General features: G+C 43.2%; 4 protein-coding genes across 13 annotated transcripts; 2 read left to right on the top strand and 2 right to left on the bottom strand.

Annotated features, from left to right (window-relative positions):
• Positions 1 to 16035: 16035 nt before the first annotated feature.
• On the top strand, positions 16036 to 61498 carry csrp3 (cysteine and glycine-rich protein 3 (cardiac LIM protein)). 3 transcript variants are annotated; one of them, XM_087996263.1, is made up of 7 exons: positions 16036 to 16185; positions 33393 to 33531; positions 35216 to 35467; positions 47084 to 47210; positions 52237 to 52330; positions 61119 to 61209; positions 61335 to 61498. In XM_087996263.1, exons 2-6 carry the CDS (start codon positions 33491 to 33493, stop codon positions 61193 to 61195), a joined length of 591 nt encoding a protein of 196 aa, XP_087852389.1. In that variant the 5' UTR covers positions 16036 to 16185; positions 33393 to 33490; the 3' UTR covers positions 61196 to 61209; positions 61335 to 61498. The 3 variants fall into 3 exon arrangements, with proteins under 3 accessions (XP_087852389.1, XP_087852388.1, XP_043561302.1); XM_087996262.1 differs by having other exon boundaries at positions 16038 to 16185; positions 61119 to 61498; XM_043705367.2 differs by having other exon boundaries at positions 16046 to 16185; positions 35299 to 35467; positions 61119 to 61498.
• Positions 61499 to 67880: 6382 nt separating this feature from the next.
• zdhhc13 (zDHHC palmitoyltransferase 13) lies at positions 67881 to 132199 on the bottom strand. Of its 3 annotated transcripts, none has more exons than XM_043705365.2 (17): positions 132070 to 132199; positions 123147 to 123319; positions 119138 to 119260; positions 118947 to 119024; positions 115270 to 115414; positions 111959 to 112023; positions 111700 to 111862; positions 109657 to 109788; positions 106736 to 106869; positions 97337 to 97437; positions 90876 to 91000; positions 90206 to 90268; positions 82523 to 82616; positions 80823 to 80906; positions 73007 to 73164; positions 70484 to 70578; positions 67881 to 68302 (listed from the first exon to the last, which is right to left on the bottom strand). In XM_043705365.2, the coding sequence occupies exons 1-17, from the start codon at positions 132085 to 132087 to the stop codon at positions 68164 to 68166; spliced, it is 1890 nt and encodes a 629-aa protein (XP_043561300.2). In that variant the 5' UTR covers positions 132088 to 132199; the 3' UTR covers positions 67881 to 68163. The 3 variants fall into 3 exon arrangements, with proteins under 3 accessions (XP_043561300.2, XP_043561301.2, XP_087852387.1); XM_043705366.2 differs by lacking the exon at positions 132070 to 132199 and adding an exon at positions 131882 to 132004; XM_087996261.1 differs by lacking the exon at positions 119138 to 119260.
• An 11648-nt stretch (positions 132200 to 143847) lies between these two features.
• LOC122557617 (L-lactate dehydrogenase A chain-like) lies at positions 143848 to 177305 on the top strand. 6 transcript variants are annotated; one of them, XM_087996260.1, is made up of 8 exons: positions 143848 to 143864; positions 145055 to 145219; positions 146723 to 146837; positions 153444 to 153617; positions 155452 to 155625; positions 162138 to 162243; positions 165732 to 165855; positions 175166 to 177305. In XM_087996260.1, exons 2-8 carry the CDS (start codon positions 145094 to 145096, stop codon positions 175328 to 175330), a joined length of 984 nt encoding a protein of 327 aa, XP_087852386.1. In that variant the 5' UTR covers positions 143848 to 143864; positions 145055 to 145093; the 3' UTR covers positions 175331 to 177305. The 6 variants fall into 6 exon arrangements, with proteins under 6 accessions (XP_087852386.1, XP_087852384.1, XP_043561298.1 ...); XM_087996258.1 differs by lacking the exon at positions 143848 to 143864 and adding an exon at positions 143898 to 144017; XM_043705363.2 differs by lacking the exon at positions 143848 to 143864 and adding an exon at positions 143909 to 144035.
• Positions 177289 to 224286, bottom strand: LOC122558074 (uncharacterized). Its single transcript, XM_043706394.2, has 11 exons — positions 224165 to 224286; positions 221858 to 222129; positions 221188 to 221249; positions 218592 to 218863; positions 217456 to 217536; positions 215159 to 215755; positions 210642 to 210770; positions 200383 to 200964; positions 197222 to 197368; positions 193320 to 193970; positions 177289 to 177923 (listed from the first exon to the last, which is right to left on the bottom strand). Exons 1-11 carry the CDS (start codon positions 224280 to 224282, stop codon positions 177709 to 177711), a joined length of 3126 nt encoding a protein of 1041 aa, XP_043562329.2. The 5' UTR covers positions 224283 to 224286; the 3' UTR covers positions 177289 to 177708.
• Between the last annotated feature and the right edge of the window lie 8715 nt (positions 224287 to 233001).

The following is a 233001-nucleotide window of genomic DNA, read 5'->3' as shown; positions in this document are numbered from 1 at the left end:
TACAAGAACACCCAGATCCCTCTGTACTGCCCCTTTACATAAATTGATTCCATTGAGGTAGTAGTCTGCCTTCCTGTTCTTGCTACCAAAGTGAATAACCATACATTTATCCACATTAAACTGCATCTGCCATGCATCTGCCCACTCACCTAACTTGTCCAGGTTACCCTGTAATCTCCTAACATCCTCATCACTTTTCACCCTGCCACCCAGCTTTGTATCATCAGCAAATTTGCTAATGTTATTGCTGATACCATCTTCTATATCATTAACATATATTGTAAAAAGCTGTGGTCCCAGCACGGATCCCTGCGGTACCCCACTGGTCACTGCCTGCCATTCCGAAATGGAGCCGTTTATCATTACCCTTTGTTTCCTATTAGCCAACCAATTCTCAACCCAATCTAGTACTTTGCCCCAATACCATGCACCCTAATTTTACTCACTAACCTCCTGTGTGGGACTTTATCAAAAGCTTTCTGAAAGTCCAGGTACACTACATCTACTGGATTTCCCTCGTCCAACTTCATAGTTACATCCTCAAAAAATTCAAGAAGATTAGTCAAGCATGATTTCCCCTTCATAAATCCATGCTGACTCCGTCCTATCCTGTTACTACTATCCAGATGTGCAGTAATTTCATCCTTTATAATAGACTCCAGCATCTTTCCCACCACTGAGGTCAGACTTACTGGTCTATAATTACCTGCTTTCTCTCGCCCACCCTTCTTAAAAAGTGGTATAACATTTGCCACCCTCCAATCCTCAGGAACCGACCCCGAATCTATTGAACTCTGGAAAATAATCACCAACGCATCCACGATTTCCCGAGCCACCTCCTTCAGTACCCTGGGATGCAGACCATCAGGCCCCGGAGACTTATCAACCTTCAGACCTAACAGCTTCTCCAACACCAAATCCTGGCAAATATAAATTCCCTTAAGTTCAGGTCCTTCAGCCACTGTTACCTCAGGGAGATTGCTTGTGTCTTCCCAAGTGAACACAGATCTGAAGTACCCATTTAATTCCTCTGCCATTTCTTTGTTCCTAGTAATATATTCCCCTGTTTCTGTCTTCAAGGGCCCATTTTTTGTCCTAACCATTTTTTTGCCTTGCACATACCTAAAAAAGCTTTTACTATCCTCCTTAATATTCTTGGCCAGTTTACCTTCGTACCTCATTTTTCCTCTGCGTATTTCCTTCTTAGTAATCCTCTGTTGCTCTTTAAAAGCTTCCCAGTCCTCAGTTTTCCCAATTCCAGGAGTCCATGCATTGAGCCTATGATGCCAGCTGTCCCCACTCCAGTCACCACTGACATTGCTCCGGTCTTTCCATGACATCAGGAAGGTGAAGAAAAGAAAAAGAAAAAAAAGATGAGAGGGAAGAAAATGTGGCCAGCCTGGAGCAGATGGGCCTACCATGCCGATGCTATTATCTTGAATAGATGGGCCTGCTCACCCTGCCACACTACAGGACTCACTCTCTCCTCCATACCGTTGGGCCCTTGGTTTCTCTTCCATGCCACTTTACCCCTGCTCTCCCTCTCCTCTCCACATCACAGTGCCAGCTAACTCCTCTTTGCACTGGAGGGCCCGCACTCTCCTCCAAGCCACAGGACCAGATCTCTCTTCTGCCACACACTCAGGAGGTTGTGCCCACTGTCACTCCGCTGAATCTTTTTAAAATTTGGGGCGGCATGGTGGCTCAGTGGTTAGCACTGCTGCCTCACAGCGCCAGGGATCCAGGTTCAATTCCCACCTCTGGCGACTGTGTCTGTGTGGATTTCCTCTGGGTGCTCCGGTTTCCTCCCACAGTTCAAAGATGTGCAGGTCAGGTGAATTGGCCATGCTAAACTGCCCATTGTGTTTAGGTGCATTAGTCGGGGAATGGGTCTGGGTGGGTTACTCTTCGGAGAGTCGGTTTGGACTTGTTGGACTGAAAGGCCTGTTTCCATACTGTAAATAATTAATCTAAAATTCTGGAACAGAATGAGGGTGTCGCTGGCTGGGCAGCATTTATTACCCATCCCTAATTACCAAGAGGGCAGTCAAGAGTCAACCACATTGCTGTGGTTCTGGAGTCACATGTAGACCAGACCAGGTAAGGATGGCAGTTTCCTTTCCAAAAGGACATCAGTAAACCAGATGGGTTTTTTTTCAACAGTTGGCAATGGATTTATAGTAGTCATTAGATTCTTAATTCCAGGTATTCATTGAATTCAAATTCCATCATCTGCCGAGGTGGAATTCAAACCAGGGTCCATGGAACATTACCTGGGTTTCTGGATCGACAACCCAGTGATAATCCCACTAGGCCTCCCCTAAATATACTGAGAAAAGCGATAAAAGAAACAAAGCAGAAACAGAGAGAAAATGAGCAAAAGTAAAGAAACAAGACAAAAAAAGCAGACAGAGGCAGAAAAGCCCCAGACCAGGAGCTTGCACACAGCACTGCTACTCCACCCCTTCTTAGATAGTTCTCCTCAGAACATTATCCTCTGTTCTCAGCTAAACCACAATCACCCTCCCTTAGTTTATACTGACTCACCAATAGGATTAATCAGCCAGATGTGGTGGCACCAAGGTACACAGTTAAAAATGAACTGCCTTAGGAGTCAACATTAACTCCAGATCCCATGAAGTCTTATGGCATTCAAGTCAAGGAAATGACTGATTACCACCTACTGCAATCTCCTTCTTCCCCCTCCATAACCTTCATTTAATCTGTACTCTTTCATGTTGCACACTATTTGGAGGATGCAGTGAGGATTGCAAAGTCACAGAATGTACTCGGGGACTTCAATGTCCATCAAGAGTGACTTGGCAGTACCACTACTGATCAAGTTGACCCAGTCCATAAAGACATCACTGCTACACCGGGTCTGTAACAGTCAATGAGGGAACCGGCTAGAGGGAAAATTTACTTGAACTCATCTCAATAATCAATATATCATAATGTACAGATCCATTTATAATATTAGTAAGAGTGACCACTTCACAGTCCTTATAGAGATGAAGTCCTGTTTGAGAAAACCAAGAAAATCCTTTATGTTGTGTGGCGCACCCATGTAAAATGAGATAATTCAAGCAAATCTAACAACACAACTAATTATCAATGAGATGTTGTGGGCTATCAGGAATAGAATTATATTCAAATTAAAGATTTTAAAGAATACTGTATCTGATTATGTAACTGACTTGGTTATTACAATTGTAATACTGAGTGTGAGAGAGCTAATCCAAACATTTACTCATCCTGATTAGTTACAAGAATATTCCTGGTGCAAGTATGTTTCCACAAGTTTTACAGAGTTTAAGTTTATCATGACAAGTACAAAATAAATTATACATAATGAAGGCAGTGATTTTTGGTCGATTTAGTTAGGGACACAAGATCTTAAAACTGATTGACTGATGACAAGTTCTGCTTTTAGTCCTCTCTTGTGCACCAAACCAGTAAGAATCAGCATTTATTAACCCTCAGTAGCAAGTACCCTCCTCTCTGTGCATGATCAAATATCTCCTAAACTAAAATGCCAATGCATGGGCAACACCTGATCAATCTTCGGTTGGCCAAACAGTACATAGAACATAGAACATAGAACATATGTTCTAGGAGTAGATGCCCAACTCCTAACTGTTTCTTTAAAAGTGATGATCATCTTATGACATCATTCCTCTTGACTCCAAATCAACATCCTCTCACAGCTGCATGGTCACTGTTGTGTACAGATGTTGGAGATTTACTCAGCAGGAACAAAAGTTGGGGGAAATGTAGCTCCTGATTCATTCTTTGTCAGGACAATCACTTTGTAACATCATCTCTTTTAAGACAACTTGTCGTCTTAGCTATTAACTTCATAGATCTTGATAAAGATTAAGATTTTATTTTATCTTGGTAAAGATAAGCAGAACAATCTATGCATCTGCTTAGAGTGTGTACTGCCAGCCCTGGTTGTTTTAATATTGATATATCTAAGTATCTTCTCCAAAACCTATCTTTAACTGAAAGACTTATGTGAGACTTCAACACAACTGTTGATGCCAAAAACAAATTAAAGGTCAAAGTAGCAATACAAATTAATATACATAGACCTCTTACATATTATAATGGCTTAGCTTTGCAACTTGTACCATTTTAAAAACATAGCTGTGTCTTTGCATAAAAACCTTTTTTTACTTCGACACATTCTCACACTTGTTAGATTATCTGAAGCCGTAAAAACAATCATAGAGTCATATAGCATGGAAACAGACCCTTCAGTCCAACCAATCCACACTGACTATGTTCCCACACTAAACTAGTTCCATCTGCCTGTGCTCGGCCCAAACACTTCCCATTCACGAATTTATCCAACATTGTTACACCATCTATCCACCACTTTCTCTGGCAGTTCATTCCATATATGAACTACGCTCTGTGTGAAAAAGTTGCCCCCAATATCTTTTTAAAATCTTTCTTTTCTCACCTTAAACCTATGCTCCCTACTTTTGAAGTCTCCCCCATTAGGGAAAAGACCCTTGATATTCACCTTATCTATGCCCCTCATGATTTTATAAACCTCTATAACATCATCCCTCGATTTCCTACACTCCAATGAATAGATTCACAGCCTATCTAGCCTATTTTTATAACTCAAACCTCCATTCCCAGCAACATCCTGGTAAACCTTCTGAACCCTCTCCAGTATAATAATATCCTTACAAAAACAGGGCAACCAGAACTGCACACAGTATTCCAGAAGAGACTTTATCAACGTCCTTTGTTACTTTAACATGACATCTAACTCCTATACTCAAAGGTCTGAGCAATGAAGGCAAGCATGCTAAATGCCTTCTTGACCACCCTGTCTACCTGTGATGCAAATTTCAAAGAATTATGTACCTGAGTCCCTAGGTCTCTCCTTTCTACAACACCACCAAAGTTTGCAGGTAAATTATTTTTGATTTGATTTCTTTTAATTGAGCTTTGACATTAGAAACATAGTTCTATATTCTTCATGCCTTTGTACATGTACACTCAGACAATTTATCAAACAGTAAAAATTTAATCATATTGTGAAATTTAAACAAGAATTTTCCATAGACTATGTAATGGAGGCTCACGATGTTATTTGAGAATTTAGGTTCTAAGGTATAGGAAAATAGACTTTAGTTTTTATTTCTTTGAACATCTGCTTTAAACTTACAACCTGAGCCATATGACTATTCTTTTTAAAAAAAGTGTTTTACAACTAGCTACACTTAAACAAAATGTAATTTAATTCCTCGCTTGCCTAATCAAATCAAAATTATTACTTATTGAAAGATAATTCAATCTTAGACAACCATAATCTGTAATATCATGGCCTAAAATATCCCCTCCTGTCAAGCCAGGGACATATCGTGGATTGATGAAGGGTGCAGGCCATTAGTCACACTAGGCTGACATGTCAATCTGGTGAAACTAAAACAGGAATTGTTCACCAAAAGGCGAAACAGGATCAATGAACGGGGCTCAGTGACTCCAAAGATCAATGGATTAGGTCTATGCTCTGCAATCCAGACATGAATGGTGGTGGACAATTAAACAATAATTTGGATGTGGAGGTTTCACAAATATCCCTATTTTCAATAATGGGGAGCTCAGTACATCAATACAAAAGACAAGGCAGCATAATTTTAATGATTCATCTCAGCCTCTTGAGCTTGGCAGCACCGGGTGCCAGTCTTCACCTAATTCAATTCCATGTCATATCGAGAAATTACTGAAGGCACTGGATACTACAAAGCCCAAGTACCCTGACAACATTATAGCAATAATGCTGAAGACTTGTTCTCCAGAATTAATTGTGCCTATAATTAACATGTTCCAGTACAGCTAATGGGGTCATCAACAGTACTGTCAAATAGCATTTGCAAAGGAATTATTTGCTCACAGGTGCTCAGTTTATTTTCCACCAGGACTACTTGGCTGCTGACCTCATTCCAGGCTTGATCCAAACATGGACAAAAGACCTGGATTCCAGATGAGGTGAGAGTGATTGCCCTTGACATCAAACCAGCATTTGGCTCGGTGTGGCATCAAAGCCTTGGAGATGAGGTGAAAACTCTGTTTGAGTGGAGCCATACCCAGCGCAAAGGAAAATGCTTTTAGTTGTTGACGGTCAATCATCTCAGCTTCAGGACAACTCTGTAGGAGTTCCTAAGGGTAGTGTCTGAGGCCCAACTATTTTCGGCAATTTCATCAATGACCTTCCCTCCATTATAAGATCAGAAAAGGAGATTTTTGAGGATGGTCGCTCAAGGGCACTACGTGTGAAATATATTGAAATACTGGATGTAGGTTTGCTCACTGATCTGGAAGATTCGTTTTCAGGCATATAATACCTTGCAAGAACTGTAACAAACACTACATTGGACAAACAGGCAGAAAACTCGCCACCAGGATACATGAACATCAACTAGCCGCAAAGCAACATGACCCACCCTTACTAGTATCCTTACATACGGATAAGGCAGGACACCATTTTGACTGGCACAACACATCCATCCTAGGACAAGCCAAATAGAGACACGCACGAGAGTTCCTAGAAGCATGGCATGCAAACTGGAACTCTATCAACAAACACATTGAATTGGATCCCATTTAACACCCTCTGAGAAAAAGAACAGGAAATGACATCACCATAGAAAATGGCATCACCAACCCTAGGAAACTTAATGTTTTGAGAATTATATTACTCTTCTTCCTGGCCAGCGATATAAATACTGTAGCTACAACAGTAGGTCAAAGTCTGGGAATTCTCCAGTAAGTAAGTCATAGAGATGTACAGCATGGAAACAGATCCATCATTCCAACTTGTCCATGCTGACAGATATCTCAAACCAATCTACTCCCATTTGCCAGACCTTGGCCCATATTGCTCTAAACTCTTCCTATTCATATACCCATCCAGATGCCTTTTAAATGTTACAATTGTACTAGCCTCCACCATTTCCTCTGGCAGCTCATTCCATACATGTACCACCCTCGGAGTGAAAACGTTGCCCCTTATGTCTTTCCCCTCTCATCCTAAACCTATGCCCTCTAGTTCTGGACTCCCCCCACTGCAGGGAAAAGAAGTTGTCTATTTCTCCTATCCATGCCCCTCATGATTTTATAAACCTCTATAAGGTCACCCCTCAGCCTCCAACGCTCCAGGGAAAACGCCCCAGCCTATTCCACCTCTCCCTATAGCTCAAACCTTCTAACCCTGGCAACATCCTTGTAAATCTTTTCTGAACCCTTTCAAGTTTCACAACATCCTTCTGATAAGAAGGAGACCAGAGTTGCATGCAATATTCCAACAGTGGCCTAACCAATGTCCTGTACAGCTGCAACATGACCTCCCAACTCCAATACTCAATACACTGACCAATAAAGGAAAACATATCAAACGCCTTCTTCAGTACCTTATCTACCTGCAACTCTACTTTCAAGGAGCTATGAACCTGCACTCCAACGTCTCTTTGTTCAGCGACACTCCCTCGGACATTACCATTATGTGTATAAGACCTGCTAAGATTTGCTTTCCCAAAACGTAACACCTCACATTTATCTAAATTAAACTCCATCTGGAGCCCATTGGCCCATCTGATCAAAATCCTGTAATCTGAGGTAATCTTCACTATCCACTACATCTCCAATTCTGATATCATCCGCAAACTTTCTAACTATGCCTCTTATGCTCACACCTAAATCATTAATATAAATGACAAAAAGTAGTGGACCCAGCATCGATCCTTGTGGCACTCCACTGGTCATAGGCTTTCAGTCTGAAAAACAACCGTCCACCCCATTCTCTGTCTTCTACCTTTGAGACAGTTCTGTATCTAAATGGCAAGTTCTCCCTGTATTCCGTGAGATCTAACCATGCTCACTAGTGTCCCATGGGAAACCTTGACGAACGCCTTACTGAAGTCCATATAGATCACATCTACCGCTCTACCCTCATCAATCCTCTTTGTTACTTCTTCAAAAAACCTTAATCAAGTTTATCAGACATGATTTCCCACACATAAAGCCATGTTGACTATCCCTAATCAGTCCTTGTCTTTCCAAATATATGTACATCCTGTCCCTCAGGGTTCCCTTCAACAACTTTCCCACCACCAACGTCAGGCTCACTAGTCTATAGTTCCCTGGCATGTCCTTACCACCTTTCTTAAACAGTGGCACCACATTAGCCAACCTCCAGTATTCCAGCACCTCACCTGTGACTGTCGATGATACAAATATCTCAGAGGCCCAGCAATCACTTGCCTAGCTTTCCACAGAGTTCTCGGGTACACCTGATCAGGTCCTGGGGATTTATCCACTTGTATGCGTTTCAAGACATTTAGCACTTCCTCCTCTGTAATATGGACATTTTTCAAGATGTCACCACTATTTCCCTACTTTCTATATCTTCCATGTCCTTTTCCACAATAAATTCTGATGCAAAATACTCGTTTAGTATCTCCCCCATCTCCTGCGGCTCCACACAAAGGCCGCCTTGCTGATCTTTGAGGGGCTGTATTCTCTCCCTAGTTACTCTTTTGCCCTTAATGTATTTGCAAAAACCCTTTGGATTCTCCTTAACTCTATTTGCCAAAGCTATCTCATGTCCCCTTGTTGCCTTCCTGATTTCTCTCTTAAGTATACTCCTACTGCCTTTATATGCTTAAGAATTCACTTGATCTCTCCTGTCTATACCTGACATATGCTTCCTTCTTTTTCTTAACCAAACTCTCAATTTCTTTAGTTATCCAGAATTCCCTATACCTATCAGCCTTTCCTTTCACTTTAACATTAATATACTTTCTCTGGACTCTTGTTATCTCATTTCTGAAGGCTTCCCATTTTCCAGCCATCCCTTTACCTGCAAACATCTGCGCCCAATCAGCTTTGAAGGTTCTTGCCTAATACCGACAAAATTGGCCTTTCTCCAATTTAGAAATTCAACTTTTAGATCTGGTCTATCCTTTCCATCACTATTTTAAAACAAATAGAATTATGGTCGCTGGCCCCAAAGTGCTGACACCTCAGTCACCTGCCCTGCCTTATTTCCCAAGAGTAGGTCAAGTTTTGCACCTTGTCTAGTAGGTACATCCACATACTGAATGAGAACATTTTCTTGTACACACTTAACAAATTCCTCTCCATCTAAACCCTGAACACTATGGCAATCCCAGTCTATGTTTTGAAAGTTAAAATCCCCTACCATAAACCCTATTATTCTTACAGATAACTGAGATCTCCTTACAAATTTGTTTCTCAATTTCCCTCTGACTATTAGGGGTCTATAATACAATCTCAATAATGTGATCATCCCTTTCTTATTTCTCAGTTCCATTCAAATAACTTCCCTGGATGTATTTCTGGGAATATGCTCCCTCAGCACAGCTGTAATGCTCTCCTTTATCAAAAATGCCACTCCCCCTCCTCTCTTGCCTCCCTTTCTGTCCTTCCTGTAGCAATCATATCCTGGAAGATTAAGCTGCCAGTCCTGTCCATCCCTGAACCATGGTTCTGTAATTGCTATGAAATCCCAGTCCCACGTTCCTAACCATGCCCTGAGTTCATCTGCCTTCCCTTTTAGGCCTCTTGCATTGAAATAAATGCAGTTTAATTTATCAGTCCTACCTTGTTCTCTGCTTTGTCTCTGCCTGCCCTGACTATTTGACTCGCCTTTGTTCTCAACTGTACCAGTCTCAGATTGAAATGTTTTCTCGCTATCTCCATGCTGAGTTTCACCAGCAATTTCTGTTTTATTTCAGATCTCCAGCAAGCACAGTTCTTTGTTTTAAAGAATTAGCTGTGAATGTAAAGAAATGCTACTACTGTTAATTTTGTACAGCTTTTCTTCTCCTTAATTAATGCCCAACATTATACTGATAGAATTAGATTTTAATGTCACATGTACCGAAGTATATGAATACAGGGGTACAGTGAAAAATGGACAAATTCACCATTCTCCAATGCCATCTTGGTTACAAACCAGAACTTGATAAAAACAAGCAAAAATAACAAAGCCAAAAGGCTGGAGAAACATCCAGATCTTAAAGTCTAAGTCTAATCTACATAAAGGTGATTGGAACCACTGATGCAGAATCCAGGCTTCATCACGGCCTGGAGACTTGGTCAGCCTGTAAGTCTCGGATCAATCGCCAGGGGAATCTGTGTCCTTGCAACCGGTGATGTTGCCGCTTCCACCTCTGACCACCAGGAAGCTGCCGTCATTCCTCACACAGCCTACTCTCACTGCCAATGTCGTGCTGCCACTACCTCTGATCGCAAGAGGAGCCACATTCACCACTGCTCCTGAATCACCTCTGATCACCAGGAGGAACCACATCTGCCACCATTCCCCAAAGGCCCGCTTTTGCTGCAGACAGATGCAATTGCATGCAAGATCCTTAATGACCTGTAATCAGAACCCCAACCTGAGCTACAAATCTTCTCAAAACTCGCTGACCTATAACCTTTTTTATATGTTGTGTGATAAAGTAGAAGATGCCAGTTTGCCCTGATTAAAGCAATTAATCTTAGCATGTACAAGATGTAAGCATAATTTCCTAAATTTTGGGTCTTTGTCTACCTTATGAAAGTGCCTTTGTTTCTTTTGAGGAGTAAGTGCATGCTCCAACTGTAAACAATTAGATATAGTGTTGTTCTGTTTGAAGTCCATTAATCGTGTTAATTTCTGACTCAGAAATTCTGAGGGAACTAAGTAGAAGAGTTGCTCTGATCACATCAGACATGTTAAGCTAGACCACCCCCCCCCGCCCCCTTGAAAATATAGGTATAACGTTTGTCTGGCCCTACCCTGGGGAAACAGAACTTCGTCTGATCTCACTATCTCATGGGACTTCATGGAGCACTTCATCAATACTGATACTCCGAAATTGATATCCTTTAACTATCCTGTTAAACATTAGAGATCCTTTGACTCAAAGAAGAGCAGAGATTCCATCAATCAACAACACAAGAAACTAGGTTATTTCAGATGATGATGCCGACACCAGAAATAACTTGAGTTGCCAAACGAAATGGCAGTAAATAAAGACGATCAAATGACAAGTGAAATCAAGTCTATACACACAACATTCTGTTGTGTCAGATTAACCACTGACATACTTCCCCAATCAGATATCCTATTCATGTCAGACTTTTTTTAGGGAATGAAAGTTTTACATTACAGGATACAGCAGGTCTGTCTTGTGTTTTCTTTACTTCATTAGATGTGGATATCACCAGCAATTTGTTGGACACCTCTAATTGCCCTGTCTGGAACCATAAATAGACTAGACCACATATGAATGGCAGATTACCTCCCCAAAAGATATTAGGAACATCAGAAGAGGAGTAGGCCATTCAGCCCCTTGAGTCTGTTGCATCATTCAATGAGATTACGGCTAATCTGTGTCCTAATTCTGTAAACCTGTCTTTGGCCCATATCCCTTAATACTTTTGCTTAACAAAAAATGTTATCTGTCTCAGATTCAATCTTAATAACTGATCCAGCATCCACTGCCGTTTGTAGAAGAGAGTTTCAAATCTCTCCCACTCTGTGTGTGTAGAAGTGCTACTTAACATCTCTCCTGAACGGTCTGGCCCTAATTCTCAGACTATGTTCCTAGTTAGAATCATAGAATCCCTGCAATATGGAAAAAGGCGATTCAGCTCAACAGGTCCACACCAACTCTTTGAAAAGCATCCTACCCAGACCCATCCCCCTATCCTTACCCTGTAACCTCTGCATTTTCTGTGGCTAATCCACCTAGAGTACGCATTCCTGCACACTATGACCAATTTAGCATGGCCAATCCATCTAACCTGCACATCTCTGGACTGTGGGAGGAAACCGGAGGACCCAAAGGATACCCACACAGACATGGGGAGAATGTCTGTGTGGAGTTCGCACATTCATAAAGATATCCAACACAGAAACAGACCTTCAGTCCAACTCGTCCATGCTATCCCGACATCCTATATAAATCTAGATCCATTTGCCAGCATTTGGCCCATATCCCTCTAAACCCTCACCCGAGGGTGGAATCGAACCCAGGTCCCTGGCACTGTGACGCAGCAGTGCTAACCACTGAGCCACTGTGCAGAACATAAATTTCCTCTCGCTTGGCTTGCCATTCTATAGATCATTGATGTGCCCAGGCCTCAACTCCTCTCTTGTGCCAGCTCCTTGCCTCCCCGATACTTAAGAAAACTATCTCCCTCCTTTCTCTCCATAACACTCAGAGGTTCTCAAACCTCCACATGGCGAAAGTGAGTACTGCAGATGTTGGAGATCAGAGTTGAGAGTGTGGTGCTAAAAAAGCGCAGCAAGTCAGGCAGCAGCTGAGGAGCAGGAGAATCGACATTTCGGGCAAAAGCGCTTCATCAGGAAAGGGCTTATGCCTGAAATGTTGATTCTCTTGCTCCTTGGATGCTGCCTGACCTGCTGTGCTTTTCCAGCACCAGAAACCTACACAACACTTGCCCCGGAAGAAATTCCTTCACAAGTTAGTTTCAAACCAGTATCTCCTTATTCTCCAACTATGTTTCCCTCAGTGAATGTGAACATCTATCCTTTCGAGCCTCCTCAGGATCCCACAGACTGCAATAAGATCAGCAGGAGACCTGGGTCTCTGTGAACCCATGAGCACAGGCTCACCAATACCACAACCTGCCTTTCCTTCAAACACTGGAGAAACTCAGTCAGGTCCAGCAATTTTCCGTGTTTCAAATCTAATGTGAAATGCCCTCATGTTCCCATTGCCCAGGTGCCACCATCTTGTCCTCTAGAATCCCCAATCAGTGAAAATAGTTTATCTTTATCTTCCCTGTCTTTTCCTGTTGATATCTTAAATATTTGGATCAGATCACCCACTGACTTTCCAAATACTGGAGAAAACAGGCCTAATTAGCATAATTGCACATCATAACCCCTGAACTCCAGGTATCATTCTTGTAAACCTATGCTGTACTCCCTCCAAGGCCATTATATCCTTCCCAAGGTCTGGTGGCCAGATCTGCTCACAGTACTCCAAATTGGGTCTAATGAGAGTTTGTATAAATTCAGCATAGCTTCTGCATTCTTCCAGTAAGTCCTCTGGATATAAGTGGAATAGCTGTTACAGGTATCCATTATGTTACAACCTACTTGGAAAAATGCACTGATCGCATTATTCTGGGGTTGCCTCAAAAGCTAATGATTGAACAAGGTTCCCAGTTTGCCTTCAGAGGCCTGGGTTCAAATTCCAGCTTCTCCAGAGGGGTGTCATATCATCTGTGAACAAGATGTTGAAAAATATCTGCTGATTTAATGGAATCAAGTTAACAGAAGTCACGGACTAGATCCCTGCACAGTTACACTTCACTCGGGTAGTGCGATGGAAATCAAGCCAGACTATTCCTGAAGTCATCACGAAAATTCAAGATTTTAAATTCCCCAATTCACCTTAGACCCAGGTCGATGGAAAGGACAGACCAGGTTTCTGTACTGACAGGAATAATTATTTATTATAAATAGATTCTAACTACAGATAATCAATTATGAATCATCGACATAACGCTACCAGTTAAAATACTAACCCATTTATGATCTCGCTATGTACACACACGCACAGGCAGACAGAAAAAATAGGTGTTATGTGTGAAAGCAATTGAGTCATCCCTGTTCATAGAGCTTGGCTGACATCATCCTTTTGCTAATCCAAATGCTACTTCTCAATCTTCCTTCTCCAAATACTTCCACTTGTTTTCAGGAAGCACAAGGCAACTTTTATAAAGGTTTTGGACTTATTAATTAAAACTCACAACTTACAGCAACTGATGAAGGGAAATAAACTGGCTGCCTTCAAACTTGTGATGATTTTTACTGCAAAGATAAAACAGCTTCTTCCCTTCCAGAGATCAACTGGATTCTTTCCCAAACATTCCCAGTCACAAGTTTTTTGGCTACATGGGAATCAATCACAAAGTCTTTGGTTGGCAGAATGTCTTTATCATGGATAACTGGTCACTAATCAACAGACCAATAAGCAATGCGTTGCTAGCTGAATCTCCATTCGTACTCAGTCCCCTAGTTCTAGCTTGTTTGTAACAGCACTTGCAATAAGTGTCAAGTAACTTGTTTTAAATAAGTTCAGCAATTCTTCAACAATCCTTAGTTTTGAAACATTCCTTTTCACATTTCAGTCCTGAACTAAAAAGATATGTTCTTTACATTTCAAGAATTTACACAAAGCCATTACACAAAGGAACAAACAAGACACATTGGTGATATGGGTCAGGGGAAAAAGACACTGGGGATGCACAGTTCGAAAGTACCAGGCCAAAGGATTTCTGAGATGTTCCTTTGCTTTCCCAAAACCTTTTGTTTTCCAATTTCTTTCTCCAGATTATGTAACATCTTCACAGGAAACATGAAGTGATTGAGACACAAATTGTGAAGTCTCTGGTTGAAGGCAACAGTTTACAGCAACTGGTGGGAAAAAATAGCATTTTAGTTACTTTTACTGTGAAGATAGAAACACACAACTTCATCATTCAGCATTCTGGAAGCTTCTCTATTCATATTGTAAACAACCCAGTTTGTCACCTGTCCAGGAACAATCAGAGATTGAATTGAATAAGTGAGATAATGACATTGCAAAATGATCTCTTTATTATTAATTGAAGTCATGTTGTTCAAATGAAACAAACTCCAAGGAAAGAAAGAAACATTCATAGTCAAATAGCACCTTCAAAACCTCGAGCTACTCCAAAGCATTTCACATTCAATATGAACATTCAAAGTGTAGTCACTGTGGGAAACACTGCAGCCAATTTAAGAATAGCAAGCCCCTTCAAACACCAATGATATAAATGGACAGACCTATTTCAGTTGTTATAGTAACTGTATCCAGAAATACTTCAACAAGCAATTAACAACTGCAAGTTTTGCACCAAGTCACACACCATCCTGACTTGGAACGATAATAGAGTTATTTCACAGTGATTTTGTCAAAATCTTAGACCTTCCTCCCTAACAGGTTGTGAGTGAACTTACACTGGTAGTGGTTCAAGAAAGCAGTTCACCATCTTCTCCAGGGTAATGAGGGATGGGCAATAAATGCTGCTCCAGCCAGCAACACACATGTCCCATAATCAAATTCTTAAAACATTAATCATCAATTAATCAGGTACATGAAAATTGTTACATTATAGTAAATGGATCCAGAAATACCTTGAAAAACTCAAATACAATAAGCTTTTTAATATAATTTGGATGCATGATAACACAGCTCTTGGAATGTGATCTCCTCAAAACAAAAACAAAATCAGAAATTGTTGGAAAAACTCTGCATGTCTGGCAGCATCTGTGGAGCGGGAAACAGAGTTAATGTTTCGGGCCCAGTGACTCTTCTTCAGAACACAATCTTTTGTCCAGCTGTTTGAACACTACCCCAGCATCACAAGAGTCTGTTAAACTCAGCTGATATACTGATATAACTCAATTCTAAGTGAAACTAATTTAAACATCATAAACAAAATCAGAAATTGTTGGAAAAGCTCAGTAGGTGTGGCAGCATTTGTGGAGAGATATCAGAGTTAATGTTTAGGGTCCACGGACCCTTTCTCAGAACTGAACATCATAACTTAGTTAAACTTCATAATTTGACCTTTATGGCGGGATCCAAGATGTTTTACAATGGACACCTGAGCTGCAACATTAGAATGATGTGGGACTTAGACTGAACTGTAGGCCTAGAATAAGACTAACAGTCAACACAGACAAACACTCCCAGGTCAAATCAAATCAAAGACTCGGCAGGTTCCTCTGAAATTTCAAACGGATTTAAGAATGTCCCTTCACAAAGTGCTTAGGAGTCAGTGGGCTTTCCTATATCAGGTTCCCAAAATAAACAATGATCTCAGTTTTTTGCCTGTCTGGCTTGAAGTCACTTTTTGTAGGTCATTGGGATCACTGGCAGTTCAAACGCCTGTGCTCACTCCTAATTTCTGACTCAGTGATTCATGCCGGGGTTTGACATTCGCTATTTTAAGCAGAAAAATTTGTTGTCGCGTCACACATTGCATGACCCTGAGGACCCCAGGAAAAGGGATTAAAAGTGGCCTCTCCCAGTGGGAAGATTGTTAACGACAAGTGATCCAGTTATTGCAGGGTCTCCTCACTGACAGGTAAGGTATCGCCTTTCTGAGTCTTTTGTTTTCAGATGTAGTTGTCATTTGGTTTAAATCATTTTTAAATGCAATTCTTCAAATATAATTGTTTGCATATATTTTCATGGCAGAGAAATATGTTGTAGCATTTTTTACCCACTATCTAGAAGTAAACTCACATAAGCACAGAAATTACTCTTACCAAGGTCACTGTGATTAACACAGAGCACAGGAGTGCAAAGGAGGGTACCAGTGCTAACATCCCTTGCTCTCGTTTCTAAGCTAAACACATTTTAATAAAGGTAAGGAGAGAATGTAAAGAGGAAGGTAGTTGACTGGCTCAGTGCCTGTTTTAAGGAAAAGTTATAAGGTTATGGGAATGTCTTGTCCTTTTATCGAAGGAAAAATATACTGGTATTCAAGGCAGTCCATTAAAGGCTCATTAGGTTGATCTCCACGGTGGAGGAATTTTCCTCACAGGAAAGCTGAGGCTAAGGTGGGTTTTGACTCATTGGAGTTTAGAAAAATAAAAGATTACATTATTGAAACATGCAAGATTTTTAAGGGATTTGACATAGTAGATGTGAAAAGATTATATCCCCTCATGGGTGAATTCTAGGAACAGACAGCATAATCTCAGAATAAGGGATTGCACATTTAAGACAAAGATGAGGAGGGATTTCCTCTTCAGAGGGTCATGAAACTGTGGAAGTCTTCACTACAGAGCACTGTCAAGGCTGGGTCATTCAGTATATTCAAGGGTTGGGTTAGATAGATTTTTAATCAGTAATGGGGAATCAAGGGTTATTGGGAAAAGGCAGAAAAGTGAAGTTGCAGATTGAGGTTAAGGTCAGGCGTCATCTCATTGAATTGTATAGTAGATTTGATGGGCTGAATGGTCTACTTCTGTTGCTTCATCTCAGAGTCTTATTGTCTGGTAGATCAATCTGTGTGTACATGTCTTGTAGAAGAGACTCAAATACTGCTGTGCTGCTTTTTGTAGTTGAATGGCTTCAATCATATGCAGCCTAGGGAGTCCTTCAGGAGTGGGGAAAGGAGAGAAAATTATTTTTCAAACAATTACGTGCATAAGTTTTTTTAAGAACGCTAATAAGTGTCCGGACTACGAGTGTGATGGTGGGTGAATGTAGACAGGACAAACTACAAACTTTTCTTACTGCTTTTAGAATTGTGAATTAGTTGTCAACATGGGATTTCCTTAAACTCTAACTAAAATGGACAAATCCACATTGTGAGCTGTGAGTGAGTTCAACAGGAAGATGTAAACTTGAACCAGTAAAGATCTTTATAAATATAGTCAAAGTTCTAATAGAAGAGGCTGTTTTCAAACAATTGCATTTAATGCTTTGCTACCTGAAACATTAATACTATTAGCTTTTGTTTAGTCATTTTTAAAAAGACCATGCCCAAACAGGAAAAACAAACCATTGTCAGTAAAATTCTGTATAAACAGAGTCCTGTCACTAACCAAGTAGTGTGGGCTCATCTTCATTTACTAACGATAACTGATACTTCACCTCGTGATTCAGGATTAGCCCATCAGCCTATGTCCCGAAATCCACATTTTGGTTTGTTTCTTTTAAAAATCAATAATTAAGAAGCATAAAACATCTAAAATAAAGAGTAACTTCAATCAGAATATACATTTTTTGTAGTGTGCAATTCATTCATTTTTGTATGCTGTTCCTGACATTGGGTCCTTGCTCATCAGAGTAGAATAATAATTTATTGTCATGATGCATTGTCCCGAGCTGTTGCGGACTAATACTGGGTTCCTATTGCTTTCCAACATTAGGGGTAGAACGTGGGGACAGGTCCCAAGTCTACTACAGTCAGAATGGGAATTAAAATGCTTGCCATCTAGTTAACTGAGCTAACCAGCCACCACAAAGTGTGGAATACATTTATAGATTCGTTTTTTTTATGGGCAAAGAGAATTTTAAGAAGAGAAGCAATCAGTGAAATCACCCATCCTTCTGTTCAGTTTAAGTCACAGGCTGCCCTAGCACATGGGGAAATATTGTCCATGCAGAGATGTCTTCCTTTATATCAGAACTGAAAGGTTTTGACAATAGCAGACAGAGTTAAAAAAAATTCAAAGTTTCAAAGTTAAAAATCGCACAACATCAGGATACAGTCCAACAGGTTTATTTGGAAGCACTAGCTTTCGGAGTGTGTGTGTGTGTGTGTGTCTAATCTTACATACACGCGCACCCACGCAGACCTTCCCTCATGCACAAGTTCTCTCTCATATGCACACGCATAAACCCCCCACACTCACACCGACACACACACTCTCTCACACATACTCCATCACAGTCACGCACACACGAAACCAAGCTTACACACACTCTGTCATGTGCACTCACATCCACATCACATGCACACTCAATCTGTCACATCTACATGTGTACACATATAAGTTTTATGGAGTGAATTTGTTTTTGCAGAATTACATTTTATTTTGTTGCATGAATCAATGTAAAACTCTTGAGAATGTAATTTAAAAGAAGTTCTGGGATTTACATATCAAAGAACAAAAACCAGCATATCCCATTCTAAAAGATGAAACTTTTAATCTAAGATTGTTTACTGTATCACATTTCCATGACACTGGATTGCTTTGGCTATAAATTCTGTGAACATGATCTTAACCTCCGCAACCACCTGATGAAGGAGCGGCGCTCCAAAAACTAGTGCTTCCAAATAAAACTCTCCGGGTCACCCGCACCAACCAAACCCACCGTCCCATGGCTGAACACTTCAACTCTCCCTCCCACTCCACCAAGGACATGCAGGTCCCAGGACTCCTCCATTGCCACTCCCTAACCACCCAACGCCTGGAGGAAGAACTCATCATCTTCCAACTTGGGACCCTCCAACCCCATGGCATCAAAGTGGATTTCACCAGTTTCCTCAATTCCCCTCCTCCCACCTTATCCCAGATCCAACCTTCCAACTCGACACTGCCCTCATGATCTGTCCTACCTGTCCATCTTCCTTCCCACCTATCCGCTCCACCCTCCTCTCCGACCTATCATCACTACCCCAACCTCCATCCACCTACTGCACTCTCAGCTACCTTCCTCCCAGCCTCACCTCCTCCCATTTACCTTACCACCCCTTGGCTCACAACCTCATTCCTGATGAAGGCTTTCGCCCGAAATGTCGACTCTCCTGCTCCTCGGATGCTGCCTGGCCTGCTGTCCTTGACCAGCACCACACTCTTGAGTCTGATCTCCAGCATCTGCAGTCCTTACTTTCACCTTCCAGATAAACCTATTGGATTTTACTCTGGTGTTGGGTGATTTTTAACTTTGTCCACCTCAGTCCAACACCAGCAACTCCAAGACAAAGTTTCAAGATAATGATAAACCCAGGAGTGAGTGAGTGACTAAGTGAGTGAGTGAGTATGTGTCTGCGCCTGTGTGTGTTTGCGTGAGAGTGTGTGTGCGTATGTGTGTGTGCGTGAAAGAGTGTGCGCGCGCGTATGTGTGTGTGTATGTGTTTTCACATTTCTAATTCCATCATAGCAAGCTTTCTCATTGTAAATTTGCCTTTCTTTAATTGCAAAATATATCTTCCTTCACTGTTGCTACTTTCCAATGTGGTTAACAATATTTTCTGTGCTTTTTTTTGGAATGAAAGAGGGAAGTTATTTGGAGGAACAAACATACCAGTGTTTATCATATAGCAACACAGTCCCTTTTTTAATGTAGTGAATGGATCCACAGAGCAACAGTTTTAATTAAGAGAATATAGTGTGGCTTTCTTCCTGGGAGTACCGCGTACTTTGAGGTATTACCTACCATAATCAGTTTCTCCAAAGCCGGACAGTACTTGTGGAAGTGGATAGGATTGTGATGCTCACAGGGACTAAATAGCATTCCATCCTTACAGGCTTGGCATAGGGGCAGTCATACCTGGTGAGAGAGTCAAGGCTGTAGGAGAACAAAAAAAAACAGAGAGAGTCAACTCCTCCTAATGTCACCAGGATATTATCTAGAATGATCCTGTACAGGGTGCAGTACACTGCTTGTGGGAAATTGCTTGTGGTGAATTACGTTAAATATTTTTGACACAATCCATCTGAGATTCAGCAAAAAAATGCTTAAGATAAAAATGGACCTCCCATCACATACAGTAATATTGAAAGAAAAATATCTCTTTCTCTCTCTCTCCTATTTTGGATCCACAGAATAAATCACCTCAACTTTGGTCTTGTCTTATTGCTCTATAATCCTTTAATTAGATTTCAATCTTATAATTATTCGGTATAAGGTATAGAATATATTAGAACTGGTTAGAAAATAAAGTTGTGATTGGATTTTTAAAAAATTATTAATAAACATTGATCATTTTGATGTACAAACAGAAAGACTACATATTTTTGTACTGAGTATTCTTCCAACAAAATAGCCATTGCAGAAATAATGCATTTTACCTGTTAATTTTGTTACCAGAAGAGAAAGGGAACATTTGCATTTATATAAAATGGCATTTATGTTCCTGTTCCTGTTTTGTGTATTTGAATGGGTTACTGGGAGTAGTCAGGCATGTACAGTCATCTGATTAACTGGTGGAGCAGGCTAGAGCAGGGCCGAATGGCCTATGCCTACTCAAACATGCACTCAGCAAACTCCCACAGACAGCAAAATGACGATGACCAGCAAAATGACGATGACCGGTAACATTGTTTTATAGAAGTACTGGCCAGGGGGTCAGAGAGAAATTCCCTGTTCTTCTTCTGCATAATGCCATGGGATATTTTCACATTCACCTAATCAGGTACGTGCAGCCTCAGTTTAACATGTCGTCAGATAAAAAGCACCTCTGACAGTGCAGTAATACCACACCAAAGCATCTGCTTTGATTCTTTTACTGAACACCTGGTGTTGGACGCACACCAGATGTTTGTGATTTAAAAGTAAATGTGCTACCAGTTGAATTACAGCTGACACTGCTACATTGTATAAAACACAATCTTTGTTTTCAGGAAAATGTGCCTCTAATTTCTCTTCAATATCACAATGAAGCTGTTTATGTGGGCTAGTTTTATATTTTTGTCAATAGCCACAAATTCAATAAGTGGAACATCTGCGTAAAAATGCTATGTTGCCTTTAACATAATTTCCTACCAACAGCATACTGCCAAACAATTTGAAAACTTGTCCTGCATGGTCCATGTATCTATTTATATATTTAGCAATGTTTATTATTATTCAGAGAAAGTTCTAGAACTTTAAAGTGCCTGCCAACATTTTGAAATCTATACATTGCTCCTTGAATAGATTAGGAACTTGCAGACATATCGTGTTGATATTTTTGTTACACGGCCAAATTGAAACATAATTTTTGTCATGGAATATTTAGGACATTAAAGTGCCTCAGTTAAATCTGAGAAGGCCAGACTATAAATAGGGTATGGTGTATATTTCTGTAGGACAGAGGATTTATCATTGATGACTTGCATTGTCAATGTTCCTATTTATTATCCTCTGTGTTCAACACAAGTTTGTTCCAAAATGTTTTTCATTGCAATGCAGATCTTCTTCACCAAGTAGAAACGTGATTTTTTTTTTAACAGAATATCTTTTTTGTATTAATTTATGGCATTTGGGCATCTTTGGTTGTGTATTTATTGCACATCGGTTACTGCCTTGAGAAGGTGAGCGCCTTCTTGAACAGCTGCAGTCCATGTGTTGTAAATGACTCATAGTACCATTAATAAGAGAATTTATTGAGCTGTTTTGAGGCTTAAGGTCTAAAATTAATAGTTGATCAATGTTCCCACTGCTGCCATCCAAAGATTTCTTTCCCCACTTTTACTGGAGGGTCACTCATCATGAGAGCGTATGATTAATTCTGACCTATTCTCCCATGGCTAATAAGCCACGCTAAAAAGACTTGTTGTTGCAGTTTACTCAAACACCATGTCTATTGGGTGGTGCTCATCAGGGGTAACGGTGTCTATGCAGCCAGAGCTGAGATATGTTGTGCAGATTCCTGTCCTCTGCTCTTTACACCCTTGTACCAACTACTACCAGATATGTTGGAATGATCTGAAATGACATATGTCTCAACTACTATTTTTGAAGAGAAACACTGAGCCTGTCTCTTTCTCTTTCACCTTAAATGTATATCCTAACTTTGGAAAAATCGATATCAATCTGGCATCCCTGTTCTGCTTCCTCCCTCCAGCATGATGGTCTCACATTTCGTACAGATCTGTGTCCCCACTCTCTGACAGATCCATTAAAGTCCAAGTCGGAACATAGACATCTGTGCACAAGCTGAGGATCTAGAATCTAGGGTCTTATCTAAACTAACCTTCAAATGGCATCTAAGAGAGTGTTGGCAGAGAAAACTGTTATGAGCTGATTCATCTTGCATGTTTTGTTTTAAAAAACATTCTCTAATCAATTTGTTCAGTGATGTTATGATACACATCTGGAGCAGGTGGGACTTGAGGCCAGGTCTTCAGCCTCAGAGATTAGGACAGTAGCACTACACCATAACGCACCCACTGCATGTATTTTCAACACATTATTGATTCAATCTTGTCTAATTGCTGTTATAGTACCTGATTGTGAGACCCCATCAGAACGCATTGGCTGTTGGAAAACGGAACAGCAGGTTACAATGAAAATGCCTAAAGAAACAGTGATCCTGTGTAAATGTGACCAGCAGCTGGTATCGTTCATTCATTACCCAATGCAAAATCCAGGCTACGGTCACAAGTGTGTGACAATCAGGAAGTGTTGTGGACGGGGTTTGCTACTGTCTTACAATTGAGATAGTCACAATCTGCTCTCTTAGGTGGATTTTTCAAGGTCCCAGTCTTTAATGCCATCCCATTACTGTTTGGGATCTCACCATGCCCAACTTGGCTGCTGTATTTCTGACAACAGTGACAGCATTTAAAGGACATTGTTGGGTGTAGAACGTTTTAGTACATCCAGTGTCTGCAAAACCATTGATTAAGTTGGATGCGTGTTTGAGTCATTGACATAGGCCACTGGGTGACAGCCACTGTCAGCCGTAATGTCTTTGGACAGCCATTAATGGAAGAGATGAACAGAAATGAAAAGCTCAATCCTAGAGAAGAAAAGAGGTCAGCAAATCAGCCATGTTCAGACCCACTATCTTTGTCTTGATGCAAACGTAGCAGAGACTGCTGGCTCAGAGTAGCAATGCCTATCATGGTGTTGATCACAGCGAAGTCCTTTGTCCCACGTGACAGAAGCCTTTCACCAAATTAGACAAGCTGTGAAAGACTTGCAATGCAGAGCCTTTCTTCCTCATTCACAGAGATTTGCTATTCTGAAAATGAACCCAATTGATCTGTTAGATATAAACCAATGAAACATTTACACAAGCATTCATGTTGGCAGCAGACTAATGTATAAATAAGATACAACTCAAACATTCTGTGCTTTTGTCTTATCTAAAATTTACGACCTGATACTTGCAACATAAGCACAATTTTTCCTCAATTGAAAACAAATTATGCTTTTCCAGATATCTTGAACAGATCTTCTACACACACCTTTTAACTGATTCAAGTTTTTCATGAAAATGTCAGAAGGTCATAAGAGGTTGACAATGTTTCAGACAAAACCACAAGTTTAAAAATTAACTCGCTGTTGATCTAGTGTTAAAGGATGCACATAGCTGTGCCTCTTGGAATTATCAATAATTTGTATTTGTTGCTACTGGCCCTGTCTATGTGGTAGCTCTCTTGCCTCAAGTCAGGAGGCTCAAATACTCTGGGAAATCTCAGCCGAGATCCAGGCCATCCACCACCAGTCGCACTCTGAATACTCAGATCCGCTGAGAGTAATGCTCCTCTCTTTGTCCCACTACTGCCTTTTACCTAGCTGTATTCTGCTGTGCTTTCTGTATGTCTTATGTCTAGAGCCTGAGAGTTTGGGTCGATGCTCTCTCAAGTTAAGCAGGATGAGATGAGCTGAAAATGTGTTGCTGGAAAAGCGCAGCAGGTCAGGCAGCATCCAAGGGAACAGGAGAATCGACGTTTTGGGCATAAGTCCTTCTTCAGGAATGAGAAAAGTGTGTCCAGCAGGCTAAGATAAAAAGTAGGGAGGAGGGACTTGGGTGAGGGGCGTTGGAAATGCGATAGGTGGAAGGAGGTCAAGGTGAGGGTGATAGGCCAGAGTGGGGTGGGGGCGGAGAGGTCAGGAAGAAGATTGCAGGTTAGGAAGGCGGTGCTGAGTTCGAGGGATTTGACTGAGACAAGGTGAGGGGAGGGGAAATGAGGAAACTGGAGAAATCCGAGTTCATCCTTTGTGGTTGGAGGGTTCCTAGGCGGAAGATGAGGCGCTCTTCCTCCAACCATCGTGTTGCTATGGTCTGGCGATGGAGGAGTCCAAGGACCTGCATGTCCTTGGTGGAGTGGGAGGGGGAGTTGAAGTGTTGAGCCACAGGGTGGTTGGGTTGGTTGGTCCGGGTGTCCCAGAGGTGTTCTCTGAAACGTTCCACAAGTAGGCAGCCTGTCTCCCCAATATAGAGGAGGCCACATCGGGTGCAGCGGATGCAATAAATGATGTGTGTGAAGGTGCAGGTAAATTTGAGGCGGATATGGAAGTATCCCTTGGGGCCTTGGAGGGAAGTAAGGGGGAGGTGTGGGCGCAAGTTTTGCATTTCTTGCGGTTGCAGGGGAAGGTGCCGGGAGTGGAGGTTGGGTTGGTGGGGGGTGTGGACCTGACGAGGGAGTCACGGAGGAGTGGTCTTTTCAGAACGCTGATAGGGGAGGGGAGGGAAATATATCCCTGGTGGTGGGGTTCGTTTGGAGGTGGCAGAAATGACAAAGGATGATACGCTGTATATGGAGGTTGGTGGGGTGGTAGATGAGAACCAGTGGGGTTCTGTCCTGGTGGTGGTTGGAGGGGCGGGGCTCAAGGGCGGAGGAGCGGGAAGTGGAGGAGATGCGGTGGAGGGCATCGTCGACCACGTCTGGGGGGAAATTGCGGTCCTTGAAGAAGGAGGCCATCTGGGTTGTACGGTATTGGAACTGGTCCTCCTGGGAGCAGATGCGGCGGAGACGAAGGAATTGGGAATATGGGATGGCGATTTTACAGGGGGCAGGGTGGGAGGAGGTGTAGTCTAGGTAGCTGTGGGAGTCGGTCGGTTTATAGTAAATGTCCGTGTTGATTCGGTCGCCCGAGATAGAAATGGAAAGGTCTAGGAAGGGGAGGGAGGAGTCTGAGACGGTCCAGGTAAATTTGAGGTCGGGGTGGAAGATGTTGGTAATGTGGATGAACTGTTCAATCTCCTCGTGGGAGCACGAGGCAGCGCCGATACAGTCATCGATGTAGCGGAAGAAAAGGTGGGGGGTGGTGCCAGTGTAACTGCGGAAGATGGACTGTTCCACATATCCTACGAAGAGGCAGGCATAGCTGGGGCCCATGCGGGTGCCCATGGCTACTCCTTTGGTTTGAAGGAAGTGCGAGGATTGGAAAGAGAAGTTGTTGAAGGAGGGTGTCAGTTGAAGGGTACTGGTTGGTACGGCGGGAAAGGAAGAAGCAGAGGGCTTTGAGTCCTTCGTGATGGGGGATGGAGGTGTACAGGGACTGGATGTTCATGGTGAAGATAAGGCGTTGGGGACCGGGGAAGCGAAAATCATGAAGGAGGTGGAGGGCGTGGGTGGTGTCCCAAACATAGGTGGGGAGTTCTTGGACTAAGGGGGACAGGACCGTGTTGAGGTATGCAGAGATGAGTTCGGTGGGGCAGGAGCAGGCTGAGACAATGGGTCAGCCGGGGCAGTCAGGTTTGTGGATTTTGGGCAGGAGGTAGAAACGGGCGGTGCGGGGTTGTGGGACTATGAGATTGGAGGCGGTGGATGGGAGATCCCCTGAGGTGATGAGGTTATCGATGGTCTGGTGGTGGGAATGGGGTCATGGTCAAGGGGGCTGTAGGAGGAGGTGTCCGCGAGCTGGCGTTTAGCCTCAGTGGTATAAAGGTCGGTGCGCCAAACTACCACCGCGCTTCCCTTGTCTGCCAGTTTGATAGTGAAGTTGGGATTGGAACGGAGGGAGTGGAGGGCTGCACGCTCCAAGGGTGAGAGTTTGGAGTGGGTGAGAGGGGTGGAGAAGTTGAGGCGGTTAATGTTGTGGCGGCAGTTGGCTATGAAGAGATTGAGGGCAGGTAAGAGGCCAGCACGGGGTGTCCAGGGGTGTGTTGGAGGCGGGAGAAGGGGTCGTCAGAGGGTGGGCGAGAGTCTTGGTTGAAGAAGAAGGCGCGGAGGCGAAGGCGGCGGAAGAATTGTTCGACGTCATGCCACGTGTTGAACTCGTTGATCCGAGAGCGTAGGGGAATGAAGGTGAGGCCTCTGCTGAGGACTGATCTTTCATCCTCAGAGAGGGGTAGTTCTGGAGGGATGGTGAAAACACGGCAGGGCTGGGAGCTTGGACCTGGTGTGGGGCTGGAGCTGGGAGTGGGGGCGGGGTTGGGCGTGGGGGCAGGGACGGAGATCGGCGTGGGGGCGGAGTTAGGCATGGTGAAGGAGATCGGCATGGGGGCGGAGACACATGCGGCGTTGTGGTTGTGCAGGTTAGCGATGTCACTGGGGGCGGAAGTGGCTGCGGCGACAGCAACCCAGGGGGCGGAAGTGGCTGTAGCGACGACAAAATGAGATGAGATCTAATTCAGATATACAAAGTGCTAAAGGAGACTGACAAAGTAGAGAGAATGTTTCCCCTTGTGAGGAAATCCAGAAGGAGAGGTCATAGTTTTAGGATACGTGGTAGCAGATTTAAAACATAAATGAGGAGATATGACTTCTCTTGAAGGATGAATATTTGGAATTCACCTCCCCCTCCCACCCAACCCCCACCCCAGAGTGCAGTGGATGCCAGGACATTGAGTAAATTTAAGGGGGAGAAAGACTAATTATGAAGGGTTATGAGGACTGGGCAAGAAAGTGAAGTTGAGTCTGAAATGAGATCAGCCATGATTGTGTTAAATGGTGAAGCAGATACGAGGGGCTGAATGGCCTACTCCTGCTAGTTCTTATTTCTAATTCATTGGAATTTATATCACAAACCTCTCCATTTCCCTTTTCAAAACAAACTTTGAAAAACTCATTTCTAATCATGTTTGTAGTGTCCTCTTCCCTTAAGTTCAATGATTTGTTTTGTTGCTGCTATCCCAAAGTGCCTTGAGACATTATTTAAATAATAATGTCCTATATAAATGTAACCAATTATTGTCATACAGAGAGTTCACTGGGTGGAAATACAAAGGTTTTCTATAAGATTAATCTGGATATTTAGGTTAAAATGAACAGGTGAGTTATGCTCATCGTCTTTCTTGTAAAATAAGATTGACAACAGTCTGCAGAAAAAGTAGTCTCCAAAAGTATTTGTTTCCCAACTTTGTGACATGTTCAGCCTCATTCAGGGAATGTTACAGCACTAAAGGTGGTCATTCAGCCAATCAAGCCTGCATCAATTCTTTTGCAAGTGTTATCTAAATAGTGCACTTTTCAAATACGGCACTGCAACATTTTCTTTTGAGCACACAATAATAGACCCAAGTTACTTTTGAAAGTTATGATTAAATCTTGTTTCCACCGTCCTTTCATCCTTACAATGTAGAAGAATTTTTCATCCTTTCTTCTTGGTTCATTTCCCAATTATCTCAAACTAGTGTCCTCTTGTCAGTGGAAACAATTTCTCATCAACAAAGCCCTTTATAAGTTTAAAAGCCTCTATTGAATTTCCTCAGCATTTCTAATCTCTCCAAGTAACTGAAGCCTACATCCCTGTTACCACTCTAGTAAAACATTTCTGTGTCTTCTTAGATTTATGTGCCACATCATGAAAAGAGAGGCACAACGTGTAGCCGTATCAGGATCTTATTTCGATTAATGTGTATAAGCTCTGGTCACTTCCCATTTTAAACAACAACATTGCATTAAACATGGATCTGAATAATCTCAAACTCAAAACATTTGTCAATGACAGGCTATGACTACATTAAAAAGTGTTTCTTCTTTCTATTTCTTAGTGCTTAAAATATAAGACTGCATGCAAGATACACACCATGCCAAGTGGGAAATATATTGCTGTTCCTTCAGTGTTGCCTGGTCAAAATCCAGGAACTCTCTCTCTAATACCACGGTGGGTGTGCCCAAACCAAATGGACTGCAGTAGCTCAAGGGGGGCTCGAGAGTGTGAGGGATGGGCAATGAATACAGGCCACATCCTGTGAATGAAGTTTGAAAAAGGTCTGAAAGACATTTGCGAAGTTTCAAATCTGATCACTGTCATCACTGTGACTGGTGATGTGGAAACCTTCATGTGAAACTCTTCTGAAGATCAAAGTACTTCCACCAATTAACATGAACCAAGTAACTTTGGCTAGGAATTTCAGTCTGACCATAGCTGGTTGCTTCCCACTGCTGTCCTGAGCAGAGTTTTCTCAAAACTGAGAAACATCCTTACCACGAAACTTGGGAAAGGGGCAACTGGAAATTCAAAACAAGTATTTTTCTTGTTCTTGTTGTTTGACTTGAATTCTCTAATACAAATGCACAGAAGAGGCTCTGCAATATCAGGTGGAGCGTGTGTTTACTGGATGTTAATGTTTTATCAGATATCTGTCCAACATTTCCTTAGGGTGATAGACAACTCCATTGGTCAGTACATAATTGGTATCCTCTTGCTGACCCCGCATCAGCATTGGTGACTAAGTCATGGACAAATAAGTGGTATATTCATAAAGATTTAATTTAATTTATTTTCACAGGAGCTGACAAATTGAAATTGCACTAAATATTTGTGAGTCTACATTTCATCTGCAGAACAGCTGTAATGATGGCTGCCTGCTGAGGATGTCTGTTTCAATTGAATCTTAAATCAGCTTTTGCATTGTACACATGAAATTACTTGAAGTAATTTAAAATTAATCTGATTTTAAGACCGAAAACAGTTTAAACAAGGAGGAATAGTACTGTGACAAATTGGGCAGAACAGAGGCTCATGGTAAGCAGTGCTCCTAAAGAAAATCTGAAAATCCTGCATTTTGGAAGTAGTGACTTATTTTGCGTTGTGGTAACAAAATCAGTGCCAGCTATAGTGAGGCCTTTGAAGCAGAGTTTGGCTTCTAACCCATCTATTCCTGGAACCTTATCATGGTATTCCAGGCATCCCCTGTCTTCATTATGGAAAATGCACCAGACCCTGCTGTGATGACAGAGCTAATCTATCTAGCCTGGCAGTCAATAATGTCTTATCACTGTCTGTGAGGAATCGATTCTTGTCTCACTGAAACAGAGCAGCAGCTGGCATTGGGTCGTGAAAATAAACACTCTCTCCAGATTCCTAGGATTTTCCAAGTAATTCAATAAAATCAATTGTAAAAATGTCAAAGATTTATATCATTTAGCAAGATTCGAACTGTGATCAGCAACTGCAGTCAAAATATCCTTATGTGAATTGGAAGTAATCCTCTAAAGTGTTCAGTTCTGTAATAAATGTATTTGATTTAGAGAGAATGGAGAAATAAAGGTTGAGGGAACTATGGCTTTTCCTATTGGGGCGAAGAAGGATGAGAGGTAACTTGAGAGAGGTGTACAAGATGATGAGGTATAGATAGAGTGGATGGCCAGATACTTTTTTCCCAGGGTGGAAATGGCTATCACGAGGAGGAATAATTTTAAGGTGATTGGAGGGACGTTTAGGGGAGATGTCAGAGGTAGGTTCTTCACACAGAGAGTGGTGGATGCATGGAATGCACTGCAGCGGTGGTAGTAGAGTCAGATACATTAGGGACATTTAAGGGACACTTGGATAGGTAAATGGAAGATAGTACATCGAAAGACATGTAGGTTAGTTTGATCTTAGAGTAGGATAAAAGGCCAGCACAACATCAAGAGTTGAAAGGCCTGTCTTGTGCTATACTGTTCTATATTCTAAGTCTTTTCCCTGGGGTCAGGGAGTCCAGAACTAGAGGGGCATAGGTTTAGGGTGAGAGGGGAAAGATATAAAAGAGACCTACGGGGCAACGTTTTCACACAGAGGGTGGTACGTGTATGGAATGAGCTGGCAGAGGAAGTGGTGGAGGCTGGTACAATTGCAACATTTAAGAGGCATTTGGGTGGGTATATGAATAGGAAGGGTTTTGAGGGATATGGACCGGGTGCTGGCAGGTGGGACTAGATTGGGATGGGATGTCTGGTCGGCATGGACGAGTTGGACCGAAGGGTCTGTTTCCATGCTGTACATCTCTATGACTCTATGCTTAAATAGCTTTGTCTTCGAATTTGGACATGTATTTTAAAACTTTGTGGGAAAAAACACTTCACCATTTTTAGTCAAATTTGAAACAAACCTATGAATATCTCATTTATAAGGTCAACAGTGTTGTTGTCTGAGAGCGACTTTAAGAATTAATCTTTGTATTTCACTTGAATTGTTGACAGTTCTCTGAACAACAGAGTAGTGCTTAGAGTTTGCTGTACAGGGGTAGTGTGTATTTGATTTAAAAATCCATGCAGGTTTTAAAGAGATTCTTTGAATTTTTTTAATGAAAAGTTATGTCCTATGCTGCCTTGGGATATTTGAGTAATTGAGGTTATTAGATGTCGGTCATGATTGCACTGTTCAAAAACAAACACCACTGTTATAATCCCATTTTCCACTACTTGATGCATAGCCTTGTATGTCTTGAATATGTTAAAGATGTTTTATAAATGCAGGTTGTTCTTCATATGAAAGCCTGGTATGTATGTCAGGAAATCATATTTTCAATACAATAAAGAGTTTACTTTGTTAAATTAGATTGAATTCTTCTTAAGGGGATATATACCAACAAAGATATTCAAAACCTGAAGCACATTCACTGATTATACTTCAATGGAGAAGACGCCAATACAGATTGTAAAATATTATTGAGCCAGAGTTTTTACACCATAGAGAGAGGCCCTTTGGTTCATTGCAGTCACGAAACACGCATCTACTCTAATCCCATTTTCCAGTGCCTGCCCTGTAGCCTCATATGCAAAGATGATTCAAGTGTTCCTCTAAATGATTCTTAACTGTCGTGAGGGATTGTGCCTTTACCACCCTTTTAGGCTGTATCCATTTGTTTATTTCTGGAAGTGCAAACTAATCTATAACAAACGATGTAATTGGTCCTCCACTGTTTATAGTGGCATATTTCTACCAAGCAACAATATAAATTCCAATAAAGCTATCTACTGGGAAACAGACTCAAGCTGTCATGCATAGTCTGAGGATAATGGTACTCTGATCACAGATTATGGTACAATATCGGTTAGACACATTGACATTTTGTGACATTCAAATATCAGGAGACAGAAAAATAAAGAATAACAATATGGGATCGGATCTTCTTAACACTGGATTTTAAATCTGGCAGTATGTAAAATTTTAAAAACTTAATTTCTTGCCATTATGTAGTGAACTGTAATACATTACAATTGGCCACAGGAGGTCTGCGCTGCAATTTGATGTTAACATTGCAAAACACATTTGAAGAAACACCTCCTGCAAGCTAGTTGAAATAAACTCTGTTTTGTTAATGAGAGACCGAAATGTTTATTGTGAAGATGTTTGCATGCTATAAAATCTATTGCTAATGGGATTTAAATTCAGTAAATATATTATTTGGAAACCCAGGAATGGTCACATTTCAGTTTACAAAGTGCCATTTACAAGATGCACTGCACATTTTGTTAAACTCCTTAAACAGCATCCTCAAAACCCACGACCAAGTCCATCCAGAAGGATAAGGGCAGCAGAGACATGGGAACATCACAATCCGCAAGTTCCCCTCCAAGCCACTCACTATCCTGACTTGGAAATGTATTGCCATTCCTTCGATGTCGCTGGGTCAAAATTCTCAAATTCTCTACTGAGCAGTGATGTTCCACAGACTGCAGAGGTTCAGGAAGCAACTCACCTTTACAAGGGCAATTAGGGACGGGCAATAAATACTGGCCCAAATAATGGGCCAGTCTGTCTGTCTCTGTGGCCACATAACAACAACTGTTTCATATACAAATGTCCTTACATTGAGTTAGATAGCAAATGACTTTCAGTGATTTATAAAATTTTTATTGTAAATCTATTGCACAAAAACAACTCCCAGTTTTCTCTTCTGCTCCCTTTCCCTGTCCAGAAGGGAACACCTCACTAGCTTTTCTATTTGTTTGATATTTTCTAAACAACATGTGCAGTTATGTAAATGCATACCTCTGGAGCAGATTGGACTTGAACCCAGGCTGCTTGACCAGAGCTAGGGACACCATCATTACGTCACAAGAGCTCTTTTGCTGTGTTTTGCCTGGAATTATCTAATTCAAACTTCATTTCATCAAATTTTTTGTGACTGTTCAATAAATAAATCACAATGCAAGAACAGACAGGTACCACCCATGTGGTCGAGAGTAAACAGGATGCGACAGTGATGTGACATTGTTATACATGAGAAAGGCAGCAGTTATAGAACAACTCCTTGTCAAACCCAGTCTCCTGCAGGCAACTGCCCCTTTCCTTGGATATAGTCCATCTCCAGGGTCAATCACCTCAGACCAGAGAAAGCCACAGGATTTCAGAGTCTGGCTCCCAATAAAAGAAAGCCAGACTGAATGTTCTCCAGTGCAGTTTGTAAATGGTACTTACTGCAACCATTGTATGCCAGAAATGGAGTGAATGAATGTTGAAGGTGGTGGACGGGCTACTAATCCAGGAGGCTGCTCTATCCTGAAAAATGTAATGACTTTGTTGTTGACAAGCGGGAAGTATTCCATCACACTCCTGACTTGTGCCTTGTACTTGGTGGATAGTCTTTGGGGAGTCAGAAGTTGGGTTCTGCACTGCAGAGCTCCCAAACTCTGGCCTGACCTTTAATCATTCTCTCTTTCTTTTAAGTCTGTCTCTGTGGCTGTACTTAAATGTTTGAATGTGTGTGCAACAGATGTAAACTGATTTTGCTTAATAATTGGTCCTGTGAACTGCCTTGTTACTGTCTTAAAGGTACAGTAAAGAAAAGCATTGCTATTTTGACTGATGTTATAATGGGAGATGTAATCATCTTAACGTTTTGAAACTTTGTCCTCTTTTGAAGGTTATAGACTTTTTGGGTAGCTATTTATGGTCTTGAAGAATACATTGTGTCCATTTTTTTGGTTATTTATCAGTTCTGGATTTGTCTTCTAGATTTTTGGGTCATTATTTTCCTAGAAGATGCCACAGTGGGGTGGTGGAGCCAAGTGCGCTGCCTGTGACAAGACAGTCTACCATGCTGAGGAGATTCAATGCAACGGCAGAAGTTTCCACAAAATCTGCTTTATCTGCAGTAAGCAAGCTTCTTCAATCATATCCCCCCCCCACCGCCCTCCCTCACCCCCCAAAGAAGGTCTGAGAGACAATCTAAAACAATAAGTTGGGTTTGGCATTAGGGCCGCCCTTCCAAGCTTTAACCTATGAAATTCCTTTTGTCTGATTAGCTGATTGTTCTCCAGTGATTCTGACCCATATTACCCGATGCACAGTCTAAACCAGAAACTATCACCTGACTATCACCTGATGAAGGAGCGGCGCTCCGAAAGCTAGTGTGCTTCCAATTAAACCTGTTGGACTATAACCTGGTGTGGTGTGATTTTCAACTTTGTAAACCAGAAACTCATTACTGTTTAGCAGCACTTCCTGTTAGTTAGTGGATTTGCAGCCATTGTCGAGGACAGACACATGATGTACATGACAGCACAAGTAACTATGTGCACCAACAGTAAGTTGCTGCCTTTGGCTGCATTATTGCCCATTTGTGGTTATTAAAGTTCTCTCATGTCATGTTTGGGTTGGCTGGATAGTAATCTAAAATCAACATATTTTGCATGTCATGATTTGGAGATGCCGGTGTTGGACTGGGGTGTACAAAGTTAAAAATCACACAACACCAGGTTATAGTCCAACAGGTTTCATTGGAAGCACACTAGCTTTCGGAGCGCTGCTCCTTCATCAGGTGGTTGTGGAGTACATGACTGTCAGACACAGAATTTATAGCAAAAGTTTACAGTGTGATGTAACTGAAATTCTACATTGAAAAAGACCTCGAGTGTTTGTTGAGTCTTTCATCTGTTAGAATGACCATGATAGTTTCACTTCTTTCATAACACCTTCAACATATTATCAATCTGACACCAATTCTTACAGTTAACCTGAGAATCTACTTTTAAAAAATGTTTTGTGATTTACATATGAAAGAAGTGAAACTAACACGGTCATTCGAACAGATGAGAGACTCAACAAACACTCGAGGTATTTTTCAATGTAGAATTTCAGTTACATTACACTGTAAACTTTTGCTATAAATTCTGTGTCTTACAGTCGTGTACTCCACAACCACCTGACGAAGGAGCAGCGCTCTGAAAGCTAGTGCTTCCAATGAAACCTATTGGACTATAACCTGGTGTTGTGTGATTTTTAACTTTTTTTGCTAGTGTAAGCAATATCTCCACCTGCTGGTCACCCTCAGTGATTTGTGTGCATATCACCTTGGTCCATCTGCTTCGCATCCCCTTTTCAATGTACTGTTTATGTCACAAACATGGAGAATGCTGGAGAAACTCAGCAGGTCTGGCAGCATCTATGGAGAGAGAGAAACAGTTAATGCTTCAAGTCCAATATGACTCTTCATCAAACTTCAGACCAGTTCTGAGGAAGAATCATGCAGAACTCAAAATATTAACTTTGTTTCTCTCTCCGCAGATGCTGCCAGACCTGCCGAGTTTCTCCTGCATTCTGCGTTTGTTTAAAATTTCCATATTGTTTTTACCATTTGATGCTTATCAAAATTAATTGCTCCACACTTCTGCATTAAATTTTGTCCAGCTTTTGCCCCCATTCCACCACTGATGTAAATGAAATCATTATCCTCTCCACAGTTCTTCAGTTCTTGAAATTATATCCATATTATCCAAAGTTCTTCCCATTTACTATGCGTGCAACTCTGTCTTAATACACCAATTTTCTCATTACAGCCAGACTTCGGATGTTTCGTTTGATAAATTAATTCACCAGCAACCATGGTTTCCATCAGCCTCCTGCTTTTGTTGCTTTTCAGTGAACTGTAGAAAAGCCCTGGACAGCACGATAGTGGCTGCACACGAAGCTGAGATCTACTGCAAGACTTGCTACGGCAAGAAATACGGACCAAAAGGCTATGGCTATGGCCAAGGTGCTGGTACCCTTAGCTCTGAGACCCTGGAGAGTCCTGGCGCCCATCTTGAGCAGTAAGTATTTAAAATATAAAGCATATTTCTGAAGGATGGAGATTTCATTTTAGTAGAAAGGAAGGGGAGAGACAATATAAAATGACGGGTACAATTCTAAAGAGAGTGTAAGAGCAGAGGGGCTGGAGGTTATATGGACAAAAATCATTGAAGGGTCATTAAGAGAATGGTTAAAAGACTAAGGTGAATCTTAGCCTTTATAAATAGGGGTATAGAGTACAGAAATAAGAAAGCTGCAATAAACCTGCAATAACACACAATCAGTTACATTAATCCTATGTAAAACACTGCTTTAACCTTCAACTGAAATGTTGCCTTCAGTTCTGACATTACAAGTCTCCAGATCCAAATGGGTTTAAGCAAGATGGCTATTGATGTAGTAGATGCACAGGTTAATTTTGTGAAATTCACGAGATTCTTGAAAGGACCGGAAAGTAACAAATATAACCCCTCTACTTATGAGGGAAGAGAGACAGAAAAACAAGGAACCATTTAGTTTGGCTGCCATTGGCATTCAATCAGGTTACAGCTTGGTATTTAGGAAAATGCAAGATAATCGGAAAGATGATTTTGCAAAGGGATACAATTTAATTCATTTATTAGAGTTTTTTGAAGGAGTAATGTGCATTGTGTATTAAAGGAGAGCCTTTAATGGACTATACTTGGATTCCAGAAGAATTTGACAAGGCGTCACATAAAAGGTTGTTATGGAAAGTAGGGGCCCAAGGTGCAGTGGGTTAAATATTAGCAAGATTAGAAGATTTACGGGCTGATAGAAAATGGAGAGTGCATAAATGAGTCTTTACTGGATATCAGGATGTGGTGAGCAGGGACCCACAGGGGACCTCAATGTTTTACAATTTACATCAATGCTTTAATTAAGGAAATGAAGGCATGATGGCTAAAGTTACAGATGATGCAAAGATGTTGTGAAGGGGCCATGAGGACGTTTCAAATGGACATACAGTTGAGTGGATGAGGAAAAATCTGGCAGATGGAGTATAATGTAGGAAAAAGAGGAATTGTGCATTTCACCAGGAGAAATAAGAAGGCAGAATATTAATTAAACAGAGGACAACTGCAGAATTCCAGGGTGCAGAGAGATCTATGTGTTCTAGTACATTAGTCAGATAAAATTAGTCTGCAACTACAACAAATAAATCAAGAAATTAATGAGATACTACCCTTTATTACGATTGAGAAGAAATTTGTTGAGGTACACAAAATAATGGGGCAGCTTGGATGTGGAGCAACTGTACCCATTTGGGAAGGATTGAAACCCAGAGGAAACCGTTGTAAGGTGATCTGCAAAAAAAAAGCAAATAAGGCGGGGCATTTTTCTTAATGCAGTGAGTGGTTGAAATCTGGAATGCACTATCTTAGAGTTGCAGCAACTTTTGCAAAAGAATTGGATCATTATCAAAAGAGGAACCATTCGTAGTGTTGTGGAGAAAAGGCAGATAGTTGGCACTTGCTCCTGCAGACAGCTGACACAAACATGTCAGGCCAAATGGCCTCTTTCTATGCTGTACTTTTTCTACGAAAGAAGTGATAATGCCCTCATATACATTGCTGACCAGAAACTACTGGGACTGTTTTGGTACAGATTAATATTTGGGAAGATAAAGAGCTTTAGGTGTCGTCAGAGGCTTGAGAGAATTCAAATAATTCATTATGAATTTGCTAAAATTGAAATTGAAATTTGAATCATACTTATTTCAAACTGAGTGTTTGAGATATATGTAACATGTATGTGGAGATAATGCGTATGTGTTTGAGGTATGGGGAAAATGTGTATACATTATAAATCCAATCTAGTTTTCTGAGACTCCATCATAATTCATTATTAAAATGCAACCTCCAGATTCTGTGTTGGTCTATCTCCCAGTGTGGACATGGATACAGATCAGTACTTGAATAAATGCCTCCACATGTGCAGTACGGAACAAATCACATTTCAATTTAATTATCGTGTTTGTGTGAACCTCATGCTGTGTTTTTTTTACACTCCATTTGTCACAGTTGCAATGTGAAACAAAAGTGCAATGTATTTTTACAGAGAATGTTGGAAACAGTCATTAGGTCAGGTTTTAACTGTGCAGAGAGTTCATGGTTCTGGTTCAAGAGAAAGCTGGAAGGATTGAAGAACAATTGAGGCAGTCGTTCCACTCTGACTGTCCACTCTCACTACTTGCTGTATTTGCAGCTGAGAAACATCAGCATTTACTATTTCTCACTCTGAATCTGCAGCATCTGCAGTAATTTGCTTTGGGTTTCACTGCTTTTGTCAGTCTTACTCCCACTGAGGAAGGTTAACAGCAGGAGATCCAATCACCAGGCAGTTGCACTGTTAACAATGTCCCTGTGGACTTGGGCTGAGGCTGGAATACCTTCAGCTGGGAAGCCCAGTGACAGTTACTGTCCTGGGATGGGTCATCTTTTGAAAGCCACTCCAGGGGGTTACTGCAGGGCACTGAGAGAACACACACGTACAAGGAGTCCACCTCTTCCTGGGAAGAATGACAAACATTGGCAAAGAACCACAGAAGGTTGGTCGGCAGGTGTAACAAGTAATTAAAAAGGCAAAAAGAATTTTGTCCTTCGTTGCTAGATTGATTGAGTTTAAAAGCAGGGAGGTTATGTTACAGCTGTACAAGGTGCTGGTGAGGCTACACCTGGAGTACTGCGTGCAGTTTTGGTCTCCTTACTTGAGAAAGGATGAACTGGCCCTGGATGGGGTACAATGAGGTTCACCAGGTTGATTCTGGAGTTGAGGGGGTTGGCTTATGAGGTGAGTCTGAGTAAACTGGGGTTATATTCATTGGAATTTAGAAGAATGAGGGGGTATCTTATAGAAACATATAAAATTATGAAGGGAATAGATAAGACAGAAGTAGAGAGGATGTTCCCACTGGTGAGTGAAACTAGGACAAGAGGCCAGAGCCTCAAAATTAGGGGGAGCAGAGTGAGGACTGAATTGAGAAGGAACTCCTTCACCCAGAGGGTTGTGAATCTGTGGAATTCCCTGCCCAGTGAAGCAGTTGAGATTTCCTCAGTGAATGTTTTTAAAGCTACAATGGATAATTTTTTGAACAGTAAAGGAATTAAGGGATACATGAGAGGGCGGGTAAGTGGCGCTGAGTCCATGAATAGATCAGCCATGATCTTATTGAATGGTGGAGCATCATCGAAGGCCGGATGGCCTACTCCTGCTCCTAGTTCTTATGTCTGCACTTCACCTAATTAAGCATTTACATAGGAGCCAGATAGCGATGTCAATAATTCACGAATGCCTTTCAAGGAAGGACATCTGCTGTCCTTACCTGGTCGAGCTAATATGTGACTCCAGTCCCATAGCAAAGTGGTTGACTTGTAACTGCCTGCTGGACAATTGGAAACATAGAAACATCAAAAACAGGAACAGCAGCAGGCCATAGGGCTCTTCAAACTGCTCCACCATTCTTGAATTTAATGGAAATGTCACACGTACTCAAATGAATATAGTGAAAAGTTTACAGTTGCTGCAATACAGCACCAACTTACGTATGAAGGTACCTAGGTACAGATACTTAAGCTCAAATTCTTAGAAAACAAAAATAAATAGATAAGTAAATGAATAAATAGTCCAGCATTATAGGTCATAGGAATAAATTAGAAAAATAAAGAAGTAAAAAGTTCAGAATATCATTCAATATGATCAATATTGTTCATCCATCTCAGTCTCCTGTTCCCACTTTCTCCCCATACCCTTTGATCCCTTTAGCCCAAAGAACTATATCTGACTCCTTCTTGCCAAAATTCAATATTTTGGCCTCAATTACTTTCTGTGGCAGAGAATTCCATAGATTTCCCATTCTCAGGGTGAAAACATTTTCTCCTCACCCCCGTCCTAAATAGCTTACCCTGTATCCTTAGACTATAAGGTTGTACATTGACATGGACAGGGAGTGAGCAGGAAACATTGAGTGGGGATAAGAAGTTCTTTTTTCAGGTTGGGGTCCTGTGACCAGTGGGTTCCACGGGGATCAGTGCTGGGACCACAACTGTTTATAACATACATTATTGACTGGGAGGAAGGAAGCGAATGTACTGTAGCCAAATTTACAGATGATACAAAATTAGGTGGCAATGGAGGTTATGGAAAGGGAATCAAACAGTCTACAGAGAAATCTTGATAGGTTCAGTAAGTGGGCAAAAAGTTGGCAAATGGAGTATAATGTGGAAAAATGTGAAGCTGTTCAATTTGGAAGCAGAACAAAGCAAATAGAATCTAATTTCAATGAAGAAAAACTGTACAAAGGGGCAATATTAAGGTAAAATCACACATCACCAGGTTATAGTCCAACAGGTTTGTTTAGAAGTACAAGCGTCAGAGCACTGCTCCTTCATCAACTAGCTAGATACAGGATCATTCGGGAGGCAGAGGGGGTCATAGATCAGAGTTATAGGGAAGTAGTAACTCCAAAGATGGCAGATAGATGGGTTACAGTGAGGGGGACTGGGAGGAAGCAGCCAGTGCAGGGACCTCCTGCGGCCATTCCCCTCAAGAACAAGTATACCGTTTTGGATACTTGTGGGGGGGATGACTTACCAGGGGTAAGTAACGGGGCTCAGGTCTCTGGCACGGAGCCTGTCCCCGTTACTCAGAAGGGAAGGGTGAAGAAGAGCAGAGCAGTAGTAATTGGGGACTCGATAGTTCGTGGCACAGATAGGCGGTTTTGTGGGAACGAGAGAGACTCACGTTTGGTATGTTGCCTCCCAGGTGCAAGGGTACGTGATGTCTCTGATCGTGTTTTCCGGGTCCTGGAGGGGGAGGGGGAGCAACCCGAAGTCGTGGTCCACATTGGCACCAACGACATAGGTAGGAGGAGTGCTGAGGATGTTAGACAGGCTTTCAGGGAGCTAGGTTGGAAGCTTGGAGTTAGAACAAACAGAGTTGTTGTCTCTGGTTTGTTACCCGTGCCAAGTGATAGAGATTCGAGGAATAGGGAGAGAGAACAATTAAATGCGTGGCTTCAGGGATGGTGCAGGAGGGAGGGGTTCCAGTTTTTGGATAACTGGGGTTCTTTCTGGGGACGGTGGGACCTCTATAAACAGGATGGTCTACACCTGAACCTGAGGGGAACCAGTATCCTTGGGGGGAGGTTTGCTAGTGCTCTTGGGGGGGGTTTAAACTAACTCGGCAGGGGCATGGGAACCCAGATTGTAGCTTTAGGGTGCAGGGCCTGGAGTGTAGGGAGGTGAGGAACATGGCATCAATTTCCAAGGAGGGTGCCTGTAAACAGGAAAGTGGCTTGAAGTGTGTATACTTCAATGCAAGAAGTATACGAAATAAGGTAGGTGAACTTGCAGCGTTGGTTGGTACCTGGGACTTCGATGTTGTGGCTATTACGGAGACATGGCTAGAACAGGGACAGGATTGGCTGTTGCAGGTTCCGGGATTTAAATGTTTTAGTAGGGTCAGAGGTGGGGGTAAAAGAGGGGGAGGTGTGGCATTGCTTGTCAAAGATAGTATTACAGCGGTGGAAAGGACGATGGATGAGGACTTGCCATCTGAGGTAGTTTGGGCTGAGGTTAGGAATAGGAGAGGTGAGGTCACCCTGTTAGGAGTCTTTTACAGGCCTCCTAATAGTCCTAGAATCATTGAAGAAAGGATTGGGAAGGTGATTCAGGAGATGAGTGACAGTAATAGGATGGTTGTTATGGGGGACTTTAACTTTCCTGATATTGATTGGGAAAGCTATAGCTCAAGTTCGTTAGATGGGTCAGTGTTTGTTCAATGTGTGCAGGAGAGTTTCCTGACACAATATGTAGACAGGCCAACAAGAGGTGAGGCCATACTGGATTTGGTTCTGGGTAACGAACCAGGCCAGGTGTTAGAATTAGAGGTAGGTGAGCACTTTGGGGATAGTGACCATAATTCGGTGATTTTTACTCTCGTGATGGAGAGGGATAAGTGTGTACTACAGGGCAAGAATTATAGCTGGGGTAAGGGAAATTATGATGCGGTGAGGCATGACTTAGGATGTGTGGCTTGGAAAAGTAGACTCCAAGGCAAGAGTGTAAATGATATGTGGAACTTGTTCAAGGGGCAACTATTGAGTGTCCTTGATAATTATGTACCTGTCAGGCAGGAAGGAAAGGGTCATGCGAGGGAGCCGTGGTTTAATAAGGAATTGGAATCCCTTGTTAAATGGAAGAGGGCGGCCTATCTCAAGATGAGACGTGAAGGTTCAATTGGGGCGATTGAGAGTTATAGGGTAGCCAGGAAGGACCTGAAGAGAGAGCTAAAAGCAGCAAGGAGGGGACATGAAAGGTCCTTAGTAGATAGGATTAGGGAAAACCCTAAGGCTTTCTATAGGTATGTTAGGAATAAAAGAATGACTAGGGTAGGAATAGGTCCAGTCAAGGATAGTAGGGGGAAGTTGCGTGTGGAGGCGGAAGAGATTGGGGAGACACTGAATGAATACTTTTCTTCAGTATTCACTCAGGAACAGGGCATTGTTGTCGATGAGAATACTGAGGCACAAATAAGTAGAATGGATGGCTTTGAGGTATGTAGAGAAGAGGTGTTGGAAATCCTGGAAAAGGTGAAAATAGATAAGTCCCCTGGGCCTGATGGCATTTATCCTAGGATTCTCTGGGAAGCAAGGGAGGAGATTGCAGAGCCATTGGCCTTGATTTTTATGTCCTCTTTGTCTACAGGAGTAGTCCCAGAAGACTGGAGGATAGCAAATGTGGTTCCCTTGTTCAAAAAGGGGAGTAGGGATAGCCCTAGTAACTATAGGCCGGTGAGTCTCACTTCTGTTGTGGGCAAAGTCTTAGAGAGAATTGTAAGGGATAGGATTTATGCACATCTAGATAGGAATAATGTGATCAAGGATAGTCAGCATGGTTTTGTGAAGGGCAAGTCGTGCCTCACAAACCTTATTGAATTCTTTGAAAAGGTGACGAAGGAGGTTGATGAGGGGAAAGCGGTAGATGTGGTATATATGGATTTTAGTAAGGCGTTTGATAAGGTTCCCCATGGTAGGCTACTGCAGAAAATACGGAGATATGGCATTGAGGGTGAGTTGGAGGTTTGGATTAGGAATTGGCTGGATGGAAGAAGACAGAGGGTAGTAGTTGATGGCAAAGTTTCTTCATGGAGTGCCGTCACTAGCGGTGTTCCGCAAGGATCTGTTTTGGGACCATTGCTGTTTGTCATTTTTATAAATGACCTGGAAGAGGGGTTAGAAGGTTGGGTGAGCAAGTTTGCGGATGATACGAAAGTCGGAGGAGTTGTTGACAGTGAGGAAGCATGTGGCAGGTTACAGCAGGATATAGAGAAGCTGCAGAGCTGGGCAGAAAGGTGGCAGATGGAATTCAATGTAGCTAAGTGCGAGGTGATTCACTTTGGGAAGAATAACAAAAAGATGGGGTACTGGGCTAATGGTCGGATACTTGGTAGTGTGGATGAGCAGAGGGATCTTGGTGTCCATGTACACAGATCTCTGAAAGTTGCCACCCAGGTAAATAGTGCGGTGAGGAAGGCATATGGCGTACTGGCTTTTATTGGTAGAGGAATTGAGTTCCGGAGTCCTGAGGTCATGATGCAGTTGTATAAGACTCTGGTACGGCCGCATCTGGAATATTGTGTGCAGTTTTGGTCGCCATACTATAGGAAGGATGTGGAGGCATTGGAACGGGTGCAGAGGAGGTTTACCAGGATGTTGCCTGGTATGGTAGGAAAATCGTATGAGGAAAGACTGAGGCACTTGGGGCTGTTTTCACTAGAGAAAAGAAGGTTTAGGGGTGACTTGATTGAGGTGTACAAGATGATTAGGGGGTTAGATAGGGTCGACAGTATGAACCTTTTCCCGCGTATTGAGTCGGGTATTACAAGGGGGCATAGCTTTAAATTAAGGGGGGGTAGATATAGGACTGATGTTAGGGGTAGGTTCTTCACTCAGCGAGTCGTTAGTTCATGGAATGCCCTGCCAGTAACAGTGGTGGACTCTCCCTCTTTATGGGCATTTAAGAGGGCATTGGATAGGTATATGGAGGATAGTGGGTTAGTGTAGTTTAGGTGGGCTTGGATCGGCGCAACATCGAGGGCCCAAGGGCCTGTACTGCGCTGTATTCTTCTATGTTCTATGTTCTATGTTCTATGTAGATAGATGTTTGATCTGCAGGGGAATTGAGGGTTACAGGGCAAGGGCAGGATAGTGGACATGAGGAATGTCGGATCAGCCATGATCCTTTGGAATGGCTGAGCAGGATAGAGGGGCTGAATGGACTACTTCTGTTCTTTTCTTATGACCTGTTGGACTCCCCAGTCATTGGGAACATCCCTCCTACATTTAACGTGTTTAGGTCTGTTATAACTTTATAGGTGTCTATGAAAACTGCCCTCATTCTTCTAACCCCCATTGAATATGGTCCTAATGGATCCAATCTCTATTCATTTGTCAGCCCTTCACCCTCAGGTATCAGTCCGATAAACCTTCACCCCTTCATAGTCAGTGCACCCTTCCTCAGATAAGGGGTAGATGACAAATCTCTGCCAATCCAGCAATGCTCATGTCTTGTGAAAAAGCTATATTAAAAAATAGACTATTCAATAATTGTGGTGCATCACAACCAAACCCAGGGATATCATGGTTATCAACAAAACCTAATCCTGTCCCTGCACACCACGTTCCTGCAGAAACTGAGAAAGCTAACATTTCTTTTTCAACCTAAGTGGTGCGAGGCAGTTTTAATATTCTGTCTGCCACTGCAGATAGAATCAACATTGATTGGACATCCATAAAACTGATCATTTATAGACTCTTGGTTTTAAAAGACGTTTACTTTGTGGGAAATGCTTTCTTTAAGATCAGCTGGGACTGCATTTGCCAAAACTGTAGGAGGCGCACTGACCAGCCATGCAGGTGCTGAGCCTGTGGTGTTCCAGTCAGCAATCCCTAGGGAGGTGCTTCTGTCAAAGAACAGTAGCAATGAAATGACTTTTTTCCAACATTATAAGTAAATTCAAATCTTGAATTAGTCTGTCTCAATCTGAATGTACATCTGCAATACACCAAAACCCAACCCTGCCTCCCTCCCACTCAGGACCGTGTTACCTCACTATTTGCCACCTTCAGGAGTGAGGGGGCAACGTAGTGAGTGGGAGGCAGGCAGTGAGGGTTGAGGTGCCGCGTGGCCAGGGAGGTAGTGAGTAAGGTGGTGAGCAGAGCAGGGGAATGCTGAGTGAAGTGGCCAGTATGGGAACAGGGCATTGAGCTGAGAGGAGAGGAAAATGGCAGGAGTTCCTTTGATTTCTGTGACACCAAGCAAACACATTCAGGAGGAATCAGCATCCAACTCTGACACATAGTGGCACTGATTTCCTGTGCCAGTGCACTGGCCGGAGTCACTCTGTTATTTTAATGTTTTGTGATAAAGGAATCTCAAAATAATTTTGGCATTCATCACTTTTGTGGAGGGGTTAAAAATGGTTGGTCAGTGAGTCCTTCTCGAATATTAGCTGAACCAATAGCGGGGACCCCTGGGGCTGTGATGGAAGTCTGTTTATGTTCTGTTGGGTTTGTGACCGGGGGCGTAAACGTTGAGGATCAGTATCTTGCTTTTTCGTTTACGATAATCAAGGGTTGATTTTAATTCAGAAAACCCAGAGATTTATTTTTTAAAGCAGTTTGGAAGAATGGGGTAAGAATACGTTGGAAGTTGGTTTTTTGCAATGTTTCGACTCAGAGTTTTTAGACCATAAGACATAGGAGCACAAGTAGGCCATTCAGCCCATTGAGTCTGCTCTGCCATTCAATGAGATTAAGGCTGATCTAACAATCCTCAACTCCATTTTGCTGCCTTTTCCCCATAACCCTTAGAACATAGAAGGTAAACCAGAACAGCACACAAACAGGCCCTATGGTCCAGCATGTCTGTGCTGACCACGATGTTAGAGTCATAGAGATGTACAACACGGAAACAGACCCTTTGGTCCAACTTGTCCATACCAATCAGATATCCTAAACTAATCTAGCCCCATTCGCCAGCACTTGGCCCATATCCCTCTAAACCATTCCTATTCATATTGCCAACCAGATGCCTTTTAAATGCTGTAATTGTATCAGCCTCCACCACTTCCTCTGGCAGCTCATTCCATGTATGCACTACCTTTTGTGTGAAAAAGTTGCCCCTTAGGTCCCTTTTATGTCTTTCCCCTCTCACCCTAAACCTATGCCCTCTAGTTCTGGACTCCCCCCACTGCAGGGAAAAGACTTTGTCTATTTATCCTATCCATGCCCCTCATGATTTTATAAACCTCTATAAGGTCACCCCTCAGCCTCCAATGCTCCAGGGAAAACAGCCCCAGCCTAATCAACCTCTCCCTATAGTTCAAATCCTCCAACCCTGGCAACATCCTAGTAAATCTTTTCTGAACCCTTTCAAGTTTCACAACATCTTTCCGATAGGAAGGAGACCAGAATTGCATGCAATATTCCAAAAGTGGCCTAACCAATGTCCTGTACAGCTGCAACATGACCTCCCAACCCGTATACTCAATGCTCTGACCGATAAAGGAAAGCATATCAAACGCCTTCTTCAGTACCTTATCTACCTGCAACTCTACTTCCAAGGAACTATGAACCTGCATTCCAACGTCTCTTTGTTCAGCAACACACCCGAGGACCTCATCATTGAGTGTATAAGTTCTTCTCTGATTGTCTTTTCAAAATGCAACACCTCGCATTTATCTAAATTAAACTCCAGTTGCCACTTCTCAGCCCATTGGCCCAATCTGATCCCGTTGTAATCTGAGGTAACCTTCTTCGCTGTCCACTACACCTCCAATTTTGGTGTCACCTGCAAACTTACTAACTTATGTCCAATGTTCACATCCAAATCATTTATATAGTGCTTCCAAATAAACCTGTTGGACTATAACCTGGTGTTGTGTGAATTTTAACTTAATACACCGCAGTCCAACAGCAGCACCTCCAAATCAAGAAAGTATAAGCTTTCCATTTTGTGAGCATTCATGTAAGAAGCCTGCATAGTTCACAGGACACAACTGACGAGACTCAATTAAATTGAACCTAAAAGTTTGATAGGGAAGAACAATTTCTCAGGATGTTGATTGCTCTAAGGCGACAGTGTTATGGAATAGATAAACTTTGTTTGACGTTTAAGATCTTTCTCCATTTCGATAGCTTGATTTGCCTTTACTTTATGTAATAAATTTGGTTGTATTAAAGGAAATGTGCAACACTGTAGCTGATTTTCAATAAATGACCATTATGTTAAATTATTTCTTTAAAAATGATCTGTCAAGCTAAATTTTAATCTGGGATCAGATCTGTTCAGTAGTAACATCAGCTGGGGTTCACAACATTATGTAACACGTTTAGACAATTTACAAGACAAATGTGCAAATGTTAAATTGGATAGTAGAATACATCTTTCATATTACATTAATAGCTAAACCATACTTACTGCGTTACAGTTAGCTTTGAGGAACCTTGGTTATTTTATTATCTCTGGTGCAGCATACCTATTGCACTAATCATGTACTATGACAAACTGCTATGCTATTTATTTAACCTTTCTCTTGTTTGCTTTTCTCCCAAGGGCTAAGCCTCATCCTTCTGCGAACCCCAGCTCCTCCAAATTTGCGCACAAATTTGGTGGCGCTGAAAAGTGCCCACGATGCAGTCAATCTGTGTATGCAGCCGAGAAAGTGATTGGTGGAGGAAAGGTAAGAAAAGGTGATAGTTAGATACTGTTTGCTGCAGAAGGTGAGAGTCATGCAAAGGGGGAGTGTATGATAGCTCACACAATTGATCATTACTTTATTTGAGTATCCACAACGGGTGTCTCATAAAAAATATGCTTCTGGGTCAGTAATAATGCAAACAGAATTTAATGACTTCATCATGAAGATAGCGGTGAAAATCAGGCTACAGTGATCAAACTCATATACCGCTGACATAATTCTGAGAGTCTGGGTGTAAATAGTGTCTTGCCTTTGACTTGTGACTCTAGAGCCAGGGGATTCTTAAGGGGCTTGAATGGTCAAAGCTGAGACGATGTTTCCCCTCATGGGAGAGTCTAGGACTAGAGGGGATAAAGGGGGCACCCATTTAAGACTGAGATGAGGAGGAATTTCTTTTTTCAGAGGGTTGAGTCTTTGGAACTACTTGTCACAGAGAATTGTGGGGGCAGAGTCCGTGTGTATGTTTAAGGTTGAGATAGGTTCTTGACCAATCAGGAAATAAGGGTTATGGGGAAAATACAAAAAAATGGATGTTAGGAATGTCAGACCAGCCAAAATCCCACTGAAAGGCAGAACAGGCTTGAGGAGCCAAATGGCCTACTGCTGTTCCTATTTCTTCTAGTCTGATGAACATAATCTCAGAGTAAAGTGCAGTCTATTTAGGACTGACATGAGGAGAAGTTTCTTCATTCAGAGGGTGGAAAATCTTTGGAATTCTCTGGCCCAGCACATTGTGGAAGCTCAATCATTGAACAGGTTCAAGGTGAATTTCTAGAGGTTAATGACATCAAAGGATACAGAGATAGTGCAGGAAAATGTCTTTGGGGTGGATGATGAACCATGATCTAGATTAGATTCCCTACAGTATGAAAAAAGGCCCTTCAGCCTAACAAGTCCACACTGACTTTCCAAAGAGTAACCCACACAGACCCATTCCTCTACCCTATTTACCCCTGACTATGGACAATTTAGCATGGCCAATTCACCAGACCTGCACATCTTTGGATTGTGGGAGGAAATCGGAGCACCCGGAGGAAACCCACGCAGACACGGTGAGAATGTGCAAACTCCACATAGATTGTCGCCTGAGGCAGGAATCAAACCCAGGTCCCTGGCGCTGTGTGGCAGCAATGCTAACCATGAGCCACTGTGCCACTCCAAATCTAATTAAAATGGGGCAAGCTCGATGAGCTGAATGGCCTACTCCTGTTCCTATCTTTATTCGTAATTTCTAAATGAGTCCAAAAGGTAACATTTGTGAGATATTATTGAAATTATTCTAACAGCACAATGGACCAGGACAATTACAGACACGTGAAGATTAGGCCCACACTGATTAAAAGAATGGAACTGATTCTACAAAAAGGAAAATTAAGAATGAGCTTTTTTGAGAAACTCCAAAATGTAGCCTGAGATTTTCCATGTTGTAGCCTATGTGTAGGGGGGCAATTACCTTTTCACCACGTACAAGGTACCTTGCCGAGCTCCAATCAGATTGTAAGCGCTGACCAATGAGTCTCTTAGTGAATTGCAGACTTCAACATCTTGTCCGAAACTACAAATCAATAGAAGGTCAGCAGGTTCTGGGTCTTAGATGTCATAGTGAGAAATGCAGGTCCTTCCAGTGTCAAACAGAACATCTCCCGAGTCATTGAGATTAGGTGATATTTATTGGTCTTTGTGGTGGTGGTCTATGGCCCAATAGGGAGTTGGTTTCAGGACATGGAAAAGCTGCAGAAGGGAAAAGTAGAAACTAGTGTTTGTGCTGAACTGTAGCTTTATATTAAAACCCAGATAAATCTCTGACAGCCCTTCGCTTCCTAATTCAAACATAATTCAATCTATTAAAGACTGGAGGTTCTTGCTGGAAGCCTAGTCTTCATGGGACCAATCGGCAAGATGTATGTTGCTTTTAGGGTTCCCGGCCTGGGAATCTTGGGGAATGGGGACAGGGGTTCAGAGGCAGGAGGAGGGTGATGGATTTCAGCAGCCCCGATCCCTACCTGTGACTGGGGCAAATTGAACCCAATTTGAACTCGGGCAATCCCTATCCGAGACCAAACTGGGAGGCAGTCGATCCTGGAAGCAGCTTCCCCTCTCCCCTGATGTGAAGGCAGGGTATTGGGCCAGTGGTGAGTTGAGGCTTTGAAGTGTCCGTTGCTATGCTGTTGAGAAAGCCCCTGTGAAACCTTCTTGTCCAGCATTTCATCACTGAGGTGGCAAAGAGGGCAAATAATTGGGCAAGTTGACTCTGGAGAGATTCTTACTCCCTTCTTGCCACTTCCCTTGTCAACTTCAGGGAGGGGATAAATTGAATTGTACCCATAATGTCTGAAGATGAAGAACCCACTGAGGAGTCTTAACCAATACTTATCCTTTAACAAATGTTACTAAACGTGGCCGTTTGTCTCTTTGCTGTACTTATGGGTTGCTGACGTTTCCATTCATTGCAACAATTAGAATATTTCAAAATTGTGGGTTGGTCAAAATTACAGAGTGCTACCAAAACGGTGGGTTCAATTCCTGTACAGCTGAGGTTACCATGGAAAACTCTCCTTTTCAACCTCTTCCCTCACATGAGGCGTGGTGACCCTCAGGTTAAACCATTACCAGTCATTTTAATAAGTCACTTCACCTGAAGAAGTAGCACTGCTCCAAAAGCTTGTGATTTCAAATAAAGCTGTTGGACTATAAGCTGGTGTCATGTGACTTCTGACTTTGTCCACACAGTCCAACACCGACACATCCGCATGATGGTGATTAACAGGTTTATTTTTTTTAAACGCTGTTACACTTAAACATATTTTAAACATAAGGCTACTGGCCATTGATGTCTTTCATTAGGTATGTGCGGTTTGCCTTTTAAAAGCCGAATTAACATTTACTTCCTCAAATAAAGTGAAAGGTCAGTTATCCTAAGGGAGAAAACTCAAATACCATCATGGTTTCCATTTACATTTTTATGTACTTGTGGGCCCATCATTTATTGAATGTGATAAAAGATAAATTCTGTCTTTTTACTGGAAGCTTTGTTGAAACCCCAGTCTTGCATTTTAATTAGGATTTGTGATGGGTAAAATGCTTATCACGAATTTCATGTGGCAGGTAAAACGAATTGTATAGCAATCCCAACAAGATTATCTGCAACAAAATGAAAGATTATCTACAAATTGAATTGCCAAAAGCCTTGGGGAAGCTGTTGCTTTTGAGAATCACTGGCAGAGACAGCAGCTTGTCATACCGTTTTATTTGGGCCTTTCTCAATTACTGGAAATGTATCCAGGAAGATCGCTGTGAATCCTGAAAGTGCTGGAGAAACTCAGCAGATCTGGCAACATCTGAGGGCAGAGAGGCAGAGTTAATGTCTCAAGTTCAGTATGACAGGAAATTGCCATTTCGGCAAGATTCAAAATGTTGGAGAAAACTCATTACAAAAGATCAACTCTTTGCCAGACATCAATCGAGTGAAGGAATACATTCAGGAACCTTAACAAACAATGACCTCTCCAGTCCAGAAATCATTAAAACTTGCCATTATCCAAGAGGACTCTCATTAGACAGAGACGACTGGTGATGATTTAACCTGAGGGTCACCACGCCTCAGCCGAGGGGAGAGGTTGCAAAGGCATGGTAACGCCAGTCGGAGCAGGAACTGAACCCACACTGTTGACATCACTCTGCATTGCAAATCAGTCATCCACCAATGAACGGGTAATGTTTTGAGGAGACTCAAACAGCATCATTTACTCCTGTGGTTTGGGAAGGTATAGTCTTTGGATAAAAATAACTATTTTCCTGTCATTCTACAATGTTTCTCACTGTTTTATGCTTTAGGTAAATATTTATATCTGCTGTATTTTCTAGAGTTGCACAGTTGTGATTGGGCATTCTACCCTCACTCTAAACTCTGAAACATTCCAAAATTCAGAAATGACTGGGTCTGCAGCATTCTGGTTAGGAGCAGTTACCATGTGTTCTATATTAAAACAAATGTACTTTGGACCTTTAGATGAAATGCAGGAGAATATCAATAAAAAGTGAGCTGATATTCACCCAATTGCTTTGGCAGCAATCCAATGCATTAGCACCCAATCAAGCACAGATATTTTCTTGAGTTCTGAAAAAGGGTTGCTGAACTTGAAACATTAACTCTGCTTCTCTCCATAGGCGCAGCCAGACCTGCTGAGTTTCCCCAGCAATTTCTGTTCTTGTTTCAGATTTCCAGCATTTTATTTTATTGAATGTTTTCTTGATGGTTTATCAATGATGCATTATGTCCAAAAAAATGATAGAGGTGGAGGTAGTGGTGTTTGAGTTTGTTTAACCTTTCTCTATTCTCTAAGCTAATAAGTTAGGCATGTAGTTTGCATTCAGGATGTAGTGTGAGGATGAGTCCACAGTTACTTTCCTCATAAAATAACGGTCATGGAATTTTACAGTATAGAAGGCCATTTGACCCATTGCATCTGTACCAGCTCGTGAAAGAGCTAAGAACCCCTTCTCCAGTCCTATCTCTAGCACCCTTAGAGGTGATCGCAAATTAATTTATTGCTTTGGTTTGCATGACACACCCACAGACTATTTTGCAGATGCTTAATGAAGTTGAAAGTACACCATGAAAGCAAGTTACCAGCGTGACTTAACAGCGTCTCTTTGGCCAGAGTGCTTCAACAGGAAGTGGGTGCCATTGCCATCCCCTTTATGTGCCTACATTGCTGCCCCTCCCTTCCCACCCCTTTCTCCAGCCCCACGCTCCTCTCCCAACACCCTCCCCAGTCTTGGCACCTCACCCTACCCTGATCATGATAAGGTGGCAGCTCATGTACCTTGGCATTTTAGATCTTGTCCCTACCAATCCAACTGAAGATCAAGTCTCAAAGTGAAATTCTACAACGCAATGTTCTGATGCAGGCTCACACGTGGGTATCCTGCAGCAAGCACAGCCATGATTCAAATGACAAGTGTTTTCCCAATAACTCTTTATAACCCTCACTTTGTCCCATTACAGGCATGGCACAAAACCTGCTTCCGCTGTGCACTGTGTGGTAAGAGTTTGGAGTCCACCACAGTCACCGACAAAGATGGAGAAATTTACTGCAAAGGTAACACCTGATATACAATCAGCGACTTCTTATGAAGGAGAAAACCAGGTGAAAGTGAAAGCTGCTCCTGGTTTTCACTATAAAATGGTGCATTTGATACATCAAAGCTGGCAGCAGTGTCCTCCTTTCTCTCCATTTCAAGGGTTGACTATCATGGGAGGGAATTGCTCCTTTATATGCACCAATTAATTAGCTGTAGTAAAATGCACAAATCAGTTTATAAATGGGCTTGTCAGATTAACAATCGGATCTTTGTACCTTGCCCTGGATGACTCACTCTTAATACTACACATTGTAATTAGAATAAGAGAATCGCTTGAAATCAGTAATGAATATGCAAGATTACAATATATGAATCTTTCATGATCTAGGCTTTTACTCCAGAGCAGAGCCAGTAGACATTTGTTTTAATTCTTTCAGAGGATGCTAGCCTCGCTGGCTGGACCAGCATCTGTTACACATTACTAACTGCCCCTTGAGAAGGTGGTAGTGAGCTGTCTTTTGAACCACTGCAGTCCCGGGGATGTAGGGACATTCAAAATGCTGTTGGGGAGAGAGTTCCTGGATTTTGATCCAGCAACACTGAAAGGACTGAGATATATTTCCAAGTCAAGGGGTGTGGGGCATTGGCCTGGTAGTATTATCACTAGACTGTTAACCCAGAAATTCAGCTAATGTTCAAATCCTGCCATGGCAGACAGTCAAATTAGAGTTCAATAAAAAAGGAAATATAAGCATCTCCTAATGACCATGAAACCCTTGTCGATTGTTGGAAAAACCTATCTAGTTCACTAAGCCTCTTCAGGGAAGGAAATCTGCCAGCCTCACCTGGTCTGGCCTACATGTGACTCCAGACTCACACCAATGTGGTTGACTCTCAACTGCCCTCTGAAATGGTCCAGCAAGGCACACAGTTGTATCAATTACTACTCAACAAAGAAATGAAACTGGAAGGACCACCTGGCATCGACCTAGGCATCAGAAACAACAAAGGCAGAAACAGTCCTGTCAACCCTGCGAAATCCTCCTCACTAACATCTGGGGGCTAGTGCCAGAATGGGGAGAGATGTCTCACAGACTAGTCAAGCAACAGTCTGACACTGTCTGTCGGGGATGATTCAGTGAGTATGACTATGACCCAGACATCACCATCACCATCGTTGGATATGTCCTGTCTCACTGGCAGGACAGACCCAGCAGAGGTGCTGGCACAGTGGGATACAGTCAGGAGTGTGTTTCCCCATGAGCCTTCAATATTGACTCCAGACCCCATGAAGTCTCATGGCTCCAGGTTATAGATGGGCAGGGAAACCTCCTGCTGGTTACCATGTACCGTCCTCCCTTGACTCAGTACTCCATGTTGAATGACACTTACAGGAGGGTGGCAATGGCACAAAATATACACTGGATGGGGGAGTTCAATGTCCACCACCAAGAGTGGCTCGGCAGCAGTACTACCGATTGAGCTGATTGGGTCCCAAATGGCATAGCCACTAGACTGTCTTTAGCACAGTGGGAGGAGACTCCACAAATATCCCCATCCTTGGTGATAGAGGAGCAAAAGATAAGGCTGAAGCATTCATAGCAATCTTCAGCTGGAAGTGCCGATTGCAGAGCTCCCCAGCATCACAGATACCAGTCTTCAGCCAATTCGAGTTACTTCACGTGATATCAAGAAACAGTTGAGGCATTGGCTACTGCACAGGCTATGGACATGAAAACATTTCAGAAAAAGTACTGAAGACTCCTGCTCCAGAACTTGCCGCTCTCCTAGCCAAGCTGTTCCAGAACAGTTACAACACAGGTATCTATCTGGCAATGTGGAAAATTGCCCAGCTATGTCCTGTACACAAAAAGCAGGTCAAATCCAACCCAACCAATCACCACTCCATCAGTCTATTCTTTATCATCAGTAAAGTGATGGAAGGTGTCATCAATAGTGCTATCAAGCAGCACCTGCTCAGCAATAACCTGCTCAGTGATGCCCAGTTTGAGTTCCACCAGGATCACTCACCTCCTGACCTTATTACAGCCTTGGTTCAAACATGGACAAAAGATCTGAATTCAGGAGGGGACTTGAGACTGACAGCCCATCAAGACCACATTCAACTGTGTGAGACATCAAGGTGTTCTGGCAAAACTGGAATAAGTGGGTATCAGGAGGCAAACTCTTTGATGGTTAGAGTCAGACCTGGCACATAGAAAGATGGCGCTGGTTCTTGGAGGCCAATCTTCTCCTCTCCAGGACATCTCTGCAGGAGTTCCTCAGGGAGGGATATTTGGCCCAATCATCTTCGGCTGCTTCATTAATGATCTTCCCTCCATCAGGTGGTCAGAAGTGGGGATGTTCACGAATGATTGCACAATGTTCAGCACCATTTGCAACTCCTCAGATAGTGAAACAGTCCAAGTTCAAATGCAACACGATCTGGACAATATCCAAGCTTGGGCTTACAAGTGGCAAGTAATATTCGTGCCACACAAATGCCAGGATATGACCATCTCAAATAAGAACAAAGAAAATTTACATGTCCGGAACAGCCCTTCGGCCCTCCAAGCCTGTGCCGATCCAACTCCACTGTCTAAACCTATTGTCCAATTCCCAAGGATCCATATCCCTCTGCTCCCCACCTTCTCATGCATCTGTCCAGACGCACCTTAAATGAATCTACCATGCCTACCTCTACTGGCAACACGCTCCAGGCACCTACCACCCTCTGTGTAAAGTACTTTCCACATGTATCCCCCTTAAATGTTTCTCCTCTCACCTTAAACGCGTAACCTCTCGTTATTGAATCTCTCCCCTGGGAAAAAGCTTATCTCTATCCACCCTGTCTATACCCTTCATGATTTTGTAGACCTCAATCAGGCCCCCCTCAATCTCCTTTTTTCTAATGTAAACAATTCTAACCTACTCAACTTCCATCCCAGACAACATCCTCATAAATCTTCTCTGCACCCTCTCCAAAGCGTCCACATCCTTTTGGTAATATGATGACCAGAACTGTACACAGTATTCTAAATGTGGTCGAACCAAAGACTTTTTAACATGACCTGCCAGCTCTTATACTCAATACCCTGTCCAATGAAGGCAAGTATACCATATGCCTTCTTGACCACTCTATCCACCTGTACAGCCACCTTCAGGGTACAATGGACTTGAACTCCCAGATCTTGGGATTTTTCCCAAGGCTCTTTCATTTACAGTATAGTTCGCTCTAGAATTAGACCTTCTAAAATGCATCACCTCACACTTGCCCGGATTGAACTCCATCTGCCACTTCTCTGCCCAACTCTCCAGTTTATCTATATTTTCCTGTATACTTTGACAGTCCCCTTTGCTTTCTGCTACTCCGATCTTCGTGTCATCTGCAAACTTGCTGATCATACCAACAGTGCCCTCTTCCAGATCATTTATATATATCACAAACAACAGTGGCCCCAGCACTGACCCCTGTGGAACACCACTGGTCACCTTTCTCCATTTTGAGAAACTCCCTTCAACTACTACTGTGTCTCCTGTTGCTCAACCAGTTCTTTATCCACCTCGCTAGAACATCCTGCACACCATGTAACTTCATTTTCTCCAATTAGTTTACCATGAGGAACCTTATCAAATGCCTTACTAAAGTTCACGTATATGACATCTACAGCCCTTCCTAGAGACAATCTAATCACTGCCCCTTGGCAATCAATGGTATTACCATCACTGAATCCCTACTATCAACACCCTGGGGGTCACCATAGACCAGAAACTCAACTGGACTCACTCCATCAATACAGTGGCTACAAGAACAGGTCAGATTTTAGGAACACTGCAGCAAGTAACTAACCTCCTGACTCTCCAGAGCCTGTCCACCATCTGCAAGGTACATGTCAAGCAGCAGTGTGTCGTACCTTCAAAATGCACTGCAGAAATTCACCAAAGATTCTTGGAGACCACCTTCCAAACCTATAACCTCTTCCATCTAGAAGGACAAGGGGCAGCAGATACATGTGAACACCACCAGCTCCCCTCCAAGCCACTCACCATCCTGACTTGGAAAAATATTGCTGTTCCTTCACTGTTGCTGGGTCAAACTGGTAGAAACCCCTCCCTAAGAGCATTGTGGGTCAACCCACAGCACAGACTGAAGCGGTTCAAGAAGGCAGCTCCACACCATCTTCTGAAGGGCAACTATGAATGGGCCATAAATGCTGGCCCAGCAATATATACATCCCTTGAGTGAATTAAAAAAAGTCAAGATGGCGTGTGTCATGGAGGGAGCTTGGTGGTGGTGAATTGCACATTATTAGGGGCAAGGTCTGTTCAATCAGACCTTTAATCGAGACTCCTTCTGCTGTTTCAGGTGGATGTTACCATTTTTGTGGCTTTGTTTGCAATTTTAAAGCAGCCATGTTAAAAATTGATTATTTTAACTGCAATTTAAGACCATAAGACATAGGAGCGGAAGTAAGGCCATTCGGCCCATCGAGTCCACTCCACCATTCAATCATGGCTGATGGGTATTTCAACTCCACTTACCCGCATTCTCCCCGTAGCCCTTAATTCCTTGTGACATCAAGAATTTATCAATTTCTGCCTTGAAGACATTTAACGTCCCAGCCTCCACTGCACTCTGCGGCAATGAATTCCACAGGCCCACTACTCTCTGGCTGAAGAAATGTCTCCGCATTTCTGTTCTGAATTTACCCCCTCTAATTCTAAGGCTGTGTCCACGGGTCCTAGTCTCCTCACTTAACGGAAACAATTTCCTAGTGTCCACCCTTTCCAAGCCATGTATTATGTTGTAAGTTTCTATTAGATCTCCCCTTAATCTTCTAAACTCCAATGAATACAATCCCAAGATCCTCAGCCGTTCCTCGTATGTTACCATTCCAGGGATCATCCGTGTGAATCTCCGCTGGACACACTCCAGTGCCAGTATGTCCTTCCCGAGGTGTGGGGACCAAAACTGGACACAGTACTCCAAATGGGGCCTAACCAGAGCTTTATAAAAAGTCTCAGTAGCACAACAGTGCTTTTATATTCCAACCCTCTTGAGATAATTGACAACATTGCATTCGCTTTCTTAATCACGGACTCAACCTGCATGTTTACCTTTCGAGAATCCTCAACTAGCACTCCCAGATCCCTCTGTACTTTGGCTTTACGAATTTTCTCACCGTTTAGAAAGTAATCCATGCTTCTATTCTTTTTCCCAAAGTGCAAGGCTTCGCATTTGCTCACATTGAATTCCATCAACCATTTCCTGGACCACTCCTCCAAACTGTCTAGATCCTTCTGCATCCTCCCCACTTCTTCAGTACTACCTGCCTGTCCACCTAACTTTGTATCGTCGGCAAACTTCGCTAGAATGCCCCCAGTCCCTTCATCCAGATTATTAATATATAATGTGAACAGCTGCGGCCCCAACACTGAACGCTGCGGGACACCGCTTGTCACCGGCTGCCATTCCAGAAAAGAACCTTTTATCCCAACTCTCTGCCTTCTGTCAGACAGCCAATCCTCAATCCATACCAGTAGCTTACCTCGAACACCATGGGCCCTCACCTTGCTCAGCAGCCTCCCATGTGGCACCTTATCAAAGGCCTTTTGGAAGTCTAGGTAGACCACATCCACTGGGTTTCCCCGGTCTAACCTACTTGTCACCTCTTCAAATAACTCCAACAGGTTTGTCAGGCACGACCTCCCCTTACTAAATCCATGTTGACTTGTTCTAATCCGACCCTGCTCTTCCAAGAATTTAGAAACCTCATCCTTAATGATGGATTCTAGAATTTTACCAACAACTGAGGTTAGGCTAATTGGCCTATAATTTTCCATCTTTTGCCTTGATCCTTTCTTGAACAAGGGGGTTACAACAGCGATCTTCCAATCATCTGGGACTTTCCCTGACTCCAGTGACTTTTGAAAGATCTCAACCAACGCCTCCGCTATTTCCTCAGCCACCTCCCTCAGAACTCTAGGATGTAACCTATCAGGGCCAGGAGATTTATCAATTTTAAGACCTTTTAGCTTTACTAGCACTTTCTCTTTTGTAATGGCAACCATACTCAACTCAGCCCCCTGACTCCCTTTAATTGTTGGGATATTACTCAAGTCTTCCACTGTGAAGACTGACGCAAAGTACTTATTAAGTTCTCCTGCTATTTCCTTATCTCCCATCACTAGGCTTCCAGCATCAGTTTGAAGTGGCCCAATGTCTACTCTTGCCTGTCGTTTGTTTCTTATGTATTGAAAGAAACTTTTACTATCATTTCTAATATTACTGGCTAGCCTACCTTCATATTTGATCCTCTCCTTCCTTATTTCTCTCTTTGTTATCCTCTGTTTGTTTTTGTACCTTCCCAATCTTCTGATTTCCCAGTGCTCTTGTCCACTTTATAGGCTCTCTCTTTTTCTTTGATAGATTTCCTGACTTCCTTTGTCAGCCATGGCTGTCTAAGCCTTCCCCGGATAATCTTTCTCTTCTTGGGGATGAACCTCTGTACAATGTCCTCAATTTTACCCACAAACTCCCGCCATTTTTGCTCTACTGTCTTCCCTACTAGGCTCTGCTTCCAGTCTATTTTCGTCAGTTCCTCTCTCATGTCCTCATAGTTACCTTTATTTAACTGTAACACCATTACATCCTATTTTGCCTTCTCTCTTTCAAACTGCAGACTGAACTCTACTATATTATGATCGCTGCTTCCTAAGTGTTCCCTTACTTTAAGATTTTTTATAAACTCTGGTTCATTACATAGCACTAGGTCCAGAATAGCCTGCTCCCTTGTGGGCTCCATGACAAGCTGTTCCAAAAAGCCATCCTGTAAGCATTCCATGAATTCCCTTTCTTTGGATCCAGTGGCAACATTATTTACCCAGTCCACCTGCATATTGAAGTCTCCCATGATCACCGTGACCTTGCCTTTCTGACATGCCTTCTCTATTTCCCGGTACATGTTGCGCCCCTGGTCCTGACCACTGTTAGGAGGTCTGTACATAACTCCCACTATGGTTTTTTTGCCTTTGTGGTTCCTCAATTCCACCCACACAGACTCCACATCATCCGACGCTATGTCATTTAGTTACAATGGTGGTTGGGGTTGCTGTCTGCTGCACTTGCCTTTAGTGCAGGATGCATATACCAACATACAGACCCATGTTCTTTGCAGACAGAAAGAACATGTACACACACTGTGCATGTTTCTCCTTGAGACAGTTAACAACCAGTCTCTGGTCCATTCCTCAAGAAAATGCCTTGACCAGAGTCAACCTACTTGTTTCAATTAAAACAAATTTGGCAGCTAACTGCCAATCACTTGGTGATATATTCTTTATGATAACGTATCTATCAATCAGCAGTCTCCTCTCATACTGTGCAAAACTATTGCCTGCCTTTACATTGATATTTCTTGCTAATGTGAGCAAAACAAACATGTTTGACAATATGTGCCATTTTCCAGCAATAACTGAAAGTTCAACATGGCCTCAGATACTGAATGGCAATGCCAAAAGAAGATACCCTAAACATCTTACCTTGACATTCAACACTATTACCATTATCAAACCTCTCCCCGCCACCAACCTGTCACAACCTGGAAGATACTATTGAATTATGGGCGGCACGGTAGCACAGTGGTTAGCACTGCTGCCTCACAGCGCCAGAGACCCGGGTTCAATTCCCGCCTCAGGCGACTCTCTGTGTGGAGTTTGCACATTCTCCCCGTGTCTGCGTGGGTTTCCTCCGGGTGCTCCGGTTTCCTCCCACAATCCAAAAAAATGTGCAGGGGTTAGGTGAATTGGCCATGCTAAATTGCCCGTAGTGTTAGGTGAAGGGGTAAATGTAGGAGAGTGGGTCTGGGTGGGTTACGCTTCGGCGGGTCGGTGTGGACTTGTTGGGCCGAAGGGCCTGTTTCCACACTGTAAGTAATCTAATCTAATCTAATCTAAAGAAACCAACCATATACATAGTGTATCTGCCAGAACATATTACAGACTGGAATTCTGCAGCATTTAACTTCCCTGTTGACATCTCAAAGCCTTTTCAATTTCTACTATTCACAAGTCAGCAATGTGATAGAATACTCTTCATTTGCCAGATGACAGCATCTCCAACAAAACTCAAAGTTTGACCCCAACCAGCACAAAAAAACAGCAGACTTGGTTAACATTTCATCCACTGCTTCAAGCACTTACTCAACACACCACTGACCCTCTGTAGCAGCAGTGTGTACCATTTACACACTACATTACAGCAACTCACGGTGGTTCTTTCACTAATACCTTCCAAATTCATGAGCTCTATCATCTGGAAGGATATGTGCAGCAGATATATGGGAACACCACCTGCAATTCCCTCTCCAAGCCACTCACCATCCTCACTTGGAAATATATAGATTTACCATCACTGTTGCTGAATCAGAACCCTGGTGCTCCTGCCTAGCAGTAGTGTAAGCATATCTACATCCCAGCATCTGTTGCTGTCAGGAAGGCAACTCATCACTACCTTCTCAAGGGGTTAGCCAGCAATTAATCCCATTCATCCTTGATTGATCAACGATAGAGTGTTTGATCAGAAAGCAGGAGGAGTTCCATTTTGTTTATGTTATGTTTCTATCTGACATGCTTTGTTGGATAAATGACCCAATGGTTAAGAACAGAACAGTTGTTCTTACAGTTTTAGTTAAATAACAACAGAATAATCACATTAAACACAAGATGTGATTGACCAAGCACTTTTATGCAGTCATCTTTTCAATTATTCAATGAAAGGTTAACTCATTTTTCTTAATGTTGCAGCTTGTTATGCGAGGAACTTTGGTCCTAAAGGACTGGGACATGGACAGTTTGGTGGAGCGTTACCCAGCACAGATTGAATAAATACCTTCTGGTACCTGTCTTCAACTTCTCTCTTCCCTTCTTCAACCACCCCTCACCCCCATTTAAACCAATACTCCTCCCAGGAAAATTGGGAAAGCATTTGTACTAACATATAACCATCTTCAATCTTCACAGTGAAACATTTGAAATGCTGACAACCCACAGTAGAGGGAACGCTATAAGTGGTCAATAGAGGACAAGGTCCAACATATTTACAGATCCACTGCAAAACAATGATAAATTGCTTTATATCAACACTGAATGGATTTAAGAACAATAAAATATATTGTTGCATTGTTGTTGTTATAAACTTATGAAAGTATCTATTAATCAAGCTTTGTAACTATAAATAAAGTATCACTGGAACCTAAAGAATTGGACAGCAGTCCTGACACTACTTTTACAACAAAACTTATCCATTATCCAAAACTACCAAATGATTTGTTTTCACCCCATTTATCCTGTAACTTCCTAATGGTCACAGATGATCGTGGATTGTGCTGGGTTTTCTCATAGCCATCCTTTTAATCAGCCAAATGTCAGGAAAAATTGCTTCCTTCTCCTCCTTTAACTAAAGAAACCTTCATAACAAATGACCTGATGTTTTCCAATTGGTTTACTCGTCCTTGCTTTGCCCAGGAATGGGGTGAAGCCAAGTTTAAAGTGCAATGGGCATTATAATCTATCCTTGCTCTGGTCACCCAGGAAATGGGGAGTTGCTGGGACTGTGTATTTGGGGAAGTTTGTGATCATAGTTATCTAATGCAGGCATTTATAACGTAGCAATTTTCAGATGGTTTATTGAGGTTGTTAAGAAGCAGTTTAGATATGATACATTAGTTAATGAGATAAAGGAAGTTTACAACATGAAAAATTAGGTCTGATTCTGAAGCTGTTCGAGAATGGAGGAGCTGGAGCTGGATCTTCAAACGGTGGAGTTTTTGTCCCTGTACTCTTTACAGGTAACAGTCTTAGTTTTTCATTTGGCCTAATGGCAGGGAACTCCTAGTCTACTTCAAGAAGATTCTTCTGGATTCTCACTGTCTTTTTCTGTCTCTCTTTGTCGGTGTCTTTCTCTCACCCTTTTCTTTCTCTGCCAATGTACATTATTTTGGGGACTGGTCATTTCTGCTGTGTCAACTACCAGTCTAAAACCCTTCAGCCAAAGAGCAGGGCTGCCTACTCATGATACCAGGATGACTGCTGTCCCTTTACCCACTTCCATGTGAAGCTTCATTTTCATTCCTGCTCAGAACAAAACCCTCTTATTTTTCCAAATAGGCTTGAGTGGCACCTGACAAATCTATCATTTACATTTGCAGAAGGCTGATTACTGCTGTAACAGTTAAATGAGGTCTCATATTCCACAGGAATTGAATACAGAATATGAAAAGAATACAGTTTTAAAGGGGACCCTGATTTCCATAACAAAAAGAAGTTTGGGAAGGGTTTTCAAAAAGTGCTGTATATCGACAATCCAGAAATGCTGGCTCTGTAAACAAAAGGAGATCTCAATAGGGTGATTAAGCCAAAGTGTAGGCTTATCGTCAGTAACGGACTCATCTTCAGGCACTCCCTGAAAGTGCCCCATGTGTTTGGAGATGTACAATGTGTCACTGTCTTTGGATGAGAAATTAAATAATTGCATTTAGAACACTTAGACAGATTCAAATGAGTTTCCTTCCTTAAAAACCATTGGTGAACCAGATGGGGTTTCCCCCAACAGTTGGCAATGGTTTCATGGTCATCATGAGACTCTTAACCCTGTATTTTTATTGAATTCACATTTGTGGCAGGATTTGAACTAGGGTCCCCAGATCAGTACCTGAGTCTCTGGATTAACAATTCAGTGATAGTACCACACACCATTGCCTCCCCTTAAAATGTGAAACCAGGAAATCTTTCAATCCCAATAGCAGCTTCCTATGCAACCACCTTCATAACTGCTGCCTCCTTCTCCTCACTTATAAACAGGAGGCAAAGTCCTATTTGAATAAAGTGATAATTCACATTGCGCTTTGCTTGCTTTCCACACTCAATTGTTTCAAAGCTTTAAAATTAACTATAGGAAAAATTGTAATTGCAGTGATATTTTCTGATTTTATTCATGGGTTTTATCAGTGGATAAGCAGAGTGGACTCTGCTGTTTATTTAGTAGATTAGTTCTGAGCTCAGCATCATGTTTACCTGGATCTTCACCATGGTTAGGATTGTGTGAACATTCACATTGCTGAGAAAGCAGATAAAACAATGCTCTCCCCAACATTTCCAACAATATAAGTGATAAGCAATAAAACATGACCAACCTGCTGGAACTACCATTGGGCTCAAAGTGAAGAAGTCATTTTAGACCTGAAATGTTAACTCTGTTTCTGTCCAAAAATGCTGCTAGACCTGCTGAGTTCCTCCAGCATTTTCTGTTTCTATTTCCAATCTCCTATCAATAACCTGCCACTTATTTGGAGACATCAATTCTCAATATTGTCTATTTTGTTCTCTACATGTTGTTTTCACACTAATCACGATGAAACCTTTAGTATTCAAGTGTGACACTCCCCACCTCAAAATCTTCCTTCCAGCTGCCTCTGCTTTTCTCACTTTGCTCAAAATAACTATTCAAAACCAGCACTTTCTCTTTTGACTAGATATTCTGCAGCCTACTGGAACCAACATGGAATGCTAGAGAGCCTCAGTAGAGTTTGCAATGATCAGTGGAGAAAGAAACAGAGTTAACGTTTTGAATCCAGTGTGAATTCTTCAAAACTCAACATTGAGTTCAATGACTTCAGATCATAATCTCTGCCCCCATGTCTTTCTCTGATTTGTTTTTGGTTTCTTTCTTTATTCCTCTTGTTTTTCTCTTAGTTACTCCACTCTGTTTGGACATCTGTGATTCTGCCATTTGCACTCTCTCTGGACATATCTTTCACTTTCTGCCACTATGATTCCAACCGCCGACTGGAAAGGCAGTGTAACTGTCGTACTTGCATATACACAACTGACACATTTCCAGTCCAGCAGGAAGTTGGAATTTGCAGTACTGTCGTTAATTTCACTTTAGCAGATAAAGACGATTTAAGAAAAAGTGTAAATTGCATGCAACTAATGTAAAATCTCACTCTCCATAGCCGGATGACTTATCCCAGCTCCAAAAATGTGATGCGATCTTAATCTCAACCAGAGTTTATACAAGTGTTGCACTTTAAGAGGAGTCACTGCGACACACCTCACTTGCCTAGCGTACTGGAAATCAAGTCAAACCTTTGCAACTCATCACAAATGTGAAAAGATTGAACCATATGATCCAGAGCCCCCAGTTCATCTGATTGATGAGCCCCAGGTTAAACGGGTACAACACCCATTAGGTTTCTGTACTTAGCAGGAAAGCAGCTATTCATTACAAACATACCATTTTAACCAATGCAAGGAAAAAAAACAAGAATTATAATGTGTAATTCTTTATAACTTATACTCTACCTTTTTGTTTAAAAAAAACTCCCATACACACACAGACATGTAGAGAGTTGAGCCAAGGTGTGTGTGTGTGTGTGTGTGGCAATACCACTGAACTCTTTATCCAGAGACTCTCATAACATGTCTGAATCATGTCATGACAGACAGTGAAATTTAAGACAGATAAGCAGATAGATAGAGTCTAGAGAGACACATGAACAAGTGGATTATGCATGGCAACTCAGGACAGATGAGATGAGAGCGGACGGTACAAAAATTGGGTTGCCAGTGTTGAAAGTGAGTGATCCAGCCTGGGAGTGGATGTGGGTAAGATGAGATGGAAGGACAGAATCAGGCTTTAAAGGTATTGAGCTCTACGCTGAGCCCCAGAGGCTGCAGGGTTACCAAGCAGAGAATGAGTTGCAAATCCATAAAAAATTACCCAAGCTTCTAATTGCTTGTCACTTCAACACATCACTGTGTTCCCACACCAACCTCTGCCTTGGGCCTGCTGCAGTTCTCCAGCAAGACTCAGCACAAACTCAAAGAACAACATCTTATTTTCTACATGGGGACCCTGCAGCATCTGGGATTGAACACTGAGTTCAATAACCCCAGAGCCTGATCCCATCCTTCCATTTCCACCACCCCCACCCCCACCCCCACCCCAGCCCACACCTGGTCCTGTTATGTCATGGGCTACTTTTAGCACAGCCAACCCAATTTCATCGACTCTCCTGCCACATGATGTGGCTTGCTTTCAGCACAGACCGTCTATTCTCTGCTGACCTCAGCACCCAGTATCACTTGTTCAGCTTCTCTTCTGCCCTGACCTACTATCCATAATAACCTGATTTACCTACTCTTTTCATAGATCTCTCTCTCTCACTCTGGGCTCTGACTTCACTATCCACTCATCTCTCCCTTTCTCACCTCACACACCCCCCCCCCTCACCATCAGCATAAATACTAGTTTTTCCCTAGCTGCGATCAGTTCTGATGAAGAGTTGAAACATGAACTTGAAGGGCTTGAAATGTCAACTCTGTTTCTCTCCCTGCAGATGCTGAAAAACCTGCTGAGTTTTGTCCACAATTTCTGTTTGTGTTTCAGAACTGTAGATGCTGGAGGTGTTTGTTTTAGTTTAACTGGAGTAGGATATGGATGGATTATGTAAGTGGGCACAGATCTGACAATGTGTGGGAAGTGTGAAGTTGTGTGTTTGGCAGAAAGATTAACAAACAAAAACTTATTTCTCAAACAGTGAGAGGTTTCAGAGCTGACAGAGATATGGATGTCCTAGTAGATGAAGTGCAGAAGGTTAGCATGCAGCTATAGTTTAGTGTTTTACTAAACAGCTAAAAAGAATCAAGCTTTAAGCTTGCATTTATTTCTAAGTATGAATTATAAAACTTGCCCAAATCCATCTAGTTCTAAGTCTTTTTATTAATTACAAATAGTCAGAAAATCATTTTTATACCCTTAAGAAAAACGGTACTTTAAATGTAATTAAGTCAGTCTTGTAGCACTTCAAAAGTGCAATGCTGTTACAGCCTTATAGTTATGAAGTAAACATGGATATAAAATCATTGAATACGGATCTGCATCCTCAAAGTGCAGTCATTTGCAAAACAGTTGATCCAGACAGCAATCTCATTTTGATCATTACCAAATATAAATCATGCTCAATCACACTCTGTGGATTCAGCTTCTCTACAGCCAACAGATACTTAACTATAATATAAAGTGATGTGCACAGTTTCATATGGAGTCTATTCTGGACACTTACCTCAATCTGATGTCTTCAGTTGCAAAATCAATTTAAGACCCTGCACAATCTCCTACTCCAGCCAGTTCTGCAAGACTGTCATATTATCTTAATTCTGGGCTTGTGTACATTGTAGAATTTAAACACTCCATCATTTGTGCTCCCTCCTTCATTGACTGGACCTAAAGATATACTTTTGCTGCCCTAATCGTCCTGATTTCAGACGAACCTTAAAACCTGCTTCATTCACCAAGGTTTTGATCACCCCTCTGAGAATCTCATGTGGCTCAGTTGCAAATTTCACCTGATAACACTTAACGTGAAGTGCCTTGGGATGTTTGAGTGCATGTTCTTGCTATATACGTTTTTGTTGATCATAGATGCACCGTTATTTTATGACATTAGCTCTAGATCTATATTAGTTTCAAATAAAAAGTTGCTACAATGCATAATTTACTAGCAAAGAAAACCTCAAGTGGTCAGTAAAGTTGACAATGACCATAAATCTGGACTCCGTGCAGCATTTTGTACCTTTCCTGTTAAAGATTATAACCCTTGTATACTAAATTAAATCAGCTTTACTTATGCAACAGAGAATAACAGATCACACAAGTAAAGGCAATTAATTAGTGAAATATACATCTTCAATAAACAAATAACGGCAGGCAACAACAGCTACACGAACTGTCAAATATCTGCAAATTTTCACATGTTTACACTGTTTGGCCAACAGTCCAGAATTTCTCTGGAATCAGTTAATTTTCTTTGTTGAACACTGCTGTGGGCAAGTCAGGAGAAAAGTAAAAGGGATATTTCCCTTCTCATCACCCCCAAACTTTCTTCAAACATATTAGTTTAGTTAAAAGAAAAATCCAAATGGAGAAACGGAGGCTTAAATGGTCAGGATGAAATGAAGAAATCTGTCCAACCATGATTTGGAGGTGCCGGTGTTGGACTGGGGGGTACAAAGTTAAAAAATCACACACAACACCAGGTTATAGTCCAACAGGTTTATTTGGAAGCACTAGCTTTCGGAGCACTGCTCCTTCATCAGGTGGTTGTGGAGGGCACAATTGTAAGGCACACAATTTATAGCAAAAGTTTACAGTGTGATATAACTGAAATTATACATTGTGATTTACATACAAAAAAAGTGAAACTATGACGGTCATTCTAACAGATGAGAGACTTAACAAACAATCAAGGTATTTTCCAATGTAGAATTTCAGTTAGATCACACTGTAAACTTTTGCTATAAATTATGTGTCTTACAATTGTGTCCTTCACAACCACCTGATGAAGGAGCAGTCTCCGAAAGCTAGTGCTTCCAATTAAACCTGTCGTTGTGCGATTTTTAACTCTGTCCAACCACAGTTGGTACCCTGTAATCACTGAGGAAGCTGGTCAAACTTTGAAATTAAAGTAATCATTTGGTCCCTAATAAGAAACCACAAACACGAAATCAAAAAAGTATGTATTTTTATAATAATTTAAAGCATCAAATTTGATTTTAACAATGTTATTTGATAAATGTATGAATTTGACCAATGTTTAACCACCAAAGACATCCCATTCAGTTTAGCACTGAAGTCAAGTTCACATTTAAAATATCACAGTTCCAAGCACCGAAATCACACATCACCTGTTTCAGAATTCTACAGTAGGAAATACAATTTTTATTCTCCACCACAAAACAAAAGCTTTGCACACAATTCATTATTAAACAGTTGCAATGTTCATATTTCTCAAACAAACTGGAATTCGTTTGCTCGTGGTTGTTCAAACCCCATGCTGTACTGTCGGGTCCAGTCAGTTTGGTTCAGCTTAAACAGACCAAAACAGCGGCACTGGAAGAAATCCACCATATTCCGGAAACAGCCATGACTGCAATCAATGAGCCAACATTTTAGCATCCAGCACAGCTTTGTTTCTGCAACAGTCATGATACTATCGCAAATACATCATTCCCTCCCGAAATCCCGTGGCACTATGGCTCGAGCTGAGGGAGCAGGCCCCCTGGCTTGTTCATGGAATTCTTTTGTATTTCATGACAACACATTGTCGCATTTTGAATGGTCATAAACTGCAATGATAGTGACTATTGCCCCACATTCTTAAAATTCAACTCCCTCGTACACAATTCTGACATTTATTTTGTTCCTTGTTGGTATTAAAAGATAAAATAAACTTCTGACCACGTACATAAAAAAAGGGGACCAGTCAAACTATGTTCAGGGTCCTGGAATTCCATCAATTAAGGGCAATTTGGACAGATTAGAATGGGAGCACCATCAACTTTCTTAACTATGGGACTAAATTAAATCGAAACGCATTAAAACTTGAAGTAAATACACTGGCTTTTTAAAAATAAAGATTACAGTTTAACAGCAAAGCACTTCACAACTTAGAAAGTGATGAGATGGGAGCAGTTGAATACAAGCTGCAACACAAAGACTAATGGGAGACTGGTGTACACGGACAATTTACCTTGGGCCAATATGGCCACTGAGGGTCAAGTGACCTCCTATGATATAGGAATAAACGACCACAGTTAGGGTGCACTCAACTGAATGAGCAGAATTGAAAAATATGGTGTTGGAAAAACACAGCAGGCCAGGCAGCATCCGAGGAAGAGAATCGACGTTTCGGGCATAAGCCCTTCTTCAGGAAGGCTTATGCCGAAACATCAATTCTCCTGCTCCTCGGATGCTGCCTGGCCTGCTGTGTTTTTCCAGCACCACATTTTTCAACTCTGGTACTCCAGCATCTGCAGTCCTCACTTTCTTCTGAATAAGCAGAATTGAAACATATCTGGAATTCACATCTGTTGTTTGCCAAGATACAGAAATCTCAAACTTAATAAAATTCCAGACTTTTTATTGGCGCACTTGACATACAACACAAAAAAATGTCTGCAGAAACTAATCAAGCATGGTGTGAAGTAGGTCTCCACTACTGAGCAATGGCTTCTAACTTCAATCATCCTGGTTTCAAGTTAGAAGTATGGGTCATTGGGCTGAAGATGACCACAGATAGAGGAGGAATGGGGAGAACAGTCCAACAGCCCACAAATCAGGAGTTCAAAAAGAGATTAAAAAAACTGAAATAGCTGGAGAAACTCAGCATGTCTGGTATCGAGAGAAACAGAGTTAATGTTTTGAATCCAAGGACCCTTCGTCAACTAAGGGATCTTAGATTACTTACAGTGTGGAAACAGGCCCTTCGGCCCAACAAGTCCACACCTACCCTCCGAAGAGCAATCCACCCAGACCCAGTCCCCTACATTTATCCCTTCACCTAACACTCTCGGCAATTTAGCATGGCCGATTCACCTAATGTGCACCTAACCTGTGGGAGGAAACCGGAGCATCCGGAGGAAACCCACGCAGACACGGCGAGAATGTGGAAACTCCACATAGACAGTTGCCTGAGGCGGGAATTGAACCTGGGTCTCTGGCGCTGTGAGGCAGCAGTGCTAACCACTGTACCACCGTGCCACCCATGATCAGTGGATGTTAACACTGTCTCTCCACAGATGCTGTCAGACCTGCTGAACTTTTCTAGTAATTTTTGTTTTTGGTTTGCTTCAGTTCACCAGCATCCACAGTTCTTTGTTTTAGTTGAAAAGGAGATATTCTTCCAACTCGAAGAGCAGGACTCTGCGTAACAACCAGTCAACTCAGACAGTGCAAAAGGGACTCATTCATTTTCACCCTGAAGTATTAGTCTCTACAGAAATGTTGCAATGATTTCACCTGGAAACCCAGAAACTTTCATTCACTTCCAGAGAACTATGAGAGAACCCACCCTGGTCTACATCATGTACATCTTTCGGATTAAAATCTTCACAAAAGATTTAAGTGTTGAATTTCAGCACATACCCTTAATGCATGCTTTGTCTCGAGAATCACGTCTAGTTGATTGCATGTATCAGGGGTCAAGGATGCTTCATCACATTTACTTTTTGATGTGTGAATAATCCCCATTGTTTCTTCTAACTTAAAATTTACCCAAAAGCCTGCATCACACTTATCACTGGAAATCATGATACAGTGAAATACTTACTTGAAAGGGTTTTGCTTAAGTCCATGATGTTGACCATTGTGCGCACGCTTGATCAGAGTGACCCTTTCACTGGTTGTCAGACCCAAATAGAAAATCTAAAAGAGGGAAAAACACCTTTTAGTCTCTCAAATATCTTTGCATTCAGTCTTGTCTATTTAAAATGAATATTTATTCAGAATGATGATTGAGACTTTTAAATAAATCATGAGAAATCCATTGACATGCATAACAGCAGCTGTTAACCAGAACATCCCACTGAATCAGATACTGAGAGCGCAAGCGAGTCAGGTGGACAGACAGAGGCAGGAGTCAGGCAGACAGAGTACCAAAGGATTGGAGAGAATTCAAACTATAGGGAGAGGCTGAGTACGCTGGGACTGTTTTCTCCAGAGTGTCGGAGGCTGAGGGGTGACCTTAGAGGTTTATAAAATCATGAGGGGGCATGGATAGGGTGAATAGACTTTTCCCTGGGGTCGGGGAGGCCAGAACCAGGGGGCACAGATTTAAGGTGAGAGGGGAAAGATTTAAAAGGGACCTAAGGGGCAACTTTTTCATGCAGAGCGTGGTGTGAGTATCGAATGAGCTGCCAGAGGAAGTGGTGGATGCTGGTACAAGTACAACATTTAAAAGGCATCTGAATAGGTATATGAATGTTTTTGAGGGATATAGGTCACATACTGGCAAATGGGATTAGATTGGTTTGGAATATCTGGTTGGCATGGGCGGAGTTGGACCAAAGGGTCTATTTCCGTGCTGTACATCTCCATGACTCTATGCAGCACCTCTGGTCATCCAGTACTGGTTAAGTATAGAAGACTGACAAATGATCAACAATAATTTATCAATTGGAGAATATGGGTAGGCAGTGGCGAAGGTGGTAATTCCACTGGATTAGCAATTCAGAGACCCAGACTAATGTTTGAAACACGCGTTTGAAACTCACATTGACAGATGGTAAAAACTAAAAAAAAAAAAAATCGAAAAGCTGGTCTAACAGGGACAGAGTAACCTTTGTTTATTGTTTTAAACACCCACATCATTCACTAATGTTCTTTAGGAAAGGAAATCTGTCACTCCTACCTGGTCTGATCTACATGTGACTCCACACCCACAGCAATGTGATTGATTCTTAACTAATGAACAAAGAATAATACAGCTCAGGAACAGACCCTTAGCCCTCCAAGCCTGCGCTACCATATTTTGCCCTTCTATACTAAAACTGTCTTCACTTACAGGATCCATATCCCTCTTTTCTTTTCCTATTCACGTATTCCCTCCAGGTGTTATTTGAATGTTAGCTATTGTGTCTGCTTCCACCACCATCTTTGCCAAGATTATCCCTGCCACCCTTCTTAAATAATGGGACAAAGATTGGCTATTCTCCACTCCTCTGGGACCTCACTTGTGGCTAAAGAGGATACAAAGATGTCGGTCAATGATACAGCAATTTGTTCTCTTGCTTTCCTCAATATACTGGGATAAGAATAAAAACTCTTTTAAAAAGCCAAGCAAGTCACTGAGTTAAAGGATAGTTGAAATGAGCAATAAATGCCAATGGTGTATATATCTCAGGAATATAATAAGTCTCTCAATGCATATTACATGCAACTTATAAATTTATTTTTCTATTTTTAGCTTCAAGAAGAATATAACATTTTTATTGTTAGAAGAGAGAGGTGGCTGAGGTTCTATTATTGATTTTCTGAATGTTAAGATCAACAATAGAGTGAAAGAGTGCACTGAGGCCAATGGCATGTGATGATCGACCAATAAATCGATATCCTTGTTTTCAGCCGAATGAACATTGCACTTGGCTCATGAGTGGAGCGTACAGATGACGTTAACAGCTAACCTCGAAGAAGGTAAACTGTCCCAAAAAAAAAGGGCATTTATTAGTCATAAGCAATCTGTACCAGTAAGGTGGAGGGCACTGAAGAATTCCAATTAAATATTACTGAATGCACTTTCAATAAAAAAAACTGAAGGTATAGACAACTATTAATTCTTTCCCAGTAATAGCTGATATTTTGCCAAACACTCTGGGCCATTTACATTTGGCTGTCCTTAAAGATTTAGTGATGAGACATGTGTTTTTATAATGTTGAAATAGACTGTGCCACGGGCATCAATTGGTTACGAATCATTTGAACAAACAGTTTACCAAACTTGACTTCATGTCTTTATGAAGCTTAAAACATTAAATCATATTTAAAAATACTAATCACGGCATAATTACAACAGGGAAAAACAGCAATTAATTCATTTGATTGCACAGGTATAATTCTTAAAATGCAAAAAAAAATTGCATTGGAATGCTTTCATGCACGTACGTAATGTATATTAATACATGTCAATAACTTTCATCTAATATTTGGCATGGGGTTAATTCCTGAAACATTGCCCACTTTTCACAATAATTTAAATAACAGATCACCATAGTAGCATCACAAGAAAGGAGAGGTTATTGAACAGTCATATTATACAAATGTAATGTCATGTCTAATCCAGCGTTAATATCTTTACCTGATAGAGCTGGTTTAATAGGAGGAATGTCACCCATGAAGAATGGAACACTACAAGTAGAAAAATCCATATTATCCATGGAGAGCATGAAATTATTTGGGTCAGGAATAGCCATAGTCCATCCTTCTCATAGCTAGTTGAACAATGTATGGACCAGTCTACAAGAATAAAACCATTTATGATTATTTCTTGAAATGCTCACAAGACAAGTATTTGGTACACCCAAGCCTTGACACAATAATCAAATTTTAATTATTAGCTGGCTAGACTTAATCATCAGTATATCATGTCTATGTTGTGGTTCTGTTCGCCGAGCTGGAAGTTTTTGTTGCAAACGTTTCATCCCCTGGCTAGGCGACATCATCAGTGCTTGGGAGCCTCCTGCGAAGCGCTTCTTTGATGTTTCCTCCGGTATTTATAGTGGTCTGTCCCTGCCACTTCCGGTTGTCAGTTTCAGCTGTCCGCTGTAGTGGTTGGTATATTGGGTCCAGGTCGATGTGTTTGTTGATGGAGTTTGTGGATGAATGCCATGCCTCTAGGAATTCCCTGGCTGTTCTCTGTCTGGCTTGCCCTATGATAGTAGTGTTGTCGGAGAATGCACTACAAGGGTATACAGGAAAGCCACTCACACAGACCAAGTCCTAAACTATGAAAGTAACCACCTCAACACACACAAACGAAGCTGCATCAGGACACTATTCAGAAGGGCCACAACACACTGCAGTACACCAGAACTGCAAAAAGAAGAAGAGGAACACCTATACAAGGTATTTGCCAAAAACGGATACCCGCGCAACTTCATCCACAGATGCTTAAGAGAAAGACCACAGAACGAGGACATACCACAACCAAAAGGACTAGCCACACTACCATACATCAGGAGCATCTTGGAACTGACAGCCAGACTACTGCGACCACTAGGACTTATAACAGCACACAAACCAACAGCTACCCTCAGACAACAACTCACCAGAACGAAGGACCCGATACCCAGCATGAGCAAAACTAATGTAGTGTACAAAATCCCATGCAAGGACTGCACAAAACACTATATAGGACAAACAGGAAGACAGCTAACAATCCGTATACATGAACATCAACTAGCCACGAACCAGCTATCCTTAGTAGCCACACACACAGACAACAAGCAACATGAATTCGACTGGGACAACACTACTATCATAGGGCAAGCCAGACAGAGAACAGCCAGGGAATTCCTAGAGGCATGGCATTCATCCACAAACTCCATCAACAAACACATCGACCTGGACCCAATATACCAACCACTACAGCGGACAGCTGAAACTGACAACTGGAAGCGGCAGGGACAGAACACTATAAACACCGGAGGAAACATCAAAGAAGCGCTTCGCAGGACGCTCCCAAGCATTGATGATGTCGCCTAGCCAGGGGACGAAACGTTTGCAACAAAAACTTCCAGCTCGGCGAACAGAACCACAACAACGAGCACCCGAGCTACAAATCTTCACACAAACTTTGAATATCATGTCTATTTCCGAACTGAACTGCAAAGTCCCTGAGATATTTTGCTTTCAGGAGTACAAGCAATTAAGATTTCATATTAGGGTTAGATAATGCACAGTCAGCACCCTCATGAAAAACATCTTCTGGTAGAATCCAGTTAAATATACAGTATAAAATTTTAAACATATGCTTGGGCACACTAGCACTGCATGCGAGAAAATCCATATAAAATGCAACAGGTTCAAATGAAACATAATATAAAACAAACTGCTGCAAATGCTGGAGATCAAACAAAAGCAGAAATTGCTGGAGAAACTCGGCAGCTCTGGCTGCATCTGTGGAGAGAGAAACAGGATCAACTTTTCAAGTTGGAACAAATTACCGCAGATGCTGGAATCTATTCTGAAAACACACTGGAGATCATTGCAGGTCAGACAGCATCCATGGTGAGAGAACAAACTAATGTTTCAAGTTCAGATGACTCGTCTTAGCTTGCTTTCTCTCCATGGATGCTGTCTGACCCACTGTGATCTCCAGTGTTAGTTGTTTTCAGTCAACATTGTTAACAACGTTAACCATTTTCTCTTCACAGATGCTGCCAGACCTGCAGAGTTTCTCTGGATTAAGAACGGGTGCTTATTATTTATTGGCTTGAAGACAACACTGACCTGTAGGGCTCCAGTGGTGCAGGGGTTACCTACCTTTGAGCCAGGAGGTCTGGGTTCAAGTCCTACTTCCTCCAGAGATGTGTAATAACATCTGAGCAGCTGGATTAGAAAATATTTACAACATTGCCCTGATAATGTTACACATGAGCAAAGCGGAGTCAGGTGGGAATGCTACCACTAAACCAAAGGCTTGATGTCACCTGGTTGGAGAGGTGAAGGTGGTCATTGTCTCAAGGATTAGAAATTAATCAATTGGGACTCAAACAAAACAAAAATTTTCTTTTCAAAGGTTTGTGAATCTTTGCTATTTACTACCATATAGGATTTTTGATGCCTGTTTATCAAGTTTATTCATGATTGGGAAACTTACAGAATGAATGGATCAGATAAAGCTCTGCAGTCTTGCTCCAACTGTCGAGAATACTGGAGGACAATTAAACAAACTCGAGGAGCCAACTCCTAAAATTATCCCCATCCTCCGTAGTGGGGGAACAGCAAAGCCTTTGTTGCAACCACCTTCAACCAGAAGTCCCAAGTGGCCAATCCACCTCACAGCCCGGTCTTGAGGTCCCCAGCACTACTAATGACAATCTTTAGTCAACTTAATTGATTTTACATGAAATCAAGAAATGGCAGAAGATAATGGATACAGCAAAGATTATTAGTCCTATCAATATCCCAGATGTAGTACTGAAGAATAACGATCCTGAATTAGCTATGCTCCAAGTCAAGCAGCTTCAGTACAGCTACAATAGAAACATTTACCAAAAAATGTAGAATATTTCACCAAACATGCTCTGCCCAAGAGAAAAATCAGGCTAAAAGAAAATCCAGTCAATTACTACTTCAGACAACTCTCAGTTATCAGCAAAGTGATAGGAACTGTTGTTAACAGTGCTATCATGTTGCATTCACAGCAATAACCTGCACACCGATGCCCAGTTGGATTCCACCAGCTGCTCATCCTCAGGACTCTTTACATTCTTGGCTCAAACATGGACCAGTGGGGTGAACACAAGAGAAATCAAACTCACCCAACCACATCAATGCAAGAGAGGGACTACCTTTAACATTTGACTGAATTTGGCATCAAGAAACCTTAGCAAATACAGTCAACAGGAAGCAGGAGGAAACTCTCCACAGATCATACTCATACCTAGTGCAAAGGATGGCAATTATGGATGCTGAAGGTCATCCAGCTGAATGGAGGATATCACTGCTTAAGAAGCTTAGAATAGAGTCTGAGGCCCAAACATCTTATACGATATAGAACATCACAGCGCAGTACAGGGCCTTCGGACCTCGATTTTGCACCGTCCTGTAAAACCAATCCGAAACCCATCTCACCTACACTATTCCATCCTCATCCATATGTTTATGCAATGACCATTTAAATGCCCGTAAAGGTGGGGAGTCTACTACTTTTGCAGGCAGTGTGTTCCACACCCCTACTCTCTGAGTAAAAAAACTACCTTTGACACCTGTCCTATATCTATCACCCCTCAATTTAAAGCTATGTCCCCTCGTGCTCGCCATCACCATCTGAGGAAAAAGGCTCTCGCTGTTTGCCCTATCTAACCCTCTGATTATCTTGTAAATCTCAATTAAGTTACCTCTTAACCTTCCTCTCTCCAATGAAAACAGCCTCAAGTCCCTCAGCCTTTCCTCATAAGACCTTTCCTCCATACCAGGCTACATCCTAGTAAATCTCCTCTAAACCCTTTCCAAAGCTTCCACCTCTATAATGTGGTGACCAGAACTGCACGCAATACTCCAAGTGCGGCCGCACCAGAGTTTTGTACAGCTGAAGCATGACCTCATGGTTTCAAAACTCAATCCCTCTCCCAATAAAAGCTAACACACCGTATGCCTTCTTAACAGACCTATCAACTTGGGTGTCAACTTTGAGGGATCCACGTACATGGATATCAAGACCTCTCTGCTCATCTACACTACCAAGAATCTTACCATAAGCTGAGTACTCTGCATTCCTGTTACTCCTTCCAAAGTGAATCACCTCTCACTTTTCTGCATTAGACTCCATTTGCCACCTCTCAGCCCAGCTCTGCAGCTTATCTATGCCCCTCTGTAACCTACAACATCCTTCGGCACTGTCCACAACTGTACCGACCTTCGGGTTGTCCGCAAATTTACCACATCATCCTTTTATGCCCTCATCCAGGTAGTTTATAAAAATGACAGACAGCAGTGGACCCAAAACCAATCCTTGCTGTACACCACTAGTAACTGAACTCCAGGATGAACATTTTTCATCAAACACCACCCTCTGTCTTCTTCAGCTGCTTCATCATAAGGCCAGAAGTGGGGATATATACTAATGAATACACTATGTTCCATTCGTGACTCAATAGATAATAGGTGCAGGAGTAGGCCATTCGGCCCTTTCAGTCAGCACCACCATTATGATCATGGATGATCATCCACAATTAGTATCCTTTTCCTGCCTTATCCCCATAACCCTTGATTCCACTAACGTTAAGAGCTCTATCCATCTCTTTCTTGAAAGTATCCAGAGACTTGGCCTGTACTGCCTTCTGAGGCAGAGCATTCCATATATCCACTACTCTCTGGGTGAAGAAGTTTCTCCTCAACTCTGTTCTAAATGACTTACCCCTTATTTTTAAATTGTGTCCTCTGGTTCTAGAATCACCCATCAGCGGAAACATGCTTCCTGCCTCCAGACTGTCCAATCCTTTAATAATCTTATTAGACTCCTTTGACACTGAAGCAATCTATGCTGATATGCATCAAAACCTAAATGTTCAGACTTTAGTTGACAGTTGGGAAGGAACATCCACAACCACACAATTGTCAGGCAATGACCATTTCCACCAGGAAAGAATCTAACCATCTCACCTTGACATTCAATGGCATTACCATCACAATCTCTCACTAGCAACTTCCTGGTTACTACTATTGTGAGAAATCAAACTCAGCCAACCACATCAATGCTGTGACTATAAAACTGCTTGAAGCTGGGAAATCTGCAGTGAGTTTCTCTCCTTCTGACTCGCCAAACTGTGTCCTCTATCTTCAAGCTGCACCAACTACAAGAGGAGAAACTCAACAAGTTCAACATCAAAACAAAGTAGCCTGCAGCACCTTGTCCATTAACTTAAAGATTCACTCCCTCCACAACCAGCCCTCATGGCAATGGCGCTTACCAGCTACAAGATGCACTAGAACAACTCAAGAAGTTGCTTTCGATTGAACTTTCCCAACAGAAAACCTCTCCCAACTAGAAGGGCAAGAACATCAGAAAATATAGGAAAAACATCAACAGGTTCCTCTCCAGTCATACTGCATCCTGATTTGGGACTACATCACAGTTCCTTCACCATGTCTGGAATTCCCTCCCTAAAAGCAATGGTGGGTATACTCAAATTACTTGCAACAATTAAAAAAAAGCTCACAGTGCCTTCAAGGCAATTTGGGATTAGCAACAACTGCTGACATTAGAAACTAATGGAAGTGAACTGAAGGTTATGAGGAAATGCTGGGAAGTGAAGTTAATGGAGAAGCTCAGATATGATCTTATTAAACATAAAGCAGGTGTACAAACCTACACACACAAACCAATTCGGACGAATGGATTATTCAGCCACTCAAACCTGCTGCCCCATTCCATAATATCATAGCTTATCTGACTGTGGACTCAACACCACATTCACACTGATCCCAATAACTATGGACCCCTTTATTATTATTAATCTATCTACCTCTGCCCGAAAGATATCCACAGCACTTTGGCGACTTCCAAAGAGTTTGAGCCTTATGAGAAAAAAAACTATTCTGTCTTATATGAGAAACTCCTTATTTTTAAACTGTTCTAATCTCTCTTGCAAGAGAAAACATCCTTTCAGCATCCACCCTGTCAAGTGCCCTCAGGATCTTATATATGTTTCAATAAGATCACAGCTCAGTCTTCTGAACTTCAATGGATACAAGCCCAGCCTGCCCAACCTTTCCTCATAACACTCCCATCCCAGGAATCGGTTGTATAAGCTTGTTCTGAACAGTCTCTAACACGTTTATATCTTTGAATAAGGATACCAAACCTGTACACAGTACATTGGATGTGATCGCCAACACCTTGTTCAAATGTAGCAAAACATCCCTAATTTTATATTCCAGTCCCCTTACAATAAATACCAATGTTCCACTTGCCTTCTGGATTTTGCTCTATACCAACACATGATTCATGCACCATGACACCTAGACCACTTTCTACTGCAGAGTTCTGCAATCTCTCCCCATCTAAGCAATGTGTTTTAACCTTCCTGCCAATAGGACACGTACACATATTCTTTCATATGCTCATCTGCCAAACTTTTATCTAGTCACTTAACATTCTATATCCCTTTGCCAACTCCGTGTCCTTTTCGCAACTAATTGCATAGATATTTTTGTAACATCAAATTTAGCAACTACATGTTCAGTCCCTTCATAGTTATTATGATAAAATGTAAATAGTTGAGGCCCCAACACTGCTTCCAAGAGCAAGGTATAACCCGCTCCTGCTCATATTTATGTTATGCTTAAACTCTCAGCGACATATGAAACCCCTGGTTAGAGCACTGCATTTAAATTACCAAATATTGGATTTTATATGCATCAACTAATAAACAGATCTTGAAGTTAAGTCAAATTACCAACAGGTTAATTGCAAGAAATTGTTTAAAAAATGGTGTGAAATTGCACAATTATTTCACAATATTAAGCAGACATCTTTTTTCTCAAAAAAGTCAAAGAAAAGGTATAACCATAAACTTAAAGAGTAAGGATGCTCTAGCTTAAAAAAAAGTCTTGGCAATTTATATTGTCACTGATTTCATAATTTTTTCTAATCCGTGCACCAAGGAACAAACGGCACAAACTCTCTAATCGTAGGCAACAAGGGATTTAAAAAGTCATTGGCATTCAGATAGGAGGTGACTGATGGAGGAATGGAAATGCACTCTTAACTTGGTAGGACAACAACAAAAAAAAATTGCTAAAAAGAGAAACAATGTCAAAGAATTTTGTCTTGCACTCATCAGGACTGAGACAAGAATCCAGGCTTAGAGGGGGAACAGCAACTTAGAGTGTGAGAAGAGGGTGCTGATTGGTTGGATCATTCCATACACTGCACCTTTTTCATGGAGGAAAGGACCATGAAGACTGCCAATGCCTGATGCATTCCTCATGGCAACACCCTGACCAATTGGAGTCAACCTGCCTGGGCTGAATTATTTTCAGATGATTGATGGTTAACAATTCCTACTGTGTCATGATGCCAACCATGTTCGAACAGTCAGCACCACTACATTCTGCACAAATTAGTGTTCCCTTTCCAACCATGGTTTCTTGCGTGTTAGTCCTGATGAATGCAACATGAAATGCTTTGGCTTTGTTTGTCTTTTTATCAACATTTAAGTGAATGGACATCACCAAGACAGCATAGGATCACCTGAATATGATAATTCTGACACAGTGCCATTGAGAACAAAATTGACCTTACACACAATTTCAAGTTTTCTGTTTGCCTTTTGTACAAGTATATGACAATTAGCACTTATTTACACTGCATGAGATTCAAATTGAACATTTTAATAGAATTCTTCTTTCAAACAGAAAAAAGTACCTTGGAAAAAATCACTTACAGACAATAGTTCCATAACCCATCCAGCCAACTACTGTAAACAGGAAAAACAGGAAGCTAACAAAATACCGTTGATTCAATGCACCTATTTAAAAAGAATAAAATTTGTGGTGAAATAACTCATAACAAGCAACTCACGTATTAATTGCAAGTCGATTCCAATCCCGATGGGATACTGATTAATATTGCTTAACAATTATTAGAACACCCTGTACTTCTCCTTCTACAATATTCAACATTGTACATAGAAATTTATTCACAGAATATTAAACGATACAAAACAATGCTCTAAAATAGGAAGCCTTCAGCAATGAAAGATCAGTGCTGGAGTCAAAGGAACACCTTTCACATTTGCAAGTCGACTGAAATATTCTTGTTCTCGAGTGGCAAAGACTATTGGATTCAAAGGTTTAAACTAGCACACTGAATGATAGGGAGAATAGTATTTATTTATTACTTAATTAAAACATGATAAAAAGGTGGGAGGGCAAGTGATGTGTCACAGTTACAGAATGTGGGAGATCCTGGATGCCAGTGTCACAGACACTGAAAATCTACGTGTCCACAGCTCATGCAGCTTCAGTTCAAAGTTTGAGCTGGAAGCTAAACTACAGAGAATATGGCACATTAGGGTGGGGAAATGTCATCGGGACCCTGTACTGCACGAAGTGAGCAATTTAGGTCCCATATCTAAGGAAGAATGTGCTGGCCTTGGAAGGGGTCTGCGGGAGTTTTACAATAATGATCCTATGGACAAAGGGCTGGTCATATGAGGATTAGTTAAGGACTCCATCTGTACTTGATGGAGTTTAGAAGGATGAGGCAGGATCTCACTGAAACAGAATACTAAGACACCTGGATAGAGTAGATGTGGAGAAAATGTTTCCATTAGTAGGAGGGACAAAAACATGGGCACAGCCTCAGAATAAGGGGATACACTTTACAAATGAGATGAAGAAGAATTTCTTCAGCCAGAAGGTAATTAATCTGTGGAATTAATCATTGTCGCTGAAGGCTGTGGAGGACAAGTCATTGAGACAGAGATAGAAAGGTTCTTAATTAGTAAGGGAATCAGGGTTATGGGGAGAAGGCAGCAGAATGGGGTTGAGAAACATATCAGCCATAAACAAATGGCAGAGCAGACACGATGGGCTGAATGGCCTAAGTCTGCTCCTATATAGAATGAGAAGTAAAAGATGACGATTAATAACCTCAAATTCCATTTTGGATATTTCTATATAAACAAGACTATAAATACTTTCATACCCCCACTTTACTGCTGGCAAACTTTGGCAGGTCTGCCTTCATGTAGATGAAGAAAGATGACCATGGCTTACAGAAAGAACGTGTTTAATGAGCATTCTCGCTTACATACAAGCAAGAATGAACTATAAAATAGAAACCACAACTGTGAAAAACATGAAGAGTGACAACTGATTAGGGAGTACTGTTATGCAGCTCTCATGTAAAAAGAAAACCAAGAGTAAATTGATGGTGTTGGTGGCTTACAAGATCACAGGAAGGATTAGTGTGGTTAAGTACACTCAGTTACCAAGTGAAGATTACAGCGTCTCATCACTAGCCCTACCTGAAAGTTGGGGAGAGTTTTATTTAAATTATTTCCAAAATTAATTTGGATTTAGAAGCTTTTGTTTTTGTACGGTTGCCACCTTGAATATCCTCATGCAAAAAAAAACTCACCAATACAAGTTGCAATCCACAGGCAGTGGTGATCATACTTTGCCACACAACAATCACAAACAACACAGTGCTTGGATCGGAGAGGTTTGCGGATCTGAAAATCAACAAACATTTCTTAATAAACCAATCTATTTTCAGATCTTCTGATAATTACATTGCGAAAGATTTTCAGGGCAGAGATGATAAGTCACATTGACGACAAAACAACACAATCATGCAAGTTTAATAAAAGAGTTCACGGGTCATATCTAAAAAATGAGGTGCCAACTTGATACAAAACAGACTACTTGAGTAGTATCTAGCCAACGCTGTGTCCAAGATTAATTGATCTGACAACTAACAGAAGAGCTGCAAAATCTCTGCAGTCCTGCCACATCCAAATATGAATGGTGCTGGATATTTAATCACCTAGTAGGAAGAGCTAGCTACAAAAAATGCCAATCCTCAACCATGAGGGAGCTCAGCACATTAGTCCAAAAGACATGGCTGATACATTGGCATCTATCTTCAACAAACTGCCAAATGGATGATCCATCTTCGTCTCTTCCTGAAGTCCCCAGCATCACAAACGCCAACGAATTCAATTCACTTCACTGATATCAAGAACAGTTGAAAGTACTGATACTGCAAAAGCTATGGGCACTGACAAGATTCCAGCAATAGCACGGAGTACTTATGTTCCAGAACCAGGTGTGCCACTGGTCAAACTGTTTCAATAATGCCACAACACTTATTTACCCAGCAATATGAAAAATTGCCCAGTTAGGCCCAATACACAGCATGGCAGACAAATCCCAATGAGCCTGTCAGTTTTTTCTCAATCATCAGTAACAGATGAACAAGTTGTTGATAGTGCTTTCAAGCAGCATGGCAAAGGATGGTTTGGCTTCCACTCAGACCATTCAGCACCTGACACCATTAAACCTTTGGTCCAAATATGGCCCAAATAGGTGAACTTGAGGTGAAGTGAGAATGACTGCCCTTGAAATCAAGGCTGCATTTGATACAGTTTAGCATCAAAGAACTCGAGGAAAAACTGCTGTTAATGAGAATTAGAAGGAGGAAATTTACTGTCACGGGAGTCATACCTAGCACAAAAGTGTATGGTAGTGCTTACTGGAGGTCATTTGCCTGTGCCAGGCCATCTCTGCAGGAGTTCCTCAAAGGAGCATCCTGGACCCAAACATCTTCAGTTGCTTCATCAATGACCTTTGATAGAGTCATAGAGATGTACAGCATGGAAACAGACCCTTCAGTCCAACCTGTCCATGTCGACCAGATATCCCAACCTAATATAGTTCCACCTGCCAGCACCCAGCCTATATCCCTCCAAACCCTTCCTATTCACACACCCATCCAAATGCCTTTTAAATGTTGCAATTGTACCAGCCTCCACCACTTCCTCTGTCAGCCCTGTCAATCTGAAAAACAACTCTCCACCACCACCCTCTGTCTTATACCTTTGAGCCCGTTCTGTATCCAAATGGCTAGTTCTCCCTGTTTTCTATGAGATCTAACCTTGCTCACCAGGCTCCCATGGGGAACCTCGTTGAATGCCATACTGAAGTCCATATAGATCACATCTACCACTCTGCCCTCATTAATCCTCTTTGTTACTTCTTCAAAAATCTCAATCAAGTTTGTGAGACATGATTTCCCCATGCACAAAGCCATGTTGACTATCCCTAATCAGTCCTTGCCTTTCCAAATACATGTACATCCTGTCCCTCAGGATTCCCTCCAACAATTTGCCCACCACTGACGTCAGGCTCACCGGTCTATAGTTCCCAGGCTTGTCCTTACCACCTTCTTCAACAGTGGCACCACATTAGCTACCCTCCAGTGTTCCGGCCCCTCACCTGTGACTATCAATGATACAAATATCTCAGCAAGAGGCCCAGCAATCGCTTCTCTAGCTTCCCACAGAGTTCTAGGGTACACATGATCAGGTCCTGGGGATTTATCCACCTTTATGCGTTTCAAGACATCCAGCACTTCCTCCTCTGTAATATGGACATTTTGCAAGGTGTCACCATCTATTTCGCTACTTTCTATATCTTCCATATCCTTTTCCACAGTAAATACCGATGCAAAATACTCGTTTAGTATCTCCCCCATTTTCTGCAACTCCACACAAAGGACGCCTTGCTGATCTTTGAAGGGCCCTATTCTCTCCCGAGTTATCCTTTTGTCCTTAATGTATTTGTAAAAGCCCTTTGGATTCTCCTTAATTCTATTTGCCAAAGCCTCCCTTTCTATCCTTCCTGTAGCATTTGTATCCTGAAACATTAAGCTGCCAGTCCTGCCAATCCCTGAGCCATGTTTCTGTAATTGTTATGATATCCTAGTCCCATGTTCCTAACCATGCCCGGAGTTCATCTGCCTTCCCTGTTAGGCCCCTTACATTGACATAAATGCAGTTTAATTTATTAGTCCTACCTTGTCCCCTGCCTGCCCTGACTGTTTGACTCGCTTCTGTTCTCAACTGTACCAGTCTCAGATTGATCTCTTTCCTCACTATCTCCCTGGGTCCCACCCACCCCACCTTACTAGTCTAAATCCTCCTGAGCAGCTGTAGCAAATCTCCCTGCCAGTACAGTAGCGCCTCGTCATACGAACGACCCCACTCACGAACAAATCGGTTTACGAACAGGATTGTACGTAAAAGTTTGCTTCAACCTACGTACGAAATTCAAGGTACGACCGAAGGTACGAACACAAAAAGCCAGTAGTTTCATTATCATTGTTCTGCTTTGCTACGCACGCTTTGAATATCCGAACAATGGGAAAGTTGATTCAGTTTGCGAACTTTTCGGTTCGCGAACCGGGTCCCGGAATGGATTAAGTTCGTAAGTCGAGGCGCTACTGTATATTAGTCCCCTTCCAATTTAGGTGCAAACTATTCTTCTGGTACAGGTCACTTCTTAGAAATAGAGGTAGTCACTGATGATTGCACAATATTCAGCTGCATTTATGAGTATTCAGATAATAGAACAATTTGTGTCAATATGCAGCAAAACCTGGACAATGTTCAGGTTTGGGCTGACAAGTACGAAAGTAAAAGGTAAAGTTTCCATTGTTCTAGCAGACCAGAGAGCTGCGTTCTCATGAGAGAGATATGGATAGAGATGTCTGGTAGTGATTCAACCCAAGGATCACCATGCCTTAGGTGCACGGAGAGGTTGAGATGGAGAGTAATCTCAGTGAGTGCAGGAATTCAACCAGTGGTGTTGGCATTACTCTGGATCATAAACTGGCCATCCAGCCTACTGAGCTAACAGATCCCAAATATGCTAGAAATGTCTGTAATACACAAGTGTTCGGCAATGACCATAACATACAAGTGCTAGGCAATGACAATTGCAAAGAAGAGAGAGAAACTAACCAGCACTTCTTAGGGCAATCACTGATCAGAAACTGAGCTGGACCAGCCTTATAAATACTGTGCCTACAGGAGCAGATCAAGGGCGAGGAATTCTGCAGCACATAACTCATTTTCTGACTCCCCAGTGTCGGTCTACCATTTACAAGTCACAAGTCAGAAATGTGATGGAATACTCTCCACATGCCTGGATGGGTGCAGCTCCAACAACACTCAACAAGCTTGACATCATCCAAGACAGAGGAGTCTTCTTGACTGCGCCCCATCTATGACCTTGAACAATCACTCCCTCTCCCAGCAGTGCACTGCAACAGGAGTGTGCTTCAAGTTCCCTTAACAACACATTCCAAACCATGACATCTAACAGTGAGAAGGACAAGGACAACGGCAACATGCGAACATTGCAACCTGCAGATTATCCTTTGAGTTGCCTCTCCGTTCTGACTTGGAACCATAATCATCCTTCCTTCCCTGTTGCTGCATTAAAATCCTGGAACTCCCACCTTAACAGCACCCTTGGTGCACATACATCAAATGGATTGCAGTGGTTTAAGACAGCACTTCACAATCACCTTCTCAGGGTCAATAAAGAATAGGTCATTAAATGATGACCCAGTCAGCAATACTCAACCCACGGACAAAGAAAAGGTCACATATAGAACATAGAATATTACAGCGCAGTACAGGCTCTTCAGCCCTCAACGTTGTACCAACCGATTGAACCAATCTGAAGCCCATTGAACCTACACTATTCCACTTGCATCCATATCCCTATCCAATGACCATTTAAATACCCTTAAAGTTGGCAAGTCTACTACTGATGCAGGCAGTGCGTTCCAGGCCCCTACTACTGTGAATAAAGAAACTACCTCTGACATCTGCCCAACGTCTATCACCCCTCAATTTAAAGCTATGTCCCCTTGTGCAAGCCATCACCATTCAAGGAAAAAGGCTCTCACTGTCCAACCTATCGAATCCACTGATTATCTTATATGTCTCGATTAAGTCACCTCACAACCCTCTTCACTCTAACGAAAACAGCCTCAAGTGCCTCAAACTTTGCTCATAAAACCTTCCCCCCATACCAGGCAACATCCTAGTAAATCTCCTCTGAACCCTTTCCAAAGCTTCCATATCTTTCCTATAATGCGGTGACCAGAACTGCATGCAATACTCCAAGTGCGGCCGCATCAGAGTTTTTTTTTTACAGCTGCAGTATGCCCTCGTGGTTCCAAAACTCAATCCATCTATCAATAAAAGTTAACACACTGTATTTGCCTTCTTAACAACCCTATCAACCTGAGTGGCAACTTTCAGGGATCCATGTACATGGACACAGATCTCTCTGCTCACCTACACTACTAAGGATCTTAACCATTGGCCCATTACTGTTTGTTCCTGTTACTCCTTCCAAAGTGAATTACCTCACTTGTCTGCATTAAACTCCATTTGCCACCTCTCGACCCAGCTCTGCAGCTTATCTATGTCCCTTTGTGACCTGCAACATCCTTCAGCACTATCCACAACTCCATTGACCTTAGTGTCATCCGCAAATTTACTAACCCATCCTTCTACGCCGTCATCCAGGTCATTTATAAAAATGGCAAACAACGGTGACTCTAAAACAGATTCTTGTGGTAACTGAACTCCAGGATGAACATTTCCCATCAGCCACCACCCTCTGACTTCTTTGAGCTACCAATTTCTGATCCAAATTGCTAAATCACCCTCAATCCCATGCCTCCATATTTTGTGCAATAGCCTAATGTGGGGAACCTTATCAAATGCCTTACTGAAATCCATATGCAACATATCAACTGTTTTACCCTCATCCACCTGTTTGGTCACCTTCTCAAAGAACTCAGTAAGGTTTGTGAGGCACGACCTACCCTTCACAAAACTGTGTTGATTATCACTGATCAACTTATTTCTCTCTAGATGACGATAAATCCTACCTCTTGTAACCTTTTCCAACACTTTACCCACAACCGAAGTAAGGCTATAATAAAGTCTATAATTACCAGGATTGTCTCTATTCCCCTTCTTGAACAATGGAACATTTGCTATCCTCCAGTCTTCTGGCACTATTCCTGTAGACAATGACGACATAAAGATCAAAGGCAAAGGTCCTGCAATCTCCTCCCTGGCTTCCCAGAGAGTGCTATGATAAATCCCAACCAGCCCTGAGGACTGATCAATTTTCACACTTCCCAGAATTGCAAACACCTCCTCTTTGTGAGCCTCGATCCCACCTAGTCTAGTAGCCTGTATCTCAGTATTCTCCTTGACAACATTTTCTTCTTCCAGTGTGGATACTGAGGAAAAAATATTCATTTAGTGCTTTCCCTATCTCCTCGAACACCACACACAACTTCCCACTACTTTCCTTCATTGGCCCTTATCTTTCTCTACTCATTGTTTTATTCCTGATATCTATAGAAAGCATTTCCTTGATTCTATCTGTGAACGACTTCTCATGTCCCCTTCTAGCTCTGAGCTCTTTCTTTAGGGTCCTTCCTAGCTAACTTATATGTCTCAAGCGCTCTGAGCCTTCACGTCTCATCCTAACATAAGCCTTCTTCTTCCTCTTGACAAGAGATTCAACTTTTTTAGTAAACCACAGCTCCACTTCCTCCCTGCCTGACAGGTACATACTTATCAAGGACATGCAGTAGCTGTTCCTTGAGTAAGCTCCACATTTCAATTGTGCCCATCCCCTCCAGTTTCCTTCCCCATCCTATGCATTCTCAAGTTTGCCTAATCGCATCATAATCATCTTCCCCCCAGCAATAATTCTTGCCTTGCGGTATATACCTATCCCTTTCCATTGCTAAAGTAAACACACATCTCTAAGAAGCAGGAAGCACGTACAATTTGATCATGTTAGACTTACTGAGGACAAAATTATGGAACAATTCAAAAAACAAAAGAACTGCAGATGCTGGAAATCGAAAACAAAATCAGAAATGGTTGGAAACATTCAGCCAATCAAGCAGCACCTGAAGGAGGGTCACGGGACCCAAAATATTAACTCTGCTTACGCTGCACAGATGCTGCCACAATTGCAGTGATTTTCCTGCAACTTCTGATTTTATTTAACAATTCTATTATTATTTGAGACATAAATGATTATTTTAATGGTTTACCAGAGGTGAGACAGAATCTATTGTAGTTGTGGTAGACTTTATGTGGAAGGAAAATCATGTTGATAGATGACAAATGTACACATTAATATAGATGACTCTTGCAGTATTATCCTTGTTGTAACTGCAAAAACATTATCCATTATCTTGCCAGAAATATTTGCCAGTAAAGATGATTACCCTCAACCAAGCTGATGAAATACACTGCCACTTCAGGTGGCCACAGCAGATTTCTTGTGAGGGCTTTTACCTTTTCAAGTTCACTGATGAATAGCTACACCATAGCTGATAGTGAAGGACCAACAGCATAGCATTTCTCAGGTCATATCATTTCTTCACTGCACTACAGCCTATGTGGGCATGGGCCACATGGTGGATGACGGCCCACATACAGCTTTTGTTGCAAATACTAATATGGAATTATGGTGTAATGTTTCTTGGTGAGCACTTTCATATGCCCAAGGAGATGCAAGTTAGAAATCTAATCACCAATGAAATGCAATTACTTCATGTTGCCATTTAATATTTACTATTAATAAATCGGATTTATAGTCAATACTTTAAATTATTTACTATAAAAGAGGGTTTGATCTGTAGCTATCTGAAATCTGAGAGAACACAAGAGAGCCTATCCCAATTCCAGTAAGCAGTGATAAAAAAAATCTATATTTAACTCAAAGGCAACGTTATCGTAACTCGATATTGTATGCACAAAGCTACACTGCAATTTGTTGAGAGCTGGAAGACTCAAGAGTAATGGGCATGACAGAAGTATCAGATTACAGCATATAAACAATTCCTCAGGTTTATGCTGTTGCTGTATTATAAATGTGCTGACATGATTGAGGGTAAACTGAGACTAAAAAAAGGCCTCATAAGGGTACTGAAAAGCAAATCTTAAAAGCAAGAACTCAATGAATAAGGCTAATGAGAGATAGGGGAGGGGAAACTTAATAGAAAATGAGATGGATGGAGTAAAAATAACTCAACAGGGTACTAAATATGCTGCAGAAACTACTTCTAGAAGTTTGACTTGGATCTAGAACCATGCTGTAATTGTTCTTGAATGTCATTTTTCAGCAGAAATACAAAACTGTCATTGGCTATACAAGGGCAATTCTACAGAAAAATAGATTGCTTATTTTGCTTGTCACTTACAAGACATCTGGTACAAAAGACCCTTGGATCCAAACAGTCAGCTTCAGCAAGTGCCACAACAGTCTGGAAATACATTAGGAATGTTAATTAAATGTGTATAGTTAAGAAATTTGTCACACAACTTTTAGGAAATCAACACAAGTCATGAATTAGTTTATTTTGTACTTTCTAACAAAAAGGTGCCGAATGCTACATGGCAAGCTAGAAACAGTATAACTTAGCTTGTGTGGCAAAAACCTTAATATTTTTCCACAGCAATTTTTGTCTTATCTATTTCAGAGGCAGAATAACAGTATCGCCGTGGTCTAATTTCATGACTCCAGGAGTTTCATAGATTAACTGATTGTTTGCCTCATTTGGACTTTGCAGTTTTCTACTGCAAGTGCCTACATTTCTGAAGTAACTAGCTGGCTATGAAGCATTTGGAACACTGAGGATGCAAAAGGCATGAGGAGGATGCAAAAGGCATGAGAAAAATGCAAACTTTTTCCTTCATCTACCATTTTGGAAACCTCATTAGTTTCAATTGAATGTTCAGAAGGCAAGCAGTCATTTCCATAAAGTTTGCACTTTTAAAAAGTCACAATGACCTGGTTTTTGCATGCAGGAAAGCAAGAACTAATTAGAAGACAGCAAGGTCTCACAAATAATGATTCTCAAATATTTTTACCCTGTTTTTCTCTTGTTCTGAAACCTGGAGGTAACCAGGGCCTACTGTCCAAGTTTTATAAAAGTAATAGATGCAACCTGTAACGCTGAGGGCAAATGGAATCTGAAATCTTGACTCAGGCAGATGTACATTCTCAGTTAAGGACTTTTCAGTATAGTTGCATTCAAATATAAACTTATACATATTCCATACATAACCCACAAGACAGAAACTGAAAGAATAACTCGAGTGGAAGAAACAAGATTCTAGTAAACCAAATATGCTAGGCAGATATCATCAATGAACTTGCCAAATTCACAGTACAGAGGAACCTTGATTATCCAAAATTGATTATCCAAATTTTGGATTATTCGAAGAAGATCTCAAGGTCCCGATAGAAACATTACATCAAAGAAGTGTTCCAACACTGATGGCGTCTTTTGTTTATAATGATTAAAAATGAACCCAGCTTACTGAAATGCTGCCGAGAATAGTCCTGGACATTGATGGGAGCCCAGGCACTGTCTCCAAATAACCTCCCCACCCCCCCTCAAATCTCCCAAAGGCAGCATGCACTATTTTGAGAATCAACCCCCAAAGGCAGCAGCAGTCTTACTGCTGGTGTCCAGTCCGTCTGCCCCGGAGAGGGTGTGGGGTGCGGACAGGGGGCCCATGAGAGCAGACAGGGGGGCAATGTTGGACGGGGTTGGGGGGGGGGGGCGGAAGAGGCGGGCAGATGGGGGCTCGTGCGGAGTGTGCTGCTGCCTAGTCTCCTGAACAGGGAATAGACTGAGCAAGTGCTCGCTGTGTGAATCCAATTGAACTGATTTTGGGGACAGGAGGGAGCTTCAGCAGTGCTGCAGGTCCCTTACACACAAGGGAGTGTCTGCTCAGAAACAAACCCTGAGACAGACAGAGGGAGCAAGGCAGGCAGAGCGAGGAGAAAGGAAACTTCAGAAAACTCCGAGCCCCAGAGGAAAGGCATTGAATTGATTAACCGAATAATCAATTATCTGAATGAAAGAGTGCCTGCCCATCTCGTTCAGATAATCAAAGTTCCTCTGTAGATATTTCAAACTGTATACAAGAAAAAGTAACACATCCCATTCCAGAAACTGCATGAAGGAAACAACACAAAAACAGAAACAAGATAAATTATTGAAATCATATAGAAGTATTCACAAATGAAACAGACTTAAACTAAATTGGAAAAAAAAATGATCAAAGCTCAGCAGCCAACTACAAGTATTATTAGGTGTCTGGCCTGACCCTGAATGAATCACTTCAACTTTCAAGTCTCTTCAAAGATGCAAGTATCACCAGTATTGCTAACTGAAACCAAATAGACTCAATATATCTTTGCAGCTCCAGCTCACATCCACTTTTGTAATTTTGCTTAAAATGCCAAGCTATCGAAAATATTTTCCTGAAATCGAACTGGAACGAATCATCTCCTAGAGACTATAAGGGTTAATGAACAAACACTCTGTTGATTGACTTTATCACACCAACACATCCGCAATTTCGCAAAAGGGATTTTGAGTTGGATGGAATACATAAAATTAATAGATAAAATTAAAAATATTACATGAAATTTTCAGGGACGTTTTTATTCATTTGCTCATGGGCTATGGATGTTACTGGCTGGGTCAGGACTCATTTCCCATATCTGATTTGACCAGAGGGCAATGAAGTGTCAACTACATTGTTGTGTCTAAAGTCACATGTAACTAGACCAGGTAAAGACAGCAGATTTCCTTCTCGGAAGGATACTAAGGAACCAAATGGGTTTTTGCAACAATGAACAATGGTTACATGCCATCATGGTATTTTACTGAATTCAAATTTCACTATCTGCCATGCAAACCAATAACAGAACATTAGCCTGAGGTTCTGATTTACAATTCCAACAGCATTACTAATTCACACACACACACCCTTCAGAAAGCAGACATTTAAAAAAATATTGCGGGTCTTCAATTAAGAACAGAGACGGTCTCTTGTTTCTCATCACGAGGAAACTATGAATAACTCCTCTTCAGATCAAATATCAATTTCGGCTGGAAAATCTTTGCTGTGGATAGTGTTCTTGGCTAACAGCCGCACTATGGGAGAATCTTCCCAGGTACTAGATGATGTGGGTATTGACAAGGAAATTGGAAAAGTCGCACAAGGGTAATGAGCAGTTTCTTGACATTGAGAGCAGAAAGTCCCAGTTTCCAAATCAGGTGTTGAATAGCGAGGTTAGATCCTTGCTCGTGAGCGGCAATAGACCTATTTGCACGTATTAACCCCTATTATTAGTCACCTGCATCTCATTCTCCTACACACTGAATTGAAATTGGATGATGTCAATTCCTGACAGCAAAGTTAGAGCAGGTACTCAGTGCCTGAGGCTTGCCACTTGCGTCCAGGGACCTCCATCTTGGACACCAGCATTCAACATCACAAAGCATGCTTGAAGGGGAGGAACTGCATACACCCTGCAATCACAGACCTTCACGTCAGGTACGTACCAGCTTCATCACCTTCATATCACATCTCTGAACCAACTGCGAGAGAGTTCTACACATCAATGCTGGCAGCTATCACTGCAATGTCGCTGCAAGTATTTGTCCATGCAGGAACAGGCACCTTTCTCATGGATTGTACCAGGCTGCATCTATCACAAGGATCCTCACTTGTTCTCTTCGCATTCACTTATATTGCACCTATAAGACCAAACAATGTGGGAACAGGAGCAGACCATTCAGCTGAGTACCTCTGCCATTCAATGAGATCATGGCAGATTGTGGGCGGCACGGTGGCACAGTGGTTAGCACTGCTGCCTCACAGCGCCAGAGACCCGGGTTCAATTCCCGCCTCAGGCGACTGACTGTGTGGAGTTTGCACATTCTCCCCATGCCTGCGTGGGTTTCCTCCGGGTGCTCCGGTTTCCTCCCACAATCCAAAAATGTGCAGGTTAGGTGAATTGGCCATGCTAAATTGCCCGTAGTGGTAGGTGAAGGGGTAAATATAGGCGAATGGGTCTGGGTGGGTTACGCTTCACCGGGTTGGTGTGGACTTGTTGGGCCGAAGGGCCTGTTTCCACACTGTAATTAATCTAATCTAATCTAATCACCTTCAAATCCACATTCCTGCCTTTTGCCCATAACCCTTCATTCTCCTACTGATTAAAACTCTGGCTATCTCAGCCCCAATATACTTAGTGGCCCAGCCTCAGCAGCCCTCTGCAATAATAAATTCCATTGATTCAGTACCTTGAGAGAAAAAAAATGCCCAATTCTTCTAAATTCCAAGGAGTACAGGCCAAACCTACACAATTTCTCCTCAAAAGACAATTCGACCCATCCTCCCCCTCCACATCTGGTATCGGATTCATGAATCTTACATGGATTAATATCATTGTATCTTTCTTTGGTTAAGGGTCTGAAACTGTTTACAGCATTCTAGATGTGATCTGACTAGTGCTTTGTACAATTTTAACAAAACATATATACTTTTATGCTCATTTGAAATAAAGGCCACATATCCATTTCCCTTCCATATTACCTAGTTAGTCACTTTGTGATTCATGCACAAGAGCTCCTAAATCCCTCTGTGCATAGCTTGCTGCAGTCTGTCGTTACTTAAATAACATTCAGCTCTCTATTCTGCCTGCCAATGTACATGATGTCATATTTTCCCCACATTATATTGCATCTGCCAAATTACTGCCCTGTTGCTTGACCTGACCTGACTCGGTATTGTCCTTACCTTCTTACTTAGTTTTGTGTCATCTGTAAACTTGGCTATAGTACATTCACTTTCCTCACCCGTCATACATTAAAAAAAAATTGTGGCACATCACGAATTACGGTTTGCCATCCTTAAAATGTGCCCCTTGTCCAAACTACGTGTATTGTATTAGTGAGCCATCCTCTATTCAGGCTACTGTATACCTCCAATGCCATGGGCTCTGGTCTTATTCAGTAGACAAACTGGGGCACCATTTCAAACGCCTTTTGAAAATCCAAGTATATTATATCCATTGCTTCCCCTTTATCTATTCTGCTTGTTACCTCCTCAAAGAATTCAAATAAATTTGTTCCCTTCATGTAGTCATGTTGTCTCTGCTTGATCATATTATGTATTTCTAAATGCTCTGTGATTACATCCTTTATAACAGAATAACAGTTTCCTCAATAACAAACACTAAGCTAACTGGCCTAGGTTTAGTTGTTTATTGTCAACTTCATTTTCTTAAATAAAAGGTGTTAAACGAGCAGTTTTCCAATCCTCTGGGACATCTCCAGAATCAAAGTATTCTGGTACGATCACCCGCTATCTCTGTAGCTACGGCCTTTAATATCCTAGCATGCATCCTGTCAGGTCCAGGGGATTTAGGACTTTAGACTCATTAGTTACTTTTTCCTCTTGTATTTAAATTGTATTTATTGTAATAATTTTGTATTTATTTCCTCTTCCCCTTTTACCTCCTGATTACTTTATCATTTTGGAAAGTTATTAGCATCTTGCACTGTGAAGATTGTTGATAACTATTTATTCAAATCCTGTTTACGGGTATATTATATGCATGAAATATCTGCATGTTTCATGTGTTATGACATTGACTACACTTGGGCATTTCAAGAAACAGGTCTACACATTATAGGGAACATTCAAAGCTTGCTTACTTTCCTTGATAGTTGGAGATTCAACATTTGCGCATTATCAGCACTCAAAGAATTGCTGCTTAGCTGGTTTAAGCAGTGAGACTTATTGAAAATTATATTTCAGAAAACACTCCATTTTCTGTAAACTGATTTGGGACATCCAGTCCAAAGATGCACAGGTTTGGTGGATTGGCCATGTTATTGACCACAATGTCCAGGCATGTGCAAACTAGGTGGGTTAGCCATGGAAAATACAGGGTAATGGGATAAGATAGAGGAATGCTCTTCAGAAGTCAGTGCAGATTCAACGGGATGAATGGTCTGCTTCTACACAGTAGGGTTCTGTGATTCTATGAAGTTATAAAAGGCACCAAATAAATGCAGATATTATAAAAACCTAACTTTTTTTTTTTACTAATTTGTTCAAAACTTCTTCCTAAAGTTTACATTTGAGTTAAGTCATCAAGAAAATTTAATATTGCTGACTTAGTGTCATAGAGATGTACAGCATGGAAACAGACCCTTCGGTCCAACCCGTCCATGCCGACCAGATATCCCAACCCAATCTCGTCCCACCTGCCAGCACCCGGCCCATATCCCTCCAAACCCTTCCTATTCATATACCCATCCAAATGCCTCTTAAATGTCACAATTGTACCAGCCTCCACCACATCCTCTGGCAGTTCATTCCATACATGTACCACCCTCTGCGTGAAAAAGTTGCCCCTTGGGTCTCTTTTATATCTTTCCCCTCTCACCCTAAACCTATGCCCTCTGGTTCTGGACTCCCCGACCCCAGGGAAAAGACTTTGCCTATTTATCCTATCCATGCCCCTCATAATTTTGTAAACCTCTATAAGGTCACCCCTCAGCCTCCGATGCTCCAGGGAAAACAGCCCCAGCCTGTTCAGCCTCTCCAACCCTGGCAACATCCTTGTAAATCTTTTCTGAACCCTTTAACGTTTCACAACATCTTTCCGATAGGGAGGAGACCAGAATTGCACTCAATATTCCAACAGTGGCCTAACCAATGTCCTGTACAGCCGCAACATGACCTCACAACTCCTGTACTCAATACTCTGACCAATAAAGGCAAGCATACCAAATGCCTTCTTCACTATCCTATCTCCCTGCGATTCCACTTTCAAGGAACTATAAACCTGCACTCCAAGGTCTCTTTAGTGTACAAGTCCTGCTGAGATTTGCTTTCCCAAAATGCAGCACCTCACATTTATCTGAATTAACTCCATCTGCCACTTCTCAGCCCATTGGCCCATCTGGTCAAGATCCTGTTGTAGTCTGAGGTAACTCTCTTCGCTGTCCACTACACCTCCAGTTTTGGTGTCATCTGCAAACTTACTAACTGTACCTCTTATGCTCGCATCCAAATCATTTATGTAAATGACAAAAAGTAGAGGGCCCAGCACCGATTTTTGTGGCACTCCACTGGTCACAGGCCTCCAGTCTGAAAAACAACCCTCCACCACCACCCTCTGTCTTCTACCTTTGAGCCAGTTCTGTATCCAAATGGCTAGTTCTCCCTGTATTCCATGAGATCTAACCTTGCTAATCAGTCTCCCATGGGGAACCTTGCCCCATAGGAATGTTCCAAAAGCACTAAACTATACATGAAACTGCAGACAAACAAATCAACTGCCTGAGCATTACTTCATACATGTTCTTCTCATTGAGTGCTATCATTTGAACAATGATTTCTATGCTCAAAAGCAATATAGATGACTCATCCAGACATTAACACACTTAAATTATTTCATAATGTACGTGATTATTTTCACTTTCAAGTAAATGTTTCCTTAGAAAGGATATCAGGCAAGTATCGGACAAACCATGTGATGATCATCCAAAAAAGCGATGCTGACAGGAATGCCAAAGGAAAGTAACTATATGTCTGCATACTTATAAAACGCCTACAGAAGGGGAAAACATAAGTGAGTAATAAGTGGTACAAAAACAGCAATCCCTGGCAAAACTCAGCAGGTCTAGCAGCATCTGTGGGGAGAAAGCAGAATTCACATGAGTCCAGTGACCTTTCATCAGATCTCCAGCATCGTTATATTTGAGTAATAAGTGGCAATTACTTTTGCTTGTTTGTTCCTCTGACAACTGTCTAATCCACCCTTCTGTGGGTATTGAGCCTGCGTGGACGATGGGTCCAGAGAACAGATTATGGCAGCACCATATTAGTAAACCTTATAGCAGACAATATGGCTCAGAGACACAAATTACAATCTCACTACAGCAGTTGTGACAATACAGATTTTAGTCAGTAAATTTGGAATTTAAAAAATGGTGACCATGTAACTACTGAAATGTTTCAAAAACTTATTTGGTTCACAAATCACAACTTTTTGGGAAGTAAATTGCCATCTTTATTTGGTTTAACCAATGCAATGCGATACCCTCAGCACTGTCGTTGTCTCTCAATTTAATTCTAAATGTTTTGCAATTGCTTTCAAGAAGGTGTCACCTTCTCAAAAGTGACAAGAGATGGGCCATAAATCCAAATTTATTTTTTTAACATAGGAAATGCTTCATTACTTTGCACAACGGTCCATTCTTCATTTACAGGCCAAGTAACAGGCTCTGTAGACAGGCAGGAGACTGGAAGAACACAGCAAGCCAGGCAGCATCAGGAGGTGGAGAATGGTCCTGAAGAAGATTACACTGAAATGTTGATTTCTCCACCTTCTGATGCTTCCTGGCTTGCTGTGTTCTTCCAGCCTCTTTCTTGATCACTTTGGATTCCAGCATCTGCAGTATTTTTGTCTCTAACCAAGTAACAAGGTTACACACAGTTCAACTCATCCAGGTACAAACCACGAAAATTAACTTATTTTTCTCTTACTAACTCAGGGCATTTGGGACCAGTGGGAGTGCCATGCATTGCTACCTCAGCAAGCATCAGCAAACTCAGCACAGACTGGGGATCAAAACTGGCATTTCCTACTTCACTTGGACAAGTCATTCACATTCAATCAGCTAACTTGTCAAGAGAACAAGAAGCTGTATTTCATCAACAAAGCCTTACTTTATCCAACTAATCAGCTTGAAAAGTCTTTTTACTTCCAATCAATGGACAAAGGTGCTGCATAATACAGACCAGGTGTACGATCAGGCCTGAAGGATGCCAGAAATTCCGACAGGTTCTGCTAGTAGCAAGTACTTCCAGCTGTGGTGAACAGGAGAATCAAAGATATTCTGGGACATAGGTAATGAGATGTGCTTGGGACAATACCATGAGAAACCTCGTTGGGCCTCACAAAGGTAAACCCTCTGTGAAACTCCCCAAAATTAGCTAATATCTAGTAAAGTTTAGCAGAGTCATTGGGGACAGTTAAGCAACTGCTGGACATGCACATGGATAGCAGTGAGTTGAGGGGTGCGTAGGTTAAGTTACTATATTTTACATTAGGATTAAACCTTGGCACAACAACATGGGCCAAAGGGCCTGTTCTGTGCTGTACTTTTCTCTGTTCTCTATGCTCTAAAATTCAAGCCCGTGTATTTGTTGCAACAAGACAGCATTAGAATTTGACCCTGAGCGCGGAGATTGGAAACGTTTTTAAAACTTCCCAAAATTTGCATTTGTTATTAGGTTTCTGACTTGTAACAGTTGAAACGCACACATTGAACATTTTAAATCATCAATGCTGTCCAAATCTGACTGCTCTGGTTTCAGCTACGTGGAGTCTTCGAGTCATACAGAATGGAAACAGACCCTTTGGCACAACTCGTCCATGTCAAACACGTTTCCTAATCTATCCTTACTGAAACAGTCCCATTTGCCTGCCTTTGGTCAATATCCCTCTAAACATTTCCTATTCATGTACCTGTCCAAATGTCTTTTATAAACTGTATCTGTACTCGACTCCACACTTCCTCTAGCAGCTTGTTCCATACACCACCCTCAGTGTGAAATTGTTGCCTCGGGTCCCTTTTAAATCTCTCCCCTCTCACCTTAAAGCAATACCCTCTAGTTTTTGACTCCCCTATCCAGGAGAAAAGGCCTTGGCTAGTCACTTTACCTATGCCTCTCATGATTTTATAAACTTCTAGAAGCTCATCCTTTAGTCTGCTATGCTCCATGAATAAGAGTCCCAGCCTATCCAGCCTCCCCCTACAGCTCAAACTCTCCAATCCTGGTAATATCCTTGTAAATCTCTTTTGCACCATCTCAAGTTTAATATCCTTTCCACAGCAGAATTATAAGCTGTACTTCAAATGTGGCCTTACCAATGCCTTTCACAATAAAAGATGCAAGAAAAGCTTGCTTGAATATTTTTCAGATAAAACCATCAATTTGGCTACACATTTCGCAACTCAGACAGTTTGTGGAAATATTCATCATGCTCCCAATAGCTGTAGCACAAATATATTGTACTTGTGAAAAGAATATCTGACCATCTGAATCTGGAAAAACTGAATAAACACTGCCCTCATCTGTTTGCGAGACAGATAAACAGGCTAGTGAGGATTTGAAAGTAAAGGCTTGAACACTGAACTCTCAAGTCATAATTCAATCTGTTTCTCCCTTGCTACATTTTGAATCATTTAACGTTTACAATTTTGTTTCCACAATTATTTCTAATGTATTCTTTTGGCATTTCAAGCTCTCTGTAAGCAGCTATTTATCTGGTGTTGGTAAAAAGATCTGTTAGCAAGCAATAAAGATAACATGAAACAATTTATTTCTAGTTCTGCTTTTTTAAGTTGAGAAATTTCAGCATTGGTGGACACTCGTCCCTCAGGAATCATTCATGAATTGATTTCCTTAAGACAAGAATGAAGATATTCATTTCTTGCTCATTTAAAAATAAGAGAGAAAGTGGTAATATGGCATAAAAAAAATTGCTAGAAAAGGTCAGGTCTGGCAGCATCTGTGGAGAGAAATCAGAATTGCTTCTGTGGGAAGTGCACCCAATTTCAGCTCCTCAAAAAAAGTGTTAGGGAACTGGAGCTGGATGAACTTCGGATCATTCAGGAGGTGCAGGGGGTTCTTGAGAGGAGTTACAGGGAGGTAGTCATACCTCAGGTAAAAGACGAAGGCAGATGGGTTACTGTCAGGGGATGGAAAGGGAACCGGTAGGCAGTGCAGGAATCCCCTGTGGCCATTCCCCTCAACAACAAGTATACCGTTTTGGATGCTGTTGGGGGGACTTAGCAGGGGTAAGCAATGGGGCACAGGTCTCTGGCACAGAGTCTGTCCCTGTTGCTCAGAAGGGAAGGGGGAAAAAAGAGCAGAGCATTAATCATTGGGGACTCCATAGTTAGGGGGACAGATGGGAGGTTCTGTGGGGGCGAGAGAGACTCACAGTTGGTGTGTTGCTTCCCAGGTGCCAGGATTCATGATGTCTCAGATCATATTTTCTGGATCCTTGCGAGAGAGAGAGAGGGGGAGCAACCCCATGTCGTGGTCCACATAGATACTAACGACATAGGTATGAAAAGGGATGGGGATTTAAAGCAGAAATTCAGGGAGCAAGGGTGGAAGCTTAGAGCTAGGACAATCAGAGTTGTTATCTCTGGTTTGTTACCTGTGCCATGTGCGAGTGAAGTGAAGGAGAGGGAGAGAGCGGAATTGAACACGTGGCTAGAGGGATGGGCAAGGAGGGAGAGTTTCGGATTCTTGGATAATTGGAGCTCTTTCTGGGGTAGGTGAGACCTCGGCAAACAGGATGGTCTTCCCTGAACCAGAGGGGTTCCAATATCCTGGGGGTGGAATTTGTTAATGCTCTTCAGGTGGGTTTAAATTAATCCAGCAGGGGGAAGGGAACCTAAATTGTAGTTCGTGTATAGAGATAGTTGAGAGTAGGGAAGTCCGAAATAAGGTTTCAGGTTCACAAGAGGGCACTGGCAAGCAAGAAACTGGTTTGAAGAGTGTCTATTTCAATGCCAGGAGCATCCGGAATAAGGTGGGTGAACTTGCAGCATGGGTTGATACCTGCGATTTTGATGTTGTAGCCATTTCAGAGACATGGGTAGAGCAGGGACAGGAATGGTTATTGCAGGGTCCTGGATTTAGATGTTACAGTAAGAACAGAGAGGGGAGGGTTGGCATTGCTAGTGAAGGACAGTAATATGGCTGCAGAAATGACGTTTGAGGTCTCATCAACTGAAGTAGTATAGGGTGAGATTAGAAACAGGAAAGGAGAGATCATCCTGTTGGGAGTTTTCTATCAACCTCCGAATTTGGAGGAAAGGATAGGAAAGATGATCCTGGATAGGAGCGAGAGTGACAGGGTAGTTGTTATGGGGTACTTCAACTTCCCAAATATTGACTGGGAATACTATAGTTCAAGTACTGTAGATGGGTCAGTTTTTGTCCAATGTATGCAGGAGGGTTTCCTGACACAGTATATAGACAGGCCAACAAGGGAGGAGGCCACATTGGATTTGGTACTGGGTAATGAACCCAGCCAGGTGTTAGATTTGGAGGTAGGTGAACAGTTTGGTGATGGTGACCATAATTCTGTTATGTTTACTTTAATGTTGGAAAGGGATAGGTATACACCGGAGGGCAAGAGCTACAGCTAGGAGAAAATGTAATTACAATGCGATTAGACAAGATTTAGTATGCATAGGAGAGGGAAGGAAACTGCAGGGGGAGGGCACAATAGAAATGTGGAACTTATTCGAGGAACAGCTACTTTGTGTCCATGATAAGTATGTACCTGTCAGACATGGAGGAAGTTGTCGAGTGCAGGAGTGTAGTTTACTGGGGAAGTTGAATCTCTTGTCAAAAGAAAGAAGGTGGCTTATGTTTGGATGAGATGTGCAGGTTCAGTTTGGGCAATTGAGTTACAAGGCAGCCAGGAAGGACCTAAAGAGAGAGCTCAGATGATCAAGGAAGGGACATGAGAAATTGGCAGATAGGATCAAGGAAAACCCAAAAGCTTTCTATAGGTATATAAGGGATAAAAGAATGATGAGAGTAAGATTAGGGCCAATCAAGATAGTAGTGGGAAGTTGTGCGTGGAGTCAGAGGAGATAGGGGAAGCGCTAAATGAATATTTCTCATCAGTATTCACACTGGAAAAAGACAATGTTGTTGAGGAGAATAATGAGATACAGGCTAGTAGACTAGACAGCACTGAGGTTTACAAGGAGGTGGTGTTAGCAATTCTGGAAAGTGTGAAAATAGATAAATTCTGTGGGCCGGATGGGATTTATCTTAGGATTCTCTGGGAAGCCAGATAGGAGATTGCCAAGCCTGTGCCTTTGATCTTTATGTCGTCATTGTCTACAACAATAGTACAAGACTGGAGGATAGCTAATGTTGTTCCCTTGCTCAAGAAAGGGAGTAGACACAACCCTGGTAATTATCAACCAGATAGCTTTACTTCGATTGTGGATAACGTGTTGGAAAAGGTTAAGAGAGATAGGATTTATAATCATCTAGAAAGGAATATATTGATTAGGGATAGTCAACACAGCTTTGTGAAGGGTAGGTCATGCCTCACAAACCTTATCGAGTTCTTTGAGAAGGTGACCAAATAGGTGGATGAGGGTAAAGCCATTGATGTGGTGTAAATGGATTTCAGTACAGCATTTGATAAGGTTCCTCATGGTAGGCTATGGCACAAAATACGGAGGCATCAGATTGAGGGTGATTGAGCGGTTTGGATCAGAATTTGGCTAACTGAAAGATGACAGAGGGTGTTGGTTGATGGGAAATGTGCATCCTGGAATTCAGTTACAAGTGGTGTACCTCAAGGATCAGTTTTGGGTTCACTGCTGTTTGTCATTGGGTTTTGGGTTCACTGTTATAAACGACCTGGATGAGGGCGTCGAAGGAGGAGTTAGTAAATTTGCAGACGATACTAAGGTCGGTACTGGTGTGGATAGTGCCGAACGATGTCGTGGGTTACAGCGGGACATAGATAAGCTGCAGAGCTGGGCTGAGAGGTGGCAAATGGAGGTTAACACAGAAAAGTGAGAGATGATTCACTTTGGAAGGACTAACAGGAATGCAGAGTACTGGACAAATGGTAAGATTCTTGGTTGTGTCGATGAGCAATGAGATCTCTGTGTCCACATCCTCAAAGTTGCCACCTAGGTTGATAGGGCTGTTAAGGAGGCATACGGTGTGTTAGCTTTTATTAGTAGAGGGATCAAGTTTTGGAACCATGAGGTCATGCTACAGCTGTACAAAACACTGGTGCGACCGCACTTGGAGTATTGCGTGTAGTTCTGGTCACAGCATTATAGGATGTGGAAGCTTTGGAAAGGGTTCAGAAGAGATATACTAGGAAATTGCCTGGAATGGTTGAGAGACTTGAGGCTGTTTTCATTAGAGAGAAGAAGGTTGAGAGGTGACTTAATTGAGACATATAAGATAATCAGAGGGTTAGATCGGGTGGTAATGGCTAGCGCGAAGGAACACAGCTTTAAATTGAGGAGTGATAGATATAGGACAGATGTCAGAGATAGTTTCTTTACTCAGAGCAGTAGGGGCATGGAATGCACTGCCTGCAACAGTTGTAGACTCACCAACTTTAAGGGTATTTAAATGGTCATTGGATAGGCATATGGAGGAGAATGGAATAGTGTAGGTTGGATGGGCTTCAGATTGGTTTCCCAAGGCAGCGCAACATGGAGGGCCGAAGGGCCTGTACTGCGCTGTAATGTTCTATGTTCTACAGTTAACAGTTCAGGTCCAGAGACCCTCCTTCAGAACTAGGAATATGGCAGAGTTGGACGCTCAGCCATGCTCACACTGAATGGTGGAACAGACTCAGAACTGAATGGCCGACTCCTGCTCCTAGTTTTGAAGCTTCATGTGGAGACTCAAAACATTGGCTTTGTTAAAGCTCTAGGTTACAGTGATGCTGATGAAGGGCTTTTGACCAAAACGTTGATTTTTCTGCTCCTCAGATGCTGCCTGACCTGCTGTGCTCTTCCAGCACCACTCTAATTTAGACTCTGATCTCCAGCATCTGCAGTCTTCACTTTCGCCTTTGTTAAAGTTCGGCTCTGTGGGAGATTTTAAACTACAATATCCCATTCTTGAAATGTAACCATATTAGGCAATTCTTAACATAAACTTGATCAGTCCTAAAAATCAAATTGTACTTGCCACTAATTTAGATAATGCAAAGAGCCAATTGAGCAATGCATATCATGTATACACCATTTAAAAATTCATTCACTTGATGAGGGCGCCACTAGCCCAGCCAGCATTTACTGCTTGTCCTTAATTGCCCTCCAGCCCATCTCCTCCACTTCCTGCACCCCCGCCCTTGAACCCCACCTCTCCAACCGTAACAAGGACGGAAACCCCCAGTCCTCACTTTCCATCCCACCAACCTCTGGATACAACACATCATCCTCTGCCATTTCCACCAAGTACAGTCAGATTCCACCAGAGATATATTTTCTTCTCCACCCCTTTCAGCATTCTGCAGAGACCATTCCCTCCGCGGCTCCCTCATTAGGTCCAAGCCCCACCCATCCCCACTCCACTCCTGACACCTTCCCTTGCCACCGCAAGAGGTGTAAAAGTAAACCCACACATCTCCCCTCACCTCCATCCAAAGCCCCAAAGGATCCTTCCACATCCGGTAGAGATTTTCCTGCACCTCCAAACACCCCATCTACTGTGTCCGTTGCTCTTGATGTATTCTCCTCTACATTGGGGAAACAGGACGCTAACTTGCGGAACATTTCAGAGAACATCTCTGGGACACGCACCAAACAACCCCACTGCCCTGTGGCTGATCACTTTAACTCCTGCTCGCACTCCACTGAGGATATGCAAGTCCTGGGCATCCTCCACTGCCAAATCCTAGCCATCCTTGGGACACTCCAACAACATGGAATCAATGTCGATTTCACCAGTTTCCTCATTTCCCTTACCCAACCCTACCCCTGATCCAACCCACCCTCTTGAACTGGTCAACCTGTCCATCTTCCTTCTCACTTATCCGCTCCACTTTCCACTCCAACCATCACCCCCTGACTTCATCCACCTATCGCATTTCTAGCTACCTTGCCCCAAGCCCACCCCCCTCCCATTTATCTCTCAGCCCACTTGGGGCCCCCCACATTCCTGATGAAGAGCTTATGCTTGAAATGTTAACTCTCCTGCTCTTCGGTTGCTGCCTGACCGGCTATGCTTTCTTAGTGCCACGTTTTGAATCTGATCTCCAGCATTTGCATTCCTCACTTTCTCCCACTTACTTGTTTATGTAAAGTGAATCAAAGTATAGAAGTACATACATTATACCAGTGCTTCCAAAAGGTTTTCCCACTGCGACTTTACTTTTAGGCTTGAAAACTGTCATCACCCTGCGGTGAGATGGGGTGTGTTTAGAGTCAATCATTGCTACCTGGATTTTGCAAACCCCAATTTGGGAAGCCCTTGTGTTATACTAAAAGCATACGTACAAGTTTCTTTCCTTGATTCTCTTTATATCAGGAGATTATGGATAATTGGAATTTTTGAACATTTAACTCAATTCAAAATTACTAACAGCCAAGCACACAATTGCAACATTTTAAAGGCATTTGGATGGGTATATGAATAGGAAGGGTTTGGAGGGATATGGGTCAGGTGCTGCCGCCAGGTGGGACTAGATTGGGTTGGGATGTCTGGTTGGCATGGACAAATTGGACTGAAGGGTCTGTTTCCGTGCTGCACATCTCTGTAACTCTAAAAAGCTTCCTCATTAGCTGTTGTGAATGAGCTTGTAAAAGATTCTACCATTTAGAATGCCATTGGGCATTTCACTATTTTTCTGTCCTTGCAGGATACTACTCCAGTCACTAAATGTGTCTTGCATCCCCACCTGGTACCTCAGCCATATTTATATCCATACATGTTATTGTGATTAGCAGACTTGCAGAAGAAGGGATTAGGATGAATAGAGTGCGTTTGTGGAAAAAGCTGAAGAGTCTGACCTTGTTGCCCTTCACAATTTACTCATGCATTGATATTCTGCATCACTGGACAACTATTATAACCTCTCTTCACTTTCCATTCCTTATGTTCATCTCCAACTCAGGAGCATGCAACCAACTTTAACACAGTCTTCTAACACCTCACTTGGAATCAGGTATTTTAGTATAAAATTAATGGCTAGGGGAGGGAGGCACAGGAAAAAAAGGGGACAGGAGGAAGAATCACAGGCATTTACTCACATAGTATCGTGTGAATGAATTCTAGTGGCAATCAGAGAAGGTAAATGAGCAAGAAATGGCACTTACCTTATCACAAGCTGTATTACGAGCCAAGTAGAAACAAACAATATGCCCTTCAGAAGCCAGGAGTCAGATTCCATATCTGCGATGTAGCCAGTCATCCATATCACTGCCACTGCCATCAAAAACAACAGGAGAAGCTGCGGGTCAAGAGATAATCCAATGAATAACTATTTTTATTATTTTGCATTGATCTTCCTTTCCAAAAATCCTACAGCGCACAGAAAGAAAAGGAATTCTTGAAACATGTAACTTTCTCAAATCAGTGCATTTCCAGACCAATGAGAAGAACACTAGAGCTGGATGCAGTCCTATTGAAAGGAGGAAAGCCATGTGATAATGGAGAAGTATTTAAAAACTTGCCATCACAATATCATTAGGTTTACAGTCATATTCGACTGAGGCAAGGAAAAAAAATCAGAACCATGACAATGTTCAACGAGAGGAGAGCTAACTACAGTGAGTTGCAAACTTATCTAGCCAAGGTGGATTGGACTCAAAGTTTGCCAGTCAAAATAACAAATAAGCATTGCAAGACCTTCGAAGGAAGTGGCTTGTCAAATTCCCACAAGAGGAAAGGGCAACTAAAACTCAGGCTCCCAATATAGAATTTCACAGCAAAAGACGACTTTTGTTAAACATCAAGTTCACAATACAGGAGAGAACCAAGCTGAGCAAAACCAAGGAAAAAGGACAAAGAGAGTGAATCAGAGATTGGGGGCTAACATAGAAGGATACCCAAGCATCCTTTACGGATTTATAATGAAACATGAACGAAGGCAGGGTCAGAACCCCATTAGAAAGCAAAAAGGACATACTGGGAAAAAGTGAGCATGGTTTAATTAGTACTATGCGACTGACTGTGCTTGAGACTAGCATGTTACTAACATCAGTAAAGGGGAAGGGAGAAGAAAACTTGGATAGGATAAAAATAGGTAAATAAAATGAACTTTAAATGTTGCCAAAGCCGAAATCAGAGAAATCACCTGGACTAGATAGGATGCATCCTAGATTGCTGAAGGAATAAGGGTAGAAGATATCATGGCACTGACGAGAATCTTACAATTTTTCTTGACAGAGGACCGAAAGGTTACATGTCTATTCAAAAAGACTTTCAAAGCCATAAACTGAAGCAAAATTAATTGACAATTAATAAATCAAAGCATGGATTTGTTAGAGATACATCAGGCTTGCCAAAGCTAATCGAGATCATTGTAGAAATACAGGGTTGATTCAGATAATGCAGTTCATGTCATGGACGTGGACTTGCAAAAGATCTATAACAAAGTGCTTCAATCAATTTGAATGGAAAACTGGAGCCCGAGGGAATAAAGAGGCAGTTGTGCCATAGATATGAAACTAGCTAAAAGGCAAATGTAAAAGGGAGTGGTAGGATCCGTGTTGGGACCACTGTGTTTTTAAAAATATTATTCATGATTTGGATACACAGAACATCACACCAGAGTTCACAGATGACAAAACTCGAAAATGTAAACAATGAGGATGACTGTGACAGAACAGTAAAACGAATAGATGACAGATCAAATTTCTTCTTTATTGAGGTCTCTGCCAAAGGCAGATCTGACCCACAGCACCAATGGCTGGGTAAAGAGATAGGTCCTCAGTTCATTCCCAACCTGAATAGGAATCACGTTTTGGGAACAATCTGATCCAGACTGACAATCTAGCAGGTACCATCACACCACAATCCACTCTCTCTTCCCAATGCTCCCACCCACTCAACTATTCAGCGTTCTTGAGGCAATGTACACTGCTCACCTTTGAACCATGAATAGTGATTGTATATGCAGAAGAAATGCGAAACAATTCATTTTGATAGCAAGAACAAGCAGGAACAATACAAACTAGTAGAACAATTTAAAAGAAGGCACAAAAATAGAAAAATATCTGTATGTAAGATACCTACGCACATCTAATGGACAGAGCTTTGAAAGTACTAAGACAAATTGAGATGTCCGTGAAAAAGACATAAGATCCGAGGTTTTTAAAAATCGAAGCATAAAGTACACAAGCAATGTGCTTGTACTAAACATGATAAAACACTGGTTAGAGCACAGCTGGTGTGCTGTGGTTAAATCTCAAGACCACACTTTAGAAAGTCTTCAAGATGGGTACAGACAAGATTTCCTTGACTCATATCAGAGATCAAAGACTTTATGATAGGAGACAAGAGGTTGGGTTTTTCTCTTTATGTCAAAGTTGGAAGAGTAAAATTTTGATGGGGGTGCTTGAATCAAAAATAAAGATTTGCATATATACCACACATCGCACACAACTATGCTGTCCCACTGCATTATTGTAATTTAATAAACGTGTCAGCCTGTTTGTACGCAGCAATCTCCTGCAAGTAGCAATGTAATAACAACTAAATGATTCGCTTTTTGTGATACTGCTACAAGTATAATTATTGGACAGGAAACTGAGGATAACTCCTTCCCCTTGCCCACATCCGTCCCGAGCAGAGTCATTAAAATAGACTTGACACATCTTTTACAATCGTCCAAGAACACACATACAGGCTTAGTTTAATATCACATCAGAAAGACATGCAGCTGCTGACAGACAGCACTCCTAATTACTGCACTGGAATGACAATTTTGATTGAGTGGGACTAAATCCCACAACTTTGATGCTCAGAACGCTGCCAACTGAGTGACAGCTAGCAGTGATTTGCCCCTCTGCTTTGAACCCTCCTGCTCCCCTCCCTTCCCAAACCCTGACCCCTCCTCTCCACCACACCAACTTCCAGGTCCAGCCCTTGCCCCACCCCATCCCCACTGACCCCACCTCTCTTCCACCACCATCTTCTGGCCATTACAACTTTTGAAATATGCCTGAAACGATGAATGCACAATAGTTGCCAAAAAATGGCCACATTCTATTATGACTTTAAATATTTCACCCACCTTGTATTTATCAAAGATCTTGAGAACCTTCACCATAAAATGGCTTCTATTTCGCTGAACACTTGCATCAAGCAGACAACGTATGATCCAAGGATTTCGGTTTTGCTGGGCTAACCCCAGAGGAGTTTCTCCCTGGAAACAGATGAGCATTTCTTAGTTTCAACACCTTAAGGACAAATCTGATAGGCACTTCTGAAAAGGCACTAATCTCAGGAATAAAATTCTACAAGCCTTTTAGAACAATGAAACCATTATGTTGGATTAGTAATCCTCAAAATAAACACTGGTAAAAAGGTTATGCATGTAAGAGATAAACCAATTATACACCAAAAAGGGATCATGAAGACTGTCTTTTTTTTAAAAACTTACTTGTGAGACGTGGGTGACACTGGCTGGCCAGTATTTATTGCCTGCCCGTGGCTGCTCTCAAGAATGTGTTGGTGAGCCAACAGCAGACAAAATTTGGCAGATGGAGTATAATAGATTAGATTAGATTACTTACAGTGTGGAAACAGGCCCTTTGGCCCAACCAGTCCATACCGACCCTCCGAAGAACAACCCACCCAGATCCATCTCCCTCTGACTAATGCACCTAACACTACGGGCAATTTAGCATGGCCAATTCACCTAACCTGCACATCTTTGGACTGTGGAAGGAAACCGGAGCACCCAGAGGAAACCCACGCAGACACAGGGAGAATGCGCAAACTCCACACAGTCAGTTGCCTGAGGCGGGAATTGAACCCGGGTCTCTGGCACTGTGTGGCAGCAGTGCTAACCACTGTGCCACCATGCCGCCCATAAATAAATGTTTTTTAGGGTATATGCAAACAATGCACAGTCACCTAAGGCTGGAATTGAACCTGGGACCCTGGTGCTGTGAGGCAGCGGTGCTAACCACTGAGCCACTGTGGGGACAAATAACGTGTCTAACTTGGACAGGAGAAATAGAAAAACAATACAGTATTTAAATGAAGGGATTACAGAACTTGGTGGTACTAAGGGACCTGGATGCCCTGGTGCAAAAACCACACAACATTAGTACAAGCAATTAGGAAGGCAAAGGGAAGGTTGCTGTTTAATGTAAGGGGAAATCAAATATGAAAGTTTTGCTGAAACCATACAGAACTTTGGCAGGGGTCCGTGAACAGTTTTGGTCTCCTTATTTAAAAGGGTATAAAATTTAGAAGCGGTTCAGTAAATGTTTATTCGATGCACTCTGGGATGAAGGGACTATCTTACAAATGAAGGTTGAACAGTTTGAGTCTTTATCTATTAGAGTTAAGAAGCATGATTAGCAATCTTATTGAAATGTACAAGATCTTAAAAAGGACTGGAAGAAGCTTCCTCCCATGCAGGGGGCCAAAACCAGAGGTCATAATTTGACAATAAGAAATCTCCCCGTTAAACAGAGACAGGGAGAAATGCACTCTCTCAAGGGCTCATTAGAATGTGAAACTGTACCAGAATGTACAAGAAGATATTGCAGGTTGGGCTTTTAATTTGGTTCATGGTTGAGTTAGGAAAATTTTTGATGGACAAAACAGTGAACAGTTATGGGCGCAAACAGGAAATGGAACTCGGATCACAATCAGATCAACACAAATCAGATTATGGAAATACCTAGAATAGGTTCAAAAGGGACAAATAGCTGACTCCTCCAAGTTTTGGCTGACCCACTCACTAGTTAAATGATGTGCTCATGATGTCCAGTTTTTAATTATGTTCAAGTAAGTTAGTCACGTTGGCAAGGTACCAAAAAGCTGCTGCTGAGTTCTACCCCAACAGAAGCAGGATATTCACATACTTGGGAAATCCAAACACCTACCAGTCTCCCTATAATCAACAATGAATGTTAGTTTGTCAAAAATACATGCTGAACAGCCCTTTCACAAAACATGTTGGCTCTGCCTGATCATATTGATTTGCTAAGTATCCTGGAATAAAAAGTTTCTTAAAGACACAAAGTCACAAACAGCTAACTAATCTAATTAAAATATTGAGACCAAATCAGACAAAGACAGATTTTGAAGTCTGACTTACCATTGCATTTTCAAGTTCAACATTAGCACCAGCATCTAGAAGTACATTCAATGCAGCCACATTTCCTGACATTACAGCCCAATGCAATGGTGTGTTCCTGTGTACTTTATCAATAGCATTTACTGATGCATTTAATTTTACAAGGAATCCGGTTGGCTCAGGCCTAGATAAAACAGATTAAAGAGTGACACCAGTTTACTCAGTTAAACAAGATGCACTGTTTCTGTGTGATACTAAGATACAAACACGTTATGCTTACCCTAGTATTCTGCTCGCTGCCATCATTAATGCTGTTTGTCCATTCATATCAGGTACATCTACATCCTTAAAATGACAAAAAAAAACTCAGTTCCAGAAAAACATATTTGATTTTAATGAGAGAAAAATAAATTTCATTGAGCTCCTTTTCCCTGGGGTGGAGAAGCCCAGAACGAGAGGGCATAGGTTTAGCGTGAGAGGGGAAACATTTAAAAGGGGCCTTAGTGGCAACTTTCTCACGTAGAGGGTGGTGTGCATATGGAATGAGTTACCAGAGGAAGTGGTGGAGGCTGGTACAATTACAACATTTAAAAAGCATCTGGATGGGTACATGAACAGGAAGGGTTTAGAAGGATATGGACCAAATGCTGGCAGATGGGACTAGATTAGGTCAGCATGGACAATTTAGACTGAAGGGTCTGTTTCCATGCTGTACAGCTTTACAACTCTTTGACAAGCATGTGAATTCAAAATAGGGAAGTTAAAGGAGATCGTGGAAGCACTCAAAAAAAAAAGAGCTGTGGGATTAGAAGTACAATGATGACTGCGAAACTGTTGCCAATTGTCAGAAAAACCCAACTGGTTCACTAATGTCCTTTAGGAAAGGAAATCTGCCATCCTTACCCAGTCTGGCCTACATGTGATTTCAGACCCTTAGCAACGTGGCTGACTCTCAACTACCCTCTCGGCAATTAGAAGTGGATAATAGCTACCAGCCTGGCCAGCAACATCCACATCATGTGAATGAATACACAAAAAATATTGCACTAAATAAATAAAGCAACAAATCTGCAGATGCTGGAGATCTGAAATAAAAACAAAGTGTTGGCAAAACTCAACAGGTCCGAACATTTTTACGATGTTTGCAAATCTCCAATCTTTCGGCACCTTCCTCAAGACTAGGGATGAATAAAAGATTGGTGCCAGTGCTCTTTCAATTTCCATTCTCACCTTCTTCAATATCCTTTGCTGATTTTTATCCAGTTTCAGTGTCTTGTCAACTTTAAATATCAGTATCACTTATCAATTTTGAACCCTTCCAGTGTCAGTGTTTCCTCCTCTGGACTGAGTAGCACTAGTCAGCATTATGAAAGAAGACTTCCCACTGGACATGTGCAATTCCAACAACACTCAATACCTGACACCACCTATGAAAATGCAGCCTGCTTGATTGGGACCACATACACAAATGTTCATTTCCTCTATCACCTACACGTAGGAGCAGCAGTGTATACCATTTACAAAATGCACTATAATAACTCACCAAGGTTTCTTAGGCAGCACATAAACATCTAGAAGGACAAGGCCAGCACATACATGGGTACACTACCACCTGCAAATTCCTCTACAAGTCAATCATCACAGTGACTTGGAAATACATTGCTGTTCCTCACGGCTGCTGAGTCAAAATCCTTAAAATTCCCTCCCTAATTCCACTGTGGATCTACCTACAGCACATGGTCTGCAGTGATTCAAGATGCAGCTCACCACCACCTTCTCAAGGGCAAGTAGAGACAGAATAAATGCTGGCCCAGTCAGTGACACCCACATCCAAAGAATGAATTTTAAAAAATTCATAGAAGGATTCAAAAGATCATCCACCTCCATTGCAAGCATTACACCACCATGAAACACACCATTCCCTCACCTCTTGTCAGGATTCTGAAGAGACTATTCCACTTGCAAAATGCTCCTCTATACTTCTATTACCCGCTAGAACCCAAACCCTCCTACTGCATTTATCCTTGGAATCGCAAGAGTTGTAAACTTTTACCACTGCTACAGGGGCCCTCACCCTCAACCCCTCTCCAGTATTTTAATGACGATATTTATGCCACTTTCTCATCCCATCTGGAATTAGAAAAACTAATTAATTTTACTTCCAACTTTTACTCCTTCACCTGTTCAATCTCTGGTACGTAGGCAAAAGTGAGGACTGCAGATGCTGGAAACCGGAGTTTAGATTAGAGTGGTGCTGAAAAAGCACAGCAGGTCAGGCAGCATCCGAGGAGCAGGAAAATCAGCTTTTCGGACAAAAGCCCTTCATCAGGTACCAATCTCTGACACCTCCCTACCTTTCTTGACATTTTAACCTTTCCATAAATTTTCATTACAAGGCCATCAACTCCCTTATATCTCAACTGTATTTCTTCACAACCTGCTTCCTGGAAGGAATCTACTCCCACCTTTTCCTTTCCATCTGCTCTGGTGATGTGGCTTCAACACATGCCCTTCCGAGAGCTTGTTCCCTCAATCATTATTGGTTTCTTTTTGCCTTAACGGTGTCTCTCACCTACTTCCTGCACTTCAGCCTTCACCCCTTCCTGTTCCTTCCAGAAACATGATATGGTATCCCTTATCCTCACTTTCTGACCTACCAGATGCTGCATTCCACCATTTCCAACACGATGCCATCACCAAACACCTATTTCCTCTTTCCTCACTAAGTTAAAAATCACACAACACCAGGTTATAGTCCAACAGGTGTATTTGGAGGCACTAGCTTTCAAAGTGCTGCTTCTTCATCAGGTAGTTGATGACCTGATGAAGGAACAGTGCTTCGAAAGCTAATGCCGCCAAATAAAGTTGTTGGACAATACCCTGGTGTTGTGATTTTTAAACTTTGTCCACCCCAGTCCATCAGCACCTCACTGTCTAAGATTAGTAACACTCCTTCCAGGTAAAGAAATGAGTTACTTGCATTCTTTTAATAGAACCTATTATCACAATGTGGTGCCCTCTACGTCAGGGAGATTAAATACATATCTCTGGCCTTCCATTTTGTTTGAACTGGCATACCCATTTTTTCTAAACAGGATAAAACCCAACACATTTCCACATCACTTCAGTTCTAAAGAAAAGTCATTGTTGGCTAATTTGGTTTTTCTCTCTCCGTAGATGCTGCCAGATCTGCTGAGATTTGCCAGCAATTTTTGTTTACACTAAGTTCAATATGACTGTGGATTTCTGGCAGGAAGTAACTTTTCCCCTTTGTTCACCTATAAAAACAGATGATCATAGGCCAGAAGGTAAACCTTCATTGTAACATGTTCATGATAATACAAGTATGAAATAGGCATGGTGCAACTTCTAAAGCAGAAGCATGCAGGTGTTAACATGCATCACAAACAATGACTCTTAAATGAAGAGGAAGTGCACAGATCAAATTTCATTCAGACTGCAAACCAGGTGTTACCTCGGTTTTTTCTTAGCATCAACTTCAGCTGAACATTTTCAAATAAATGCACTTCATTAGAACCATGCGCGTACTTCAAAGACTGTTCATACCAAGCAAAATACAATCTGACATACCTGACCCTTTGCCACAAGATATGCTACGATAGGCATATGCTGGAACTGAACTGCAAGGTGAAGGCAGGTAAATCCTTCCCTGTCAACCAAGGAGGGATCCGCTCCATATTTCATTAGTAACACAACCATAGACAAGTGACCTTGCCTGGAATATAGTAAAAAGCACTGTTTGGTTAAAAAATGTCTCATTAGCAAAACGTATAATCTCTCAGTTATAAATGCTTTTCCTGCATAATTTCTACAACCAGCAAACTGCAAATTATCTAACGCCTATTCAGAATAAATCAATATATGTCTCATTTCAGGGTTTCCTGCACATTTTGTATTTAAATGTACCTCTCTTCAAATTGCATAAATTTTCCAATTTTTCATATCAACCTGGTCAATTCTTACCTCTTCCCCTTCCACTACCATAACCACGATTGTCCTGTTTCTAGGTCTTCAACCTTTGTAAACCTTTATGAACCTCAACACATCATTTGCATCTACTAAATTCTTGAGTAATTGCATTGTTATTTAAAAAAAACTTTTTCCACAAAGGAACAGTTAAAACTTTCATTATTTTCTACTAACGGGGTGAGGGGAGGGAAAGTAAAGTTAAACAAAAAAAAAATTTAAAACTATCTCAAAAATGACTGAGAAGGTTATATGCAACCAAGGTTAACCATCAAAGCTCAACAGTCCTACACACCCCCAAACCCAATATCGTAGCTCTTAATAAAGAAAGTATTGTTACAAATGTAAGGTTTATAAAGACTGTTAGATTTTGGGATTATATTTATAATTTCAAGTTAAAAGAAATTCATGTGACCCATTTTGAAATTTGTATTCACACAAGTCTGTTTTATAATTCACCCAGGGAAGGTGAGAATATCTAACAGGGCCAATATTTATTGTCTGCAAAACACTGTCCTTGAGTAGATGGTGGTGAGCTGCCTTCCTGAGGAGCTGAGGTCCATTTGGTGAAAGTATAGCCACAGTGCCGTCAGGGAGGGAGTTCCAGGATTTTCACTCAATGACATTTAAGAAATCGCGATATATTTTGGAGTCAGGATAGTAGTGACTTAGAGGGGAACTTGTGGGTCGTGTTCCCATGTACCTGCTGCCCTTGTTCTTCTCAATGGTGGTGGTCATAGGTTTGGAAGATGCTGTGTGAAGTGCATTTTGTGGATGGTACACTGTAACTACTCAACATCAGTGGCAAAGGGAATGAACGATTTTGGATATGTCAAGCAGGCTGCTTTGTCCTGGATGGTGTCAAGGTTCTTAAGTGTTTTGAAGCTCTACTCATCCCGGCAAGTGGGAAATATTTCATCACACTCCTGACTTGGGTCTTATAGATGGTGGACAGGTTTTGGGGAGTCAAGTGAGTTTAGATTGTTTAAATTGCAACTCCAAAGTTGCAAGGCTGTGTTGAGAATGTCGGATTGTGACAATGATGCTTTAAGGTGATCATGCACTTTCACATAAAGTTGGAGTCTCAAAGGCTAGTTCATCAGCATTTCTAGATGTACAAGGCTCATTGATTCTCGCTGCAATGGAAGTGGGCTTTGAGAAGGCTATGATTTCACAATTATCCAGATACTGTCAGACTCACAGTACAGTATAGTATGGGGGTGGGGAGTGCAACTAGAGGCCACATATTTACCTTATTGAATTCTTTGAAAAGGTGACGAAGGAGGTTGATGAGGGGAAAGCGGTAGATGTGGTATATATGGATTTTAGTAAGGCATTTGATAAGGTTCCCCATGGTAGGCTACTGCAGAAAATACGGAGATATGGCATTGAGGGTGAATTGGAGGTTTGGATTAGGAATTGGCTGGATGGAAGAAGACAGAGGGTAGTAGTTGATGGCAAAGTTTCTTCATGGAGTGCCGTCACTAGCGGTGTTCCGCAAGGATCTGTTTTGGGACCATTGCTGTTTGTCATTTTTATAAATGACCTGGAAGAGGGGTTAGAAGGTTGGGTGAGCAAGTTTGCGGATGATACGAAAGTCGGAGGAGTTGTTGACAGTGAGGAAGCATGTGGCAGGTTACAGCAGGATATAGAGAAGCTGCAGAGCTGGGCAGAAAGGTGGCAGATGGAATTCAATGTAGCTAAGTGCGAGGTGATTCACTTTGGGAAGAATAACAAAAAGATGGGGTACTGGGCTAATGGTCGGATACTTGGTAGTGTGGATGAACAGAGGGATCTTGGTGTCCATGTACACAGATCTCTGAAAGTTGCCACCCAGGTAAATTGTGCGGTGAGGAAGGCATATGGCGTACTGGCTTTTATTGGTAGAGGAATTGAGTTCCGGAGTCCTGAGGTCATGATGCAGTTGTATAAGACTCTGGTACGGCCGCATCTGGAATATTGTGTGCAGTTTTGGTCGCCATACTATAGGAAGGATGTGGAGGCATTGGAACGGGTGCAGAGGAGGTTTACCAGGATGTTGCCTGGTATGGAAGGAAAATCGTATGAGGAAAGACTGAGGCACTTGGGGCTGTTTTCACTAGAGAAAAGAAGGTTTAGGGGTGACTTGATTGAGGTGTACAAGATGATTAGGGGGTTAGATAGGGTAGACAGTATGAACCTTTTCCCGCGTATGGAGTCGGGTATTACAAGGGGGCATAGCTTTAAATTAAGGGGGGGTAGATATAGGACTGATGTTAGGGGTAGGTTCTTCACTCAGCGAGTCGTTAGTTCATGGAATGCCCTGCCAGTAACAGTGGTGGACTCTCCCTCTTTATGGGCATTTAAGAGGGCATTGGATAGGTATATGGAGGATAGTGGGTTAGTGTAGTTTAGGTGGGCTTGGATCGGCGCAACATCGAGGGCCCAAGGGCCTGTACTGCGCTGTATTCTTCTATGTTCTATGTTCTATTTCAGAGAAAGCAGTGGGAGCTTGTGTTCACATTGAAAAGAAAAACAAATTCATGGGGATTCCAAACAAGACTGGAAGATTCCTGGAATATTCCTGGAAAAATCCTCACCATGGAAGTTAGTTCCCAGGTTAAAAATCACCAGGCTCCGAAAGGAAAAGAATGAAAGAAAACCCTTGGGAGGCAAGGTTGACTTCAGACTGGGTCCCGGGAATCAAATGATTGCTGAAAGAACAACGTAAATAATTCTTGCGATGTGCTTTTTCTGCTATTAAAAGTAGAAAGGAAAAGTTCTATTATGTAGTTTAGGGTAGAAGTTGCTTACAAAAGTAAAACAATGTAAATATTAATTAATGCTGATTTTAGTTCATTTGTTACAGAAAATCTTAAAAAATAACTTTAAAACTACGAACCAAGACAAAACAAAGGCACTTCAAACTGCAGTGTCTGCACAGCAACTAATAAGGTTTCAAGCTCAATTGTCATTTGAACATTAACCTGAAGGTTAATTGCAATGCCTTAAATTGCAAAACCTATTTGAATAACTTAAGATATTTCCTCCATGGTAAGACAGCTTACTGCCAAAGTCTATTAAGTGTAACATTTGCCTTCAAATCCTGGAAATTAGTTAGAGTTAGGGAATGAATGATTAGAAAATGACTGATCCATTTGATTATGTAAACAGTAATGTAAACACCTCACGCATCAGACCTTTCCACTTTTCATTTGAATATTTAGAACTTATGGCTAGACAGCTACATAACGACATGTTAATGAAAATCGTTAAGGAATTGAGCTTTTCTGCAACTGTACCTGGTTGCCCAATGAAGGGGTGTTGAATTTAAATCTCCGCCGAGCTGGTCCACAATGGCACCTTTTGAAACATAGTATCTGTGGATGTATTTCAATGAAGTTAATATGAGAACATGTACACTTGTACTGAACTGTTGTACAATTAAATATTACGCAAAATGAACTTCAAATGGGGAACCGATAGGACTTACTTGACAAGATCTATTCGGTTATTTATGGCTGCCCAGTGAAGCAACGTCACGTTCTCTTTGTCAGGCTGTCGGACATCATAACCAGCTTCTATTAGCTCTTTACATCTATCAATTATTCCGTATCTGAAAGTGTTAAATGTGGTCTTTATTAGAAAAGAAAGTGGAGACAAAGATGGACAGTGCCCAGCTATAGAGCCACTTTCTTCCAAATAGAAGGCAGGTTTGTCCATAATCATTAGCGAATTGAAATTGCATCTTCTGTACTTTTGATGTTCAAGCATTATTTGAATTTGAACACACCAGCTGATTTGTGCATAAATGAGTGAAATCTATAAATGAGTGAAATCTATAAATGAGTGAAATCTATAAATGAGTGAAATCTATAAATGAGTGAAATCTATAAATGAGTGAAATCTATAAATGAGTGAAATCTATAAATGAGTGAAATCTATAAATGAGTGAAATCTATAAATGAGTGAAATCTATAAATGAGTGAAATCTATAAATGAGTGAAATCTATTTCTGAGACACAGACTGAAGAATGAACATTGATCAGAATGCCAGGAGACGTAGGAATTTATTTTCACTCATGGGATGTGAATGTTGCTGGCAAAGTCATTATTTATTGTGCATCACTAGTTGTCTTTAAGAAAGGGGTGGCAAGCCACCTTCTTGAACTGAAGAAACTGTGGTGGAAGGATGTCTACAGTGCTGTACAGCTGAAGTTTCCAGATTTTAAACCAGTCACAGCAACCTCGTGATGTAGTGCCAAGTTAGTGTGGTTTTAACATGCAGGGTATAGCGTTCTATGTGTCTGCCGTAGCTGTCCTTCTGTGTAGAAGCAGTCTTGGATCTGGAGGTCAAGTGACTCTTGGCATGTTGCCATGACAGTACATGCTGCAAACAATCTCTATGTATATAGCTCCATTAACAAAAATATCCCAAGGCACTGCATAAAAATAACAGAACAAAAGTGATGTCAAGCCTAAAGGATGTAGTATACAAAGTAACTTCAAGCTTATACAGAAAACTGGACTTTAGTGAGGTTCTTCAAGGAAACAGAGGTTTAGAGAGGGAATTGGAGAAGGTAGAACAAAGACAACTGAAGTCTGTGGAAGTGGTTTGAGTGGGGAGATGGATATACAAAATGAGAGTGAGGAGTGCATGGTACCACCAATCCCCAAGCCCTCAAAAAGGGGAATGCTGGCTAGTGTTAACTCAGGAAATTAATTATCCTGCAGTTCCACTGTTAATTTTATATTGAAGCAAATGTTGCCTAAATTTGAAAATGGGTGCCAAAGGTGAAAGATAAAAAGCTAAATTACAGTGTCACATAGTTCCCTTCTCTCTCCCACCCCAACTGAAGTGAATTTTGTGATCATAATAGGGAGATCAGTGCTATAAAGTGCAGCACATTTGGCAACAATCCATCAACAAATGGACAAGATTGTCTACTCATCTCACATAGGAATCTGATACTGAGAGAAGATTTCACCTTCTTGGAGCTGCAGAACCAAGGCTTAGAAACAAAAGATTAGGATGCCTGGCACCTGCAGTTATTAGAATGTGCTTTTTAATCTCAAAATAGTTTAAGAACTATCTTAAATAAAAATAATGCCCTGAGAAACTCAGCAAATCTGGCCAGATTTATGGAGAGAGAAACCAAGTTAACAGTACAGCTCTACAAGAGCTCAAGAACTGCCTTGGTTTGAAATAATAACAAGTAGGTTTCACTACCTCTATATTTTCATAAATATGTCACTTAAAATTGAAACTTGATCATTTTTAACATCTTGAAATTGTTTCCTGTGAATCAAATTGCAAAGGAAGCAACTGTAAGGTGTTTCAAACATTTGATAGTGGAGGGGCTGAACACAGGGTAAAATACAAAGCCATGCATTAAGTAAACAATTAATATTTAGAGTAGGACATGGAAACCAACTTCAGGGGCATACAGGAATTGATAACTTGTTTCTAGTGCCACTAAATATAATTCAGTAGCTACTGCCACAATACTGTTTATCATCTTGGAAGCTCAGCATCTGTCAGCCTACTATCCAACCAGTGATTTTTTTTTTAAGTAAAGAAATACAGTTTTATGAAACGTTATTGTACCTCCACATTGTGATTTCACATATGTGTGGTGAAATTTATTATTCATGTTAATGCATTAAATTACGTGCAAATATACATTGGCTTTTAGACAAAGTACATCTCAGATGCTAAAGCCGGAGTTAGATCCATATCCTGCAGTTTCAAGGAGTGCTGAATCTCAGAATTCCACCATCTAGCTTGGCTCCACATTGAACTGAGTGACTGGATGCCACAATTAATGACACTGATAACTGGTCAACTAGTACGCAGTATGTATAAATTTTCAGTCAAAGTTTTTCATACAATACCCACACACATTGCAAGTACAGTGACAATTCCACAATAAGGACTGCACTTAGCTTACTATCAAAAAGCGTAATGCCACAAGATTGCTGCCATCCACGATCCTTATTATCACAAGTTGATACATCCAGAAGCACAAAATCAAACCAAATATTTCACCATCGCCACACAAAGGCATCGATGATGTTCCTAATTGAATAACGGTTGCAACTGCCACCACTATTTCAAAAGTGCTCACTTTACAATTTTGATATTTTAGGAACAGAACAGGAAAGTTAGATTGCAGTCTCTTGCATCACACTCAACAGCAATCTCAGTGATGGTGTGAAATTTTGTTTAAAATTACAGAGGAACTTTTTAGTACGTATTTTTATACAAACGCTCCGAAAGCACTCCAGCTCACAACAACCAAGATGCTGCTGATCTCATCCCCAAACTGTGTTCATTCCCACAACAAAGCTCACACCCCTTGGACCAGTGCAAGTAACCCCAACTACACCACCCAAAAAGCTTGGGCACCCAGAACCACTGCTCACAACCACAAAATACTTTTCTGCACACCCAGCAAAACTTCTTTATCCTGAAAATCTCAACACCCAAGACCACTCCAAATGCCAAGTCACCTTCACCTCCAACACCATTCCCCCCCTTCCCGCCTCAAAAAACACTAATCTTCACCTTATTACTCTTTCGCCATCCACCCCCAGTGACCCTCACCTAACCCTCATCCTTCCTCTGACCATATCCTGGTTACTTTCTCACCATATTCTGAAGAAGCTTAATCTCAAACACACTGGGTGTCACCTGGACTTCTTGACTCCTTAATCTTACCAATACCAGAATATAGTTCGCACTCAGGATGCCCAGGGAAGAATGGGGGACAGTTATTTAAGGAGGAGGCTGTGACGTCGTGGTAAAAATCACTAGAATTTTTAATCCAGAGTCCCTATTATACTGGACACATGGGTTCAAAACCCACCATGGCACATGGTGAAATCTGATTTTTTTAAAACATCTGGAATTTTAAAGTAGTCTAATTGCAAACATAAAAACATTGCTGATTGTCATGAAAACCCACCTTGTTCACTTGTTCTTTAGGGAAAGAAATCTGCTCTCCTTACTTGGGTCTGGTCAGCAGGTGACACCAGGCCCACAGAAGGGGTAGACTCTGGACAGCACTCTTTAAAAGCCACTCAGTTCAAGGGCAATAAAGGTTCAGGATCATGAGGATCTTTCACATTGAACATCTTCAGTGGTTTCTCAGACCAGTTATGTTCTTAATGTAACTATTTCCTGATACATTACTGAATGTTACTTATCCAATTTCCAACCATGATCCACGATTTAAAAGAGACACAATAAACAAGAAACTTCCATACTCAATGCTGACTTGCATTAAATACGTACAAAATAATACACAGGATGAAAAGTTGAAGTTCTGTCCTCAAAAGGAAAAGGGTGCATGAGAGATTTGCAATCAAGACAGATGGGAAGCACATGGGAAAGTGCAGATGAGGTAGTAGGGGCCATGTGGTCTGCTTCAACTCCTTGTACTGTGTTCAGACTTCTGGGTGAACATGCTAGGTAACACTTTCACTCACAATGTACTTACTGTGTGGCTCTTACAATATCCCAGTTGCTATAGTCTTCCATAAAAGCAAGGTCATTGTGATGTTCAGTAGGACTTGTGGCTTGATTTGAGTTATTGAACAGCTCTTCTCTACCATTGCCAAGAGATTCTTGTTTGTGTGGCCCCAGGTGCTCATGAGGACAGTTGAGATGACACTATAGGTAAAACATAAGCACTAATGAGATGCAGGGAGGTGGTCTCCTTTATTTATGGCATGCATTATATCCAGCTGAGATAGCACTTATCTTGTGAACAACTTGCTTAGGAGGCAATACTAACATACTCCCTTCAAGAATACTCATGACCTCTTTCTTCCACCTGGAATATCTAAATTCAGGAACTGAACAAAAATGAGGAGAGATGCAGTTCACTAATATAAAACAAACAAACTCTAATTTCATAGCAGTGTTGAATAAATTTTTAAAATATGACCACAGAATGAAGTGAAATTTAAGTTAGGTGCATTTCTTCAACTGAACTGTCTCATAAAAGATGCAGACTCAAGTATTCAGCCACTGGAGCGATGGACTGTGATGCAGGGAAATTTGGGTTTTCTTGTGCATGAATCACAGAAGATCTGCATGCAGGTACAGCAAGTAATTAGAAAAGCTAATAAAATGTTATGCTTTAGCGAAGGAAAATTGAATACAAAAGTACAAAATTTGTACATCATACAAAGTACTGGTGAGACCAAATCTGGAGTTGTGCGCACAGTATTGGCCACTTCTAGACAGGCTAGGTTTTTATCTGCTGTAGTTAAAAGTAACTAGAGATCATAAGATGATTCTGTGGGTGACTTGACAGGGTTGATGTTGAAAAGATATTTCTGCGTTTGGAAGCATCCAGAATAGGAATCACCATTTAAATTTCAAGAGTTGCCAATTTTAAACTGAGATGCGGTGAATTTTGCTCTCAATGTTGTCAATCTTTCAAACTTTTCCAGGCAAGGCAGTAGGAGTAGAAGCATTAAATGTTCTTAAGTCAAAAGGAAATAAATTCTGAAGGAATGAAAGGTTATTGGGATAGTTGGAAATGTGGTCAGATCAGTCATGATCTTGTTGAATGGCACTGCAGGATTGAGGGCCTGAGTCCCTGTATGTTCTTAAGAAGTTCCCAATTGTCTACATTTGAACAAAAAACGTCTTGCAGCACCGGCAGCACTTACAACATCCACAGTGAATAAAAATCATTCAGGATTTGTTTACCAGTGCTCAAGTGCAACATCCTTTCCAGACATGAGCTTTTTAATCGAAAAAAAAGTAAATAATATTTCAGCATCAACTGAAAACCCAGTGACAAAAACATATGTTAACTTTGGAGAAAAAAAGAACACTGCTCATAGTCTATTTTATTAGCAAAATACCAAGAGACCTGCTGTGAGAATTTGTAAACTTGATTCCAAGAAGCATTGAGTAACCTAATACTTCAGAATGTAATAGCAGTTTAGAAAACACCACTGGAGTTTTAACTCCCCATTCTTCACAGCCCAAGTCAGTAACAAGAACTATATACAGTTAGCTCTATAATGTGGTACACTAAAGCAGAAAATAGGTATCTTTTACAAATGCTTTCAAAGATTTGTTTTCTGTAGCCTGTTCAGACATGTTATGACGCACCCCTAGTGCAGATGGGATTTCTGGCCCAGAGGCAGGAACATTACAAATGTGCCACAAGACCTTTAAGCCAAGTATTCACAAACGGTCTCTCATCCAAGTGGTAACCAGGCCAGAGTTTGCTTAGCATCCGAATTCAGGCATTTCCAGACGAGCATGGTCTTAGGCTTTAAATTAGCAACTTGCCGAGAAGCTGATTTTAATTTTAGCAAATTTAATCAACCTATTCATACACGTTATGCACACATCTAGGGCAGGTGGGACTTGCACCTAGACATTCTGGATCAATCATAGCAATAATAACAAGTGCCCCACAAGACCACTGAATGTACAAGTTATAACCAAACAATTTGGCCATGTTATGAACACTTTATGGCTGTTATGACCTGGACATAGAACATTACAGGTCATAACAGGCCTTTTGACCCTCGATGTTGAACCAATCTGTGAAAGAAATTTGAAGCCCACCTCATCTACATTATTCCATTAGCATCCACATGTAGAGTCAGAGAGACGTACAGCATAGAAACAGACCATTTGGTCCAACTCACCCATGCCAACCAGATATCCCAACCTAGTCCCACTTGCCAGCACCCGGCCCATATCCCTCTAAACCCTTCCTATTCATATGCCCATCCAGATGCCTTTTAAATGTTGCAATTGTACCAGCCTCCACCACTTCCTCTGGCAGCTCATTCCATACACATACCACCCTCTGTGTGAGAGTTGTCCCTTAGGTCTCTTTTATATATCTTTCCCCTCTCACCCTAAACCTATGCCCTCTAGTTCTGGATTTCCCCCAACCCAGGGGAGAGACCTTGTCTACTTATCATAACCACGCCCCTCATGATTTTATTAACCTCTACACGGTCACCCTTCAGCCTCCGACGCTCCAGGGAAAACAGCCCCAGCCTGTTCAGCCTCTCCCTATTGCTCAAATCCTCCAACCCTGGCAACATCCTTGTAAATCTTTTATGAACCCTTTCAAGTTTCACATCTTTCCGATAGGAAGGAGACCAGACTTGCATGCAATATTCCAAAAGCGGCCTAACCAATGTCCTGTACAGCCACAACATGACGTCCCAACTCCTGTACTCAATACTCTGACCAATAAAGGAAAGCATACCAAACGCCTTCTTAACTATCCTATCTACCTGTGACTCCACTTTCAAGGAGTTATGAACCTGCACTCCAAGGTCTCTTTGTTCAGCAACACTCCCGAGGACCTTACAACTAAGTGTATAAACCCTGCTAAGATTTGCTTTCCCAAAATGCAGCACCTCACATTTATCTGAATTAAACTCCATCTGCTATTTCTCAGCTCATTGGCCCATCTGATCAAGATCTTGTTGTAATCTGAGGTAACCTTCTTCGCTATCCACCACACCTCCAATTTTGGTGACATCTGCAAACTTACTAACTATACCTCTTATGCTCATATATAAATGACTAACAGTAATGGACCCAGCACTGATCCTTGTGGTACTCCACTGGTCACAGGCCTCCAGTCTGAAAAACAACCAACCCTCTACTACCACCTTCGAGCTAGTTCTGTTTCCAAATGGCAAGTTGTCCCTATATTCGTGAGATCTAACCTTGCTCACCAGTCTCCCATGGGGAACCTTGTCAAATGCCTTACTGAAGTCCATGTAGATCACATCTACTGCTCTGCCCTTATCAATCCTCTTTGGTACTTCTTCAAAAAACTCAATCAAGTTTGTGAGACATGATTTCCCACGCACAAAGTCATGTTGACTATCCCTAATCAGTCCTTGCCTTTCCAAATACATGAGGAGAAAGTGAGGTCGGCAGATGCTGGAGATCAGAGCTGGAAATGTGTTGCTGGAAAAGCGCAGCAGGTCAGGCAGCATCCAGGGAACAGGGGAATCGACGTTTCGGGCATAAGCCCTTCTTCAGGAACCTGAAGAAGGGCTTATTTCCAAATACATGTGCATCTTGTCCCTCAGGATTCCCTCCAACAACTTGCCCACCAGCGGCATCAGGCTTACTGGTCTATAGTTTCTTGGCTTGTCCTTATCACCCTTCTTAAACAATGGCACCACGCTAGCCAACCTCCAGGTTTCCAGCACCTCACCTGTGACTATCGATGGTACAAATATCTCAGCAAGAGGCCCAGCATTCACTTTGTTATCTTCCCAGTGTTCTAGGGTATGCCTGATCAAGTCCTGGGGATTTATCCACTTTTTGTACGTTCAAGACATCCTGCATTTCCTCCTCTGTAACATGGACATTTTTCAAGATGTCACCATCTATTTCCCTACATTTGATACCTTCCATGTCCTTTTCCACATAGATGCAAAATACTAGTTCAGTATCTCCCCAATCTCCTGTGGTTCCACACAAGGGCTGCCTTGCTGATCTTTGAGGGGCCCTATTCGCTATCTAGTTACCCTTTTACCCTTAATGTATTTATAAAAACCCTTTGAATTCTCCTTAACCCTAACAGCCAAAGCTATCTCATGTCCCTGTTTTGCCCTCCTGATTTCCCTCTTAAGTATACTCCTACTGCCTTTATATTTTCTAAGGATTCACTCAATCTATCCTGTCTATAGCTGACATATGCTTCCTTCTTTTTCTTAACCAAACCCTCAATTTCTTTAGTCATCCAGAATCTCTATACCTACCAGCCTTTCCTTTCAGGAGAAAGAAGGGCTCATGCCCGAAACGTCGATTCTCCTGTTCTTTGGATGCTGCCTGACCTGCTGTGCTTTTCCAGCAACACATTTTCAGCCTTTCCTTTCACCCTAACAGGAAAAGACTATCTCTGGACTCTCGTTATCTCATTTGTGATGGCTTCCCATGCACAGTGTACTGACTACATCCACATTTTCTGTAAAACACCTTCACCTGTCACCCCCTCTCCTCCATCATCACACCTCCTCCTTACCGCGTCACTCACTCCCCATTCCCCGTCACTCTCTGCCCTCCATCACCACCTCCTTCCCCTGTCACCCCCCCCATTCCCCGTCACCCCCTCCCCTCCATCATCACCCCCTTCCTTCTTCCCCAACACCCCTCCCCCTTCCCCGTCTCCCCCTCCCCTTCCCCCCACCACATACACCTCTCCCCCACCACCCCACACCCCTCACCCCACCACCCCCACAACTCCGCCCCACCACCCCCACCCCTCCCCCCCCCACTCCCACCCCTCCCCCCCACCCCTTCCCTCCCCCTCAGCCCTTCCCCCCACCACCCCCACCCGTTCCCCCACCACATACACCTCACCCCCACCCCTTCCCCCCCACCACATACACCTCTCCCCCACCACCCGCACCCCATCCCCCCACCACCCCCACCACATACACCTCTCCCCCACCACCCCCACCCCATCCCCCCACCACATACACCTCTGCCCCACCACCCCCACCCCATCCCCCCACCACCCCCACCCCTACCCCACCCCCCCACCACCCCCACCCCCCCTCCCCCATCCCCCCACCACCCCCACCCCTTCCCTCCACCACCCCCACCCCTTCCCTCCACCACCCCCACCCCTTCCCCCCACCACATACACCTCACCCCCACCCCTTCCCCCCCACCACATACACCTCTCCCCCACCACCCGCACCCCATCCCCCCACCACCCCCACCACATACACCTCTCCCCCACCACCCCCACCACATACACCTCTGCCCCACCACCCCCACCCCATCCCCCCACCCCCACCACCCCTACCCATCCCCCCACCACCCCCACCCTCCACCACCCCCACCCCTTCCCCCCACCACATACACCTCTCCCTCACCACCCCCACCCCTTCCCCCCCACCACCCCCACCCCTTCCCCCCCACCACCAACCCCACCCCCTCACCACCCCCACCCCTCCCCACCCCCACCCCTTCCCTCCACCAACCCCACCCCTTCCCCCCACCACATACACCTCTCCCCCACCCCACACCCCGTCTCCCCCTCCCCCGTCTCCCCCATCACCCCCTCCCCCCGTCACCCCCTTCCCCTCCCCCCGTCACCCCCTCCCCTCCCTCGTCACCCCCTCCCTCGTCACCCCCTCCGCCCCCCCTTCCCCGTCACCCCCTCCCCCGTCTCCCCCTCCCCCGTCTCCCCCTCCCCCACCGCCTCCCCCGTCACCCCCACCGCCGTCACCCCCTCCCTCGTCACCCCCTCCGTCCCCCCCTCCCCCATCACCCCCTCCCTCGTCACCCCCCGTCACCCCCTCCGTCCCCCCCTCCCTCGTCACCCCCTCCGTCCCCCCTCCCTCGTCAACCCCTCCGCCCCCCCTCCCTCATCACCCCCTCCGTCCGTCCCCCCCCCTCCCTCGTCACCCCCCCATCCGTCCCCCCTCCCTCGTCACCCCCTCCGTCCGTCCCCCCCCTCCCTCGTCACCCCCCCCATTCGTCCCCCCCCTCCGTCCCCCCCCTCCCTCGTCACCCCCTCCCTCGTCATCCCCTCCGTCCCCCCCCCCCTCGTCATCCCCTCCGTCCCCCCCCTCCCTCGTCACCCCCTCCCCTCCCCCGTCACCCCCACCCCTCCCCCGTCACCCCCACCCCTCCCCCGTCACCCCCTCCCTCGTCACCCCCACCCCACCCCCGTCACCCCCACCCCCGTCACCCCCTCCCTCGTCACCCCCACCCCACCCCCGTCACCCCCTCCCTCGTCACCCCCACCCCACCCCCGTCACCCCCTCCCTCGTCACCCCCCTCCCTCGTCACCCCCACCCCACCCGCGTCACCCCCTCCCTCGTCACCCCCACCCCACCCCCGTCACCCCCTCCCTCGTCACCCCCACCCCACCCCCGTCACCCCCTCCCTCGTCACCCCCACCCCACCCGCGTCACCCCCTCCCTCGTCACCCCCACCCCACCCGCGTCAACCCCTCCCTCGTCACCCCCACCCCACCCGCGTCACCCCCTCCCTCGTCACCCCCACCCCACCCGCGTCACCCCCTCCCTCGTCACCCCCACCCCACCCGCGTCACCCCCTCCCTCGTCACCCCACCCCACCCCCGTCACCCCCACCCCCGTCACCCCCTCCGTCCGTCCCCCCCTCCCTCGTCACCCCCCCATCCGTCCCCCCCTCCCTCGTCACCCCCTCCGTCCGTCCCCCCCCTCCGTCGTCACCCCCCCCATTCGTCCCCCCCTCCCTCGTCACCCCCTCCGCCCCCCCCTCCCTCGTCACCCCCTCCGTCCGTCCCCCCCCTCCCTCGTCACCCCCCCATTCGTCCCCCCCTCCGTCCCCCCCCTCCCTCGTCACCCCCTTCCCCTCCCTCGTCACCCCCACCCCTCCCCCGTCACCCCCACCCCACCCCCGTCAACCCCTCCCTCGTCACCCCCACCCCACCCCCGTCACCCCCACCCCACCCCCGTCACCCCCTCTCCCGCCCCCCCGTCACCCCCTCTCCCCCCACCCTCGTCATCCCCTCCGTCCCCCCCCTCCCTCGTCACCCCCTCCCCTCCCTCGTCACCCCCACCCCTCCCCCGTCACCCCCACCCCTCCCCCGTCACCCCCTCCCTCGTCACCCCCACCCCACCCCCGTCACCCCCACCCCACCCCCGTCACCCCCTCCCTCGTCACCCCCACCCCACCCCCGTCACCCCCTCCCTCGTCACCCCCACCCCACCCCCGTCACCCCCTCCCTCGTCACCCCCACCCCACCCCCGTCACCCCCTCCCTCGTCACCCCCACCCCACCCGCGTCACCCCCTCCCTCGTCACCCCCACCCCACCCCCGTCACCCCCACCCCCGTCACCCCCTCCGTCCGTCCCCCCCTCCCTCGTCACCCCCCCATCCGTCCCCCCCTCCCTCGTCACCCCCTCCGTCCGTCCCCCCCCTCCGTCGTCACCCCCCCCATTCGTCCCCCCCTCCGCCCGTCCCCCCCCTCCCTCGTCACCCCCTCCGTCCGTCCCCCCCCCTCCCTCGTCACCCCCCCATTCGTCCCCCCCTCCCTCGTCACCCCCTCCGTCCCCCCCCTCCCTCGTCACCCCCTTCCCCTCCCTCGTCACCCCCACCCCTCCCCCGTCACCCCCACCCCTCCCCCGTCACCCCCACCCCACCCCCGTCAACCCCTCCCTCGTCACCCCCACCCCACCCCCGTCACCCCCTCTCCCGCTCCCCCGTCACCCCCTCTCCCGCCCCCCCGTCACCCCCTCTCCCGCCCCCCCCGTCACCCCCTCTCCCCCCCCCCCCGTCACCCCCTCTCCCCCCCCCCCCGTCACCCCCTCTCCCCCCCCCCCCCGTCACCCCCTCTCCCCCCCCCGTCACCCTCTCTCCCCCCCCCCCGTCACCCCCTCCCTCGTCAACCCCACCCCACCCCCGTCACCCCCTCCCTCGTCAACCCCACCCCACCCCCGTCACCCCCTCCCTCGTCAACCCCACCCCACCCCCGTCACCCCCTCCCTCGTCAACCCCACCCCACCCCCGTCACCCCCTCCCTCGTCACCCCCACCCCACCCCCGTCACCCCTCCCTCGTCACTCCCTCCCCACCCTCATCACCCCCTCCCCACCCCCGTCACCCCCACCCCCGTCACCCCCTCCCTCGTCACCCCCACCCCACCCCATCACCCCCTCCCTCGTCACCCCCACCCCACCCCCATCACCCCCTCCCTCGTCACCCCCCTCCCCACCCTCGTCACCCCCTCCCTACCCCCGTCACCCCCTCCCCACCCCCATCACCCCCACCCCCCCGTCACCCCCTCCCCACCCCCATCACCCCCACCCCCCCCGTCACCCCCCTCCCTCGTCACCCCCACACCACCCCCATCACCCCCTCCCCACCCTCGTCACCCCCTCCCTCGTCACCCCCTCCCCACCCCCGTCACCCCCTCCCTCGTCACCCCCACCCCACCCCCATCACCCCCTCCCTCGTCACCCCCCTCCCCACCCTCGTCACCCCCTCCCTCGTCACCCCCTCCCCACCCCCATCACCCCCACCCCCCCGTCACCCCCTCCCTCGTCACCCCCTCCCCTCCCCCGTCACCCCCTCCCCTCCCCCGTCACCCCTACCCCTCCCCAGTTACACCCTCCACCTTTCCCCCAAATCTCCATCATTCCCTCCCCCATCCTTAATAAGAGCTTCCCTGAAACCACTCTGCCATCAGAAGTGTGCTCCGTTGTTAGGATATGTTTACCTCAGTGGTGCTGGAAGAGCACAGCAGGTCAGGCAGAATAACGCGTTATTCCTGATGAAGGGCTTTTGCCCGAAACGTCGATTTTGCTGCTCCTCAGATGCTGCCTGAACTGCTGTGCTCTTCCAGCACCACTGATCCAGAATCTGGTTTCCAGCATCTGCAGTCATTGTTTTTACCCCTATGTTTACCTCAGGGCCGCCGTCCATCGCCTGTTCCTGCTCCCGCCGCTACACCACGCTCTGGGGAAACAGTGTGCCGGTTTCCATCGCCCCCCTGCAACACCGCCCTTCCGACGTCACCGCGTACACGACACTCGCCCTTCCGACGTCACCGCGTACACGACACTCGCCCTTCCGACGTCACCGCGTACATGACACGCGCCCTTTCGACGTCACCGCGTACATGACACTCACCCTTTCGACGTCACCGCATACGCTACACGCCCCCCCTGACGTCATGGCAACTACCTTCCCTTCCCGCCTCCACTCTACGTAATCGATCTCCCTCCCATCGCATCGGACCGCGTACCCACTGACTGGCCAATATGCGTCACCACGTAAACCGGCAAGGCGCCGAACATCATCACGCACGTCATGCCCAGCCTCTTGCGCTCGTCAGGCCGAAATCCCGCTGGCGTCACTAAAGAAACCCGTCCCCCGATTGCGTCATCGCGCAAACCACGCACCCCTTTCGTCACCGCCCACTGCAAGCCCCGCCCCAGCCCGCCCCGGACCATGTATGAATAGATACCGAGGGGCGGGGCTGAAGGCCACGGGACATGGACTGAGATTCTCAAAATTAACCTGGTCCGGAAGACCACTCGGCCCATTGCACCTATACTGGCTGGATTACATCCTGCCAATCGCCTGGTTTTCACCATATTCTTGCATACTGTTAGTACCTTATGCCCCAATTGAATCTGCCTCCACCACATTTCCAGGCAGAGCATTCCAGATCCAAACTACTCACATTACCCTCGAGCCTTTTGTACAAAGTTAAAAATCACACAACACCAGGTTATAGTCCAACAGGTTTAATTGGAAGCACTAGCTTTCGGACCGACGCTCCTTCATCGGGTGATATGAAACTATCACTGTATTCTAACAGATGAAAGGCATAACAGACAATCAATTTTTCAATGTATAATTTCAGTTACATCACACTGTAAATTTTTGCTATAAATTCTGTGTGTTAGGATTGAGCCCTCCACAACCACCTGATGAAGGAGCGTCGCTCCGAAAGCTAGTGCTTCCAATTAAACCTGTTGGACTACAACCTGGTGTTGTGTGATTTTTAGCCAAGTAATGCCCTCATTAACCTGGTATTGTATGATTTTTAACTTTGTACACCCCAATCCAACACCTGAGACTTCAAATCATTACTTGGCTAGGCAGCCTTTAAGAGTCAACCACATTGCTGTGGGTCTGGAGTCGCATGTAACCAGACCAGTTAATGATGACTGTGTCCTTCCCTAAAGGGAATTCGTGAACCAGATGGGTTTTTCTGACAATCGACAATGGATTCATAGTTATTATTAGACAATTAAGTCCAGATTTATTTATTGAATTCAAATTCCACCATCTGCCATAGCAGGATTGGAACATTACCTGGGTCCCTGGATTAATAGTCCAGTGATACTACGACTATGACATCGCCTCCCCCTTGAAATCCTAAGAACTTGCAGGATAAACCATGGCCGTGTAATGGAAGGCCTTCAAGAGAGTATTTGTGAGAAAGCTAGGCTAACATTTTCCCATAAAGGTGAAGAGCAGAACCAATAAAGTCCAGAGAATCTCAGAGAATGTACAGGATTACATAAGGAAAAGATTAGGCAGTTATGGGTCATACCGAGGGCTCAAAGACGTGGATGCTTTTGAGGAGTATAGGGGCTATACAAAGTACAGGGGCTTGCTCAAAAACAAAATTCAGAGAGCAAAGAGGAGACATGAGAAAACCCTGATAGGCAACACAAAAGCATTTTATAATTATATTAGGGGCAAAGGAAATATCAGGGCAAAGGTAAGGCCCATTAAGGAAGAATACAGGTTAGGTGAATTGGCCATGCTAAATTGCCCGTAGTGTAGGGGAATGGGTCTGGGTGGGTGTATTCGGCCGGTCGGTGTGGACTTGTTGGGCCGAAGGGCCTGTTTCTACACTGTAAGTAATCTAATCTAATCTAATCTAAAATTGACAATCTGTGTGGAGCCAGAAAATATAGCTCAGGTTTTAAACTAGAACTTTGCATCTGTATTCAATGTGTAGGATATAGGTAAAGTAGTGTTATTTCTGCAATCATAATTACTTATGCAAGGTAAATGCACTCACACCAGTGTATAATTGTTTCAACCAAGAGCTGAGTCATCAAGAATGAAAACTATGTGAACGAAATATATAATTGTTTTTGTATTAGCTAAAATGTGCATACAAGAATGAAACGTGCCTGCAAACAATGGTAGATGTTACAGACAAATAGATAAGGTACTGTGAGGATGTAAGCCAGATATGTTTGTACAAGCAGTAGTTATAAGCATCTGTTTCGCACTTCTGCAAAAACAAAAAACAAACCCCAATTAAAAGGTTGTAAGGATCAATATAGATGAGAAAAAGGGAGGAAATGTCATAAGTAGGGGAAATAGATAGCAGTCCATATACTTAACAATGGACCACAGCAGGATGTGGTGAAATGGCCAAGTAAAACTTGTACTTTGTTATTCACAAGGCTGGATAAGGCAAGAGATAAACAATAGTAATGGGCACCGGGTTTGGAGTAGTGAATCCTATATACTATATGTACTTGCTAAACTCTGGGTGTCTATTTTAGGCACCACGCTTGCAAGCGCATAATAAACATACTGATTGCTTCAGATCTTGTCTCGGACTGCAATTATTGAAGTGAGTGAGCTTCGTTTCTCACAAATGTAAGGAAGAATGAAATAGGAACAGAAATTATGGAGGGCCGACTGTGATATACTTGAATCAATTAGCATTGAGAGGGGAGGTATTAGTGATTTCAAACCCCAGGCTCATATGAGATGTATCCCAGACTGCTGTGGGAGGCAGGGGAGGAGATTGCAGGCCTCTGACATGAATTTTCAAGTCTTCTCTTGTCACAGGAGGGATGCTGGAGGACTGAAGGACTGGAGGACAACTAATGTGATACCATTATTCAAGACAGGTTGTAGGGGTAAACCAAGAAACTGCAGGCTAGTGAGTCTAACATCTGTGGTAGGGAAACTATTGGACAAATTTCTGAGGGACAAAATTACTTTCCACTTGCAGAGGCAAGGAATAATCAAGGATAGGCAAAGGTGAGATCATGTCTAACAAATTTGATTGAACCTTTTGAGATGAGGGTAGAATAGTTACCATAATTTCCACATACCTCTGACAGGCTTTTGGCAAATTTTTGTATGGGAGACTGGTCAAGTGCTGTCATAGATAGTGTACCAGTTAAATGGTAACTGACAGTTATTTGCAAAGCTGTGTTTAAATGTAAACCATGCTGGCTCAAAGGTTGAAGACAGAGGGTGATGGTGGAGGGTTGTTTTTCAGACTGGAGGCCTGTGACCAGTGGAGTGCCCTCTACTTTTTGTCATTTACATAAATGATTTGGATGCGAGCATGAGCGGTACAGTTAGTAAGTTTGCAGATGACACCAAAATTGGAGGTGTAGTGGACAGCGAAGAGGGCTACCTCAGATTACAACAGGATCTGGACCAGATGGGCAAATGGGCTGAGAAGTGGCAGATGGAGTTTAATTCAGATAAATGCGAGGTGCTGCATTTTGGGAAAGCAAATCTTAGCAGGACTTATACACTTAATGGTAAGGTCCTCAGGAGTGTTGCTGAACAAAGAAGTCTTGGAGTGCAAGTTCATAGCTCCTTGAAAGTGGAGTTGCAGGTAGATAGGATAGTGAAGAAGACGTTTGGTATGCTTTCCTTTATTGGTCAGAGTATTGAGTACAGGAGTTGGGAGGTCATGTTGCGGCTGTACAGGACATTGGTTAGTCCACTGTTGGAATATTGCGTGCAATTCTGGTCTCCTTCCTATCGGAAAGATGTTGTGAAACTTGAAAGGGTTCAGAAAAGATTCACAAGGATGTTGCCAGGGTTGGAGGATCTGAGCTACAGGGAGAGGCTGAACAGGCTGGGGCTGTTTTCCCTGGAGCGTCGGAGGCTGAGGGGTGACCTTATAGAGGTTTACAAAATTATGAGGGGCATGGATAGGATAAATAGGCAAAGTCTTTTCCCTGGGGTCGGGGAGTCCAGAACTAGAAGGCATAGGTTTAGGGTGAGAGAGGAAAGATATAAAAGAGACATAAGGGGCAACGTTTTCTCGCAGAAAGTGGTATGTGTATGGAATGAGCTGCCAGAGGACGTGGTGGAGGCTGGTACAATTGCAACATTTAAGAGGCATTTGGATGGGTATATGAATAGGAAGGGTTTGGAGGGATATGGGCGGGGTGCTGGTAGATGGGACTAGATTGGGTTGGGATATCTGGTCGGCATGGACGGGTTGGACCGAAGGGTCTGTTTTCATGCTGTACATCTCCATGACTCTATGACTGTATGCAGGTTGTGTTGAGTGGTCAAAACATTGCTTGATCCAACTGGATGAAATAGATCTGTTTCATTCCTCTGGGCAATGTGCCTTTTTTGAAAATACTAAATTTATAGGTCTACTGTTACTTTATTATTGCATTCTTTTCGTAATTTCATTTCGATCAGCCACTGAATAAGGTACTTTCTGTTTGATCTTGCAGGAGAACAACTGGGGTGTTATAGAGTGATAGAGTCCTCCAGCACGGAGACAGGTCCTACTACTGCTGCAGGCAGGGCATTCCATGCCCCTACTACTCTCTGAGTAAAGAACCTATCTCTGACATTTGTCCTGTATCTATCACCCCTCAATCTAAAGATTTGTCTCCTTGTGCTAGCCATCACTGCCCAAGAATAAAGGATGGCATTAGCCATCATTGTCCACCCTATCTAATCGTCTGATCATCTTGTATGTCTCTATTAAGTCACCTCTTAACCTTCTTCTCTCTAACAAAAACAGCCTCAAGTTCCTTAGCCTTCCCTCAGAAGACATTTCCTCCATACCAGGAAACATCCTGATAAATCCTCTCCAATGCTTCCATGTCCTTCCAATAATGCGGTGACCAGAATTGTACACAGTACTCCAAGTGCGGCTGCACCAGAGTTTTATACAGCTGCAACATGACCTCATGGTTCCAAAACTCAATCCCTCTACCAATAAAAGCTAACACACCGTACACCTTCTGAACAACCTGATCAACCTGGATGGCAACTTTCTGGGATTGATGTACATGGACACCGAGATCTCTCTGTTCATCCATACTGCCAAGAATCTTACCTTAGTCCAATACTCTGTGAAGGGCAATGTGCCAAAAGCCTTTCTCACTGCCCTGTCTACCTGTGACTCCCACTTTCAGGGAGCTGTCACCTGAACTCCAAGATCCCTCTGTTCCACTACACTTCTTAAGGCCATACTATTCACCATGAAACTCCTCCCTTGTTTTGACTTTCCAAAATGCAGACCTCACTTTTATCCATACTAAACTCCATTTACCATTTCTTGGTCCACTTCCTCAGCTGATCAAGGTACTGCTGCATTTTCTGATAATCTTCCTCACTGTCCACAATGCCGCCTATTTTAATGACATTTGCAAACTTACTAATCATGCCTTATACATTCTCATCCACCAGTTATTCAACAGAGTTTATTCCTCAAGCAGCTTTGTTTGAAAAAACAGATTGATCATTTTCACATTGTGCTGTCTAGGAGTACGCTGTGTACAAATTGGGCACTGCATTCCCTACACTAAAATTGTATCTTCATTTCAAGAAGTATTATTATTTATTGGGTTGAAAGCACACCTATCATGAAGCACAATTCTGATTTCAACTAAGTGTCACTACCATTTATTAACACACCAAAAACAGTTTAAGATTATAATCGATAGGAACAGGAGTGGGCTGTTTTGCCCCTGAGCTGGCTCCACCAGTCAATAGGATCATGGTTTAACTCTCATTCCTTTAATTTCACTTTTCTGCCCTTTCCCCCCAACCCCTGATTCTCCATCTGATCAAGAATCTGTCTCAGCCGTAAATAGAGGGTATACACAAGGACTCTGCCTCCCCGCCCAACCCTTGGCAAGAAGTTTGAGACTCTCAATCCTCTGATAGAAGAAATTCTTCTCCACCTCAATCTTAAATTAGTGCCCCTTTATTGGGAGACCAAGCCCTCTAGTCTTAGACTCTCCCATGAGGGGAAACATCCTCTCAGCATTTATATTGTCAAGCCCTGAAGAAACCTATAAGCTTCAATGTGATCACCTCTCAATCTTCAAAACTCCAGTGATTAAAGTCCCAACATGTTTAACCTTTGCTCAGAAGACAATCACAGGCTGATCCAAAATTTACTTTGTGGTAGGAAACAACCTGTGACTAACAGCCTGTGTCCAGTGGTATAGCACAGGGTTCAGGTGTAGGTCCCTTGCAGTTCATAGTGAGCAGCAATGACCTCGACACGAGAGTGTATGAGGCTTGACCAGCGCAGCAGGAGAAAGTGAGGTCTGCAGATGCTGGAGATCAAAGTTGAAACTTTATTGCTGGAACAGCACAGCAGGTCAGGCAGCATCCAGGGAACAGGAGATTCGACGTTTCGGGCACAGGCCCTTCTTCAGGAATGAGCAGAGAGTGTTCAGCAGTAGAAGATAAAAGGTAGGGAGGAGGGACTTGGAGGAGGGGCGTTGGAAATGTGATAGGTGGAAAGAGGTCAAGGTGAGGGTGATAGGTCGGAGTAGGATGGAGGCGGAGAGGTCAAGAAGAAGACTGCAGGTCAGGAAGGCGGTGCCGGGCTGGAGGGATTCGGCTGAGACAAGGTGGGGGGAGGGGGGATGAAGAAACTGGTGAAGTCCAAGTTCAGTTTCTTCATCCCCCCTCCCCCCACCTTGTCTCAGCCGAATCCCTCCAGCCCGGCACCGCCTTCCTGACCTGCAGTCTTCTTCTTGACCTCTCCGCCTCCATTCTACTCCGACCTATCACCCTCACCTTGACCTCTTTCCACCTATCACATTTCCAACGCCCCTCCTCCAAGTCCCTCCTCCCTACCTTTTATCTTCTCCTGCTGAACACTCTCTGCTCATTCCTGAAGAAGGGCCTGTGCCCGAAACGTCGAATCTCCTGTTCCCTGGATGCTGCCTGACCTGCTGTGCTGTTTCAGCAATAAAGTTTCAACGTTGACCAGCGCAGCAGGTCAGGCAGCATCCAAGGAACAGGAGAATCGACGTTTCGGGCATAAGCCCTTCTTCAGGAACTTCTTCGGGCTTATGGCCGAAACGTCGATTCTCCTGCTCCTTGGATGCTGCCTGATCTGCTGCGCTTTTCCAGCAACACATTTTCAGCTCTGATCTCCAGCATCTGCAGTCCTCACTTTCTCCATGAGGCTTGATCAGGTACAGTTGCAGGTTACATGAAATTGCTGGTGTGGTAAATAATGAGAAAGGAAATTTTAGATTACAGGACAATATATACAGGCTGGTCAGGTGGGCTAAATGGTGTCAAATTGAATTTAATCCTGAAAATTGAGAGATGATGTCTTGTCGGCCCTGCTGAAATACAAGGGAGTACATAATGATGAGTAGGACCTTGGGAAGTACAGAGGATCAAAGGGACCTTAGTGTGCATGTCCATAGGTCCTTGAAAGCAGTTGAGTAAAAACAATGGCTGCAGATGCTGGAAACCAGATTCTGGATTAGTGGTGCTAGAAAAGCACAGCAGTTCAGGCAGCATCCAAGGAGCAGGAAAATCAACATTTCAGACAAAAGCCCTTCATCAGGAATACAGGCAGAGAACCTGCAGGGTGGAGAGATAAATGAGAGGAAGATGGGGGTGGGGAGAAAGTAGCATAGAGTACAATAGGTGAGTGGGGGAGGGGGTGAAGGTGATAGGTCAGAGAGTGGAGTGGATAGATGGAAAAGAGGATAGGCAGGTAGACAGGTCATGGGGACAGTGCTGAGCTGGAAGTTCAGAACTGGGGTGAGGTGGGGGAAGGGGAAATGAGGAAACTGGTGAAGTCCACATTGATGCCCTGGGGTTGAAGTGTTCCGTGGCCCAACATTTCAACTCCCCCTCCCACTCTGCTGAGGACATGGAGGTCCTGGGCTTCCTTCACCGCCCCTCCCTCACCACCAGACGCCTGGAGGAAGAACGCCTCATCTTCCGCCTTGGAACACTTCAACCCCAGGGCATCAATGTGGACTTCACCAGTTTCCTCATTTCCCCTTCCCCCACCTCACCCCAGTTCCAAATTTCCAGCTCAGCACTGTCCCCATGACCTGTCTACCTGCCTATCTTCTTTACCACCCATCCACTCCACTCTCTGTCCTATCACCTTCATCCCCACCCCCATCCACCCATTATACTCTTTGCTACCTTCCCCCACCCTCCTCCCAGACCTATCACCTTCATCCCCTCCCCCACTCACCTATTGTACTCTATGCTACTTTCTCCCCACCCCCACCCTTCTCTCATTTATCTCTCCACCCTGCAGGCACTCTGCCTGTATTCCTGGTGAAGGGCTTTTGCCCGAAACGCTGATTTTCCTGCTCCCCGGTTGCTGCTTGAACTATTGCGCCTTTCCAGCACCACTAATCCAGAACCTTGAAAGCAGTTGGACAGGTCACTAAGGTGGTTCAGAAAGGTTTATTAGAGATTGGACCGAGATGTTATTACACACTTTTGGAGCAAATGGGATTTGAACTCCAAAGTAGGAATACTACAACTGTACCACACAAGACCCTAAAACGAATGGGATACTTGTCTTTATTAGTCAACACATTAAATGCAACAGTAGGGTGGCTATGATGGAGCTGTGTAAAATGTTAGTTAGACCACAGCTGAAGTACTTTGTGCGGTTCTGATCTCCACCCTATAGGAGGGAAATACTGCACTGGAGGGAAAGCAGAGGAGATTCACCGGGATACGGCTTGGGATGGATGGACTTAACTATATAATGTAGAGAACATAGAACGGTACAACACAGGAACAGGCCTAAGGGCCACTGTATCTCTGCTGACCATAATGGCAATCTAAACCAATCCCTCTGCCTGCACATGGTCCATATCTCTCTATTCCTAGTCTGTTCATGTGTCTGTCTAAATACCTCTTAAATGTTGCTTCTAATACCTGCCTCGGCAGCACATTCTAGGCATCTATTACCCTCTGTGGAAAAAACTAGCATCTCACATCTCCTTTAAACTTTCTCCATCTCACCTGAACCCTATGCCCCATAGTATTTGACATTTCTACTCTGGGAGAGAGAGACTCCAACTATCCACCCTATCCATGCCCCTCATAATTTGATATACATTTATCCAGTCAGCCCTCAGTCTCTGAAGCTCTAGCTAAAACAATCCAAGATCGTTCAACCTCTCCCTATAGCTAATTCATTTCAGGCAATATCCTGTTGCACCCTCTCCAAAGCCTCCACACCCTTCCTATAGTGTGGGGGCCAGAACTGCACATAGTTCTCCAAATATGGCCTGGCTAAAGTCTTATACAGCTGCATTGTGACTTGCCAATTTTGATACTCTGTCCCACCTGATAAAGGCAAAATGCTGTATGCTTTCTTTACCACCTTATCCACTTACGTTGCCACTGAAAGGGAACTATGGACTTGCACACCGAGAGCCCTCTGTGCATGAGTGTTCTTAAGGGTTCTGCCATTTACAGTATACTTTCCTCTTGGCATTTAACCTTCCAAAATATATCACGACACATTTGTCTCTGGATTAAATTCCAAGTGCCATTTTTCTGCCCAACTTTCCAACTGATCTGTATTGTGCTGTATCTTTTGGCAACCTTTGCACTATCCACAACTCCACCAATTGTTGTGTCATCTACAAACTTACTAATCAGACTACCTACATTTTCATCTGAACCATTTATATCAATTACAAACAACAGAGGTCCCAGTACTGATCCTTGCGGAACATCATTGGTCACAGACCTCCAGTGAGAAAAACATCTCCACAACTACTGTTTGTCTTCTGTAGCTAAGCCAGTTTTGTCTCCAATTCATTGTGGATCCCGTGTGACCAGGCACCAGCCTGTCATGAGAGACCTTGTTGAAAGCTTTAGTAAAGTCCATGCGGGCTACATTCATTGCTGTACACTCATCAATCATCTTTGTCACTTCTTAAAAAACTAAAATTTGTGACACAAATCCTCCCACGCACAAAGCCACACTGACTGTGTCCGAAATGTTGAATCTCCTGCTCCTTGGATGTGGCCTGACCTGCTGTACTTTTCCAGCACCACACTTTTTGACTCTGACTTTCCAGCATCTGCAGTCCTCACTTTCTCCTATCCTTAATAAGTCCAGCCTCCAGACGTGAGTCAATCCTGTCCCTGAGAACCTCCTCCAATAATTTCACAACCACTGATGTGAGGCTCACCAGCCTACAATTTCCCGTTTCATGCCTGTTGCCTTTCTTAAACAGTGGAACAACATTAGCTATTCTGTAGTCTTCTGGAACCTTGCCTGTGGTTAAAGAGGATTCAAATATCTCAGTCAATGTCCCAAAAGTTTGTTCGCTTGCCCCCTTCAGTATCCTGGGATAGATCCCATCAGGCCCTGGAGACTTATCTGCATTAATGTTTTTCAAGACTCCCAACATTTCCTCATTCTTAATATTGACACAGTGTAGAGTATCAACATAGCCCCTTCCGAATCTTACCATCATCCATGACTTGAAGTACATAGTGTTAAAGGTTTAGATGGAGAGGAATTTGTTAAGTGCGTACAAGACAATTTTCTGATTCAGTATGTGGATGTACCTACGAGAGAAGGTGCAAAACCTGACCTACTCTTTGGAAATAAGGCAGGGCAGGTGACTGAAGTGTCAGTGGGGGAGCACTTTGGGGACAGCGACCATAATTCTATTCGATTTAAAATAATGATGGAAAAGGATAGACACGATCTAAAAGTTGAAGTTCTAAATTGGAGAAAGGCCAATTTTGATGGTATTGGACAAGAACTTTTAAAAACTGTAGCAAATCAGTCTAATGGAGATGTTTACGACCCCTCTGAAAAAAACCAAGGACACAGTATCCTTGAGAAAAGGAGCAGCTTTTAGAAAAAACAAACCAGCTTTGTGACAGCTTGAAACACATTAGCACAAAGACAAATGCTGGAAAGTGGGATTTGTATAGATCAGTGCTTGACCAGTATGGACTCAATGGGCCAAAGGTTCTTTCTCTGAGCTGTTCAAGTCTTTGATTTTTATTGTTGCATGTACCTAGGTACAGTGAAACGTTTTGTTTTGCATGCAGTACAGGCAGATCATCACATACGAAGATCATTGGGTGATTCAACAGAGTGAGGAATACAATGTTTCAGCTGCAAAGATGGTGCACTAAAAGCAAGGTCAACACTAAATTTGAAATTGGAGAGATCCTTTCAGAAGTCTAATAACAGCGTGGAGAGAAGCTGTTCTTGAAACTGCTGCTACATGTATTTATGACTGTGAGGTTGGCTCTTAACTGGATTGGCTGAGCAAAAGAGTAAATTTGGCAACAAATGCCGGTTTTGCATGTGATGACCACATATCGGGGAAAATTAAAGAAAATAAAGCAATAAATTATTCAATCAATCAATCAATACGTGCAAAAACGCACGTATGTTGTATTTACAACTGCAATAAAACTTGGGAAATCAAAGATTACAATTTGGGTCAAAGCATGAAGTTTAAAGAAAACGCTGGTGCAGTGATTATTGGGGAGCAGTGTTGTGTAAACTGAGACAGGGTATGGTTTCTCCAAACCCCGGTGGGGAGGGGATTCAGTATAGAGAGACAGAGTTGGTCCTCCCCTTGTCGCTTTTGTGGGTTACATTGGCTGCGTTGCCCTAGATTTGGAAGAGCAGTCCAGTCCCACAGGAACTTCGGCAGAGACAAGTAGGCGCTATATCATTGCAGCTCAAGGCGGCTACTCCAGTGAGAAAGGGGAGGGGGCAGCGCGAGGGAGGAGGAGAGAATTTGGAGCGGAGATTTCGGAGTTTGAATAAAAACGGAGAGGAAGGAGCGGTTGGGAGGAAACATCTTCAGAAGGTGAAGAGAGAGACGGAGGTAAATCTGGTGGTTGAGAAATCCCAGAGAGGAGGGGGGAGAGGGAAAGGGAGAGAGGAGGGGGGAGAGGGAGAGGGAGAAGGAGGGGGAGAGGGAGAGGGATACACAGATACAACCCTGGCCAGCACCAGAAAACTTGAGTAAGACACCAGGATAACACTGTCAGCTTTCTGTGAGTGAAAAGAGGCATTCTTCAAAGGGTTTAAGGAAAAAATACTGGCCCTGGGGAGAAATGTTTGAGACAGTAGTTCCACTCTGGAAATGACACTTGTGTGATCTTGCCATCCAGCTGCGTTGTTTCAATGGATCGGGAAGTTTTCAGTGAAATCACAATCAACATGGGGGGGGGGGGGGTGTTGATCCATTTGGTTGAGATCAAGATCTTATTAAAGATAAGTTCCAGGCTCTCAACATTGTTGATGCTAAATGGTTTTTGACAGTGAATAAGGACTAAAATACTTTTTCTATTTTTCCCCCCCCAAAACTTTCTTGCTTTTTGGGAATTCTATGTTAGTGGGCTTTGTACGATGTGACTGAAACGGTCTGGGACTATAACCTTTTTCCCACTTGGCCTCTTGTCAGTGAAAGGGATGGGTGGATGGATGAACTTTGAGTCACTTAATATCGGCGGGGGGGTGGTTGTAATTCGCCTATCTTTCACTTTCGCTGCATTTCCCACCTAAGGTAAAAGAAATACCTGGAGGAACTCAGCAGGTCTGGCAGGATTCGTGGAGAGAGAGTCAAGAGTCAATGTTTCCAGTCCAATGTGACTCAGTTTTTATAAGTGGGCTTTTTATTTTGTAAATGCAGAATTCCAGCAAATATCTTTTAAACACCAAAGAGAGATTCGGCCAAAAGACAAATGATTCACCTTCAATAGCAGTAATGAAATGTCATTTGTCAAACCCAGTCTTTCAGCAGTGAACAGATAGCTGTTAGATTATCAGCTCCTGCTTGTTCTGAACAAACTGCTCACCTTGTGGGCCACACTAATAGGTGCTCTTTTTCTCTCCCTTCAGAGTTTCGATCTTTCTCCGTTGACCTGTTAGTTTGAAACAATGAGTTTGAAAAACAAATTAATGCACGAGGTGCACGCTGACACTCCGATGAAGGCAACATCAAAAGTCTCAATTGTGGGTGCTGGACAGGTCGGCATGTCGTGTGCGATTTCCATTCTACAGCAGGTAAATGGTCTGACATTACTCCGTGAAGCACTTTGCCTCAACAATCACTACACCAGTGCTTCTTTGTAGACTTCGTACTTTCAGCAACATTCAAATTGAAAATAAAGTCGGTGGACTTTGATTTTCCAGGTCTATTGCTGTTGTAAATACAACTTATGTGCCTTAATTTATTGGGGTTTCTTTTCTTCAATCTTTCACCAAAATGTTGGTCATGTTTTAAATGTGGTGCCTGTTTTACTTCCCAGTGATATACAGTTTGTTCCATCGTGGCAGCTTAACCCTGGAATTTAAAAATAAATCATTAGTAATGGTGACATTGAATTTGCCAGATATCATAAACACCATCTATTTCCCTTGTGTCCTTTTTGGGGAGGAAATCTGCCATCCTTACCTGGTCTGGCCTACAATGTGACTCTCGACTCACAGAAATGGATCGACTGTTAACTGCTGTCTGAAATGTTTTTGAAAGGCACTCATTTCTGTTCAAGGCAGGTGGTGCATTTCCACATATCTCAATGCTAATTGGGAAATATAAAAAAAAGACTTGCATTTATAGATTTGGTGTGATGTGCCAAAATGCTTCTGCCAATCGCTGTAAATACTGCAATGTTTGTGAAGGTTTGTAGCTCAGGTTGAGGTTGGAGGTCGCCACTGATGATGTTACCTAGCCAGGTAATGAAACGTCTGGATATCAAACCTACAGCTCAGCGAGCAGACCTACACCCTAAAGCTGTAAATACTTTTGAAATGCAGCAACTGTTGCCAAGTGAGAAAAGGTTGTACTCCATTTGTACACAGCAAGCTGATATAGACAGCACTAAGATGAGTGCATAACTGCAATGGATTATTTTTTCAGTTCACGGGAAGTGGGTGTCTCTGGTAAGGCTGGCATTTGACACCTATCTCTAAATCACCTTGAACTGAGGGGCTTCCTTGGCCATTTCAGAAGGCAGGAGTCAACCACACTGTTGCAGGTCTGGACTTGTATGTAGGCCAGACCAGGTAAGGACAGCAGATTTCCTTCCCCAAAGTATATTAGTGAATCAAATGGGCTTTTGGGATAATCCGTAATAGCTTCATGATCACAAACATTTGAGATGAGCTTCATGTTCCATGTTTTAAGAACTACTGTGTTTGGATTTGAACCCACATCCCCAGGACATTAGCTTGGGCCTCTGAATTACTAGGGCAGTGACATTTGCACCACACCACCAACTCCCCTACGTGGACAGTGCTGCAAAGTCAATACTTTTCATCCACTCAGTTAAAAACAGCAACAGCCTTCAGCAGGCAGACCTACAGACACTTTAAACAATACAGCCTTATGGTCTAAATGATAAACAAGAGTAGTATCACCAATGTTGCATGGACTTGATAGGCTGCATGGCCTCCTGTGTTGTCATGACTACACGAATATATATTTAACATACAGCAAGAATGTTGAACACTGTTTGAATCAGCATTTTCCAAATGTGAAGCCTGTTTTTGTTTTGCTTCCTGTAGCATATCGCTGATGAGCTGGCTCTAGTTGATAGAGTGGCAGACAAACTGAGGGGTGAAGCTCTGGATTTGCTACATGGTAGCCTCTTTCTAAAATCCAAAATTTCAGCAGACACAGGTCAGTGATGGAGCATGGAATTTATTTGACGTTGAATTTGTGTGAAAATATAATTTTACTTCTTTTGCATTTTAATTGCATCTTTGGCTCAGAAATTGCTCATCAAACATCCCCGCCAACTGAATATGATACAAATCTTCTTTTGACATGCATTTCCTGCCAGCCTGTTGTGTCATGTGTTTTTATGCCCACATTTATATTGGAAACTGGAACATAGGAACAGGTGTAGAATAGATAATGGATGACTGAGTCAACATGGCGTTCAACTGTAAAAAATGTCTTTACAGGAAAAATATAACCATAGTATCTAAAAATATCACAAATTGCCTAGCAACAATTGAGGCCATGGGATGGATGTCTTTTTTCCACTCATTCAATCACTCAGGTGATTTGTCACCATGCCAACTATTGAGTCTGTTCCATCATTCAGTGAGTCCGTGGCTGGTCTGTGGCCTAACTCCATATGCAGAGGATCCTCAATGATCCAGCATTTGATTAACCGAACTTCGGGTGATCCGAACAAAATTGCAAGGTCCTGATGCGTGGCTAACTATGTTATCAGGCATCGATTATCAGACATTCAGTTAACTGAACGCAATACTCCCCCGCCCGTGTCCTTTGGATAATCGAGGTTCCCCTGTACCTCCTTTAGCCCATAACTGTTGATAGCTTTTGGTTAACAAAAATCTACCTATCTCAGATTTAGACTTAACAACTGATCCAGTATCCAGTGCCATTGTGGAAGAGAGTTCCAAATCTCTACCAGCCTTTGTGTGTAGAAGTGCTTCCTAATATCTCTCCTGAATGGTCTTGCTCTAATACTCGGACTGAGATCCTGCTCATATAAATTTGTCATCTTCTGTTACAGTGACTATGGTGCACTATTTCCCCTCCCCCCACCTCCATCAAATTGGCCTGAGTCGACCACTGCATCCGCCCATCTAGTTTTGAAGCAGTCCCTTTTGTTTTCTTCAAATTCAAATGGACAGCTTCCCATCTTGCACTTTAAATAACATATGCTCATCAAAGCCTCCTATTGCTGTTGGTATTGTACACCCTCCCATCTTCCATTCACATGTCACCCTGTGCTCACTGACCAGCAGAAGGCTGGAGGAATGGTGACAAATAGTGAACTGCTGATGGTAGCAGCCCATTTCGTTTGCTGTTTTGGGACATGTTTTGCATTTTGGTTCACTTTCTGTTGATAAGTGAAGCAAATTTCTGCTCCATTGCAAGTCAGTAAATGTTTTGGTGACACCATCAGCCAGAATAACATTGCAGGATGCAAAATTCTGTAAAATCATTAAATTCACTCACAGGATGTTGACAGCTCTGGCTAAGACAGCATTTATTGCCCATTCCTAATGGCCCAGAGGGCAGTTAAGAGTCAACCACATAGGCCAGACCAGGTAAAGACAGCAGATTCCCTTTCCTCATGGACTTAAATGAACCAAATGGGTTTTTCCAACAATTAATTTGACTCTTACTTCCAGATTTTTTTTCCATTGAATTCAATTCCACCGTCTGTCATTATGGGATTTGAACCTGGGTTCCCAGACATGAGCTGAGTTTCTGAATTAATAGTCTAGCGTTAATGCCACAAAGCCATTGCCTTCCCTCTATTATGTACACTGAGTTCTTCTTAATATCTGTTCCAAGCCCTGTTGTCAGGAAGTTAACTTGTGTTATTCCCACAAGGTTAGATCAAAGTTTGATAAAAGGAAGGAATGTGAGTCAGCCCTGAAGAAGGGTTACACCTGAAACCTGATGGCTTGCTGTGTTCTTCCAGCCCCCTGCTTGCCTACTCTAGATAAGGCTGGAAGGGCTGAGTGGTCTACTTCTGCTCCTATTTCAAATGTGCTTTTGTTTTCTATTAATTTAATTTAAAGTAATATCTGGGTTAACATTTACATGAAACATTTTATGTGCCACAGGTTTTCCTCGATATTCTTTCAATGCCAGAGCTGAAGTTTTGATATCCCACCTTGTTAAAACTCAGGACCAGTCTTATCGTGTTCTCCTGCGCTGTCTCCTGTGGTTTGCTTGTTTTTGTCAAAGCAACTGAGAATTGGCGAGCCCTGAATCCACCTCTGGAGATTTCTCCAACTATATGCTTAAGCAATGTATTTACTACTTCCATTGGTTTCAGGTGCAGTTATGAATCAACCATCACTCCCAAGTCCCTGCGCAAGACTATCTCTATCCAATTCAATAGTTGGCACAGTGACAAATCACCTGGATGATTGAATGAGTGGAAAAAAAGACTTTTATTCCATGGCCTGAATTGTTGCTAGACAATTTGTGATATTTTTAGGTGCTGTGGTTATATTTTTCCTGTTAAGACTTTTTTTTATAGTTGAAAATGATGTTGACTCAGTCATCCATTATCTATCTTTATTATTTCTGTAATATCATTACCTGCTGTGGACTTTCCTGATACAATGTTTGAATATTCTGTTATAGAGTTTTCTCTTGATTAATGGGGCGTGACTTTCGCTGGGACCTTAAAAACGGAATGGGAACTGGGAGAAGGGATGAAATCCCCTCGGGAAAGGTGTGACAAAACTATTATTTCTGAAGCTGCTCAAAGGAAAAATTCCAAAATTGGGTGGCATGGTGGCTCACTGGATGGCACTGCTACCTCACAGCGCCAGGGACCTGGGTTCGATTCTCAGCTTGGGTGACTGTCTGTGTGGAGTTTGTATGTTCTCCCCGTGTCTGCGTGGGTTTTCTCCGAGTGCTCCAGTTACCTCCCACAATCCAAAGATGTGCAGGTTAGGTGAATTGGCTATGATCAATTGTCCATAGTCAGGGGTAAATATAGGGTGGGGAAGTGGGTCTGGGTGGGTTACTCTTTGGAGGGTCGGTGTGGACTTGTTGGGCTGAAGGGTCTGTTTCCACACTGTAGTTAATCTAACCTGAAAGCACAGAGAAAAGTGTGTTCATTGTTGATAATGTTTTGTTGAACAATGTATTCACACAGTGATCAAGCTGTGAAATATAATATAGTAAGCAGCAGTTCTGTGCTGTAACTCTAGTCATGGAGTTACACAGAACAAAACCTTTCAGTTCAATTCCTCTACGCTGACCAGACATCCTAATCTGTCCTAGTCCCATTTGCCAGCATTTAACCCATATCCCTCTAAACACATCCAGACACCTTTTAAATGTTTTAACTCTAGTCATGGAGTTACACAGAACAAAACCTTTCAGTTCAATTCCTCTACGCTGACCAGACATCCTAATCTGTCCTAGTCCCATTTGCCAGCATTTAACCCATATCCCTCTAAACACATCCAGACACCTTTTACAGGCCTGTTAGTCTTACTTCTGTGGTAGGCAAAGTAATGGAAAGGGTACTGAGGGATAGGATTTATGAGTATCTGGAAAGACACTGCTTGATTAGGGACAGCCAGCACGGATTTGTGAAGGGTAGGTCTTGCCTTACAAGTCTTATTGAATTCTTCGAGGAGGTGACCAAGCATGTGGATGAGGGTAGAGCAGTGGATGTAGTGTACATGGATTTTAGTAAGGCATTTGATAAGGTTCCCCATGGTAGGCTTATGCGGAAAGTCAGGAGGCATGGGATAGAGGGAAATTTGGCCAATTGGATAGAAAACTGGCTAACCGGTCGAAGGCAGAGAGTGGTGGTAGATGGTAAATATTCAGCCTGGAGCCCAGTTACAAGTGGAGTTCCGCAGGGATCAGTTCTGGGTCCTCTGCTGTTTGTAATTTTTATTAATGACTTAGATGAGGGAGTCGAAGGGTGGGTCAGTAAATTTGCAGATGATACGAAGATAGGTGGAGTTGTGGACAGTGAGGAGGGCTGTTGTCGGCTGCAGAGGGACTTAGATATGATGCAGAGCTGGGCTGAGGAGTGGCAGATGGAGTTCAACCCTGCCAAGTGTGAGGTTGTCCATTTTGGAAGAACAAATAAGAATACGGAATACAGGGTTAATGGTAGGGTTCTTAGTCAGGTGGAGGAACAGAGGGATCTTGGGGTCTATGTACATAGATCTTTGAAGGTTGCCACTCAGGTGGATAGAGTTTGTAAGAAGGCCTATGGAGTATTATCGTTCATTAGCAGAGGGATTGAATTCAAGAGTCGTGAAGTGATGTTGCAGCTGTACAGGACTTTGGTTAGGCCACAGTTGGAGTACTGTGTGCAGTTCTGGTCGCCTCACTTTAGGAAAGATGTGGAAGCTTTGGAGAGGGTGCAGAGAAGATTTACCAGGATGTTGCCTGGAATGGAGAGGAAGTCGTACGAGGATAGGTTGAGAGTTCTCGGCCTTTTCTCGTTGGAACGGCGAAGGATGAGGGGTGACTTGATAGAGGTTTATAAGATGATCAGAGGAATAGATAGAGTAGACAGTCAGAAACTTTTTCCCCGGGTACAACAGAGTGTTACAAGGGGACATAAATTTAAGGTGAAGGGTGGAAGGTATAGGGGAGATGTCAGGGGTGGGTTCTTTACCCAGAGAGTGGTGGGGGCATGGAATGCGCTGCCCGTGGGAGTGGTAGAGTCGGAATCATTGGCTACCTTTAAGTGGCATTTGGATAGGTACATGGATGGGTACTTAGTCTAGGTTCGAAGTTCGGCACAACATCGTGGGCCGAAGGGCCTGTTCTGTGCTGTATTGTTCTATGTTCTATGTTGTCATGGTACCAGCCTCAACCACATCCTCTGGCAGCTTATTCCACACACGCAACACCCTTTGCTTTAAAAAAGTTACCCCTCAGGTCCTTTTTAAATCTTTCCCCTCTCATCTTAAACCTGTGCCTTCTAGTTTTGGACTCTGCTATCTTAGGATAAAGACCTTGGTTGTTCAGCCTAACCATGCCCTTCTCAATCTTCTAAACCTTTATAAAATCACCCCTCAGCCTTCGACGCTCCAGGGAAGAAAGCTCCAGCTTATCCAGCCTCTCATAGAATATAGAACAATACAGTGGAGTTCAGGCCCTTCGGCCCTTGATGTTGCACCGACCTGTGGATCCAATCTGAAGCTCATCTAACCTACACTATTCCATTCTCATCCAAATGCCAATCCAATGGCTATTTAAATGCCCTTAAAGTTGGTGAATCTACTACTGTTGCAGGCAGTGCTTTCCATGCCCCAACTGCTCTCTGAGTAAAGAAGCTACCTTTGACATCTGTCCTATATCTATCACCCCTCAATTGAAAGCTACATCCCCTTGTGCTAGCCATCACCATCTGAGGAAAAAGGCTCTCACTGTCCACCCTATCTAACTCTCTGATTATCTTGTATGTCTCAATTAAGTCATCTCTCAACCTTCTTCTCTGTAACAAAAACAGCCTCAAGTCCCCCAGCCTTTCCTCATAAGACCTTCCCTCCATACCAGGCAACATCTGAGTAAATCTCCTTTGAACCTTTTCCAAAGCTTCCCCATTCTTCCTGTAATGCAGTGACCAGAACTGTACACAGTACTCCAGGTGTGGTTGCACCAGAGTTTTGTACAGCTGCAGCATGACCTTGTGGCTCCGAAACTCAATCCTTCTACCAATAAAAGCTAACACACCGGATGCCTTCTCAACAACATGATCCACTTTCAGGGATCCTTTCCCCTAGTCTCTGGACCTTTTCGGAGGCCTATTTAAAACTCCCAACAGAGTGACCTCTCCTTTTCCTGTTTCTAACCTGAGCCCATACTAGCTCAGTAGACGAGTCCTCATCAAATTCCTTTCTGCCACAGTAATACTGTCCTTGACTAACAATGCCACACCTCCTCCTCTTTTACCACCTTCCTTGTTCTTACTGAACCATCTAAATCCCGGAACCTACAATAACCATTCCTGTCCCTACTCTACCCATGTCTCTGAAATGGCCCCAATATCTAAGTCCCAGGTATAAACCCATGATGCAAGTTCACCCACCTTATTCCAGATGTCCCTGGTGTTGAAGTAGACACATTTCAAACCTGGCTGCCAGTACACTCCTGCGACCTTGAAACCTTATTCATGACCTCTCTACTCTCAACCTCCTGGACACTGGAGCTATAATTCAGGTTCCCATCCCCTGTTGAATTAGTTTAAATCCTCCCAAAGAGCATTAGCAAACGTCCCCATCCAGAACATTGGTACCCCTCTGGTTCAGGTGTAGACCATCCTGTTTGTAGAGATCCCACCTACCCCAGAATGAGCCCCAATTATCCAGGTATCTGAATCCCTCCCTCCTGCACCATCCCTGTTGCCACATGTTCAGCTCCTCTCTCTCCCTATTCCTTGCCTCGCAAGCACATGGCACGGGTAACAAACCAGAGATGAAAACTCAGTTTGTTCTCACTCTCCTTATAACTCAAACACTCCAATCCTGGCAACATCCTTGTAAATCTTTTTTGCACCCTTTCAAGTTGAACAACATCTTTCCTGCTCCTTTGAACAATATTGGAAGTGTGTATTTTACAAAACGATTTGGTGGTGTGGTATTGCAAGGAGCAGGTGTGGATTTGAACTGTCACATTCATTCATGTTATTTATAATGGAATATTTGGGGAAAGGAGTCAGTGCAATCCAAGTCTTTTTCTTTAGTTTTGAAAACAGCTATTTTTTAATCTGAATGTCTGTCTCTTACATTGACCATCGTGCAGACTTTCTGGTTACGGAAGATTCCAAGATCTGCATCATCTGTGCTGGTGTAAGACAGGCAGTAGGGGAAGTCAAAAGGAGACAGCTGCAGAAAAATGTAGCTACCTACAAGGAGATCATCCCTCAGCTGGTTAAGCACAGTCCAAATGCTGTTTTGCTAATTGTTACTAATCCAGGTAAAGTTTAAAATGATTAAAAGATATGTCTGTAGCTGTATATGTGACACCCTGGAAAGTTAACCCACAGAACTGAATAATATTGTGCAGAGTACAGTGGGTTCTGAAAATCTGGAATAAAAACAGAAATTGTTGGAGAAATTCAGTAGATGTGGCAGTGTCTGGAGAGAGAAAAACAGAGTTAATAAAACATAGAACATTACAGCGCAGTACAGGCCCTTCGGCCCTCGATGTTGCGCCGACCTGTCAAACCAATCTGAAGCCCATCTAACCTGCACTATTCCATTCTCATCCATATGTCTACCCAATGGCCATTTAAATGCCCTTAAAGTTGGCGAGTCTACTACTGTTGCAAGGCAGGCCATTCCATGCCCCTACTAATCTCTGAGTAAAGAAAGTACCTCTGACATCTGTCCTATACCTACCACCCCTCAATTTAAAGCTATGTCCTCTCATGCTAGCCATCACCATCCAAGAAAAAGGCTCTCCCTGTCCACCCTATCTGACCCTCTGATTATCTTGTATATCTCAATTAAATCACCTCTCAACCTTCTCTCTAACGAAAACAACCTCCGGTCCCTCAGTCTTTCCTCGTAAGCCCTCCCCTCTCTACCCGGCAAATTCCAAGTAAATCTCCTCTGAACCCTTTCCAAAGCTTTCGCATCCTTCCTATAATGCGGTGACCAGAACTGTACACAATACTCCAAGTGTAGCCGCACCAGGGTTTTGTACAGTGGCAGCATGACCTCATAGCTTCGAAACTCAGTCCCTCTACCAATAAACGGAAATTGCTTTTGTTACATACTCTGTCATTAACTACCCTCCTGCTATGATCCCATTAATAGCAATTGTAATGAAGAGCAAAAACATTAAATCGTTTGTGATACTTTTTGAAGAAAAAGCACTGCCTCAGAAAGAAGGTCTTGTGATGCAGGGGGTAATGTCCCTACCTCTGGACCAGAAGATCCAGGTTCAGATCCCACATCAGGACTTGATGGTTGTGTCATATCACTAGCAACAAGTTTAGTTGTCAGTCTGAATCTTGCTGATATCAAGTGGTAAGAGTGAGAGAGGTCCTTTTGGCTTGCTAGCACATTTCCTTCCTCCAGCTTCTTTCAGAGGAGGCACAAAGCGATTGAAATACTAACTGCAAAATCTCTTACTTACTGCTTAAGAGTAGCAGCTTACAGCAACTGAGAGGAGAAAATAACTGGTTTTCTTCAGGCTTCCGATATTCTTATTGTAGACAGGGAGAGACGCTGTCTGACCTCCCAGAGGATCTGAAGGCTTCTCGATAAAGCTGTTGGGGACCAATCAAACCATTGTTGTCAGGCTGATGACCTTTGGGATTGATAACTGGTCACAATCACTTAAACCGATCTTGTTCATATCCACCTGTCACTTTCATATACCCCCTAGTGCTGGGACCATTGCAGCAGTGTTTTATAGAGCTTGAACAAAGCAGCAGTGTAAACATCACACACGTTGAGTGTAAGTAATCAAAGTCAGCAATTTCTTCCATAGTCCTTGGTTTTACAACAGTCTTTGTTTTGCCATTTTAGCCCATAACCAAATATACAGAAAATGAAATGATATTCTTTACACCACACCATTTATAATGAAATCTCTACAGACCATGATCAAAGTCTGTCTGTCTCTTTCACTCATTATTAACATGTGCTACTAGTATTTAAATGTTTTTGTTTAGACAGTGAGAACATGAGATATTCAGCCAGAAAATGAAATCTTTCTCGCATGTTAACTTTTCAGTTTTATCTGGTTTACAATTACAGGAGAAGTTTTATTTTCTCTGGACTTTTGTTTTGCTTTCCAGTGGATATCATGACCTATGTCGCCTGGAAACTGAGTGGCTTCCCAAAGCACCGTGTGATTGGCACAGGCACAGACTTGGACACTGCTAGATTTCGCTTCTTATTGGGTGCAAAGCTGAGGATTAATCCAGTCAGTGTCCACGCCTACATCATTGGTGAACAAGGAGATGAAAGTGGTATGTAGTCACCAGCTGCTAGTTTGACAAAATATTCAGAAAGTGTGTGTGTGTAAGCCGAGTTCCACACTTTGTTCTAAATTATCAACGTAAATTGCATTTGTCTTGCACTATAGTTTGTTTGTTTAGTTTTCATACAAAGCGTTTCTGAAATATATGATTTGATATATTGCATAAACATCATTTCAAATTAAATTTTATTGTTAAGTAAACTCAAGTAATGGAGTACAGTGAAAAGTGTATAAAGTTGTCATTCTCTGGCACCATCTTAGATATTTTAAAAAAAAAGCTGAAATAAAAGAAACTGACCCAAAAGGAAAGGAAGATGTCCAGATCTTAAAGTCTTATCTCTGTAAAGGTAAACCTCAGGTCTCTGCCAGCTCCTGATGATGTAGGCACCCCGGCCTAGCCACGGCCTGGGGCCTTGGACAGCCTGAGGCCTGCTCCTCTATTGACGGGAGTAGCCTCGTATGCAGACCTCGTCCTAGTGTTGCTGGCACCTTAGTGCTGCCCCCTAGAGCATGCTCCTCGATCACAGGAGTTGCATCCATTACTGCTGCTGCTGCTCCCTAGAACATCATTTGTACCATTGTCACTTTTTACCCCAGGACTATCAGAGAATCTCTACGGTGCAGATCGAGGTCGCTTGGCCCATTGAGTCTATACTCACCCTCCAAAGAGCATCCCTGTAACCCCACCACCATGACTAATCCACCTAACCTGCACTGTGGAAGGAAACCGGATCACCTGGAGGAAACCCACGCAGACATAGGGAGAATGTGCAAACTCCACACAGGCAATCCCCTGAGGCTGGAATCAAACCCAAGTCCCTAGTGCCGTGAGGCAGCAGTGCTGTCACTCTAAAGGTCATTTATTGACCTGTGATCTCCATCAATTTCAGTCAGATGGACATAAGATCAAGAGAAATAGGAACAGGGATAGGCAGTTCAAGCCCTTGAGTCTGCTCTGCCATTTTTGATGAGACATTCTTCACATCCATTTTCCTGCCCTTTCCCTGTAACCCTTAATTCCCCGACTGATCAAGAATCTCTCTATCTTAGCCTTAAATATACACAAGGAATCTGTCCCCTCAGCTCTCTGTGGCAAGGAGTTCCAAAGACTCTCAACCCTCTTAGAGAAGAAATTCCTCCCCAAATCAGTCTTAAATTGGTGCCCCTTTATTCTGGGACTGTGCCCTCTGGCTCTAGAGTTTCCCATGAAGGGAAACATCCTCTTAGCATTTACCCTGTTAAGCCCCTTAACAATCCTCTATGTTTTAATAAGATCACCTCTCATGTTTCTAAACTCCAGTGAGTAGAGTCCCAACCTGTTCCGTGTTTGCTCATAAGACAATCCCTCCATCCTGTGGATCTTCCAAGTGAACCTTCTCTGAACTGCCTCCAATGAAATGAATTCTTTCCTTAAATAAGGGGACCAAAACTGCTCACAGTGCTCCAGATGTGGTCTCGCCACCACCTTACATCACCATCTTATACTCCAAACCCTCTGAAATACAGGCCAACATTCTTTAAGCCTTTGTGATTACCTGCTGCTCCTGTGTGTTAGCTTTCTGTGTTTTGTGCTCATAAGATGAAGACTCTTATCTCAATCAGTGGAAAGAAAATGGCACCTCCCAAGTTGCCAAGTCAAATCCTATCTCTTGTTGGGTGATCAAAATGTTCAACAATGGTGGTCAGGAGAAGGAGTTGGAAACTAGATTATTCCTCACTTGTTGGGGAATGTGTATTCTGAGATGGTAAAGGGTTTTTGTAGTGGGGCAAAGAAAATCAGATCAGAAAAATTCCAAACACACAAATATAAAGTGCAGCTGAAACAATTATATTGATATTCACCTGTAAAATAATTTAGATAATGATTGCCAGTTGCCTAATAAAATGAACAGCAAAACTCTAAAAGATGGAACATTCCTGAAAACTAATCTAACCGTCTTTCAGCTGCTTCATCAATGACCTTCCCATCATAAGGTCAGAAGTGGGGATGTTCACCAGAGATTGCACAAAGTTCAGCGCCATTCGCGATTCCTCAGATACTGAAGCAGTTCATGTCCAAATGCAGCAAGATCTGAACAAGATCCAGGTGTGGGCTGACAGGTGGCAAGTTAGATTCGTGCCATGCAGATGTTAGGCAATGACCATCTCCGACAAGAAATAATCTAAGCATCCTCCCCTTAATCCTCAAGGGCATTATCATTGCTGATCCCTCCACTATTTACAGCCACAGGGTCATGATTGACTATAAACTGAACTGAACAGCTATATAAATACTGCGGCTTGAAAGTAGTTCCTCTTTTGTCTCCCCAGTGTCTTGCTACCATTTACAAAACACAAGTCAGGAGTATAATAGAATACTCTTCACCTGTCTGGATGAGTGCAGCTCCAACAACACTCAAGCTTGATCCATTCAGGACTAGCCAGTCCACTTAATTGGGACCCTGTTAATGAGCTTCAACCTTTATCCCATTCACCCCCACCACACAATGTGTACCATCCACAAGATGCACTGCAATAACTCATTAAAGTTCCTTTAACAACACCTACCAAACTTGCATCATCTAGAAGCATAAGGGAAACGGAAACATGGGAATGCCATCACCTGCAATTTCCCCTTCAAACCAATCAGCAACCTGACTTGGAAATATATTAGCGTTCCTTCAGTGACACTGGGTCCAAATTCTTGATCTCTGTCTCTAACAACACAAACTGACTCCACACAGACGATAGCAGTTCAAGGTTGTGGCTCACCACTAACTAGAGGTGGGCCTCAGTGACTTGACTAGCCCAATATTTGTTGCCCACAACCTGTGAATGAATTAAAACAAAACTACTAAAGGTAAAATATCCCGAGAAATAATAAAGAGAAAACTTCATTTCACTTACTTTAAAAAGTGGATTTTTAGCATTAATATTTATGGGATAAGTCTTAGCCATGAGTGAATTTTTCGATCACTGGAAGAATGATCTTCTACATAAAACTACTTTGCTGATAAAAATGTAAGAAACTCTTCCAGATTATTCTAAAGGTCTGGTTTGTATTTAATTGCTGTTAACCTGAAGCCTTACTCTGGAACCTCAGGAAAATAGAAAACTTCTTAAACTTCTCCTTTTGAGGCCATTGCAACAGATGAGAAAGTAACGATTATATTCTTGTGCTCTTTGACTCCTGTTCTGGTAAGTAGGTGGCAGCGTACCTTTGGACCAGGAGGCCCAGGTTCAAGTCCCACCTGCTCCAGAGGTATGTGTAATAACGTCACGAAACAGGTTGATTAGAAAATAGATTAAATAAAATAAAAGTTAAAAGGATACTTGTGGCACAGTAGTAGTGTCCCTCCCCCTAAACTATGAGGCTAGGTTAGAACAAAGAACATTACAGCACAGGAACAGGCCCTTTGGCCCTCCAAGCCTGCATTGATCCAGATCCTCTATTTAAAGCTGTCGCCTATTTTCTAAGGATCTGTATCCCTCTGCTTCCAGCCCATTCATATATCTGTCTCGATACATCTTAAATGATGCTATCATGCCCGCCTCTACCATCTTCATTGGCAAAGTGTTCCAGGCACCCACCACCCTCTGCATAAAGAATGTTCCACGCATTTTGTGGTACGGCTGTACAGGACATTGGTTAGGCCACTTTTGGGACATTGTGTGCAATTCTAATCTCCTTCCTGTCGGAAAGATGTTGTGAAACGTGAAAAGGTTCAGACAAGATTTACAAGGATGTTGCCTGAGTTGGAAGATTTGAGCTATAGAGAGAGGTGAATAGGCTGGGGCTGTTTTCCCCAGAGCGTCGGAGGCTGAGGGGTGACTTTATAGAGGTTTATAGGATAAATAGACAAAGTCTCTTCCCTGGGGTGGTGGAGTCCAGAACTAGAGAGCATAGGTTTAGGTTGAGAGGGGAAAGATGTGAAAGAGACCTAAGGGGCAACATTTTCACCCAGAAGGTGGTACAATTGTGGAATGAGCTGCCAGAGGAAGTGGTGGAGGCTGGTATAATTGCAACATTTAAAAGACATTTGGATGGGTTTATGAATAGGAAGGGTTTGGAGGGATATGGGCCAAGTGCTGTCAGGTGGGACTAGATTGGGTTGGGATATCTAGTTGTTATGGACGAGTTGGACCAAAGGGTCTGTTTCTGTGTTGTACATCTCTATGACTCTATCTCCCTTTAACCTTTCCCTTTTCACCTTGAACTTGTGACCCCTAGTAAGTGAGCCCCCCACTCTGGGGGAAAAAGCTTCTTGCTATCCACCCTGTCAATACCTCTCATGATTGTGTAGACCTCAATCAGGTTCCCCCTTAACCTCCATCTATTTAATGAGAATAATCCTAATGTACTCCATCTCTCTTCGTAGCTAGCACTCTCCATACCAGGCAACATCCTGGTGAACCTCCTCTGCACCCTCTCCAAAACATCCACATCCTGTTGGTAATGTGGTGACAGAACAGTATGCAGTATTCCAAATGTGGCCGAACCAAAGTCCTCTACAACTGTAACATGACCTGCCAACTCTTCTACTCAGTACCCCATCCGATGAAGGAAAGCATGCTGTATGCCTTCTTGACCATTCTATCGACCTGCATTGCCATCTTCAGGATACAATGGACCTGATCACCCAGATCTCTCTGTACATTAATTTTCCTCAAGGCTTTTCAAGTTACAGTATAGTTCATTCTTGAATTGTATCTTCCAAAATGCAAATTCCAATCTCGCGTTTGCCCAGATTGAACTCCACCTGCCATCCCTCTGCCCAACTCTCCAATCTATCTATATTCTGTTGCATTCTCTGACAGCCCACTTCACAATCTGCTACTCCACCAATCTTAGTGCCATCTGCAAACTTGCTAATCAGACCACCTATACCTTCCTCCAGGTCATTTATGTATATCACAAAAAACAGTGGTCCCAATATGGACCCTTGTGGAACATTACTAGTCACAGTACTCCACTTTGCAAAGAAAACCAGTGGCAACCACTAAATGTTTGTGTCTATTGGGTATCTAACAAGCCTGATCTGTCTTTTTATTGAGTTCTTGGGGAAAACAGGCAGGTTCCTCATTTCAGGCCCCACTCATAGTCATAGAGATGTACAGCATGGAAACAGTCCAACCCGTCCATGCCGACCAGATACCCCAACCCAATCTAGTCCCACCTGCCAGCACCCGGCCCATATCCCTCCAAACCTCCCTATTCATAAACCCATCCAAATGCCTCTTAAATGTTGCAATTATACCAGTCTCCACCACAGGTTAATGTCTGAATACCAAATTGATGTTATCGTCGTAAGGAGTGGTACTCCAGTTACTTCACTTAAATTCAGCCTGTGGGATCAAATTAATACTCAATTCATAAATCCCTAGTTAGCTATCAGTCCAGAATATTGTGGACTGTGCTGGACCCCCATCTCCTGTAAGATGTAAAAGCCTGCAAAAGGTACAGAGGAGGTTTGTCAGGGTATGTCCAGGGATGACGAACTTCGATTATGAGAAAACAAACTGGAAAAGTTAGGATTATTCTCCTTGGAACAGAGAAGGTTAAAAGATGATCTAATGGAGATCTTAAAGAATGACCATAACTTTTGACAGGGTTCATAGAATAGTTGCTGTGCACAATAAGGCCATTCAGCCTATCATGCCTTCAAACAAGGATTGTTACATTGAACAATACAGCACAGGGACAGGCCCTTTGGCCCATGATGTTGTGCCGAAACCTAGTGCCAACTGCCTTGACTGTTTCCTATTGCCTTCCACAGTATTTCAAGCCAAATAATCATTGCATGCCCTTGAGAATGTCTCATTGGAAATGAGAAACTATTCCCTTTGCCTGATAGACGTTACCAGAGATTTCAAATGATGAGGTGGAAGTGGGTACTGCAGATCCTGGAGATGGGCTTTTGCCCAAAATATCGATTTTCCTGCATTTCAAATAATTAGCCAAGCTAATTGAGGAGAGCCGAGGAGAATTCAGGATCTGAAATATTCCAGCTTAAATGGAGGAGAAAGAGATTTTGGCTCATTTTGAGGATGGGGAACATATCGGGTAATGGACAGAAAGTGGGGATGTGGGAATGAGCACAACTGCTCAGATTAGGACAGGCACATACTGTGCTATAGGTTCCCTGGTTGTATGATTCATGTTTGACAGTGTTCTCATTACCTGGCCAGGATGCAGTGTGCTTTCCTTATAGTGCTGACCGTTCATCATTTTCAATTTACTTTGTAAGAGCACCATAGCAACAAACTCAAGAGCATTTAGTCTTCCAGGCTATTACTGCCAGGACAGTGGGAGGGATGTGTTTAAATGAAGGATAATCTTTTTTAGTGTTTATTTCTTGCCAGAAAGTGATGACCAGTGTTTTTCCTGATTGTACACGGTGCCATTTGGCCCTTTATAATTAAAAAGGCCAGCACTTTATTTAAGATTCCAGGTTTTCTGCTTTGTGAAGCACGAAACAAGTTAACGACAACTAACATTGTTTTTAACCTTTCTTCATGCAGTTGCTATTTGGAGCAGTGCAAATGTGGCTGGTGTCAACTTGGAGTCTTTGGATGAAAAGCTTGCAAGTGAACAGGGAGATCAGATCCATAAAAAGGTTATAGAAAGGTAAATGTTAAGGGGTTGAAGTAAATAAAAGAAAAACATGTACATTGGCAGAGAAGGTTATACATCAGTGCTGCACAAAACATCTGCTGGGGATCACCGACAAAATTCTCTGAAGGTGATGGGGAAAACAACTAACAATTCACACGAAACACTTGGGATCCCATCAGAGATACAGACTTAGCACTCAAAAGCAAAAAGGTTACACTGAGTATTTCTAAGTTAGTGGTCAGGTCTTAGTTGATGTAATTGTGCTCAGTTCTGAACACTGCCCTTTAGGAAACAGGTAAGGATGAGGAAACAGTTAATAAGAATGATAATGGGGATGGAGGAAGTCACTGCTGTGGAGAGATTACCGAAATGTGGTCAACTCTGCTTGGGACTAGAAAAGGAGTGCAGGTTGATTCAACAACCGTTTGAAATTATGAAGCATTTTGCCAGAATAAATAGGAAGAAACTTCCCGTCAACAGGTAACCAGAGAATAGATTAAAAAATATAAAGGAACCAATGTGAGGGCAGAGATCATAGAATCCCCACACGTAGAAGCAGGCCATTCAGCCCATTGAGTCTACACTGACCTTCCAAAGAAGGGCTCATGCCTGAAACGTCGATTCTGCTGCTCCTCGGATGCTGCCTGACCTGCTGCGCTTTTCCAGCAACACATTTTCAGTTCTGATTTCCAGCATCTGCAGTCCTCACTTTCCCCTAACCCTACACCTGTAACCCTGCATTTCCCCTGGCCAATCCACCTAGCCTGGATTTGTGGTGCTGGAAGAGCACAGCAGTTTAGGCAGCATCCGAAGAGCAGTAAAATCGACGTTTCGGGCAAAAGCCCTTCATCAGAACGAAACATCGATTTTACTGTTCCTTGGATGCTGCCTGAACTGCTGTGCTCTTCCAGCACCACTAATCCAGAATCTGGCTTCCAGCATCTGCAGTCATTGTTTCTACCTAATCCACCTAGCCTGCAGATGCCTAGATATTGTGGCAATTTAGCATGACCAGTCCACCTAACCTGCACAGCTTTGGACTGTGGGAGGAAACTAGAGCACTGAGGAAAACCAGACAGACTGTCACCCAAGGGTGGAATCAAACCCCAGTCCCTGGTGCTGTCAGGCAGCAGTGCTAATCATTGAGCCACAATGCTGCCCATGCGATTTTATTTTAGACAAGTGTTTTGCCTGAATGAGCAGAGGAAGAAAGTTCAATAGCAACTGCCAGTCTGAAAAGAAAAACAAATGCAGGGTTAAAGAGAAAGAGTGGGACAAGGGTATGAACTTGATAGCTCCTTCAGAGCTGGTACAGAGATGATGGACCAAACGGCTGTCTATTGTTGCTGTATAGTTTTTCTAGGGCTCATTGAAATGCTGTCTCATTTCCTATGCTCATCTGTACACCTGGTGAGATTCCAGTCGGGTCATGTGTTCCCAGACCTTGAAATTAATTCGATACCATCTACATTCGGAAAAGAAACCCACTGTAGGTATTGTGCTATATTCAGCCATCAATACATTATGGCATTGGACTTTTGCCCGAAACGTCTATTTCCCTGAGCCTCAAATGCTGCCTGACCTGCTGTGCTTTTCTAGCGCCACTCTCGACACTCCTTGACCAGCCTGGGGACTGTATTTAAATGCCCATCATCTCAATGTAAGGGTGCCAACTGTCAATATAAACAACCCGCCAATGTGACTGACAGCACCATAGCAGCAAGATGCAGAATTTACTTTGCACCCTACACATGCTTCACAGTTTCAAACATTATGTACTCAGTTTAAGTGTGATGAAATGATTATTTAACCTGCACTTGGCTCGTCTGCCCTTGGCCATATTTTATTCAGTCCTTTGACCTGCAGTTGACTGCATAAAATTTATTGTTTGGGAACCAGGTGACACTCATGTCAGAATACAAAACTCACAGTCGCATCCCGCGTGACTCAGTGGTTAGCACTGCTGCCTCACAGCACCAGGGACCCGGGTTTGATTCTAGTCTCTGGTGACTATCTGTGTGGAGTTTGCACATTCTCCCTGTGTCTGTATGGGTTTTCTATGGGTACTCTGGTTTCCTCCCACAGTCCAAAGCTGTGCAGGTCAGGCAAATTGGCCATGCTACATTGCCCATATGTTAGGTGCATTAGAGGGAAATGGGTGTGGATGGGTTACAGTTTGGAGGTTCGGTGTGGACTTGTTGGGCTGAAGGGCCTGCTACCACACTGTAGGGAATCTAATCTAATCCCAGAAGGAAGAACTTGTAAAATTTGCAGAAGGAACCTATTGGGGTCCGACTCAGCTTATATGCTTTGAAATGGATATCTGGTCTGGCCAGTATATCCATTTTAAAGTGTGGCCGTTTTATATTCAGGGTTTTCCCTCTGGGCTGGAATAACATGCATACAGGAAATCTGTATAACCGGGCAACAATGCAGTCATCCCCTCCAAAGATTTATATGGAATTGTGATTAATAAAATATAATTTGGGTTAGTAATTTTTGAGAAGGTTTGTAGCTCAGGTTGATGATAAGTATGTAAGTTAGCTCGCTGAGCTTGAAGGGAATACACTACCAGCACTTCACCAGAGACTCACTGATGACATTACCTGGTATGGTGACGAAATGTCTGTAAACAAACCTCCAAGCTCAGTGAGCTAATTTACATACATATAATTGGGGTGTTAAGGGAAATGCACTTAATGGGAGATTGTGAGAAAGTGGTATTGAGGTAGAAGCTCAGGCCTGGGAATGCTGGAAGAGATGGAGGCCATTCATGGCTGATTGAACACTTTTACCCACCCCATCTTTGTAACACCATATGTCATTGTTATCCAAAATGTATCAATCTCTACCTTAAACATCCTTAAAGACTGAGCTTCCACAGCCCTCTGTGCTAAAGAATCCCGAATGTTCATAACCCTCAGAGTAAAACAAAGTTCTGCTTGTCTTGGGTCTAAATGGCAATGCCTTATTTTTTAAATTATGCCCTGGTTCTAGACTAGTCAACCAGGGAAACATCTTATCCCCAGCCATCCTATCAACAATCCCTTCTTAGTATATTGCGCGTTTCAATGGGATCACCTCTCCTTCTTCACAACTCTCGAGAATACAGGCTCAATTTGTCCAATCTCTCTAATAGGTCAGTCTCACCCCATCCCAGGAACCAGTCTCTAGTGAACTTTCTGGAGCAGCGGAGCAGTGTCAAAAGGCCAGTCGGCCCACTCCTGTTACTATCCCCTAAGTGTTTATGTTCTAAGAACTTTGTTTATGAACTAAACTTGGAGTTAGATTCTCAGGGAATCACTGAATATTTAATAGGATTTATATTCTAGTCTTGTGCTTTGTAAATATTTCACCTTTTATGTAAAACACACAAAATGCCATGAAGCAAATGAACTCTTTAAACAAAGTATAATAGTGTGATGGGGGGGCCTTGGGATACTTTACTGGACAGTGGAATTTTGGTTAAAATTTATTCTTTCGTTTTCTTCCCATTACAGCACCCATGATGTCATAAGGCTGAAAGGATACACTTCTTGGGCTATTGGTTTAAGTGTGGCCAGTATTGTGAATGCAATTTTGAAAAACATTCGATCCATCCATCTGGTGTCCATCAATGCAAAAGTAGGTTTTAAACAGCTGCTAATCCATTAAGGACTGATGCAGATTTCATGTGGCAAGTGCTATTGGGACAGCACTCCCTCCAACTGGGGTACAGAACATGCAAGTACCTGATGGCCTATGATTATGTGCTGATGAATATTGCATTCGTGTCTAATTCACAGCAAAACATAAAAAGTACTCTTCAACCACACTGACACAAGACTATAATTGGGCTTTGATGCATGTTATGATGCGATAGGGAGCAGTAAGAAAAATGTAGACGATATGTCATGAGAGGCAAATTCTTTAAACAGAGGGTGTGAAATTAACTTCCAGAGGCATTGGTGGATGTGGGGACAATTACCTAAATGTCTTTTAAAAGTTGTAAGTACTGTACATGAATAGGAAAGGTTTGGAGGGATATGTGCCAGGAGCAGGCAGGTGGGACTAGTTTAGTTTGGGATTATATCTGGCATGAACTGGTTGGACTGGAGGGTTTGTTTCTGTGCTCTGTGATTCCATAGCTCGATGTGAGATCCCACAGAATCTAGTAGATCTCTGCACTCTTTGAAATCTTTTATTTTCTCCTGATCCCATTCCAAACATGCCTCATTTCATCCATTCCGAGGATATCTTTGGCTTCCTCACTCTAGACTTCTGATTTTAATTTCCCATGCGATTCACAAACCACATCCTTCCAATGCTCTTGGGATTTTGAACAATCCTTTGAGAACTGCCTGGACTCGTGCAGGTTTATCCTGGATCTCCACCGTGGTAGACACTGCTGATTTGGTGCCAACTGTTCTTGACCCTTTAAGGTCACTTTGTGGTGTCCGTCCTTTCTATTGAAAGATCATGTCTTTCAGTGAGCAACAGTATCTTTTAGGGTCACAGCCTCATCTCCCTGCTCCTAAGTACCTGACTGATTAGCATCCTGTGCCTGGCTCCTGTTCCCTGGATGCTGACTGACCTGCTGCGCTTTTCCAGCAACACATTTTCAGCTCTGTTCAACTGAATAAAGCTGACTGCTCAGTAACATTTCAGCTATTGAAAACTTTTCAACTTTGTTCCTCGGGTGGATTGAATTTAGCAACCCAACAATCAAAAGGTAGCAGCCCTTTGAAACGATCTGTTCCAGAGTGTTTTCATGTGCAGATTGATGAATTAAAATCAATGATACAAATGAAGTAGATACCTAGAAGCTAAAGGTATCAAGGCGTGAGGAAGTGATGGGTTTAGCAGGGATATGACGTTGAGATAAGAGTATCAGACCTCCATCTGGAGGACTGCATTCGGTTTTGGATATCCCACCTCCGGAGGAATATATTGAAAGTGGTTATGGCACTGATTCACAAAACCTACAAATCAGATTGTGTAACCTGGTGTGTGGAGAATTTGAGAGAGGATCCAGTTGAAATGTTTTTAATGTGAATAGGGTTGGAATGAACAAACCATTTCTTCTGATGGAGGTTGGGATTTGAGAATGGTGGGACTTGATGTTAAAGTTAGAATGAGGTCATTCAGGAGGGAACTTGTATGTAAGGAGACTCATGTAAATTATGATGTAACATGATTCTGACATTGAAAGGAGAGAAGACTCCAGTCTAGAATGATCATGTGCAGAGAGAGGTCTTAGACATGGCATTAGAGAGCTCTGTGTGATAGGTAAAAACAATGACTGCAGATACTGGAAACCAGTTCTGGATTAGTGGTGCTGGAAGAGCACAGCAGTTCAGGCAGCATCCAAGGATCAGTAAAATCGACGTTTCGGGTAAAAGCCCTTCATCAGGAATAAAGGCAGAGAGCCTGATGCGTGGAGAGATAAGCTAGAGGAGGGTGGGGGTGGGGGAGAAAGTAGCATAGAGTACAATAGGTGAGTGGGGGAGGGGATGAAGGTGATAGGTCAGGGAGGAGGGTGGAGTGGATAGGTGGAAAAGGAGATAGGCAGGTAGGACAAGTCATGGGGACAGTGCTGGCTGTAAGTTTGGAACTAGGGTGAGGTGGGGGGAAGGGGAAATGAGGAAACTGTTGAAGTCCACATTGACGCCCTAGGGTTGATGTGTTCCGAGGTGGAAGATGAGGCATTCTTCCTCCAGGCATCTGGTGGTGAGGGAGTGGCGATGAAAGAGGCCCAGGACCTGCATGTCCTTGGCAGAGTGGGAGGGAGAGTTGAAATGTTGGGCCACAGAGCAGTGTGGTTGATTGGTGCGGGTGCCCCGGAGATGTTCCCTAAAGCGCTCTGCTAAGAGGCGTCCAGTCGCCCCAATGTAGAGGAGACCGCATCGGGAGTAACGGATACAATAAATGATATTAGTGGATGTGCAGGTAAAACTGTGTATGTGGAAGGCTTCTTTAGGGCCTTGGATGGAGGTGAGGGAGGAGGTGTGGGCGCAGGTTTTGCAGTTCCTGCGGTGGCAGGGGAAGGTGTCAGGATGGGAGGGTGGGTTGTAGGGGGGGGCGTGGACCTGCCCAGGTAGTCACAGAGGGAACGGTCTTTGTGGAAGGCAGAAAGGAGTGGGGAGGGAAATATATCCCTGGTGGTGGGGTCTTTTTGGAGGTGGCGGAAATGTCGGCAGATGATTTGATTTATTCGAAGGTTGGTAGGGTGGAAGGTGAGCACCAGGGGCGTTCTGTCGTTGTTACAGTTGGAGGGGTGGGGTCTGAGGGCGGAAGTGCGGGATGTGGACGAGATGCGTTGGAGGGCATCTTTAACCACGTGGGAAGGGAAATTGCGGTCTCTAAAGAAGGAGGCCATCTGATGTTTTCTGTGGTGGAACTGGTCCTCCTGGGAACAGATACGGCGGAGGCGGAGGAATTGGGAATACGGGATGGCATTTTTGCAAGAGGTAGGGTGGGAAGAGGTGTAATCCAGGAAGCTGTGGGTGGGTTGTCAAAAAACGTCAGTGTAAAGACGGTCGTCATTAATGGAGATGGAGAGGTCCAGGAAGGGGAGGGAGGTGTCAGTGATGGTCCAGGTAAATTAAAGGTCAGGGTGGAATTTGTTGGTGAAGTTGATGAATTGCTCAACCTCCTCGCGGGAGCATAACCTACAATGTACAGATCTCAATAACGGAAAGTTATTGTTATAGAGTCATAGAAATGTACAGCACAGAAACAGACCCTTCGGTCCAACCCGTCCAGATATCCAAACCCTAATCTCGTCCCATCTGCCAGCACCTGGCCCATATCCCTCCAAACCCTTCCTATTCATATACCCATCCAAATGCCTCTTAAATGTTGCAATTGTACCAGCCTCCACCACATCCTCTGGCAGCTCATTTCATACACGTACCACCCTCTGTGTGAAAAAGTTGCCCCTTAGGTCTCTTTTATATCTTTCCCCTCTCACTCTAAAACTATGCCCTCTAGTTTTGGACTCCCCGACCCCAGGGAAAAAGAATTTGTCTGTTTATCCTATCCATGCACCTCATAATTTTGTAAACCTCTATAAGGTCACCCCTCAGCCTCCGACGCTTCAGGGAAAACAGCCCAAGCCTGTTCAGCCTCTCCCAATAGCTCAAATCCTCCAACCCTGGCAACATCCTTGTAAATCTTTTCTGAACCCTTTCAAGTTTCACAATATCTTTCCGATAGGAAGGAGTCCAGAATTGCACGCAATATTCCAACAGTGGCCTAACCAATGTCCTGTACAGCCGCAACATGACCTCCCAACTCCTGTACTCAATACTTTGACCAGTAAAGGAAAGCCTTCTTCACTATCCTATCTACCTGCGACTCCACTTTCAAGGAGCTGTGAACCTGCACTCCAAGGTCTCTTTGTTCAGCAACACTCCCTAGGACCTTACCATTAAGTGAATAAATCCTGCTAAGATTTGCTTTCCCAAAATGTAGCACCTCGCATTTATCTGAATTAAACTCCACCTGCCACTTCTGAACCCATTGGCCCATCTGGTCAAGATCCTGTTGTAATCGGAGGTAACCCTCTTCGCTGTCCACTACACCTCCAATTTTGGTGTCATCTGCAAACTTACTAACTGTACCTCTTATGCTCGCATCCAAATCATTTATGTAAATGACAAAAAGTAGAGGGCCCAGCACCGATCCTTGTGGCACTCCACTGGTCACAGGCCTCCAGGCTGAAAAACAACCTTCCACCACCACCTTCTGTCTCCTACCTTTGAGCCAGCTCTGTATCCAAATGGCTAGTTCTCCCTGTATTCCATGAGATCTAACCTTGCTAATCAGTGTCCCATGGGGAACCTTGTTGAATGCCTTACTGAAGTCCATATAGATCACATCTACAGCTCTGCCCTCAACAATCTTCTTTGTTCCTTCAAAAAACTCAATCAAATTGTGAGACATGATTTTCCACGCACAAAGTCATGTTGACTATCCCTAATCAGTCCTTGCCATTCCAAATACATGTACATCCTGTCCCTCAGGATTCCCTGCAACAACTTGCCCACCACCGAGGTCAGGCTCACTGGTCTATAGTTCCCTGGCTTGTCCTTTCCACCGTTCCTAAACAGTGGCACCACGTTTGCCAACCTTCAGTCTTCCGACACCTCACCTGTGACTATTGATGATACAAGAGGCCCAGCAATCACTTCTCTAGCTTCCCACAGAGTTCTCGAGTACACCTGATCAGGTCCTGGGGATATATCCACCTTTAACTGTTTCAAGACATCCAGCACCATCTCCTCTGTAATCTGGACATTTTGCAAGACGTCACCATCTATTTTCCTACAGTCTATATCTTCCATATCCTGTTCCACAGTAAATACTGATGCAAAATATTCATTTAGTATCCCCCCCATTTTCTGTGGCTCCACACAAAGGCCGCCTTGCTGATCTTTGAGGGGCCCTATTCTCTCCCTAGTTACTCTTTTGTCCTTTAATGTATTTGTAAAAACCCTTTGGATTCTCCTTAATTCTTTTTGCCAAAGCTATCTCATGTCCCCTTTTTGCCCTCCAGATTTCCCTCTTAAGTATACTCCTACTTCCTTTATACTCTTCTAAGGATTCAATCGATCTATCCTGTCTGTACCAGACATATGCTTCCTTCTTTTTCTTAACCAAACTCTCAATTTCTTTAGTCATCCAGCATTCCCTATACTTACCAGCCTTCCCTTTCACCCTGACAGGAATATACTTTCTCTGGATTCTTGTTATCTCATTTTTGAAGGCTTCCCATTTTCTAGCCGTCCATTTACCTGCGAACATCTGCCTCCAATCAGCTTTCAAAAGTTCTTGCCTAATACTATCAAAATTGGCCGTTCTTCAACTTCGAAAATCAACTTTTAGATCTTGTCTATCCTTTTCCATCACTATTTTAAAACAAATAGAATTATGGTCGCTGGCCCCAAAGTGCTCTCCACTGACACCTCAGTCACCTGCCCTGCCTTATTTCCCAAGAGCAGATCAAGTTTTGCACCTTCTCGAGTAGGTACATCCACATACTGAATCAGAAAATTGTCTTGTGTGCACTTAAGAAATTCCTCTGAATCTAAACCTTTAACACTATGGCAGTCCCAGTCGATGTTTGGAAAGTTAAAATCCCCTACCATAATCACCCTATTATTCTTACAGATAGCTGAGATCTCCTTACAAGTTTGTTTCTCAATTTCCCTCTGACTATTAGAGGGTCGCTAATATAATCCCAATAAGGTGGTCATCCCTTTCTTATTTCTCAGTTCCACCCAAACAACTTCCCTGGATGTATTTCCAGGAATATCCTCCCTCAGCACAGCTGTAATGCTATCCCTTATCAAAAATGCCACTCCCCCTCCTCTCTTGCCTCCCTTTCTATCCTTCCTGTAGCATTTGTATCCTGGAACATTAAGCTGCCAGTCCTGCCCATCCCTGAGCCATGGTTCTGTAATTGCTATGATATCCCAGTCCCATGTTCCTAACCATGCCCTGAGTTCATCTGCCTTCCCTGTTAGGCCCCTTGCATTGAAATAAATGCAGTTTAATTTATTAGTCCTACCTTGTCCCTGCCTGCCCTGACTGTTTGACTCGCTTCTGTTCTCAGCTGTACCAGTCTCAGATCGATCTCTTTCCTCACTATTTCCCTGGGTCCCACCCACCCCACCTTACTAGTTTAAATCCTCCCAAGCAGTTCCAGCAAATTTCCCTGTCAGTATATTAGTCCCCTTCCAATTTAGGTGCAATCCATCCTTCTTCTACAGGTCACTTCTACCCCCAAAAGGTAGATTCCAATGATCCAAAAATGTGATCCTTCTCCCATACACCAGCTCCTCAGCCATGCATGCATCTGCTCTATCCTCCTATTCTTGCCCTCACTAGTTCGTAGCACTGGGAGTAATCCAGATATTACTACCCTTGAGGACCTCTTTTTTAAACTTCTGCCTAACTCTCTGTAATTTCCCTTCAGAATCTCAACCTTTTCCCTTCCAATGCCGTTGGTTCCAATGTGGACAATTACCTCTTGCTGGCCCCTCTCCCCCGTGAGAACATTCTGCACCCTCTCTGAGACATCCTTGATCCTGGCACCAGGGAAGCAACACACCATTCTGCTTTTTCTCTGCTGGCCACAGAAACGTCTGTCTGTACCTCGAACTAGAGAATCCCCGAACACAATTGATCTCTTGGAAGCCGATGTACCCCCTCGTTGCATTAGAGCCAGTCTCAATACCAGAAACTTGGCTGTTCGTGCTACGCTCCCCTGAGAATCCATCACCCCCTACATTTTCTAAAACAGCATACCTGTTTGAAATGAGTATATCCATAAAAGACTCCTGCCCTAGGTGCCTACCTCTCTTGCCCTTCCTGGAGTTAACCCATCTATGTGACTGTACCTGAGACTTTCCCCCCTTCCTATAACTGCCATCCATCACATACTGTTGCCGTTGCAAATTCCTCATCGCTTCTATCTGTCTCTCCAACCGATCCACTCGATCTGATCAGATTCGCATCCAACAGCATTTATGGCAGATATAATCTGCAGTAACCCTTAAACTCTCTTTAAATTCCCACATTAGATTAGATTAGATTACATTACAGTGTGGAAACAGGCCATTCGGCCCAACAAGTCCACACCGACCCGCCGAAGCGCAACCCACCCATACCCCTACATTTACCTAACACTACAGACAACAATTTAGCATGGCCAATTTACCTGACCTGCACATCTTTGGACTGTGGGAGGAAACCGGAGCACCCGGAGGAAACCCACGCAGACACGGGGAGAATGTGCAAACTCCACACAGTCAGTCGCCTGAGGCGGGAATTGAACCTGGGTCTCTGGTGTCTGACAAGAAGTACACATCACTCTATTAAAGGCCATTATTGCTCCTTCACAATCTACAGACCCAGAAAATAACACCGTCTTATTCCTCTACAAAACATTGCACCAGGTTAAATTAATAGCTATGGCTTATATTTTAAGTTTAATCAAGAGACTTATCTCCAAAAACATATAATCAAGAAAGAACCCACTGTATTCATTAATTTCTCTTGGACAGACTTAAAACAACAATTAACTTATCTGATTCTGTGTTGTGAACTTTGCCCAAACCAGTTCCTCCAAGATTAGTTGTGAAATTCACTGTTTGTTAATTTTCCCAGATGCACTCCGATGTCCAGCGATACACGAATTCAAAAACAGCAAAGGCAGTAACTGTGCAGGTTTTCTCTCTCTCTCCTGCACTGTCCTCACCCTGTGCTTCCTTTGTCTGCTCTTCTCCCTTTTAAAACTTTTTTTTCCAAAGTTCCAAAACAATGCAACAGCATTTAAAACAGTAATTGCTGCTCCTGGAATTCAAGGAAATCGCCTCCAACACCTAAAATACCTCAAAAAAAAGGGAGCAGCTCTTACAGCCAGAAATTTTTCCTGTCCTCCATCTTGGATTACCCAGTTCTTAAGGATTTAAAGAGCGTTCCTTTAGAGATAAGAAGCCAGTTAGCGTGGGGATCGTATACAGACACCCACTTCATGAGAAACCCCAGAGCAGTGCCCCAACGTGCTATATTGGATTAGAGCCCAAGGTAAACCAGAAATCAGGAAGCATTTTATCAAAGGGGAATAGAAACCCCACCACCAAACCACTGTGGATGCTGGACTAATTGGAACTTTCACCTCTGAGATCAATAGATTTCTTTTGTTTATGGATATTGAATAAAGGTAGGAGTCAAGTTACAGATCAGCTGTGGTCTAAGGGAATGATAGAATAGGCGAGAGATGCTGAATAGTCTAGCCTGTTCCTGCAGAATCAACAAAGTAGTAGCTTATATTTTACTTGTCATTATCACAGCAATAGATTACCATTCTTTTGTAGGATCTTCAACTTCATTTCTATCCAAATCTGGAGGTTTTAAAATTTACCTTTTCTGTCACATCACCATTATTCATCTTCCTCTCTCCAACCCTTTCTTCCCATAGCAAACCCTATTGGTACTTCGACCACCTGGCACATGTGGGTCCAATGTTGGACTCTGGAAGGCACTGACTTCTTTTTAACTCCCCTCTGATACTTAACTGCATTCTATCAGTAACTGCTGGACAGATGGGTATAGATTGCAGTATGAAACTGAAACTTTCTGGGCTGGGAACAGCTGCTCCACTGGGTCACAAAGCTGTGGGGCTCAGTCCCGCTCCGGGGATTGAGCACAGAAAGCAAGGCTGGCAGACCTCCAGTTCAATTCTGAGGGAGTGCTGCACTGTCAGTGATGCCATCCTTCAGAGGAGACTTTAGATTGAGGATTGATCTACCTGCTCAGGTGGACATACAAGATCCCAGAGAGAGTGAGGGAGTTATTCTGTGGCCCCAATCAACATCCCAGGAACAGATTGTGGTCATGATGACATTGCTGTTTGTGGAGTCCACTCTGTGCAAATAGAGTTTGAAACTCCCTACTTTACAAGAGTGACTTCAGCATTGGCTTGAGTGCATTTTGAGATTTCCTATGGTCTTGAAAATACTATATGAGTCACCTCTTATGTTGGTTACACAAGAGTTTTGTGCATTTACCTGTTAATTTGTCGTGGAGATCATGCATGCAATCTCCTCGTTCAGTGTCTGTGTTTCCTGCATGGCTCGGCTTCGAACCCAACTTGAAGATTGCAGTTCGTCTGAGGAAAACAGTGGTTCCCTCTTGTGGTCATAATGTGCAGAACAAATGATAATTTCTTGACAATCTTTCCTGTTGGAATGATCACATATCTGAACGTTGTTCTGTTTTCTGCTCATTTGCAAATTTATTTAACCAGTAATCATTTGAATCAGTTCTAACATCAAATAAAATGAACCATTTAGTGTGTGTATGTATGTGTGTGTGTGTGTTTATATAAAAATTAAAAATCGATACCTGAACAGTAACAGCTGTAACATTTGTTCTAATCCACCAGGATGAGCACAATATCACAAACGATGTCTTTCTCAGTCTCCCCTGTGTCCTGGGAATAACGGGAGTATGTGGAATCTTGAGACAACGGCTCAAGGAGAAAGAAGAAACAAAACTGAAAAACAGCGTGGAAAATCTTTTGAAGATCCAGCGGGAAATTGCATTGTGAACAAAATGCTAAGTACGAGCGCCCACTCAATGATGGAAAATCAGTGCACCATCACTTATCGGTGTCACATAATGTAAAGTGTATATTCATTGTGAATCTTAGTCAAGTTGTTTGCAGTGTACAAGTCGTGCAGAAATTAGAATGTATTTTAGATATTGCGGATTAGCGTAATATGAAACCCAATAACTAATGCAATAAATCAGAAACCAAATCACAAGCATGCTACCTTAACAGCGAGCTCCAATTTGCTATCCATATTACAGTTAGGAAATACAGCAGCCTCTGAGGGTTAATGGTTAACAAATGATAAGGATATCCTGAAAACAGTAGTGTCCAAATCGAATCCCATATCTTAAAAAGTAATAACACTTTATAAAGGAGTGTACCAGACTTGAATAGCTAGAACGTTAATATTACTCCAATAAATGCAGTGATCTATGACTAGGTGCAAGTGTTTTAACGTTTAAGCTCCACTGCACCCTGTCTGCAATCAGCCTCAATGTAAAAATTAAAGGATGCTTTAAAATGGAGGTCTTAACACCAAACTGTTAACTTGGCCAAATGACCTCCATTGTCTAAATGCACCAATCAGTTTTACTAACGCGATTGAATCTGTGTAGTAACACAGACGGACCTTTGGGAATTATTATTCTTGTTCATAACATAACAACAAATAGCACAATGCAGCAGCGTTATATTTGCACTGAATCGGAAGTGATAATAAGATTTTCCTCATTGAGTCCATGGAAGCTGTGCAGGGTACATTTCAAGTCCACATATGATTGCTGAATATTATGTCAGGAATTTAGCTAACTTCCTCTAAATGTCATGCTTTCAGCCAGTGACTAAATCAACTGATTTTTGCTACAAAATTGAGGTTTTTCAATTGAGTAAGCAACAGTGTGGAGGGAAAATTGGCACCAATTGTTGCAAATTTACAGTGAAAATAAAAAGTTGGAAATACACAGCTGGCCCCTCACCAACTGTGGTAATCACAGGTTAAATATTTAGCGTTAATTCTTCCATATTTTCAGTTTTTAATTGGAGGTTCCAGCATTTAAGGTTCCCACTCCCCCATATGCATTCCTGTCTATGTTTCCACCCCAGCTTTCTGCTGACACTAACATACTTGCTTCATTTCGGCAGCATTCGGGAAAAAGGTGGCCTCAAGCACCAATGGTTCAGATTTCCGAGGCTGCTGGGTTGCTTCAGTATACTGAATCTGAAAAAATCAAACAGCATATCCTTGTACAGAAAGCACACTTTTTAAAACTGCTTTTTAAAATTTCTGGGAAAGAGAAGGCACGTGACAGTGTAGTCTTCCTCGACCAATATTTCTCGAATCGTAACTCCCAGTTTGGATGTTAATTCAAGGAATAGGAAAATTTGCCCCATTGCTTCAAACATTCTATTGCAGACTGCCCTTTGGTTAATAAATTGCTTACTTTTACGAATTACAATTTCTATTCTGATTTGATTTATTTAGTTATCCTAATCCTGTTGTTGACTTGAAACAACATTTATATTTCCAGCATTGGTATTGCCTAAACTGAAACAAAAGGAAGGAACATTCAATATCCTCTTTTATTCTGAAATTGTGAAAGCCAGCCTTTCTTTTAAAAAAAAAGCACAATCTGTGAATATAAGACAGTGCATGTCTGGGACACAGTCATTTCTAAAACATTGTGTAATCTATTGCCATGTGAGATCTGATTCTAATTCTGTGTAAGTGGATGGATTTCGAATGAATTAAAATTTCACCCATTAAATCAGTCTTGGTGTTTGACTCTCAGTACATTTCCTGGAAAGTTATTGAAGAAATTCCATACTAAGATATTTCTTCTGTTTTCACGTGATAGATTGTGATTCAGTAGTGTGCATCTTTCTTTGGTTAATCTTCCTCTATTATCTGTAGTAAGTAAAAAGCTGTTTTACAATGTTACTAAGTTTTAAATAAAATATTACATGGAACACATCTCTTCATTCAAAGCAATGGCTTCTGAATTATTGCCAGTCATAATAAAATCAGGGGAACTGAAGGAACTCTGGAATGATACTTGCAATGCTGGTTTTGCTTCTGTTGTATTGGGGATCTGGTTTACAATATAAATGCCCATCATCGAAGGATATTATTTCACAATCGAGTCCCTTATTCGTGGGAGGATTTTTGCAGGTGGAGTCAGTCCACTTGTCGGGAAGTGCAGATGTAAGGTCACTTGTTTGTGGATGAAGAACAATGCTCATTGCTGTTACATTGTCTTGTATCTGACTGCAGAGTCTTAAGGGATGTTCCACTTTCAAAAGGTGAGCTATATACGTAGTGCAAATAGCTTACTGTATGTAGGTTTCTTCTCTACTTCAGTTTTAGGAATAAGTAATTACTCATCAAGTAGTGCATCAGGACTATTCTTTACATATCTCCCACTCGCTGATATCAATGTGTAATCCAATTTCTCTCCATTGCTCACACCAGTAACTGTCTTTCCTGCAGAACGACTGAAATCCGAGGTATAAGCAGAGTTACAATTGCGTACAATGTCTGTGTCACACCTGTTCTTTTTGGGGTTTTGCTTGCAGAGGGAGCTGCACAAATCTAGGGAAAAAAGACAGAAACAATTCATAAAACATTGCAACCCAGTTTCCATTTCAGAAATTATAGGTTGGTGTCCATTAATTCCAAAACTTCTGAAAAGCTGCAGTTAATTTACCTGACGTTTGAGAGAGAGAGAGAGTCACTGCTTATTAGTGGCCAAGAATGTCAGAGTTGACAAAAAGTGGCCCACAAAATAAAAACCCGAGTATAGCTGAAAAAAAGTTTCACGCTGCAGAGTTTTCTGTCTTGCATTTCTCAAGACAGATTTGCAAGAATGCCAAATCTTGAGGGGAACAACAATTCATGCTCAAGAAGAAAAACAAAGTGCTGGGGAAACTTAGCGGGTCTGGAAGCATCTGTAAGAGAGAAGCAGAGTTAATGAGTCTGGTGACCTGTCGTCAGAACAATTTTATGCTGCACTTAAAGGAGGTGCTGATTTTGTAGAGCTTCAACAACATGTCTCCTTCTTTTAGTTATACTCACGTTCTATACTACCAAGTGATTGTGACAAAGAAAATGCATTTTTATTCAGCTTCTTCAGTATACTTCTCGAATGCATGCTATGCTGAAATGTTATATCCTAATTTTCTGACAGGACAAAAAGAATCCTCCTATTTCACCCTCACTTGTGTAATGGTGCATACATGTAACATGCTCTTTGATCTTCAGCAGCAGGAGCATGTTCACAGATAGACAGAACTGAAATCAGGGATGTCACCAGGGCGCACATCATGGGGATAGAGGGGAGGCCACAGACAATTACAGTCAGTTCTGCTTTACTGCGATAGTTCCATTCTTGTGCAATTCTGTGTTACAATAAAACCGTGTAATAGCAGCCCCATTGGCTTTATAACCAATGCAAGCTTTAAAACTTTATGCTTTAGAGCAGTGTCCCCAATTCGTCAGTTGTGTTAGGCGAATTTGTGTGAACATTCGCTGTAGCAGAAAAACCTGTACCTTTGCGTTCCACTTTTCTATTAAAACTTTACACCAGTCCTACTGATGCCTGATCTCTCCTGGGCTCTTTTTGCAAATACATAGTTAGCTCTAAAGCAGATAAGTAGAAATGAACTGTTCATGTTTCTGAAAGTATACCCTCGGTAGAGTTACATTTTCCATTTTTGTTTGCCTGGTGTCTGTATTTCCAGAGTTGATTTTCCTTTATTAAAATGTATTTGGATGGGGGTGGCACTAAATGGATGGTACATGTAACTACTCCAGTTTATGGAATTAAATACCAGATACTTCATGTAATGAAGTGGGCAATCCAATGGCACCAGTTTTGTGCCACAGCCCAAGATGCACTGAAAGACCAGTATTACTGCAAAATGTAGTAATCAGCATTTTGGAGAATGAATAACATCGTTCGCAGTTGGGATTCGGGTCATCACAGATGTGCCTCAGTTTGAGTTTGACGTTCACGCAGAGTTGAGAGTTTCTGTGTGGTCTTCATGTGACTGAACAGGTGGATCCTTGAGCAGACAGGGCCAGCTGCCCTGCCCCATGTAATAGTGGGAATCCAGAGAGTGGGATTTGCTTCTTCTCTGCCTCATCATGAAGACATTAGTTCTCAAAGTTTGAAGGTCATGTTGTTGGTATTTTGATAACTGGGAGCAAGCTACTCCGTATTAATGTCAGCCATCTTTCTGATAAAGAGTTTATGCTTGAAACATCAACTCTTCTGTTCCTCGGATGCTGCTTGACCTGCTTTTCCAGCACCACACTTTTTGACATTAATGTCAACGATGCCAAGTTTAAAACTGTCTTTGAAAAATGCACTGAAGGTGGTAGAACAGCTGGAGACTGCAAGTAATAAAGCATCTGCTTTTATATTCACTAGTGGGATGTGAGTGTCATTGGCTGGTCAGCATTTCTTGCCCTTGTCCCTAGTTGCCCCTTGAGAAGTTGGTGGTGAGCTGCCTTCTTGAACCACTGCAGTCCGCATATCGTAGGTTGACCAACAATGTCCTTAGGGAGGGAATTCCAGGATCTGGATCCAGCATCCTGGGTATATTAATAGAGGCGCAGGGTGCAAATGCAAGGAGATGATGCTAAATGTGTGTGGAACTCGAGATCAGCTTTAACTGGAGAATTGTGCTGAGCTTCAGGGATGACAGGGAGTCTTTTAACCGAGTGTTAAAGTGATGTTTGTAAATGATTCCAGGCACGTGGAGCTTAGTCGTGCAGATAGACTGAAGAATGGACAGAGTCCATAGGGAGAGACTGATCCAAATGGTTGAGAATTGAATACAAGAGGCTGCTGGTTTAAAAGTTATTAGCAAAAGAAAGCACTTAAAAAAGAACTGATTATTTTCTGAAAAGGAAGTAGGTGCAGGATTACAAGGAGAAGGTGGGGGAGTGACACTCAGGCACTTTTGGAGAGGGGCACAGATATAATGATGTGCCAGTATTGGATTGGGGTGGACAAAGTTAAAAATCACACAACACCAAGTTATAGAGCAACAGGTTTATTTGGAAGCACTAGCTCTCATCAGGTAGCTAGTGGAATAGGATCAAAGGACTCCGAATTTATAGCAAAAGATCATAATGTCATAGACTGATGGAATATATTGAATAAATCGAGGTTGCTGTCAATTCTTTCATCTTTTAGAATGGGGTTGCAGGTTTTGATTCATTAATATGTAAATCCTAGAACTTCTTTCAAGTCACATTCCCGAGATAACTGTTGTTTTCATTAAAAAATGTGACATCTCAGTTCAGACAATGCATTCAAGGTGTGAGGTTAGAGTCTGTATGCATGCCAATCGTGAGTCAGACTAGTTCTATTTCCAAAGTAGGAATTTATAAAATGTCACATGGATTATAAAATATATTGACTGCCTACAGGTTGCCTGCTTTTTGCACAAAATAGAATGTATCTGCAAATGCAAATTCACCCCACAGACTTGTATGTGGGTGTGTGCATGTCAGGAAGGGAGAGGAAGAGGGAGTGGGGGCGGAGAGAGAGAGAGCGCTCGTGTGTGTAAATGTGAGCGTGTGTGAGAGAGAGAGAAAAAGTGTGTGTGTGAGTGCTTGCATGTATGTTTGTGCGTGCTTGATAGATCTGAGCTGAAATGTCACTTTTATTTTTATAAAACCTTAAGTATCTTGGGATGTGACTTGAAAGAAGTTCTGGGATTTACATACCAATAAATCAAAACCTGCAGCCTATTCTAAAAGATGAAAGACTTAACAGCAACCTCGGTTTATTCAATATATTCCATCAGTGTATGACACTATGATCTGTTGCTATGAATTCTGTGTCCTAAGATCCTATCCCAGCAGCTACCGGATGAAGGAGCAGTGCTCCAAAAGCTTGTACTTCCAAATAAACTTGTTGGACTATAACCTGGTGTCATGTGATTTTTAACAGATAAAATGGGCTGAATGGCCTCCTGTGTTGTCACTGTTCTGTGATTCTGTTTCCATCATTATCCCTGGAATATTGGCTGTTTGAAAATTGAGGAGGTTGGGGGGAGGGAGAGGGGTGGGGAAGCGATATTTTTCGGCATCTAGACAGTGTCCTTTGTATTCAAATTGATACCTCGTCTGCCTCAACCTTTGTCGAGCTGACTGCAAGAAGAACATTATGTTCATTTGGCAATCTTCCCATTGAATTTAAAGGATGCGACTACTGAAGGGACATTCCTTAGCACTTGTTTTGCTGATACCCAGTTCAGATCTCACTGTGCTGACATCTGCTTGGTACATGGATTTTTCGATTGACTCTCAGTGATCTTTGCTGTCAAACGTTCACTGTGGTGGCCCTTTGAAAGAGGAGTTTTTAAACACAAAAATAATTCATGGAAAGTGGGTGTCATAGCTAGGTCAGCAATACCCATCTCTAACTGCTCTTTGAATAAGTGGCACAGAGCTGCCTTCCTGATCCACCTAAAGCTGGAAGGAGACCCACAATGCAGAGAGGATTTGGACACAGCAACACTGAAGGAACAGTGATATATTTCCAAGTCAGGCTGGTAAGTGGCTTGAAGGGGAACTTGCAGATAGTGGAATTCCCATGTATCTGCTGACCTTGTCTTTCTAGATAGCAGACGTCAGGGGTTTAGAAGCTGCTGTCAAATTAAACAGGAACAGAACTAAACATTTCAGCCTCTTGAGCCCGTTCTACATTCAATAAGATCATGGCTGATCTGTTTGTGTTTCGAATTCCACATTCCCAATAAGCTTAGTTTTTTTCTGATGCAATGAAATCAAGTTGCTCCTGCCTTAAGAATATTTCATCACCCTGCCTCCACCACCTTATGAGGCTGTCACAATAAAACATATCCTCAAAAGGTGAACAGCTAATTATAGAAGTAGTTCTGGACAGACCCACAAAAAGAAAACATCATTTTCACATCCACTTTCTAAAGACCATTCAGGATCTTATACACTTTAACTGAGTCACCGCTCACTCTTCTGAACTCCAATGAAAACAAGCCCGGTCTTTCCTCATAAGACAGCCCACTCATTTCAGTATCAATCCAGTAAACCTTCTCTGAACAACAGCCAATGTATTTACACCCTTCCTTAGATAAAGAAACTAAAATTGCACACAGTATTTGAGATATGGACTCATCCAGAAGTATAACATCTTTACTTTTTGTTCAATTCTTCTTATAATGAAGAATAACATTCCACTGGCCTTCCAGATGACATGCTGTACCTGTATAATAATGTTTTGTGAATCATGCATCAGAACACCCAAGTCCCTCTGAACCTTGGAATTCTGTAGTTGTTCTTAGTCATAGAGTCATATAGTTAAGAAATAGACCCTTTGGTCCAACCAGTCCATGTTGACCATTATCCCTAACTAAACTAGTCCCATCTGCCTGCACTTGGCCCGTATCCCTCCAAACATTTCTTATTCATGAACTTATCAAAATGTCTTTTAAACGTTCACCAGTTAATTCCACACATGGACCACTCTCTGTATAAAAAGTTCATTTAAGTACATAGAACATTGAACATTACAGCGCCGTACAGGTCCTTTGGCCCTCGATGTTGCACTGACCTGTGAAACCAATCTGGAGCCCATTGAACCTACACTATTCCATTCTCATCCATATGTTTATAAATTGACCATTTAAATGCCCTTAAAATTGGCGAGTTTGCAACTTGCAGGCAGTGCGTCCCATGCCCCTACTACTCTCTAGGTAAAGAGCCTACCTCGGACATCTGTCCTATATCTATCACCCCTCAGGTTAAAGCTATGTACCCCTGCACTAGCCATTACTATCTGAGGAAAAAGTCCGTCCACCCAATCTAATCCTCTGATCATCTTGTATGTCTCTAGTAAGTCATGTCTTAACTTTCTTCACTAACGAAAACAGCCTTTTCTCATAAGACCTTCCCTCCAGACCAGGCAACATCCTGGTAAATCTCCTCTGCACCCTTTCCAATACTTCCACATGCTTCAACCAGAACTGTAGGCAATATTCCAAGTCCGGCCGCACTAGAGTTTTGTACAGTAATATTCTGTTTCTATATTCTTCCTGCCAAACAACTTCACATTTTTCCACATTATACTTTGTCTGCCAGATTGTTGTCTAATCATTCAGCCTACCTTTATCAGTCTAGAACCTCCACAGGTTCACTTCACAACACATTTTCCCACTCATCCTGGTGATGGCTGCAAAATACATTTGTGAAAACACATTTTCTCTGAATCTTCTTCTATGTTTCTGGAAACCACAGAGAAGAGAATGTTTGACTTGCCATTAGTGAGAGATGTAACAAAAATGTTTTTTGTGTAAGTGAAGGTGTGAATGGTAGGACTGTACTGCATTTGTACAAAGTGTCCTCACTATGATAGTTTAAATGAACCATTGTCTTGGGTGTTGAGTTATTTTGAGATTGAACATGAGGGATCAAAAGGCTCTCTTTCATTCTTAAATGATCAAAAATATCCTGCCACCCTGACATTTACTGTGTTCAACAGCTGCACGTCGTGAACTCCCTTCATAAAAACATAAGAAATCGGAGGAGGAGTAGGCCATCTGGCTCCTTACGCTTGCTCCGCCATTCAATAAGATCATGGTTGGTTTTCTCGTGAACTTACTTGCCCACTCACCACAACCCATAATTCCTTTACTGTTAAAAAATCTATCTTTGGAGATCCAAGATGGCGGCGACCCAGCAAGTCTGAGTCTACAGTGCTCCTCCCAAGACTTGGGTAAAGTGGGTCACCCACCCCCACCACACTCACCAAATCATTTATAATAGCTGTTTAATTGAATTAGTTGTTTAATATTAAATTTAAACAATCTAATCTTTAGTAAAAATGACTAAAGGGAAGGGAGCCCGCAGCTCTCAACAAGCAGGAACCCCTCCCCCACCCTCTACAGCTGCAGCTGAGGCGTCCACAGCCGCCCCGGGGGACTTACCTACGGTGACAAGCCTTGCAGAAATGATCTCCAAACTGGACATGAAGATCGACACTTTCATCGAGGAATCCCGAAGTCGATGGGACTCACTCTCGGCGGCGCTGCAGAAGCACGACCGAGACATCCAGGAAATCGAATGCCAAGTCGGAGGGGCGGAGTTAAAGGCCGCGACTTCCGAAACTACAGCTCAATCGGCCGTGGATCAGGTCCGGACTCTCGAACAGCGAGTCTGGACCTTAGAGAATCACATTGACGACCTCGATAATCGAGGTCGTCGAAAAAATATTCGTTTGCTGGGCCTTCCCTCAGACTATTACGTCTATCAAGGAAAATACGGGTATTTTGACTCATGATCATAAAAAGATTAATGCGATCTTTAGAGAATTTTATTCTGAGTTATATAAATTGCAGGATTGTGAAGATAGGACGAGGAGGATGCAGTCATTTTTAAAAAGTTTGACCTTTCCAGGCTGAACTCCGGAACAGGTATTGGTCCTAAATGCTCCTCTAACAGTCCAAGAAATACTTGATGCAATTAGGCAACTTCAGAGTGGTAAGGCACCGGGCCCAGATGGTTTTCAAGCTGAATTCTATAAAGAATTTACAGAAATATTGGCTGGTCCACTCATGGACATGTATAACTATGCATATAGTCAGGGCTGTCTCCCGCCTTCGCTGAAAGAGGCAAATATCTCTCTTATCCTTAAAAAAGGAAAGGATCCAGAAGATTGTACATCATATTGACCAATATCCTTGCTAAATGTAGATTTTAAAATCCTTTCCAAAACGTTAGAACTGAGACTAGAAAGGGTACTGCCACATATTATGAAGGAGGATCAGACGGGGTTTATTAAGAGCCGTAGATCATCCAATAATATTAGAAGGGTTTTGAATATGATTCAAGCCTGTCATCAGGGAAAGATACCAGGAGTAGTGGTTTCATTAGACGCGGAAAAGGCATTTGATAGGGTTGAATGGTCATATCTGTTTTACACACTGGAGAGGTTTGGCGTTGGACGGGTGTTTACCAAATGGGTCTCAACATTGTATAGTGATCCCAAAGCAGTTGTAGTTACCAATGGATTAGGTTCGGATTGCTTCAGTGTGGGTAGGGGCTGCCGTCAGGGATGTCCCCTCTCGCCATTGTTATTTACGCTAATAATTGAACCACAAGCAGAAGCTATACGAGCTGATCCTAATATAACGGCCCCGAGGATTGGTACAGGTAAACATAAAATTACCCTTTATGCAGATGATGTTCTTCTATTCCTCAGTGATCCTCTGATGTCCGTACCTCGCTTAATCCAAGTTATTAATACATTTAGCACATTCTCAGGCTATAAAATTAATTTTTCAAAATCAGAGGCTATGGGTGGCCTTGCTATGATACCCCACTTAATGGATGGATCCCTTTTTCCCTTTCGTTGGTCCCTGGAGGGCTTCTTATATTTAGGCATTTTTATTACTCCAGTATTTGGTCAGTTGTATAAGGCTAATTTTGTGCATTTACTGGAAAGGATAAGGCAGGACCTCCAGCGATGGGGAGACCTTCCAATTTCCTGGCTGGGTAGAATAGCACTAATCAAAATGAATGTCCTGCCCCGTCTCCTATATCCTATGAGAATGCTTCCGGTGATGCTGCCGAGGACGGCTTTATGTAAACTATATGGCTGGCTGGGTTCCTTTATTTGGAATCATAGGCGGCCCCTCATTAAGCTGAAGAAGCTACAGCTTCCACAGACAAGGGGAGGATTGGACTTCCCAGACTTTAGGAAATATCAGTTAAGTTCCCTATTAAGTTACATAGCTGATTGGGTCTTGTCTGATCCACAATCAATCTGGTTGGACATCGAGGCCTCTCAAGTAAAATGCCCACTTATTAACCTTTTATTTTCAGACAAGAGGAAAATCATTACGGATCACTGTAAAAACCCTATAATACTAAACACAATTAAGGCTTGGAATATAATGCGGCAAAATGAGGGTAATTCACATAAAACATCCCCCTATGCACCGATAGTGGGAGCCTGGGGATTCCAACCGGGGTTTACAGATGCCACTTTTAAACTCTGGAGATCCAGGGGTATCTCATGTTTAGGGGACCTATTTAAGGATGGGGTCCTGATGTCTTTTGAACAGCTGTGTCAGAAATTCGGATTACCTAATGGAGACCTCTTTCGATACTTCCAAATTCGAGATTATATACAGAAGAAGACTACGTTATTAGATAGTCTTTATAAATCAGATAGAGAATGTAGTGTCCTACGACCAGTGGGGGTATCTTCCGTCAGTACTATTTATCATTTACTACATGATGAAGTATCGGGAGATATGGATAATCTGCTTAAAACATGGGATCAGGACTTGGGACTAGAAATCTCTATAGAAACGTGGAATGATATTTGGGAAAATGCTAGAAGAATTACTATCTGTAACAGAACCCAGGCTATCCAGCTGAAGATACTTCATAGGTTCCATATAGCACCGGTTCGACTGGCAAAATTTAAGGCAGGAGCATCTCCAATGTGTTCCAAATGCAAAATAGAGGTGGGCACTCTTGTACATTGTTTATGGACCTGTCATAAGATCCGTAGATATTGGACTAAAGTAGCAAGTACCCTGACAGAAATTTTAGGAACGGAAATTAAAGTGGACCCTGTATCTCTCCTTTTGGGCTTTTCGAACTTTCCCTCCCTGGAAATGTACGGGAAGAGACTATTTTCTATTCTTTCTTTCTGTGCAAGGAAAAATATTTTGGTGAACTGGGTGGCTGAGGGCCCCCCTGGACTTTCAAATTGGCACAGATTAATTATGGAATGTATTCCCCTTGACTTCCTTCCAAATATGGTGCACCGAATGACCGAATTATTTTATAAAATATGGCAGCCCTTCTTGAATTACATAAATACAGATATTTCGGCTATCCTAACAAGGGCTTTTATTTAATTGAGATTACAAACCTGGCTGGTCCGGGGCCCCTTAGGAGAGGAATCCCGCACGAATACGGGTTTTATTACATCTGATGTTAACACATTCTGAGCATGTAAGAGACTTAAATATACACTCTGGTTAGTTGTAGGTTAGATTAGTAGATAGTTGAGCTTTGTTTTTTTTTCTTTTTCTGTATTTTTTTTTCTTTTGTTAAATTTTGGCTATAGTATATTTGATTTAATTGTATATCAATGTTTATATTTGAAAGTTTTGTTTATTTTTGTAAACGTGTAAAAATGTTAAATTTCTAATAAAAATATCTATTAAAAAAATCTATCTTTGCCTTAAAAATATTCAACGAGGTAGCCTCAACTGGGCAGGGAATTCCAAGATTCACAATGTTTTGGGTGAAAAAGTTCCATCTCAACTCAGTCCTCAATCGGCTCCCTCTTATTTTGAGTTTTTCAGCATTTTTTTTATCATTAGTCCCTCATGAGAAATCAAAAAAATGAAACTTTTATCAATTATGTCCCAAGTATTATGTTCCTCAGGACATACACTGTTTCCCCTGAGTGTGAAAAGTATATTACTGTTCCAAGCCTCAATCAACAGTTTAAAAGGTGTTAAACAGGCCATTCTTGCCCACTGTGGAGAAATTCCTGGAATTTCACCCATATGTTTCCATCAGTATATTTGAAAACTCTGCATAAAGTGCTCAGGAACATATCTCCATCCTGCCATTGCCAAGTACAGCATATCAATATTCCCTGTGTTGACTATAAAACTTAATTTTTAAATTAACAAAATAATATTTAATATGGATTGCTGCAAAGAGACATTTCGTTGCAGTTTGTCATATTGTGATTATCAGAACAATGCGCAAGAATACCAATGCACAGGGAACAACATTTTATATTGCTTGGGCAGACCATGCTTACTGGTTGGCAAGTGGAGTCTGTTGCATTCCCTATGGCACCATTCCTACCAGTGTCCAATTGCCAATCAACATGCTTTGCTCAGTTTAAAAACGCGGTTCCTTCCACATTTGTTTACTTGCAAAGTGTTCTTAAGACTGCAAGATGAATAGCTTCAACAAAATGTGTCTTTTTCAGCAACACGCACGTTAGACCATAAGACATAGGGACAGAAATTAGGCCATCCAGCCCATCAAATGGTTCTGTTGGACTTGGCAAGATGGCAGCGATTCTGTAGAACAGCTGTGGACAGCTCTGCCTAACAGCCAAGGCATGTTGGTGTTTTTTGCCATCCCTGGCCAACTTATGTGGTGGAATTATTAGTTTAAAACCTTACAGACCACATATTTGTTAATATTTGGGAGTGGGAAGGATGCCAAAGGGAAAAGGATTGAGCAAAAAAATATGGTCCAAGTTTGTCAGCAACGATTGATTCAGGGGTTGGTGATTTCCTTAGATGCAGAGAAAGCATTTGACCGGGTGGAATGACCATATCTTTTTTATGTCTTAGATCAGTTCGGGTTGGGTGGAGTCTTTGCTAGGTGGGTGGAGGTTTTATATCACCACCCTCTGGCCACGGTCATCACCAACAGGGTGAAGTCTGGGAATTTTAGGATTGGTAGGTATAGTCAGCAAGGCTGCCCCCTCTCTCTGTTGTTGTTTACGTTGGTGATAGAGCCGCTGGCAGTGGCTATTCGTCAGAGCGTCCACATAGCCGCTCCGGAAGTGGGATCGAGGGCACACCAGATTACACTGTACGCGGATGATGTCCTTCTGTTTTTATTGAACCCGATCACCTCCGTACCCCATTTGATAGAATGTATCAATTCATTTGGGGCTATTTCAGGAAATAAGATTAACTTTGCAAAATCGGAGGCTATGCCTTTGGGGAACCTTAAGGATGTGCCAGAAGTTGAAGGTGGCTTTAAGTTCCCTTTTAGGTGGTCACGGGCAGGGTTCCGATACCTAGGCATTTTTATTACCCCCAAGTTTGATCTGTTATTTCGGACTAACTTTGCTCAACTGCTCGACAATATTAGGCAAGATCGCCAGAGATGAGAGGCTTTTCCAATTTCATGGCTGGGCCGAATATCTCTGATTAAGATGAATGTTCTTCCTCGTTTGCTTTATCCCATGCGTATGCTCCTTATAATGTTTCCCAGTCAACGCTACGGAAGCTTATGGGGTGGTTTGGTTCCTTTGTCTGGCATTGTGGGCGGCCCCTCATCAAACTTACTAAATTGCAGTTGCCTCCAGGAGGGGGAGGAGTTGATTTCCCAGACATTAGGAGGCATCAATTGAATTCCCTGCTGTCCTTTGTCTGTGATTGGGTAGGTAATGATCCAAACTCAATATGGCTGGATATTGAGGCCTCCCAAGCAAAGGCCGCTTATTAACCTATTGTTCATGAATGAGGACAGTTCCGGACCTCTGCTTGAACCCCATTGTCATTAGTACAGTCAATGCATAGAGGGTGATGTGTCAGAGTGAGGGTTACTTATCCAAGACTTCGCCACTTACACCTATAGTCGGCATGCCAGGGTTCCGACCAGGGATGATGGACTCAGGGTTCAAACTATGGCAGCGAGAGGAGTTTCTAGTTTGGGCGACTTGTTTGAGGAGGAGGTTACGATGTCTTTTGAGCAACTGAGCCGCAAATACGGGTTGCCCAGCAGGGATCTTTTCCGTTTTTTTCAGGTTAGGGGTTTCATCCAGAAGAAGACTACATTTCTCACTAAGCCCTATAAGCCCGATACAGAGGATATTGCTACATTCCACAAGCACCCTTTCGGTTAGTGTCCTCTGTCGCCTGCTGGGTGGTAGGGCCTGGCAGGATATTAACCGGTTATGTGAGGTCTGGGAGCAAGAGCTGGGAGTGGAGATCTCTTCTGAAACATGGGAGAACATATGGGAGAATGTTCGAAAGATCTCAATTTGTAATAGGACATGTGCTACGCGGTTAAAAGTTCTGCACAGGGTTCATCTGGCACCAGAACGTCTAGTGAAGTTTAAAAAAGGGGCATCTTCAATGTGCCCCAAATGTAAAATAAGTATAGGTACTCTTACCCATTGCTTCTGGACATACCACAGGCTCCATGTGTATTGGGACAGCACTGAAGGGAGAGATAGGGAGGGTATTGAGGACTGAAGTCAAAGTGGACCCGATATCTCTTCTCTTAGGTCTACCGAATTTACCACCTTTAGACGGGCATGGGAAGAAACTATTTAATATTGTTGCATATTGTGCACGGAAGAATATTCTGATGAACTGGGTGTCTAAGAACTTGCCAGGCTTGCTGGGATGGCAGAAATTAATTATGGAGCACATTCCCTTGGACTTTTTTACAAACATGGTGCATCACGCAAAAGACAATTTTTATAAGTCAAGGCAGCCCTACTTGAGTTATTTGGATATAGATTTATCAGTTATCTTAACTAGGGCGTTTGTTTAACCAGGATGGTTAGGTATGTCGGGTCCTGGGCCCTGGAAGTGGTCTCCCGAGTTAATACGGGTATGTATACAATGCTCCCATTCCTTTGTTTGGGGGCCTTGTGCCGAGCATAGTTGTTCTTTATTTTGTGTTTTTTTTGTTTTCTTTTGCTTTTTTTTGCTTTTTTTGGTGTTGCTTTGCACAGTGTTAGGGTTTGCTTTGTATTATAGAGTAGGTTAGTAGTTAGTAGATAGTAGTTGTATGTAATTTGTGTTTTTAAAATTTTTATTGTGATTGTTTTTTTCATTAATTTTATATGTTTGTAAAGTTAAAAAAAATTGCTAATAAATATATTTACAAAAACAAATGGCTCCGCCATTCAATGATGACTGATAAATCTCTCAACCATATTCTCCTGCTTTCCCCCTGTAACTCTTGATCCCTCTTACAATCAAGAACCTATCTATCTCTGCCTTAAATATACACAATGACCTGGCCGCCCCAGCCTTTTGTGGCAGTGAATTCCATAGATTCACCACTCTAGCTCTGTACTTATAGAGTCATAGTCATACAACACGGAAACAGACCCTTTGGTCCAACTCATCTGCGCTGAACACACATCCCAATCTGACCTAGTTCCACCTGGCCCTTATCCTTGAGATTAGATTAGATTAGATTAGATTACAGTGTGGAAACAGGCCCTTCGGCCCAACAAGTCCACACCGACCCGAAACCCACCCATACCCCTACATTTACCCCTTACCTAACACGACGGGCAATTTAGCATGGCCAATTCACCTGACCCTGCACATCTTTTGGACTGTGGGAGGAAACCGGAGCACCCGGAGGAAACCCACGCAGACACGGCGAGAACGTGCAAACTCCACACAGTCAGTCACCTGAGGCGGGAATTGAACCCGGGTCTCTGGCGCTGTGAGGCAGCACTGCTAACGACTGTGCCACCGTGCCGCCCACCGTATCCTTCTGAACCCTATTCATAAACCCATCCAGATGTCTTTTAAATGTTGTAATTGCACGAGCCTCCTCCACTTCCTCTGGCAGCTTGTTCCATACACAACCATACTCTGCATGAAAAAGATTCTCCTCAGGTCCTTTTTAAATCCTTCCCTTCTCACCTTAAACCTATACCCTCTAGCTTTGGACGTCCCCACCACAGGGAAAAGACCTTGGCTGTTTACCCTATCCATTTCTCTCTGATGTATTAAACCTCCACAAGGTCACCTCTCAGCCTCTGACACTTAAGAAAATAAAATCCCTAGCCTATTTAACTTCTCCCTTTGGCTCCCAGTCCCAGCAACATCCTTGTAGATCATTTTCTCACCCACGCAAGTTTAACAACATCCTTCCTACATAAGGACAACCAGAACTATATGCAGTATTCAATAAAGGGCCTCACGAATGTCCTGTACAGCTGCAACATGACATCCTAACTGCTATATTTAATGCACTGTCCAATGAAGGCAAGCATGCCAAATGCTTTCTTCACCACCCTGCCTACCTGTTACTCCATTTTCAAGGAACTATGCTCCTACATCCCTCGGCCTCTTTATTTGGCAACAGTTCCCACTGCCCTACCATTAACTGTATTAGTATTGCCCTGGTTTGCTTTACCAAAATCCAATACTTCACTTTAATCTGAATTAAACTTCATGTGCCACTCCTTGGCCTGTTGACCTATCGAATCAAGGTCCTGTTTTACTCTGAGATAACCGCCTTCGCTCTCCACTACACTACCAGTTTTGGCGTAACCTGCAAATAACCATCCCTCCTGTAGTCACATTCAAATTATTTCAATAAATGTTGATAAGTAGTGGACCCAACACCAATCCTCGTGACACACCACTGGTCACGGGCCTCCAGTCTGAAAAGCAACCCTCAACCATCCTGTTGCCTACCTTCAAGCCAATTTTGTATCCAACTGGCAAGCTCCCCTTGAATCCCATGTGATCTAACCAATTGAAAACCAAAATCAAATACTGATCAAGTACTTCCCAGTCTGTCCAGTTTGCCTTCCGTAGTTGTGACACCTTATTCATCAGGATTAAGACACATCTCACCCAACATGAGCTTCACAATATCTCTGTCAAGTCAAGAAAACCGATTAAAAGCCAAGGTCAGAACGCTGGTTCCTTTATGACTGTTTCAGGCTATTCCAGATGCACATATTGACCCAGATTTGTATTGAAAGGTATTTATCTGTTACACTATTGGACTGACACCCAACCAGAAACAGGTCCATCTTTCTCACTGGCTTCAATTCTGTTCCTTGTTGAGTGTTGAGATTTAATGCAAAACATTTGACTTTACTCAGTTAAATATTATTTTCAAAACAAAGGAACATTCTCCCAACCCACTTGCACCCATCTTTAAATCACCTGGAAACTTGCAGATTGTTCCTCTCCTCCACTCTCACCACCAACATCATTACCTCGATTATCAAAAGAAATGGTAAACAGAAATGATCTCACTGTTGATCTTGGACAGACACAACTGGTAACCAATCCCGAAATACACTGATAATTGCTCAAGTTCAATCAATTCTTAAACTGCTACAGTAGATGTCATGAATACCACAGCACTCTATTGTGTGGTATAATATTTTGCAAGTCATCTCATCAAAAGCTTTAATGGCAGTCTAGGTGAGGCTCTTACCTGAGGGAAATCGCCTGTGTTTCTGAAGGGAAGAGGAATCTACAAATGTTTTCTTGCAATCCTCACACCTGTATGGCTTCTCTCCAGTGTGGCGGCGAAGATGTACTTTTAAGTGTGTACTACGGTGAAATGTTTTGACACAGAAAGTACATGCATAAGGGCGTTCACCTGTGTGAGTTCGACGATGGTCATTTAAGTTGGACTTTTCTGCAAACCCTCTACCACATTCATCACAAACATATGGCTTCTCTCCAGTGTGCGTGCGCCTGTGCATTGTTAACTGTGCTTTGCGCAAAAATCGCCTCCCACAGTATTCACATTTAAAGCAATTCCTTCCGGCAGAAATAATGTCATTGCTTAACGATGCAACCTCCTTTAATGTCTTACCAACACTCAAAGGTCTCACACAGGAGGTGGCTTTGTTATCAGTTTTGTAGTTTGTGCAATTCACTGGAGCGTGGGAAGCACTAGTTTTTCTCTCGTTAAGTGGCCAGTCATGCATCAGTGACAAAGCATTACCCAACAAACAGTCTGCTGCACAGCCATCGTTGTAGTCGGGATGTGGTGTGAAATTCTCAGAGTGATGATAGCCTCTACCTCCAAAGTACGCTGCTTCAATAGGGTCCACTTCAGGAAGTGTGCAGATTGACCCTATAATAATTTGAAAGACACAAAGTTCTGATGCAGCTTGAAACTGGATAAGACATGACACGATGCAAAGCAAGATGACAGTCACCTCAGTGCAGTGATGACCCTTGCACCACAGATAAAGATGCTGTAGTTTCACAGAAAGGTAGTTTCGAGGCTGGTTCAAGACAAACTCCAGAACTGTGCACAGGCTAGAGTGCATCATCCCCAGCCAAAACGACATGCAAGTTTAAATTTTAAGGCTAATTTGAAGATTTCAGTTTTGTCACAGTATTCCTTAAAGGGACTGTTATTTGTTCATTTTTGACTCATTTGTTTCAAAAAGAGTAATATCCACAGTTCAACAGCAAGGGAACTGTATGGTCAGTGCTGCCAATGGGGTATCAAGCCAAAGGCAGGCTTGTCTGGCAGATGGATAAGACTCTGCTGCACCATTCAGGGAGGCCTCAGAGTCTCTTGGCCAAACTCTATTCCTCAACCAATGCCTCAGATTCATGACTGAGCCCATTGATTCCCAAATATTTTTCCATTGTGACCTCACTTTAATGCTTGCAAGGTGTCGAGGGCTCAGACCAGAGACCGTGGTCAGGGGGAAGATGGTGGGGAGGCTGTTTAAACTCCAATAAAAAGCACCAATCTTCCTGTTGCGTTCTTGGGACGGGATTCAGGTCAGTGAAAATCAAGCAGTCAGGCCAGTGCCAGTCTTTACAAAGCTGCATGGTTTAAGGGAGCTGCTAGCACTTGGATGGAGCTCCATGGCAACCTTGGCTGCACTAGCGTTCGTAACCCCCAGAATTCTGAATGGCGACCCCGAGTGGAGATTGTGATCCCAAGCCTGGGAAGCCCTGACTGTGTGACTCGGAAAGATCCAGAGACAATGACAAAAGTGACTTCAAACGTAGTTCATCGGCTATGACACGTTCAGGAATATCCTGAGGATTGGAAATATGTAATTGAAGTACAAACCTTCCTTCAGATCTTCATCAGTTGGGTAACTGATCATAGAAGGAATCTAGAATGATCAAAACATTCTTACCCTCCCTTTAACTTTGTTCCGAGTGAAGAATCTCATTTTATATCTTATGCCTTCAGCAAGATCATCCCCAACCCTGTAAGTGCCTTCAAATGTATTTGTAATGCTAACTTTGTTGCGTAAATATAATCTGTTCTTGAAAGCATCACAGATATACGATTACTTTTTGTAAATACACACTTCCCCAACATGGGGTTTTTACAGTGGTGATGCCACAATGTCAGTTAACTCAATGTCACGACCAACTGGTAAACTTACACAAGTACTGAACAGACGAGAAAGACAAATCTTGGGTGTCTGTGAAACAAAGTGTAATCAAAGAAATTAGATTGAGATAGAAGGAAGCATCAATTGGAAGGCTACTCTGCTCAACTCCACCTTCTCAAGGGGCCATTAGGGAAGGAGCAGTTACTGCTCAGCCTGCCAGCAATACCCACACACCGGACATAGGTTACAGACAGATGTTGGGGCGTGAACTACTGTGGTCTGGTGTTTATAGCTGACGCAAGATAAAACTAGCTAGACAAACGTAACATAATTGTTCCTAATGTGTAACACACTCAAATCAAATTAAAGCACCTGCTTTGAAATTAAACTATCACATGCAGCAGCATGGTGGTTCAGTGGTTAGCATCACTGCCGCACAGCGCCAGGGAACCAGGTTCGATTCCAGCCTGTGTGTGGAGTTTGCACATTCTCCCTGTGTCTGTGTGGGTTTCCTCCGGGTGCTCCAGTTTCCTCCTACAGTCCAAAGATGTGCAGGTCAGGTGAATTGGCCATGCTAAATTGCCCATAGTGTTCAGCGATGTGTAGGTCAGGTGCATTAGTTGGGGGTAAATATAGGGTAATAGGGTAGGGTAATGGATCTGGGTGGATTACTCTTCAGAGGGTCAGTGTGGACTTGTTGGGCCAAAGGGCTGTTTCCACATTGTAGGGATCCTATTCTATGGATTCTACATATGATTGCATGTGAACATAGATTTGTAAAATAATGTAATCATAACATTTAAAAGGCATCTGGATGGCTACATGAATAGGAAATGATTAGAGGGATATGGCCAAGTGCTGGTAAATGGGACTAGATTAGGTTGGGATATCTGGTCGGCATGGACGGATTGGACCAAAGGGACTGTCTCCATGCTGTACACCTCTACGACTATCTACTTGTGATGAATCGCCTCCAGTTCTATGGTTCTAATTTAACCTCTAAATCGCACGAGGAGGAATGTACTTTAAAAAGACTCTAAAACTTTGGGTGTCAGAGATGCTGCACATTAACTCCACTTTCATCTGATCATTATTCATGTTTCTATTTGAGCGGTAAAGTGTTTTGAGATGACCTGATGCCACGAGAAATGCTGTAAAAGCACAAGCTCTTTATTTCTTTTGAAGGACCTGGCACTACAAGCATCATTCTCCTTGGGATGGCGGCACAGTGGTAATATTTTTGGCCTTGGAAATGAGATCCAACTATTGATATAAGGACAGAAGTTCAAATCCCACCGCAGAAGCTGATGGAATTTAAATTCAGTTAACAAATAAATCTGGAATTAAAAGCTGGTCTCACGTGATTGCGACTATGAAACTACATCGAAGCTGCACCACTCAACTAACTTTTAATCAGTGCAGGGATCTAGGTACAGACACGTAAGAGAGTTGATGGAAGTGAACATTAACAATGCAAATTGGTGTAAAAAACCTTTGGTTCACTAAATAAAAACTGAAATAACTGCGTATGCTGTAAAATCAAAAACAAAAACAGAAGCTGTGAAGAGAAATCAAACTTAACGTTTTGAGTCCCGTGACCCATCCTCATAACCGAGGAAGGTCACCAGACCCAAAACGTTAACTTTGACTTCTCTTCACAGATGCTGCCAGATTTGCTGAGCTTTTCCAGCAACTTCTGTTCTTGTACCTTTGGTTCTGTATTGCCCTTTCTGGAAGGAAATCTCCCGTCCCCAGCTGGTCTGGCCTATACGTGACTCCAGACTCACAGCAATGTGGTCGACTCTTAACTACCCACGAAAATGGTTTACTAAGCAACTCATGTAGAAAACTGCCTCTGAAAAGTCAAGGAAAATATTTTTTCCCATGCCAACATTTTATTCCCTTCCGATTTCAAAGATTCATATCCAGCTTTATATCCCAAGACTTTGATAACATCATTGGGAACTTCCTATTACTAATATCTACAGCTTTGTTTGAAAGATTATACTGTTACCTCTGCAAAGCTTTTGGTTTTCCATGTTATTGCCCTCGATAAACTGCAAATCTCCACTGGCATTTGCATTATAATTTTGACCGAGTTCATTCATTGGCGTAATTAGGTGTGTTGTTGTTGATTCCACCTGGTCAGCTTTCCAGCAAGCTAATAACATAATAAAAGCAAGTTGAGCATTAGAGCATGGTATAAGCAGATGACTCTCAAAATTTAATTGAGTTGAATAGGAATTGAACTTATCAGTATGGTTTCATGCACAGGTGTGATATGGGTCAACACAGGCAGGTGGGACTAGTTTGGTTTGGGAACATGGCTGGCATAGACTGGTTGGACCGAAGGGTCTGTTTCTGTGTTGTAGGACTCTATGACACACTACACTTAAAATACTTTAATAGCATAAACAGCCTGCACCCTGGAATGAGAAATAACAACTTTTAATCAGAACAACACTCAAAATATATACACTTGCAATTATGTAAAATATGTAATCTCTCTTACAACAGAGATTACGCTTCAGATCTACTTAGTTGCAGTGTTGCACCCTAAGGCCTGGAGTATTGTGTGCAGTTTTGGTCTCCTTCCTTAAGAAAAGATATACCTTCAAAGTTTATGAGAAGATTTGTAGCTCGGGTGCTCGTTACTAGCCATGAAACGACACGACCCAGCTATCCCTAGTAGCCACACACGCAGACGACAAGCAACATGAATTTGACTGGGACAACACTACCATTATAGGGCAAGCGAAACAAAGAACAGCCAGGGAATTCCTAGAAGCATGGCACTCATCCACAAACTCCATCAACAAACACATAGACCCAATATACCGGCCACTACAGCGGACAGCTGAAACTGACAACTGGAAGCGGCAGGGACAGGCCACTATAAATGCCGGAGGAAACACCACAGAAGCGCTTCACAGGAGGCTCCCAAGCACTGAGGATGTCACCTAGACAGGGGACGAAACATTTGCAACAAAAACTTCTAGCTCGGCGAACAGAACCACAGCAAAAGATATACCTGCCATGGAGGGAGTGCAATGAATGTTCCCAATCCTTGGGATGGCAAGAGATTGAGTGAATTGGCTGCATTCACTGAAGTTTCAAGGAATGAGAGGAGATCACACTGAATGTTATACAATTCTGACAGGGCTGGCTGGATTGGATGCAGGGATGTTCCAGAACATGGTCTCCTGATATGTAGAGAGAGGCACACGTGCACACAATATATACACAGACAGACAATGACAAGGTAATTCCAGGTAATTAAGAAGGTCAACACATAAATACAAACACTGTGAGTAGAGTGGCACCAGGTTTAATAAAATATTTTATTTAGCCTGGTGCCACTGCTCACACTGCTTGTTGACATTCTTAACTACCTGGAATTATCTTGCCATTGTCTGTCTGTGTATATATTCTGTGCCTGTGCACCTCTCTCTACTTCACCTGACAAAGGCTTGTGATTTCAAATAAAGCTGTTGACCCATAACCTGGTGTTGCATGTCTTCTGATTTTGTCCACTCCAGTCCAACACCAGCATGTCCACATTTTGGACTGAGATGAGTAGGCATTTCTTCACTCAGATGGTGGTGAACCTGTGGAACTGTCTACCACAGAGAGCTGTGGAGGCCAAGTCACTGAGTCTATTTAAAGGAGAAATGTATTTCTGGAAGCCAAAGGTGTTGAAGGTATAGAGAGAAAGAATGGGTGTATGGTGTTGAGATAGAAGATCAGTCACAGTTATGTTAAATGGTGGAACAAGCAGGATGGGCTAAGTGGCTTACTAGCGCTCCTATTTTCTACGTACCTATGAAAGAAGATACTTAAATGCAAATAATTTTGCCAATGATCTCAGCTCATGGCCTATACTCGCAGAGTGTGTAAGCTCAACATGACCAGCCACTGAGTGAAATGGTTAGTATTCTGAATGCTCAGGAGTGACATATCAAGGATCAGAATTCCAATCAACGTCTTGCACTGTCAAGTGGAGTGACATGGTCCCGTGTTTATGCTTTCCGACAACAGTTAGCTTGTGATTTAAGTAATCATGAGCAGTTGTAAAGTGGAAGCTGGAGTGCTGAAGGGAAAAAAACAGTCCTGCAGAAGCAAAGACTCTGTTCTTTTTGGTTTCAATTTTTGACTCTTCCACTTGCTGGGGATGATAGCCTTATGGTTAGTGACCAGTCAAGCAGCTCGGAGTCATGAGTGTGGTGCTGGAAAAGCACAGCCGGTCAGGCAGCATTCGAGGAGCAGGTGAATTGATGTTTCGGGCATAAGCTCTTCATGAGGAATGAGTTCATTCCTCATGAAGAGCTAATGCCTGAAACGCTGATTTTCCTGCTCCTCGGATGCTGCCTGGCCTGCTGTGCTTTACCAGCACCCCACTCTCGATTCTGATCTCCAGCATCTGCAGTCCTCATTTTCTCCAAGCAGCTAGGACCAAACTATAGGCATTGGCCACTGGCCAGGCACATTCCTGTCAACATTCTGAGAAAAGAATCAGTTAGAACTGTGACCCACCCCCCCCATCAGAGAAGTTACTTTAAGAGCTCAAATTCCACCACAGGGTTTTTTTTTTAAATTGAAGTCAACGTGGACTAAAAACACATTAACCAGGAAAGCATGCAGATTACCATAAAGCTTAACTTGTTCAGTAATAATGGTCCATGAAGTGAGCCTTCCCTGTCTGACCTATATGATTGAAATCTGAAGTAACCTAGTGAGCTCAGCTGTACCACTGCATGACAAAGACCAGATGATAACTAGAAATGGATTTGTTCCAAACGGGTATCTGACTGTCGCTTGGTCAAAAAAACCCCTGAAACTCTCCGTTATCAATAAACTAAACACATTTTTATTTAACTGAGTAACTTTGCCAAGCCTTCAAACAACTTGCAGAAATATTACAATTAGACTTGATGATTGCAACATTTCAAAACATTAGCAGTGGCAGAAGGTGTTCGAGATAGACAGGTTTTTAATCAGTAAGAGAATCAAATTTATGAGGAAAAGACAGGAAAATGCAGTTGAGGATATGAGATCAGCCGTGATCTCATTGAATGGCAGAACAGAGATGATAGGTTGAAAGGCTAAACTTTTGCTCTTACATCTTATGGTCTTACGGACTTAATTTGAAACAATGTTCAAAATGCAACACCTTACCTGAAGGGAACCGCCTGTGCTTCTGAAGAGACGATGAATCTACAAACGTCTGATGGCATTTGTCACATTTATAGGGTTTCTCTCCAGTGTGACGACGGAGGTGCACCTTCAGATGGGAGCTGCGGTAAAATGCTTTGCCACAAAAGCGGCAGGGGTAAGGGCGTACGCCGGTGTGGGTTCGGCGATGTTCTTTGAGGTTCCATTTCTCCGCAAATGCCCTTCCACACTCCTCGCATGCAAAGGGCTTCTCACCCGTGTGTGTGCGGAGGTGCATCGTTAAATGCTCTTTACGAATAAATCTCCTTTCACAATAGTCACAGCTAAAACGCTTCTCTTTGTTACAGATCGGTGAGCTGGGATGCAACGTCCTCCTATTCTTATCACCGAGTCTAATTTGTGCTTTGGTGCTCTCCAAGTTCAACAGGTGCTCAAAGGTGCATGGTTCATCTTGGGAGAGATTACTGTCTAACTGTTGTAAACCATTGACCAAACCATTCCCAGGTATACTCCACCTTTCATGTTCAAGCTGAGAGTTTGGAAGATCACAGCATCCATTATCTGGAAGAACTCCATTAACTAAACCTGGGAACAAAAATAAACAAAAGTGATTGATAATCCCAAATGTAGCAGTGAACTAAATTGAAAAATAAGCTATTCTTACATTGGGATAGTTTAAAACAGTGGGTCCCAGTTTTTGGTTAAGGGGTAACAGATTTAAAACAGAGAAGAGGACAAATTACTTCTCAAAATCTGTGGAATTCACTCCCCAGAGTGTGGTGGTGCTGGGACACTGAATAAATTTGAGGAGGAGATAGACATATTTTAAACATTAGTGGATTTAACAGTTAGGAGGATTCAGGGAGGTACCTTGCATTGTTATTCACAAAGGAGAGGGAGAAGGACATGGTGGATGGTGAGTCGACGTTAATATTCTAGGGCATATCAATATCGAAAAGCAGGCCATGTTCATGTTTCATCCTGGTAAACCATTTCTCAATCCTCCCCAAATCCTCCACATCCTTCTGGTAGCATGGCAACCAAAACTGTACACAATATGCCAAACGTGGCCTAACTAAAGTTCCATACAACTGCAACATGAGTTGTGGTCACTTTTTACACTCTTGTGGCCTGACCAATGAAGGCAAGCATGTCATTTGCCTTCTTAACCACTTGTGTTCTCACTTTCAGGAACGGTAGATCTGAATGTCAAGATGCCTTTAAATGTTGATGCTACTAAGGGTTCTGCCATTTACTGCATACTCCCCTCCTGAATTAGATCTCCCAGGAAGCACCACCTTGCATTTATCCGGTCTAAACTCCACCTTCTCTTTCTCTGCCCAAGTCTCCAGCCTATCTATATGCTGCTGTGTTCTCTGGCAAACCTCCTCACCATCACAGCTTTCCCGGTCTTTGCATCAGGCCACCTATATTGTCCTCCAAATCACTGGCCACAGATCTACAATCTGAAAAACATCCTTCCACTGCTACTGTCTTCTATGACTAAGCCAGTTCTGAATCCATCTTACCAGCTCATTGTTGATTCCATGTGACTTCAGCTTTTACATCAGCCTGCTATGTGGATCAGTGTCAAAGACCTTGCTAAAGTGCACACAGACAACATCTCCTGCCTTGCCCTCATTATTCATCTTTGTCACTACCTCAAAAAACTCAATCAAGTTTCTAAGACACAACCTTCCCCACACAAAGCTATGCTGCTTATCACTAATAAGTCCATATTTTTTCAAATGTGAATAAATCCTATCTGTAAGAATCTTCTCCAATAATTTCCCAACTGATATAAAGTCACAAATCTATAATATCCTGGATTATCCCTGTTCCCTTCTTAAACAAAGAAACAACACTGGTTATTCCCCAGTCTTCCGGGACCTCTCCTATGACTAAAGAAGATACAAAGATTTCATACAAGGCCCTAGCAATTACCTCCCTCACCTCCCTCAGTATTCTGGGATAAATCCCATCCGGTCTTGGAGACTTGCCTACCTTAATGCTTTTCAAATAACTGTTCTGCTCTGAACACACCCAAAACTTTCTCCCCCAAACAAGCCCTGGTACTAAGGGAGTCCCAGTCAACATGGGCAAAGTTAAAATCACCCACAACAATAACAATTTTCCATCTTGTAGAATGTAAACTTTCCTTACCTGTCTGTTCCTCCATCACCTATGGCTATTGGGTAGCCTGTAGTACAATCCCAAAGTGATTACATCTTTCCTATTCCTGAGATCTATCAGTATGGCCTTGCTGAATGAGCTCTCCAAGGTGTCCTCCCTCAGTACAGCTGTGATATTCTCCCTTATCAGCAAGTCCACCATCTCTTTTACATCCCTCTCTAACTGGAATCTTTTCCCCCCAGCATAAAACATCAACTCCGGGAAAAATAAATGTCAACTCCATGGGACCATTGATTTAAGATAAAAGGAATAAAGTTTAAAGGTGAGAGGCAGCTTTTTTTTTAAGTGCCTGGATTTTGCTGTTATGTGTGGTCGCGGAGGCAGATACAATAGCAAGGTTTAAGAGACATCTTGACAGATACATGACTAGAGAAGGAACAGAGGGGCACTGACCACAAAGAAGCAAAAAGATTTTAGTTTAGAAAGGCATCATGTGTCAGCATAATCTTGGTGGGCTGAAGGGCCTGTTCCCATGCTGTATTGTTCTTTGTTATGCTCCAGTTATCTTCTTTAGTCACAGGAGAGGTCCCGGAAGACTGGAGAATAACTGGAGCAGGCTTGAGATGCTGAATGACCTACTCCTGCTCCTAGTTCTTCTGCTATGTACTGGTGAATGACAGGGAAGATGTCAAATGGTTTGCTTCATCAGTGATTTGACATCACTGCACCCTTCACATTCTCTTAAACAAATATGATATTCCTTCTGTTTTTCGGTTTGCCACTTCCTCGGTCATGTACCATTTCCCAAATGGGCCGCGATAATACTGCAGGACAATCAGCAGGAAACACATACACAACTGTGACTTCTTCCTGGGTTTGCTGCCTTTGACTTGCAAACCAGCAGTGTACAGGTGTGCTTGGCATAGTAATATTCTACCTCCCTCCATTCTGCGGCTAGACCACCTGAATATGCAATTTTTTCAAACCACAGACATTGCAGAAGTATCGCTCTCAAGATGACTCTGCCATCCTCACCCACTTCCTGCGAAGAAATGCACAAACTTTCAAATTCATAGCTAAAACTGGGTATTTAATGTCCATGAATGTGAGCATACTGAGTGACAGAGCTAATGTGTTTACACTCAGTTCTTATCCTCTAGCTCTGCTCATATTTTGTGGTCTCTTGTTCCTTTAATTTTGTAAATATCTCTCTATTTCTGAGTCTCCACTGCCAAATGACAACAACCTTTTGCCCAGCTTTTCAAAATCTGGTTCTTCTTCCTCCTGCAGTCAGTGCAGCCTGTACAAATTTAATGATTTGCCCTTCACCTCACATTACCTGCCTCCATTCCATATTTTCTAATTTGAATTTTTAAACAAAGCATTTTCTAAGCAGTTTTTATTCCCAAACACTTTGGTCCCACTGTTATTGTTAGCAGGAGAAACCAGGACAAGAAAACTGACCAATGATTACAGTTGAAAACCAAACACAATCTCCAACGCACAAGTGCCCTGGCCAATCTGTGGTTATAAACTTAACGAACAGCATGCTATCATCAGCTCAACCTCTTCCAGAATCTAAATGCATCGATGTCAAAAATAATATTGTGCTTGACTTAAGTATGAATTTATAAATAATTGAAAATGGCTGGAATTAGTATACTACATGTTTCAGTGTTGTGTCGAAATCATGGAACTCCGTCCTGACAGCCTCTTCCCTTTGGGTGTATCTACAGCACATGGACCACAGCTCAACATTTTCTCAAGGACACCTAGGGATGGGGAATAAATGGTCACTCAGCCAGTCACACCCACATACTATGAATGGATGCATTTTTAAAGAAAAGCTTTGATTTCAATGACCTCTTGTGCAAAAATAAAGTAAGAGCAAAAACAAATTATAAGTTGATCTTGTTGCATGTTTATTAGTTGTAATTCATCTCCTCCAACAGAAAGAATTCATTGAGGATACAATGGAGTATACTGTACAAGGAAAACTTTGAAATATCAAATGACACTTTCATACCTCCCTTATAGTTTCTACCATTTATGTGAAGTGTACACAAGGCAATATATTGCTTTCGTCACCTTAGCACTGAATAGAAACATTAAGCAAGACCAGGTGTGCCAGGTGGTTCTCACTAAAGACAGACCATTGCTTTTGTATTATATTAACACAAACAGAAAGTGCTGGAGAAACTCAGTAGGTCTGACAGCATTTGTGAAGTCAGAAACAGGGAATTAACAAATAGGTGGCATGGTGGCTCAGTGGTTAGCACTGCTGCCTCACAGTGCCAGGTTTGATCCCAGCCTGGGTGACTGTCTGTGTGGATTTTGCACTTTCTCTCTGTGTCAATGTGGATTTCCTCCGGGTGCTCTGGTTTCCTTCCACAATCCAAAGATGTGCAGGTCAGGTGAACCGGACACGCTAAATTGCCTGTAGTGTTCAGGCATGCGTAGGTTAGGTGCATTAGTCAGGGGAAATGTAGGGTAGCGGAATGGGTCTGAGTGGAAAACTCTTCTACAGGTTGGTGTGGACTTGTTGGGCCAAATGGCCTGTTTCCACACTGTAAGGATTCTACGAAGAGTCAAATCATACTGGACTAGAAGCAGAAACTCTCTCTGTTGACAGATTTTTTTATTTGATCATGGGAACTGGGCATCAGTGGGTGAGCATTTATCGTCCATCCCTAACTGTCCAGAGGGCAGTTAAGAGTCAACCACACTGTTGTGGATCTGGAGACTGGGTAAAGATGGCAGATTTCCTTCCCTAATGGATATTGGTGAAGTAAATAGATAGATTTTTAGTGGTTACACAGTCGACAATTGGTCGACTGCATATAAAAATTGCATATTTTATTGAATTCAAACTTTATCATTTGCCATGGTGGGATTCAAACCCATGTCCCAGAATATTAGCCTGGATTGGTTCTAGATTACGAGACCAGTGACATTACCATGTCATCACCTCCCGTGATGCTGCCAGTTTTGATTCACTTTTATCTTGTGACTGTTCAAAATAGCCACAATACAGGTTAGGAAACAGTCTCCATCAAATTTATCCAACTTGTGACGATATGCGAAGTTCAAGAAAACAAATAATACAAGTACAACAAAGAGAAGGATGTAATTTTAAGATAATGATTGTGGTCGCCTGGCAGGAAAACACTTCAGGTCAGAAAGTGAAGACTGTACATACAATGGCCAGTAGATGGCATCTGTGCGCTTAAAAACTTTGAAATATTTATAGAGTCATACAGTACAGACCCTTCGGTCCAACCAGTCCATATCGACCATGTTCCCAAACAAACTCGTCCTACCGGCCTGCTCCTGGCCCATATCCCTGCAAACCTTTTCTATTCATGTACTTATCCAAATGTCTTCTAAATGTTTTAACTCTACCTGCATTCACCACTTTGTCTAGTTCATTCCACATCCAAACGACCTGCTGTATGAAAAAGTTATCTCCCTTTTAAATCTTTCTCCTCTCACCTTAAAAATATGCTCCCTAGGTATGAACTCCCTAGCTTTAGGGAAAAGACGTTTGCCATTCGCCTTGTCTATGCCCCTCATGATTTTAGCATTTCTTCAGCCAGAGAGTGGTGGGCCTGTGGAATTCATTGCCACGGAGTGCAGTGGAAGCCGGGACGCTAAATGTCTTCAAGGCCGAGATTGATAGATTCTTGTTGTCTTATAAACCTCTGTAGGGTCACCCCCCAACCTCCTATGATCCAACAAAATAGGTCTCAGCCTATCCAGTCTTTCCTTGTAACTCAAACCCTCCAATTCCTACAACATCCTGGCTAATCTTTTTTGAACCTTCTCCAGTTTAATAATATCTTTCCCATAATAGGACAACCAGAAAATGCACATAGGACAGAAGTCTCACCAATATCCAGTACAACTTCAATATGACGTTCCAACTCCTATACTCAATGGTCTGAGTAATGAAAGTTAGCATGCTAAATGTTTTCTGTAACTGCAAAACAATTTTCAAAGAATCATGTCCCTGAACCCCTTGGTCTCGCTGTTCTACATCACTACCCAGGGCCCTGCCATTAACTGTAGAAGCCCTGTCCTTCTTTGTTTTACCAAAATGCAACACCTCGCATTTATCCAAATTAAACTCCATCTGCCATGCCTATTGATCGAGACCTCTTTGTAATCTTAGATAACCTTCTTCACTGTCCATTACATTTCACAACTTTGAAGAGATTTATATATCAAGGATTCAAGGCACAATACATAAGACAGCTGGTCTCATAATTTGCACAGGTGTCCGGTATGCAGGAATGATTGAAAATGCTATGGGACTTGGTTAATTAATTCAAACTGAAATGCAAGAGTAGGATAAGGAAAAAGATTCAAATTAGCAAAACATAAATTGCAATTAATATCAGGAAATTATCTTGAAACAGGATGACAACTACTCCATGATCATCCCACACTGCAATGATAACCTTTTTACCAGCACATCCATCTCCTTATATGCACGTGACTTGCTGTTTTCACCGTCATCCCTGACAATACACACAAGGACTTCAGATTTTGTCACATGAATCGAGACAATCCTTCCAGCTGTTTATCAAACTTTGTCCTTGTCCCAACAACCTTTTCCTGTTCTCAGGGTCTTCCCTCTTCAAGGTCTGATCCTGCTTCTACCTCTGGTTTTGATTACAACACGTGCCCTTCTTGTCCACAACACCCAGCTCGTGCTCCCTTCACCCTATGCCCACAAACCTAACCAACCTCTCATCCTGACTCTGTTAGCTCATATCGTAAAATGTTCCTTCTCAAGCACAGCTCCCTCTCCCTTTCTAATGAGCTGGCACCTCAGTGCTTCACCTTGGGACCACTGGAGTACAAGCGACGGTGAGGGGAGCCAACTCAGTCTGTGGACCTCAGTCTACCAGTTTAGAGACTCAGTAAATAGGAGCAGGAGTAGGCCATTCAGCCCTTTGAGTCTGCTCCACGATTCAATATGATCATGGCTGATCATCCATTTCAGTCTCCTGTTCCTGTTACTCCCCAGACCCCTTGATGCCTTGAACCCAAATAACTCCTTCTTGAAAACATTCAATGTTTTGGCCTCATCCACTTTTTGTGACAGAGAATTCCACAGGCTCACCACTCTCCGAGTGAAGGCATTTCTCATCTCAGCCCAAAATGGCTTCAATTCTCTTCTGGTTAAAAGATGTGCAGGGACTTTAGACAAATACAAAGTTGCGATATGAACACAAGAGGTGATACTTACCTGAAGAAAGGATAGGTTATGATTTTGAAGACAACTTTGATCAACAGAACTCCTCTGAAGCCCCATCCAGAAGAAGAAAGGCAAAAGTGGAACGGGGGCAAGGAGATCTTCAAGTGTGAAATTGGTTTACCAGTGTTTGCAGCTTTCTTTATTTCTAAGTCATTGCTAGCTCATCACATCACTTTGACCTGCATGAAGCAGCCTCTGAAAAGTCAACATTAAGACAACACTCCATTCCTTCAAAAAGACCATAAAAATAGGAACGGGAGTAGGCTACTTGGCTTCTCGAGCCTGCTCTGCCATTCAATAAGGTCATGGCTAATCTGACATTCCTCAATGTCCACTTTCCTGTCCTTTCCCCTGAAATCCTTGACTGAACAAGAACCTACCACAGCCTTAAATGTACACAAGGACCCTGCCCCATAAGCTCTCTGTGGCAAAGAGTTCCAAAGACTCTCAGCCTTTTGAGAGAAGAAATTCCTCCTCATCTCAATCTTAAAATGGTCCGAGACTCTCCCATGGTGGGGAACATCCTCTCAGCACTTAGTCTGTGAAGCCACTGAAGAATCCAATATGTTTGTCTGCAGTATATGCTTAATGTCCAAATAACATTAGGTTGATCACATTACAAGCTTACTTACATCAGTTTGCTATATAATTAAGAATTAAATCCCCACACAGCCAGCTTCCAACATCTGTGACATATGTTTGAAAGGAGAAAAACGGAGACCATATTGTTAATGACCAAACTGCTGTTTGTTTTAGAAAGACAGCAGGTCAGTAATCACCGTGACAGAATAGGGCAACAAGATGGCATGACCATTGAAAAATGGATAGTATTTTACCATGAAGTGACTCAACAGACAGTTTGAGCATTATCCTTCATCATCATAAATACATACATAATTTGTTTCACTTAAATTTAACCACAGCCTTGTTTCTCATCTTCACACTTATCACATGATCTGTAAGTTTTGAATTTCCATTGTGTTGCATCTGTTTGCACACCTGCTCTGTTTTTGATCAGACTTTATAAATTTCTATCAGGTCACCTTTCAGCCTTTGACACACCAGGGGACAAAGCCCTACCCTATTTAGCCCCACCCCATTACTCAAACCCTCCAGTCCCGGCAACATCGTTACAAATCTTTTCTCGCCCTCTCAAGTGTAGCAACATCCTTCCCAGCTCATCACAGCACTTTGACCTGCATGAAGCAACCTCTGAAAAATCAACATTAAGACAACACTCCTGACCAGCATGTGTAACATTCTAAAAGTGGCCTCACCAATGTCCTGTACAGCTGCAGTATGACATACCAACTCCTGTAGTCAAATGCTTTGACCAATGAGGCAAGCGTGCCAAACACCTTCTTCACCCCCTGTCTACCCGTGACTCCACTTTCAAGAAACTATGCACCAGCACCCCTAGGTCTCCTTGTTCAGCAATACTGCCCAGGACCCTACAGGTTAGGTTGAAAGGCCAAGGTCTTTTTCCTTGGATAGGGGAATCCAAAGCTAGAGGGCATAGGTTTAAGGTGAGAGGGGAAAGATATAGAAGAGACCTGAGGGGCAACTTTTTCCCACAGAGGGTGGTACGTGTATGGAATGAGCAGCCAGAGGACGTGGTGGAGGCTGGCACAATTACAACATTTAAAAGGCATCTGGATGGGTATATGAATAGGAAGGGTTTAGAGGGATATGGGCCAAGTGCTGGGAAGTGGGACTAGGTCAGATTGGAATGCCTGGTCAGCATGGACAAGTTGGACTGACAAATCTATTTCCATGCTGTATGAATCCATAACTTTATAAGTGTATACAATGCCCTAATGTATATCACAATGTTGATCTTAGGAGTATGAGGTCAGAGGAAAGGCCTGTGATGATAATGATGAGCTCAGCTAGCGGCACAGCGGTTAGCACTGCTGCCTCACAGCGCCAGAGACCCGAGTTCAATTCCCGCCTCAGGCGACTCTCTGTGTGGAGTTTGCACATTCTCCCTGTGTCTTCGTGGGTTTCCTCCAACAGGTTAGGTGAATTGGCCATGTTAAATTGCCCGTAGTGTTAGTTGAAGGGGTAAATGTAGGGGAATGGGTCTGGGTGGGTTACGCTTCAGCGGGTCGGTGTGGACTTGTTGGGCTGAAGGGCCTGTTTCCACACTGTAAGTGATCTGTAAGCTAGCGTGATATTGAGAAACCACAAAGACTTCAATGTCTGGGGTGGCACGGTGGCTTAGTGGTTAGCACTGCTGCCTTACAGCACCAGGGACCCAGGTTCAATTCCAGCCTCAGGCAGCTGTCTGTGTGGAGTTTACACATTCTCCCTGTGTCTGCGCGAGTTTCCTCTGGGTACTCCGATTTCCTCCCACAGTCCAAAGATGTGGAGGTCAGGTGAATTGACCATGCTAAATTGCCTGTAGTGTTAGGTGCATTAGTCAGAGGGAAGTGGGTCTGGATGGGTTAGTTTTCAGAGGGTCGGTGTGGACTGGTTGGGCCGAAGGGCTTGTTTCCACACTGTAGGAAATCTAATGTAGTCTCTTAAGAAAAGATGAAGAAAGGATCATTGCTAATTGCTATTCACTGCACTCGACTGAAATTGTCAATGTCAGATAAATTTGAGATTGTGCTCAGCAATAGGCTGTCTAGGGTGATGTAATAAGAAAATAAGTCACTTGGTTGCCCTGTCAAAGCAAACGTCCACATGTACAGAACTGAACCATAGGTTCACAGGAGAAGGGAAAAGTGGGTACCTCAGGGCATACTGAATTTATAAGGTTGTCAGTGAGATCATTCCTTAAATCCATTAACATAAAGGTTTAGCAAAGCATGGAATCACTGTTCAGCTGTCAAATCATTCATATTTACCATAAGACCATTACCTTTATTTCCTGATGTGTTGAATTGCCTGTTTTCAACGCTAGCTTCATCACAACCGTCTTGCACGTGTCGTTCCATTGCTTCCACCCCCTCTATACGCACGAATATTGCATTCTCAAGTTTACAGCACACTGAAAAACACAAAAGCTGAATTACTGGTGCATCACATTCACAACGACACACCTTACATCAAACATCGACTGAGTAAGAGTTAACAACACTGCAATTGTATTTTTCCATCTGAGCTGCAATGGCTCAGATGGCCATACAAGAAGCAAGATTATGAACCACGTTTTCCTAAAATCAGTTCCAGGAGATTAATAGGCCAGCGAGCAGTGACACAAATGTTATGAATGTAGGTTTAATAAGATGTTGTTATTTTAGGAATGTCTCTTTAATTCCAGGTATAACAGAGCAGGGAGCAGAGTCTGGGATCTGTTATGAATTCTCCTGCCTGAGCTGCCTGGTAACCACAGGGAGAAGGGGCCTTGGGTAACACTGTCCAAGAGAGCACTACCTGCAGGAGCAGCTGGACTAACCATGCACAGAGTTTCTGCTTCAGAACTGTCGTTTGGGCAGGAAGTGAAAAAGGCTGAGAGAGTGTAAGAGAGGAGAGAGATTCAAGGGATAAGAAAGAAGGGGTGGGAGTGGGAAAGGGGAAAGAAAAGGGAAGAGGGAGGGAGAAAGAGAAAGAAAAAGGAGAGAGAGGGGAGGCACAGAATGAGATGGGGAAACTGGGAGGCGGGTTTTTGGAATACAGCAAGAGAGACAGAAGAGTTGGGAAATGGGGGGCTGGTGAAGAGGGGGGAGGAGAATGAGAGAGAAGAGAGAGAGGGAAAGAGAGAAGAGAGAAAGGGATAGAGAGGAGAGAGAGAGAGAGAGAGAGAGACTAGGGGAAATTGGGGAACAGACACGCCATGGGAAAAGAAGGTAGAGTGAGAGGGGCAAAGGGAGATGGGGGCACGGGGAAGAAAGGAGAGCTAGGATGGTGGGAGATCTCAAAGACTGCAAGTCATTGGTCAGATCAGAAAGTTCACTGCTTTTCTGTGGACCACCAAGCAGAATGCGGAAGAAACAGATTTTCTGGATGAAGAGTTGTATTCCCTGGAATTCCAAAGACTCTGGAAGATTCATGTTGAAGGAATTGTTACAGGTCAGCTCACTGCTGGTCACAGTTCAGAGAAGGCCCTTTGACAGTCACTCAATGTTATGCTTTGGTCAAATGACTGAACCACACCCTGTGATACCTGGGCTGATATTGAACTGGCTCCTGTAAGGACTGCAGTATCCCAGAAAATGGGCAGATAAGCATGACTGAGGCATGGGATTTTCAGTCATTAAGGGGGCAATATATTTTCTATGATTTTGAGCAACTAATTGCTTACTCAGTAACGCTTAGTTGATTAAATAAAAACAAAGATATGCGGCTGCTGTAAATCAGAGACAAAAACAGAAATCGCTGGAGAAACTCAGCAGGTCTGGTAGCATCTGTGGAGAGAAAGCAAAATTAACATTTCGGGTTCGGTTAACTTTGATCAATGACTCTGATAGCAGCTGGGAGAAAGTGGTATTTATGAAGAAGTCAAAATTGAGTTTGGTGGTGAGAGGAGGATAGTTGAAGACGAAGCCCAGACAGTGAGAGAGAAAGATATGGAAGGCTTAGGTAAATATCAGTATTATGGATGGCTAGCCAGGTCAGAAGAGGAGATGAATAAGTGATACTGAGAGCTAAGGGGAGTCGACAATGGGTGGCCTGTGCTGAAACAAAGCATGTAATGTGATATGAGAGTGGGTGAAAATGGGTTAGCTGTGCTAAAAGCAGCCCATGACACAATGGGATGGGTAAAAAGACATGGAAGGGTGGTATCAAGCTCTAAGATTATTAAGCTCAGTGTTGCATCTGAGAGGGTGCAAGGTCCCCAAGTGGAAAACGAGATGCTGTTCTTAATAGTTTGCACTGAGCTTCACTGGAACACTGCAGCAAGCCCAGGACACAGATGTTAGCATGGGAACATGGTGGGGTATTGAAGTGGCAGGCAATTGGAAGATCTGGTCAGTTTTACAGACAGAATGCAGGTGTTTTTCAAACTAGTCACCCAGTCTGTGTTTTCTCTCCTAACGTAGAGGAGGCCACATTGTGAACAGCAAATGCAGCAGACGAGATGGGATGAAGTGCCATTAGATTAGATTAGATTACATTACAGTGTGGAAACAGGCCCTTCGGCCCAACAAGTCCACACCGACCCGAAACCCACCCATACCCCTACATTTACCCCTTACCTAACACTACGGGAAATTTAGCATGGCCAATTCACCTGACCCTGCACATCTTTTGGACTGTGGGAGGAAACCGGAGCACCCGGAGGAAACCCACGCAGACATGGGGAGAACGTGCAAACTCCACACAGTCAGTCGCCTGAGGCGGGAATTGAACCCGGGTCTCAGGCGCTGTGAGGCAGCAGTGCTAACCACTGTGCCACCGTGCCGCCCACAGGCAAATCACTGCTTCACCGGAGGGGGTGTGGAGAATGTATGGACCAGGGTGTCCATCAGTGATGAATGTCAAGGACTGATAGTTATATTGTCTCTTATTAGAGATGGTCATTGCCTGGCATTTGTGTGGCGCAAATGTTACTTGCCACTTGTCAGCCCAAGGCTGGATAATGTCCAGATCTTCTTGTATTTGAACATGGAGTGCCTCAGTTTCTTAGGAGTCTTGAGTGCTGCTGAACATTATACAATCATCAGCAAACATTTCCACTTCTGACCTTATGATCGAGGGAATGGACATTGATGAAACGGCTGAAGATGGTTGGGCCTAGGACACTATTCTGAGGAATTCCTGTAGGGATGTCTTGGAACTGAGATAACTGACCAACAACAACAACAACAACAACAACAACAATCTTCTTATGTGCCAGGAAGACTCCAACCACTGGAGAGTTTGCCTCCTGATACTCATTGATTTCAGTTTTGCTAAGGCTCCTTGATGCCACACTCTGTAAAGTACAGCTTTGATGTCAAGGGCTGTCACTCTCCCCTCCCCTCTGGAATTCAGCTTTTTTGTCCATGTTCAAACCAAGATCAGGAGCTGAGTGGCCCTGTTGAAACACAAACTGAGCATCACTGAGCAGGTTATTGCTGAGAAGGTGCTGCTTGATAGCACTGTTGATGACCCCTTCCATCACTTTACTGATGCTCAAGAGTAGACTAATGGGGCAGTAACTGGCTGGGTTAGCTTTGTACTGCTTTTTGTTTACAGGACGTATCTGAGCAATTTTCCATATTATTGGGTAGATGCCACTGTTGTAACTGTACTGGAACAACATTTTATAGGGGAGCAGTAAGTTCTGGAGCTCAAATCTTCGGTATTATTGTCGGAATGTTGCGAGGGGCCAATACTTTGCAGCATCCAGTGGCTCCAACTGTTTTTTGATCTCACGTGGAGTGAATCAATTTGGCTGAGAGCTGCTGTGGTGCTGTGGATCACTGGAGGCGGCCAAAATGGATCATCCATTTGGCCCTTCCCCTGAAGATTGCTGCGAATGCTTCAATCTTATCTTTTGCACTGATGTGCTGGGCTCTCCCATCATTGAGGATGGGGAAAACTGTGGAGTCTCTTCCTCCTATGTTTAATTGTCCACTACCATTCATGACTGGATGTGGCAGGACTGCAGACCTTAGATCTGATCCATTGGTTGTGGAATCACTTAGCTCTGTCTATCACTTGCTACATCAGCTGTTTGGCATGCAAGTAGTCCTGTCTGATAGTTTGACACCTCATCCTTCAGGTATGCCTTGTGCTGGTCCTGGCATGCCCTCCTGCACTCTCCATTGAACCAGGGTTGATCCCCTGGCTTGATGCTGAAAGTGTGTTGCTGGAAAAGCGCAGCAGGTCAGGCAGCATCCAAGGAACAGGAGAATCGACGTTTCGGGCATAAGCCCTTCTTCAGGAATCATGCCCGAAACGTCGATTCTCCTGTTCCTTGGATGCTGCCTGACCTGCTGCGCTTTTCCAGCAACACATTTTCAGCTCTGATCTCCAGCATCTGCAGCCCTCACTTTCTCCCCTGGCTTGATGGTAATGATTGAGTTGTGACATATAATTTTATAAAACATGAACACACTGTTTGTAAAGTTATTGACAGGGACGGAAGTTGAGGTTTTTTTTGCAACCATGTTGAGCCTTCATTCAAAATGACACAATCTTCTGACTTTCTGAGAAATAAAGGATTACAATTAGTCTTAGACATTAGTGGGTCTCATACCTTGCAAGAAATGATGATAAAGTGCCTGCAATAAGTTCAATTGCATGTGAAAAGTCTTTTCATAACATAATTAATCATTAAATAATCAATGCTTGAATCCAGGTTAAATACTACCGAATTAGTATTAAAGTGCAAAACTAATAAAAAAGAGACTTCCACAGACGTGTTAGTAATCACAGAAGGTGCCCCTTCACTTCTGCTGAGTGAAATACTTCCTCATTTGAAACAATGCTCTAAATGCAACACCTTACCTGAAGGGAACCGCCTGTGCTTCTGAAGAGACGATGAATCTACAAACGTCTGATGGCATTTGTCACATTTATAGGGTTTCTCTCCAGTGTGACGACGGAGGTGCACCTTCAGATGGGAGCTGCGGTAAAATGCTTTGCCACAAAAGCGGCAGGGGTAAGGGCGTACGCCGGTGTGGGTTCGGCGATGTTCTTTGAGGTTCCATTTCTCCGCAAATGCCCTTCCACACTCCTCGCATGCAAAGGGCTTCTCACCCGTGTGTGTGCGGAGGTGCATCGTTAAATGCTCTTTACGAATAAATCTCCTTTCACAATAGTCACAGCTAAAACGCTTCTCTTTGTTACAGATCGGTGAGCTGGGATGCAACGTCCTCCTATTCTTATCACCGAGTCTAATTTGTGCTTTGGTGCTCTCCAAGTTCAACAGGTGCTCAAAGGTGCATGGTTCATCTTGGGAGAGATTACTGTCTAACTGTTGTAAACCAGTGACCAAACCATCCCCAGGTAAAGTGTCTCCTTCGTTAACTCGACAATCATTCTCAAGCCAAACATTTTGAGGATCGGAAAGTTCAGTTTTTGGTTGAACATCAGTAACTGAATCTGTTTTATAATAAAAAAGAGAAAAGTTCAAAGATCCACGGATGGGTTTCATAGAATGTTAGGAAATCTCTGATGGGCTGTGAGGCTCCTTTGAATTTGATGAAACATACTAGTCACTGAGGAACAGTGTTAGAGTCGAAGCCATACATGACAATGGGCTAGATGTGTATCTCAATCAGTCACCAAATGTCACACAACAGACTAGATCCTGTGCTGCACTAACAATCGTACATATGAGCAACAAAAATGTACACTTACGAGCAGAACCTGTGTTACTGGTACAATGTACAAATGTGAGATTGAATTTTCAAACCTTTTGGAGTTGAAAAGAAAGAGGAACTATCAGATGAATGTGGAGCTCAACACAAGACCGAAATTGTCCAATCTGGATTCACTCATCTCATTAATAACTCATCAAATATAACACCATGCTCTGAAAGGCAGGTGTCCAGTGGGTGTGGGCCGGGTCTGGCAGGTGTCTAGTGGGGGTGGGCCAGGTCTGGCAGGTGTCCAGTGGGGGTGGGGCAGGATGGCAGGTACCTGGTGGGGGTGAGGTATGACTGGCAGGTGCCCGGTGGGGGTGGGGCAAGACTGGCAAGTGCCCGGTGGGGGTGGGACAGGACTGGCAGGGGAATGTTTGGTCTTTTCCTTGCCCAAGCTGTCTGTGGACAACAAAGTTTGTGACCCACTATTATTTATAAAACCAAGATTTGGAATAATGTTCATCTTTGCAAGATTCATTGAAATATTAGCAGTTTTAGCGTGTTTGTTCTTCCAAGCAAAAGAAAAGCTAATGTTATAACAGTGGTCATATATTATTGAACCAAGAAAAAGACGATCATCAGGACATAAGTTCTGAGAATAAAGCTCAGTTTCAAAGAGTTGATTACCATTGAAGGGTCCATTGTAACTGAATTGGTCTTGAGAGGTCATGAATTCAGAATATTTTACATCTAACATGTGGGCGGCACGGTGGCACAGTGGTTAGCACTGCTGCCTCACAGCGCCAGAGACCCGGGTTCAATTCCCGCCTCAGGCGACTGACTGTGTGGAGTTTGCACGTTCTCCCCGTGTCTGCGTGGGTTTCCTCCGGGTGCTCCGGTTTCCTCCCACAGTCCAAAGATGTGCAGGGTCAGGTGAATTGGCCATACTAAATTGCCCATAGTGTTAGGTAAGGGGTAAATGTAGGGGTATGGGTGGGTTTCGCTTCGGCGGGTCGGTGTGGACTTGTTGGGCCGAAGGCCTGTTTCCACACTGTAATGTAATCTAATCTAATCTAATATTACAGATAAATGTTTCTTCTTCCGGTACCAGCACCTGCACACTCGAGTACAGTGGTGAAATACCTTAATCAGAAACATTACACCCACATGGACCTTCACCTCTGCTGAAGCAGCACATGGTCACCGGAGTTTAACATCTTCAAAGAAAACATATCCACATGCTTTATATCTATTATTGAAATTGCACAACTGAAATATTCTTTGGCAAACAAAAATAAAATAACCCCTGAATAATATTCACATACAGTTTTCAGGTCACCATTACTGGTCATTTTCACCAGTTTGTTGCCATTTCAAGATGTTCTGAATCAGAGTTCAGGTTGTTATACATTTCAGAATTGAAAACTGTGGTGATTTACTCTGTTTCTTAAACTGACACTCATAAAAACCGTTTAAAACGATGGGCAGGTCTCCTACCTCGCAGGGGTGTCTTCATCTGATCAGAATTATAGTGTGATTGAATTTCTGCAGCATTCCTGTAGCACGGCTCCTCTTCAGCTGGGGCAGGACAAAATGGTTTGGTGAAGCCGAGAAATTTAAACATTAGCAAATAAAAATAGAACAGTAATACAAAAAACAAAGGTACAAACAAAGACGATAAGAAAGGGAAGTGAAAGTAGGCCCATTCAGCCCATCGAGTCTACTCTGCTAGTGAGATCATGGCTAATATGACAATCCTCAACTCCACTTTCCTGCCTATTCCCATGGCCCTCAATTTCCTTACGCATTGAAAATCTGCCTGTCTCAACCTTGAGCGTGCTTACTGACCCAGCCTCTGCTGCCACAACAGTTTAGTTCCTTCTTTCCCCAAAGCTGGTGCCAGTGTCTCGTGAACCATGGCAAACGATCCATCTCCATCTATGAATTCTATGTATAATGCTACTAACCTTTTCCTAATTTTCTCAGAGTATTTTCTGGAAATGCTCAATTTATTCTCTCTAACTGCCATTATATCAACAAAGGAGAGTTAATGAGGACCAATGCACCCAGATTGACAAGAATTTTGACTTTTAAAGTAACTAGCTGCAATGTAGTTAGAAATGTAATTTAATTTAGGAAAGTACAGACTAATTAGTATAACATCAAAGAGCCAAAAGAATATGTGATAAGCAGACCACTATGCAGATCAGAAGAGATCCAACATATTAAGTCTATGGGTTTGTGAGCAATAGTTTTTAATTCTAGTAAGGGCAACTAAGGTACTGAATTTCAATTGTCAAGTGCTGGCAGTAAATATAAAGTGCAGGTATTTGTGCCTTACAAAGTATTGCACACGTAGACTATTGCATGTTCTGAGCACTAGGGGAATATATAAGTACTCATGGGGCAATGGAGATTGACAAGGAGAGAGATACAGGGTTCGGGATTTCACGTTACGGAGTAAGTTTAAATTGAGAGAGGTTATAAATAATTGAAAAATTTTGAGGTCACAAAGTGAGACAATCTGAGCAGGCAATTCACTGCATTGAAGTGCTCAAAGGTCAGAGAATGTACTTTTGAAATTGAGAAAATTCTGAACAGGAGAGGAGACGAAAGCAATATTTTCCACTCACCTGGGTCTGGCTCTTCTTCAGTTTTTATTCTTTGTTTCTGTTGCACTGAACATGCCTGGGGCGACTCAGCGTTGTTGTATGCAGAAATATTGCTGGTTTTCCCTCCGGCTGGTGTGCTTTTATGCCAAGGTCTGTTTACTTCTTCATCCCCGTGCCAGATGAACAATTCATGTGCGGGTTCAATTGAGCGACACACTTTGTAATAGAGCTTTCCACTAAATTGGGAAAGGATCAGATTTGTCTCTCCTGGGGTCTTAGCAAGATTCACAAACCTGCATCATCAAGTACAGAATTTTCTCGTTACACACAGGTTACCTGTCAATCTTTCCTCGAGTCACGGGTGGCACGGTGGCACAGTGGTTAGCACTGCTGCCTCACTACGCCAGAGACCTGGGTTCAACTCCCGCCTCAGGCGACTCTCTGTGTGGAGTTTGCACGTTCTCCCCGTGTCTGCGTGGGTTTCCTCCGGGTGCTCCGGTTTCCTCCCACAGTCCAAAAATGTGCAGGTTAGGTGAATTGGCCATGCTAAATTGCCCGTAGTGTTAGATGAAGGGGTAAATGTAGGAGTATGGGTCTGGGTGGTATACGCTTCGGAGGGTCAGTGTGGACTTGTTGGGCCGAAGGGCCTGTTTCCACACTGTTAGTAATCTAATCTAATCTAATCATCAGAACAACATTCTACATGTTCTATTTTCGCACTAGTGCCATACTCTTTTTGATGATGTTTACTCAATAAACAAATAATGAGACCGATAATTTTGTAATGAAGGTCTTAAGATCTTCAGTATTCCTTTGCAGCAGGAAAATAAGAGAACAATCAAGTGTGGAACACCAGGAAAGCAACAGTGGTTTCATGGTGCAAAAATAGTTTTTGTCACTGGAGCTACAACAGCACCTGAATAACGTATCAAGTATGATGAGATCCAAGAACAGCATAAACAGCATAAATCCTGGTTAGGATCAAAATATTACCACTGAAGAATCACAAACTGCAGCTGACACAATGCCTTGACCTCAACAGGCACACAGGAATCAAGTTAAAAGCTTCCATTGGCATGAGGCTTCACCCACCTTCCTCGTAACAACTGTCCTATCAAACTACTGAGTGCGCAAGCTCAAAGTAGACAGGCGGGAAGCTGGAAGAACACAGCAAGCCCGGCAGCATCAGGAGGTGGAGAAGTTGAAGTTTCAGGTGTAACCCTTCATCAGGGCTGGGGGTGGGTGTAGGGGGAGTTGCAGATAAAGGGGGGGTGGTGAGTGCAGGGTGGTGAAGTGGGGATAGGTGAAGACAAGTAAAGGGTACGACCTGGTTGGTCAATGGGAGGAATGGGTCCGGTTGGTGGGTGGGAGGAGTAGAAGGGAGGGTGAGGAGCTGGAAAGGGAGGCTACTTGAAATTGGAGAACTCAATGTTCAGTCCTCCGGTCTGCAGGCTGCCCAGGCAGAAGATGAGGTGTTGTTTCTCCAATTTGCTCTGTGGTTCGTTGTGGCAATGGAGGAGGCCGAGGATGGTCATGTCGGAAAGGGAGTGGGAAGGGGAATTAAAATGGGAGGGTCCTTTGTGGAAGTTCGACAAAGTATGAACTTCAACTGTGTGACACCACTGTTGCCATTCAAAAGTAGAAATAAATTCTTACTCATTAAACATTAAAATTGTCATTAATTGCTTTTTCAAAGACTTGTGGAATTTTTCAATGAGTGAATGAACTGTCAATCTATTAAGTTTTGGATTAACCATGGGGTTTTTTGGTCTCGCCAGGTCTATCTGTTGAGGTGCTACAATTGTTCTGTGCCTCTAGATTAGAGAAAACAAAGCTGCACAAGGTTATGACTGGCTGTTACCTTGTTACTCCTGAAACGTTGCATGCAATCACTATGAGAAGGAATAGGTTTTATTTGGGCTATACTGTGATCGGTGTTCCATGACCAAGTAGCTACCAGACAAACTATTTTTACGATGTACATCTTAATCAATGGTCTTTTGGCTGATGTACTGATCGACAGATAAGAAATGAACATCTGTAGGAGAGGAAAGGAGAGAAAAACAATCAGGGGTATATTCATTTAATATATGGGCGGTAGGGTGGCTCAGTGGTCAGCACTGCTTCTGCCAGGAACCGGAGTTTGATTCCGGCCTCGGGTGACTGTCTGTGTGGAGTTTGCACATTCTCCCTGTGTCTGCATGGGTTTCCTCCGGGTGCTCTAGTTTTCATCCCACAGTTCAAAGATATGCTCGTTAAATGGATTGGCCATGGGAAATGCAGGATTACAGGGATAGGGTGGGTTTGGGTGGAGTGTTCTTCATCGAGTTGGTATGGACTCGATGAACTGATTGGCCTACTTCCATTCTGCAGGGATTCGATGATGCTCTGTTTGGGAAACTTAATCAAAAAGTGCATTAACTGGTAAGCTGCAAGAAATGTGTGTGAAGACGCAGAAATACATTCCCTGGCCGATAGAACCAGATATCTAAAAAGGAAATCATACTTTTGAGGAAGTCCATGTTATTTGCAGACAATAAACAGAACATTTTAAACTGAAAAGTAAATCATTAAGAACTGTGCATGGTTAAAATAAAAGGACTGATTGTTAGCTCACCTCATCCAGTTGCATTTAGATTCATCAAAGGCCCCTGGTTTGGAGAAATTCCTCTCCTGCATCTGTGAATTGAAAATATGTTTGATACAGACGTATTTATAAATGAAGTTACTTGCTTTAACAAACATATCAGCTAACAAATCTTGGGAAATTTTTAGAATGAGCACGATAGGTTATTGAAAATTCATCGAACAGCTTAACTCTACCACCCGTATATTCAAGGCAAAGAAGATTAAACTTCAAAAGCAACCCCTGATTGCTTCCTGCACTGTCTTCTGTTTATTGTATACCAGCTGCATTGGAATAAAATGGCCAGCATTGTGGAGAGACCTCACAATGTCACCAGGTCAAAGAATCACATTTGGTGGTGAAAATGGTGGGCAATTAGCAGAGGGGCAGAAAGCCATTGAGTCCTTCAAGCCTGCCTCACTATTGAATATGATCCTGACTGAACATTCAGCACAATGCCACTTTCCTGCAACTCTCTCCATATCTCCTGATGCCATTCGTCTCCAGAACTTTAGCGATTTTTGTACTGACGCTTCCACAGCTTTTTGGTGAATCTTTGGAATTCTCACCCCCAATCTTTGAGTGAAGAAACTGTTTCGTATCTCAGACTCAGCAATAACAAACATTTCAATTTTAAAAATGAGCTTTAAAAATAACATACCATCTGGGAATACAGCTTTTCAATTGAACCTTGTTCAACAGCAATCTGGCCTTCATACGGTCCAAATACCACACCTTTAGGTATGGTCTTTGCAGTACACCACACGCCTAGCCCTCCATCTTGATTCCCTGATGGTCCCACTGCAAGTCCATGAGGAATGCTGTAAAATGCTCTCGAAGGTGTATCAATCCCAACGGGTGTGTCAGTGACAAACACTGGTGGTCCATGGGCAACACAGCCACCCACACAATATTCCTGACAATCTTCACAGACTATGATAAAGAAAAAGAACTTTACCTTCAGGAGCAACATTTGAGAAGGAAGCGAGCAAACTCATCAGAGAATAATCTCCAATGACAAACATCTATGCAAATTGTAACAGTAACAAAGGTAAAGGCAAAAATCTGTTCATTTAACTTGCGCAGATAAAAATTGTGAACCAGTCTCTCGTCAAAGCTGAAGCACAGCTCCATTCAAACAAGCAGAAGATACACACTGCTATGTGGCAAACAGAAGAAATATTGTTTGGAAATGAGCAGCTTAGAAGACACTAAAAGGAAAAGCAAGATAGGTAACAAAATTAAATAACAAAAAAACCCAAAAGAACTGCAGATGCTGGAAATCAGAAACAAAAACTAAACCTGCTGGAAAAAACTCAGCAGGTCTAGCAGCATCTGTGAAGAGAAGTCAGAGTTAATATTTTGGGTCCAGTGACCCTTCTTCAGAACTGAAACATTAACATGGATGTCTCTCCCCAAATCAAATAATCACTATTAGAGTCAGAGTCATAGAGATGTACAGCACAGAAACAGACCCTTCGACCCAACTCTTCCATGCCGACCAGATATCCCAACCCAATCTCGTCCCACATGCCAGCACCCGGCCCATATCCCTCCAAACCTTTCCTATTCAAATACCCACCCAGAAGCCTTTGAAAGGTTGCAATTGTACCAGCCTCCACCACTTCCTCTGACAGCTCATTCCATACATGTACCACCCTCTGCATGAAAATGTTGCCCCTTAGGTCCCTTTTATAGCTTTCCCCTCTCACCCTAAACCTATGCCTTCTAGTTCTGGACTACCCGACCCCAGGGAAAAGACTTTGCCTATTTATCTTATCCATGCCCCTCATGGCTGGTACAATTGCAACATTTAAGAGGCATTTGGGTGAGTATATGAATAGGAAGGGTTTGGAGGGATATGGGTCGGGCGCTGGCAGGTGGGACTAAATTGGGTTGGAATATCTGGTCGGCATGGACGGGTTGGACCGAGGGGTCTGTTTCCATGCTGTATGTCTCTATGACTCTATATGATAGACAAGGTAAAGAAATTACACAGTCACAAAATTACAGGCTACACTGATCGAATATTTGAAGTAACACATTAGGAACGGAGCAATTCAGTCTCTCAAGCCTGTTTCACCATTCATTGAGATCATGACTGATCTATGGCCTAACTCCATATCCTTTGGCCCATATCCCTTAATACCTTTGCTTAAACAAAAGAATGAACTATTTCAGATTTAAAATTACCAATTTCTCCAGTATTAAGTGCCAGTTGTAGAAGACAATTCCAAACCTCTCCCACCGTTTGTGTGCAGGAGTGCAGTCTAACATCACTCCTGAACGCTCTAACCCGAATTCTCAGACTTTGCCCCCTAGCTCCAGAATCTCCAACCAGTGGAAATAGTTTATCTTTATCGAGCCTGTCTTCTCTTGTTAATATCTTCAAGACTTCATTCACAACACCCCTTAATCTTCTAAATTCTAGAGAGGGTAGGCCTAATTTATGTAATCTTTCCATGTAACCTAACTCCTTAAGTCTAGATTGCATTCTTGCAAATAGTGAGGACTGCAGATGCTGGAAGTTAGAGTCGATAAAAAGTGGAGCTGGAAAGGCGCAGGAGGTCAAACAGCATCAGAGGCGCAGGAAAGTCAATATTTCAGGTCAGGACCCTTCATCAGGATTGGGGAGGGGGATGGGAGCTGAGAAATAAATAGAGGGAAGGGGGTGGGGCTGGGGGAAGGTAAATCTTTGTTGAACTCCCTCCACTGCTAATATCTCCTTCCTAAGGTGTGGTACCCAGATCTGCTTACAGTGCTCCAAGTGGGGTCCGCCCATTGCAAAATAAACCATTTATCAAGGCGTATATGAGAAAACACTGAGGGAATGGGACACCTGGGCACATTCAGGAGAAGTTTTCAACCAAATATAAAGGCAAAACCTTTGTTGCGAAATCAAGATAGATAAATGGAATTAATTTTACAGATCAGTTGCAGCTAAGGTCCAAAATTAAACTTTACTTACACAAGTTAACATTTTCGCTGCTGCTTCTTTGAGGAGCACCGATGTTTTCTGTTAGCTCTTTCAGAGCTGTGGCCTGCATTTCCTCACACTGATCTGAATACATGCTTCCATCAAGCATCACTTTCTACAAGAACAAATGGAGACTGTTTAACAAAAAGGAAAAGAGGAAGACAGTCATGATGCAAGATACACACTCAGAAACTCAATCACCCCCAGTAGACAAACCAGCAACCACACAAAAATCAGAATAGCGAGGAGGTTAATAAGTTCATAACCAGCAAGAACTCAAAAATGACTTACGGCCCCAAAAGTTAAAATTCATTGCTGGTCTGGAGGAAAGGTCTTATGAGGAAAGGCTGAGAGACTTGGGTCTGTTCTCATTGGAAAGAAGAAGGCTAAGAGGGAATTTGATAGAGACATACATGATCAGAGGATTAGATAGGGTAGACAGTGAAAGTCGTTTTCCTAGAATGATGATGTTAGCTTGTACGAGGGGGCATAACTACAAATCGAGGGGTGATAGATTTAAGACAGTTGTCAGAGGCAGGTTCTTTACTCAGAGAGTGGTAAGGGTGTGGAATGCCCTACCTGCCAATATAGGTAACTCAGCCACATTAGGGAGATTTAAACAATCTTTGGATAAGCACACGGGATAGTGTAGGGGGACAAGCTGAGAATAGTTCATGGGTCGGTGCAACATCGAGGGCCGAAGGGCCTGTTCTGCACTGTATTGTTCTATGTAAATGTAACTGGTTAATGAATGGTGACCATTAGACAGCATATTTAATGCCTATTATATTTTGCAAGGCAGAATGCTAGAGATGGACACAGTGGAATGTTCTTTAAGGGCATCTGGGATCTGAATGAACAGACCGCCAACTTTGTATCTCTTAACTAATCAGACTGAAGGATCATGAAATTCACAGCTCAAAATCTAAACAAGCAAGTGTAATTAAAAATGAGGAATTCAATTTCACATCGGAAAAGAAGGAAAATCAAAGTAAGTTTTTGCTGATATATACCTTTCTCAATAACAGTGAAATTGGCAAGAATGAGATTGGAGCTGAAAATGTGTTGCTGGAAAAGCGCAGCAGGTCAGGCAGCATCCAAGGAACAGGAGAATCGACGTTTCGGACATAACCGAAACGTCCATTCTCCTGTTCCTTGGATGCTGCCTGACCTGCTGCGCTTTTCCAGCAACACATTTTCAGCTCTGATCTCCAGCATCTGCAGCCCTCACTTTCTCCTCGAAGAATGAGATTGGAACAAGACTTGCCCAACTCTGTTCTTGTCAATATGCGAATATGTTGCGAGGGACATAGCTCCACTGTTCAATATGATCATGGCTGGTCTGACTACGCCACATCATTTACCCCCAATTAACCCCCACTGGGTTACCCCCCGTTACCTTCTACACTGTTGTTTTACAAGAATCTATTGACCTCTGCCTAAAAAAATGCAGTCTCTGCTCCCACCACCTTTTCAGAAGAGAGTTCCATGGACTTGCAACACCGAGAGACATAATTCCTCCTTATTTTTGGTATTGAATTGAAAATCCCTTTCTTTAAAATAGCGATTCCCCTATTTCCAGATGAGAACTGAGATGACAAGGAATTTCTTCAGCTGGGGGGTGGGGTGGGGGAGGGGTGGGGGAGGGGGGGGGGGTGGTAGTGAATCTGTGGAACAGATTCACTACCACAGAGGGCTGCAACAGAGGGCTGTGGAGGCCAAGTCATTGAGTGTATTTCAGACAGAAATAGACAGGTTCTTGATTAGGTAAAAACAATGACTGCAGATGCTGGAAACCAGATTCTGGATTAGTGGTGCTGGAAAAGCACAGCAATTCAGGCAGCATCCAAGGAGCAGTAAAATCGACGTTTCGAGCAAAAGCCCTTCATCAGGAATAAAGGCAGAGTGCCTGAAGGGTGGAGAGGTAAATGAGAGGAGGGTGGGGGTGGGGTGAAAGTAGCATAGAGTACAATGAGTGAGTAGGGGTGGGGATAAAGGTGATAGGTCGGGGGGGGGAGGGTGGTACAGGGATCAAGGGTTATGGAGAGGAGGCAGGAGAACAGCCATGATTGAATGGTGGAGCAGACTTGATAGGCCGAATTGCATAATTTTGCTCTATATCTTATGGTATGACGGTATTCAATCCCCTTTGCACTAAATAACATTCTATTAGCTTTCCTAATTACTTGCTGAACCTCCATATTAACATTTTGTAAGTCATGCACTAGGATACCCAGATTCCAGGGTTATGATGATCTGACTGCACTGTTAAAGAAAGGTAGTAGAAACAGATTTAAAAGCAACTTTCAAAAGGGTACTCGATCACTTATTAAAAAGTCAAAATATAGAGGGCTATCGGAAAAGACAAGAAACTAGACTAATCAATAACTCTTTCAAACTAGTGTGAGATCAATGGCTTCCTCCTCTAAAATTCTACACATCTGTAACACAGTTAATGCACAGGCCTTTGGCAGAGGTACGTGTAGGAAAGTGTTGGAAATTTTGGATTTAATCGGAAACAAACTTTGCCCAGAGAGGTTTGAACAAGTTGAGTGAGAGTGTAAGTGCATGGCAGGTGAAGTATAGGTTGGATGTGAGGTTATCCACTTTGGGAGCAAAAACAGGAAGGTGGCTTATTGGAAAATGGGATTGTGCATTTTGACCTGGGTGTCTGTTATGAAATTAGGTCAGCCAAGTGGTGGCATGGTGGCTCAGTGGTTAGCACTGCTGTCTCACAGCACTAGGGACCCGTGTTTGATTCCAGCCCAGGGTGACTGTCTGTGTGGAGTTTGCACATTCTCCCCATGTCTGTGCGGGTTTCCTCCGGGTACTCTGATTTCCTCCCACAATCCATTGCCCACTGTGTTAGGTGTATTAGTTGGGGTAAATATAAGGTAGCGGAATGGGTCTGGGTGAGTTACTCTTCGGAGGGTTCGTGTGGACTTGCTGGGCCGAAGGCCAGTTTCCATATTGTAGGTAATCTAATCAAGTGGATCTCACAGAATATTAGTTCCCTGATTGGGGCTGTTGACCTGGTTCAATCACAGAGTCGGGCTGACATATACAAATAGGAGTGTAATTTACACACTTGTTCTTCACTGTGTCCAACACTTGTACACACACACATGGGTGCTGGGGAAAAAGAAAAAATATATTAAAAAAAGGGGAAAAAAAGAAAAAAAACAAACAGGAGAGTCAGGGGTTCTGCTCACTCTCTGAGCTGGCTCTGTGCTAGCTGGGTCAGTGTCATATACAATGCATGTGCAAATAAATTTGGTGATAGGATACTGGCCTTTGTTATTTCATCCTCATACACCAGTCACTGAAAGTCATCATTGCAGGTGCAGCAGGTGGTGAAGAAGGCAAATGGTATGTTAGCCTTCATAGCGAGAGATTTGAGTACTGGGGCAGGGCTATCTTCATACAGGGTCCTGGTGAGATTGCATCTGGAGTACTGTTTGCAATTTTGGTCTCCTTATCTGAGGAAGGATGTTCTGACGATGGAGGGGATGCAAGAAAAGTTTACCAGACTGATTCCTGGATGGTAGAACTGGTGTATGAAACTGGTGTGTGTATGGAATGAGCTGCCAGAGGAAGTGGTGGAGGCTGGTACAAGTACAGCATTTAAAAGGCATCTGGATGAGAATATGAAGAGGAAGGGTTTAGAGAGATATGTGCCAAGGACTGGCAAATGAGACTAGGTTAGTTTAGGATATCTGGTTGGCATGGACCTGTTGATGGAAGGGTCTATTTCCATTCTATGACTCCCATTCCTTTCACCAAGTATATACCAGATATATTTGTACATTCCCCACCAACCCCCTCCCAATGGTTAGCATATCCCTTATTTTGCTTCACTAGTTGGGGATTTGCCCTCTACCCTCATTCTCACTTTCACAGAAACCCCATTCCTGCTCTATGGCCCCCTCCAAGGCCTCTCTAAAATATTGAGGTATTTGGCCATCCAGCAGACTGAGGCCGTGATGGTCATTTCCAAGCAGCTGAGGGTGAACAGAGCTATCTGCAACTAAACCTCCTCTCACAACCAAATTCAGCCCCTGGGTGCGGGTACCACAATCCTCATGGGCACACATTCTTTGACATATTGATATCTATACTGACTGAGATGTGCACACATATGTAAATATATATACACACCTACATACAAAATTGTCATGTGTAGATATATATGCACATAATTATACACTATTTATTTACTGACATACTTATCCATACATACTGACACATATATAAATGTATATGAGAAACAAAAGTCATAGGAGTGGAAGTAAGGCCGCAAAGACAGTGGATATTTACAGATATATATATATACATTTACACATATACAGATATGCAGTGACATATATAGTTGGAGACGTACGCTAACATATGGATGTGGACTAACATATACAGACGTGGATGTACATTAACATATGCAGATATAAACTGACATATATAGATATACACTAAAATGTACAGATACCGATGTCGATTATGAAATGACTGAGATATAGAGAACACCACCCACTTACGTCACCTCCCTGCGCCCCTGCCGCCTCCCGCGCACGCGCAGTCCTAGTCGACTCCGGGCAAGAGGCGGGGATAACGTCATGACGTCTCAGACAGTAATAGCCAATGGAGTGGCGAAAGGTGAGTGGCTTTCCGCGCGTGCGCATGGACCCTTGGTGCCGGAGCGGTGCTACGCCTGCGCACGCTGCTGTAAGGCACGTGGCTGTCACTGGGAGGCTGTGTGAAAGCGCGTTGCTCTGGGCCTCAGCACATGCACAACATCTCAGTCAGAGGTAAATATTCAACTCGCTTAGGAGGAAGTGAGGACTGCAGGTGCTGGAGAAGCACAGCAGGGCAGGCAGCATCCAGGGAACAGGAGATTCGACGTTTCGGGCACATGCCCTTCTTCAGGAATGAGCAGAGAGTGTTCAGCAGGAGAAGATAAAAGGTAGGGAGGAGGGACTTGGAGGAGGGGCGTTGGAAATGTGATAGGTGGAAAGAGGTCAAGGTGAGGGTGATAGGTCGGAGTAGGGTGGAGGCGGAGAGGTCAAGAAGAAGACTGCAGGTCAGGAAGGCGGTGCCGGGCTGGAGGGATCCAGCTGAGACAAGGTGGGGGGAGGGGGGATGAAGAAACTGGTGAAGTCCAAGTTCATCCCCTGCGGTTGGAGGGTTCCCAGTCGGAAGATAAGACGCTCCTCCTCCGACCGTCGCGTTGTTGTGGTTTGGCGGTGGATGAGTCCAATGACCTGCATATCCTCGGTGGAGTGGGAGGGGGAGTTGAAATGCTGTGCTACAGGTTGGTTGGGTTGGTTCGTCCGGGTGGCCCAGAGGTGCTCTCTGAATCGCTCCGCAAGTAGGCGGCCTGTCTCCCCAATATAGAGGAGGCCACACCGGCTGCAGCGGATGCAGTAGATGATGTGGGTGGAGGTGCAGGTGAATCTGTGGCGGATATGGAAGTTTCCTTTGGGGCCTTGGAGAGAAGTGAGGGGGGAGGTGTGGGCGCAAGTGTTGCACCTCCTGCGGTTGCAAGGGAAGGTGCCGGGAGTGGAGGTTGGGTCGGTGGGGGGTGTGGATCTGACAAGGGAGTCGCGGAGGGAGTGGTCTCTACGGAAAGCTGATAGGGGAGGGGAGGGAAATATATCCTTGGTGCTGGGGTCTGTTTGGAGGTGGCGGAAGTGACGGCGGATGATGCGCTGTACATGGAGCTTGGTGGGGTGGTAGGTGAGGACCAGTGGGGTTCTGTCCTGGTGGCGGTTGGAGGGGCGGGGCTCAAGGGCGGAGGAGCGGGAAGTGGAGGAGATGCGGTGGAGGGCACCGTCGACCACGTCGGGGGGGGAAATTGCGGTCCTTGAAGAAGGAGGCCATCTGTGTTGTACATATTTTGAACTGGTCCTCCTGGGAGCAGATGCGGTGGAGACGAAGGAATTGGGAGAATGGGATGGCGTTTTTACAGGGGGCAGGATGGGAGGAGGTGTAGTCCAGGTAGCTGTGGGAGTCGGTTGGTTTGTAGTAGATGTCTGTGTTGATTCGGTCGCCTGAGATAGAAACAGAAAGGTCTAGGAAGGGGAGGGAGGAGTCCGAGACTGTCCAGGTGAATTTGAGGTCGGGGTGGAAGGTGTTAGTGTAGTGGATGAACTGTTCAACCTCCTCGTGGGAGCACGAGGTAGCGCCGATACAGTCATCAATGTAGCGAAGGAAAAGATGGGGGGTGGGGCCAGTGTAGTTGCGGAAGATGGATTGTTCCACATACCCTACGAAGAGGCAGGCATAGCTGGGGCCCATGCGGGTGCCCATGGCTACTCCTTTTGTTTGGAGAAAGTGGGAGGATTGGAAAGAAAAGTTGTTCAGGGTGAGGACCAGTTCGGTCAGTCGAAGGAGGGTGTCGGTGGAAGGGTACTGGGTGGTACGGCGGGAAAGGAAGAAGCGGAGTGCTTTGAGTCCTTCGTGATGGGGGATGGAGGTGTACAGGGACTGGATGTCCATGGTGAAGATGAGGCGTTGGGGACCGGGGAAGCGGAAATCCTGGAGGAGGTGGAGGGCGTGGGTGGTGTCACGAACGTAGGTGGGGAGTTCTTGGACTAATGGGGACAGGACCGTGTCGAGGTATGCCGAGATGAGTTCGGTTGGGCAGGAGCAGGCTGAGACGATGGGTCGTCCGGGGCAGTCAGGTTTGTGGATTTTGGGCAGGAGGTAGAAACGGGCGGTGCGGGGTTGTGGGACTATGAGGTTGGAGGCGGTGGATGGGAGGTCCCCTGAGGTGATGAGGTTATGGATGGTCTGGGAGATGATGGTTTGGTGGTGGGGGGTGGGGTCATGGTCAAGGGGACGGTAGGAGGAGGTATCTGCGAGCTGGCGTTTGGCCTCAGCGGTGTAAAGGTCAGTGCGCCAAACTACTACTGCGCCTCCCTTGTCAGCTGGTTTGATGGTGAGGTTGGGGTTGGAACGGAGGGAGTGGAGGGCTGCGCGTTCCGAGGGTGAGAGGTAGGAGTGGGTGGGAGGGGTGTGGGAGTTCAGGTAGCGGTTAATATCGCGGCGGCAGTTTGCTATGAAGAGGTCGAGGGCAGGTAGGAGGCCAGCACGGGGTGTCCAGGTGGACGGGGTGTGTTGGAGGTGGGAGAAGGGGTCGTCAGAGGGTGGGCGAGAGTCTTGATTGAAGAAGAAGGCGCGGAGGCGAAGGCGGCGGAAGAATTGTTCGATGTCACTCCGTGTATTGAATTCATTGACCCGAGAACGTGTGGGAACGAAGGTGAGACCTCTGCTGAGGAGAGATAAATGCGAGGGGGCTAGGGGCTAGGGGCAAGGCAGCTGGGAATGTGATAGGTGGATGGAGGTAGGGGTAAAGGTGATAGAATTAGATTACCGACAGTGTGGAAACAGGCCCTTCAGCCCAACAAGACCACACTAACCCTCCAAAGAGTAACCCACCCACACCTATTCCTCTGCCCTACATTTACCCCTGACTAATGCACCTAACCTACACATCCCTGAACGCTACGGGCAATTTAGCATGGCCAATTCACCTGACCTGCACATCTTTGGACTGTGGGAGGAAACCCACACAGAGAATGTGCAAGCTCCACACAGTCAGTCACTCGAGGCTGGAATCAAACCTGGGTCCCCGGTGCTGTGAGCCAGCAGTGCTGACCACTGAGCTGCTGTGCCACCCCAAGTAGATTGGAAAATGTGGAGCTGTTCTCCTTGGAGAAGAGAAAGAGAATGAGATTTGATGGAACTCCAAGATCATGGAATTTCAAGAGTAGAAAGGGGGAAATTATTCTTACTGATAGAAGTGCCATGAACCAAAGACTTTATTGTGACCAACAAAGAACTAAAGTCAACATGATTTTACTCAGTGACTCTTTAGTACCTAGTATGCACTGCCCTTCAGCCCTCGATGTAGTGCCGACCTGTGTATATTCAGTCTAGGCTTTCAGAAGGAAACTGGATAACTGGACAGAAAATTGTTGCAGGGCTATTGAGAAAGGACAAGGAAATGGAACCAGGCATATTGCTCTTGTGAGCTGGTGTGGATGCAACAGCCAATTGTTGAAGCCATTGCTGTAAACATTCAGTAATTTCAAAAGATTTTCACCTAAAATAATTAATACTATGCAGGTTAATTTGAAGATGAACAAATAAAAATAATCAAATTAAGATTAAAAAGAAAGGATAATGGAAAATGCCATGGAATACCATGACTTGTAAACTGCTAAAACTATGCAACTAAAGCAGATAGTGGTAGTAGTGAAAACCAGATAGGTTTCAATATTCACTCAATTTTCCCATGACTACATTTATTTGAGCTTGATGGAGCCAATACGCTTTTCTGATCTGTGTGTAATTTCTTTTGAGGTCAGAGGGGTGGGTGAAGTGGATAAGTGGGAAGGAAGATGGACAGGTGCGACAGGTCATGAGGGTGGTGCTGAGCTGGAAGGTTGGAACTGGAATAAGGTGGGGGGGAGGGGAAATGAGGAAACTAGTAAAACCCATTTTGATGCCATGGGATTGGACTGTCCCGAGGTGGAAGATGAAGTGTTCTTCCTCCAGGTGGTTAGGGAGTGGCAATGGAGGAGGCCCAGTCCTTGGCGGAGTGGGAGGGGGAGTTGAAGTGTTTGGCCACAGGCCAGTGGGGTTGGTTGATGCGGGTGTCCTGGAGATGTTCTCTGAAGTGCTGTGTGATTAGGTGTCCTGCCTCCCCAATGTAGAGGATAACTCTACAGTAAGTGACGTGGCAGTGCAGGTGAAACTTTGATGGATGTCGAAGGCTCCTTTGGGGCTTAAGATGGAGGTGGGGTGGGGGGGTGCGGAGGTGTGGGCGC

The sequence above is a fragment of the Chiloscyllium plagiosum genome, unplaced genomic scaffold, assembly GCF_037043375.1.
Source record: "Chiloscyllium plagiosum isolate Xiang-an unplaced genomic scaffold, Cpla_swu_hap1 HiC_scaffold_18, whole genome shotgun sequence".
NCBI lineage: Eukaryota > Metazoa > Chordata > Chondrichthyes > Orectolobiformes > Hemiscylliidae > Chiloscyllium > Chiloscyllium plagiosum.
The sequence above is the reverse complement of the archived record's forward strand: the minus strand, read 5'-3'. Positions and strand labels throughout refer to the sequence as shown.

Bases quoted from the DNA above. Each gene is read 5' to 3' on its own strand.
- zdhhc13 (XM_043705365.2), bottom strand. The intron at 119,025-119,137 runs GTAAGTCCTATC...ATACATCCACAG, and splicing joins AACCGAATAGATCTTGTCAA to ATACTATGTTTCAAAAGGTG. The intron at 115,415-118,946 runs GTACAGTTGCAG...ACTATATTCCAG, and splicing joins CCCCTTCATTGGGCAACCAG to GCAAGGTCACTTGTCTATGG.
- LOC122558074 (XM_043706394.2), bottom strand. From the start codon at position 224,282: ATGCTTGATGGAAGCATGTATTCAGATCAGTGTGAGGAAATGCAGGCC. The intron at 221,250-221,857 runs GTATGTTATTTT...TTCAATTCACAG, and splicing joins AAAAGCTGTATTCCCAGATG to ATGCAGGAGAGGAATTTCTC. The intron at 218,864-221,187 runs GTGAGCTAACAA...TTGATGATGCAG, and splicing joins TCTAAATGCAACTGGATGAG to GTTTGTGAATCTTGCTAAGA.
- LOC122557617 (XM_087996260.1), top strand. From the start codon at position 145,094: ATGAGTTTGAAAAACAAATTAATGCACGAGGTGCACGCTGACACTCCG. The intron at 153,618-155,451 runs GTAAAGTTTAAA...TTTGCTTTCCAG, and splicing joins GCTAATTGTTACTAATCCAG to TGGATATCATGACCTATGTC. The intron at 155,626-162,137 runs GTATGTAGTCAC...TTCTTCATGCAG, and splicing joins TGAACAAGGAGATGAAAGTG to TTGCTATTTGGAGCAGTGCA.
- csrp3 (XM_087996263.1), top strand. From the start codon at position 33,491: ATGCAACGGCAGAAGTTTCCACAAAATCTGCTTTATCTGCA. The intron at 33,532-35,215 runs GTAAGCAAGCTT...TTCTCATTACAG, and splicing joins CAAAATCTGCTTTATCTGCA to CCAGACTTCGGATGTTTCGT. The intron at 47,211-52,236 runs GTAAGAAAAGGT...GTCCCATTACAG, and splicing joins AAGTGATTGGTGGAGGAAAG to GCATGGCACAAAACCTGCTT.